The sequence below is a fragment of the Capricornis sumatraensis genome, chromosome 16 (genome assembly GCF_032405125.1).
Source record: "Capricornis sumatraensis isolate serow.1 chromosome 16, serow.2, whole genome shotgun sequence".
In the NCBI taxonomy this organism is placed as follows: Eukaryota; Metazoa; Chordata; class Mammalia; order Artiodactyla; family Bovidae; genus Capricornis; species Capricornis sumatraensis.
In genome coordinates this window covers 2423377-2711734 of record NC_091084.1, presented here as the reverse complement: position 1 = coordinate 2711734, position 288358 = coordinate 2423377, and the positions used below count along the sequence as shown (strand labels likewise).

Genomic DNA, 288358 nt, shown 5'->3' with positions numbered 1-288358 from the left:
TGAATTTGAAAATTAATTGGACATATAATGGATTGTTGCTGAAAAGCAGTAGAATCTGAAATAAGAGAGCAATTTTAAAAACATGGCACCTGAATTTTATATGTAAATACAATTTATATATTGATATAATTTTGATATGGTGATTGAACCACTTGCAGTTTACTTTTCTGAGATAGCTGTTAAATTGATACAGTCTATTTCATTAAATACCTCTTACCTCATCCTGCAAGGAGCAGAAATCAAGCAAGTGTAATATATAGCTAAATAAAATAAAACATGACTAGGATTTTCATAAGTTGAAAGCTTTTTATATCATATGCTGGCATAGTGTAGAAAAGTATGTCAATGACTAGATTTAGACCAAGGTTTAAGACAATCATCCTGTAAAATTGTGTAGATAAGAAGATATCTTCTGGACTTCCCTGGTGGCTCAGTGGATAAGAATATGCCTAACAATGTAGGGGACACAAGTTAGATCCCTAGTTAAAGGAAGATTCCATATGCCATGGAGCAACTAAGCCTGAGAGCCACAACCACTGAGCCTGCACTCTAGAACCTGTGAACCACAGCTATTTAAGCCTGCTCACCTAGAGTCAGTGCTCCACAACAAGAGAAGCCACTGCAGTGAGAAGCCCACACACCCCAACCAAGAGGAGCCCAAGCTCAGCCAAAAATAAATAAACAAATACATTTTTTAAAAAGGATATCTTCTAAGTCATAGGGAAATCAGTAAGTTAATATTACGTGTATTTTTATTAGTATTGACAATGAGAGGCAACCATTATACACAAAAGTAGTATTCAGTGGAATTTCAATGATTCCCTCATTACTTCCCTATTCAGCACAAAGTGATTGTCTGACATTGGTTGAATATTTATAAGTCTCAAGTCTTTTCCTATAAGACAATATGTTGAAATGGATTTGGTCATTCTCTGATGACTCTCAGTCTACCTTTACTTCTATTAGCACTCTATGATGTTAACATCATTGTAATAATTTAGCAAAACAAGTGTCTGATACTAGTAGTACATGAATGTAATCGTCTGTTTTAGAGTTAAGAAATTAATTAATATTGCAATAATTACCTATAAGGCCTATTAAAGAAAATAAATGTTATTATATAGTCTCATGTTAGACTGTGCAAAGTCTACATTGATTTTTATATTATTTGAACTAGAATACTGATAAACATGACTCAAAATTTTAAAGAATAAAATAAATCCATTCATTTATTTAATTTGTCCATAGGCAATGCAGACTGGGTCTAAGTGAAGACAATGCCAAATTTCACAGATGTGACAGAATTTATTCTTCTGGGATTGACCAGTCATCAGGAGCTTCAAGTTCTCTTTTTTGTGGTGTTTCTAGTAGTTTACATGATAACTTTGATAGGGAACATTGGTATGATTATTTTGATCAGCATCAGCCCCCAGCTTCAGAGCCCCATGTACTTTTTCTTGAGTCATTTGTCTTTTGTGGATGTCTGGTTCTCTTCCAATATCACTCCGAAGATGCTGGAAAACTTACTATCAGAGACCAAAACCATTTCCTATGTGGGGTGTTTGGTGCAGTGTTACTTCTTCATAGCCCTTGTCCATGTGGAAGTATATATCTTGGCTCTGATGGCCTTTGATCACTACATGGCCATCTGCAACCCTCTCCATTATGGCAGTAAAATGTCCAGGACTGTCTGTGTTCGTCTCATCTCTGTGCCATACATCTATGGATTCTCTGTTAGCCTTATCTGCACACTGTGGACATATGGCCTGTACTTCTGTGGAAACTTTAAAATCAACCACTTCTATTGTGCTGATCCTCCCCTTATCAAGATTGCCTGTGGAGGGGTCCACATTAAAGAATACACCATGATTGTTATTGCTGGGATTAATTTCACTTATTCCCTCTCTGTGGTTCTTATTTCCTATACTCTCATCGTAGCGGCCATGCTGTGCATGCACTCTGCTGATGGCAGGAGGAAGGCATTCTCCACGTGTGGGTCCCACCTGACAGCTGTTACCATGTTTTATGGGACTCTCATCTTCATGTATCTCAGGAGACCCACTGAAGAGTCTGTGGAGCAGGGGAAGATGGTGGCTGTGTTTTACACCACAGTGATTCCCATGCTGAATCCCATGATCTACAGTTTGAGGAACAAAGACGTGAAAGAGGCAGTCAACAAAGTAATTATCAAGGCAAACTTGAGGCAGTAAACCTGCAGTACATAATTCTGTGTATGCCGCTTCCTGTTATAAATGTCCAGGTATATAAATAATTCTGTTTAAAATAGACTGCATACAGGCAACACTTAAATGTACTCAGAGGTCCAGTCTAACACAGTGATGGTTTACCCCATGAATGGATTCTCAGGACTAAGCCTCCTTTATCTACATATGCAAACATATTAACCTTGACCTATTACTATTAGCCCCAGTGTATGTAAAATTGTGCTAAGTGTAGTCATCGGATAACTCATAAATACATTTGGATAAGCACATGTTAATTTGGAGTTATCTTTGTAAGAGTTGAATATGATTTCTTAAGATATTTTGTATATACAATTGCTCTTCACTTGTTTTATAAGTAACATATAATTTCACGAGAAAAAATTAAGACTTCATCACTTTGTCATGAATATAAAAGTTGGTGGATCCTCATTTACCAAAAAAGCTTTCAATAACATTCATATATGCATGGGCTTTTGAAAACAAAAATGTATTCAGAATCTTCAACTAGTGTCATGAATCAATCATATAGTTAATTCTCAGTATATATTGCTCTATAATTAACACTATTTGTGTTTCAAGCAATCTGTTGACTCACCTTAATTCTACTCTTTGATTTGGATTTGGCTAGTTGTTTTTCTCTTTATTAATTTTAATAGGTTAAAAATTTCAAATAAGCCTATCATATACTTCTCATAGTTTAAAAAGATTAAGCAATAAGGATTTTTGTCATTTAAAATCTAACTTTTGATCATAAGAACGTCCTGTAGCATTTGATTGCTGTGATGGAGCTATTGTTTGATTTCAAATTCTTGTCAGTAACATTACATTCTTAGGTATGTGTTTAGCTGCTTAAGTTAAGCTTTAATAACTAGAATGGATCAGCTAGATAAGAATCTGCAAAACCAAATGCCATTGCACTCGACATGTGTTAAAATGTGATCAGCACAGCTCAAACTGGTATCCATTGGGATCTGATTACAAGTTAACTATTCAACTTGTGTTGATTGGTGTCCACTTAATCTAACCTTCATTCTTAATATAAGTGGAATACATTTTTTGTCTTTGTTGACTCTTGCTAATAATATAAGCATAAAACAAGTCAGAAGCAGAAGTAATTTCTCATGAATGAGTTTATTCTTATTTAAGGGCTAATCCAATTAAAAGGGGTGCACAACTGAACATGTGTAGAAAGACTCTGAGAAGTAACATTTACTTGTGATAATATCACTGGAAAGATGGATTCATTTAAGCACAGAAAGTATTGTTATTCAGTCTAATTTACTAATTGCCCACAAGCCACATTCCCTCAGATTGGTTCTGAGGAAAGGCAGCTGGTGGGAGGAGAGTTCTTTTTCATAACTTGAGGTTCTGAGCAGGAAGAAAGAGTACCATTTGATTAGTATTGGAAACTACATTAACAAAGGGTTTTTTTTTTTTTCCAAATCACCCAAGTTTGCTTTTAACAAGCTGGTTTCAAGTATGAAACAATAGGCTGCTCAAGAAATAATCATATTGAGAGAGATCATTATAACTTGAACCTTTAAGATCAAATTTTCTGTGATCCTTATGGCAGACATATTCCTCAGTATCCACTATTTTATATTTTATTTTATAAGTAAAACATTTGCCATCCAGCTGTTAACCACCGTTCCCATTGCCCCTTGTCAGTGGGATATATAAAGTTGTCAAGTCTTGGCAATGAGCCATCAGTAGAAAGTGGTGCCTGAAACCTAAATATCACGTTCTCTATGTTAAAGCCATTAGATACGGACTTTTTCTTTTCCTTCCCACTTGAAAATGTTGCCACTGAAATGATCACTTTTTAGACAAAGATGGAAACCCCATATTGAAGGTCTAATTACCTTTCCTAAACCTCTTAACTTATACTGCTACCTGAGAAAGGAATAAATTACTTTATTAAGTCACTGCATCTTGGGAGTTCATTTAGCTATAATGCTATATTTGCTCTTATAATACTTTCAATAAACATATCTTTGGCACTTCACCTCTGCATCTTATCACTAACTAGGATGATTTTTACCTGAGAATGATTAAATCTCTTCAGAAACTATTGTATGACTTTCAAAAAATTGACCCTGATTCCCAGATCTGCATGGTGAAAAATGATATCAATTTGAACAACATGAGAACAATGGAATTACAGAGAGTAACAAACAGTGAATCTAGTGGGGGTCACAAGCAGAGAGGAATGATTTTTAGCAGACAGGGTACAGTTGAGGAATGGCTACTGCATGGAATGATGTGGGGATTGACAAGAAACTTAATCACTCCCCTTTTTCTGTCTCCACAATGTATAAAATAGAAACATTTTTGAAAGCAGTGGCTAAATCCTATTATCAGTTAAATAGAAACTATCCAGGTCAAAACCATCAAGTGTCACATATGCAAATAGTAGCAATTTTTTTAATATACATTATAATTTTTATTTAATTTTTTAGAAACTTTATGTTTTGTTTTATTATCCCCTTCTTGTGAAGCACAAACACTTTAAAATATATTTTCTTTCAAGTTGGACAAAAACAATTAACATAACCTCATCCACTTCTTATCGTGTGAACTTAATTACAATATCAATTTTAAGAAGATATTTTTCCTTCTTGCTTTTCACTCAATCTGAGGTGCCCCTGCTCAAATATGATGTATACTTTTACCATATTTAATACACCCTATTGTGACTGTTAAAAACCTTTTTTATCTTTCTTTTTTAAAACCTTTCACTTTATTTATAAATTTTATAAAAAATAGAACATATGTGCAAAGTCATTTTGCTCACATAAAAGTGATGAAAATAAAATTAATCTATCAAAGATAATAAAAACAGCATATCTGCATGAGGCACAGTTTCAAGACAGTCAGTGTTACAAGCTACATTTTAATGTTTAATAGAGACAGGAAATAACATTTTTCAAAGTCTTTCCTCAAGTCATTTTTTACCTCTTGGGTCCTCAGGGTGTAGATCATGGGATTCAACATAGGAATGACTATTGCATAGAAGACAGAGGCCATTTTCTTTGTGTCAAGGGAATGGATTGATTTGGGCTGCAAATACATGAAGATCAGAGTCCTGTAGAATATAGTGACAACATTCAGATGAGAACCACAGGATGAGAATGCTTTGTGCCTCCCTTCTGCAGATTGGATTCTCAGGATTGCAGCCACAATGTATAGGTAATAAATAAGGACCATGGTCAAAGAGCTGATCATGTTGAATCCAGCTAAGGTAAAAATCAAGATCTCTTTGAGGCTGGTGTCTGAGCAGGCAAGAGCCAGCAAAGGGACATCATCACAATAGAAGTGATTAATAACACTGGTGCCACAGTAGATCAATTGAAAAGTAGCAACTGTGTGGAGGAAAGCAACAGAAAAGCTGTATAAGGTAAGGGCCTGCTACCAGTTGCATGCACACCTTTTGGGACATGATCACCATGTAGAGAAGAGGACTGCAGATGGCCACATAGAGGTCATAAGTCATTACTGCAAGAAGGAACGTCTCCAAAATCAAGAAGTTCAAGGAAAAGCCCAGCTGTGCATGCATACATAGAGAGATATGGACCTTTTCTTGGTCAGGAGGATCTCCAGGAACTTTGGGGCTATTGATGAGCAGTAACAAAAGTCTCCAAAGCCAGCTCACTGAGAAAAAAATGTACATTGCTGTGTGAAGGTGAGGATCCAACCAGATTAAAGAAATCATGTCAATATTTCCCACCATACAGATTTCTCAGGACACAGTTCAGGTGGTCTGGTATTTCCATTTCTTTAATAAGAGTTTCCAGTTTGCATTGATCCACACAGTCATAGGCATTGGCATAGTCAGCGAAACAGAAGTACACGTATTTCTGTAACTCTCTTGCTTTTTCCATGATCCGATGGATGTTGGCAGTTTGATCTCTGGTTCCTCTGCTTTTCCTAAATCCAGTTTGAACATCTGGAAGTTCACAGTTCACAAACATTTGAAACCTTGCTAGGACAATTTTGATCATTACTTTACTAGCGTGTGAGATGAGTACAATTGTGCGGTAGTTTGAGCATTCTTTGACATTGCCTTTCTTTTTTAATCATTTATTTATTTATTTAACTTTATTTTACTTTACAATAGTTTATTGGTTTTGCCATACATCAACATGAATATGCCATGGTTGTGCACGTGTTCCTTGGGACTGGAATGAAAACTGGCCTTTTCCTGTCCTGTGGCCACTGCTGACTTTTCCAAATTTTCTGGCATACTGATTGCAGCACTCTAACAGCATCATCTTTTAGGATTTGAAATAGATCAACTGGGATTCCATCACCTTCATTATCTCTGTTCTTAGTGATACTTTCTAAGGACCACTTGACTTTGCTTTCCAGGATGTCTGGCTCTAGGTGAGTGATCATGCCATTGTGATTATGAAAAGCTTTTTTTTTTTTTTTTTTTTGTATAGTGCTTCAGTGTATTCTTGCCTCCTCTTCTTAGTATCTTCTGCTTCTGTCAGGTCCATACCACTTCTGTCCTTTATTGAGCCCATCTTTGCATGAAACATTCCCTTGGTATCTAATTTTTTGAAGAGAGCTCTAGTCTTTCCCATTCTAATCTTTTCCTCTATATCTTTGCACTTATCACTGAGGAAGTCTTTCTTATCTCTTCTTGCTATTCTTTGGGAACTCTGCATTCAAAGCCATGTATCTTTCATTTCTCCTTTGCCTTTAGCCTCTCTTCTTTTCTTTTCTCAGCTCTTTGTATGGCCTCCTCAGACAGCCATTTTGCTTTTTTGCATTGCGTTTTTCTGTGGATTGTCTTGTTCACTGCCTCCTGTAAAATGTTATGAACCTCTGCCCACAGTTCTTCAGGCACTCTGTCTATCAGATCTAATCCCTTGAATCTATTTGTCACTTCCACTGTATAATTGTAAGGGATTTCACTTAGGTCATACCTGAATGGTCTGGTGGTTCCCTACTTTCTTCTATTTAAGTTTGAATTCGCCAATAAGGAGTTCACGATCTGAGCCTCATTCAGCTCCCAGTCTTTTTTTTTTTTTTTTCTTTTGCTGACTGTATAGAGCTTCTCCATCTTCCACTACAAAAAAATATAATCAATCTGATTTTGGTATTGACCATCTGGTGATGTCCATGTGTAGAGTCTTCTCTTGTGTAGTTGGAAGAGGGTGTTTGCTTTGACCAGTGTGTTCTCTTGGCAAAACTCTATTAGCCTTTGCCCAGCTTCATTCTGTAGTCCGAGGCCAAATTCACCTGTTACTCCAGGTATCTCCTGACTTCCTACTTTTTTTTTTAATTTTTATTTTTACTTTATTTTACTTTACAATATTGTATTGATTTTGCCATATATTGACATGAATCCACCACGGGTGTACATGAGTTCCCAATCCGGAACCCCCCTCCCACCTCTCACCCCATATCATCTCTCTGGGTCATCCCCGTGCACCAGCCTCAAACATCCTATATCCTGCATCAAACCTAGATTGGCGATTCCTTTCTTACATGATAGTATACATGTTTCAGTGCCATTCTCCCAAATCATCCCACCCTCTCCCTCTCCCTCAGAGTCCAAAAGTCTGTTCTTTACATCTGTGTCTCTTTTGCTGTCTCACATACAGGGTTATCATTACCATCTTTCTAAATTCCATATATATGTGTTAGTATACTATATTGGTGTTTTTCTTTCTGGTTTACTTCATTCTGCATAATCGGCTCCAGTTTCATCCATCTCATTAGAACTGATTCAAATGTATTCTTTTTAATGGCTGAGTAATACTCCATTGTGTTGAGTTCCTAGTTTTGCATTCCAGTCTCCTATAATGAAAAGGACATCTTTTTTGGGTGCTAGTTCTAGAAGTTCTTGTAGGTCTTTATCAGTTCAGTTTAGTCACTCAGTGGTGTCCGACTCTTTGCGTCCCCATGAACTGCAGCATGCCAGGCCTCCCTGTCCATCAACAACTTTTGGGGTCCACCCAAAGCTATGTTCGTTGAGTTGGTGACACCATCCAACCATATCATCCTCTGTCATCGCATTCTACTCCTGCCCCCAATCTTTCTCAGCATCATGGTCTTTTCAAATGAGGCAGTTATTCACATCAGGTGGCCAAAGCATTTGGAGTTTCAGTTTCAGCATCAATCCTTCCAATGAACACCCAGGACTGATCTCCTTTAGGATGGATTGGTTTGATTACCTTGCAATCCAAGGGACTCAAGAGTCTTCTCCAACACCATAGTTCAAAAACATTGATTCTTCAGTGCTTAGCTTTTTCACAGTCCAACTCTCACATCCATACATGATCACTCGAAGAAACATAGCCTTGACTAGACTGACCTTTGTTGACAAAGGTCTCTGCTTTTAAAAATGCTGTCTAGGTTGGTCATAGCTTTCCTTCTAGGGAGTAAGCATCTTTTAATTTCATAGCTGCAGTCACCATCTTCAGTGATTTTTGAGCCCAGAAAAATAAAGTCATCCACTATTTTCCCATCTATTTCCATGAAGTAATGGGACCAGATGCCATGATCTCAGTTTTCTGAATGTTGAACTTTAAGCCTTCATAGAGCCATTCAACTTCAGCTTCTTCAGCATGACTGGTTGGGGCATAGACTTTTTTTTTTTTTTTTTTGGTGTGTGTGTATGTGTGTCTGTGTGATATTGAATTATTTGCCTTGGAAACAAACAGAGATCATTCTGTCATTTTTTGAGATTGCACCAAATACTGCATTTTGGACTCTTGTGGAGTATGATGCCTACTCCATTTCTTCTAGGGGATTTTTGCCCACAGTAGTAGATATAATGGTCATCTGAGTTAAATTTACTCATTCCAGTCCATTTTAGTTCACTGATTCCTAAAATGTTGATGTTCACTCTTGCTATCTCCTGTTTGACCACTTCCAATTTGCCTTAAATCATGGACCTAAAATTCCAGGTTCCTATGCAATATTGCTTTCTACAGAATTGGACTTTACTTCCATCACCAGTTATATCCACAATTGGGTGTTGTTTTGCTTTGGCTACATATTTTCATTCTTTCTGGAGTTATTTCCCCACCAATCTCCAGTAGCATATTGAGCACCTTCTAACCTGGGGAGTTAATCTTTCAGTGTCCTATCCGTTTGCCTTTCCATACTGTTTATGCAGTTCTAAAGGCAAGCATACTGAAATGATTATCCTTGATTTTTCATGTCCAATTCAGTTGCTTGAAACAAAACAAGCAAAAGCAAAAAAAAAAAAAATGTGGTAAACTATTTAAAAACCCCAACTGTTTCCAATGCATTGTCATCATTTGTTTACATCTGTCTCTTCCATTCCCTCTGACCTTCCTAGTTGAAAGGATTCTGATTCAAATTATTTGCTTTATATCTACTAACTGTGTTTTTCACCTAGATGTTGTAAATCATAAGTTATGTTCTTTATTCTTTGCTACATGTAGAGGTAAGAACAATAAATACCCAGTGTCTACATCATATATCATTAAAGTTCAAATTTTAAAATTACATAGCATTAATTTTTTGTGTGACCTGCAGCAATAATCTAAGCTATTGTTTTCCCTTAATATTATTAATTAAATAATCCATCCCTTTCATATTAATTTATAATTTTCTAAGTTGCTAAGTCACTTCAGTTGTGTCCGACTCTGTGTGACGCCCATAGATGGCAGCCCACCAGGTTCCCCTGTCCCTAGGATCCTCCAGGCAAGAATACTGGAATGGGTTGCCATTTCCTTCTCCAATGCATGAAAGTGAAAGGTGAAAGTGAAGTCGTTCAGTCATGTCCGACTTAGCGACCCCATGAACTGCAGCCTACCAGGCTCCTCCATCCATGGAATTTTCCAGGCAACAACACTGGAGTAGGGTGCCATTGCCTTCTCCAATTTATAATTAACAAGACTTTAATAAAATATCACCTCATTTACTAAAATAACTCAATGAAATCCATGAGTTTAGAGTTTTAGAAAACTTGATAGGCATAGGGCATTTTTATATATGCTTTACTTTACAAAAAGATAATTGTGTGGAACATAAATAAAGCATAGTTGACACCTGAATGCTAGCAAAGTAATGCTCAAAATTCTCCAAACCAGTCTTCAGCAATACATGAACCGTGAACTTCCAGATGTTCAGCTGGTTTTAGAAAATGCAGAGGAAGCAGATTCTAAATTGCCAACGTCTGCTGGACCATCGAAAAAGCGAGAGAGTTCCATAAAAAAACACATATATTTCTGCTTTATTGACTATGCCAAAGCCTTTGAATACGTGGATCACAATAAACTGTGGAAAATTCTGAAAGAGATGGGAATACCAGAGTACCTGACCTGCCTTTTGAGAAACCTATATGTAGGTGAGGAAGAAACAGTTAAAACTGAACATGGAACAACAGACTGGTTCCAAAGAGGAAAAGGAGTACGTCAAGGCTGTATATTGTCACCCTGCTTATTTAACTTATATGCAGAGTACATCATGAGAAACACTGGACTGGAAGAAACACAAGCTGGAATCAAGATTGCCAGGAGAAATATCAATAACCTCAGTTATGCAGATGACACCACCCTTATGGCAGAAAGTGAAGAGGAACTCAAAAGCCCCTTGATGAAAGTCAAAGAGGAGAGTGAAAAAGTTGGCTTAAAACTCAACATTCAGAAAACGAAGATCATGGCATCCAGTCCCATCACTTCATGGGAAATAGATGGGGGAACAGTGGAAACAGTGTCAGACTTTATTTTTGGGGTCTCAAAAATCACTGCAGATGGTGATTGCAGTCATGAAATTTAAAAAAAAAATAAAAATAAAAAGCTTACTCCTTGGAAGGAAAGTTATGACCAACCTAGATAGCATATTGAAAAGCAGAGACATTACTTTCCAACAAAGGTCCATCTCTTCAAGGCTATGGTTTTTCCAGTGGTCATATATGGATGTAAAAGCTGGCCTGTGAAGAAAGCTGAACGCTGAAGAATTGATGCTTTTGAACTGTGGTGTTGGAGAAGACTCTTGAGAGTCCCTTGGACTGCAAGGAGATCCAACCAGTCCATTCTAAAGAGATCAGTCATGGGTGTTCTTTGGAAGAACTGATGCTAAAGCTGAAGCTCCAATACTTTGGCCACCTCATGCAAAGAGTTGACTCAGTCTATGTTCCATGCAGGATATAGGATGCTTTGGGCTGGTGCACGGGGATGATCCAGAGAGATGATATGGGGTGGGAGGCAGAAGGGGGTTTCATGTTTGGGAACTCATGTAAATCCGTGGCAGATTCATGTCAATGTATGGCAAAACCAATCCAGTATTGTAAAGTAAAATAAAGTAAAATAAATAAATAAAGAAAGAAAGAAAGAAAGAAAGAAAGAAAGAAAGAAAGAAAGAAAAGAATTTGATGCTGAGAGGGATTGGGGGCAGGAGGAGAAAGAGACAACAGAAGATGATATGGCTGGATGCCATCACCAACTTGATGGACATGAGTTTGTATACTCTGGGAGTTGGTGATGGACAGGGAGGCCTGGTGTGCTGCGATTCATGGGATCACAAAGAGCCAGACACGACTGAGTGACTGAACTGAACTGAACTGACACTTGAACAACACGGGTTTGAACTGCATGGATCCACTCATATGCCATTTTCTTTTCAATAAATACTACTGCAGTCTTACTCGATCCAAAGTTGGTTGACTCTTCAGATGAAGAACTGCATATTTAATGCAAAGTTAAGGCAAATTCTACAACCAGTGGGGTTTGTGTCCCTAATCCTACATTGCTCAGATGTCAAATGTATATGTATGCATCATAATACAATTTGATATACAGGAAAATATGAAAAATATACAATATAAGTCATCTGCTACAGGTAACTAGTCTTTAAATTTGAAGACAATTCATTTTCCTTCATATTTTATGTACTTTATTAAAATATGCTATTAGAGTATATGATGATTTACTACTTATACTGCCCCCCACCCCCACCTTTTTCCCCAACAAGTCAGTAATTCATCAATATCTGGCGGGGGGAATGGTTCTAGGACACCTCTCCTCCCTGGCCACCAAATGCAGGGGTGATAAATTCCCTTACACAAAACTGCATAGCAAAACAGAGTTGTCCCTCCAATTCAGAGGTTGTGCATCAGTGGATTCACCAACCATGGCTCCTGGATGAATTGCCAAATTCAGGGTCCACAAATATAAAAGCCTGATGATATATAAGAATTCTGGGCTTCCCTGGTGGCTCAGATGGTAAAGAATCTGCCTGTAATGCAGAAGACTGGGTTCAATCCCTGAGTCAGAAAGATCCCATGGAGAAAGGAATAGCAACCCATTCTAGTATTCTTGCTTGGAGAATCCCATGGGCAGAGTAACCTGGCAGACTATAATTCACAGAGTTGCAAAGAGTTGGACACCAGTGACTAACACTACTGTTACTACAATATCAGGATTTAATATACTATGTAAAATTATTTCCAAAATATGTTTCTAATACTATGTAACATATTCAGTTTTAATATTTTGTCAATTTTTCTAATTAGTAAAATGCTTCTCTGGTGGCTTAGTAGTAAATATTCCACCCACTAATACAGGAGACACGAGTTCTATCCCTCGGATAGATCCCAAGGAGAAGGAAATGGCAGGAATATCCACTGGAGAAGGTAATGGCAACCCACTCCGGTATTCTTGCCTGGAAAATTCCATGGACAGAAGTTGCTAGCTGACTACAGTCCATGGACATGACTTGTGACAAAAAAGTCGGACATGACATAGTGACTAAACAGCAACAAATTAGAAAATACTAATCATATAATAAATTATGTTACTCGATTGGTCTAGAATGATCCAACATTTTTAAGATTAAATACTGAAAAATAGAAATTTTGAGTAAGATAATAAGTCTACTTTAACATTTTTTGCTGTCATAGTTCAGTCACTAAGTTGTGTCCGACTCTTTTCAACCCCATGGTTAGTAGCATGCCAGTCTTCTCTGTCCTTCACTATCTCCGAGATTTTGCTCAAGCTCATGAACATTCAGTCAGTGATGCCATCTAACCATCTCATCCTCTGTCACCTCCTTCTCCTCCTGCCCTCAAACTTTCTCAGCATCAAGGTCTTTTCCAATGAGTTGGCTCTTCACATCAGGTGGCCAAAGTATTGCAGCATCAGTTCTTCCAATGACTATTCAGGGTTAATTTCCTTTAGGATGAACTGGTTTGATCCCCTTGCAGTCCAAGGACTCTCAAGAATCTTCTCCAGCATTACAATTTGAAATAATAAATTGTTTGATGCTCAGTCTTCTTTATAGTCCTACCGTTTCATCTGTACATGACTACTAGAAAACAAACAAACAAACATAGCCTTGTACTTACTTTACTGAAAAATTATCTTTTTTGCAGCACTGTTTTTTCAAAATTGTTTGTGTTTGTATGAGGCCTCCCAAAGTATATCCTCCCACTCCTCATTAAATCATTCCAGTCATCCTTTTATTCCCACTATTCAATATAAAGTCCACTTAACAAGATCATGCTATTTAATCTACCACCATATTTGCTACAGTTTTTCCTTTCATGATGAATTTTCTCACATTTCAATTTTCATGCCCCCTTGAATTTCTTCCTGAATGTTAATCCTCAGTTTCGTTGCTGGTTTCTCTTCATTGACTTGACCTCTAAATGTTGGACAGACACAAGTTCAAGTCCTTGTCAATTTCATCTGATTATATCTACACATTTTCCTTTACTTGTTAATTTCATTCAGTCTTATTCCATTTAACAGAGTCCATATGCAAATTGTTCCCAATGTAACTCTTCACCTAAGTACATTCTGAATTTTAAACTCTCATATTCAATATCAGATTGATGTCTTTACTTGGTAGTGCACTAAGCATCTTAGATTTAGTGTCCAAAATTGAGTTTGTAATACCATCCCCTTTCTTTTCTCAAGTCTGTTCCTCTCAAACTCCTCTGAATCCTGTGGTTGCTCGAGGCAAATATCTTGAGTCACTCTTGACCTGAAGGAATTCAGATTGGCACTTTCTTCCAATTTATCTGGCATCAAACTTATTTTGCCAGCTAGAATGCTGTTCCATGTTTTTATTCATCATCCTTTCAGCTAGGTTCCCTGTTTCCATCCTTTCTGTCTTCAGTTGGTTGTAAAGCAGAGTAATTTGTTTAAAGAGTAAATTAGGTTAGCTCACTCCCTGGCACAGAATCCTCTGATAGTTGCCCATTTCACCTAGTATAGAAATCAGATCCTTTTTTATGTTTTTTTTTTTCAAATTTATTTTGAATTGGAATATAATTGCTTTGCAATGTTGTGTCGATTTCTGCTATACAAAATGTGAATGAGCTTCAGGTAGACATGTATCTCCTTCTCTTGAGTTTCCCTCCCAGTTTCCCTCTCCGTTCCATCCTTCTAAGTCATCACAGAACACCAAATGAGCTCCTTGTCCTCTACAGCAATTTCCCACTAGCTATCTGTTATACACATGGTGGTATATACATGTCAATGCTATACTCTCAATGTGCCCCAATCTCTCAGATATGCAGTTGACACTGTTCTAATGGCAGAACACAAAGAGAAACTAAAGAACATTCTGATGAAGGTGAAAGAGGAGAATGAAAAGGCTGGCTCAATACTCAACATTCAAAAAACTAAGGTCATGTCATCCAGTCCCATCACTTCATGGCAAACTGATGGGGAAAAAGTGGAAACAGTCCTAGATTTTATTTTCTTGGGCACGAAAATTTCTGCAGACTGTGACTGTAGCCACAAATTTAAACTATATTTGCTCCTTGGAAGACAAGAATAAATCTAGACAACTTCTTAAAATCAGAGATGTTACTCTGCTGACAAAGGTCCGTATAATCAAAGCTATAATTTTTTTTTTCACTAGTCATGTAAGGATGTGACAGTTGAACCATAAAGAAGGCTGAATGCTAAAGAATTGATTCCTTCAAATTTGGGGGCTGCAGAAGACTCTTGAGAGTCCCTTTGACTGCAAGAACATCAAACTGGCCAATCCTAAAGGAAATCAACACTGAGTATTCATTGGAAGGACTAATGAAGAAGCTCCAATGATTTGGCCCCCTGATATGAAGAACTGACTCATTGGAAAATACCCTGATGCTGGGAAAGATTGAGGGCAGGAAGAGGAAGGGGTGACAGAGGATGAGATGGCTGGCGGCATTACTGACTCAATGGACATGAGTTTGAGAAAAATCCAAGAGATGGTGAAAGACAGGGAAGCCTGACATGCTGCAGTCCATGGGTTTGAAAAGAGCCGGACATGCTTAGGGGCTGATCAGCAACTCCTTGTCCTCCTGTGTCCACAAATCCCTTCTCTATGTCTGTGTCTCTATTCCTGTCCTGAAGATAAGTTAATCAGCACCATTTTTCTAGAATATATATATATATATATATATGATATTTATTTTTCTTTTTCTACAAAAATTCTCCTCTTTCACTAGAGTTAGATTATCTAGGCCCAAATTCTGGCTTTGTTGGTATGAGCCATGACAATACTTATTCACATAACACCCTGTGTTTTGTTTTCAACATCTTTGAAACAAAAATGGATATAGTAACTGCTTCTGGTGTGACTCTGAGGATTAAATATGTGTGTAAACTATGCAAATATAAAGGATGTAAATTGTGTAAAAGGTATAGAATCATGTCTGTACTGTCATAAATGCCACATCAGCATTTATTACTAGTACACTGCTTCTCTTCCTTAACTTACTTTTTTTTCCCCAATATCATTCATCATTATACCAAACTTTTAGTTGGTTTGTTCCTTTGTCTTCTCTGTTATTTATCATATGGGAAGAAGTTTTCGTCCCTTATTAGCCTCTTTATATGTGTTTGTTGACACAAACAGGAGACTCAATAAAGATTCTCAACAGAGTTGTAAGTGTTTACATTTATCTGCATTAATATTAATAATTATATATATATATATAGTTTTCACTTGCCAAGCTCATTTTTAAAAAATGATATTTTCTCTTTTATGCCTATGAAATCATTGTTGTTGTTTAGTTGCTATGTCATTTCCAACTCTTTTGCAACCCCAAGGACTGTAACCCACTAGGCTCCTGTGTTCATGGGATTTTCCAGATAGGAATATGGAGTGGGTTGCTATTTCCTTCCACAGAAGGTCTTCCTGACCCAGGGGTTGAACTCGTGTCTCCTTCATTGGTAGGCAAATTCTTTATCGCTGAGCCACCAGGGAAGCATTAAATCTTTAGTGAATTGCATGTTAATCATTAGTAAAATTATGGATACGATAGATGGACTGTGAAAAAAGCTGAGCATCAAAAAATTGAGGCTTTTGAACTGTGGTGTTGGAGAAGACTCTTAAGAGTCCCATGGACTGCAAGGAGATCCAACTAGTCCATGCTAAAGAAAATCAGTCCTGGGTGTTCATTGGAAGGACTGATGCTGAGGCTGAAACTCCAATGATTTGGCCACCTCATGTGAAGAGTTGACTCACTGGAAAAGACCCTGATGCTGGGAGGATTGAGGGCAGGAGGAGAAGGGGACAACAGAGGATGAGACGGCTGGATGGCATCACCGACTCAATGGACACAAGTTTGGGTGTACTCCGGGAGTTGGTGATGGACAGGGAGGCCTGGCGTGCTGCGATTCATGGGGTCACAAAGAGTCAGACACGACTGAGTGACTGAACTGAACTGAACTGACTGAATAATTAACTAAATTAACATAAAAGAGGAAACACCCTCTGAAAATAATGAGATTGGTATTGTTGGGAGTCAAACTGCCAAAACTTTTTGAGAAATTCATTTATTGCTCAACAGTAATTTATTAAGTCCCCAGTTGTGTCAGGAACTACAGATAAAGTGCCTAAAAAAATGACTCCATTTAATTATGTTTTCTTTTTGGTTGTTTTTGTTTTTAATTCCTAAATCAAGTTACATAAGTCTTTTTAATTTTTTTTACACAGTTATCGGTGCTTAATTTCTAATATACCTAGTTTCAATCTTTCTTATTTAACTACGAAGGAGGATACAGCTATTCATGACTAATTCTCTACATATACCTTCATTTGTATTCTTTTAGCTTTTATTTGGGCTTCCCTGGTAGCTTAGATGGTAAAGCATCTGCCTGCAGTGTAGGAGACCCTGGTGTTAAACACACACACATACACAATTGTTTCTCTGATACTTTTCAGCTGAAAATTTGACTTATTCCTTGAAACAATTTTTTTATTTGTTTTCACAGAGTAAGTAGATTTGAGGGTTTCCCAGGTAATGATAAGGAATCTGTCTGCCTGTGCCGAAGAAGCAACCAACACAGGTTCAATCCTTGAGCTGGGAAGATTCTCTGGATTAGGAAATGGTAACCTACTCCAGTATTCTTGCTTGGAAAAGTCTGTGGACAAAGGAGCGTGGCAGGTTACAATTCATGCAGTAACAAAGAGTTGGACACAACTGGACACTGAACACTGGAGCTGACTGGACTTCATTTGATACCTTCATTATCTTGTTTACATCATGATGAGATTTTTGTTCCCTATCTAATTTCTAGAAAATGATCAAACCATAAATATGAGCATTTTAATTATATTTAGGTTCATAATCTATTCTAGAGTCATGAAAAAGCCAAAACTTTGTCTAATTATTGCAGCTCACAGACTATCACCTAATCCAAACTATGCACACATGGTATATGGCATCTCACATTGGTAGTACATATATTTTACATTAGCTATTTTAATCCTATCTTCATCTGAGTTAGTTTTTACCTAGCTGACTCTTTAGGATTTTTTTTTTTAATTCAGGTAAGTATTAAACCCATTGGTATTCTTTAATGCATTCTAGCAATACCTTCCTTCATATGTTAAAAATCTGAATTATGGAAAAAATAGTAGCAGCATTGAATCTGAAAAAAATAATCAGTGATTCTATTATTAAATTATTTTGTGTTAGTGAATATGAAGTATCTCTCCAGAAAATTTAAAAGTTCCCAAGTGCTTATTGCTTGCTCATAATATATAATATGAAATAAATTAGGTTAATATTTCCATTTCTAGTCAGGTTGCAAAAATTCAGAATATCTGGGAAAACTAAGAAAATATATATATTTTTTGTAGCTACCATTCTTTACTTGTCTATTATAATTGAATAATTGCTGATCATTAAGTAAAGAGAAACTGAAGTCAGAGTGTGCTTAAGTGTCAGTAATGAAACTGTCTCTCTGGGTTTTATTGCAAAACTCTTCCCTGTAAACAGAATTCCCTACTGTTATTGTGAAGGGTAGATTTACCTTTTAATCAGTTTCAAGGAGACTTATTAAAATAATGTTTCTCAGCATTTTCTTTGGGATGTATTGCTGCTGCTGCTGCTAAGTCATTTCAGTCGTGTCCGACTCTGTGCGACCCCATAGACGGCAGCCCTCCAGGCTCCCCTGTCCCTGGGATTCTTCAGGCAAGATAACTGGAGTGGGTTACCATTTCTTTCTCCAATGCATGAAAGTGAAAAGTGAAAGTGAAGTCGCTTAGTAGTGCCTGACTGTTAGCGACCCCATGGACTGCAGCCCACCAGGCTCCTCCATCCATGGGATTTTCCAGGCAAGAGTACTGGAGTGGGGTGCCATTGCCTTCTCCGTGGGGATGTATTACTAGAAACCAATTTCAACAAACAGCTTAAACTCAGGATTAATGAATGTGGGGTGCAGTTTGAGTGTGTTGAAGTAATCATCTGATTCCTCAGGATGACTCTGTCCTCAGCCCTGAAGCATCATCTTTTGGGAGATCAAACTGCAGACTGCAGTGGGAAGATTAGAGGTTTTGAAGCAGGATGTAGGTTTGACTCAAGCTCATCAATTACCTCCCCACACACAGTTGGGAAAGTCATAAACTCTGAGTCCCAGTCAAGAAAGAAAAATACTACTTATAACACCAGGGACTTTTGATGACTAAACCTTTAATGGACAGTAAGTGAATTTGCAAACTGCAAATTGATGCTGCTGTAATAATTCCAAGTAGAATGATAGTAATGGTGATTACCGAGACTAAGATTTATTAGGTCCTAAGAAAAGTAAGATCATGACATCTGATCCTATCACTTCATGGGAAATAGAGGGGGAAACAGTGGAAACAGTGGCAGACTTTATTTTTTTTTTGGGGGGGGCTCCAAAATCACTGCAGATGGTGATTGCAGCCATGAAATTGAAAGACTCTTACTCCTTGGAAGGAAAAGTTATGACCAACCTACATAACATATTCAAAAGCAGAGACATTACATTGCCAACAAAGGTCCATCTGGTCAAGGCTATGGTTTTTCCAGTGGTCATGTATATATGTGAGAGTTGGACTGTGAAGAAAGTTGAGCCCCAAAGAATTGATGCTTTTGAACTGTGGTGTTAGAGAAGACTCTTGAGAGTCCCTTGGACTGCAAGGAGATCCAACCAGTCCATTCTAAAGAGATCAATCCTGAGTGTTCTTTGGCAGGACTGATGCTAAAGCTGAAACTCCAATAATTTGGCCACCTCATGTGAAGAGTTAACTCATTGGAAAAGACTCTGATGCTGGGAGGGATTGAGGGCAGGAGGAGAAGGGGACGCCAGAGGATAAAATGCCTGGATGGCATCACCGACTCGATGCACAGGGATTTGGGTGAAATCCAGAAGTTGGTGATGGACAGGTTGGCCTGGCATGCTGCGATTCACAGGGTCACAAAGAGTCAGCCAAAACTGAACGACCTAACTAAACTGAACTGAATTACGTGCCAAGCAAGGTACTAAAACGATCTACATACTTTATATTGTTACTCCTTACAAAACACAATAGTCCAGGAAAATTACTCCCGTATTTAATATAAGAGAAATTCAAATAATTTAAATAGTGTGTCTCAAGTCACAGCTGATTAAATCATTAGCTGGTATCAAGAGTCAAGTTCTAACTGCAGAAGGGCTATATATTTCAAAATTAATGCGATCTAAAATTCTCAAGAAAGTACTATAATTGTGTCCTTTCAGAATGTCTAACACAATTCTTGGATACTTTTGTCATTTGTAGTAGTAGTATAATAGATGATAAATAGACAAATACTCACATACATACATATATACATATGTATCTCATTAAATTGTTTTAAATATCTCAACCAAATAAGTTATTTTTCTTTCCTCAAATAAGAATCCCACTATAGAACCCCTTATCATACCAACATAAACCAAAGAGCAATAAACTATGAAGGTGCATCTCTAAATTCTCCTGTTTTTGAAGTACACACACTTCATTTATAACATATATTTTTTTGACATTTTGAATTCCGTTTTTATATCACATTCAGAGGTAGCAACTATAAAGGACACTTTGAAGGTATATATGTATTTTTTTCCCTAGTGTAAAGATTTGCTGACATGTATGATAATAGTTTTAATAAAGACATATTAGTATTTCAAATGACAAGCTGAAACAACTACATACAGACTTTCAACTATTTTTATCTTTTTACTAAAACAATAATTATCATGTAATCAGGATTTTTACTTTGGACATTTTCAAACTTATGAAAAATTACAAGATTTGAAACAATAATTTCCTCCATAAAACCTGCCAGCTTTAACATGTCTGTTAATTGTCAGATATGTTCCATCCATACCTCTTGTTGTTCAGTGGCTCAGTTTACTTCTAGGTCCATTCATGTTGCTGCCAATGACATTATTTAGTTTTTTCTTTATGGATCAGTAGTAGTATTTTTTTTTCAGTAGTAGTATTTTATTGTATATATTTTAATTGTAAGGACATATAGAATGGATAAATAACAAGGTCCCACTGTAGAGCACAGGGAACTATATTCAATATTCTATGATAAACCATAATAGAAATGAGAATGAATAATATATATGTATATATGTAAAATTCATGGTCAGTCACTCAGTCACATCCAACTCATTGCACCCCATGGACTGAGCCTTAAAGGCACAGTGTGTATATATATATATATATATATATATATATACACACACACACACACACACACTCATACATACATATATTTATTATATATTTTATATTATTATATTTTACAATATAATAATATAAAATGTAATAGTATAAAATATAATATAACATATATAATAATTTTATATATTAATATAATATTATTAATTATAATATACTATATAATAGTATATTATAATATATTTGTATATATTATAGTACAATATATTTTGTATATTTTATATTATAATTATACATAATTAATCTATAATTATAATATATATTATATTATATATTATACATATATGTTATCTATATAATATACACATAATTATATATACATATATATATTAGGGATATATTATACATATATATTATATATTATGTATTATGTATTAAATTATAGATTAATATTACATATCATTATTTATTATAATATTAATTATCATATTAATAGTATTTTATATTTTGAAGTGAAGTGAACTTGCTCAGTCATGTCCGACTCTTTCTGACCCCATGGACTGCAGCCTACCAGGCTCCTCCCTCCAAGGGATTGTCCCTCCATGGGATTTTCCAGGCAAGAGTACTGGAGTGGGTTGCCATTTACTTCTCCAGGGGATCTTCCTGACCCAGGGTTTAAACACGGATCTCCCGCATTCTAGGCAAATGCTTAACCTCTGAGCCACCAGGGAAGCCCATTTAAAAAAAAAAATTATTATCATTATATTAAAATCATGATTATAATTATTAAATATTAGAATATTATATTAATTGATATATTATATTATAATGTAATATAATGCTGCTGCTACTGCTAAGTCGCTTCAATCATGTCTGACTCTGTGTGACCCCATAGATGGCAGTCTACCAGGCTTCCCTGTCCCTGGGATTCTCCAGGCAAGAATACTGAAGTGGGTTATATAATATAATATAATATATTATATTATATATAAATTAATATATAATATATATAAATTATATAAAATGTATAAGCATATTATAAAATAATATAATTATATATAATATATGGTCATAATTAATTTTGTATAATATATAATAATATATAATGATAAATAATATTATTAATAATAAATACAATACAACAATAAGATATATAATATATATGTATACACAGAGATATGAATCACTTTGTAGAAATGTCAACTATTCTTTAATAAAAAAAATTGAAAAGAAAATGTAGCATATATATACATAGGAATATCAGCCTTACAAAGAAAGAAATTCTGCCATATGTGACAACATAAATGAGCCTGGAGGACATTATAAGTAAAATAAGCCAGTTAGAGTTGGATAAAATGCTCATTATTCCACTTATATAATGTATCTAAAATAGTCTTTAAAACAATTAAATTTTCTTGAAACTACGACTTATTAATTTAACAAAATAAATTGTAGAAATACTAGATTTTCAAGAACATGTTTGGAATGTAAAAATTCTGCTGAGTTTAATTTTTTGTTGCTTACATATAAGTACTTCATATTCCCTCAATTATATTTCTTATTTACATATTAGTTCAGAGAAGTACATATTTTAATATAGTTTGACTGCTTCATAGTAACACTGCAGTGTTAAGAAAAACCATTAGTCGTTATATATTTATAGACAGATTTTTTTCCCCCTCAGACCTTCTTTTTGTTACCTAATTTAGTTTTTAGATAATTAATAAGCATAAATGTTGATATTTTATTATATAAGTAATAACCCAGGCTGAGGACCATTAGAGTTCATTTCTCCTGAATAGCTTTTCCCAAATAGCTTTTCCCCAAATGTGGTGACTTTTCCCTTCATTTTCTTTTCCAGAGTATGTGAACCCCAGGAAAGATTCATTCATTGTGCCAGAGTCAGGCTCATCTATATTTCAAAGTATTTTTTTTAATTAAACACATAATTTAAATTTAGTTTTTAAATGAATTTGTATCGATGTTAAAAACCAGTTCAGTCACTCAGTCGTGTCCAACACTTTATGACCCCATGGACTGCAGCATGCCAGGCTTCCCTGTCCATCACCAACTCCTGGAGCTTACTCAAACTCATGGCTATCAAGTCAGTGATGCCATCCAACCATCTCATCCTCTCTCATCCGCTTCTCCTCCTGCCCTCAAATTTCCTGGCATCAGGGTCTTTTCCAATGAGTCGTCTCTTTGCATTAGGTAGACAAAGTATTGGAACTTCATCTTCAGCACCAGTGATATGGAAGGACTGGTATGTCTTTTCAGATTGACTGGCTTGATTGCCCTGCAGTCCAAGGGACTCTTAAGAGTCTTCTCTGATGCCATAGTTAAAAATGTTTAAAATAGTCACTAAAAATCTGTTTTAACAAAATTAAACTCATTTTTTCTTTAGTTATTAGCTACATGCTTATTAAAGATCTACACAAATTGTTTTGGATTACTTTATTTTTAAAATACCCGTCTCAGTAGAGTATTATAAAAATTAGTGGATACCATCCATTTAAAGAGTTTTATCCAGCACCAGGCACACAGAATAAGATTCAACTGATTGTATCTCCAGTTTTACTTTGAAAAGTTTGGAACAAAATCATTAACATTTTATTAATGCAATTCTTACTAAATGAAACAAAAATAGCTTAAATTTTGTTTCAAGGAAATATATGCTTATTTTAATTGCAGGAATGGAAGAACCAAAAAACATCAGTTTCAAATATAATCACAAACACAGAAAAAAATAAATTTAAAATGGCCAATTAGGTTAAGTGGGTGGGTGAGTGACAGTCACTCAGTCATGTCCAACTCTTTGAGACCGCATGGACTGTAACCTACCAGACTCCTCTGTCCATGGAATTCTCCAGGCAAGCATACTTGAGTGGGTTGTCATTGCTACCCAACTGTAGTTTTGGTTTGCATTTCACTAAGAATTAGTGATATTGAACATATTTTCATTTTTTTTTTAACTATCTGTATGTCTTCTTCAGGGAAATGTCTATCCATCTTCAAAATATCTACAGACAATCCATGCTAGAGAGGGTATGGAGAAAAATGAGCCCTCCTATACTGTTGGTGATGGTGTAAATTGGTATTACCACTATGGAGAACATTATGGAAGTTCCTTAAAATAAATAAAACTACAGCTGCCGTGTGTGTGCTTAGTTGCTCATTCATGTCTTATTCTTTTCAATCCTATGGTGTGTCACCCACAGGCTCCTGTGTCCATGGGGATTCTCCAGGCAAGTATACTGGGGTGGGTTGTCATGCCCTCCTTCGAGGGATCTTCCCCACCTAGGGGTCGAAACCAGATCTGCTGGGCAACTTTTCCAGGAGAGTTACTGGGGAAGCCCACCTGGACTGAAGAAAACCATAATTTCTAAGAATACATGCACCCCAATGTGCATTGTGGCACAATTTGCAATATTCTGGACATGGAAGCAATTTAAATGTCCATCAAAAGAGGAAGGGATAAAGAAGATGTGGTACATATGTACAATGGAATATTACTAAGCCATAAAAAAAGAATGAAACAATGTTATTAACACCAACAGGGATGGACCTAGAAACTGTTAAAATGAGTGAAGTAAATCAGAAAGAGAAAGACAAATATATCATCTCCCTTATCTGGAATCTACAAAAATGGTACAGATGAACTTGTTTGCAAAACAGAAATAGAATTACAGATATAGAAAAGAAACTTAGGATTGCCAAGGGGGGAAAGACAGATGAGTGAATTGGGAGATTGGGATTAACATATATACACTGTTATGTATAAAATAGATAACTGATGAGAACCTGCTGTATAGCACAGGGATCTTTATTCAGTGCTCTGTAATGACCTAAATGGGAAGTGAATCTAAAAAAGAGTGGATATATGTATATGAATAACTAATTCACTTTGCACTCATCTCACATGCTAGTAAAGTAATGCTCAAAATTCTCCAAGTCAGGCTTCAGCGATACGTGAACTGTGAACTTCCAGATGTCCAAGCTGATTATAAAAAAAAGAGAGAGGAACCAGAGATCCAATTGCCAAAATCTGCTGGATCATCGAAAAAGCAAGAAAATTCCAGAAAAACATCTATTTCTGCTTTATTTACTATGCCAAAGCCTTTGACTGTGTGGATCACAATAAACTGTGGAAAATTCTGAAAGAGATGGGAATAACAGACCACCTGACCTGCTTCTTGAGAAATCTATATGCAGGTCAGGAAGCAACAGTTAGAACTGGACATGGAACAACAGACTGGTTCCAAATAGGAAAAGGAGTACAGCAAAGCTGTATATTGTCACCCTGCTTATTTAACTGATATGCAGAGTACACCATGAGAAACGCTAGGCTGGAAGAAGCACAAGCTGGAATCAAGATTGATTGGAGAAATATCAATAACCCCAGATATGCAGATGACACCACCCTTATTGCAGAAAGTGAAGAGGAACTAAAAAGCCTGTTGGTGGAAGTGAAAGAGGAGAGTGAAAAAGTTGGCTTAAAGCTCAACATTCAGAAAACGAAGATCATGGTGTCCGATCCTATCACTTCAAGGCAAATAGATGGGGAAACAGTGGAAACAGTGTCAGACTTTATTTTTGGGGTCTCAAAAATCACTGCAGATGGTGACTGCAGCCATGGTATTAAAAGATGCTTACTCCTTGGAAGGGAAGTTATGACCAACCTAGACAGCATATTAAAAAGCAGAGGCATTATTTTGCCAACAAAGGTCCACCTAGCCAAGGCTATGGTTTTTCCAGCGGTTATGTATGAATGTGAGAGTTGGACTGTGAAGAAAGCTGAACGCTGAAGAATTGATGCTTTTGAACTGTCGTGTTGGAGAAGACTCTTGAGAGTCCCTTGGACTGCAAGGAGATCCAACCAGTCCATTCTAAAGGTGATCAGTCCTGGGTGTTCTTTGGAAGGACTGATGCTAAAGCTGAAACTCCAAAACTTTTGCCACGTCATACGAAGAGTTCTTATTGGAAAAGATTCTGATACTCAGAGGAATTGGGAGCAGGAGGAGAAGGGGACGATAGAGTATGAGATGGCTGGATGGCATCATCAACTCAATGGACATGAGTTTGAATGAACTCCGGGAGTTGGTGATGGACACAGAGGCCTGGCGTGCTGTGATTCATGGGGTTGCAGAGTCGGACATGACTGAGGGACTGAACTGAACTGAACTGATGGCAGGAAACTAATGACATATTGTAAAGTAACTATACCCCAACAAAATTAATAAAAGCAATTGTGATGAAATTTAGGGCAGAGGGAGATAGGATGGGCTTCCCAGTTTGTGCTGGTTGTAAACAACCTGCCTACCAATGCAGGAGAAGCCAGGGTCACTTTTCCATCCCTGGATCAGGAAGATCTCCTGGAGGAGAGCAAGGCACCCCACTCCAGTATTGTTTCCTGGAGAATCCTATGGACAGAGGAGTTTGGTAGGCTACAGTCCATGGGGTCACAAAGACATGACTGAAGTGACAGCATGCACTCATGCATGGGAGGTAGAATGGACTTAGAATAACTCAGTGGTGTGGAAAATGCACTTTTAGATAATAATTATGCCAAATGTTGAACATGAAGCTGTTTGGAATTCTGAGATATACAATTTCTCTCTCTTAAAGAGTTCATATTGATAATTCCATTTATATAAAACTGTAGGAAATAAGCAATCAGACACGACTGAAGCAACTTAACACGCAGCATGCACGTAAGAATCACAAAGCAATCCATTGTGACAGGAACCAGATTGGTGTTTGCCCAGGGTCAGAGGAGGAGGAACCTTGGGGAAAGGGACAAACTCATTCAGCATTTACACTGTGGTGATGTTTCAAACCTTATCAAATTGAGTACTTTAAATATGTACACTTTTAAAAAGTCATTTGAAACAAAAAATGAAAAGGAATGAAATTGCTTTAATGATGACAATACAATAATTTGTTAGCTTTTATGTTTTCATTTTGTTGATTCTAAAATAAAGCATATCATGTTGCCATCTCTTTCTAAAAAGGCTATGCATGCTATAACAATGCTGAAAATAATTTTACTAATTAGGTGTAATAGTCAATGCTCATGAAGCACTTGGCATGTACTATGAACTATATAAGCCATTCATAGTCATCATCTTATTTAATCTTCACAATCAGTCCAAGACAAGGGGACTGTTACCATTGTAGATGAGGAAACCAAGGAAAAGAGATGTGGAATATAATAATTTACCCAAGATAACAACTATTACTTGGGAAGACTAAAATTGTTAGCCAAACTGTGTGAAGGAAGAGTCCATCTTTCTAATCACAACTGATATAGAAAAAGCAAGGAATTATAATGGCAGGAAAGAGCTCCAGGGAACAAAACTGATATAGTGTCAGTATCAGTTGTCATCAAGGGTTCAATGTCAAGGATGTTCTGCTGGTGCTACTCTTTGAGCTGAATGCAAGAGGAGTGTTAGGAAGATTATTCAGACTGTTAAAAAAATCTTGCTATTAAACTTTGCCTTATTTTCCAGATTATCTATGCCACAAACTTCAAATATAAGATACCAAACGCTGATCTATCTTAGTATGACCCATATGATACAGAATTTAGATAAAGTCATTATGCCTGATGTTCCATTTCTTTAATTTTAAAGATGTCTGTTCAAACAGGTTAAGGTATCTCTATTTCTCTCTCTGTCTTTCCTTGTTTGTCTGTCTGTTTCTTCTTTTAAAATTGAACACCTCCAAATTAAAAAAAAAATGCCTTTCACGTGTAAATCACCAAGAATGAAACAGTAGGTAAAACATATTGAATACATGTGAACACTGGAAGTGAGGAATTTGACACTACCATTTACCAGCATTTTGACTCTGTTGCTGCTGCTAAATCACTTCAGTCGTGTCCGACTCTGTGCGACCCCAAAGATGGCAGCCCATCAGGCTCCCCCATCCCTGAGATTCTCAAGGCAAGAACATTGGAGTAGGTTGCCATTTCCTTCTCCAGTGCATGAAAGTGAAAAGTGAAAGTGAAGTTGCTCAGTCGTGTCTGACTCTGAGAGACCCCATGGATTCTGCTGCTTCTGCTGCTGCTAAGTCTCTTCAATCATGTCCGACTCTGTGTGACCCCATAGAAGGCAGCCCATCAGGCTCCCCCATCCCTGGGATTCTCCAGGCAAAAACACTGGAGTGGGTTGGCATTTCCTTCTCCACCATGGACTCTCGATAAGCCATAATTCCAAGTCCTCTGATTCCTCCCTGCCCTTGATATTTTTTTCAGTTATTTGATAGCCAAATGGAACTTTTCTTTAATTCTCTTCAGGGCATTCTTTATATCCTGATTCCCCCTAGCTATAGATCAATGGGTTTAACATGGGGATAACTACCACATAGAATACTAAAGCAAATTTACATATGTTCAGAGAATGGCTTGAATTTGACAAGAGCTACATAAAAACAACTGTTGCATAAACTATGATGATGAAGGTGAGATGGGAAACACAGGTAGAAAAGACTTTTTGCCTTCCTTCAGCAGAGCAGAGCCTCAGAATGGCAAAGAGCATGAAGACATAAAAATGATCACGATCAGTAGAGAGCAAAGGGTGTTGAACCCAGCAATGATTAACAGCATCAGCTCTTTGATGTGTCAGAGCAAGCTAGTGTGACCAAGGGAACGTCATCACAGTAGAAGTGGTTGACCCTATTGGAGCCACAGAAAGACAAGAGGAATGTTGTGACTGTCTGTGCAAAACCCACAATGAATCCATAAATATATGTGCTAGCAATGATCTGATTGAAGAGTTTTTAGGCATGACGGTGGCATACAGTAAAGGGTTGCAAATGGCAACATACCTGTCATAGACCATGACTGAGAGTAAACACTGCTCACAAACTACAAATGTGATGAAGCAGCACAGCTGAATGGCACGTGCATAAAATGTTATACTTTTAACTTCACACAGAAAATTCACCAAGGTGTTTGGGGTGACGGACAAAGTAAAAGAAAAATCAAAAGGCAGATGGCTGAGAAAAAAAAAAAAAGGATATGTGAAGCTGCAGGTTGACATGCATTAGAGAATCAAACCAAGATTACCCAGGACACTTGCTAAATAGATTACCAGAACTACACCAAAGAGAGTGGATTGAAGTTCTGGATTATCTGTGAGTCACGAGAGGATAAACTCAGACACTGCAGAGTAATTGCCTTTTGCCATAGCAGATATTTAATTGTTTTTTTTAACAATAAAATCCAAAAGTCTGCTCTACACAACTGCATCTCTTTTGCTGTCTTGCATACAGGGTCATCATTACCATCTTTCTAAATTCCATATATATGTGTTAGTATACTGTATTGGTGTTTTTCTTTCTGGCTTACTTCACTCTGTATAATCGGCTCCAGTTTCATCCATCTCATTAGAACTGATTCAAATGTGTTCTTTTTCATGGCTGAGTAATACTCCATTGTGTATATGTACCACAGCTTTCTTATCCATTCATCTGCTGATGGACATCTAGGTTGTTTCCATGTCCTGGCTATTATAAACAGTGCTGCGATGAACAATGTGGTACATGTGTCTCTTTCAGTCTGGTTTCCTTGGTGTGTATGCCCAGCAGTGGGATTGCTAGGTCATAAGGCAGTTCTATTTGCAATTTTTAAAGGAATCTCCACACTGTTCTCCATAGTGGCTGTACTAGTTTGAATTCCCACCAACAGTGTAAGAGGGTTCCCTTTTCTCCACACCATATGGAATTTAGAAAGATGGTAATGATGATCCTGTATGCGAGACAGCAAAAGAGATGCAGATGTGTAGAGTGGACTTTTGGACTCTGAGGGAGAGGGAGAGTGTGGGATGATATGGGAGAATGGCATTGAAACATGTATACTATCATGTAAGAAATGAATCGCCAGTCTATGTTCGATGCAGGATACAGGATGCTTGGGGCTGGTGCACGGGGATGATCCAGATAGATGATATGAGGTGGGAGGTGGGAGGGGGGTTTCATGTTTGGGAACTCATGTACATTCGTGGTGGATTCATGTCAATATAGGGCAAAACCAATACAGTATTGTAAACTAAAATAAAGTAAAAATAAAAATTAAAAAAATCTTTTAGTCAAAACAAACAAACAAACAATAAAATCCTCTGGAACACAGTCTGAGTATTCTTGTCTCCCTTAGAGATTATCAAGCAGATGTTGAGAACTGATTCTGATCCACCCTGATCTTATGTTGGACACAGTCAGAGGAGACTCTCCATGGAAATTCTCTTTTCAGAATTAAGTGATTTGTTCTCAGCAAAATTTCCAAAGTATGAAATTCTGTGGGGTTTGGAGAGATAGAAAGATGCCATTTTATTTAAAATCTAACATAATTGAATAATTTCTTATTCTTACCTGCACCTGCTCTGCTTTCTTCTTGGCACCCACACCTCCCCTCCCACCCACTCCTGCTTTGACGTCCCACTAACACGTGAAGTCCATGGATCACAATCACCCTTCTGCCTGGAACACTGTCTGCATTGTTCTCAGCACCTCTAACAGTGCCTCAGACAACCCGCAGCAGAAAGCCCTTGGACCCAAAGCTCGGAGCTGAGCCGCATTGGTGTCACCCATTAAATGCAGAGACGAGTGTGTCTCCAGACTCTGGACTGAATTCTGGAACTCAGCACAGATGCTCAGGCCCTGAGTACTAAAGCCTGGGCCTGCTGGCTCCAGGAGCTCACTCAGGAGAGGCCTGCTAAGAGGCAGGGTGCCCCGCATTGACTGTGAGCCGCCTGCACTTCAGGAAGGCCCAGGCTCTGCTCAGTCTTGTCTCTGGGAAGAAGGTGGAACCTTCACGTACAGGAGTCCCTAAATCTAGGAGACAGAGCCCTCCTCCTAAGACAAGACAACCCATACGTCTGCAGAGCGGCCATTGCCAACCACCAGCTCAGCCTGCTTGGGTTCACATGCTGCTCTGCTCAACGGTTTTGCAAGGAAAACTGTGCTTCACAGGATATGGAAGTCTGGAATCACCCCGAGCCACACCTGTCTTCCCTCCCGTCTTCCCTCCCTCCAGACAGAACCACTCTTTTCTCTGCTACACTTCTACCCAAGGGCCTGGGGCCGGAGCACACGTGGGAATTGAGTGGGGGGTACGACACAGTCCTGCTGTGGTCTGCTGACCCTTGCGGGTCTTCTGAGGGCCACTGAGGCATCTGGGTTGGTTTTCCCACAGCTATCACCTTCCAGTCCCATAACCGAGTGCAGCCTCCATCTCTCTTCCCCTCCATCTCTCTCTCCTTCCTCACCCAAGGATATTTCCTCCGAAAGAAGTTTTCAGAGACAAGGTGACCAATTCCTCTGGGATGTCCTGCTAAATACACTGAGCCTGACCTGCCTGTGAGGCAGGTTTTCCGTCCCCACTCCCTCCCTCTTGAGCCAGCATAGTGCCCCCCACCCAACCCACACTGCCTGCAAGCCCTGCTCTGAGGCCCCACCTGTGCTGCTCTTGAGAGCTGCCTCCTGGAGAAACCCCTCCCTCACACCAGCCACTGTGAACCACTGTCTTCAGAGCACTGTGGCCCCTCCTGCCCTGTGGCTGCTTTCTCTTCTCATCTCTCACTCTCACTGAAACACAGGGGACTGGTGCCCAGGCCCCAGCTTTCTCCATCTGAACACCCCAACGGTGCCAGGCCTTTGGGTCCAGGCACCAGTGCTTCCCTCCTTACTCAAACCCCCCAGGAGCAGGAGCCCTTATCCACCTCCTCTTCCTCCACTGTCTACACTGTCTTCCTCACACTTAACTCATCATCCTGGCAGTAGGGTGTCTCCACCTCTGGCCACACCAGCCCCTCATCTGGAGGAGCTCTGCCAGCAAATCGGGCCATGCCCCCTATTCTTTCTGCAGGGCCTGTGCTCTTCTTGAACTCCACCCACCATGGTTTCAGACACAGGGCAAGTTTCTGGCTCTGCCTTTGTCTCAAATGATATTCCCTCATTCTAGAAGAAGGCTGGGCAGGGACCCTGAACCGTGAGGATCCCGTAAGCACACAAACACAGAAATATGCATATGGGCTCCAAACTGTCTCCTAAGTCAGGATTTAAGCAGCAGTCGATTTCCTATAGATGTATGAATGTCATCAGTTAAGCACTTTAAAAACTTTTGCTAAAGTTTATCAGTCATTTGTGACCATTTTCCATGAAGAAGCCAGAGAAACATTTAAATACTTAATAAGAATTGCTCTCACTACACCAACGAGTAAGAAAAGAATCAAGATGCCCAGTAACCAGCTAGCCTCATTCACAAGCCAAGTGATTCCTCCCTCCGAAGTCAATGGCAAGTCATGTCTCAGTCTCCATTCATGTAAAAAAGACTACAGATCATTAAACTTCTGCGACCCTTCAGAAACATCAGTGTCACAGTCTGTCAGGCCCCTCAAATGAATATACCCAAATATCAACTGGTCAGCCCCTCACTTTCAAACCTCTGCCTACGGTTTTGAGTTTTGTCAATACTGTGACCGCCACTCTCCCTGGTACCAAGTTCAACCCTAAGAAATGATGCTTGTCTCTTCCCTGTCACTGGTCACGAAGATACAGGCCCCTTGAGGTGTGACCATGAGTGACACCCAGTCATACTGTCCACACATCAGACTGGCTCTTGCCACGCTCGACAGCACTGAGGGGAGCTGCCTGGGGGAGTGGCCTAACCATGGTTGAGGACAGCGAGCCCCTTGCAGCCTCATGTGGTCCAGTTCTGATCTCAGGGCTTCCAGGTTTAGAATCAGCTGGTCCTACCAAACAGCAAATGACACAGCCTGCACTGCTTGCTTTCTGGATGTAAAATGACTTGCACCAAAATGTGCATAACAGGTTACGTTAATAGTTATCAACTCTGAACATTTTAATTCTGAGAAAATGTTCTCTAAGAGTCCCATAGCAAATATAAACACTCGGAGCAATATTAAACCGAATAAACCATAATGAATAAAAATTCCATATTAAGTGTAGAAAAGCTTCTGAAGGAAACATGGCAAGTCATTAACAATGATGAAGTCTGTAGAGAGAAGCTGGACTTGGGGTGGGGATTCGGGTGGGAGGAAGGCGGAGCAGAACTCATTCTATTGCCCTTGCTCCTCTCATTGCTTTAAATTGTCTCCATGAAGCTCACCTGCATTCCTGGACATTCCTCACATTCATTCCTCTACAGCCCACTTCACTTCCTCACGGGGTAAATCAAGTCAAACAGGCCAAGTTTCTGAGTCAGTCAACTCAACCTGTCAGCTCTGTGCTGTTGGCCATGGCAGTCACTTGCCTCATGCAGCCTCTGAGCATGTGATACAGGCCGGTGCAAAGCTCGATGTGGAAATCACACAGAAGATTTCAGGACTCATGGTGAAAAAAAGATGTCAAGTAGCCTGTTGGTTTTTATAAAAGTTTAGATTGTGTATGTGGCTCATATTATCTTTCTGATGGACAGCACTCTCCACATGAAAGGCTCATGCTTTGTCTCAGGTTTCAGGTGAACTCAGAAAGAACTACTCAGAATTCTGAACCACACATAACAGCTGCACTCTAATTCCACCTATAATGCAAACATATTCAATGTTCAAAACCAGAAATGCTATACGTTTTATAGTAGTGGATTAGCCATAAAGCAAATGTAACTCGACTTCAAATAAACATCTGTAGTGACTGTAACAATGAACACCACTCAATTCAACTCTTAACAAATTTCTAAACGATTTAGAGATTTAAGTATCTTGTTCTTTTGCATTTCTTCTAATTGCTTTTTCACACTTTCAACATCCCATAGGAGAGAATTCTGAAAAATATATAAACAGTGCTTTAGAGGCAATTCTTACAGCTTTTTCACCCTTTTCCCCCTTCATCAAGAGGCTCTTCATCAAGGTCCTCATCCCTTTCTGACATAAGGGTGGTGTCATCTGCATATCTGAGATTATTGATACTTTTCCTGATAATCTTGATTATAGCTTGTGCTTCATCCAGTCCGGCATTTCTCTTGATGTACTCTGGATATAAGTTAAATAAGGAGGATGATAATATATAGCCTTGACTTACTCATTTCCCGATTTTAAATCAGTCTGTTGTTCCATGTTCAGTTCTAACTGGACTATTGCTTCTTGACCTACATATAGATTTCTCAGGAGGTAGATCAGGTGGTCTGGTATTCCCATCTCTTGATGAATTTTCCAAGTTTGTGGTGATACACACAGACAAAGGCTCTGGTGTAGTCAGTTAAGAGGAAGTAGATGCTTTTCTGGAACTATCTTGCTTTTTCAATGATCCAAGGGATATTGGCAATTTGATCTCTGGTTGCTCTGCCTTTTCTAAATCCAGCTGGAATATCTGTAAGTTCACAATTCACATACTATTGAAACCTGCCTTGGAGAATTTTGAGCATTGCTTTACTAGCATGTGATAAGAGTGCAGTTGAGTGGTAGTTTGACCATTCTTTGCAATTGCCTTTCTTTGGGATTGGAATGAAAACTGACCTCTTCCAGTCGTCTGGCCACTGCTGAGTTTTCCAAATTTGCTAGCATAAGGAGTGAAGCACTTTCACAGCATCATCTTTTAGGATTTGAAATAGCTCAGCTGGAATTCCATTATATCCAATAGTTTTGTTCGTAGTGATGTTTTCTGAGGCCCTTCTGACTTCACATTCCAGGATGTCTCGCTCTGTGTGAGTAATCCCACCGTCATGATTATCTGGGTCATGAAGATCTTTTTTGCATAGTTCTTCTGTGTTTTCTTGTCACCTCTTCTTAATATCTTCTGCTTCTGTTAGGTCCCTACAATTTCTGTCCTTTATTGTGCCTATTTTTGCAGGAAAAATTCCTTTGGTATCTTCAATTTTCTTTATTGTTTTCCTCTAATTCTTTGCATTGATCGCTGAAGAAGGCTTTCCTATCTCTCCTTGCTATTTGGAACTCTGTATTTAAATGGATATATCTTTCCTTTTCTCTTTTGTCTTTCACTTGTCTCCTTTTCATAGCTATTTGTATAGCCTCCTCAGAAAACCATTTTAGATTTTTGAATTTCTTTCTTTCTTTTTTTTGGGGGGGGAGGGGGTGGTCTTGATTACTGCTTCTTGTATAATGTCACCAACTCCCGTCTATAGTTCTTCAGGTACTCTATCACATCTACTCCCTTGAATCTATTGATCACTTCCACTAAATAATCATAAGGGATTTGATTTAGGTCATACCTGAATGGTCTAGTGTTTTTCCATACTTTTTTCAATTTAACTCTGAATTTGACAATAAGGAGTCCATGATCTGAGCCATACTCAGCTCCTGGTCTTGTTTTTGTTGACTGTATAGAGCTTCTCCATCTTTGGCTGCAAAGAGTATAATCTATCTGACTATGGTATTGATCATCTGGTGATGTCCATGTGTAAAGTCTTCTCTTGTGTTGTTGGAAAAAGGTGTCTGTTATGATCAGTGCATTCTCCTGGCAAAACTTTATTAGTCTTTGCCCTGTTTCATTCTGTACTCCAAGGCCAAATCTGCCTGTTACTCCAGTTATTTCTTGGCAAATTAAGGTGCATGAGTGCAAAGTCACTTCATTTGTGTCCCACTCTGTGCGACCCTATGTGCTGTAGCCTGCCAGGCTCCTCTGTCCATGGTATTCTCCAGGCAAAAACCGTGGAGTGGATGTCCATGCCCTCCTCCAGGGGATCTTCCTGACCCACATAGTGGCACCTGTGAAGCTGCACAATTTAGGGGGGTCATATATATTTTCATTTTGTAATCTATGGCTCTGTACTATTCAAAGACTCTTAGTTCTTGGAGGATCTCTTCAGTATTGAAATGTTGCTGCGATGATCTGTGACAGATGCCAGGATTCTTGGTCTCTGGAGGAAAGTAATTTGATCTGGGGCCAGTGACGAGGCTTGATCACTAAGAGCTTTTTATGTAATAGTTTTATTAAAGTATAAAAGAGATAGAGAAAGAGTCTGATATAGATATCAGAAGGGGACAGAAAGACTGCCCCCTTGCTAGCTTCTAACAAGGAGTTATATACGTATTAGCAAGCTGCTAATTAGAGAAAAGAAACCCCTCAAAGCTGAGAGAGTTGCACCAGGCACTTCACCCACAACATGCATTTTGAGATAGCATGGAACAAGGTGAGTCATGCCTGGCCATAAAACAATTGACAAGAATCTTAAAGAAAGGCAGATTTCCAAGCAAATACATAGTCTTCTGACACATTAACATAGTTTAAGGAAGACATTTCCATGAGAAAAACGCCTTGGTAATCGCAAGATTTGAGATCAAGTTAAGTTCCGGCAGAACAAGGTATTGTCATGACAACACAAAATTATAAAAGAAAAAAGGAATAAAAAAAAGTCCACCAACTGCAGTTTTATTTTCTCCTGCCACTTGGGCACCTCTCACCTGCCTACAGAGGGTATTAACACTCTGAGTATGTATATGGCTTTTTGTGTTGCACAAGCGTGAATGGGGTAACACAACTTTCACTCTTAATAAATGATCTGAGTGAGAAACCAGAAATAAAATAAGAGTGGAGATCTCTGAATCGGGAGGCACCTAACAAGTCAAAAGGCTTCGAAATAGTGGTATCTGAGCTAATAATGAAACTTGTAACAGTAGTGTCCTGGATTCTTAAAAAAACAATGATAATATTATTGGTTATAAAATCAGTCTTATCTCCTGGTAGGCCTTATCACAATTCATCCCTGGACCTGGCTTTAATCCCTCAGGCATTCCTAGCTGCTCTTGCTTATTTTTCATGTGAAACTTAGAAGCAGTTTATCGTGAAAATCAGTCTGAGTTGCGACGGGGACCTGAGGAAGCCTCTCATCTTGTCTCTGGGAAATCAGGAATCCTTTCGAGTTGTGAGGAGAGTCTCGGGATTCCTCTCGAGTTGGTGCAGGGTTTTAGGGCCTCATCTCCAGTTGAGGCGAGAAACTTAGGGTTCCTCTACAGTTCGACACGGATCTTGGGGTTCCTAAGGAGATTGCCCTGGAGAGTCAGCCTTCGACTTGTGTTGAGGCATGGAACTCCGCTTCCCTCTCGAGGTGTAAAAGGGGTGTCAGGCCTCCTGTCTAGTTCATGCAGGGAATTGGGGCTTCTTCAAGAGGAACAGCAGGGGTGTCAGGCCTCCCATCATGTTGTGAAGGGATCCTTGGTGTTCCATTGCAGCCAGTGCAGGGGAATCAGGACTTACCTCGAGTTGAGGGGGAACACAGTGTCCTTTTTTCTTACACCAGAATCCGCTGGGTTCCACTCGAGATTCAATAGGTGAGATAGACCTCCCCTGGTGGTGCGAGGGGAAGTTGGGATTCCTCTTGAGTTGAAGCATGGAATGGGCCCTCATCTCGAGATGAGGTAGGAAACCCAGGGCTCTTCTCGAGTTGTGGCTGGAAACTTGGGTTTTCACTTGAGGAGTGATGGGAATCTATGGGCACACTTGAGCTGCATGAAGGGAGTCAAGCCTCCTCTCGAGTTTGGAGAGGGCACTTGGGATTGCTCTCTAGGCGCAGCAGGAACAAAAGGGCTCATGTCACGTGGATGGGGGGATCTCCTGGTTTTTCTCAAATTGCAGCTGGAGGCTTGGGATTCCTCTCCAGGTATGGCGGGGAACTCAGAGAGCCTCTCCTGTTGCCTCAGGGAAGTCAAGTCTCCATTTGAGTAGAGAGGGGGAGTGCAGGATAGCTCTAGAGCCATGGCAGGGGAATTAGGCCTTATTTCACATGGAAGGGGGAATCTCAAGGTATTTCCGAGTTGTGGTAGGAAGTTCACTGGAGCTGCCACGGAGAGTTGCGGGATCATCTCGCCTTGTCTTTGGGAAGTCAGGAATCCTTTTGAATTGTGAGGGAGCTCTTGGGATTCCTCTCGAGTGGGCGCATTGGACTAGGGCCTCATCTTGAGTTGAGGCGGGAAACTCAGGGTTCTTTTCAATTTCTGAGATGGATCTTGGGGTTCCTATGGAGATACCCCTGGGGAGTCAGCCATTGTCTCGTGTTGAGGCATGGAACTCCGCTGCCCTCTCGAGGTGTCCAAGGGGTGTCAGGCCTCCTGTCGAGTTGAGGTAGGGATCTGGGGCTATTTCTAAAGGTGCCACAGGGCTCTCAGTCCCCCCTTCGTGTTGTGAGTTGATATTCGGTGTTCCATTCAAGTCATGGCAGGGGAATAAGGCCTTATCTCGAGTGGATGTGGACACCGGGGTTGTTTCAAATTGTGCCACGACCCCTGGAGTTCCTCTTGAGTTTCAAGGTGAGACCGACCTCCTCTTGAGTTGTGAAGGGAACGTCGGGATTCCATTCCTGACGCAGCAAGGGAATGGATGGACCCTCATCTCGTGATGAGGTGGGGAAAATGGGACAATTTTTGAGTTGTGGCAGGACACTCAGTGTTCCTCTTGAGTGGAGATGGTCATGTCGGTGAATTTCTTGAGTGGCATGAAAGGTGTCAAGGACCCTTTTGAGGCTCAAGAGGGAAGGTATGATTTCTCTCGAGATGCTGCAGTGGAAAAAGGCTTCATTTTGCGTTGAGGGGAGAATCTCCTGGTTTTTCTCTAATTGCAGCAGGAAATTTGGGGTTCATCTCAAGTTGCGACAGAGATCTCAGGGAAACACTCATGTTGCCTCAGGAAAGTCAAGTCTCCATGTGAGTTGTGAGGGGCCTCTCGGGATTCCTCTTCAGTCGCTGCAGGGGCCTAGGGCCTCATCTCGAGTTGAGGCCAGAGCCTCAGGGTTTCTCTCCAGTGTGGACTTGGATCTCAGGGTTCCTATTGAGTTTCAACAGGGGAGTCAGGCCTCCTCTCGTGTGGAGACATGGAACTCTGCTTTCCTCTTGAGGTATAAAAGGGGTGTCTGGCTTCCTGATGAGTTGACATAGAGATCTGGGGCTTTCTCTCGAGGTGCCACAGGGCTGTCAAACCTCCCATTGTTTTTCGTCTATACTCGGGGTGAACAGTCGAGTCAGTGCAGGGGAATCAGGCTTGTCTGGAGTGGATAGAGTCAACGGGTTCTTTTTGAATTGAGGCACAGCTCCTGGGGATGTGCTTGAGTTCCAAGATGAGACCAGCCTCCTCTTGAGGTGCGACAGGAATGTTGGGATTCCTTTCCCTGATGAAGCAGGGGAATTGACCCTCATCTCAAGTTAAGGAGGGGATAACGTGGCTCTTCTTGAGTTGTGGCATGAAACTCGGGGTTCTTCCCGAGTGGGGACAGGTATTTCAGGGAGCTTGCTGAGTTGCATAAAGTGTGTCAAGCACCCTTTCGCGTTTCAACATGGAACATGGGATTCCTCTCGAGACACTGCTCTGGAAAAGGGCCTCATCTCGCATTGAGGGCAGAATCTCCTGGTTTTTCTTGAGTTGCATTGGGAAGCTTGGGGTTTCTCTTGAGTTGTGTCGAGGACCTCAGGATTCGCTCCTGTTATATCTGATAAGTCAGGTCTCTTTCAGAGTTGCGAGGGGCATGTCAGGATTCCTGTCTAGTTTTCCCCTGTGAAAAGGGCCATCCCTATAGTTCTGTTTGTCAACTCAGTGTTCCTTTCTGGCGTAAACAGGGAACTCGGGCTTCCTCTCAAGGTTCAATAAGGGAGTCAGGCCTCATCTGGTGTTGGGGCATGGAATTCTGCTTTCCTGTCAAGTTTCTAAAGAGGTGTCAGGCCTCAGTCAAGTTCAGGTTTGGAATTGGGGCTTTTTCAAGAGGATCAGCAGGAGAGTCAGGCCTCTCATCATGTTGTAAGGGGATCTTCAGTGTTCCATTGGAGTTGGTGCAGGGATATAAAAACTTATCTTGAGATGAGGGGGAACTCGGTGTCCTTTTTCCTTGCAGCAGAATCCACGGGGTTCCACTCAAGATTCAATAGGTGAGACAGGCCTCCTCTGGTGGTGCAAGGGGAAGCTGGGATTTCTCTTAAGTTGAAGCAGGGAATAGGAGTTCATCTCCAGGTGAGTTCGGAAACACAGGGCTCTTCTCTAGATGTGGCAGGAAACTCAGGTTTCCCCTCGAGGTGTGACGGGGATCTCTGGGCCCACTTGAGTTGCATGAAGGGAGTCAAGCCTCCTCTTGAGTTTGGAGAGGGCATTTGAGATTGCTGTCTAGGCGCTGCAGAAACAAAGGGCCTCATGTCACATGGATGGGGGAATCTCCTGGTTTTTCTCGAGTTGCAGCAGGAGGCTTGGGATTCCTCTCCAGGTACCATGGGGAACTCAGGGAGCCTCTCCTGTTGCCTCAGGAAAGTCAAGTCTCCATTCGAGTTGTGAGGGGGAGCATGGTTTGCTCTGGAGTCAGGGCAGGGAAATCAGGCCTCGAGTTACATGGAAGTTGAATCTCAAGGTCTTTCTAGAGTTGCGGCAAGAAGTTTGGGTTCACTCGAGTTGCATCCGGGACCTGAGGGAGCCCCTCATCATGTCTCTGGGAAGACAGGAATCCTTTCGATTTATGAGGGGCCGGTAGGGATTCCTTTCGAGTTGGTGCAGGTGATTAGGGCCTCATCTCGAGATGATGCAGCATAAAAGGTCCTCATCTCACGTTAGGGGAGAATCTCATGGTTTTTCTTGAGTTGTGGCAGGAAACTCGGGGTTCCTCTAGAGTTGCGAAGGGGACCTCAGGGACCAGCTCATGTTGCCTCAGGAAAGTCAAGTCTCCATGCAAGTTTCAAGGAGCCTCTGAGGATTCCTCTCCAGTCAATGCAGGGGCCTAGGGCTTCATCTTGAATTGAGGCCGGAACTTCAGGGTTCCACTCCAGTGCTGACTTGGATTTTGGAGTTCCTATGGAGAATCCATCGGGGAGTCAGGCCTCATCTCGTGTGGAGACATGGAACTCCGCTTTCCTCTTGAGGTGTAAAAGGGGTGTCAGGCTTCTTGTCGAGTTGACATAGTGATCTTGGGTTTTCTCTCTTTGTGCCACAGGGCTGTCAAACCTCCCATCAAGTTTTGAGTCAATAGTAAGTGTCAGAGTTGTGGCAGTGCATGTGAATCAGGCTTCTCTGGAGTGGATGGGGTCATTGGGGTCTTTTCGAATTTAAGCACAACTCCCAGTGATGCCCTCGAGTTTCAAGGTGAGAACGGCCTCCTCTTGAGGGGCAACGGAAACGTCGGATTCCTTTCCTGACAAAGAAGGGGAATTGACCCTCATCTCAAGTTGAGGAGGGGGAAAATGCAGCTCTTCTTGAGTTGTGGCGTCAAACTCAGTGTTCCTCCCAAGTGGGGTCGGTATCTCAGGGATCCTCCTGAATTGCATCAAGGGTGTCAAATACCCTTTCACGTTTCAAGATGGAACGTGAGATTCCTTTCGAGACACTGCTCTGGAAAAGACCCTCATGTCATATTGAGGGGAGAATCTCCTGTTTTTTCTCGAGTTGCAGCGGAAAGTTTGGGGTTCCTCTAGAGTGGCAACGGGGATCTCAGGGATCGCTCCTATTGCTTCCAAGAAGTCAAATCTCTTTCCGAGTTGTGAGGGGTACGTCGGGATTCCTCTCAAGGCACTGCCAGCCAATAGGGCCGTGTCTAGAGTTCTGTTGCTCAACTCGGTGTTCCTGTCCAGTGGGAACATGGTCCTCGGGCTTCCTCTCAAGGTTCAACAAGGGAGTCAGGCTTCGTTTCGTGTAGGGGCATGGAATTCTACTTTGCTCTCGAGTTTTCAAAGGGGTGTCAGTCCTTCTCTCTAGTTCATGCAGGGAATTGGGGCTTTTTCCAGAGGATCAGGAGTCAGGCCTCCCATCATGGTGTGAGGGGATCTTCAGTGTTCCATCAAAGTCGATGCAGTGGAATCAGGACTTATCTTGAGTTGAGGGAGAACTCGGTGTCCTTTTTCCTTGTAGCAGGATCCTCAGTGTTCCATTGGAGTCCGTGCAGGGGGACTAGGATTTATCTTGAGTTGAGGGGGAACTCGGTGTCCTTTTTCCTTGCAGGAGGATCTGCAGGGTTCCACTCGAGATTCAAGAGGTGAGACAGGTCTCCTCTGGTGGTGTGAGGAGAAGCTGGGATTTCTCTTGAGTTGAATCAGGGAATGGGAGCTCATCTCCACATGAGGTGGTAAACACGGGGCTCTTCTCGAGTTGTGGCAGGAAACTCGGGTTTCCTCTTGAGATGTGATGGGGATCTCTGGGTCCCCTGGAGTTGCATGAAGGGAGTCAAGCATCCTCTCGAGTTTGGAGAGGGCATTCGCAATTGCTTTCTAGGTGCTGCAGGAACAAAGGGCCTCATGTCATGTGGACGAGGGAATCTCCTGGTTTTTCTCGAGTTGCAGCAGGAGGCTTGGGACTCCTCTCCAGGTACCATGGGGAACTCAGGGAGCCTCTCCTGTTGCCTCAGGAAAGTCAAGTCCCCATTCGAGTTGTGAGGGGGAGCGTGGTTTGCTCTCGAATCAGGGCTGGGGTATCAGGCCTCAATTCGCATAGAAGAGGGAATCTCAAGTTGCCAGGAGCCAGCGTGAGGAATCTCGCCCATGGCAAAGGTCATGAGTAAGGAAGCCTGACAAAACGCAAAGGCGTGATCTGGCTTCGGGGGTTCCTCCTGAGTTTTCCTGAACATCTACCCCCAAAAACCAGAGTCAGCCTGATTTTATTGTACTGTGCTTTCCACTCTTCTGATACTCTCTGGAAAAAGTTAACTTAGGGCTTCTTCTGCATTTGAAATGAATGTTTCAGCTCAAACCCCCTTTGATGGCTCTCTAACTTGCCTAACAGGTTCCCTCAGATTTTTTACAACTTGTGAATTGTTTACAGCCCCCCAACCACGAGAGGCAGGAAGCTTAGAGCATCTTAGAGATACAGAGCCTTTTCTAAAAAGCTAAAAATTATATTCGTGACTGGTTTCCACAGTTGAGTCAATGACTGCTGCCAGGCCTCCATATTCTTTATCTTTTAGGCACCTGAAGGATATTCATCAATGTAATTGGGATATAGAAATAGGAATATAGTAGTTTTGACGTTAGCAACACTAAACTTTTGAGTTAATTACTTTTCTTTGTTATATATCACTGCACTCCTCTTGTGTCCTTGCTATGTGAGAATGTAACTTTATTTAGTGCTTTCTGAGAGTGGCACCAGACTTTGGGAAGAACAAAACAAATAAGTCTTCTGGTTGACAAACCCTTATCAGAAAAGGGCTGTAAAATGTTTATTGGCCCTCTGGCCAAAGGTTAATGTAAATCACCTAAGACTTGTGTATACAAGTAGGTATGCAGAGAGAAAGCCTGGTCTCGATAAGAATCAGGGCTGCTGACGCTGCATAATTTTATATATTATCCACGGATCTCTATTTTAAAAAAAAAAGAAGTTACAAAAGACCTTTCTGGACAATAGAGGATGAGCAAGTCACTGGACTGGTTTCTTCTGTGTCTCCTCTTTACTCCTTTTCTGGCTGAATTCCCATCTGGGGCATGGAGGCTCGCCATGTCTCCTTACTTGCCCTGGCTTCTAAGATCCAAAAGAGAGAGAGCCCAAGGTGGGGCACCCCCCCCCCCATTCAAGAGGATGCTGGCAGCCTAATATAGATGGTGCAAGTTCCTTGTCTGGAACTTTATTGGCTTTCTACGTAAACCAAGTTATTCAGCATCTTTTCTCCACTAAATTTTCCTACTATACTATTTCTTCTTAATTTCTTATATATTTCTAATTAAATAAATAAGCTTTCCTCACCTACACCATGCACCCTTCGAATTCCCTGGATCCACCGGGGCAGGACCCCAGCATCAAGTTGTTTCTCGAGTTGCAGCAAGAAGTTTGGGTTCACTCGAGTTGCACTGGGGACCTGAGGGAGCCCCTCATTATGTCTCTGGGAAGTCAGGAATTTTTTCGAGTTATGACGGTTCTCTTGGGATTCCTCTCTAGTTGGTGCAGGGGATTAGGGCCTCATCTTGAGTTGAGACAGGAAACTCTGAGTTCCTCTCCAGTTCTGACATGGATCTCAGCGTTCCTATGGAGATTACTCTGGGGCGTCAGCTGTCATCTCATGTTGAGGCACAGAACTCCGCTTCCCTCTCGAGTTGTCAAAGGGGTGTCAGGCCTCCTGTCGAGTTGAGGTAGGGATCTGGGGCTATATCTACAGGTGCCATGGGGCTCTCAGCCCTTCTTTCGTGTTGTGCATTGATACTCCGGGTTCCACTCGAGTCGTGGCAGGGGAATCAGTCCTTATCGCGAGTGGATGGAGACATCAGGGTCTTTTCGAATTGCGGCATGACCCCTGGAGTTCCTCTCGAGTTTCAAGGGGAGACCAGCCTGCTCTTGAGGGGGAACGGGCATGTCGGGATTCCTTCTCAATGAAGCAAGGAAATGGATCCTCATCTCGAGATGACGAGGGGAAAACGTGGCTCTTCTTGAGTTGTGGTGGGAAACTTGGGTTTCCTCTCAAGGTTTGACAGGGATCTCTGGGCCCCCTGGATTTGCATGAAGGGAGTCAAGCCTCCTCTAAAGTTTGGAGAGGGCACTCAGGATTGCTCTCTAGGTGCTGCAGGAACAAAGGGCCTCATGATGCATGGACAGGGGAATCTCCTCATTTTTCTCGAGTTGCAGCAGGAGGTTTGGGATCCCTCCCCAGGTACCGTGGGGAACTCAGGGAGCCTTTAGTGATTCCTCAGGGAAGTCAAGTCTCCATTCGAGTTGTGAGGGGGAGCACGGGTTTGCTCTGGAATCAGGACAGGAAAATCAGGCCTCAATTCACATGGAAGGGGGAATCTCGAGTTATTTATCGAGCTGCAGCAATAAGTTTGGGTTCACTAGAGTTGCATTGGGGACCTGAAGGAGCCACTCATCAAGTCTCTGGGAAGTCAGAAATCTTTTCGAGTTATGAGGGTCCACTTGGGATTCCTCTCGAGTTGGTGCAGGGGATTAGGGCCTCAACTCGAGTTGAGGCGAGAAACTCTGGGTTCCTCTCCAGTTCTGACATGGATCTCGGGGTTCCTATGGAGATGGCCCTGGGTCATCAGCTGTCGTCTCATGTGGAGATACAGAACTCCACTTCCCTCTTGAGGTGTAAAAGGGTTGTTAGGCCTCCTGTCGAACTGAGGTAGGGAACTGGGGCTATTTCTAGCAGTGCTGTGGGGCTCTCAGTCCTCCCTTTGTTTTGTGAGTTGATACTCGGGGTTCCATTCGAGTCGTGGCAGGGGGAGCAGGACATATCTCGAGTGAATGGAGACATTGGGGTCTTTTTGAATTGATGCATGACCCCTGGGTTCCTCTCGAATTTCAAGGTGAGACAGGCCTCCTCTTGAGATGGGCCAGGAACGTCAGGATTCCATTCCCATCAAAGTAGGGGAATGGACCCTCATCTTGAGATGAGGAGGGAAAAGCGGGGCTCTTCTTGAGTTGTGGCGGGACATTCAGTGTTCCTCTCAAGTGGAGACGAGTATGTCGGGGAACATCTTGAGTTGCATCAAGCGTGTCAAGGACCCTTTCGAGGCCCAGGAGGGAAGTTGGGATTTCTCTCGAGACGCTGCAGCGGAAAAGGGCCTCATCTTGCATTGAGGGGAGAATCTCCTGGCTTTTCTCGAGTTGCGGCAGGAAACTTGGATTCCTCCCGAGTTGCGACGGGGACCTCAGGGGCCCGCTTGTGTTGCCTCAGGAAAGTCAAGTCTCCATGAGACTTGCAAGTGGGCTCTCGAGATTCCTCTCTAGTCAGTGCAGGGGCATAGTGCCTCATCTCGAGTTGAAGCCAGAACCTCAGGGTTCCTCTCCAGTGCTGACATGGATCTTGGCATACCTATGGAGTTTCAACAGGGGAGTCAGGCCCCGCCTCATGTGAAGACATGGGACTCCGCTTTCCTCTTGAGGTGTAAAAGGGGTGTCAGTCTTCCTGTTGACTTGACGTAGGGATCTGTGGCTTTCTCTTGAGGTGCCACCAGGCTGTCACACCTCCCTTCATGTTATTAGTCAATAACTGTGTGACAGTCGAGCCCGTGCAGGGGAATCAGGAGTCTCTGGGGTGGATTGGGATATTGGGGTCTTTTTGAATGTAGACTTGACTCCCGGGGATGCACTCGAGTTTTCAAGTGAGACCAGCCTCCTCTTGAGGTGCGATGGAAACGTCAGGATTCCTTTCCCAATGCAGCATGGGAATCGACCCTCATCTTGAGTTGAGGAGGGGGAACACGCGGCTCTTCTGGAGTTGTGGCATGAACCTCGGTGATCCTCTCGAGTGGGGACCGGTATCTCAGAGAACTTGCTGAGTTGCAGAAAGGGTGTCAAGTACCCTTTTGCGGTTCAAGAGGGAACGTGGGGTTCCTCTCGAGACACTGCTCTGGAAAAGGTTTTCATCTTGCACAGAGGGCAGAATCTCATGTTTTTTCTGAAGTTGCAGCTGGAAGCTTGGGGTTCCTCTCAAGTTGTGACATGGACCTAAGGGACCCGCTCGTATTGCCTGAGAAGTCAGGTCTCTTTCCAAGTTGCAAGGGGCATGTCAGGATTCCTCTGGCTGGCAAATATGGCTGGATCTAGAGTTCAGTCCTTCAAGTCAATGTTCCTGTCCAGTGAGACAGGAATCTCGTGCTTCCTTTCAGGGTTCAACTAGGGAGTAAGGCCTCATCTGGAGTCGAGGCATGAAACTCGGCTTTCCTCGCGAGTTGTCAAATGGGTGTCAGACCTCCTATTGAGTTCAGCGGGGAATAGGTGTCCTTTTCAAGAGGTTCAGAAGGGGACTTGGACCTCCCATCATGTTGTGAGGGGATCTTCTGTGTTACATTGAAGTTAGTGCAGGGGAATCAGGACTCATCTAGAGTTGGGGGGGAACTCGACATCGTTTTCCTTGCAGTAGGATCCATGGGGTTCCACTTGAGATTCAATAGGTGAGACAAGCCACCCCTGGTGGTGCGAGGGGAAGTTGTGCTTCCTCTTGAGTTGAACCAGGGAATGGGCCCTAATCTCCAAATGAGGTGGGAAACACGGGGCTCTTCTCGAGTTGTGGCAGGAATCTCGGGTTGTCTCTCTAGGTGTGACAGTGTTCTCTGGGCTCCCTTAAGTTGCACAAAGGCAGTCAAGACTCCTCTCAAGGTTAGAGAGGGCACTAGGGATTGCTCTCGTGGTGCTGCAGGAAAAAAAAAAGGGCCTCATGTCGCAAGGACGGGGGATTCTCCTGGTTTTTCTCGAGTTGTGGGGGGAGGCTTGGGATTCCTCTGCAGGTACCCTGGGGGACTCAGGAAGCCTCTCGTGTTACCTCAGGGATGTCAAGTCTCCATTCGCATTGTGAGGGGAGACGCTGGATTGCTCTGGATTCACTACAGGGAAATCAGTCCTCAATTCACATGGAAGGGGCGATCTCAAGGTGTTTCTCGAGTTGTGGCAGAAAGTTTGGGTTCTGTAGAGTTGCAACCGTGTCCTGAGGGAGCCTACTTTTCTCTGGGAAGTCGCAAATGCTTTCGAGTTATGAGGGGCCTCTTGGGATTCCTCCCGAGTGGGTTCAGGGGACTAGGGCCTCATCTTGAGTTGAGGCGGGAAACTCAGGGTTCCTCTCCAGTTCTGACTTGGATCTCAGGGCTCTTATGGAGATTCCCCTGGGGAGTAAGCCATCGTCTTGTGTTGAGACACAGAACTCTGCTTCCCTCTCGAGGTGTACAAGGGGTGTTAGGCCTCCTGTCGAGTTGAGGTAGGGTTCTCTGGCTATGTCTAAAGCTGCTACGGGGTTCTCAGTCCTCCCTTCATGTTGTGAGTTGATAGTCCGGGCTCCATTCGAGTCGTGGCAGGGCGAGCAGGACTTATCTCTAGGGGATGGGGACATCAAGGTCTTTTTAAATTGTGGCACGACCCCTGGAGTTCCTCTCAAGTTTCAAGGTGAGACCAGCCTCCTCTTGAGGTGCAATAGGAACATCAGTATTTCTTTCCCAACGAAGCAGGGCAATGGACCCCCATCTCGAGATGAAGAGGGGAAAACGGGGCTCTTCTTGAGTTGTGGCTGGACCCTCGGTGTTCCTCTCGAGTGGAGACGGGTATGTCGGGGAACTTCTTGAGTTGCAGAAAGGGTGAAAATGACCCTTTCGAGGCTCAAAAGGGAAGGCACTCTTGAGACGCCACAGAGGAAAAGGGCCTGATCTCGCGCTGAGGAGAGAATCTCCTGGTATTTCTCGATTTGTGGCAGGAAACTTGGGGTTCCTCTTGAGTTGTGATGGGGACCACTGGGACCCACCCGTGTTGCCTCATGAAAGTCAATTCTCCATGCGAGTTGCAAAAGGTCTCTCAGTATAACTCTCCAGTTAGTGCAGGGGCATATGGCCTCATCTAGAGTTAAGGCTGGATCCTCAGGGTTTCTCTCCAGTGCTGACATGGATCTGGGGGTTCCTATGTAGTTTCAACAGGGGAGTCGGGCCTCGTCTTATGTGGAAACATGGAACTCCAGTTGCTGGGAGCCAGCACGGGAGATCCCACCCATGACAAAGGTCAGCATCTACCCCCAAACCAAAATCTGTCTGTTTACTGTCTGCTATACTACACTCTTCTGACATTAATAGGGGCTATCCTCAACCACTTTTCTCTGGAAAAAAATAACTTAGAGCTCCAGTTAATAGTCTCCTGCATATAAAAGGAGTGTCTCATTTCAAACCATTCTGATGGTTCTCTAACTTGCCTGACAGGTTTCCCCGGACTTTTACAACTATGCATGTGATTGTTTACAGCCTCCCAACTGTGAGAGGCACAGGAAGCTTAAAACATCTTAAAGATATAGAGTCTTTAAAGAGCTAAGAATTATATTGGTGAAGAGTTTCATTGCTGAGTTAATGATTTCCACCAGGCCTCCATATCCTTTATATTTTAGGCACCTGGGAGGATATTAATCAATGCAATTGGAATGCCAAAATAGGAATATAGTAGTTTTGATGTTAGCAATACAAGACTTTTGAGTTAATGAATTTTCTCTTTGTTATAAATCACTGTACTCCTCTTTCTTTGTTATAAATTGTTGTATCCTTGCTATGTAAGAGTGCAACTTTATTTAGTGCTTTCTGAGAGTGGCACCAGACTTTGGAAGGAACAACACTTTTAGGGCAAATAAGTTTTCTGGTTGACGGATCCTTGTCAGAAAAGGGCCATAAAATGTTAATAGGCCTCCTGGCCAGAAGATGATGTAAATCACCTAAGACCTGTTTATACAGATAGGCATGCAGAGAGAAAACCTGGTCACTATAAGAGTCAGGGCTGCTGACTCTGCATGACTTTGTATTTTCCATTATTCTCTATGTACAGCTTAATGTATATAAGTCCCATGAAAAAATAAAATTTTGGGTCTCACTCATCATTGCTTGCCCCCCCCCCATGTCAATTCTCTTTTTCTTTCTTTCTCGCTCTTACTATATCTTTCAGGCTGATCCCTCGGAGTCCAGGGGTTAGCTGCATTCACTTTTCTGCCCGGGCTTCTAAGACCCATGCAAGAGCGAGCCCAAGGCGGGGCACCCTCCGCTATTCAAGTGGGCTTTTGTGGCCTACGTGAACAGTGTAAGTCCCTTGTCTTTGGACTTTATTGACTTTCTGTGTAAACCAAGGAATATCGGCCTCTTTCTCTCCTCTATTTTCTTAACTGCAACATTCTTTATTTATCTCTCTATATATCTTTAAATAAATCCTTATCTCCTTCTATATCTCTAAATAAATAAATCTCTCATCGCCAATGCTGTCCATGCTTTGAATACCCTGGATGCAACCAGGGCAGGTCCCTGGTAAGTGGCTTCCAGAACAGGCTATTCAAAGCTAGGTTTCCCCCACTGCTCAGTTTTGGGGATGGCTAGGACCCCACTCAGGGTGTCACGGTCCCCCCTGCATAAGATAGGTAGGGAAAGAGGGGTGGGAAGTATTGCGTTGAAGAAACCCAGTTGAAGGGTTGAAAGAAAACAAGTTGAAGAGTTGTAACGAAACCTGCTTTCTAAGAGTTGAAAAGAAAGCCCCTCTACAAAGGTTGAAAAGATACCTTCTCTATCAGGTTTGAAAAGAAACCCCCCTTTACAAAGTTTGAAATGAAATCTTCTTTACAAGACTTAAATCTCTGACATGGGTAACAGTGAGTAAAAAGAAAGACAGCTTTTTATATGAGTAATCTTGCAATTGTTAATTAAAAGAGGAATCAAAGTTAACAAAGCCATTATTCAATATTTTTTTACATTCGTACAAAAGCTATGTCCTTGCTTTCCAGAAGAGGGCACTGATAACTTAGATACCTGGCAAAAAGTAGGAAAACAGCTGAAAGCTTATTACACTCAGCATGGTCCAGAAAAAGCACCTACTGATACTTTTTCCTTATGGAATATGATTAGAAATGCTTTAGATCCTGCTCCTGAATCTGAAAAGGTACATGTTAAAGAGGAAAGTGAAGAAAAAAAGATACATGTAAAATAAGAAGATGAGGAAAAAGAGGCTATACCTAGCTATTGGCAGCTAAATGAAATGCTAGCTGCAATGACTGCCCAGGAGCAGGTAGAAGATAGGGATGAGAAGAAAGATCAGCTTTCCCCTCAAGATGAGAAAGATTTAGAGGAAACAGCAGCTCAATACCATTTTGACGAGGACTGTTCCCTTTTAGATAAAGATGCTCTCAGGAGTTTAAGAGAAATGTCTCCAATCAGGCCATCTGCTCCCAGGAGCTTAAGGGAACCATCCCAAATTAGATCATTCATAAAACTTAAACATCAAACTGTTAAAAGATCTCCAGAGTATGAAAAGAAAGACATGGGACACTTCGGTTCCCCCTTGCTGCCGCCTCCCCCCTCTGCCATAGGGATGAGGGGCCTCCAATAGAAGTTCCCCAGAGAAGGGTTATCTCTAGCCCTGAGGATGAATTTGATCCTCACCTTAAGGCTTATTTTCCCATAATATTTGACAGAAGCGGGGCGGGGGGGGGGGGGGAAGAGCCCCCCCACTGGGAATCCATTCCAATGAAAATGGTTAAAGAACTCAAACAGGCTTGTGCTTCATATGGGCCTAAAGCCCCGTACACTGTATCATTGGTAGAGGCCTTATCGGCCAGAGGGATGGCACCCCATGACTGGAAGACAATTGCTAAAGCTTGTCTGTCAGGAGGGCAATATGTACTTTGGAGAGCTGAATTTGATGATATTGCCCCAAAACAGGCTGATGCCAACCAAAAATATGGCCCAAGATATATTGTAAAAAGTATGTTGACAGGGACTAATGAATTTGGAACACTTAGAGATCAGATGGGATTAGACAAAAAGACTTTGGACCAAGTAACCACCTGCACCCTCGGGGCTTGGCGATTGTTGCCTGAAGGGAAAAAAATCAACCTTTTCCTTTTCAAACATTAAACAAAAACCAGAAGAGCCATATGAGGACTTTATATCACGACTTGCAGAGGCAGTCTACAGAGTAATTTCCAATTCTGAGGCAGCTGGAATACTGATTAAAAACAATTGGCATTTTAAAATGCTAATTCTACCTGCCAGGCCATTCTACATCCTATAACAAAAATCTGGGCAAATAGGAGATTACATCAGGCAATGTGCAGATGTAGGGTCAGCAATGATGAAAGGTGTTGCCATAGCTGCAGCCATAAAGGGAAATTATCAACAGACAGTACAATCCTTTTTTACAAACAGGAATAACCCATCAAAGAGTCATTCCAGTAGTCCAGGAGAGAATATTGGTTTATCCAAGGCCTGCTTCTCTTGAGGATGGGAGGGGCACTTTATGCACACTTGTCCCCCCAAAAGCAGCTGGTTCTTCTCTGCCGAATTCTGACTCCCCAACTGTGTGTGCTAATCTCCCTAGGTCTCCTTGCCCTCGTTGTCAGAAGGGATATCACTAAGCTAAGGACTGTAGATCAAGACTCCATAAGAACAGAACCTTGCTAGTTCCTGACTAGAAGTTGGGAAACGGGTAGAGGGGCTAGCCCCAGGCCCCAACTACAATTGGGGCAACAACACTGAACCCATTCATACCCTTCGTCCCATCACAGAACTCATCAGAGCAACCCCAAGCAGCGCAGGACTGGACCTCAGTTCCACCACCTCAACAATATTGACACCAGATAGCCCCACTATAAAAATCCCTACAGGGGTTAAAGGCCCATTACCGACAGGCTTGGTGGGTATTATATTTGGCAGAAGTTCCTTAGCTATGCAAGGTCTCACAATTATCTCTGGAGTCATTGACTCAGATTATACAGGAGAAATTCAGATAATGATTTCACCCCCAACTAAAACTATACAAATTCATCAGAGACAAAGAATAGCATAACTTTTACTTTTGCCTTGCCACACTGCCATAGGGCACACAGCTACTCAAAGTGAAAGACAGGAGAAAGGATTTGGGTCTAGTGATATGGTTTTTTGGATAACAGAAATTACTCAGAAACGCCCTATGAAAACTATTCTGGTCAGTCTATTGTGGGGTTATTAGACACAGAAGCAGATGTCTTTTACATTTCTGGGAAAGACTGGCCCAGATCCTGGCCAACACATACCACTGAAAATGAGTTGGTGGGATTAGGGAGAGCCCCCACAGTAGTTAAAAGTGCGAAAATGTTAGATTGGCAATTTGAAGATACCTGTGGAACTTTCCAACCCTATGTAGTTCCTTCACTCCACTTTACCCTATGGGGAGGGACGTGCTGTCTCAAATGGGAGTGCTACTTTTCAGCCCTAATGAAAAAGTGACCTCCCAAATGCTCCAGATGGGCTATGATCCATCAAAAGGATTAGGTAAACAACAGACAGGAGTAATTGAGCCAATTTGCCCAACTCCTTGGTAGCTATGTACTGGATTGGGGTATCCAAATTTATAATGGGGGCCATTGTTTTTGCTGCCGACTCCATTACATGGAAATCTCAAGACCCAGTGTGGGTAGAACAATGGCTCTGCCTAAAGAAAAAAAATTACTGGCAGCTAAAACGTTAATCTTTGAACAACTACAATTGGGACATATTGAGCCCTCCAACAGCCTCTGGAACACTCCTATATTTGTCATTAAGAAAAAATCTGGCAAGTGGTTACTTTTACAAGATTTAAAGATGATTAGTGCCACTATGGAGGACATGGGGGCTTTACAGCCTGGGCTCCCCTCCACAGTAGCCGTTCTCAAATAATACAATATAATTTTAATTGATTTACAAAATTGTTTTTTCACCATTCCCTTAAGTGCTGAAGATAAAAAGTGATTTGCCTTTAGTCTGCCATCAGAGAAATTTAAACAGCCTTATTTAAGGTTTCAAAGGAAAGTGTTACCTCAGGGAATGAAAAATAGCCCTACCTTATATAATATGCCAACAAATTTGGAAAACTCAGCAGTGGCCACAGGAGTGGAAAAGGTCAGCTTTCATTCCAATCCCAAAGAAAGGCAATGCCAAAGAATGCTCAAACTACTACACAATTGCACTCATCTCACACTCTAGCAAAGTAATGCTCAAAATTCTCCAAGCCAGGCTTCAGCAATGCGTGAACCACAAACTTCCTGATGTTCACGCTGGTTTTAGAAAAGGCAGAGGAATCAGAGATCAAATTGCCAATATCCTCTGGATCATGGAAAAAGCAAGAGAGTTCCAGAAAAAACACATCTATTTCTGCTTTATTGACTATGCCAAAGTCTTTGAACACGTGGATCACAATAAACTGAAAATTCTGAAAGAGATGGGAATACCACACCAACTGACCTGCCTCTTGAGAAACCTATATGCAGGCCAGGAAGCAACAGTCAGAACTTGACATGGAACAACAGACTGGTTCCAAGTAGGAAAAGGAGTATGTCAAGGCTGTATATTGTCACCCTGTTTATTTAACTTATATGCAGAGTAAATCATGAGAAATGCTGGACTGGAAGAAACACAAGTGGGAATCAAGATTGCCGGGAGAAATATCAATAATCACAGCTATGCAGATGACACCACCCTTATGGCAGAGAGTGAAGAGGAGCTAAAAAGCCTCTTGATGAAAGTGAAAGAGGAGAGTGAAAAAGTTGGCTTAAAGCTCAACATTCAGAAAACGAAAATCATGGCATCTGGTCCCATCACTTCATGGGATATAGATGGGGAAACAGTGGAAACAGTGTCAGACTTTATTTTGGGGGGCTCCAAAATCACTGCAGATGGTGACTGCAGCCATGAAGTTAAAAGATGCTTACTTCTTGGAAGAAAAGTTATGGGCAACCTAGATAGTATATTCAAAAGCAGAGACATTAGTTTGCCAATTAAGTTCCATCTAGTCAAGGCTATGGTTTTCCCTGTGGTCATGTATGGATGTGAGAATTGGACTGTGAAGGAGGCTGAGTGTCGAAAAATTGATGCTTTTGAACTGTGGTGTTGGAGAAGACTCTTGAGAGTCCCTTGGACTGCAAGGAGATCCAACCAGTTCATTCTGAAGGAGATCAACCCTGGGATTTCTTTGGAAGGAATGATGCAAACGCTGAAACTCCAGTATTTTGGCCACCTCATGTGAAGAGTTGACTCACTGGAAAATACTTTGATACTGGGAGGGATTGGGGGCAGGAGAAGAAGGGGGCGACAGAGGATGAGATGACTGGATAGCATCACTGACTCGATGGACGTGAGCCTGTGTGAACTCCGGGAGTTGGTGATGGACAGGGAGGCCTGGCGTGCTGTGATTCATGGGGTCACAAAGAGTCGGACACAACTGAGCGACTGAACTGAACTGAACTGAACTATGTCAAAAATTTGTCAATATTGCTTTAGAAGATATTAGGGCCAAATATGAACAAGTATATATGATTCACTACATGGATGATATTTTAATAGCTCATCCAGACAGAGCTTATTTACAAACCATTCTCCAAAATTTAACTGAGGCATTGTCAGCTAGAGGCTTAAAAATTGCCCCAGAGAAAATCCAAATCAAATTGCCCATAACTTACTTAGGAAGGGCTATAAATTCAGAAACAGTGACTCCTGCCCCACGACAATTAAGAAAGGACCATCTTGTTACTTTGAATGATTATCAAAAACTTTTAGGTGATATTAATTGGATAAGGCCTTATCTTAAACTAACTACTGCTGAGCTAAAGCCTCTTTTTAACAACATTCTGCATGGGGATCCTGACCCAACTTCAAAACGGCAATTGACTGCTGAGGCTCCGGAGGCCCTATACAAAGTAGAAAAAGCTTTATCTGATAGTTACGTAAAAAGAAGTGAATTAGCAACTGGCTGGTAATTCCTTTGCCTGGCTACCCAAACTTCACCTACTGGAGTTTTATGGCAAAACGGCCCCCTAGAATGGGTCCATCTTCCCGCTCAAGATAAAAAAGTAGTGGCTTCTTATCCAGAGTTGTTAGCTACGTTGATATTAGAGAGAAGAAAGTGGCGCATTGAATTATGTAGTAAAGAGCCATCAGAAATTGCAATTCCATATAATAAGGAACACCTTGATGCTCTTCTAATGTTTGATGAAAATTGGCAGATTGCTCTAGGAAACTATTTTGATCAAATTCTGCATCATTTACCTTCGCATGTTTTGTTAAATTACATATCTAGAGACCCAGTTATTTTCCTTGTTAGGTGCAAACAATTCCCCATTCCAAATTATCAAATGCCCTTTACAGATGGGTCAGATAATGGCAGAGCTTCTATAGTCACAAGAAATCAGCATAAGAGTTTACAAAAACAAGAAACTTCAGCTCAAAGAGCTGAACTCACAGCTGTTATAGAGGATTTTGTTATGTTTACAGAGGAGGAGTTTAAACTTTACTCTGACTCTCAGTATGTGGTTAGGCTGTTTCTGCATATTGAGACTGCAGTTCTGCTCGAAAATAAAACTACTATCTTTCACTTGTTAACTAAATTGCAGCAGCAAATTTGGAAACGTAACTGAGCATTCTTTGTTGGCCACATTCGAGCCCATTCCAGACTGACTGGACCTTTAAATGCTTTAAATGATTCACTAACCAGGGTTACAGTGGGCTCTATTTTTGAAGAAGCCCAAGCCTCTCACTCACTTCATCATCAAAATGCTACTGCATTAAGATATCAGTTTCAGATTCCTCGAAAATCTGCTTGAGAGATTATTCTTTCTGGCTCATACTGTCCCACTACTATAAATAGTTTACCTATGGGAGTTAACCCCCGTGGTCTCAGACTTAACGCACTCTGGCAGATGGATGTAACTCATGTCTCCTCATTTGAAAAATTGTGTTTTGTTCATGTAACTATAGATACTTTTTTCATGTCATTATTGCAACTGCTCACACAAGAGAGGCATATAAGGGTGTAATACAACATCTCTTTACTTGTTTTTCATATTTGGGTCTGATAATGCCCCTGCTAACACTTCTAAGTCTTCCCAGGAATTTTGTACAAAGTTTCAAATAAAACATAACACAGGCATCCCTTATAATCCCCAGGGACAAGCTATAGTAGAAAAAGCACACCAAACATTAAAAATACAAATTCAAAAATTAAAGGAAGGGGAATTTAAGTATAGTTCCCCCCATCAGATCTTACAACATGCTCTCTTTGTAATAAATAACCTAAATGTTGATTCATCCGGAACCACTGCAATGCTTCATCATTGGTGTCCGGAGCAACAAAATGTAAAGCCGTTGGTAAAGTGGAAGGACCTCCTCTCCAGACAATGGAAAGGTCCCGATCCATTGTTAACTAGCAGCCAGGGACATGCTTGTATTTTTCCACCGGACACAGATTCTCCAATTTGGGTCCCAGACAGGCTGATTCGTCATGTCACAGCTCCCCAGACACCTGGTTCCTCCACCGGCACTACCCCAGAAAAGGAAGGGGCTTTCTCTACTTCCACTCCCTCCACTAGTAGGGGAAATGCTACTGACCTCGGGACGACTGACATCAGAGATCCTGGATAAACAGGGAATGGACCCAACCACCAGACAGATGTCACAACTCCATATACGAGATTTTGCTCCCTCTAACCCTTTACCCCGCAGGAAGGTTTCAGGACGTCCTACTCAGGCAATTCAGCAGGCCTCCGTACCCACATGGGGACAGATTAAAAGGCTCTATCACCAGGCACAGGGGATAGCCTCTTTACAGGGATCTTCAACCTCCCCGAGAGAGTTTATTGTCATGCTTGCCTTACTACCTGGCCAGGTAAGCGCTTCCTCTCCCACTCCAGAAAATAATTGGGCATATCTCCCTGATCCTCTGACCTTCCAAGTAGTTACTTGGAGCAGTGACCCTATACTTGTCCATACAAATCACCCTCGTCTTTTGAGAGGATCATATGCTTCTCATACAAAGGATGAACACCCCATTAATTTCAAATATACCTTTAGGGGATTGACAGACGAACTTTCTATTTGCTTTAATTTTCCCTCTGGTCAAACAGGAAACTTTATTTTTTTTTTTTTCTTTTTTTTTTTTTTTTATTAAATTTTAAAATCTTTAATTCTTACATGTGTTCCCAAACATGAAACCCCCTCCCACCTCCCTCCCCATAACATCTCTGTGGGTCATCCCCATGCACCAGCCCCAATCATGCTGTATCCTGTGTCAGACATAGACTGGCGATTCAATTCTTACATGATAGTATACATGATAGAATGCCATTCTCCCAAATCATCCCGCCCTCTCCCTCTCTCTCTGAGTCCAAAAGTCCGTTATACACAGCTGTGTCTTTTTTCCTGTCTTGCATACAGGGTCGTCATTGCCATCTTTCTAAATTCCATATATATGTGTTAGTATACTGTATTGGTGTTTTTCTTTCTGGCTTACTTCACTCTGTATAATCGGCTCCAGTTTCATCCATCTCATCAGAACTGATTCAAATGAATTCTTTTTAACGGCTGAGTAATACTCCATCGTGTATATGTACCAAAGCTTCCTTATCCATTCATCTGCTGATGGACATCTAGGTTGTTTCCATGTCCTGGCTATTATAAACAGTGCTGCGATGAACATTGGGGTACATGTGTCTCTTTCACTTCTGGTTTCCTCGGTGTGTATGCCCAGCAGTGGGATTGCTGGGTCATAAGGTAGTTCTATTTGCAATTTTTTAAGGAATCTCCACACTGTTCTCCATAGTGGCTGTACTAGTTTGCATTCCCACCAACAGTGTAGGAGGGTTCCCTTTTCTCCACACCCTCTCCAGCATTTGTTGCTTGCAGATTTTTGGATCACTGCCATTCTGACTGGTGTGAAGTGGTACCTCATTGTGGTTTTGATTTGCATTTCTCTGATAATGAGTGATGTTGAGCATCTTTTCATGTGTTTGTTAGCCATCCGTATGTCTTCTTTGGAGAAATGTCTATTTAGTTCTTTGGCCCATTTTTTGATTGGGTCGTTTATTTTTCTGGAATTGAGCTGCATAAGTTGCTTGTATATTTTTGAGATTAGGTTCTTTGAAAGGATAAATAAAATTGACAAACCACTAGCCAGACTCATCAAGAAGCAAAGAGAGAAAAATCAAATCAATAAAATTAGAAATGAAAATGGAGAGATCACAACAGACGACACAGAAATACAAAAGATCATAAGAGACTACTATCAGGAATTGTATGCCAATAAAATGGACAATGTGGAAGAAATGGACAAATTCTTAGAAAAGTACAATTTTCCAAAACTGAACCAGGAAGAAATAGAAAATCTTAACAGACCCATCACCAGCACGGAAATTGAAACTGTAATCAGAAATCTTCCAGCAAACAAAAGCCCAGGTCCAGACGGATTCACAGCTGAATTCTACCAAAAATTTCGAGAAGAGCTAACACCTATCCTACTCAAACTCTTCCAGAAAATTGCAGAGGAAGGTAAACTTCCAAACTCATTCTATGAGGCCACCATCACCCTAATACCAAAACCTGACAAAGATGTCACAAAAAAAGAAAACTACAGGCCAATATCACTGATGAACATAGATGCAAAAATCCTCAACAAAATTCTAGCAATCAGAATCCAACAACATATTAAAAAGATCATACACCATGACCAAGTGGGCTTTATCCCAGGGATGCAAGGATTCTTCAATATCCGCAAATCAATCAATGTAATTCACCACATTAACAAATTGAAAAATAAAAACCATATGATTATCTCAATAGATGCAGAGAAGGCCTTTGACAAAATTCAACATCCATTTATGATAAAAACTCTCCAGAAAGCAGGAATAGAAGGAACATACCTCAACATAATAAAAGCTATATATGACAAACCCACAGCAAACATTATCCTTAATGGTGAAAAATTGAAAGCATTTCCCCTAAAGTCAGGAACAAGACAAGGGTGTCCACTTTCACCGCTACTATTCAACATAGTTCTGGAAGTTTTGGCCACAGCAATCAGAGCAGAAAAAGAAATAAAAGGAATCCAAATTGGAAAAGAAGAAGTAAAACTCTCACTGTTTGCAGATGACATGATCCTCTACATGGAAAACCCTAAAGACTCCACCAGAAAATTACTAGAGCTCATCAATGAATATAGTAAAGTTGCAGGATATAAAATCAACACACAGAAATCCCTTGCATTCCTATACACTAATAATGAGAAAGTAGAAAAAGAAATTAAGGAAACAATTCCATTCACCATTGCAACAAAAAGAATAAAATACTTAGGAATATATCTACCCAAAGAAACTAAAGACCTATATATAGAAAACTATAAAACACTGATGAAAGAAATCAAAGAGGACACTAATAGATGGAGAAATATACCATGTTCATGGATTGGAAGAATCAATATAGTGAAAATGAGTATACTACCCAAAGCAATTTACAAATTCAACGCAATCCCTATCAAGCTACCAGCCATATTTTTCACAGAACTAGAACAAATAATTTCAAGATTTGTATGGAAATACAAAAAACCTCGAATAGCCAAAGCAATCTTGAGAAAGAAGAATGGAACTGGAGGAATCAACTTGCCTGACTTCAGGCTCTACTACAAAGCCACAGTCATCAAAACAGTATGGTACTGGCACAAAGACAGACATATAGATCAATGGAACAAAATAGAAAGCCCAGAGATAAATCCACACACATATGGACACCTTATCTTTGACAAAGGAGGCAAGAATATACAATGGAGTAAAGACAATCTCTTTAACAAGTGGTGCTGGGAAAACTGGTCAACCACTTGTAAAAGAATGAAACTAGATCACTTTCTAACACCGCACACAAAAATAAACTCAAAATGGATTAAAGATCTAAATGTAAGACCAGAAACTATAAAACTCCTAGAGGAGAATATAGGCAAAACACTCTCAGACATAAATCACAGCAGGATCCTCTATGATCCACCTCCCAGAATTCTGGAAATAAAAGCAAAAATAAACAAATGGGATCTAATTAAAATTAAAAGCTTCTGCACAACAAAGGAAACTATAAGCAAGGTGAAAAGACAGCCTTCTGAATGGGAGAAAATAATAGCAAATGAAGCAACTGACAAACAGGAAACTTTATTACTCCCACCAAAAAAGGATGTATTGGAGCTTCTAAAAAAGTAATTCTGACAGACTCTCCAACATTAAAACTTTCATTTAAATGGCAACGGGCATTTTTGATATTACAGGCTCATATGCCCAGGGTCCTTGACCCCTGCAAATCCCTGTTCCTCAGAGCTCCACTAGGATATCCAACTTGTAATCATGTTGCTCCCACAGACGTCATATAGAACACTATAGATGATCACTCAGGGTATCCAATTTGGAAATCTGGTACTTATACTTCAAGAATTGATTACAGAATACCAGGAGGAGGAAATTACACAATTCAGGACTTGAGTAACCCAAATCCAAGTCAGGACCCAAGGATCAATAATGAGTTTACCGGAAGATTTTATAATTGGGAAGAAAATTCAGTTCCTTGGCCATTATCTGCCGCTAGATTGCATCATAATCAATTTGTTCCTCCTATGTTGTCCTATACCACTAAAGACAAAATGTTTTGGCAGCCAGAAATTTGGAGAGCCCTCACTTCTACTGCCCCTATTACTTCAACCCGCCCATAAAATAATTCTACTTACTCTATTTTAGCTTGTTTACCTTCTCCCTATGTTTTTCTTTTTGCCAATGATTCCGGAAGACTTAATGTATGAATGAATTCTTCAGGTGGGCCCAATATAGTGTCTTGTGAACAATGTATGCTTTCATCTTGTTGAACTCCTCAGTTACAATGTTTGTTCTTTTGTGGTATTAAAGCGTCCGCCCTATAATATGGTGCCTGTAACTGGAACCACTTATTGGTATGAAAATTATGGTCTTGCTGTGTTAAAACAAATACAAAATGTAATGCAATCACGATGGTTTGTGGGCTTACTTTTCTTGGGAATATCTGCTTTAATAACTGCAATTACTGTGGCAGCAATATCATTGACTCAAAAAGTACATACTGCTCATTATGTTGATACTATATCCAAAAATGTTTTGTTAGTGCTGGCAACACAGGAAGCTATAGACAGAAAACTAGAAATGAGGGTAGATACCTTAGAAGAGGCTACAATGCGTATTGGGACTGAACTACAGGCTTTAAAAGTGAAGATGACATTCTCCTGTCATGTCAACTACCGGTGGATATGTGTAATGCCCCTAAAAGTGAACGAGACAGATTATGACTGGGAGAAAATTAAAAATCATATTTCAGCTGTTTGGAACAGTTCTGACATTGGTTTGGATTTAGGGAAATTTCATAATCATATAAAGACCATGGAAAACTCCCAATTAGATTTTACTGCCGCAGGAGTACCAAATGACTTTTTCTATACATTCTCTAACTTCATTTCTGGAAAGAACATGCTGTCTACTATTTTTAGCTATGCTGCTGTAGCTGCTGTAATTCTGCTTCTCATAATTGTTCTTCCTTGTATTGTCAGGATTCTTTGAGAGAGCATTCAGAAGGTCACAACTGAACTACATCTGGCTGTCTTAAGAAATAAAAAAGGAGGAGATGCTGGGAGCCAGCACGGGAGATCCCACCCATGACAAAGGTCATGAGGAAGAGGCCTGGCAGGCAAAGGCGAGTCAGGTCTCAAGGCGTCCTCTGCCCAAGCATTTACTCCGAAACCAAAATTTGTTTACTGTCTGCGATATTACACTCTTCTGACATTAACAGAGGCTATCCTGATCACCATTCTCTGGAAAAAGTTAACTTAGAGCTCCAGTTAATTGTCTCCTGCATATAAAAGGAGTGTCTCAGCTCAAACCCCTCTGATGGCTCTCTAACTTGCCTGACAGGTTTCCCTGGACTTTTACAACTACACATGTGTTTGTTTACAGCCTCCCAACTGTGAGACGCATGGGAAGCATAAAATATCTTAAAGATAGAGTCTTTTAAAGAGCTAATAATAATATTGGTGAAGGGTTTCATTGTTGAGTTAATGATTTCTGCCAGGCCTCCATATCCTTTATATTTTAGGTGCATGGGAGGATATTAATCAGTGCAATTGGAATGCCAAAATAGGAATATAGTGGTTTTGATGTTAGCAATACAAGACTTTTGAGTTAATGAATTTTCTCTTTGTTATAAATTACTGTACTCCTCTTTCTTTGTTATAAATCATTGTACTCTTGCTATGTAAGAATGTAACTTTATTTAGTGCTTTCTGAGAGTGGCACCAGACTTTTAAAAGAACACTTTTACAGCAAACAAGTTTTCTGATTGACGGATCCTTATCAGAAAAGGGCCATGAAATGTTAATAGGCCTCCTGGCCAGAAGATGATGTAAATCACCTAAGACCTGTTTATACAGATAGGCATGCAGAGAGAAAACCTGGTCACGATAAGAGTCAGGGCTGCTGACTCTGCATGACTTTGTATTTTCCATTATTCTCTATGTACAGCTTAAGGTATATAAGCCACATGGAAACATAAAGTTTTGGGTCTCAGCTCATCATTGCTTGGCTCCCCCATGTCAATTCTCTTTTTCTTTCTTTCTCACTCTTACTATATCTTTCAGGCTGATCCCTTGGAGCCCAGGGGTTCACTGGATTCACTTTTCTATCATAGCTTCTAAGACCCATGGGAGAGGGAACCCAAGGCGGGGCACCCTCATCTATTCAAGTGGACGTTTGTGGCCTACTTGAACAGTGTAAGTCTCTTGTCTTTGGACTTTATTGGCTTTCTGTGTAAACCAAGGAATACCAGCCTCTTTCTCTCCTCTATTTTCTTAACTGCAACATTCTTTCCTTATCAGTCTCTATATCTATAAATAAATAAATAAACTAAGTCACCAATGCCATCCACACTTTGAATACCCTGGATCTAATGGGGGCTGGTTGCCGGTATCCATTTTCCTCTTGAGTGGTAAAAGGGGTGTCAGGCTTCCTGTTGACTTGACATAGGGAACTGGAGCTTTCTCTCCAGATGCCACAATGGTGTCACACTTCCCTTCGTGTTGTGAGTCAATACTCGGGTGACAGTCAAGCCAGTGCAAGGGAATCAGGCTCATCTGGAGTGGATGGGGACCTCGGGGTTCTTTCGAATGGAGGATGGACTCCCGGGGATGCACTCGAGTTTTCAGGTGAGACTGGCCTGCTCTTTAGGAGCAACGGAAATGTTGGGATTCCTTTACCGATGAAGCAGGGGAATCGACCCTCATCTCGAGTTGAGGAGGGGGAACAGGCGGCTCTTCTGGAGTTGTGGTGTGAACCTCGGTGTTCATCTCAAATGGGGACGGGTATCTCGGGGAACGTGCTGAGTTGCAGAAAAGGTGTCAAGTACTCTTTTGTGTTTCAAGAGGGAACGTGGGATTCCTCCCGAAACACTGCTCTGGAACAGGGCCTCATCTCACGTTGAGCAGAGAAGCTCGCGGTTTTTCTCAAGTTGCTGAGGGAAGCTTGGGGTTCCCCTCGAGTTGCGACAGGGACCTCAGGAACCTGCTAGTGTTGCATTCGAGAAATCAGGTCTCTTTCTGAGTTGTGAGGGCCACGTCGGGATTCCACTCCAGTCAATGCTGGCAAATAGTGCCGTGTCTAAAGTTCAGTCCGTTAACTCAGCGTTCCCATCCAGCGGCGACAGGGATCTCGGGCTTAATCTCAAGGTTCAACTAGGCACTCAGGCCTCATCTGGTGTCGAGGCATGGAACTTGGCTTTCCTCTCAAGTTGTCAAAGGGGTGTAAGGACTCCTGTGGAGTTCAGGTGGGGAACCAGGGCTTTTTAAAAGGATGAGCAGGGGAGTCAGGCCTCCCATCATGTAGTGAGGGGATCTTAGGTGTCACATTGGAGCCGATGCAGGGGAATCAGGACTTATCTTGAGTTGAGTGGGAACTCGGTGTCCTTTCTCCTTGCAGCAGCATCCGCGGGGTTCCACTCGAAATTCAAAAGGTGAGACAGGCCTCCCCTGGTGGTGCGAGGGGAAGTGGGGATTCCTCTTAAGTTGAAGCAGGGAATGGGCCCTCATCTGCAGATAAGGTGGGGAACACATGGCTCCTCTTGAGTTGTGGCGGGAAACTCGGCTTTCCTCTCGAGGTGTGACAGGGATCTCTGGGCCCCCTTGAGTTGCATGAAGGGAGTCAAACTTCCTCTTGAGTTTAGAGAGGGCACTCAGGATTGCTCTCTAGGTGCTGCAGGAACAAAGCGCCTCAAGTCGCGTGGACAGGGGAACCTCCTGGTTTTTCTCGAGTTGCTGCAGGAGGCTTGGGATTCCTCTGCAGCTAGCCCAGGGAACTCAGGGAGCCTCTAGTGTTGCCTCAGGGAAGTAGTCTCCAATCGAGTTGCGAGGGGGAGCGCAGGATTGCTCTGACATCACGGCAGGAGAATCAGGACTCAATTCGCACGAAAGGGGTCATCTCAAGATGTTTCTCGAGTTGCTGCAGGAATTTTGTGTTCCCTCGAGTTGCCATGGGGACCTGAGGGAGCCTCTTATCTTGCCTCTGGCAAGTCAGGAATCCTTTCGAGGCTCAAGAGGGAAGGTGGCATTTCTCCTGAGACATTGCAGCAGAAAAGGGCCTCATCTTGCATTGAGGGGAAAATCTCATGGTTTTTCTCGAGTTGCAGCAGGAAATTTGGGGTTCATCTCCAGTTGCGATGGGGACCTCGGGGACCTGATGGGTTGCCTCGGGATAGTCAAGACTCCACGAGAGTTGCCAGGGGCCTCTCGGGATTCCTTTCCCGTCGGTGCAGGGGCATAGGGACTCATCACATGCTGAGGCTGGAACCTCAGATTTCCTCTCCAGTGCTGACATGGATCTCAGGGATCCTATGGAGTTTGCACAGGGGAGCAAGGCCTCGCCTCATGTGGTGACATGGAACTCCCCTTTCCTCTTGAGGTGTAAAAGGGGTGTCAGGCATCCTGTTGACTTGACATTGGGGTCTGCGGCTTTCTCTCGAGGCGCCAAAGGGCTGTTACACCTCCTTTCGTGTTGTGTGTCAATACACGGGTGACAATTGAGCCAGTGCAGGGGAATCAGGCTCATCTGGAGTGGATTAGAACATCGTGGTCTTTTCGAGTGGAGGCTCGACCCCTGGGGATGCACTCGAGTTTTCAGGTGAGAACAGCCTCCTCTTAAGGTGCTACAGAATCTTAGGGATTCCTTTCCTGACAAAGCAGGGGAATCAACCCTCATCTCGAGTTGAATAGGGGGAACACGCGGCTCTTCTGGAGTTGTGGTGTGAACCTCGGTGTTCCTTTTGAGTTCGGACGGGTATCACTGGGAACGTGCTGAGTTGCAGAAAGAGTGTCAAGTACCCTTTCAGGTTTCATGAGGGAAAGTGGGATTCCTCTTGAGACACTGCTCTGGAACAGGGCTTCATCTCGCATTGAGTGGAGAAGCTCATGGTTTTTCTCGAGTTGTGGCAGGAAGCTTGGGGTTCCTCACAAGTTGTGATGGGTACCTCAGGGAGCCCACTCGCATTGCCTACGAGAAGTCAGGTCTCCTTCTGAGTTGCGAGGGCCATGTCGGGATTCCTCTCGAGTCGCTGCTGGCAAATAGCGAAGTGTCTAGTGTTTAGTCTGTCAACTAAGCGTTCCCGTCTGGCAGCGACAGGGATCTCAGGCTTCCTCTCAAGGTTCAACTAGTGTGTCAGGCTTCATCTAGTGTCGAGACACGGAACTCGGCTTTCCTCTCAAGTTGTCAAAGGGGTGTCAGGCCTCCTGTGGAGTTCAGGTGGGGAATCGTGGCTTTTTCAAGATTATCAGCAGGGTAGTCAGGCCTCCCATCATGTTGTGAGGGGATCCTCGGTGTTGCATTGGAGCCGATGCAGGGGAATCAGGATTCATCTCGAGTTGAGGGGGAACTCAGTGTTCTTTCTCTTTGCAGGAGCATTGGTGGGGATTCTACTCAAGATTCAAGAGGTGAGACAAGTCTCCCCTGGTGGTGCGAAGGGAACTGGGGATGCCTCTTGAGTTGAAGCAGGAAACGGGCCCTCATCTGCAGATGAGGTGGGAAACATGTGGTTCTTCTCGAATTGTGGTAGGAAATTCCGTTTTCCTCTTGAGGTGTGACAGGGATCTCTGGGCCCCCTTGAGTTGCATGAAGGGAGTCAAGCCTCATCTCGAGTGTAGAGAGGGCACTCGGGATTGCTCTCTAGGTGCTGCAGGAACAAAGTGCCTCAAGTTGCATGGACGGGGGAACCTCCTGGTTTTTCTCGAGTTGTGGCAGGAGGCTTGGGATTTCTCTGCAGCTACCCTGGGGAACTCAGGGAGCCTCTTGTGTTGCCTCAGGGAAGTCAAGTCTCTATTCAAGTTGTGATGGTGAGCACAGGATTGCTCTGGCGTCACAGCAGGGGAATTAGTCCTCAATTCGTATGGAAGGGGCAATCTCAAAATTTTTCTCGATTTGCTGCAGAAAGTTTGGGTTCCCTTGAGTTGTGACGGGGACCTGCGGGAGCCTCTCATCTTGTCTCTGGCAAGTCAAGAATCCTTTCGAGTTGTAAGGGGCCTCTTGGGATTCCTCACGAGTGGTTGAAGGGGACTAGGGCCTCATCTCAAGTTGAGGTGGGAAACTCAGGGTTCCTCTCCAGTTCTGATTTGGATCTCTGGGTTCCTATGGAGATTCCAGTGGGGAGTCAGCCGGTGTCTCATGTTGAGGCCCGGTACTCTGCTTCCCTCTCTAGGTGTCAAAGGGATGTCAGGCCACCTGTTGACGTGAGGCAGAGATCTGGGGCTATGTCTAGAGGTGCCACGGGGCTCTCAGTCCTCCCTTCGTGTTGTGAAGTGATACTCAGGATCCCATTCGAGTCATGGCAAGGGAATCAGGCCTTCTCTCAAGTGGATGGGGTCTTCATGGTCTTTTCAAATTGTAACACGACCCCTGGAGTTCCTCTCGAGTTTCAAGGTGAAACCAGCCTCCTCTTGAGTTTCAAAGGGCACATAAGATTCATTTCCCGACAAAGCAGGGAAATGGACCCTCAACTGAAGATGAGGTAGGGAAATCGGGGTTCTTCTTGAGTTGTGGCGGGACACTTGGTGTTCCTCTCGAGTGGAGCCGGGTATGTCGTGGAACTTCTTGAGTTGCAGAAAGGGTGTCAAGGATGCTTTCGAGGCTCAAGAGGGAAGATGTGATTTCTCTCGAGACACTGCAGTGGAAAAGGGCCTCATTTCTTGTTGAGGGGAGAATCCCCTGGTTTTTCTCGAGATGCAGCTGGAAATGTGGGGTTCCTCTCGAGTTGGGACGGGGACTTCTGTGACCCGCCAGTGTTTCCTCAGGAAAGTCAAGTCTCCATGCGAGTTGCGAGGAGCCTCTTGGGATTCTTCTCCAGTCGGTTCAGGGGCATAGGGCCTCATTTCCAGTTGAGGCCAGAACCTCTGGTTTCCTCTCCAGGGCTGACGTGGATCTCCGGGTTCCTATGGAGTTTCAAAAGGGAGTCAGGCCTCACCTCATGTGGAGACATTGAAGTCCGCTTTCCCCTCGAGGTGTAAAAGGAGTGTCAGGATTTCTGTCGACTTGACATATGAAACTGGGGCTTTCTCTTCAGGTGCCAAAGGCCTGTCACACCTCCCTTCATGTTGTGAGTTGATACTTGGGTGACAGTCGAGCCACTTCAGGGCAATGAGGCTCATCTGGAGTAGATGGGGACATCGGGGTGTTTTTGAATGGAGGCTCGACTCCAGGGGATGAGCACGAGTTTTCAGGTGAGACCGGCTTCCTCTTGAGGTGCGACAGAAACATCGGGATTCCTTTCCTGACAAAGCAGGGGAATCGACCTTCATCTCGAGTTGAGGAGGGGGATCAAGTGGCTCTTCTGGAGTTGTGGTGTGAACCTCGGTGTTCCTCTCAAGTGGGGACGGGTATCTCAGGGATCTTGCTCAGTTGCAGAAAGGGTGTCAAGTACCCTTTCCCGTTTCAAGAGGGAATGTGGCATTCCTCTCAAGACGCTGCTCTGGAACAGGGCCTCATCTCACATTGAGTGGAGAAACTCATGTTTTTTTCCTGAATTATGACAAATAGCTTTGGGTTCCACTCGAGTTGTGACGGGGACCTCAGGGAACCGCTTGGGTTGCCTCCAAGAAGTCAGGTATTTTTCCGTGTTGCGAGAGTTACGTCGTGATTCTTCTCGAGTTGCTGCCTGCGAGTAGCGCCTTGTCTCGAGTTCAGTCTGTCAACTAAGCATTTCCGTCCGGCAGTGACAGGGATCTTGGGCTTCCTCTCAAGTTTCAGCTAGGGAGTCAGGCCTCATCTGGTGTCTCGGCATGAGACTTGGCTTTCCTCTCGTGTTATCATAGGGGTGTTAGGCCTCCTGTTGGGTTCAGGCGGGGATTTGGGGCTTTTTCAAGATTATCAGCAGGGGAGTCAGGCCTCCCATCATGTAGTGAGGGGATCCTAGGTGTCACATTGGAGCCGATGCAGGGGAATCAGGACTTATCTCAAGTTGAGGGGGAACTCGGTGTCGTTTTTCCTTGTAGCAGCATCCGTGGGGTTCCACTCGAGATTCAAGAGGTGAGACAGGCCTCCCTTGGTGGTGCGAGGGGAAGTGGGGATTCCTCTTGAGTTGAAGCAGAGAATGGGCACTCATCTCCAGGTGAAGTGGGAAACATGGGGCTCTTCTCAAATTGTGGCGGGAAACTCGGTTTTCCTCTCGAGGTGTGACGGGGATCTCTGGGCCCCCTTGCGTAGCATGAAGGTAGTCAAGCCTCCTCCAAAGTTTAGAGAGGGCACTCAGGATTGCTCTCTGTGCTGCAATAACAAATGACCTCAATTCGTGAGGATGGGAGAACCTCCTGGTTTTTCTCGAGTTGCAGTGGGAGGCTAGGGATTCCTCTGCTGCTACCCCGAGGAACTCAGGGAGCCTCTCGTGTTGCCTCAGGGAAGTCAAGTCTCCATTCAAGTTGTAAGGGGCAGCGCGGGATTGTTCTGACATCACGGCAGGGGAATCATGCCTCAATTCGCATGGAAGAGGTGATCTCAAGGTGTTTCTCCTGTTTCTGAAGGAAGTTTGGGTTCCCTCGAGTTGCGACAGGGACGTCAGAGAGCTTCTCATCATGTCTATGGCAAGTCAGTAATCCTTTTGAGTTGTGAGGGCCCTCTCGGGATTCCTCCCGAGTGGGCTCAGGGGACTAGGGCCTCATCTCTAGTTGAGGCGGGAAACTCAGGGTCGCTCTCCAGTTCTGACTTGGATCTTGGAGTTCCTATGGACATCCCCCTGGGAAGTCAGCCATCGTCTTGTGTTGAGGCATGGAACTCCGCTTCCCTCTCGAGGTGTACAAAGGGTGTCAGGCTTCCTGTCATGTTAAGGTAGTGATCTCGTGCTATTTATAGAGGTGCCACAGGACTCTCAGTCCTCCCTTCGTTTTTTGATGTGATACTCGGGGTTATATTTGAGTCGTGGCAGGGGAATGAGACCTTTTCTCGAGTGGATCAGGACATCGAGGTCTTTTCAAATTGTGGCACGGCCCTTGGAGCTCCTCTAGAGTTTCAAATTGAGACCAGCCTCCTCTTAATTTGCAACATCAAAGTCAGGATTCCTTTCCCGCGAAGCAGGGCAATGGAACTCCATCTCAGGATGAGGAGGGGAAATCGGGGCTCTTCTTGAGTTGTGGCTGGACACTCGGTGTTCCTCTCGAGTGGAGATGGGTATGTCATGGAATTTCTTGAGTTGCATCATGGTTGTCAAGTGCAGGGAGCCAGCACAGGAGATACCACACATGGCAAAGGTCATTAGGAAGAGGCCTGATGGGCAAACGTGGAGTCAGGACTCGAGGAACCCCAACCCCACCCATGACAAGGTCATGCAGAAGAGGCCTGTTGGGCAGGACAGATCAAGAACTCAAGGGGTCCCCTAGATCTGCCCGAGCACCTACCCCTGAAACCAAAATCTGTCTGTTATACTACACTCTTCTGACATTAACAGGGGCTATCCCAGACCACCTTTCTGGAAAATTTACTTAGAGCTCCAGTTAAAAGTCTCCTGCATTTAAAAGGAGTGTCTCAGCTCAAACCTCTCTGCTGGCAGTCTAGCTTGTGTGACAGGTTTATCCACACTTCTGCTACTATGCACATGATTGTTTTCAATCTTTCAATCAAAAACAGCACAGAGAGTTTGGAGCATTTTGAAAGTCTTAGTTAGCATAGTGTTTTTCTAAAGATACAAATCATGTTGGTGAAGGGTTTCATTGCTGAGTTAATGATTGCTGCTGGGTTCCATACCCTTAGGCACCTGGGAGTATGTTAATCAATGTAATTGGAATGTAGAAAAAGAAAGATAGTAATTTAGATGTTAGCAATATTAGACTTTTGAGTTAATAATTTTTCTCTTTCTTATAAATCACTATACTCCTCTTTCTTTGTTATAAATCATTGTATCCTTGCTATGTTAGAATGTAACTCTATCACTAACTTAAGACTAAGTAGATCTTAAGGGAAAACAAGTTTTCTAATTTACTAACCTTTATCAATAAAAGAAAGATGGGACCATACGATGTTAATCAGTCTCCACACCAGAAGAAATTGTAAACAAACATAAGACCCTTGTAAGAACAAAGGTATGCAAAGAACACTCTGTCTTTAGATAAGGGTCAGAGTAGCTGACCCTGCATGACTCTGTTTCTTACATTTATCTCTATGTACAACTTAAAGTATAAAAGTTTGCCTGAAAAATAAAGAGATGGACCAGGACCAGGACCAGTTCCAGGAAAGCCTGTTTTCCCCTTGTCATCTTTTCTTCCTTACTCTTCTTTTCAGCTAATTCCCATCTGGAGCACAGAGGTCCGTCGTGTTTACTTATTTGCCTGGACTTCTAAGAACTAAATGAGAAGGCACTCAGCATCTTTAATCCCTCGGGAGACCAGGAGGAGGCCTGCAGCCTACATAAGTGGTGCAAGTCTCTTGTCTTGAGACATTATTGACTTTCTGAGTAAACCAAGGAATGTGAGCCTCTTTCTCTCCTCTATCCTCTTAATGGCAACTGCTTTCCTTATTTCTCTCTAAATCTGCATATCTCTCTCGCCTCGCCATCCACATTTCCGATACCCTGGATCCAACTGAGGCTGAAACCCGGGAGTCAAGAACCCTTTAGAAGCTCAAGAGGGAAGGTGGGATTTCTCTCGAGACAATGCAGCAGAAAAGGGCCTCATCACAGGTTGAGGGGAGAATCTTCTGGTTTTTCTCGAGTTGTGGCATGAAACTTGGGGTTCCTCTCGAATTACGTCAGGGACTTCAGGGACCCACTCATGTTGCCTCAGGAAAGTCGAGTCTCCATGTTATTTGCAAGAGCCCTCTCAGGATTCCTCTCCAGTCGGTGCAGGGGCCTATGTCCTCACCTCGAGTTGAGGCCGGAACCTCAGGTTTCCTCTCCAGGGCTGACTTGGATCTCTGGATTCCTATAGAGTTTCAACAGGGGAGTCAGGCCTCATCTCGTATAGAGTCAAGGAAGTCTGCTTTCCTCTCGAGCAGTAAAAGTAGTTTCAGGCTTCTTGTCTAGTTGACATAAAGGGCTGTCACACCTCCCATCATGTTTTGAGTCGATATTCCAGGTGACAGGCAAGTCAGTGCAGGGGAGTCAGGTGTATCTGGAGTGGATTGGGACATCAGGGTCTTTTTTAATTGTGGTAAGACTGCTGGAGTTATTCTCGAGTTTCAAGTTGAGATTGTCTCCTCTTGAGGTGTGACAGGAATGTCGGGATTCCTTTCCCAATGAAGCAGGGAAATGGATCCTCACCTCGAGATGAGGAGGGAAAAAACAGGGCTCTTCTTGAGTTGTGGCAGGACACTTGGTGTTCCTCTTGACTGGAGACGGGTATGTTGGGGAACTTCTTGAGTTTCAGAAAGGGTGTCAAGGACCCTTTTGAGGATCAAGAGGGAAGGTGGGATTTCTCTAGAGATGCTGCAGTGGAAAAGGGCCTCATCTCGCGTTGAGGGGAGAATCTCCTGGTTTGTCTCGAATTGAGGCAGGAAACTTGGGATTCCTCTCAAGTTGAGATGGGGACCTCGGGGAATCGGCCATGGTGCCTAGGGAAAGTCAAGTCTCCATGCGAGTTGCAAGTGGCCTTTTGGGATACCTCTCCAGTCGGTGCAGGGGCATAGGGACTCATCTTGAGTTGAGGCTGGAACCTAAGGGTTCTTCTCCATTGCTGACATGGATCTCAGGTTTCTTATGGAGTTTCAACAGGGAGTGAGGCCTCGCCTGGTGTGGAGACATGGAACTCCTCTTTCCTCTTGAGGTGTAAAAGTGGTGTCAGGCTTCCTGTCGACTTGACATAGGGACTTGAGGTTTTCTCTCGAGGTGCCATAGGGGTGTCACACCTCCCTTCATGTAGTGTTGATTCTCGGGTGACAATCGAGCCAGTGCAAGGGAATCAGGCTCATCAGGTGTGGATGTGGACATTGGGGTCTTTTTGAATGGAGGCTCGACCCCCGGTATGCACTCGAGTTTTCAGGTGAGACCGGCCTCCTCTTGAGGTAAAATGGAATGTCGGGATTCCTTTCCCAATGAAGCAGGGGAATCGATCCTCATCTCGAGTTGAGGAGTGAGAACACGCGGCTATTCTGAAGCTGTGGCATGAACCTCGGTGTTCCTCTCCAGTGGGGACGGGTATCTCAGGAACTTGCTGAGTTGCAGAAATGGTGTCAAATACCCCCTCACGTTTCAAGAGGCCATGCGGGATTCCTCTTGAGACGATGACCTGGAACAGGGCCTAATCTCACGTTTAGGGGAGAAACTCATGGTTTTTCTCGAGTTGCCACAGGAAACATCAGGTTCCTCTCACGTTGCGATGGAGACGTCAGGGAACTGCTCTCACTGCCTCCAAGAAGTCACGTCTCTTTCCTCATTGCAAGGGCCACATCGGGATTCCTCTTGAGTTGCAGCCTGCAAATAGCACTGTGTCTTGACTTTAGTCCATCAACTCAGCGTTCCTGTCTGGTGGCGACAGGGATCTCGGGCTTCCTCTCAAGGTTAAACTAGGCTTTCAGGCCTCGTCTGGTATCGACGCATGGAACTTGGCTTAACTCTTGAAGTGTCAAAAGGGATTCAAGCCTTCTGTGGAGTTCAGGTGGGGAATCGGGACTTTTTCAAGAGGATCAGCAGGGGAGTCAGGACTCCCATCATGTTGTGAGGGGAACCTCAGTGTCACATTGGAGCCAGTGCAGGGGAATCTGGACTTATCTCAAGTAGAGGGGGAACTCGGTGTCCTTTCTGCTTGCAGCAGCATCCGCGAGGTTCCACTCGATATTCAAGAGGTGAGACAGGCTTCCCCTGGTGGTGCGAGGAGAACTGGGGATTCCTCTGGAGTTGAAGCAGGGAATAGACACTCATCTCCAGATGATGTGTGAAACACGGGGCTCTGTCAAGTTGTGGCGGGAAACTCGGTTTCCTCTCGAGGTGTGATGGGGATCTCTTGTCCCCCTTGAGTTGTATGAAGGGAGGCAAGCCTCCTATCGAGTTTGGAGAGGAACCGTGGATTGCTCTCTCGACGAAGCCAGAACAAAGGGACTCATGTTGCGAGGACGAGGGAATCTCCTGGTTTTCCTCAAGTTGCGGCGGGAGACTTGGGATTCCTCTGCATCTACCACGGGTAACTCAGGGAGCCTCTCAGTCGTTGCTCCAGAGAAGTAAAATCTCCATTCAAGTTGCCAGGGGGAGCGTGGGATTGCTCTGGCTTCACGGCAGGGGGATCAGGTGCTCATCTCCAGATGAGGTGTGAAACACGGGGCTCTGTTCGAGTTGTGGCAGGAAACTTGATTTTCCTCTCGAGATGTGATGGGGATCTCTGGGCCACCTAGAGTTGCATGAAGGGAGGCAAGCCTCCTTTCGAGTTTAGAGAGGGCACTCTGCATTGCTCTCTAGGCGCTGCAAGAACAAAGGGACTCATATCGCCAGGATCCGGGAATCTCCTGGTTTTTCTCGAGTTGCGGCGGGAGGCTTGGGTTCCTCTGCAGCTACCCCGGGGAACTCAGGGAACCTCTTGTGTTGCCTCAGGGAAGTTAAGTCTCCATTCGAGCTGCTGTGGAGAGCGCAGCATGGGAATCAGCCCTCAATTCTCATGGAAGGGGCTGTCTCAATGTGTTCCTCAAGTTGTGCCAGGAAATTTGGATTTCCTCCAGTTGTGATGGGGACCTGAGGGAACCTCTTATCTTGTCTCTGGAAGTCAGATATCCTTTCGAGTTGGGAGGTGCCTCTTGGGGTTCCACTCGAATCGTTGCCGGGGACTAGGGCCTCACCTCGAATTGAGGTCTAAAACCCAGGGTTCCTCTCCAGTTCTGACTTGGATTTTGGGGTTCCTATGGAGATTCCCCTGGAGAGTCAGCCATCGTCTTGTGTTGAGGCCCAGAGTTCCCATTCCCTTTGAAGGTGTCAAAGCGGTATCAGGCCTCCTGTCGACTTGAGGTAGGGATCTGGGTCTATGTCTAGAGGTGCCACAGGGCTCTCACCTCCCCTTCGTGTTTTGATGTGATACTCCGTGTTCCATTCCAGTCATGGCAGGGGAAGAAAGGCTTCTCTCGAGTCTTTTCCATATGGAGCAAGGCCACGGGAGTTCCTCTTGAGTTTCAAGGTGCGACCAGCCTCCTCTTGAGTTGTGACGCGAATGCCGGGATTCCTTTCCTGACAGAGCAGGGCAATGGACTCACATCTCGAGAGGAGGAGGGAAAACGGGGCTCTTCTTGAGTTTGTCGGGACATTTGGTGTTCCTCTGGAGTGGAGACGGGTATGTCGTGGGACTTCTTGAATTGCAGAAAGGGTGTCAAGGCATCTTTCGAGGCTCAAGAAGGAAGGTGGATTTCTCTAGGGACGCTGCAGCAGAAAAGGGCCCTATATCGCATTGAGGGAAGAATCTCGTGGTTTTTCTCGAGTTGCGACAGGAAACATGGGGTTCCTCTCAAGTTCTGACGGGGACTTCAAGGAACCGCTTGGGTTGCCTCCGAGAATTCATGTCTCTTTCCGCATTGCGAGGGCCATGTCGAGATTCCTCTGGAGTTGCTCCCTGCAAATAGCGCCATGTCTTGACTTTAGTCCATCAACTCAGCTTTCCCATCTGGCGGCAACAGGGATCTCAGGCTTCCCCTGGAGGTTCATTTAGGCAGTCAGGCCTCGTCTGGTGTGGATACATGGAACTTGGCTTAAATCTTGAGCTGTCAAAAGGGTTTCAAGCCTTCTGCGGAGTTCAGGCAGGGAATCGGGGCTTTTTCAAGACGATCAGCAGGGGAGTCAGGACTCCCATCATGTTGTGAGGTCAACCTCGGTGTCGCATTGGAGCTGGTGCAGGGGAATCAGGACTTATCTCGAGCTGAGTGGGAACTCGGTGACTTTCTGCTTGCAGCAGCATCCGCGGGGTTCCACACGAGATTCAAGAGGTGAGACAGGCCTCCCTTGGTGGTGCGAGGGGAAGTGAGGATTTCTCTTGAGATGAAGCAGGAAATAGGCTCTCATCTCCAGATGAGGTGTGAAACACCAGCTCAGTTTTGAGCTGTGACAGAAACTCGGTTTTCCTCTCGAGGTGTGATTGGGATCTCTGGGCCCCCTTGAGTTGCATGAAGGGAGGCAAGCCTCCTCTCAAGTTGGAGAGGGCACTCTGGATTGCTCTCTGGGTGCTGAAAGAACAAAGGAACTCATATCGCTAGGATGCAGGAATCTCCTGGTTTTTCTCGAGTTGTGGTGGAAGGCTTGGTATTCCTCTGCAGCTACCCTGGTTAACTCAGGGAACCTCTCGTGTTTCCTCAGGGAAGTCAAGTCTCCATTCGAGGTGCCAGGGGAAGGGCAGCAGTGGAATCAAGCCTCAATTTGCATGGAAGGGGCTGTCTCAAAGTGTTCCTAGAGTTGCGGCAGGAAATTTGGATTTTCTCCAGTTGTGATGGAGACCTGAGGGAGCCTCTCATCTTGTCTCTGGCAAGTCAGGAAAACTTTCGAGTTGGGAGGTGCTTCCAGGGTTCCTCTCGAGTGGTTGCAGGGGACTAGGGCTTCACCTCGAATTGAGGCAGGAAACTCAGGGTTCCTCTCCAGTTCTGACTTGGATTTCGGGGTTCCTATGGAGATTCCTCTGGAGAGTCAGTCGTCATCTTGTGTTGAAGCACAGAATTCCGGTTCCCTCTCGAGGTGTCAAAGGGATATCAGGTCTTCTGTTGACTTGAGGTAGGGATCTGGGGCTATGTCTAGAGGTGCCAGAGGGCTCTCAGCCTTCCCTTCGTGTTGTGAGGTGATACTCCAGGTTCCATTGGAGTCTTGGCAGGGGAAGAAAGCCTTTTCTCGAGGGGATGGGGACATCGGGGTCTTTTCCATTTACAGCACGATCACTGGAGTTCCTCTCTAGTTTCAAAGTGCGACTGGCCACCTCTTGAGGTGCGACGAGATCACTCGGATTCCTTTGCCGATGAAGCAGGGCAATGGACCCCCATCTCGAGATGAGGAGGAAAATAGGGCTCTTCTTGAGTTTGGTGGGACACTCGGTGTTCCTCTGCAGTTGAGACAGTATGTCGTTGAACTTCTTGAGTTGCCTCAAGGGTGTCAAGGCACATTTCCAGGCTCAGGAGGGAAGGTGGTATTTCTCTAGAGATGCTGCAGTGGAAAAGAGCCTCATCTCACGTTGAGGGGAGAATCTCCTTGCTTTTTCGAGTTGTGGCAGGAAACCTGGGGTTCCTCTCGATTTGCGACCGGGATCTCGGGGGAGCCAGCCTTGTTGTCTAAGGAAAGTCAAGTCTCCATGCGACTTGTGAGGGGCCTCTCTGGATTTCTCTCCAGTCAGTGCAGGGGCATAGGGACTTATCTTGATTTGAGGCTGGAACCTCAGGGTTCCTCTCCATTGCTGACATGGATCTCGGGTTTTCTGTGGAGTTTCAACTGGGAGTCAGGCCTCACCTCGTGTGGAGACATGGAACTCCGCTTTCCTCTCGAGATGTAAAAGGGGTGTCAGGCTTCCTGTCGACTTGATATAGGGACCTGAGGCTTTCTCTCAAGGTGCCACAGGGCTGTCACACCTCCCATCGTGTTGTGTATCGACACTCGCGTGACAGTCGAGCCAGTGCAGGGCAATCAGGCTCATCAGGTGTGGATGCGGACATGGGGGTCTTTTTAATGGAGGCTCGACCCCCGGTGATGCACTCGAGTTTTCAGGTGAGCCCGGCCTTCTCTTGAGGTGCGATGGAAACGTCAGGTTTCCTTTCCCAATGAAGCAGGGGAATCGACCCACATCTCGAGTTGTGGAGTGGGAACATGTGGCTATTCTGGAGCTGTGGAGTGATCCTCAGTGTTCCTGTCGAGTTGGGGTGGGTATCTCAGGAAGTTGCTGAGTTGCAGAAAGGCTGTCAAGTACCCCTTCGCGTTTCAAGAGGCAATGTGGGATTTCTCTTGAGATGATGACCTGAAACAGGGCCTCATCTCACGTTGAAGGAAGAATCTCGTGCTTTTTCTCGAGTTGCGACAGGAAACATGGGGTTTCTCTCAAGTTGTAACGGGGAATTCAGGGAACCGCTCACGTTGCCTCCGAGAATTCACGTCTTTTTCCTCATTGCGAGGTCCACATCGGGATTCCTCTCAAGTCACTGCCTGCAAATAGCGCCGTGTCCTGAATTCAGTCCGTCGACTCAGTATTCCCGTCTGGCGCCAACAGGGATCTCGGGTTTCCTCTCAAGGTTCAACTAGGCAGTCAGGCCTTGTCTGGTGTCCACGCATGGAACTCGGCTTAACTCTTGAGTTGTCAAAAGAGTTTCAAGCCTTCTGCGGAGTTCAGGTGGGGAATCAGGGGTTTGTCAAGAGGATCAGCAGGGGAGTCAGGACTCCCATCATGTTGTGAGGGGAACCTCGGTGTCTCATTGGATCCAGTGCAGGGGAATCAGGACTTACCTCGAGTTGAGGGAGAACTTGGTGACTTTCTCCTTGCAGCAGCGTCCGCGGATTTCCACTCGAGATTCAAAGGATGAGACAGGCCTCCCCTGGTGGTGCGAGGGGAAGTGGGGATTCCTCTTGAGTTGAGAAGGGAATAGGAGCTTATCTCCTGTTGAGGTGTGAAACAAGGGTCTCCATTTGAGTTATGGCGGGAAGCTTGGTTTCCCTCTTGAAATGTGATAGGGATCTCTGGGCCCCCTTGAGTGGCATGAAGAGGGGAGGCAAGCCTCCTCTCGAGTTTGGAGAGGACACTCGCGATTGCTCTCTAGGCGCTGCAAGAACAAAGGGACTCATATAGCCAGGATGCAGAAATCTCCTGGTTTTTCTCGAGTTGCCACGGGAGGCTTGAGATTCCACTGCAGCTACACCAGGGAACACATGGAACCTCTCATGTTGCCTCAGGGAAGTCAAGTCTCCATTCGAGTTGCCAGGGTGAGCGCGGGATTTCTCTGCCATCACAGCAGAGGAACCAGGCCTCTAATCGCATCAAAGGGGCTATCTCAAGGTGTTCCTAGAGTTGCAGCAGGAAAACTTGGTTTCCTCCAGTTACGACGGGGACTTCAGGACACCTCTCATCTTGATTCTGGCAAGTCAGGAATTCTTTCTAGTTGGGAGGGGCCTCTTGGGGTTCCTCTTGAGTGGTTGCAGAGGACTAGGGCCTTACTTCAAATTGAGGCGGGGAACTCAGGGTTCCTCTCTTGTTCTGACTTGGGTTTCGGGGTTCCTATGGAGATTCCACTGGAGAGTCAGCGGTTGTCTTGTGTTGAGGCCCAGAACTCCGCTTCCCTCTCGAGGAGACAAAGGGGTATCAGGGCGCCTGTCGACTTGAAGTAGGGGTCTTGGCCTATGTCTAAAGGTGCCACAGGACTCTCAGGCCTCCCTTCCTGTTGTGAGGTGATACTCGGGGTTCCATTCGAGTCGTGGCAAGGGAAGAAATCCTTCTCTAGAGGATGGGGTCATCGGGGTCTTTTCCAATTGGAGCACAACCACCGGAGTTCCTCTAGAGTTTCAAAGTGCGACCAGCCTCCTCTTGAAGTTCGACGGGAACACCGGTATTCCTTACCGATGAAGCAGGGCAATGGACCCCCATCTCGAGATGAGGAGGAAAATGGGGCTTTTCTTGAGTTTGGTGGGACACTCGGTGTTCCTCTGCAGTTGAGACGGTATGTCATGGAACTTCTTGAGTTGCCTCAAGGGTGTCAAGGCACATTTCCAGGCTCAGGAGGGAAGGTGGTATTTCTCTAGAGATGCTGCAGTGGAAAAGAGCCTCATCTCACGTTGAGGGGAGAATCTCCTTGCTTTTTCGAGTTGTGGCAGGAAACCTGGGGTTCCTCTCGATTTGCGACCGGGATCTCGGGGGAGCCGGCCTTGTTGTCCAAGGAAAGTCAAGTCTCCATGCGACTTGTGAGGGGCCTCTCTGGATTTCTCTCCAGTCAGCGGAGGGGCATAAGGACTCATCTCGAGTTGAGGCTGGAACCTCAGTGTTCCTCTGCAGTGCTGACATGGATCTCAGGGTTCCTATGGAGTTTCAACAGGGGAGTCAGGCCCCGCCTCATGTGGAGACATGGAACTCCGCTTTTCTCTCGAGATGTAAAAGGGGTGTCAGACTTCCTGTTGACTAGACATTGGGTCCTGGGTCTTTCTCTCAAGGTGCCAAAGGGCTGTCCACTTCCGTTCATGGTGTTAGTTGATACTCGAGTGACAGTCGAGCCAGTGCAGGGGAATCAGGATCATCTGGAGTGGATGCAGACATTGGGGTCTTTTCTAATGGAGGCTTGATCCCTGGCGATGTGCTCGAGTTTTCAAGTGAGACCGGCCTCCTCTTGAGGTGCGACAGAAACATCTGGATTCCTTTCCCAATGAAGCAGGGGAATCGACCCTTATCTCGAGCTGAGAAGGGGAATATGCGGTTCTTCTGGAGTTGTGGTGTGAACCTCGGTGTTCCTCTTGAGTGGGGACGGGTATCTCGGTGAACTTGCTGAGTTGCAGAAAGGGTGTCATGTACCCTTTTGCGTTTCAAGAGGCAACGCGGGATTCCTCTTGAGACAGTGCCCTGGAACATGGCCTCATCTCATGTTGAGGGGAGAATCTCGTGGTGTTTCTCGAGTTTCGGCAGGATACTTGGGTTTCATCTCAAGTTGCGATGGGACTTCAGGGAACCGCTCGCGTTGCCTCTGAGAAATCAAGTCTCTTTCCGTGTTGTGAGGGCCACATAGGGATTCCTCTCAAGTCGCTGCCTGCAAATAGCACCGTGTCTTGACTTTAGTCTGTCAACTCAACGTTCCCATCCCGTGGTGACGGGGATCGTGGGCTGCCTCTCAAGGTTCAGCTAGGGAGTCAGGCCTCGTCTTGTATTGAGGAACGGAACTCGGCTTTCCGCTGGAGTTTTCAAAGGGGTGTCAGGCTTCCGGTCGAATTCTGGTGGGGAATCGGGCTTTTTTAAGAGGGTCAGCAGGGGAGCAGGCCTCCCATTATGTTGTAAGGGGATCCTCAGTGTCGCATTGGAGCCGGTGCAGGGGAATCAGGACTTATCTCGAGTTGAGGGGGAACTCGGTTTCCTTTCTCTTTGAAGCAGCATCTGCGGCATTCCACTGGAGATTCAAGAGGTGAGACAGGCCTCCCCTGGTGGTGCGAGGGGAAGTGGGGATTCCTCTTGAGTTAAAGCAGGGAATGGGCTCTCATCTCCAGATGAGGAGGGAAACACGTGGCTCTTCTCGAGTTGTGGCAGGAATCTCGTGTTTCCTCTCGAGGTGTGAGGGGGACCTCTGGGCCCTCTTTTGTGGCATGAAGGGAGTTGAGGCTCCTCTTGAGTTTGGAGAGGGCCCTCTGGATTGCTCTCTAGGCACTGCATGTACAAAGGGCCTCATGTCGCAAGGACTGGTGAATCTCCTTGTTTTTCTCGAGTTGTGGCAGGAGGCTTTGGATTCCTCGGCAGCTACCCTGGGGAACTCAGGTAGCCTCTTGTGTTGCCTCAGGGAAGTCAAGTCTCCATTCGAGTTACCAGAGGGAGCATGGGATTGCTCTCGCGTCAGGGCAGGGGAATCAGGCCTCAATTCGCATGGAAGTGGTGGTCTCAAGGTGTTTCTTGAGTTGCGGTAGGAAATCTGGGTTTCCTCCAGTTGTGAAGGGGACCTGAGGGAGCCTCTCATTTTGTCTCCTGCAAGTCAGGAATCCTTTCGAGTTGGGAGGTGCCTCTTGGGGTTCCTCATGATTGGTTGCAGGGGACTAGGGCCTCAGCTCGAATTGAGGCAGGAAACTCAGGGTTTCTCTCCAGTTCTGACTTGGATCTCACATTCCTATGGAGATTCCCCTGGGGAGCCAGCCATCGTCTTTTGTTGAATCCCAGAAGTCCGCTTCCCTCTCAAGGCTTCAAAGGGGTGTCAGGCCTCCTGTTGAGTTAAAGTCGGGATCTGGTGCTATGTCTAGAGGTGCCACGGAGCTCTCAGTCCTCCCTTCATATTGTGAGGTGATATTTGGGGTTCCATTCGAGTCGTGGCAGGAGAAAAGGCCTTCTCAAAATTGGATGGGGCCATCAGCATCTTTTTGAATTGGAGCACGACCACTGGAGTTCTTCTCGAGTTTCAAGGTGAGACCGGCCTCTTCTTGAAATGTGATGGGAATGCCGGGATTCCTTTCCCGACGAAGCAGAGCAATAGACCCCAATCTCGAGATGAGGAGGGGAAAACCGGGCACTTCTTAAGTTGTGGCGAGACACTCATTTTTCCTCTCAAGTGGAGATGGATATGTCTAGGCAGTTCTTGAGTTGCCTCAAGGGTGTCAAGGAAACTTTCAAGGCTCAAGAGATAAGGTAGATTTGTCTCAAGACGCTACAGCAGAAAAAGGCCTCATCTCGCGTTGAGGAGACAATCTCATGGTTTGTCTCTAATTGCAGCAGGAAATTTGGGGTTCATCTGGAGTTGCAATGGGGACATCGGGGACCAGCTGTGTTGCCTCAGGAAAGTCAAATATCCATTTGAGTTACGTGGGGCCTCTTAGGATTCCTTTCCTGTCAGTACAGGGGCATAGGGACTCATCTTGAGTTGAGGCTGGAACCTCAGGGTCCCTCTACATTGCTGACATGGATCTCGGGTTTCCTATGGAGTTTCAACAGGGGAGTCAGGCCTTGCCTTGTGTGGAGACATGGAACTCCGCTCTTCTCTTGAGGTGTAAAATGGGTGTCAGGCTTCCTGTCAGCTTGACATAGGTATCTGGGGCTTTCTCTCAAGTTGCCACAGGGCTGTCACACCTCCCTTGGTATTGTGAGTCAGTGCTCAAGTGACAGTCTAGCAAGTGTAGGCGAATCACTGTCATCTGGTGTGGATGTGGACATCGGGGATGTTTCAAATGGAGGCTGGACCCCTGGTGATGTGCTCCTGTTTTCATGTGAGTCTGGCCTCCTCTTGAGGTTGGACAGAAACTTCGGGATTCCTTTCACAATGGAGCAGGGGAATTGCTCTCATCTCGAGTGGTAGAGGGGGAACACGCCTGAGTTGTGGCCTGAACCTCAGTGTTCCTCTCGAGTGGGGATGGTTATCTCAGGGAACTTGTTGAGTTGCAGAGTGGATGTCAAGTACCTTTTCTCGTTTCAAGAGGGAACATGGGATTCCTCTCGAGAAGATGCTCTGGAACAGGGCCTCATCTCGCGTTGAGTGGAGAAGCTCGTGGTTTTTCTTGATTTGCGGTGGGAAGCTTGGAGTTCCTCACAATTTGCAATGGGGAGCTCAGGGACCCGCTTGCGTTGCCTCCGAGAAGTCAGGTATCCTTCTGAGTTGCAACGGCCACGTAGGGATTCCTCTCGAGTTGCTGCCTGTGAATAGTGCCGTGTCTAGATTTCAGTCCATCAGCTCTTCATTCCCGTCTGGTGCCTTGGGGATCTCGGCCTCCCTCTCAAGTTTCAGCTAGGGAGTCAGGCCTTTTCTTGTGTCGAGGCATGGAACTCGGCATCCCTCTCGAGTTGTCAAAGGGGTGTCAGGCCTCAGGTTGAGTTCAGGCGGGGAATTGGGGCTTTTTCAGGAGGAACAGCAGGGGAGTCAGGCCCCCAATCATGTTGTTAGGGGATCCCTGGTGTCACATTGGAGCCGATGCAGGGGAATCAGGATCTATCTTGAGTTGAGGGGGAACTCGGTGTCCTTTCTCTTTGCAGCAGCATCCGTGGGGTTCCACTTGAGAGTCAAGAGGTGAGACAGTCCTCCCTTGGTGTTGTGAGGGGAAGTGGGGATTCCTTTTGTGTTGAAGCAGGGAATGGGCCCTCATCTCCAGATGAAGTATGAAACACGGGGCTCTTCTCGAGTTGTGGTGGGAATCTCGGTTTTCCTCTCGAGGTGTGACGGGGATCTCTGGGCCCCCTTGAGTTGCATGAAGGGAGGCAAGCCTCCTCTTGTGTTTGAAGAGTGCACTCGGAATTTCTCTCTAGGAGCTGCAGTAAAAGAGGGCCTCATGTCACCAGTATGGGGGAATCTCCTGGTTTTTCTCGAGTTGCTGTGGGTGGCTTGGGATTCCTCTAGCTAACCTGAGGAACTCAGGGAGCCTCTTGTGTTGCCTCAGGGAAGTCAAGTCTGCATTCGAGTTGCAATGGGGAGCGCGGAATTGCTCTGGCATCACGGCAGGGGAATCAGGCCTCAAATCGCATGTTAGGGGCTATCTCAAGGTGTTTCTCAAGTTTTTACAGGAAGTTTGTGTTCCCTCGAGTTGTGACGGGGACCTGAAGGAGCCTCTAACCTTGTCTCTGGAAAGTCAGGACTCCTTTCAAATTGTGAGGGCCCTCTTGGGATTCCTCCGGAGTGGGTTCAGGGGACTGGGGCATCATCTCAAGTTGAGGCGGGAAACTCAATGTTCTTCTCCATCTGACTTGGATCACATGGTTCCTATGGAGATTCCCCTGGGGAGTCAGCCATCGTCTCATGTTGAGACAAGGGAATCTGCTTCCCTCTCGAGGTGTACAAGGTTGTCAGGCCTCCTGTTGTGTTGAGTTGGGTGTCTGGGGCAATGTCTAGAGGTGCCATGGGGCTCTCATGCCTCCATTCCTGTTGTGAGGTGATACTAGGGGTCCCACTCGAGTCGTGGCAGGGGAATCAGTCCTTCTCTCAAGTGGATGGGAACATCGGGGTCTTTTGGAATAGGGGCATGATCCCTGGAGTTCCTCTCTAGTTTAAAAGTGAGACCGGCCTCCTCTTGAAGTGAGATGGGAAGGCCGGGATTCCTTTCCCAATGAAACATGGCAATGGATCCCCATCTCGAGATGAGGAGGGGAAAATATGTCTCTTCTTGAGTTGTGGCAGGGCACTCAGTGTTCCTCTCGAGTGGAGGCGGGTATGTCGGGGAACATCTTGAGCTGCATCAAGGGTGTCAAGGACCCTTTCAAGGCTCATGAGGGATGGTGGGATTTCTCTTGAGACGTTTCCACAGAAAAGGGCCTCATCTCACGTTGAGGAGATAATCTCCTGGTTTTTCTCGAGTTGCATCAGGAACCTTGGGGTTCATCTGGATTTATGATGGGAACCTCAGGAACCTGCTTATGTTGCCTCAGGAAAGTCAAGTCTCCATGCGCACTTCGAGGGGCCTCTCCAGATTGCTCTCCAGTCGGTGCAGGTGCCTAGCTCCTCATATCGACTTGAGGCCAGAACCTCAGTGTTTCTCTCCAGTGCTGACATGGATCTCGGTGTTTCTATGTGCCTGGGTCCAGCCCCTGCAGGATCCAGGGGTACCCTCAAGAGAGACAACTTCAGTGAAAATATTTAGAGAGAGATAAAGAAATAATGCTGCTGATAAGAAAATATAGGAGAGAAAGTCTGATATTATTTGGTTTACACAGAAAGCCAAAAAGCCCCAAGACAAGGGACATGCTCTCTTCACGTAGGCTGCAGGGCCCCTCCCAGTCTCCTGAGGAAGTGAAAAGGCAGAGCGACTTCCCGTTCAGGTCTTAGAAGCCCAGGCAGGAAAGGGAACACAGAGAGCCTCTGTGCTCCAAGTGATCAGCCTGAAAATGAGAGTAAGAGAGAGAAAGAAAGAAAGACAGACAGACAGACATGGGGTGACCAAGCTTTGGTGAGCGAGGCCCATAACTTTATTTTCAAAAGGAACTTTTATACCTTGACTTGTACATAGAGGGAAATGAAAGATGCGAAGTCATACAGAGTCAGCCCAAACATTACATCTGTTTTGTCTTTATCAAAACCAGGTTTTTTTTCTGCATACCTTTCCCATAAACAATGTTGTGTATGTTATCTTCTTGCCTTGGAGGCCTGTGAACATTTTATGAGTCTCTTTTGATAAAGGCTGCTCAACCCGAAAACTTATTTTCCCTTGAAATGTTTCTTCTTTATATTTTTAATCTATGTCAGCCTCACAAAGTATTAAACAGAGTTACATTTCTCATGGAGCATAGGTGCATTGAGTTACAACAAAGAAAGAACCAGTTAGCTCAAAGGTCTGATATGGTTAATTCCAAGGCTATAGCTTGTTTTTCTTAAATTCTAACTGCATTGACTATTGCACTCCCAGGTGCACAATGAATAAGAGATATGGGAACTTAACAGCAAGCATTGGCTCAACATTGAAATCCTACACCAGCACTACTCTAATAGCTTTTAACTCTTCGAAAGGCTCTATATTTTTAGAATATTTTAGGCTCCCCATGCCTCTCACAGTTGGGAGGCTGGGAATCATCACATTCATAGCTGTAAGAGTCTGGATAAACCTGTCAGGCTGGCTAGAATGCCAACCAAGGGGATTTGAATTGAAATATTCCTTTCATGTCCAGGAGACTTATTAGCTAGAGTCCTAAGTTGATTTTCTCCAGAGAAAGGTGTCAGGGATAGCCCCTTGTTAATGTCAGAAGAGTTGGTAAAAGGCACAAAATAGTAAGACAGACAGATTCTGGTTTTGGGGTAGATGCTCGAGCAGGTCCAGGGGGTCCCTCGAGCCCTGATCCACCTTGCTTGTCAGGTCTCTTCCACATGACTTTGTCATGGGTGGGACCTCCTGTGCTGGCTCCCGGCCTTCCCCCCACTTTTTTATTTTTTCAGACAGCCAGATGTAATTCAGCCGTGAGTTTCTGAGTGCTCTGTCGAAGAGATTTAACAATACAAGGAAGAATAATTATGAGAAGCAGAATTAAAGCGGCCACAGCAGCATAGCTAAAAATAGTAGACAGAATGTTTTTTCTTGAAATAAATTTAGAAAATGTATGGAAAAAGTCACTTGTTACTCCTGCAGCAGTAAAATCTAATTGGTAGTGTTCCATGATCTCTACATGACCATGAAGTTTTCCCAAATCCAAACCAATGCTGGAGCCTTTCCATATCCTCAAAACGTGATTCCCAGTTCCCTCCTAGCCACAATCCATCTTGTTTACCCTTGGGGTGCCACACAAATCCACCACAGTTGGCACAACAGGACAATACCAACTCCACTTTCAAAGCCTACAATTCAGTCCCAACATGCATGGCCGCCTCCTCCAGGGCATCCACCCTTGCCTCTCACTTCCTATCTATAACCTCCTGTTTTGCCAATGCCAAAGAAACATTCCCGGACATAGTATCAACATACTGGGCAGTATGTACGGGTTGAGCCAATGACCTTACTGCCACATCAACAGTAACAGTAACAATAACAGTAGTAATTGAAGTAAGAGAAGTAATTGCTCTTATTAAAGCTGATATTCTTAAGATAAGTAAGCAGACAAACCGTTGTGATCACATTAAATCTTGTAGTTGTTGTAGCACAGCAAGACCATAGTTATCATACCAATAAATGGTTACAGTTACAGGCACCATAAGATAGGGTGGACGTTGTAACACAACAAAGGAGCAACCATTATATTGAGGGGTCAAACAAGATGAGAGCATACACTGTTTAAAAGATATTACATTAGGTCCATTTGAACAATTTATTTGTACAGTAAGTTTTGTCCAAAATCTCTGCTATCGGTCGTCTTTGAGTCTGTTGGACTTTTCAGGTGGGCGGTGGAGGCAGGGGCAGAGGAGTGTCTTTCTTTTTTACTGGTCGAAGCAATGGGGGAACTGGATGTCTGGGGGATTGTGATATGGCGAATCAGTCAGTCTGGGAGCAAAATAGGACAAGTGGAATCCTTTTGGGTCTCTGTTCGGGCACCACTTGCTGGAGACCAGGGGTACCATCAAGAGAGATGGCATTGGTGAAGAGATTCACAGAGAGATAAAGAATGTTGCAATAAGACAATAGAGGACACAAAGAAGCTGATATACTTTGGTTTACACAGAAAGCCAATAAAGTCCCAAGACAAGTGATTTGCTCTGTTCACATAGGCTGCAGGCACCCTCCCGGCCTCAGGAGGGAGTGCAGACACAGAGAGCGTTCCCGTTCAGGTCTTAGAAGCCCAGGCAGTAAAGTGAATGCAGAGAGCCTCTGTGCTCCAAGGGATAACCCTGAAGAAGAGAGTAAGAGGGAGGAAAAAAAGAAAGAAAAACACGGGGTTACCAAGCATTAGTCTCCATACAAGTTGCAAGGGGGCTCTCGGGATTCCTCTCCAGTCTGTGCCGGGGCCTAGGTCCTCATCTGGAGTTTAGGCTGGAACCTCAGTGTTCCTCTCCAGTGCTGACATGGATCTTGGGGTTCCTATGGAATTTCAAGAGGGGAGTCAGTCCTGGTCTCGTGTGGAGACATGGAAGTCTGCTTGCCTCTCGAGCTGTAAAAGTAATGTCAAGCTTCCTGTAGAGCTGACATGGGTTCTGTGGCTTTCTCTTGAAGTGCCACAGGGCTTTCCCACCTGCCATCGTGTTTGGAGTCGATACTCGGGGTGACAATCTAGTCAGTGCAGGTGAATCAGGTTTATCTGGAGTGGATTGGACATCAAGGTCTTTTTGAATGGTGGCAAGACCCCTGGAGTTCCTCTAGAGTTTCAAGTTGAGATCACCCCTCTTGAGGTGTGACAGGAATGCTGGGATTCCTTTCCAGACGAAGCAGGGAAATGGAACTTCAACTTGAGATGTGGCGGGAAAAACGGAGCTCTTCTTGAGTTGTGGCGGGACACTCAATGTTCCTCTCACGTGGAGACAGGTATTTCTGGGAACTTCTTGAGTTGCATCAAGGGTGTCAAGGACCCTTTAGAGGCTCAATAGGGATGGTGAGATTTCTCTTGAGATGGTGCAACAGCAAAGGGCTTCATCTCGAGTTGAGTGGAGATCTTCTCATTTCTCTCGAGTTACGGCAAGAAATTTGGGGTTCCTCTTGTGTTACGACGGGGATCTCAGGGACCTGCTCATGTTGCCTCAGGAAAGTCAATTCTCCATGAAAGTTGTGAGGGGCCTCTCAGGATTCCTCGTCAGTCGGTGCAGGGGCTTAGGTCCTCATCACCAGTTGAGACCGGAATCTCAGGTTTCCTCTCCAGTGCTGACTTGGATCTTAGGATTCCTATGGAGTTTCAACAGGGGAGTCAGGCCTCGTCTCGTGTGGAGACATGGAAGTCCGCTTTCCTCTAGAGCTGGAAAAGTAGTTTCAGGCTTCCTGTAGAGTTGACATAGGGATCTGTGGCTTTCTTTCGAGGAGCCACAGGGCTATCACACCTCCCATCGTGTTTTACTTCAATACTCGGGGTGACACTCGAGTCAGTGCAGGGGAATCAGGTTCATCTGGAGTGGACTGGGTCAACTGGGTCTCTTTGAATTGTGGCACGACCCCTGGGGATCCTCTGAAGTTTCAAGTTGAGACCGCCTCCTCTTGAGGTGTGACAGTAACGCCGGGATTCCTTTCTCGACGTAGCTGGGAAATAGAACCTCATCTTGAGTTGAGGAGGGAAAAACGGAGCTCTTCTTGAGTTGTGGCGGGACACTCGGTGTTCCTCTCACGTGGAGACAGGTATGCCGGGGAACTTCTTGAGTTGCATCAAGGGTGTCAAGGACCCTTTCAAGGCTCAAGAGGGAAGGTGGGATTTCTCTCGAGATGCCGCAGTGGAAAAGGGCCTCATCTCGCGTTGAGGGGAGAATCTGCTGGTTTTTCTCAAGTTGCAGTAGGAACCAAGGGGTTTCTCTGTGTTTACGACGGGGAACTCATGGACCCTCTCATGTTGCCTCAGGAAAGTCATGTCTCCATATGAGTTGTGAGAGGCCTCTCGGGATTCCTCTCCAGTCGGTGCAGGGGCCTAATTCCTCATTTTCAGTTGAGGCCGGAATCTCAGTGTTCCTCTCCAGTGTTTACGTGGATCTCACAGTCCCTATGGAGCATCAACAAGGGAGTCGGGCCTCGTGTCGTGTGGAGCCACGCAAGTCCGCTTTCCTCTCAAGCTGTTAAAGTAGTGTCAACTTCTTGTCTGTCGGGGTCCAGCCCCAGTGGATTCAGAGTATTTCTTTGAAGTCGGCAAAGAGAGACTTATTTATTTAGAGATATAAAGAGAGATGAGGAAAGAATAATATAGTAGGAAAATAAGTGGAGAAAAGAGGCTGAATAACTTGGTTTACACAGGAGACCATTAAAGTTCTGAGACAAGGGGCTTGCACCATCTATGCAGGCCACCAGTGCCCAAGTGAATAGTGGAGGGTGCCCTGCCATGGGCTCCTTCTCATGTGGGTCTTAGAAGCCAGGATAAATAAGTAGACACAGAGAGACTCTGTGCTTCAGAAGGGAATTCAGCCTGAAAAGAGAGAAAGGAATGACTTGGGGAGCCAAGCATTGGTGCCAGACCTACAACTTTATTTTCAAAAGCAGCTTATACACCCAACATTTTACATAAAGAAATAATGAAATATGAAGAGTTATGCAGGAGCAGCAGACCTGAAGCTTATTGAGACCAGCCTTTCTTTTGCTTCAGTTCAGTTCAGTTCAGTCGCTCAGTCGTGTCCAACTCTGTGACCCCATGAATCGCAGCACGCCAGGCCTCCCTGTTCATCACCATCTCCCGGAGTTCACTCAGACTCACGTCCATTGAGTCCGTGATGCCATCCAGCCATCTCATCCTCTGTCGTCCCCTTCTCCTCATGCCCCCAATCCCTCCCAGCATCAGAGTCTTTTCCAATGAGTCAACACTTCTCATGAGGTGGCCAAAGTACTGGAGTTTCAGCTTTATCATCATTCCTTCCAAAGAAATCCCAGGGCTGATCTCCTTCAGAATGGACTGGTTGAATCTCCTTGCAGTCCAAGGGACTCTCAAGAGTCTTATCTAACACCACAGTTCAAAAGCATCAATTCTTCGGTGCTCAGCCTTCTTCACAGTCCAACTCTCATATCCATACATGACCACAGGAAAAACCATAACCTTGATTAGACGGACCTTAGTCGGCAAACTAATGTCTCTGCTTTTGATATACTATCTAGGTTGTCATAACTTTTCTTCCAAGGATTAAGAGTCTTTTAATTTAATGGCTGCAGTCATCATCTGCAACTATTCTGGAGCTCAGAAAAATAAAGTCTGACACTGTCTCCACTATTTCCCCATCTATTTCCCATGAAGTGATGGGACCGGATGCCATGATCTTAATTTTCTGAATGTTGAGCTTTAAGCCAACTTTTTCTCCCTCCTCTTTCACTTTCATTAAGAGGCTTTTAAGCTCTCTTCATTTTCTGCCATAAGGGTGGTGTCATCTGCATATCTGAGGTTATTGATATTTCTCCCGGCAATCTTGATTTCAGCTTATGTTTCTTTCAGTCCAGAGTTTCTCATGATTTACTCTGCATATAAGTTAAATGAGCAGGGTGACAATATACAGCCTTGACATACTCCTTTTCCTATTTGGAACCAGTCTGTTCTTCCATGTCCAGTTCTAACTGTTGCTTCCTGACCTGCATACAGATTTCTCAAGAGGCAGATCAGGTGGTCTGGTATTCCATCTCTTTCAGAATTTTCCACAGTTTATTGTGATCCACACAGTCAAAGGCTTTGGCATAGTCAATAAAGCAGAAATAGATGTTTTTCTGGAACTCTTTTGCTTTTTCGATGATCCAGCGGCAATTTGATCTCTGGTTCCTCTGCCTTTTCTAAAACCAGCTTGAACATCAGGGAGGAGTTCATGTTTCACATATTGCTGAAGCCTGACTTGGAGAATTTTGAGCATTACTTTACTAGCGTGTGAGATGAGTGCAATTGTGCAGTAGTTTGAACATTCTTTTGCATTGCCTTTCTTTGGAATTGGAATGAAAACTGAACTTTTCCAGTCCTGTGGCCACTGCTGAGTTTTCCAAATTTGCTGGCATATGGAGTGCAACACTTTCACAGCATCATCTTTCAGGATTTGAAACAGCTCAATTGGAATTCCATCACCTCCACTAGCTTTGTTCGTACTGATGATTTTTAAGGCCCACTTGGCTTCACATTCCAAGATGTCTGGCTCTAGATTAGTGATCACATCATCATGACTATTTGGGTCGTGAAGATCTTTTTTTTTTTTTTTTTTTTACAGTTCTTCCATGTATTCTTGCCATCTCTTCTTAATATCTTCTGCTTCTGCTAGGGCCGTACCATTTCTGTCCTTTATAGAGCCCATCTTTGCATGAAATGTTCCCTTGGTATCTCTAATTTTCTTGGAGAGATCTCTAGTCTTTCCAAATCTGTTGTTTTCCTCTATTTATTTGCACTGATCGCTGAAGAAGGCTTTCATATCTCTGCTGACTATTCTTTGGAACTCTGCATTTAGATGCCTATATCTTTCCTTTTCTCCTTTGTTTTTCGCCTCTCTTTCTTCACAGCTATTTGTAAGGCCTCTCCAGACAGCCATTTTGCTTTTGTGCATTTCTTTTCCATGGGGATGGTCTTGATCCCTGTCTCCTGCACAATGTCAGGAACTTCATTCCATAGTTCATCAGGCACTCTCTCTATCAGATCTAGGCCCTTAAATCTATTTCTCACGTCCACTGTATAATCATAAGGGATTTGATTTAGGTCATACCTGAATGGTCTAGCAGTTTTCCCTACTTTCTTCATTTTAAGTCTGACTGTGGTAATAAGGATTTCATGATCTGAGCCACAGTCAGCTCCTGGTCTTGTTTTTGTTGACTGCATACAGCTTCTCCATCTTTGGCTGCATAGAATATAATCAATCTGATTTTGGTGTTGACCATCTGGTGATGTCCATGTGTAGAGTCTTCTCTTGTGCTGTTGGAAAAGGGTGTTCACTATGACCAGTGCATTTTCTTGGCAAAACTCTATTAGTCTTTGCCCTGCTTCATTCCGCATTCCAAGGCCAAATTTGCCTGTTACTCCAGGTGTTTCTTGACTTCCTACTTTTGCATTCCAGTCCCCTATCCTTCCCATATACAAAAGGTCTCAGGTGGTTTTACATCACCTTTGGGCCAGGGGACCTGTTAACATTTCTATGGCTCTTATCCTAGATAAATGTCTATCAAACAGAAAACTAATTTTCCCTTGACGTGTTTTTACTTTAATCTGCATCACCCTCAAAGTACTAAATAAAGTTACATTCCTGTAGAACAAAAGTGCAGTGGGCTATAACAAAGAAAGTCCTTAACCCAAAGATCTAATGTTGCTAATGTCAGGGCTACTACCTGCTTTTTCTAAATACCAACTATAACAACAAATAAAAGATAGGGAAATTTGGCAGCAATATTGGTTCAACAACAAAAACCTTAATCAGTCCTATTCTAATGATTTTAACTTCTCGGAAGCCCCATACATTCCTACGATGTTTTAAGCTTCCTGTGACTCTCGTGGTTGGAAGGGCACAAAGAATCACATTCGCAGCTGTAAGAGTCCGGACAAACCTGTCAGGCAGGCTAGAAAGATGTCAGAGGGGTTTCTGGATTGAAATACTTTTATAATGCCCAGGAGATTTATTATCTAAAAGCTCTAAACTAACTTTACCAGAAAAAATGTGGTGGGGGATACCCCCTATTAATGACAGAGGAGTTGGTGAAAAATATAATATAGTAAAGCAGACATATTTTGGTTTTGGGGTAGATGCTCGAGAAAATCCAGGAGGACACTTGAGGCCTGATCCCGCCTTTGCATTTTTCAGGCTCCATTCCTCATGACTTTTTGCCACAGGTGGGATACCTCGTCCTGGCTCACAGCACATATCGAGTTGACATAGAAATCTGGGGCTTTCTCTCGAGGTGCACAGGGCTGTCATACCTCACATCGTGTTTTGAGTCAATACTCGGGGTGACAGTTGAGTCAGTGCAGGGAAATCAGGTTTATCTGGAGTGGATTGAGACAGCGGGGTCTTTTTGTACTGTGGCACAACCCCTGGAGTAACTCTCGAGTTTCAAGTTGAGACCGCCACTTATGGAGGTGCGATGGGAACGCTGAGATTCCTTTCTGAATGAAACAGGGAAATTGACCCTCACTTCAAGATGAGGAGGGAAAAATGGGGCTCTTCTTGAGTTTTGGCGGGACACTTGGTGTTCCTCTCGAGTGGAGACAGGTATGTCGTGGAACATCTTGTGTTGCATCAAGGGTGTCAAAGACCATTTCAAGTCTCAAGAGGGAAAGTGGGATTTCTCTCGAGTAGCTACAGTGGAAAAGAGCCTCATCTCTCGAGGGGAGAAACTCCTGTTTTATCTCGAGTAGCAGCAGGAAGCTTGCTGTTCCTCTCAAATTAAGACGGAGACCTCAAGGACCCACTCGTGGTGCCTCAGGAAAGTCAAGTCTTCATGCGAGTTGTGAGGGGACTCTTGGGCTTCCTCTCCAGTAGATGTCAGGGCCTAGGTCCTCATCTCGAATTGAGGCCAGAACCTCAGGGTTCCTCTCCAGTTGTTATATGGATCTCGGGGTTCCTATAGAGTTTTCACAGCAGAATCAGGCCTCATCTCATGTGGAGACATGCAAGTCCACTTTCTTCTCATGCTGGAAAAGTAGTGTCAGGCTTCCTGTCGAGTTGACATAGGGATCTGCGGCTTTCTCTCAAGGTGCCACAAGGCTCTAACTTGATCAAACAACCTCAGGATTCCTCTCCAGTGTGGACATGGATTCGTGATTCCTATGAAGTGTCTGCACTGAGTCTCCACTCAAGAGGATCACTGAGGGTCCCGCCACAACTCAAGAAGAGCCCCGTTTTTCCCTCATGTCGAGATGAGGATCCATTTCCCTGCTTCGTCGGGAAAGGAATCCCAGCATTCCCGTCGCACCTCAAGTGGAGGCTGTCTCAACTTGAAACTCGAGAGGAACTCCAGGGGTCGTGCCACAATTCCAAAAGACCCTGAGGTCCCAATCCACTCCAGATACACCTGATTACCCTGCACTTACTTGATTGTCACCCCAAGTATCTAGTTCAACCAAGATGGCAGGTATGACAGCTCTGTGGCACCTCGAGAGAAAGCCACCAATCCCTATGTCAATTCAACAGGAAGCCTGACACTACTTTGACAGCTTGAGAGGAAAGCGGCTTTCCATGTCTCCACACGAGACGAGGCCTGACTGTCCTGTGGAATCTCCATAGGAATGCCGAGATCCATGTCAGCACTGGAGAGGAAACCTGAGGTTCCAGCCTCAACTCCAGATGAGGACCTCGGACCTGGGACCTACTGGAGAGGAATCCCTAGAGGCCCCTAGCAACTGGCATGGAGACTTGACTTTCCTGAGGCAACACAAGCAGATTCCTGAGGTCCCAGTCGTAAGTCAAGAGGAACCCCAGGCTTCCTGCCCCAACTTGAAAAAAACAGAAGATTATCTCCTCAACACTAGATGGTGCCCTTTTCTGCTGCAGCATCTTGAGAGAAATCACAGGTTCCCTCTTGAGCATGAAAGGGTTCCTATACCCTTCAGGCAACTCAAAAAGTTCCCCGACATACCTGTCCCCACTCGAGTGGAACACCATGGGTCCCTCCACAACTCAAGAGGAAACCCGTATTTCACTCCTCATCTCGAGATGAGGTTACCTTTCCCTGCTTCATCGAGAAAGGAATCCCGGTGTTCATGTCGTGCCTCAAAAGGTGGCGGTCTCAACTTGAGACTCAACAGGAAGAACCAGGGGTCATGCCACAATTCCAAAAGACCCCGATGTCCCAAATCACTCCAGATAAACCTGATCCGCCTGCACTGACACGACTGTCACCCCGAGTATTGGAGCAAAACACGATGGCAGATGAGACAGCCCTGTGGCATCTTGAGAGAAAGACACTGATCCCTATGTCAACTCGACAGGAAGCCTGACACCACTTTTAGAGCTCAAGAGAAGAGCGGACTTCCATGTTTCCACACGAGAAGAACCCTGACTCCCCCGTTGAAACTCCATAGGAACCCAGAGATCCATATGAGCACTAGAGTGGACCCCTGAGGTTCCAGTCTCAACTTCAGTCTTTAGTCACAACTCTGTCTCTGCATGGAGACTTGACTTTCCTGAGGCAAAACGAGCGGGTCCCTGAGATCCCCGTCATAACTTGAGAGGAATCTCAAATTTCCTGCTGCAACTCAAGAAAAACCAGGAGATTCTCACCTCAAAGCGAGTTAAGTCCCTTATCCGGTGCAGCATCTCGAGAGAAATCCCACCTTCCCTCTTGAGCCTCAAAAGGTTCCTTGACACCCTTGATGCAACTCAAAACGTTCCCCGACATACCTGTCTCCACTCGAGAGGAAACCGGTTTATCCCACCACCACTCAAGAAGAGCCCCGTTTCTCCCTCTTCATCTCGAGATGAGGGTCCATTTCCCTGCGTCGTTGGGAAAGGAATCCTGGCATTCCCGTCGCACCTCAAGAGGAAGCAGTCTCAACTTGAAACTCAACAAGAACTCCAAGGGTCGTTCCACAATCAAAAGGACCCTAGTGTCCCAATCCACTCCAGATACACCTGATTCCCCTTCACTGACTCGACTGTCACCCGGAGTATCAATTCCAAACACAATGGCAGGTGGCACAGCCCTGTGGCACCTTGAGAGAAAGCCACCTATCCTTATGTCAACTCTACAGGAAACCTGACCGTACATTTACAGGTCTAGGGGTAAGCGGACTTGCAGGTCTCCACACGAGATGAGGCCTGACTCCCCTGTTGAAACTCCATAGGAACCCTGAGATCCATGTCAGCACCGGAGAGGAATCCTGAGGTTCTGTCCTCAACTCTAGATGAGGACCTAGGCCCCAGAACCGACTGGAGAGGAATCCTGAGAGGCCCCTCACAACTTGCATGGAGACTTGACTTTCCTTAGGCAACACGAGCGAGTCTTTGAGGTCCCCATCGTAACTCGAGAGGAACCCCAAGTTTCCTGCTGTAACTCGAGAAAAACCAGAAGATTCTCCCCTCAACGCGATTGAGGCCCTTTTTGGCTAAAACGTCTCGAGAGAAATCCCACCTTCCCTCTTTAGCCTCTTATGGGTCATGGATACCCTTACCACAACTGAAGAAGTTCCCAGACATACCCGTCTCCACTCAAGAGGATCACCGAGTGTCCCACAACAACACAAGAAAACCCCAAATTTCCTTATTATCTCTAAATGAGGGTCTTTTTCCCTCTTCATTAGGAAAGGAATTCCATCTTTCCCTTCGCAACACACGTGGAGTTGGTTTCAACTCCAAACTCGAGAGGAACTCCAAGGGTTGTGCCAAAATTCAAAAAGAGCCCGATGTCCCAATCCATTCCAGATACACCTGACTCCCCTGCACTGACTCGACTGTCACCCTGATGATCAACTCGAAACACGCTGGTAGGTGTGACAGCTGTGTGGCACCTCGAGAGAAAACCACTGATCCTTCTTTCAACTCAACAAGAAACCTGACACTACTTTTACAGCTTGAGAGGAAAGAGGACTTGCATGTCTCCACATGAGACGAGGCCTGACTCACCTGTTGAAACTCCATAGGAACCCCGATTTTCATGTCAGCACTTGCCGGCAGCCAGCATGGGAGATCCCACCCATGACAATGTCATGTGGGAGAGGCCTCATTGGCAAAGCAGAATCAGGACTCGAGGGACTCCCTGGATCTATCCCACCCATGGCAAGGTCATGTGGAGAGTCCTGATAGGCAAGGCAGATCAGGATTAAAGGGATCCATTGGACCTGCTGGAATATCTACCCCAAAACCAGAATTTGTCTATCTTACTATGTTACGCTTTTCACCAAACTCTTCTCATATTAATGGGGGTTTTCCGTGACCTTCTTTCTCTGAATGAAATCCACTTAGAGCTCTAGTTAATAAGTCTCCTGGGCATAATTGGAGTGTTTCAATTCAAACCCTTCTAATAACTTTCTAACTTGCCTGACGGGTTTCTCTGGACTTTTTCAACTACACATGTGATTGTTTACAGCCTCCCAACCGCGAGAGCCACAGGAAGCTTAAAACATTCTAGGAATGTATAGCTTTATGAGGATTTAAAAATCATTAGAATAGAATTGGTTAAAATTTTCATTCTTGAGCCAATGTTTGCTGCTAAGTTTCCATATCTTTCATTATGTACCTGGGAGTGTGTTAATTAATATAGTTGATATACAGAAATATAAGTAAGTAGCCTTGATATTTACAACATTAAACCTTGAGTTAATAAATTCCTTCCTTTTTATTGCCCATCACACCTTTGCCCTATAGGAATGCAACTTTATCTAGTGCTTTAAGGGAGTGGCATTCAACTTTAAAATAATCACCTTTAGAGAAAATGTTTTCTGGTTAACTAACCTTTATCAGAAAGAAGGGTCATAAAATGTTAGCAGGCCTCCTGGCCAGAAGATGATGTAAATCACGTAAAACTTTTGCATAAGGAAAGGTAGGCAGAAAGAAAGCCTAGTCTCAATAAGGGTCAGGACTGCTGACCCTGAATTACTCTGCATCTTCCATTATTCTCTATGTACAGCACAATGTATATAAGCTCCCCTGGAAAATAAAGTTTTGGGCCTCGCCTCATCATTGCTTAGCTCCCCTGTGTCTTTCTTTGTTTCTTTCTTTATTTTCTTTTCAGGCTGACTCCCGGGGGCGTAGGGATCCTCTGAGTTAACTTTCCTGACGGAGCTTCTAAGACCCACGTGAGAGGGAGCCCAAGGCGGGGCTCCTGCCGCTATTCAAGAGGGTGTCTGTGGCCTACCTGAACAGAGCAAGTTTCTTGTCTGGGGATTTATTGGCTTTCTGCATTAATCAGTGAATATCAGTTTCTTTTCTTTCCTCTATTCTCTTAACTGCAAATTCTTTCCTTTTCTTTCTGTATCTATATATCTCTTTTGCCTCACTGTCCACAATTCGGATATCCGGGATGCAACTTTGGCTGGACCCCAGTAAGCACTGGGAAACCTGAGGTTCCGGCCTCAAATCAAGATGAGGACCTAGTTCCCTTCATCAACCAGAGAGGAATCCCAAGAGGTCCCTTGCAACTCGCATGGAAACTTTACTGTCCTGAGACAACATGAGTGAGTCCCAGAGGTCCCCATCGTAACTTGAGAGGAACCACAAGGTTCCTGCCTCAACTCGAGAAAAACAGGAGATTCTCCCCTCAACGTGACATGAGGCCCTTTTCCACTGCAGCATCTCGAGAGATATCCCACCTTCCCTCTTGAGCCTTGAAAGGGTCCTTGACACCCTTGAGGCAACTCAAGAAGTTCCCTGACATACCCGTCTCCACTTGAGAGGAACACCGAGTGTCCCACCACAACTCAAGAAGAGCCCCATTTCTCCCACCTCCTATGTATATGACGGTTTATTTCTCTGCTTTGTCTAGGAAAGAATCCCGGCATTCCTGTTGCAACTCAAGTGGAGGTGGTCTCAACTTGCAACTCGAGAGGAACCCCAGGGGTCCTGCCACAATTCAAAAAGACCCCGATGACCCAATCCACTCCAGACAAACCTGATTCCTCTGCACTGACTCGACTGTCACTCCGTGTATTGACTCAAAACACGATGGCAGGTATGACAGTCCCCTGGATCCTCGAGAGAAAGCCACAGACCCCTATGTCAACTTGACAGAAAGCCTGACACTACCTTTACAGCTCGAAGGGAAAGCAGACTTCCATGTCTCCACACAGACGAGGCCTGACTCCACTGCTGAAACTCCATATGAACCCCAAGATACATGTCAGTACTTGCTGGGAGCCAGCAGGGGAGATCCCACCCATGACAAGGTCATGCGGAGAGACCTCACAGGCAAGGCAGATCAGGACTCAGGGGATCCACGTACCTGCTTGAGCATCTACCCCAAAACCAGAATTTGTCTATCTTACTATCTTATGCTTTTCACCAAACTCTTCTCATATTAATGGGGGCTTTCCCCGACTGGCTTTCTCTGAATTAAATCCACTTAGAGCTCTAGTTAATAAGTCTCCTGGGCATAATTGGAGTGTTTCAATTCAAACCCTTCTGATAACTTTCTAACTTGCCTGACGGGTTTCTCCAAACTTTTTCAACTACACATGTGATTGTTTACAGCCTCCCAACCACGAGAGGCACAGGAAGGTTAAAACACTCTAGGAATGTAGAGCCTTTCAAGGAGTTAAAAATCATTAGCATAGAACAGGTTAAGGGTTTCATTGTTGAGTCAATGCTTGCTGCCAAGTTTTCATATCTTTCATTGTGTACCTGGGAGTGCATTAATTAATATAGTTGATATATAGAAATATAAGTAAGTAGCCTTGATATTTACAACATTAAACCTTGAGTTAATAAATTCCTTCCTTGTTATAGCCCATTGCACCTTTGCCCTATAATAATGCAACTTTATCTAGTGCTTTCAGGGAGTGGCAGTAGACTTTAGAAGAATCACCTTTAGAGAAAATAAGTTTTCTGGTTAACTAACCTTTATCAGAAAGAAGGGTCATAAAATGTTAGCAGGCCTCCTGGCCAGAAGATGATATAAATCATGTAAAACTTTTGCATAAGGAAAGGTAGGCAGAAAGAAAGCCTAGTCTCGATAAGGGTCAGGACTGCTGACCCTGAATTATGCTGCATCTTCCATTGTTCTCTATGTACAGCTCAAGGTATATAAGCTCCCCTGGAAAATAAAGGTTTGGGCTTCGTCTCATCATCGCTTGGCTCCCCAGTGTCTTTCTTTGTTTCTTTCTTTATTTTCTTTTCAGGCTGACTCCTGGGGGCATAGGGACTCTCTGAGTTAACTTTCCTGCTGGAGCTTCTAAGACCCACGAGAGAGGGAGCCCAAGGTGGGGCATCTTCCGCTATTTAAATGGGTGCCTGTGGCCTATATGAACAGAGCAAGTTTCTTATCTGAGGACTTAATGGCTTTGTGTATAAATCAGTGCATATCAGCCTCTTTTTTTCCTCTATTCCTTTAACTGCAAATTATTTCCTAATCTCTTTCTATGTCTATATATCTCTCTCACCTCACCATCCATGCTTCAGATACCTTGGATCCAACAGGGGCTGGACTGTGGTAAGCACTCAAGATGAACCCTGAGGTTCCATTCTCAACTCGAAATGAGGACCTAGGCCCCTTCACCGACCAGAGAGGAATCTCAAGAGGTCCCTTGCAACTCGCATGGAGACTTGACTTTCCTGAGGCAAGATGACCGAGTTCCAGAGGTCCCCATCGTAACTCGAGGGGAACCACAAGTTTCCTGCTTCAACTCGAGAAAAACCAGGAGATTAATCCCTCAACACGACATGAGACCCTTTTCCACTGCAGTGTCATGAAAGAAATCCCACCTTCCCTCTTAAGTCTAGAAAGGGTCCTTGACACCCTTCATGCAACTCAACAAATTCTCCGACATACCTGTCTCCACTCGAGAGGAACACTGAGGGTCCCGCCACAACTCAGGAAGAGCCCTGTTTTTCCCTCCTCATCCTGAGATGAGGGTCCATTTCCCTGCTTCGTTGGGAAAGTAACCGAAGTATTTCCGTCACAACTCAAGAGGAGGCAGTCTCAACTTGAAACTCGAGAGGAACTCCAGAGGTCATGCCAGAGTTCAAAAAGACCCCGATGTCCCATTCCACTACAAATAAACCTGATTCCACTGCACTGTCTCAACTATCACCCTGAGTATCGACTCAAAACACGATGGGAGGTTTGACAGCCCTGTGGCTCTCGAGAGAAAGCCACAGATCCCTATGTGAACTCGACAGGAAGCCTGATACTACTCTGACAGCTCGAGAGGAAAGCGGACTTGCATGTCTCCACACGAGATGAGGCCTGACTCCCCTGTTGAAACTCCATAGGAACCCTGAGATCCATGTCAGCCGTGGAGAGAAGCCCTGAGGTTCCGGCCTCAATTCCAGATGAGGACCTAGGCCCCTGCCCCGACTGGAGAGGAATCCAAAGAGCCCCTTCGTAACTCACATGGATTACGGGAGCCAGCACAGGACATCCACCCCATGACAAGCTCATGCGGGAGATATCTGATGGGCAAGGCAGAATCAGGACTCGAGGGACTCCCTGGATTGATCCCATCAATGACAAGGTCATGCGGATAGACCTGACAGACAAGGCAAATCAGGACTCAAGGAATCACCTGGACCTGTTCGAGCATCTGCCCCCAAACCAAAAACTGTCTTTTTTTTTTTTTTTTCTTTACTGTTTTATGCCTCTCACCAACACCTCTAACATTAACGGGGTCTATCTCCGACCACTTTTCTCTGAGGAAAACGACTTAGAGCTTGAGTTAATAATTCACCTGTGCATAATAAGAGTGTTCCCATTCAAACACCTCTGATGATTTCCTAAGTAACCTGACAGGTTTGTTCAGGCCCCTGCAGTTACACATGTGGTTGTTGTTGGCCTCCCAACCATGAGAAGCATGGCAAGCCTATAATATTCTAAAAATATAGAGTCTTACGGAGAGTTAAGAAATTAGTAGACTAGAACTGGTGAAGGGTTTCATTGTTGAGCCAATATTTGCTGCTAAGTTTCCATATCCCTTACTCATTATGATATTGAGAACATACATGAATTAGTATAGTTGGTATGTGGAAAAATTAGTTGTATTTATAAGTTTGATTTAACCACATCAGAAATTCTTTCCATGTTATAGCCCACTTCATCCTTAACCTATGGGAATGTAACCTTTCCTAGTCCTTTCTGAGAGTGGCGCCTGACTTTAGAATAATCACCTTTGGAGAAAATACATTTTCTGGTTGACTAATCATTTTCAGAAAGAGCTATAAAAATGTTAACGGGCCTTCTGACCAGAAGATGACATAAATCACTGGAGACCTCTGTATTTCTATGTACAGCTCAAGATATATAAGCCCACTGGGAAAATAAAGTTTGGGCCTCGCTTGGTGATGCTTGGTCTCTCTGTGCCCATTCTCTTTCTCTCTCTGTTTTTCTCCCTCTCCTTTTCAGGCTGAACCCTTGGAGCACAGAGGCTCTTGGCGTTCACTTTTTTTGCCTGGGCTTCTAAGACCTGACCTGGAAGGTGCTCTCTGTCTTCACTCCTTAGGGAGAATTAGAGGGTGCCTGAGGCCTACGTGAACAGAGCAAGTTCCTTGTCTTGAGGTTTATTGGCTTTCAGTGTACACCAAGGAATATCAGCCTCTTTCTCTCCTCTATTTTCTTAACTGTAACATTCCTTCCTTATCTCCATCTAGATCTCTAATATCTTTCCAGACGTCAACGCTCTCCCCATGAGTATACCCTGGGTCCAACCGAGTAACGATCCCAACACATGGAGACTTGACTTTCCTGAGGCAACACAAGCGGGTCCCTGAGGTCCATGTCATACCTCGAGAGGAACCCCATGATTGCCCTGCACTGACTCGACAGTCACCCTGAGTATCAACTCCAAAAATGATGGCAGGTTGCACTTCAAGAGAAAGACACAGATCCCTATGTCAATCCGAAAGGAAGCCTGACATTACTTTTACAGCTCGAGAGGAAAGCTGACTTGCATGTCTCCACACAAGACGAGGCCTGACTCCCCTGTGGAAACTCCATAGGAACCCCGAGGTTCATGTCAGCCCTGGAGAGAAAGCCTGAGGTCCTGGCCTCAACTCCAGATGAGGACCTAGGCCCCGGTACTGACAGGAAAGGAATCCCGAGAGGACCCTCGCAACTCATAGGGAGACGAGTTTCCTTAGGCAACACGATTGGGTCCCTGACGTCCCCGTTGTTAATCGAGAGGAACCCCAAGTTTGCTGCCACAACTCGAGAAAAACCAGGAGATTCTCCACTCAATGCGAGATGAGGCCTTTTTCTGCTGTGGCATCTTGAGAAAAATCCCACCTTCCTTCTTGAGCCTTGCAAGGGTCCTTGACACCCTTGATGCTACTCAAGAAGTTCCCAGATATACCCATCTCCACTGGAGAAGAACACCGAGTGTCCCGCCACAACTCAAGAGGAGCCCCGTTTTTCCCTCCTCATCTTGAGATGAGGGTCCATTTCCCTGCTTCGTGTGGAAAGGAATTCCAACATTCCCATCACAAATTAAGTGGAAGCTGTTCTCACCTGGAAACTCGAAAGGAATTCCAGGGGTCGTGCCACAATTCCAAAAGACCCCAATGTACCCATCCACTAGAGATAAGACCTGATTCCACTGCTACGACTCCAGTGTAACCACAAGTATCGCCTCACGAAGGGAGGATTGACAGCCCGGTGGCACCTCTAGAAATAGCCCCAGATCCCTACCTCAAATCCACAGGAGGCCTAATATGCATTTTATACCTCAAGAGGGAAGCAGAGTTCTGTGCCTCAACAAGAGACGATGGCTGATTCCCCAGGGGAATCTCCATAGGAAGCCTGAGATCCATGTCAGAACTGGAGAGCAACACTGAGTTTTCTGCCTCAACTCGAGATGAGGCCTTAGTCCCTTGCACCAACTTGAGAGGAATCCCGAGAGGCCCTCAAAATTGAAAGGATTCCTGACTTGCCAAAGACAAGATGAGAGGCACCCTAAGGTTCCTGTTGCAACTCAAAGGAACCCAAACTTCCTGCCACAACTCGAGAAACACCTTGAGATCGCCCCTTTCGTGTGAATTGAGGCCTGATTCCCACGCCAAGACTCCAGAGCGATCCCACGCACCCCCTCGCAACTCGAATGGAGACTTGATATCCCTGAGGCAACAAAAGAAACTCCCTGAGTTCCCCGGGGTACCTGCAGAGGAATCCAAGCCTCCCGCCACAACTCATGAAAAACCAGGAGAATCCACCATCCTTGCTACATGAGGCATTTGTTCCTCTAGCGCCTAGAGAGCAATCCCAAGTGCCCTCTCCAAACTGGAGAGGAGGCTTGACTCACTTCATGCACTTCAAGTGGGTACAAGAACACCGTAAAACCTTGACAGGAAGCCTGAGCAAAATTCCCGCCAGAATTCGAGAAGAGTTCCATGTTTCCCACCTCATCAGGAGATGAGGGCTCATTTCCTGCTTCAATTCAAGAGGAATCCGAACTTCCACTCGCACCACCAGGGGAGGCCTGTCTCACCAACTGAATCTCCAGTGGAACCCCACGGCAACTACTGCAAGGAGAAAGGACACCGTTTTCCCCCTCAACTCGAGATAAGTCCTGATTCCCCTGAAACAGCTCAAAAGCGACACTGAGGATCCCCACACAACATGATGAGAGGCCTAACTCTCCTGGTGATCCTCTTGAAAAAGCACGGATTCCCCACCTGAACTCGACAGGAGGCCTTACGCCCCTGTGACAACTCGAGAGGAAAGTCAAGTTCTATGCCTCGACACCAGATGAGGTCTGCCTGCCTAGTTGAACCTTCAGAAGAAGCCCGAAATCCCTGTCACCAATGGACAGGAATGCTGAGTTGACCCAATGAACACTAGAAAAAGCCATATTCATGACGGCAGCGACTCCAGAGCAATCCCGATGTGCCAATCACAAGTCGAAAAGAGACCTGACTTGGAGGCAAAGCGAGCGGATCCCTGAGCTCCCCATCGCAACTCGAGAAAAACAACAAGATTCTGCCCTCAATGCGAGATGAGGCCCTTTTCTCAGGCAGCGTCTCGAGGGAAATCCCACCTTCCCTCTTGAGCCTCCAAAGAGTCCTTAACACCCTTGATGCCACTCAAGAAGTTCTTTGATATAACCATCTCCACTCGAGAGGAACACCATTTGTTCCGCCACAACTCAAGAAGGGCCCCGTTTCTCCCTCCTCATCTCTAGATGAGGGTCCACTTTCCTGCTTCGTCGGGAAAGTAATCCTGGCATTCCCCTCGCACCTCAAGAGGAGGCACTCTCAACTTGAAATTTGAGAGGAACTCCAGGGATTGTGCAACAATTCCAACAGACCCGGATGTCCAAATCCACTCCAGAAAAAACTGATTCCCCTGCACTGACTCAACTGTCAGCCAGAGTATCGACTTGAAACAAGATGGCAAGTGGGACAGCCCTGTGGCACCTTGAGAGAAAGCCACAGATCCCTATGTCAACACAACAGGAAGCCTAACACTACTTTGACAGCTTGAGAGGAAAGTGGACTTGCATGTCTCCACACGAGACGAGGCCTGACTCCCCTGTGGAAACTCCATAGAAACACCGAGATCCATGTCAGCCCTGGAGAGGACTCCTGTTGTTCTGGCCTCAACTCCAGATGAGAACCTAGGCCCCAGCACCAACTGGAGAGGAATCGCAAGAGGCCACTTGCAACTCGCCTGACGACTTGACTTTCCTGAGGAAACACGAGTGGGTCCCTGAGGTCCCCACCATAACTTGAGAGGAAACCCAATTTTTCTGCCGCAACTCAAGAAAAACCAGGAGATTCTCCACTCAACGTGAACTGAGGCCCTTTTCCACTGCAGCTTTTCGAGAGAAATCCCACCTTCCCTTGTGAGCCTCACAAGGATCATTGACACCCTTGATGCAACACAAGAAGATCCCCGACATAACTGTCTCCACTTGAGAGGAACATCGAATGTCCAGCCACAACTCAACAAGAGCCCTGTTTCTCCCTCCTCACCTCGAGATGAGGGTCTATTTCCCTGCTTTTTTGGGAAAGAAATCTCGGCGTTCCCTTCACACCTAAAGAGGAGGCACTCTCAACTTGATACTCGAGAGGTACTCCAGGGTCGTGTCACAATTCCAAAAGACCCTGATGTCCTAATCCACTCCAGGTACACCTGATTCCCCTGCACTGATTCGACTCTCACCCCGAGTATCGACTCCATACAGGATGACAGGTGGGACAGCCCTGTGGCACCTCGAGAGAAAGCAACAGATCCCTATGTTAACTTGACAGGAAGCCTGACACTACTTTGACCACTCAAGGAAAGTGGACTTGCATGTCTCCACATGAGACGAGGCCTTATTGCCCTGTGGAAACTCCATAGGAACCCTGAGATCCATGTCTGCTGGGGTCCAGCCCCAGTGGATGCAGGGCAATTTGAAAGGGAGCCCAAATCGGCATCCTAGGAAAAACTATTTAGTTAGAAATATAAAGAGATTAGAAAAGAATAGTGCAGTAGGAAAATTAGTGTAGAAAAAGAGGCTAAATAACTTGGTTTACGTGGACTACCACTAATACTCCAAAACAAGGAGTTTGAACCACCTACGTAGGCCACCGGCACCCACTTGAATAGCGGAGGGTGCCCTGCCTTGGGCTCCCTTTTGTGTGGGTTTTAGAAGCCAGGCAAAATTAGCAGGCTTGGCTAGCATCCACGCTTCAGATGGGAATTCAGCCAGAAGGGGAAAGAATGAACGACACGAGGGAATCAGTCTTTCCAGAAACTGATCCATTTTCTTTATTTTCAGGTTTGCTTATATACTATTTGTTATACATAGGGATGAATACAGAGTCACACGTGGTCAGCAGACCTGACCATTGTCAAAATCAGGTGCTTCATATAAAATTATACAAAGGTCTTAGGGATTTTACATCATCTTCTGGCCATGAGGCCTGATGACATTTTATGGCCCTTTCTGATAACGGTCAGTCAACCAGAAAACTTATGTTTTCCAGGGGTGATTTTTTTCTTAAACTAGGCACCACCCTCTGTAGGTACCAGATAAACTTGCATTCCTTTAGGCTGAGGGTGTAGTGGGTTATAGTTAAGAAGAGTTTACTTAGCCTAAGGTTTAACATGATTAATCTTAAAGGTTAATACTTATCTCTCCTATATGCTACTTATATTCATTAATGTGCATAAGGACAAGGGATATGGAGTCTTGGCAGCAAATACTGGCCCAACAAATGAGAAACCCTTCACCAATATAATTCCTAATCAACCCACTATACTATACTAATGTTTTTCTAACTTCTCAAAAGAATATGTTTTTAGAAATTTTAAAGCATGCCGTGCCTCTCACAGTTGGGAGGCTGTAAGCAATCACATGTGGCCAGACGAACCTGTTCAGGCAGGCTAGAGAACCTTCAGAGGGGGTTGTAAGTTGAAACACTCTTGTCACGCCCAGCAATTTTTATTGACTGGAGTTGCAAGTTAACTCCTTCTCTGAGAGAGGTGATAGGGGACAGCCCCCCAAAGAGTCAGAGGTGTAGGTGAGAGCATAAAACAGTAATGTAGGCAGACTGCGGTTTTGGGGGTAGATGCTCGGGAACAGGGTTTCTCCTGAGGCTCGATCCTCCCTTGCGTAATGTCGAGCCTCCTTCCTCATGATCTTTGCAGCGGGCGGAGTTCCTCACCCTGGCTCCCGGCATCTCCCCATTTTTTTATTTCTTAAAACAGCCAGATGATGCAGCTCAGTCGTGACCTTCTGAATGCTCTGCCAAAGAATCCTGACAATACAAGTAAGAATGATTATAAGAAGGTGAATTAGTCCACCAACAGCAGCATAACTAAAGACATTAGACATAACTTTTTTTTTTTTTTTTTAAGAAATGCAGTTAGAGAATGTGTGGAAAAAGTTATTAGCTGCTCCAGTGGCGGTAAAATCCAGTCGAGAGTGTTCCAAAATCTGTATCTGATTATGAAGTTTTCCTAATCCAGGCCAATATCAGAGCTGTTCCAAACACCTAAAATATGATTTTTAATTTTTTTCCCACTCATAATATGTCTTGTTTACTTTCAAAGATGTCACGCATATCCACCAGTAATCAGTGTGGCATGAGAGAGCCAGTTTTACTTTTAGAGCTTGTAGTTCAGTCCCAGTATGCATTATTGCTTCTTCCAAGGCATCCACCCTCATCGCTAACTTTTTATCTATAGCTTCCTGTGTTGCCAGTGTTAAAGAAACATTTTTAGACATAGTGTCAACATATTGGGCAGTATGCACTTGAGTCAATGATATTGCTGCCACAGTAACAGAAGTGATTGTGGCTATTAAAGCTGATATTCCTAGGATAAGTAAGCCGACAAATCATCATGCTTGCATCAAATCCTGTAGTTGTTGCAATACAGCAAGACCATAATTTTCATACCAATGAGTAGTTACAGTTACATGTATCATAAGATATGGTGGTGTTTTAACAGCACAAAAGAACAAACATTATATTGAGGAGTTAAACAAGATGAGAGCATGCATTGTTCACAAGTCACTACATTGGGTCCACCTGTGAAATTCATATGAACATTAAGTTTTCAGGAATCATTAACAAAAAGAAAGACATAAGGAGAAGGCAAGCAAGCTATGGCAGAATAAGTAGTGTCATTATATGGGCATGTCAAAGTAATAGGGGCAGTAGCAGCAAGAGCTCTCCATATTTCTGGCTGCCAAAAAGTTCTATTTTTAGTTGTATAGGACAACATAGGAGGAACAAATTGATTACCATGCTACCTAGTGGATCTTAATTGCCAAGAAATTATATTGGTATGCCAGTTCTCAATACCCAAAACATATGCTTTCTCTGCCTCAGAGCTTACAGATGGGCTTGGGTTGCTCCAATCTTGAATTGAGTAATTCCCTCCTCCTGGAATTTTATAGTCAATTCTTGAATCATAAGTACAATCTTTCCAAATCAGAAACCCAGAATGGTAATTTATATCATTCCAGACAGCAGTTAAAGGAGTAACTTCTCTACAATTTGGGTAATCTGGGGGCGCCCCAACAAACAGAGACTCATGAGGGTCAAGGATCCCTGGAAAGTGAGCTCGCAGTATCCAAACTGAATGAGGCTTTTAAAAATTAGGTTTTTGGGTTGGAGACTCAGTCAAAATTACATTTTCAGAGGCTCCAACACAGCCTTCCTTAGTGGGAGTAATAAAATGTCCTGTTTTGCTGGTAGGGAAACTAAAGCAAAAAGAGAGTTCATCAGTCAATCCTCTGAAGGAAAATTGAAATTAATGGGATATTCATCCTTAGTGCAAGAAGTATAAAATCCTCCCAAAAGTTAGGGTTGGTCTGTGTTAACTCGTATGGGGTCATTATTCCAAATAACAACTTGAAAAATTGGAGGATCTGGGAGATATGCACAATATTTTGTTGGAATGGGGGAGACGCTTACCTGGCAGGAAAGTAAAGCAAGCATGGCAATAAACATTTTCTTAGGAGAAACTGGAGATCCCTGTAAAGAAGCTATTCCTTGTGCCTGGTGGCAGAGTGTTTTCACTTGTCCCCAAGTGGGTAAGGGGGCATGCTGAGTGGCCTGGGTCAGGTGACCTGGCATCTTTCTGTGGGGCAGGGATCAGGGGGAGTAATGTCCTGTATGTGAAGTTGAGACATCTGCTTGGTGGGCGGATCCATTCCTTGCTCATCCGGGATCTCCAATGTCAGTCATCCTGATGTAGGTGGCGTTTCCTGTGCTGAGGGAGGGAGCGGAGGCAGAGGAGGTCTCTTCCTTTTTTAGGGTCGCTGCAGCCAGGGAATCCGGTATCCGAGTGGCTGAAACATGGCGAATCAATCAGTCTGGAACCCAAACTGGAGGACCTGCATCCTGTGGAAAAATACAAGCATATCCTCGACCGCTGGTTAACAATGGGTTGGGACCTTTCCATTGTCCAGAGAGGAGGGCCTTCCATTTTACTAATGGCTTTCCATTTAATTGCTCTGGGCACCAATGGCGAAACATTGCAGTAGTTCCAGCTGAATCAGCATTTAAAATATTTATTGGGAAAAGAGAATATTGCAAGATTTAATGGGGAGAACTATACTTAAACTCCCCTTCTTTTTGTTTTTGTATTTGGATTTTTAATGTTTGGTGTGCTTTTCCACAATGGTTTGTCCCTGAGGATTATAAGGGATGTCAGTATTATGTTTAATTTGAAACTTTGTACAAAATTACTGAAAAGACTTAGAAGTATAAGCAGGAGCATTGTCAGTTTTCAAAGCTTTTGGCAAGCTCAAATATGGAAAACAAGTAAAGAGGTGCTGTATTACATCTTTAACTGCTTCTCCTGTACGAGCAATTGCAATAATAACATGAGAAAAGGTATCTACAGTTACATGAACGAAAGACAATTTCTCAAATGAGGAGACATGAGTCACATCCATCTGCCAGAATGCATTAGGTTTGAGACCGCGAGGGTTAACTCCCATAGGCAGGCTATTAGGAGCAGTGGGGCAATGTGAGCAGGAATGAACAATCTCTCAAGCAGACTCTCTGAAAATTTCTAATTGATATCTTAAGGCTGTAGCATTTTGATGATGAAGTGAGTGAGAAGCTCGGGCTTCTTCAAAGACAGAGGCACTACAGTCTTTGTTAGTGAACCTGCTAGGTCATTGAAAAAATTGAAAGGACCAGGCTGACCAGAATGAGCCCGAATGTGGCCAATAAAAAATATTTTGTTTCTTTTCCAAATTTGTTACTGTAATTTAGTTAACAAGTGAAATATAGTAGTTTTATTTTCGGGCAGAACTGCAGGCTCAATGTGTGAAAATAGCCTGACCGCATACTGAGAGTCAGAGTAAAGGTTAAATTCTTCATCTGTAAACATAACGAAAGTCTCTGTGACTGCTGTTATTTCAGCCCTTTGGGCCAAAGTTTCCTGCGTTTTGAAAATTTTCTGATGATTTTTTGTAACTATGGAGGCTTTACCGTTTGCTGACCCGTCAGTAAAGGCTATCTGAGCATCAGGAATAAGAGACTGTTTGCATCTGACAGGAAAAATACTGGATGTTTGGACATAAAAGTCAGCAAAACATGTGAGGGTAAATGATGCAAAATTTGACCACTATAATTTCCTATAGCAATCTGCCAAACTTCATCAAACATTAGAAAAGCATCAAGTTGTTCCTTATTATATGGAATTACAATCTCTGCTGGCTCTTTACTGAAAAATTCATTGCTCCATTTCCTCCCGTTTAATATCATTGTTGCTATTAAGCATGGATAAGAAGCTACCACTTTTTTAGCTTGGGCAGGAAGGTGGATCCATTCTAAGGGACAATTCTGCCACAGAACTCTCATAGGTGCTGTCGAAGTAGTGAGACAAAGGAACTGCCAAATTATTGTTAAGTCGATCCTTTTTACACAGCTATCAGATAAAGCTGCTTCTACTTTGCCTAGGGCTTCCTGAGCCTCAGCAGTTAATTGTCTTTTAGAAGTGGGGTTAGCATCTCCTCGTAAGATGTTAAATAAAAGGCTTTAGTTCCACACTTCTTAATTTTACATAAGGTCTAATCCAGTTAATATCACCTAATAGTCTTTGATAATAATTTAAAGTAACAAGACGGTCTTTTCTCAATTGTAGCGGGGCATGAGTCACTGTTTCTGAATTAATTATTTCTTCCTAAGTAGGTTATGGGTGGGTTGATTTGAATTTTCTCTGGGGCAACTATTAAACCTCTAGCTGTCAACGCCTTGGTCAGATCCTGGAGGACAGTTTGCAAATGAGCTCTATCAGGATGAGGTATTAAAATATCATCCATATAGTGAGTCATATGTACTTGTTCATATTTAGCCCTAATATCCTCCAAAGTGGCATTGACAAATTTCTGGCATAAGGTAGGTCTATTTTTCATTCCCTGAGTTAATACTTTCCACTGAAACATTAAATAAGGCTGTTTAAGATTTTCTGATGGCAGACTAAAAGCAAGTCACTTTTTATCCACAGGATTTAAGGGAATGGTGAAAAAGCAGTCTTGTAAATCAATTACAATAATATTATATCCCTCTGGAATGGCTACTGGAGAAGGAAATCCAGATTGTGAAGCTCCCATGTCCTCCATGGTGGCATTGATTGCTCTTAAATCTTGTAAAAGTCTCCATTTACCAGACTTTTTCTTAATGACAAAAATGGGAGTGTTCCAGGGGCTATTGGAGGGCTCAATATGTCCCAGTTCTAGTTGTTCAGTAATTAACGTTTTACCTGCCAGTAATTTTTCCTTAGGCAGAGGCCATTGTTCCACCCACACTGGATCCTGAGATTTCCATGTAATGTGGTCAGCAGCAAAAACAGTGGCCTCCATTATAAATTTGAATACCCCAATCCAGTATGTATCTTTCAAGGAGTTGGGAAAATTGGCTCAATTATTCCTGTTTGCTGTTTACCCAATCCTTTTGATGGATCACAGCCCATTTGCAAGATTTGAGAGGTCACTTTCTCATCAGGGCTAAAAAGTAACACTCCCATTTGAGACAGCACATCCCTCCGCCACAGGGTAAAGGGGAATGAAGGAACTACATACCGTTGGAAAGTTCCACAACTATCCTCAAATTGTCAATCTAAAATTTTTGCACTCTAGCTACTGTGGGGCTTGAGGGTAAATGAAATAAAATTTGACCCCTGAAACCTATCAGGGCAACTTGCCAATCATCACTATTTTGTAAAAGACTTGCAGTTGATCTTTATTGAATGGAATTACTATATTTGCTACTTATTTTTCAAAAAGTTCCACACTTCTTTTTCTTCCTTTAAAATTAATTGTGCCACTAAGCTGGAATGAGATAAAACTATTGTTATTGGGGTCACTGGTAGATGGAACCAATGGGCCTTCCTGTCACAAGCATCCTGTAGGTGTATGCTTTATGGCAAGAATAATTTAATCTCATCTTTTGGTAATATTAATCTAAATTAATTGATCATTTAAAGCCTCATCCACTTGAACAAGAGCTGAATCTGTCTCAAGTCAACTTTCCTTTAGAACTGGGGTTAAGATCGCTTTTGTAAGCAATCAAATGACAGGCTTTAAATAGGCAGTAGTCAGTTTTAAATGTGGGTGTATCCAATCAATATCCCCTAACACTTTCTGGAAATCATTTAGTAAACAATATCTCCACAGCTTCAAAGGGGCATTACCAGTTTCCAAAACTTTTCAGTTCAGTTTAGTCGCTCAGTTGTGTCCGACTCTTTGTGACCCCTTGAATTGCAGCACGCCAGGCCTCCCTGTTCATCACCAACTCCCAGAATTCACTCAGACTCACGTCCATCGGGTCTGTGATGACATCCAGCCATCTCAGCCTCAGTCTTCCCTTCTCCTCCTGACCCCAATCCCTCCCAGCATCAGAGTCTTTTCCAATGAGTCAACACTTCTCATGAGGTGGCCAAAGAACTGGAGTTTCAGCTTTAGCATCATTCCTTCCAAAGAAATCTCAGGGTTGATCTCCTTCAGAATGGACTGGTTGGATCTCCTTGCAGTCCAAGGGACTCTCAAGAGTCTTCTCCAACACCACAGTTCAAAAGCATCAATTATTTTGCACTCAGCCTTCTTCACAGTCCAACTCTCACATCCATGCATGACTATTGGAAAAACCATAGCCTTGACTAGATGGACCTTAGTCGGCAAAGTAATGTCTCTGCTTTTGAATATACTATCTAGGTTTTTCACAACTTTTGTTCCAAGGAATAAGCGTCTTTTAATTCATAGCTGCAATCACCATCTGCAATGATTTTTGAGCCCCAAAAAATAAAGTCTGACACTGTTTCCACTGTATCCCCATCTATTTCCCATGAAGTGATGGGACCGGATGCCATGATTTTCATTTTCTGAATGTTGAGCTTTAAGCCAACTTTTTTGCTCTCCTCTTTCACTTTCATCAAGAGGTTTTTTAGCTCCTCTTCACTTTCTGCCATAAGGGTGGTGTCATCTACATATCTGAGGTGATTGATATTTCTCCCAGCAATCTTGATTCCAGCTTGTTTTTCTTCCAGACCAGTGTTTCTCATGATGTACTCTGCATATAAGTTAAATAAGCAAGGTGACAATATAGAGCTTTGACATACTCCTTTTCCTATTTGGAACCAGTCTGTTGTTCCATGTCCAGTTCTAACTGTTGCTTCCTGACCTGCATACAGATTTCTCAAGAGGCAGGTTAGGTGGTCTGGTATTCCCATCTCTTTCAGAATTTTCCTCAGTTTATTGTGATCCACACAGTCAAAGGTTTGGCATAGTCAATAAAGCAGCGATAGATGTTTTTCTGGAACTCTCTTGCTTTTTTGATAAGCCAGCGGATGTTGGCAATTTGATCTCTGGTTCCTCTGCTTTTCTAAAACCAGCTTGAAGATCAGGGAGTTCACGGTTCACATATCGCTGAAGCCTGTCTTGGAGAATTTTGAGCGTTACTTTACTAGCATGTGAGATGAGTGCAATTGTGCCGTAGTTTGAGCATTCTTTTGCATTGCCTTTCTTTGGGATTGGAATGAAAACTGACCTTTTCCAGTCCTGTGGCCACTGCTGAGTTTTCCAAATTTGTTGGCATATTGAGTGTAGCACTTTCACAGCATCATCTTTCAGGATTTGAAACAGCTCAACAGGAATTCCATCACCTCCACTAGCTTTGTTCGTAGTGATGCTTTCTAAGGCCCACTTGACTTCACTTTCCAAGATGTCTGGTTCTAGATTAGTGATTACATCATCTTGATTATCTCGGTCGTGAAGATATTTTTTGTACAGTTCTTCCGTGTGTTCTTGTCACCTCTTTTTAATATCGCCTTCTTCTGTTAGGTCCAGACCATTTCTGTCCTTTATCGAGCCCATCTTTGCATGAAATGTTCCCTTGGTGTCTCTAATTTTCTTGAAGAGATCTCTAGTCTTTCCCATTCTGTTCTTTTCCTTTATTTCTTTGCATTGATCACTGAAGAAGGCTTTCTTATCTCTTTTTGCTATTCTTTGGAACTCTGCATTCAGATGCTTATATCTTTCCTTTTCTCCTTTGCTTTTTGCATCTCTTCTTTTCACAGCTATTTGTAAGGCCTCCCCAGACAGCCATTTTGCTTTTTTGCATTTCTTTTCCATGGGGATGGTCTTGATCCGTGTTTCCTGTACAATGTCATGAACCTCATTCCATAGTTCATCAGGCACTCTATCAGATCTAGGCCCTTAAACCTATTCCTCACTTCCACTGTATAATCATAAGGGATCTGACTTAGGTCATACCTGAATGGTCTAGCAGTTTTCCCTACTTTCTTCATTTTAAGTCTGAATGTGGTAATAAGGATTTCATGATCTGAGCCAGAGTCAGCTCCTGGTCTTGTTTTTGTTGACTGCATACAGCTTCTCCATCTTTGGTTGCATAGAATATAATCAATCTGATTGTGGTGTTGACCATCTGGTGATGTCCATGTGTAGAGTCTTCTCTTGTGTTGTTGGAAGAGGGTGTTTGCTATGACCAGTGCATTTTCTTCGCAAAACTCTATTAGTCTTTGCCCTGCTTCATTCCACATTCCAAGGCCAAATTTGCCTGTTACTCCAGGTGTTTCTTGACTTCCTACTTTTGCATTCTAGTCCCCTATACTGAAAAGGTCATCTTTTTTGGGTGTTAGTTCTAAAAGTTCTTGTAGGTCTTCATAAAACCGTTCAACTTCAGATTCTTCAGCATTACTGGTTGGAGCATAGTCTTTGAATACTGTGATATTGAATGGTTTGCTTTGGAGATGAACATAGATCATTCTGTTGTTTTTGAGATTGCATCCAAGTACTGCATTTTGGACTCTTTTGTTGACCACGATGGCTACTCCATTTCTTCTGAGGGATTCCTGCCCAGAGTTGTAGATATAATGGTCATCTGCGTTAAATTCACCCATTCCAGTCCATTTTAGTTCGCTGATTCCTAGAATGTCGACGTTCACCCTTGCCATCTCTTGTTTGACCACTTCCAATTTGCCTTGATTAATGGACCTGACATTCCAGGTTCCTATGCAATATTGCTCTTTACAGCATTGGACCTTGCTCCTATCACCAGTCACATCCACAACTGGGTATTGTTTTTGCTTTGGCTCCATCCCTTCATTCTTTCTGGAGTTATTTCTCCACTGATCTCCAGTAGCATATTGGGCACCTAATGACCTGGGGACTTCCTCTTTTGGTATCCTATCATTTTTGCCTTTTCGTACTGTTTATGGGGTTCTCAAGGCAAGAATACTGAAGTCGCTTGCCATTCCCTTCTCCAGTGGACCAAATTCTGTCAGACCTTTCCACCATGACCCACCCATCTTGGGTTGCCCCACAGGCATGGCTTAGTTTCATTGAGTTAGACAAGGCTGTGGTCCTAGTGTATCCCACGTTGAAGGTCAGGAACAGCAACGGTAAGGAGATACCCCTTGTCCAAGGTAAGGAGCAGCGTCTGTGCTTTGCTGGAGCAGCCGTGAAGAGATATCCCACGCCCAAGGTAAGAGAAACCCAAGTAAGATGGTAGGTGTTGCAAGAGGGCATCAGAGGGCAGACACACTGAAACCATACTCACAGAAAACTAGTCAAAGCTTTTGGCAGACCTAAATATAAGAAGCAAGCAAAGAGGTGCTGCATAACATCTTTATAAGCTTTTCCAGTTATCCTTTTGTAACCTAAATGTGGTCTATAGCTTTTTAGGTGACAAGCAACAATCTAATCTTTGATTGAACACCTCCAGCAACGGGGAACTCACTACTCTCCAAGGTTCTAAACTCTCTCTCACCTTTTCCTCTACATCACCCCCATCCTGCATACCACTTTCTCTGATCCCACCAACTCATTTTCAGTAGTATGTGTGGGCCAGAAGCTGAGCCAGTAAAGATATTTTAAAGGCCTAGAAGCGGTAATTTATTGCAACCAAAAAGCTATATCACTAGATCTAAATCCTCTGAGGCTTCTAGCTTGAGTAGTCAAGGTTTTTTCTATCTGATAATAAGGTAAAAGCACAAGCTGCGTTATTCTTTGACCTTTATTAATTTGCACAGTTTTAGTAGGTGGTGAGATCAAAACTTTAATTTCCTCAGTATAAACAGAATCTACTACACCAGGCACCACCAAAATTCCTTAAAAAGAAAGCGAGTTACACCCTAGCACAAGTCCAGAATTTCCTCATGCAAGGGGCCAGCCACTCCCTTTGGAATTGGAATAACCAGCACGTCAGGGGTTAATATTGTTGCGGTGGTGGAAATGAAGTATAGGCCTGAGCTACCTGGGGTTGATTGGCACGGCTTGTTGTCTCTGTTTAGCAGGACATTGCCAGCAAAAATATTCCATTTAGCCATAAGATAAACACTTTTTTTAATTTTTTAAAATCCTTTTATTACATTTTTTCTTTTTCTTTTTTCGTTTTTTCGTTTTTTTCTCGTTCTCTCCCTCTCTCTCTCTCTCTCTCTCTCTCTCTCTCTCTCTCTCTCTCTCTCTCTCTCTCTTTTTTTGCTTGCATGAGGCCCCCCCTGAGGAGGTTTTTGCAAGGAGCAGATTCTGTTTTAGAAGCTCCTTTGTGTGTGTGTGTGTGTGTTTTTTTTTTTTTTTAATATCCTTATCTTTTTCAATCTTAGGCAATGTTCTGGTTGGCTTTTGAACTGAACTGAACTGAACTGGGAGATGCAAGCGGAGGTGGGGTGGTCGCCTTAAATCAGACAAATTTTTAAAGGTTTGCGTAGAGGGGGAGGGGGCTCACCAGGGCGCCCGGCCGCAGCTTCCTGTAAGCCCTCTACTTCCTCGGGAGGTAAAGCATAATCTCCCTCCTTTTGTTCACCAATGGCAGAAAATATGTTCTGTGCGAAAGGTGGAGCCCCACTATCATCCACCGCTATAGCCTCTCCCATAGGCTATCTGACAGCCTCATGATGGAGGTCCAGAACAGTTCTAATCATATTCCACAGAGCAAAAACTTTTACAGGCCCATGCAAAGTATAATAAGTTTTTAGCTGTTTTCCTAGGTTCACCCAATTATCTAAATTAACAGTGCCCTTTTCTGGAAACCAAGGGCATTGTTCTTGTACAAATGAAAAAAATGACTGAATATTGGATTTGTTAACTTTAATTGTTCTCTTACTTAATAACTGCAAAATTACTCGTATAAAGAGGTGTCTTCCCTTTGACTCACTGTTACTCATGTCAGAAAGTTTAAGTTTATAGAAAAGTCTGCCTTGTCAAGGTTTTTACCTTCGCCAAGTGGGGTTTTCTTTTCAACCCTAAGAAAGCAGATTTCTTTCTACCTTTAGAAACCGGGTTTCTCTTAAAACCTTTAACACTTCCCACTCCTACACACCCTGTCTATCCTACAGGGGGGTCTGCAGCACCTTAAGTGGGGTCCTATCCATCCCAAAAACTCAACACTGGGGGAAAAACAAGGCTGATGACCCTAGTAGTTCTGAGCAATAGGGCTGATGATCCTAGTTGCTCCGTACAAGGGGAACAACAGGGCTGATGACTCTAGTTGTTCTGAGAAATTGGGCTGATGACCCTAATTGCTCAGGGAACCAACCTTCAAATAGCCTTTCTGGCAGCCACTTGCTGGGGTCCAGCCCCGGTGGATCCAGGGTAATTCGAAGGGGAGACCGAATTGGCATCCTAGGAAAAAGCTCTTTAATTAGAAATATAAAAAGAGATTAGAAAAGAATAGTGTAGTAGGAAAATTAGTGGCGAAAAAGAGGCTGAATAACTTGGTATATGTGGAATACCAATAAAACTCCAAGACAAGGAGTTTGCACCACCTACGTAGGCCACTGGTGCCCACTTGAATAGCGGAGGGTGCCCTGGCTTGGGCTCCCTCTCGAGTGGGTCTTAGAAGCCAGGGCCAAATTAGCAGGCTTAGTGAGCATCCACGCTCCAGATGGGAATTCAGCCAGAAGGGGAAAGAAAGAACAACACGGGGGAATCAGTCTTTCCAGAAACTGATCCATTTTCTTTATTTTCAGGTTTGCTTATACACTATTTGTTATACATAGGGATGAATACAGACTCATGCGAGGTCAGCAGACCTGACCATTGTCAAAATCAGGTGCTTCATATAAAAGGGTACAAAGGTCTTAGGGGTTTTACATCATCTTCTGGCCATGAAGACTGCTGACATTTTATGGCCCTTTCTGATAACAGTCAGTCAACCAGAAAACTTATTTTTTCCAGCGATGATTTTTTTCTTAAACTAGGCACCAACCTCCGAAAGTACCAGATAAATTTGCATTCCTGTAGGGTGAGGGTGTTCAGTTCAGTTCAGTCACGCAGCCGTGTCCGACTTTTTGCGACCCCATGAATTGCAGCATGCCACAGCTCCCTGTTCATCACCAACTCCCAGAATACACTCAGACTCATGTCCATCGAGTCAGTGATGCCATCCAGCCATCTCATACTATGTTGACCCCTTCTCCTCCTGATCCCAATCCATCCAAGGATAAGAGTCTTTTCCAGTGAGTCAACTCTTTGCATGAGGTGGCCAAAATACTGGAGTTTCAGCTTTAGCATCATTCCTTCCAAAGAAACCCCAGGGCTGATCTCCTTCAGAATGGACTGGTTGGATCTCCTTGCAGTCCAAGGGACTCTCAAGAGTCTCTCCAACATCACAGTTCAAAAGCATCAATTATTCAGCGCTCAGCCTTCTTCACAGTCCTACTCTCACATCCATACATGACCACAGGAAAAACCATAGCCTTAACTAGACGGACCTTAGTCAGCAAAGTAATGTCTCTGCTTTTGAATATGCTGTCTAGGTTGGTCATAACTTTTCTTCCAAGGAGTAAGTGTCTTTTAATTTCATAGCTGCAGTCAGTATCTGCAGTGATTTTGGAACCCAAAAATATAAACCTGACACTGTTTCCACTGTTTCCCCATCTATTTCCTATTAAGTGATTGGTGTAGGGGGTTACAATTAAGAAGGGAATTTACTTAGCCTAGGGTTTAACACTATTCATCTTAAAGGTTAATACTTATCTCTCCCATATGCTAGTATATCCATTAATGTGTATAAAGGCAAGGAATATGGAGACTTGGCAGCAAATATTGGCCCAACAAATGAAAAACCCTTCACCAATATAATTCCTAATCAGCCCACTCTAGTATACTAACAAATTTCTAATTTCTCAAAAGAATCTGTTTTTAATATGTTTAAAGCATCTTGTACTTCTCATGGTTGGGAGGCTATAAACAATAACATGTGTCAGGACGAACCTGTTCAGGCAGGCTGCAAAACCTCAACAGGAGTTTAAGTTGAAACACTCTTGTCACATCCAGGAATTTTTATTGACAGGAGGTGAAATTTAACTCCTTCTCTGAGAGAGGTGGTGGGGGACAGCCCCCCGAAAAGTCAGAGGTGTAGATGAGAGCATAAAACAGTAAAGTAGGCAGACTCTGGTTTGGAGGTAGATGCTCGGGAACAGGGGGTCTCATGAGGCTCAATCCCACTCTGCATAATGCAGAGACTCCTTCTTCATGACCTTTGCCACTGGTGGAATTCCTCACACAGGCTCTGGCACATGACAGCCCTGGAGAGGAAGCTTGAGGTTCTGGCCTCAAATCCAGATGAGGACCTAGGTCATGGCAGTGACTGGAGAGGAATCCCGAGAGGCCCCTCACAACTCGCATGGAGACTTGGCTTTACTGAAGCAACATGAGTGGGTCCCTGAGGTGCCCCTCATAACTCAAGAGGAACCCCAATTTTCCTGCCGCACTCGAGGAAAAACAGGAGATTCTCCCCTCAGTGTGAGATGAGGCCCTTTTCCACAATGGCATCTCGAGAGAAACCCAATCTTCCCTCTTGAGCCACGCAAGGGTCTTTGACACCCTTGATGCAACTCAAGAAGTTCCCCAAAATATCCGTCTCCACTCGAGAGGAATACCGACTGTCCCACCAAAACTCAAGAAGAACCCCTTTTTTCCCTCCTCATCTCAAGATGAGGGTCCATTTCCCTTCTTTTTCAGGAAAGGAATCCCGGTTTTACCATTACACCTAAGAGGAGGTGCTCTCAAGTTGAAACTTGAGAGGAACTCCAGGGGCCGTGGCACAATTCCAATAGTCCCCGATGTCCCCATCCACTCCAGATATACCTGATTCCCCTGCACTGACTCTACTGTCACCCTGAGTATCGACTCTAAACACGATGGCAGTTGGGACAGCCAAGGGCACATCGAGTGAAAGCCACAGATGTCCATGTCATCTCGACAGGAAGCCTGACACTACTGTTATAGCTCGGGAGGAAAGTGGACCTGCATGTCTCCACATGAGATGAGGTCTGAGTCCCCTGTCGAAACTCCATAAGAACCCAGAGATCCATGTCAGCATAGGAGAGGAAACCTGAGATTTAGACCTCAGGTCCAGATGAGGACCTAGGACCTGGCACTGACTGGAGAAGAATCCCAAGAGGCCCCTCACAACTTGCTTGGAGATGTGAGCTTTCCTGAGGCAACACTAGTGGGCCCCTGAGGTCCCAGTCTTATCTCGAGGAGAACACCAAGTTTCATGAAGCAAATTGTGAAAAAGCAGGAGATTCTCCCCTCATCGCGAGATGAGGCCCTTTTCCACTGTGGTGTCTAGAGAGAAATCCCACTTGCCCTTTTGAGCCTCGAAAGGGTCCTTGACAACCTTGATGCAACTCACGAAGTTCACAGACATATGTGTCTCCACTTGAGAGGAACACCGAAGGTCCCACCACAACTCAAGAAGAGCCCCGGTTCTCCCTGCTCATCTTGAGAGGAGGGTCCATTTCCCTGCTTCATCAGGAAATGAATCCCGGCATTCCCGTCATACTCAAGAGGAGGTGGTCTCCACTTGAAAGTCGAGTGGAACTCCAGGGGTGTTACCACCATTCCAAAAGACCCTGATATCCCAATGCACTCCACATACACCTGATTGCCGTGCTCTGACTCGACTGTCATCCCGAGTTTTGACTCACAAAACGATGGTACGTGTGACAACCCAGTGGCATCTCAAGAAAAGACACAGGTCCCTGTCAACTCGACAGGTAGCTTGACACTACTGTTATGGCTCGAGAGGAAAGCAGACTTGCAAGTATGCACACAAGATGAGGCCTGACTCCCCTGTTGAAACGCCATAGGAACCCTGAGATCCATGTCAGCACTGGAGAGGAAGCCTGAGTTTCTGGCCTCAACTACAGATGAGGACCTAGGACCCGGCACCTACTGGAGAGGAATCCCGAGAGGCCCCTCGAAACTCGTATGGAGACTGGACTTTCCTGAGGCAAAACGAGCGGGTGCCTGAGGTCCCCATCGTAACTAGAGAGGAACCCCAAGTTTCCTTCCGTAACTCGAGAAAAACCAGGAGATTCTCCCCTCAATGACAGATGAAGCCCTTTTCTGCTGTGGCCTCTCGAGAGAAATCCCACCTTCCCTCTTGAGCCACAAAAGGGTCCTTGACATGCTTGAGGCAACTCAAAAAATTCCCCATCATACACGTCTCCACTCAAGAGGAACACCGAGGATCCTGCCACAACTCAAGAAGAGCCCCGATTTTCCCTCCTCATCTCGGAATGAGGGTCAATTTCCCTGCTTCATTTGGAAAGGAATCCCGGTGTTCCCGTCGCACCTCAAGAGTAGACGGTCTCCACTTGAAAGTTAAAAGGAACTCCCGGGGTCATGTCACCATTCTGAAGGACTCCAATGTCCCAATCCACTTCAGACACACCTGATTCCCCTGCAGTGACTCGACTATCACCCCAAGTATCAACTCAAAACACGATGCTACGTGTGACAGCCCTGCAGCACCTCATTTGAAAGCCACAGATCCCTAGTTCAACTCGACAGGAAGCCTGGCACTGCTTTTCCAGCTAGAGAGGAGAGTGGACTTGCGTGTCTCCACACAAGACCAGTACTGACTTCCGTGTGGAAACTTCAGAGGAACCCCGAGATCCATGTCAGCACTGGAAAGGAAACCTGAGGTTACGACCTCAACTCCAGAGGAGGACCTCGGCGTTGGCACCAACTGGAGAGGAATCCAGAGAGGCCCCTCACAACTCTCATGGAGACTTGACTTTCCTGAGGCAACACGTGCGGGTCCCTGAGGTCCCCATTGTAACTCGAGAGGAACCCTAAGTTTCCTGCCGCACTCGAGAAAAACCAGGAGATTCTCCCCTAAACCTGAGATGAGGCTCTTTTCCGCTGCGGCATCTCAAGAGAAATCCCACCTTCTCTCTTGAGCTTTAGAAGCTTCCTTGACACCCTGGATGAAACTCAAGAAATTCCCCAAATCCGGGGTTCAGCCCCCGTGGTGTCAGAGAATTTGAAGCGGGAATGGAGTCAGAGTCTGTGAAAGGACTATTTAATTAAAAATATAAGAAATATTAGCAAAAAAATAGTGTAGTAGGAAAATTTAGTGGGGAAAAGAGGCTAAATAACTTGGTTTACAGGGAAAACTAATAAAACCTCGAGACAAGAGGCTTGCACCACCTACCTTAGGCCACCGGCACCCGCTTGAATAGCGAAGGTGCTCCACCTTGAGCTCCCTCTCTTGTGGTCTCAGAAGCCAGGGCAAGTAAGTAGACATGGTGACCCTCCATGCTCCAGATGGGAATTCAGCCTGAAAAGGAGAGGGAGGGGGAGGGAGAAAAGATAGAGGAGTTCAACATGGGGGGAGCTAGATTTCCAAGAAACCAGTTTGAGAAGCTGGTCTCAGAAACTAGTCCATCCTTTATTGTCCAGAAAAGCTTTTTGTACTTTTGGTTGTACATAGAGATCAATGGATAATGCAAAATTATGCAGTATCAGTAGCCCTGACTCTTATTGAGACCAGGCTTTTACACTGCCTACCTAGCTGTATACACAAGTCTTAGGTGATTTACATAATCTTCTGGCCAGAAGGCCAATTAAAATTTTACAGCCCTTTTCTGATAAGGGTCTGTCAACCAGAAGACTTATTTGCCTTAATAGTGTTGTTCTTCCCAAAGTCTGGTGCCACTCTCAGAAAGCGCTAAATAGTTACATTCCTACATAGCAAGGACACAACAATTTATAAGAAAGAAAGAAGAGTACAGTGATTTATAACAGAGAAAATTCATTAACTCAAAAATTCTTGTGTTGCTAACATCAAAATTTACTATATTCCTTTTTATATATTCCAATTACATTGATTAATATCCTTCAGGTGCCTAAAAGATAAAGACTATGGAGGCCTGGAAGCAGTCATTGACTCAACAGTGAAAACCCTCTACCAATATAATTCTTAGCTTTTTAGAAAAGGCTCTGTATCTTTAAGATGCTTTAAGCTTCTTGCCTCTCGTGGTTGGGGGTCTCTAAACAATCACAAGTTGTAAATGTCTGGGGAACCTGTCAGGCAAATTAGAGAACCATCAGAGGGATTTGAGCTGAAACATTCCTTTCATATGCAGGAGACTAGTTGGAGCTCTAAGTTAACTTTTTCCAGAGAAAGGTGTTTGGGGATAGCCCCCTGTAATGTCAGAAAAGTATAGTATAGCAGACAGTAAACAGACAGATTTTGGTTTCGGAGTAGATGCTCAGGCAGAGGACCCCTTGAGACCTGACTCACCTTGCCCTTCAGGTCTCTCCGCATGACCTTGTCATGGGTGGGATCTCCCGTGCTGGCTCCCAGTATCTCCCCATCTTTTATTTCTTAAGACAGCCAGATGTAGTTTAGTTGCGAGCTTGTGAATGCTCTGTCGAAGAATCCTGACAATACAAGGAAGAATAATTATGAGAAGCATAATCACAGAAGCTATAGCAGCATAGCTAAAAATAGTAGACAGAATGTTCTTTCCAGAAATGAAGTTAGAGAAGGTGTGGAAAATGTCATTAGCTGCTCCTGCAGCAGTAAAATCTAACTGGGAGAGTTCCATGGTCTGAATCTGGTTATGAAGTTTCCCTCAATCTAAACTGATATCTGAGCTGTTCCAGACACCTGAAATATGATTTTTAATTTTTTCCCAGTCATAATCTGTCTCGTTTACTTTCAAGGGTGTAATGCATATCCACCAGTAGTCGGCATGACAAGACAATGCCAATTTCACTCTTAAAGCCCATAATTCAGTCCCAATATGCATTATAGCCTCTTCTAGGTCGTCTACCCTCATTTCTAGTTTCTTGTCTATAGCTTCCTGTGTTGCCAGCATTAAAGAGACATTTTTAGACATAGTATCAACATATTGGGCAGTATGTACTTGTTGGGTCAATGATATTACCGCCACAGTAACAGAAGCAATTGCAGCTATTAAAGCTGATATTTCTAAGGTAAGTAAGTCCACAAACCGTCATGTTCGCATTAAATCTTGTGGTTATTGTAGCACAGAAGACCATAATTATCATACCAATAAGTAGTTACAGTTACAGGCACCATAATATAGGGTGGACGTTTTAACACCACAAAAGAGCAAATATTATATTGAGGAGTTAAACAAGATGAAAGTATACATTGTTCACAAGTCACTGCATTAGGTCCACCTGAATGATTCATTCGTATAAGTCTTCCAGAGTCATTAGTGAGAAGAAAAACATAAGGAGAGGGTAGACAAGCTAAAATAGAGTAAGTAGTGTCATTATCTGGGCGAGTTAAAGTAACAGGGGCAGTAGCAGCAAGAGCTCTCCAAATTTCTGGCTGCCAAAAGGTTCTATTTTTAGTTGTATAGAACAACAGGGGGAACAAATTGATTATGATGCCATCTAGTGGCGGTTAGTGGCCAAGGAACTGAATATTCTTTCCAATTGTCCAATCTATTTATGAAGTCATTGTTGGACCTTACCTGGATTTGGGTTGCTCCAGTCCTGAATTGTATAATTTCCTCCTCCAGGTATTCTGTAATCAGTTCTTGAATTATAAGTATAAGATTTCCAAGTCAGATACCCTAAATGCTAATCTATAGTTTTCCACTGGCATCTGAGGGAGCAACATTGTCACAATCTGGATATTTTGGTGGAGCTTTGAGAAACAAGGATTCACAGGGGTCAAGGACCCCAGGCATACGAGCTTGTAATAGGCAAACTGATTGATCCCCTTTAAATGGAAATTTTGAGGTTGGGGAGTCTGTCAGAACACTTTTTTAGAGGCTCCAATACATACTTTCTTGGTAATAAAGTTTCCTGTATGACCAGAAGGAAAATTAAAGCAAACAGGAAAATCATCTGTTAGTTCCCTAAAGGTATAATTGAAATTAATAGGGTATTGGTCTTTGACATAGGAACTATAAGATCCTCCCAGAAGGTGAGGTTGGTCTGTCTTGACCCTTATAGAGTCACTACTCCATGTGACTACTTGAAAAGTTGGAGGACCAGGGAAATATGCTCAATAATCTTCTGGACTAGGAGAGGAGGTTGTTACCTGGCAAGATAGTAAAGCAAGCATGGCAATAAACACTTTCTCAGGGGAAGTTGATGATCCCTGCAAAGAAGCTATCCTCTGTGCCTGGTGACAGAGCGCCTTAATCTGTCCCCAGGTGGGTATGCAGGCTAGTTGGGTTGCCTGAGCTGGGCGTCCTGGTGGTCTCCTGAAAGGCAAAGGATTAGGGGGAACAATATATTTTATACAAAGTTGTAACATTTGTCTGATGAGTGGGTCCATTCACTGTTCATACAGGTTCTCCGATATCAGTTGTCCCGAGGTCAGTGGCACTTCCCATACTGGTGGAGGGAGTGGAGGTAGGGGAGGCTTCTTTCTTTTCAGGGGTCGTGGCAGCGGAGGAAACCAGTATCCAGGGAGCTGAGACATGGTGAATCAGTCTGTCTGGGATCCAAATTGGAGAGTCTGCGTCCTGTGGAAAAATACAAGCATATCCTCCACCGCTGGTTAACAATGGGTAGGGACCTTTCCATTGTCCGGAGAGGAGGTCCCTCCATTTTACTAATGGTTTTGCATTTGATTGCTCCGGGCACCAATGGCAAAGCATTGCAGTGTTTCCAGATGAATCACCATTTAAGTTATTTATTACGAAGAGAGCATGTTGCAAAATCTGATGGGAGGAACTACATTTTAATTCTCCTCTTTTTAGTTTTTGAATATGGATTTTTAGTGTTTGATGTGCTCTTTCCACAATGACTTGTCCCTGCAGATTATAAGGGATGCCGGTGTTATGTTTAATTTGAAACTTTGTACAAAATTGCTGAAAATATTTAGAAGTGTAAGCAGGGGCATTATCAGTTTGTAAAGCTTTTGGCAAGCCCAGATATAAAAAACAAGTAAAGAGATGTGTTACATCTTTAACTGCTTCCCCTGTACGAGCAGTTGCAATAATGAGAAAAGGTATTCACAGTTACATGAACAAAAGACAGTTTTCCAAATGAAGAGACATGAGTTACATCCATTTGCCAGAGTGCATTAGGTTTGAGACCGCGAGGGTTAACTCCCATAGGCAGGCTATTCACGGTAGCAGGGCAATGTAAACAAGAAGGAACAATCTCTCGGGCAGTTCTCTTGAGGAATTTGAAACTGGTATCTTAAGGCAGTGGCATTCTGATGATGAAGTGAGTGAGAAGCTCAGGCTTCTTCAAAAACAGAAGCCACTGTAGTCCTGGTTAGTGAATCTGCCAGGTCACTGAAAGAATTTAAAGGGCCAGGCAGAACAGAATGGGCCCAAATGTGGCCAATAAACAATGCTCGATATCTTTTCCAAATTTGCTGCTGTAATCTAGTTAACAAATGAAAGATAGGGGTTTTGTTTTCGGGAAGAACTGCAGTCTCAATGTGTGGAAACAGCCTGACCATATACTGAGAGTCAGAGTAAAGGTTAAATTCCTCCTCTGCAAACATAACAAAAAACTCTATAACAGCTGTGATTTCAGCTCTTTGAGCTGAATTTTCTTGTGTTTCCAAAACTTTCTGATGATTTCTTGTAACTATGAAGTCTTTACCGTTTGCTGACCCATCAGTAAAGGCTATCTAAGCATCTGAAATAGGAGACTGTTTGCATCTAACAGGAAAAATAACTGGATGCTTAGACATAAAATTTAACAAAATATGCGAAGGTAAATGATGCAAGATCTGACCACAATAATTTCCTATAGCAATCTGCCAATCATCATCAAACATTAGAAGAGCATCAAGCTGTTCCTTATTATATGGAATTACAATCTCTGATGGCTCTTTACCGAACAATTCAATGCTCCGTTTCCCTCCCTTTAGTATTAATGTGGCAATTAAACTGGGATAAGAAGCCATGACTTTCTTAGCTTGGGTGGGAAGATGGATCCACTCTAGAGTACCACTTTGCCACAGGACTCCTGTAGGTGCTGTTGGAGTAGCTAGATAAAGAAACTGCCAAGTTACCATCAAATCAATTCTTTTTACATAACTATTCGATAAGGCTGTTTCTACTTTGCCTAGGGCTTCCCGAGCCTCAGCAGTTAATTGTCTTTTAGAAGTTGGATTGGAATCCCCACACAAATGTTAAAAGAGGTTTCAATTCGGCAGTGGTTAATTTTAAATGGGGTCTAATCCAATTATTATCACGTAAGAGTTTTTGATTATCATTTAAAGAAATAAGATGGTATTTTCTCAATTGCATCGGGGCATGAGTCACTGTTTCTGAATTTATGACTCTTCCTAAGTAGGTTATGGGTGGATTGATTTGAATTTTTTCTGGGGCAATTTTTAGACCTCTATCTGTCAATGCCTGGGTCAAATCTTGGAAGATAGTTTGTAAATGAGCTCTATCAGGATGAGCTATTAAAATATCATCCATATAGTGAATCATATATACTTGTCATATTTAATCCTAGTATCTTCTAAAGTGGCATTAACAAATTTCTGGCATAGGATGGGGCTATTTTTCATTCCCTGAGGCAAAACCTTCAACTGAAACCGTAAGTAAGGCTGTTTAAGATTTTCTGATGGCAGGCTAAAAGCAAATCACTTTTTGTCCTCAGCATTTAAAGGAATGGTGAAAAAGCAGTCTTTTTTTTTTTTTTTTTAAATTTTTACTTTATTTTACTTTACAATACTGTATAGGTTTTGCCATACATTGACATGAATCCAGCACGGGTGTATATGTGTTCCCAAACATGAAACCCCCTCCCACTCCCTCCCCGTAACATCAATTGCAATTATATTATATCCTTCTGGAATGGCTACTGGAGAAAGGAGCTCAGGTTGTAAGGCCCCCATATCCTCCATCGTGGCATTACTTGCTTTTAAATCCTGTAAAAGCCGCCATTTGCCAGATTTTTTTCTTAATAACAAAAATAGGAGTGTTCCAGGGGCTATTGGAGGGCTCGATATGTCCCAATTGTAGTTGTTCAAAGATTAACGTTTTAGCTGCCAGTAATTTTTCTTTAGGCAGAGGCCATTGTTCCACCCACACCGGATCTTAAGATTTCCATGTAATGGGGTCGGCAGCAAAAACAATGGCTCCCATTATAAATTTGGATAGCTCAATCCAGTACTTAACTTTTGAGGAGTTGGGTAAATTAGCTCAATTATTCCTGTCTGTTGTTTACCCAATCCTTTTGATGGATCATCGCCCATCTGCAACATTTGAGAAGTCACTTTATCATCAGGGCTAAAAAGTAGTACTCCCATTTGAGATAGCACATCCCTCCCCCACAGGGTAAAGGGTATCAAAGGAACAACATAAGGCTGGAAAGTTCCACAACTATCCTCAAATTGCCAATCTAAAATTTTTGCACTTTTAGCTACTGCGGGAGCTCTTCCTAACCCTACCAACTCATTTTCAGTGGTATGTGTTGGCCAGGAGCTGGGCCAGTCTTTCCCAGAGATGCAAGAGACATCTGCTTCTGTGTCTAATAGCCCTACGATAGACTTGCCACTGACGAGAATAGTTTTCATAGGGCGTTTCTGAGTAATTTCTGTTATCCAAAAAACCATATCACTAGACCCGAATCCTTATCCTGCCTTTCATTTTGGGTAGCTGTATGCCCAATTGCAGTGTGGTAAGGCAAAAGTAAAAGTTGGGCTATTTTCTGTCCCTGATGCATTTGGAAAGTCTTAGTTGGGAGTGAAATCATTATCTGAATTTCTCCTGTATAATCTGAGTCAATTACTCTGGGGATAATGGTAAGACCTTGCATAACTAAGGAACTTCTGCCTAGTATAATTCCTACTAAACCTGTCGGCAATTGGCCTTTAACTCCTGTAGGGATTTTTATAGTGGGGCTATCTGGTGTTAATATTGTTGAGGTGGTGGAACTGAGGTTCAGTCCTCCGCTGCCTGGGGTTGCTCTGATGAGTTCTGTGACAGTACGAAGGGAATGAATGGGTTTAGTGAGGCTGCCCCAATTGCTGTCGGTGCCTGGGGCTGGCCCTTCAATCCGTTTCTCAACTGTTGGTCAGGGGCCAAAAAGTTTCTGATTCTGTGGAATCTCGACCTGCAGTCTTTTATCCAATGATATCCTTTTGGGCAGCGTGGACAAAGAGATTTTGGGACGAGAAAATTTTGCGGAGCGGACACAGCCAGTGGGGCAGAATTTGGCTAAGAGCAGGCTGTTTTTTGAGGACAGGTATGGAAGACATGTCCCTCTTGGTCACAGGAAAAACAGGTTTTAGGAAAGCTATTTCTACCTTGGTTACTGGGGTTGCTCTGCGCTGGGTTATTTTTATTTGTAAAGGATTGTACTGCCTGCTGATAAGAATTTCCTTTCATTGCAGCGGTTATGGCAACACTGTGCATCATTGAGGGTCCTATATCTGCACATTGCCTGATATAATCTTTTAAAGTTGCAGTTTTCTTTATGGGATGTAAAATAGCCTGGCAGGTAGAGTTAGCATTTTCAAATGCCAGTTGTTTTGTCACTATATTAGCTTCCTCAGAATTAGAAATTACTCTGTTTACCGCCTCTGTGAGCCATGAGAGAAAATCCTCACATGTCTCTTCAGGTTTTTGTTTGATATTAGAGAAGGAGGAGGTGGTTGAGTCATTTCCTCCAGGCAATGATCGCCAAGCCACAGTAGCGCAGGCGGCTACTTGTTGAAGGGTCATTTTATCTAGTTTCATTTGTTCTGAAAGTAAGGCATATTCATTATTCCCTATCAACATATTTTTTACAATATGTATTGGACCATATATTAGGTTGCTATCAGCCTGTTTTGGGGCTAGGTCCTCATTATCTGTTCTCTAAAGTGTGAATTGTCCTCCAGATAAACAAGCTTTAGCAACTGCCTTCCAATCAGAGTGTGTCATCCATCTGGCTGCTAAAATTTCTAATAATTGTAAAGTCTATGGGGTCATAGGCCCATACGAAGCACAAGCATGTTTTAATTATTTTATCATTTTCATTTGAATGGGTTCCCATTGGATGACTCCTGCCACTTCCCCTCATCTGCTATCTAGTATTACAGGAAAGCAAGCTTCCAGGTGGGGATGAAAGTCATCTTTGGGGATAGAAAGGGCCCTTCACCGGGGAACTCCTAATGGGGGCCCTTCACCCCTCTAGGGAGGGGGGCAGAGGAGGGCTGGAATATGCCATATATTTGTCTTCATATTCCGAAAAGCTTTTAACTGTTTGATGTTTAGATCTTACGGATGTTTTAACTGGAGAGGTCTCCCTTAAGATCCTAGGGGCATATGGCCTGATAGGAGACATTTCTCTTGAGCTCCTGAGAGCAGAAGGCCTAATTGGGGAATTTTCTCTTGAATTTCTAGGAGCAGTTGGTCTAACAGGGGATGTTTCCCTTCAACTCCTCGGAGCAGATGGTCTCATTGGGGAAGTTTCTTTTAAACTCCTTGGAGCATCTTTATTTAAGAAAGGCCAATCCTCATCAGAGTGATATTGAGTTATTTTTTCTTCCAATTTCTCCTCATCTGAGAGCTGGTTTCTAATCTCATCCCTATTATTTATCTTTTTCTGGGCAGTCATTGCAGCTATCATTTCATTTAACTGCCAATAGCTAGGTAAAGCCTCTTTTTCCTCCTTTTCCTCTTTTATAGCTACACTTTTTTCTTCACTTTCCCCTTTAAGATGTACCTTTTCAGATTCGGGAGCAAGATCTAAAGCATCTCTAATTATTTTCCATAAAGAAAAGACATCTGTAGGCCTTTTTTTCTGAGCCATGCTCGGCATGGTAAGATTTTAGTTGTTTTCCTACTCTCTCCCAGGTATCTAAGTTGACAGTGCCCTCCTCTGGAAACTAAGGACACTGTTCTTGTACAAATAAAAAAATGAATGAATGTTAGGGTTGTTTGTTTGTTTGTTTGTTTACATTAATTCCTGTTTTACTTAACCCAACTGCAAGATTACTCCTATAAAAAGCTGTCTTTCTTTTGACTCACTGTTACCCATGTCGGAAAATTAAGATTTAGTAAAGAAGGTTTAGTTTCTTCCTTGTCAAAGTTTTTACCTTTGTCAACGGGGTTTTCTTTCAGCCCATAGAAATTCTGCTTTGTCAAGGTTTCAACTCCTGCCAAGGGGGGTTTCTTTCAACCCGTCTACCCTTCACTAAGGGGGGGGGGATTTCTTTCAAACTGTCGGTTCCTTTCAACCCTTAAAATACTTCCCACTCCTTCAAACCCTACCTGTCTTATGCATGGGGCTCCTAGGAACCCGAGTGTCATCCTATCCATCCCGAATTACTGAGCACTTGCGAGACCTACCTTCAAATAGCCTGTTCCGGGCACCACTTGCCAAGGTCCAGCCCCAGTGATTCCAGGTAATTTGAAGCAGGGACAGAGTTGGAGTCTGGGAAAGGACTATTAAATTAGAAATATAAGAGAGATTAGGAATAAATAGTGTAGTAGGAAAACTTATGGAGAAAAGAGGCTGAATAACTTGGTTTATGCACAAAAGTAATAAAACCTCAGGACAAAAGGTTTGCATCCTCTATGTTAGGCCACTGGCACCCGCATGAATAGCGAGCGGAGGGTGCCCCACCTTGGGCACCCTCTCGCGTGGGTCTCAGAAGTCAGAGCAAGTAAGTAGACATAGTGACCCTCCGCACTCCAGATGGGAATTCAGCCTGAAAAGGAGAGGGAGGGAGACGGAGAAAGAGAGAGAGGACTTCGACATGGGGAGAGCCAGATTTCCAAGAAACCAGTTTGAGAAGCTGGTCTCAGAAACTGGTCCATCCTTTACTGTCTGGAAAATCTTTTTATGCTTTTGATTGTACATAGAGATCAATGGATAATGCAAAATTATGCAGCGTCAGTAGCCTTGACTCTTATCGAGACCAGGCTTTTACTCTGCATACCTAGCTGTATACACAAGTCTTAGGTGATTTACATCATCTTCTGGCCAGAAGGCCAATTGACATTTTACAGCCCTTTTCTGATAAGGGTCTGTCAACCAGAAGACTTATTTGCCTTAATAGCATTATTCTTCCCAAAGTCTGGTGCCACTCTCAGAAAGCACTAAATAAAGTTACTTTCTTCCATAGCAAGGACACAACAATTTATAACAAAGAAAGAGGAGTAAAGTAGTTTATAACAAAGAGAAAATTCATTAACTCAAAAACCTAGTATTGCTAATACAAAAACTACTATATTCCTTTTTCTAGATTGAAATTACATTGATTAATATCCTTCAGGTGCCTAAAATATAAAGAATATGAGGCCTGGCAGCAGTCATTGGCTCAACAGTGAAAACCCTCTACCAATATAATTCTTAGCTTTTTAGGAAAGGCTCTGTATCTTTAAGATGCTTTAAGCTTCGTGCCTCTCGCAGTTGGAGGGGCTGTAAACAATCACAAGTTGTAAAAGTCCGGGGGAACCTGTCAGGCAAGATAGAGAGCCATCAGAAGGATTTGAGCTGAAACATTCCTTTCATATGCAGGAGACCAGTTGGAGCTCTAAGTTAACTTTTTCCAGAGAAAGATGGTCGGGGATAGCCCCCTGTAATGTCAGAAGAGTATAGTATAGCAGACAGTAAAAAGACAGATTTTGGTTTTGGGGTAGATGCTCGGGCAGAGAATCCCTTGAGACCTGACTTGCTTTGCCTGTCAGATCTCACCGCATGAACTTGTCATGGGTGGGATTTCCCATGCTGGATCCTTGCACTGCAACATAACCATTTCCACTCAACAGGAACGGCGAGGGTCCCATCACAACTCAAGAAGAGCCCCGGTTTTCCCTCCTCATCTTAGGATGAGGGTCCATTTCCCTGCTTCGGCAGGAAAGGAATCCCGACGTTCTCGTCGCACCTCAAGAGGAGGCAGTCTCAACTTGAAACTCGAGAGGAACTCCAGGGGTCATGCCACCATTCCAAAAGGCCCTGATGTCCCAATCCACTCAAGAGAAACCTGATTTCCCTGCACTGACTCGACGATCACCCCGAGGATTGACTCCAAACATGATGGCAGGTGTGACAGCCCTGTGGCACATCGAGAGAAAGCCAGAGATCCCTATGTCACCTTGACAGGAATTCTGATATTGCTGTGACAGCTCGAGAGGAAAGCAGACTTGCATGTCTCCACCTGAGAGGAGGCCTGACTCCACAGTGGAAACTCCATAGGAATCCGAAGATCCGTGTCAGCACTGGAAAGGAACCCTGAGTTTCTGGCCTCAAATCCAGATGAGGACCAGGGTCCCGGCAATGACTGGAGAGGAATCCTGAGAGGCCCCTCGCAACTCACCTGGAGACTTGACTTTCCTGAGGCAACACGAGCAGTTCCCTGAGGTCCCCATTGTAACTCGAGAGGAACCCGATGTTTCCTGCCGCAACTCGAGAAAAACCAGGAGATTCTCCCCTCAACGCTAGATGGGGCCCTTTTATGTTACAACGTCTGGAGATAAACGGACCTTTGCTCTTGAGACTCAGAAAGGTCCTTGACACCCTGGATGCAACACAAGAAGTTCCTGGACATACCCATCTCCACTCAAGAGGAACACCGAGGGTCCTGCCACAACTCAAGAATAGACCCATTTTTCCCACCTCATCTCGAGATGAGGGTCAATTTCCTGCTTCTTCAGGAAAGGAATCCCAGTGTTCCTGTCGCACCTCAAGAGGAGGCGGTCTCAACTTGACACTCAAGAGCAACTCCAGGGGTCGTGCCACAATTCCAAAATACCCCGATGTCCCAATCCACTCCAGAGAAACCTGATTCCCTGCCATGACTTGACTGTCACCCCGAGTATCGACACCAAACACGGTGGTAGGTGTGAGATCCCTGTGGCACCTTGAGAGAAAGCCACCGATCCTTATACTAGCGTGACAGGAAGCCTGAGACTACTTTGACAGCTCAAGAGGAAAGCAGACTTGCATGTCTCCACACGAGACGAGGCCTGACTCCCCTGTTGAAACTTCAGAGGAACCACGAGATCCATGTCAGCACTGGAAAGGAAGCCTGAGTTTCCGGCCTCAACTCCAGGTGAGGAACTAGGACCTGGCACCAACTGCAGAGGAGTCCCGAGAGGCCTCTCACAACTCGCATGAAGACTGGACTTTCATGAGGCAACAGGAGCAGGTCCCGGATGTCTCTGTCGTAACTCGAGAGGAACCCGAGTTAACTGCCACAACTAGAGAAAAACCAGGATTCTCCCCTCAATGTGAGATGAGGCCCTATTCCACTGTGGCATCTCAAGAGAAATCCCACCTGACACCCTTAATGCATCTAAAGAAGTTCCCCGAAGTACCAGTCTCCACTTGAGAGGAACACTGAGGGTCCCACCACAACTCCAGAAGAGCCCCGTTTTTGCCTCCTCTTCTGGAGATGAGGGTCCATTTCCCTGCTTCGTTGGGAAAGGAATCCTGGTGTTCCCGTCGCACCTTAAGAGGAGGCAGTATTGACTTGCAAGTGGAGAGTAACTCCAGGGCTCGTGCCAACATTCCAAAAGACCCCGATGTCCCAAGCCACTCTAGATACACCAGATTCCCCTGCACTGACTAGACTGTCACCCGAGTATCAACTCACAACACGATGGCATGTTTGACAGCCCTGTGGAACCTCGAGAGAAAGCCACCGATCCCTATGTCAACTCAACAGGAAGCCTGACAATACTGTTACAGATCGAGAGGAAAGCTGACTTGCATGTCTCCATACGAGATGAGGCCTGACTCCCCTGGTGAAACTCCATAGGAACCCCGAGATCCATGTCAGCACTGGAGATTAAGGATGAGGTTCCGGCCTCAGCTCCAGATGAGGACCTAGGACCTGGCAGCGAATGCAGAGGAATTCCGAGAGTCCCCTCGTAACTTAAATGGAGACTGGACTTTCCTGAAGGAACACGAGCGGGTCTCTGAGGTCCCCGTCATGAATTGAGATGAACCCCGTTTCCTGCAACTTGAAAAAAACCAGCAGATTTTCTCTTCATCGTGAGACGAAGCCCTTTCCCGGGGCAGCATCTCGAGAGAAATCCCACCTTATCTCTTGAGCTTTGAAAGGGTCCTTGACACCCTTGATGCAATTCAATAATTTCCCCGACATACCCGTCTCCACTCGAGAGGAACACCGAGGGTCCCACCACAACTCAAGAAGGGCCTCGTTCTTCCCTCCTCATCTCGAGATGAGAGTCCCTTTCCCTGCTTCGTCGGGAAAGGAATCCCGGCTTTCCTGTAGCAACTGAAGGGGAGGAGGTCTCAAATTGAAAGTCCAGAGGAATGCCATGGGTCGTTCCACCATTCCAAAAGACCCCGATGTCCCAATCCACTCCAGATACACCTGATTTCCCTTCACTGACTCGACTGTCATTCAGAGTATTGACTCACAACACGATGGAACGCGTGACAGCCCTGTTGCACCTCGAGAGAAAACCACATATCCTTATGTCAACTCGGCATGAAGCCTGACACTACTGTGACAGCTCAAGAGGAAAGCAGACTTGCATGTCTCCACAAAAGACGAGGCCTGACTCCCCTGTGGAAACTCCATAGGAACCCCGAGGTCATGTCAACATTGGTGAGAAATCCTGAGTTCTCGGCCTCCGCTCCAGATTAGCACCCATGACACGGCAATGACTGCAGAGGAATCCAAGAGCCCCCTCGCAACTCGCATGGAGACTTGACCTTCCTGAGGTAACACGAGTGGGTCCCTGAGGTCCCTGTCAAAACTCGAGGTGAACCCCACATATCCTGCCACAAAGGGATAAAAACCAGGAAATTCTCCCCCAACATGAGACGAGGCACTTTTCAGCTGCAGCATCTCGAGATAAATTCCACCTTCCCTGTTGAGCCTCCAAAGGGTCCTTGACACCCTGGATGCAACTCAAGAAGTTTCCCGACATACTCGTCTCTGCTCAAGAGGAACTACAACAGTCCTGCCACAACTCAAGAGGAACCCCTTTTTTCCCTCCTCATCTCGAGATGAGGGTCCGTTTCCCTGCTTCATTGAGAATGGAATCTCGATGTTCCCGTCGCAACTGAAGAGGAGGGGATCTCAAATTGAAAGTCGAGAGGAGCACCAGGGGTCGTGCCGGCATTCCAAAATACCTCGATGTTCCAGTCCACTCCAGAGACACCTGATTCCCTTGAATTGACTCGACTGTCACCCCGAGTATTGACTCACAACACAATGGCACGTGTGATAGCCCTGTGACACCTCTAGAGAAAGCCACCAATCCCTATGTCAACTCGACAGGAAGCCTGACACTACTATTACAGCTAGGGAGGAAAGCGGACTTGCATGTCTCCACATGAGACGAGGCCTGACTCCCCTGTTGAAACTCCATAGGAACCACGAGATCCATGTCAGCACTGGAGAGGATCCCTGAGGTTCTTACCTCAGCTCCAGATGAGGACCTAGGACCCGGCACCGACTGGAGAGGAATCCCGAAAGGCCCCTCGCAACTGCCATGGAGACTGGACTTTCCTGAGGCAACATGAGCGGGTCCTTGAGGTCCCCGTCATAAGTCGAGAGGAACCCCAAGTTTCCTGCTGCAACTCGAAAAAAAAAACAGGAGATTCTCCGCTCAATGCGAGATAAGGCCCTTTTCCACTGCAGCGTCTCAAGAGAAATCCCATCTACCCTCTTGTGCGTCAAAAGGGTCCTTAACACCCTGGATGCAACTCAAGAAGTTCCCCGACATGCTGGGTTCCAGCCCCCGTGGATCCAGGGAATTCAAAGCGGGGTCAGAGTCGGAGTCGGGAAAGGGCTATTTAATTAGAAATATAAAGAGAGATTAGGCAAAAATCGTGTAGTTGGAAAATTATTGGAGAAAAGACGCTGAATAACTTGGTTTATGCAGAAAATAATAAAACCTCAGGACAAGAGGTTTGCACCATCTCCATTAGGCCACTGTCGTCCATTTGAATAGCGGAGGGTGCCCCACCTTGTGTTCCCTCTCTCATGGGTCTTAGAAGCCATGGCAATATGTAGACTGGCGAGCCTCCACGCTCCAGATGATAATTCATCCTGAAAAGGAGAAAGAGGGAGAAGGAGAAAGAGAGAGAGAGAGAGATTCTACACAGGTGGAGCCAGATTTCCAAGAAACCAGTTCGAGAAGCTGGTCTGAGAAACTGGTCCATCCTTTATTGTCCAGAAAAGCCTTTTATACTTTTGATTGTACATAGAAATCAATGGATAACACAAAATTATGCAGCATCAGCAGCCCTGACTCTTATCGAGACCAGGCTTTTTCTCTGCATTCCTGGCTGTATGCACACGTCTTAGGTGATTTACATCTTCTTCTGGCCAGAAGGCCAATTAACATTTTACAGCCCTTTTCTGATAAGGATAATATTGTTGTTCTTCCCAAAGTCTGGTGCCACTCTCAGAAAGCACTAAATAAAGTACATTCTTACATAGCAAGGACACAACAACTTATAACAATGAAAGAGGAGTACAGTGATTTATAACAAAGTGAAAATTCATTAACTCAAAAGTCTAGTGTCAAAACTACTATATTCCTATTTCTGCATCCCGATTACATTGATTAATATCCTCTCAGGTGCCTAAAAGATAAAGGATATGGAGGCCAGGCGGCCAACATTAATTCAACAAACTTGTCACCAAACTAATTCTTAACTCTAAAAGGCTCTATATCTTTAAGATGTTTTAAGCTTCATACCTCTTGTGGTTGGGGGGCTGTAAACAATCAAAAGTTGTAAAATCCGGGCAGACCGGTCAGGTAAGTTAGAAAGCCATCAAAAGGGTTTAAACCAAGACATTCTCTTTATATGCAGGGGACTGTTGGAGGTCTAAGTTAACTTTTACCAGAGAAAGGTGGTCGGGGATAGCCCTCTGTATGTCAGAAGAGTATAATATAGAAGACAGTAAACAGACAGATTTGGTTTCAGGGTAGATACTCAGGCAAAGGACCCCTTGAGACTTGACACGCCTGTCAGGTATTGCTGCATGACCTTGTCAAGGGTGGGACCTCCTGTGCTGGCTCCTGGCACCGACATACCTGTCTCCACTCGAGAGGAACACTGAGGGTCTCACCACACCTCAAGAAGAGCCTCATATTTCCCTCCTCAACTCGAGATGAGGGTCCATTTCCCTGCTGTGTCGGGAAAGGAATCCTGGCCTTCCCATTGCACCTCAAGAGGTAGCCGTCTCAACTTGAAAGTCGGGAGGAACGCCAGGGTTCGTGCCAGCATTCCAAAAACCCCGATGTCCCAATCCACCACAGATACACCTGATTCCCCTGCACTGAATCGACTGTCACCCTGAAGATCGACTCACAAAAGGATGGCACATGTGACAGCCCTGTGTCACCTCGAGTGAAAGCCACAGATCCCTATGTCAACTCGACAGGAAGCCTGATACTACTGTTACAGCTCAAGAGGAAGGCGGACTTGCATGTCTCCACATGAGATGAGGCCTGACTCCCCTGTGGAAACTACATGGGAACGCTGAGATTCATGTCAGCAAGGAGAGGAACACTGAGGCTGCGGCCTCAGCTCCAGATGAGGACCTACGACCCGGCAATGACTGGAGAGGAACCCAGAGTTGCCCCTCACAACTCACATGGAGACATGGACTTTCCAGAGGCCACACGAGTGGGTCCCTGAGATCCCAGTCATAACTCGAGAGGAAACCCAAAGTTCCTGCTGCAGCTAGAGAAAAACCAGGAAATTCTTGCCTCAATGCAAGATGAGGCCCTTTTCCACTGTAGTGTCTCGAGAGAAATCCCACCTTCCCTCTTGAGCCTCGAAAGGGTCCTTGACACCCTTGATACAATTCAAGTAGTTGCCCAATATACCCGTCTCCACTCAAGAGGAACACCGAGGGTCCCGCCACAACTCAAGAAGAGTCCCATTTTTCCCTCCTCATCCCGAGGTGAGGGTGCATTTTCCTGCTTCGTCGGGAAAGGAATCCCGGCGTTCCCGGGGCATCTCAAGAGGAGTAGGTCTCAACATGAAAGTCGAGCAGAAGGGCTTGTGTCAGCATTCCAAAATACCCCTATATCTGAATCTACTCCAGAAACACCTGATTCCCTTGCACTGACTCCACTGTCACCACTGACACCACTGTCACAACACAATGGACCGTGTGACAGCCCTGTGGCATCTTGAGAGAAAGCCACAGATCCCTATGTCAACCCGACAGGAAGCCTGAGACTACTGTTACAGCTCGAGAAGAAAGTGGACTTGCATGTCCCCACACGAGACTAGGCTTGACTCCCCTGTTGAAATTACATAGGAACTCCGAGATCCATGTCAGCACAGGATAGGAACGCTGAGGTTATTGCCTTAGCTCCAGATGAGCACCTAGGACTCAGCACCAACCGGAGAGGAACCCTGAGAGACCCCTCACAACTCGCAAGGAGACTGGACTTTCCTGAGGCAACACGATCAGATCTATTAGGTCCCCATCATAACTCGAGAGGAACCCCAAGTTTCCTGCAACAATTGGAAAAAAAAAAACAACCAGGAGATTCTCCCCTCAATGTGAGATGAGGCCCTTTTCCACCACGGCATCTCGAGGGAAATCCCAATTTCCCTCTTGAGCCTCGAAAGGGTCCTTGACACCCTGGATGCAACTCAAGAAGTTCAGCGACATACCCGTCTCCACTCAAAAGGAACACCGAGGGTCCCACCAGAACTCAAGAAGAGCCCCGTTTTTCCCTCCTCATCTCGAGGCAATTGTCCGTTTCCCTGCTTCGTCGGGAAAGGAATCCCAGCACTCCCGTCACACCTCAATAGGAGGCAGTCTAAACTTGAATGCTGAGAGGAACTCCAAGGGATGTGACACCATTCCAAAAGGCCCGCATGTCCCAAACCACCTCAAATACAACTGATTCCCCTACACTGACTCGACTGTCACCCCGAGTATCGACTCCAAACACGATGGCACGTGTGACAGCGATGTGTCCCCTCAAGAAAAAGCCACCAATCCCTATGTCATCTCGACAGGAACCCTGACACTACTGTTCCAGCTTGAGAGGAAAGTGGACTTGCATGTCTCCACACAAGATGAGGCCTGCCTCCCCTGTTGAAACTCCATAGAAACCCCGAGATCCATGTCAGCACTGGAGAGGAACTCTGAGGTGCCAGGGTCCAGCCCCGGTGGATCCAGGGTTCTTTGAATGGGAGATGGAGTCAGTATCCTAGGAAAAAAAAACTATTTAATTAGAAATATAAAGAGATATTAGAAAAGAATAGTGTAGTAGGAAAATTTGTGGAAAAAAGAGGCTGAAAAGCTTGGTTTACATGGAAAACCAATAAAATTCCAAGACAAGGAATTTGCACCATCTATGTAGGCCACTGGTGCCCACCTGAATAGCGGAGGGTGTCCCACCTGGGCTCCTTCTCACGTGGGTCTTAGAAGCCAGGGCAAGTTAGTAGACATGGTGAGCCTCCACATTCCAGATGGGAATTCAGCCAGAAAAGAAGAGAACGAGAAAAGACCACAGAGGGGAAACCAGTCTTTCCTGGAACTGGTCCGTTTTCTTTATTTTTCAGGTTTACTTATGTACTTTTTGTTATACATAGAAACAGAATACAAAGTCATGAGGTGTCAGAAGACCTGACCTTTATCAAAATCAGGTGCTTCATATAAATATATACAAAAGGTCTTCGGTGGCTTTACAGCATCTTCTGGACATGAGTCCTGCTGATATTTTATGACCCTTTCTTTCTGATAACAGTCAGTCAACCAGAAAACTTATTTCCCAGGGGTGAATTTTCTTAAATCAGGTGCCACCCTCCGAAGGTACCAGATAAAGTTGCATTCCTATAGGGTGAAGGTCCAGTGGGTTACAATCGAGAAAGGAATTTACTTAGCCTAAGGTTTAACATGAGTAATACCAAAGGTCAATACTTATTTCTCTTATATGCTAGTTATATTCATTAATGTGTATAAGGGCAAGGAATATGGAGACTTAGCAGCAAATCTTGGACCAACAAATGAAAACCCTTCACCAGTATAATTTCTAACCAACCCACCATACTCAAAATTTCTAACTTCTCAAAAGAATCTGTATTTAGAAAGTTTATAGCATCTAGTGCCTATTACAGTTGGGAGGCTGTAAACAATCACATATGGCCAGAAGGACCTGCTCAGGCAGGCTAGAGAACCTTCAGAAGAGATTGTAAGTAGAAACACTCTTGTCATGCCCAAGATGTTTTACTGACTGGAGCTGCAAGTCAACTCCTTCCACAAGAGAGGTGGTGGTGGGCAGTCCCCCTTAAAGTCAGAGGTGTAAGTCAGAGCATGAAGCAGTAAAGGAGGCAGACTCTGGTTTTGGAGGTAGATGCTTGGGGACAGGGTGTCTCCTGAGGCTCAATCCCACCTTTGCCTATGCCAAAGCCTACTTCCTCATGACCTTTGCAATGGGCGGAGTTCCTCACACTGGCTCTCATCACTGAGGTTCCGGCCTCAGTTCCAGATGAGGACGTAGGACATGGCACCGACTGGAGAGGAATCCTGAGAGGCCCCTCGCAACTCGCATGGAGACTGGACTTACCTGAGGCAACACGAGAGGGTCCCTGAGGTCCCCATCGTAACTCGAGAGGAAACCCAAGTTTCCTCCTGAAACTCGAGAAAAAACAGGAGATTCTCCCTTAAACGTGAGATGAGGCCCTTTTCCAAAGTGGCATCTCTAGAGAAATCCCACCTTCCCTCTTGAGCCTTGTAAGGGTCCTTGACACCCTGATACAACTCAAGAATTTCCCAAAATACCCGTCTCCACTCGAGAGGAACACCAAAGGTCCAGCCACAACTCAAGAGAGCCCCGTTTTTCCCTCCTCATCTCGAGATAAGGGTCCATTTCCCTGCTTCCTCGGAAAAGGAATCCCGGAGTTCCCTTCACACCTCAAGAGGAGGCGGTCTCAACTTGAACCTCGAGAGGAACTCCAGGCGTCATGGCACCATTCCAAAAGTCTCTGATGTCCCAATCCACTCCAGATACACCTGATTCCCCTGCACTGACTCGACTGTCACCTCAAGTATCCTCACAACACGATGTCACATGTGACAGCCCCTTGGCCCCTCGAGAGAGAGTCACAGATCCTTATATCAACTCAACAGGAAGCCTGACACTGCTTTTCCAGCTCGAAAGGAAAGTGGACTTGCATGTCTCTACGCAAGACAAGGCCTGACTCCCCTGTGGAAACTCCATAGGAACCCCGAGATCCATGTCAGCACTGGAGTGGAATCCTGAGGCTGTGGCCTCAGCTCCAGATGAGGTTCTATGACCTGGCACCGACTGCAGAGGAATCCCAAGAGGCCCCTCGCAACTCACATGGAAACTGGACTTTCCTGAGGTAACTCAAGCGAGTCCCTGAGGTCCCCGTCGTAACTCGAGAGGAACACCATGTTTCTTGGCACAACTCGAGAAAAATCAGGAGATTCTCCCCTCAACGTGAGTTGAGGCCCTTTTCTGTGGCGGCGTCTCGAGAGAAATCCCATTGCCGGGAGCTAGCACAGGAGATCCCACCCATGACAAGGTCATGCAGAGAGACCTGACTGGCAAGGCGAGTCAGTTCTCAAGGGGTCCTCTGCCTGAGCATCTACTTGTTTAAACCAAAATCTGTCTATTTACTGTCTGCTACACTCTATTCTGCTGACATTACAGGGGGCTATCCCCGACCACCTTTCTCTGGAAAAAGTAAACTTAGAGCTCCAGTTAACAGGCTCCTGCATATAAAAAGAATGTCTGGGCTTAAACCCCTCTGATAGCTTTCTAACTTACTTGACTGCTCTGTCCAGATTTTTACAAATACACATGTGAATTGTTTATGGCCAACAACCATGAGAAAAACGAAGCTTAAAACATCTTAAAGATATAGAGCCTTTTAGAGATAAGAATTAGTTTGATTGTTGAGTTAATGTTTACTGCCAGGCCTCCATATCCTTTATCTTTTATGCACCTTGGAGTATATTAATCAATGTAAATGGGATACAGAAATAGGAATATACTAGTTTTGATGTTAGCAACATTAGACTTCTGAGTTAGTCAATTTTCACTTTATTATAAATCACTGTACTCCTCTTTCCTTGTTATAAATTGTGGTGTCCTTGCTATGTAAGAATGTAGCTTTATTTATTGTTTTCTGAGTGTGGCACCAGACTTTGGGAAGTGCCGGGAACCAGCGTGAGGAATCCTGCCCATGGCAAAGGTCATGAGGAAGGAAGCCCGACAAAATGCAAAGGTGTGATCTGGCTTTAGGGGTTACCCCTGAGTTTTCCTGAACATCTACCCTCAAAAACCAGAGTCGGCCTGATTTTATTGTGTTGTGCTTTTCACTTTCTTTCCTCTTAAAGGAATTAATTTAGGGCTCCAGTTAAACTTTTCCTGCATATGAAAGGAATGTTTTAGCTCAAACCCTTTTGATGACTCTCTAACTTGCCTGACAGGTTCCCCTGAAAATTGTGCAGCTTGTGAAATGCTTACAGCCCCCCAACCGAGAGAGGCACAAAGCTTAAAGCATCTTAAAGATACAGAGCCATTTCTAAAGAGCTAAAAATTATACTGGTGATGGGTTTCATTGTTGAGTCAATGACTGCTGCCAGGCCTCCATATTCTTTATGTGTCAGGCACCTGGAGGATATTAATCAATGTAATTGGGATATAGAAGTAGGAATATAGTAGTTTTTATGTTAGCAACACTAGACATTTGAGTTAATTACTTTTCTCTTTGTTGTAAGTCACTGTACTCCTTTTACTTGTTATAAATTGTTGTATCCTTACTATGTAAGAATGCAACTTTATTTAGTGCTTTCTGAGAGTGGCACCAGACTTTGGGAAGAATAACATAAATAAGTCTTCTGGTTGACAAACCCTTATCAGAAAAGGGCCTTCTGGCCAGAAGATGATGTGAATCACCTAAGACTTTTGTATACAACTAGGTATGCAAAGAGAAAGCCTGGTCTCGATAAAAGTCAGGGCTGCTGATGCTGCATAGTTTTATATTATCCATTGATCTTTATGTACAAAAAAAGGAATAAAAGGCCTTTCTGGACAATAGAGGATTGGCCAGTCACTGGACTGCTTTCCCCCTGTCCTCTTTACTTTATTTTCTGGCTGAATTCTCATCTGGAGCGAGGAGGCTCACCACGTCTGCTTACTTACCCTGGCTTTTAAGATCCACGCAAAAGGGAGCCTAAGGCAGGGCACCCTTTGATATTCAAGTGGGTGCCAGTGGCCTAATGTAGATGGTGCGAACTTCTTGTCTTGAAGTTTTATTGGCTTTTCCCCTAAACCAAGTTACTCAGCATCTTTTCTCCACTAAATCTTCCTACTACACTATATCTTCTTAATCACTCTTTATATTTCTAATTAAATAAATAAGTTTTTCCTCTCCACCCCATGGATCCAATTACCCTGGATCCAATGGGGCTGGACCCTGGCAGGGAAGAACAACACTATTAAGGTAAATAAATTATCTGGTTGACAGACCCTTATCAGAAATGGGCCGTAAAATGTTAATTTGTCTTCTGGCCAGAAGATGATGTAAATCACCTTAGACTTGTGTATACAACTAGGTAAGCAGAGAGAAAGCCTGGTCTCCATAAGAGTCAGGGCTGCTGATGCTGCATAATTTTGTATTATCTGTTGATCTCTATGTACGACCTAATGTATAAAAATAATTTACGGACAATAGAGGGGGGGGCAGTCACTGGAAAGACTGGTTTCCCCCATGTCAAATCACTCTCTCTCTCCCTCCCTCCTTCTGCTTTTCAGGATGAATTCCATTCTGGGGCGTGGAGGCTCGCCATGTCTAGTTACTTGCCCTGGCTTCTAAGGCCCATGTGACAGGGAGACCAAGGCCGGTCATCATCCGCTATTCAAGGGGGCAATGGTGGCCTAATGTAGATGGTGCAAACCTCTTGTCTCAAAGTTTGATTAGTGCTTCACGTAAACCAAGTTATTCAGCCTCTTTTCTCAATAGATTTTCCTACTTCAATATACTTTCCTAATCTCTGTTTTTATTTCTAAATAAATAAGTTTTTCCTCACCTACTCCATCTCCCCTTCGAATTACCATGGAGGGCTGGACCCTAGTATCCAACCTTCCATTCTAAGGCTCGAAATGTCCTTGACACCCTGGATGCAACTCAAGAAGTTCCCCGACATACCCGTCTCCACTCGAGAGGAACACCGTGGGTCCGGCCACAATTCAAGAAGAGCCCCGTTTTTCCCTCCTTATCTCGAGATGAGGGTCCACTTCCCTGCTTGGTCCGGAAAGGAATTCCGGTGTTCCCTTCACAACTCAAGAGGAGGCATTCTCCAAATGAAAATTGAGAGGAATGCCAGAGGTCGTACCCATTCCCAAAGATGCTGAAATCCCAATCCACACCAGATACAACTAATTCCCCTGCAGGGACTCGACTATCACCCTGAGTATTGAAACAAAACACGATGGCAAGTGTGACGGCCGGGTGGCCCCTCAAGACAAAGCCACAGAACCCAATGTCAACTCGAGAGGAAGCCTGACACTACTGTTACAGCTTGAGAGGAAAGCAGACTTGCATGTCTCCATAGAAGATGAGGCCTGACTCCCTTGTTGAAACTCCAGAGGAACGCCGAGATCCATGTCAGCACTGGAGAGGAAACATGAGGTTCCAGCTTCCACTCCAGATGAGGACCTCAGCCCCAGAAGCAACTGCAGAGGAATCCCATAAGACCACTCACAATTCAAATGTAGACTGGTCTTACCTGAGGCCACACGAGCGTGTCACTGAGGTCCCCTTCATAACTCGAGAGGAACCCCAAGTTTCCTGCCACAGTTCGAGAAAAACCAAGAGATTCTCCCCTCAAGGCGAGATAGGACCTCTTCTGCTGCTGCATCTCGAGAGAAATCCCGCCTTCCCTCTTGAGCCCCGAATGGGGCCCTAACACCTTTGAAGCAACTCAAGAAGTTCCCCGACATATCCGTCTCCACCTGGAGGAACACGGAATGTCCCACCACAACTCAAGAAGAGCCCCGGTTATCCCTCCTAATCTCGAGATGAGGGTCCATTCCCTGTTTCATTGGGAAAAGAATCCTGGCGTTCCCGTCAAACCTCAGGAGGAGGCGGTCTCAAACTGACACTCCAGAGGACTCCAGGGTACATGTCACAATTCCAAAAGACCCCGATGTCCCAATCTACTCCAGATACATCTGACTCCCCTGCACTGACTCGACGGTCAGCCCGAGGATAGACTCTAAACATGATGGCAGATGTAACAGCCAGTGGCACCTCGAGAGAAAACACCGATGCCTATGTCAACTCGACAGGAAGCCTGACACTGCTTTTCCAGCTCGAGAGGAAAGTGGACTTGCATGTCTCCACATGAGAGGAGGCATGACGCCCTTGTGGAAACTCCAGAGGAACCCCGAGACCATGTCAGCACTGGAGAGGAAACCTGAGGCTCTGGCCTCCATTCCAGGTGAGGACCTCGGCCCTGGCAGCGACTGGAGAGGAATCGCAAGAGGCTCCTCACAAATCGCATGGAGATTGGCCTTTCCTGAGGCAAAACGAGAGGATCCCTGAGGTCCCCATTGTAACTCGAGAGGAACCTCAACTTTCCTGCCACAACTCAGTAAAACCCGGATATTCTCCCCTCCAGGCGAGATGAGGCCCTGTTCTGCTGTGGCGTCTCGAGGGAAATCCCACCTTTCCTCTTGAGCCTCGATAGGCTCCTTCACAAACTTGAGGCAACTCAAGAAGTTCCCCAACATACCAGTATCCACTAGAGAGGAACACCGAGGGTCCCGCCACGACTCAAGAAGAGCCCCGGTTTTCCCTCATCTCGAGATGAGGGTCCATTTCCCTGCTTCGTTGGGAAAGGAATCCCAGTATTCCCATCGTGCCTCAAGAGGAGGTGGTCTCAACTTGACACTCGAGAGGAACTCCAAGGGTCGTGCCTACATTCCGAAAGACCCAGATGTCCCAATCCACTGCAGATACTCCTGATTCCCCTGCACAGACTCGATGGTCACCGCGAGTATCGACTCGAAAGACGATGGCAGGTGTGACAGCCCTGTGGCACCTCGAGAGTAAGCCTCCGATCTGTATGTGAACTCGACAGGAAGCCTGACATTGCTTTACCAGCTCGAGAGGAAAGCGGACTTGAATGTCTCCACATGAGACGAGGCCTGACTCCCCTGTGGAAACTCCAGAGGAACCCCGTGATCCATGTCAGCACTGGAGAGGAACCGAGAGGTTCCAGTCTCCACTCCAGATGAGGACTTTGGTCCCAGAAGCAATGGGAGAGGAATACCTAGTGGTCCCTCGCAACTCGCATAGAGACCGGCCTTTCCTGAGGCCACACAAGTGGGACACTGAGGTCCCCGTCGAATTCGAGAGGAACCACAATTTTCCTGCGCAAATCGAGGAAAAATAGGAGATTCTCCCCTCAACACGAGATGAGGCCCTTTTCTGCTATGGCATCTCGAGAGAAATCCCACCTTCCCTCTTGCGCCTCGAAAGGGACCTTACACTCTTGATGCAACTCAAGAAGTTCCCTGACATAAACGTCTCCATTCAAGTGAAACACCGAGGGTGCCATCACGACTCCAGAAGAGCCCCGTTCTATCCTCCTCATCTCGAGATAAGGGTCCGTTTCCCTGCCTCGTAGGAAAAGGATTCCCTGTGTTCCCGTCGCTCCTCAAGAGGAGGTGGTCTCAAGTTGAAAGTCGAGAGGAACTCAAGGAGTCGTGGCATCATTCCAAAAGGCCCCGGTGTCTGAATCCACTCCAGATACACCTGATTCCCCTGCACTGACTCGACTGTCACCCTGAATATCAATTCACAACACGATGGCACGTGTGACATCCCTATGGCACCTAGAGAAAAAGCCACAATTCCTATGTCATCTCAACAGGATGCCTGACACTGCCTTTACATCTCGGGAGGAAAGCGGACTTGCATGTCTCCACAAGAGATGAGGCCTCACTGCCCTGTGGAAACTCCATAGAATCCCCAAGATCCTTGTCAGCACTGGAGAGGAAGCCTGAGGTTGCAGCCTCAGCTCCAGTTGAGGGCCTAGGACTCGGCAGCGACTGGAGAGTGATCTTGAGAGGCCCCTCGCAACTCACATGGAGACTGGACTTTCCTGAGGATACATGAGCGGGACCCTGAGGTACTCATCGAACTAGAGAGGAATCCCAAGTTTCCAGGCTCAACTCGAGAAAAACCAGGAGATTCTCCCCTCAACGCAAGATGAGGCCCTTTTCTTCTTGGCATCTTGAGATAAATCCCACCTTCCCTCTTGCGCCTCGAAAGGGACCTTACACTCTTGACTCAACTCAAGAAGTTCCCTGATGTAAACGTCTCCACTCAAGTGGAACACTGAGGGTGCCGTCATGACTCCAGAAGAGCCCCGTACTTTCCTCCACATCTCGAGATGAGCATCTGTTTCTCTGCTTCGTAGGGAAAGGAATCCCAGTGTTCCCATCGCTCAATACGAGATGGTCTCAAAGTTGAAAGTCGAGAGGAACTCAAGGGGTCGTGACAACATTCCAAAAGGCCCCAATGTCCGAGTCCACTGCAGATATGCCTGATTCCCCTGCGCTGATTCGACTGTCACCCTGAGTATTGAATCACGACACTATGGCCGTGTGACATCCCTGTGGCACTTTGAGAGAAAGCCAAAGATCCCCAAGTCAACCCGACACGAAACATGACACTACTGTTACAGCTGAAGAAGAATGCAGACTTGCATGTCTCCACAGGAAACAAGGACTGATCCCCCTTGTAAACTCCACAGGAACATCGAGATCCATGTCAGCACTGGAGAGGATACATGAAGTTCCAGCCTCAGCTCCAGATGAGGACCTAGGACCCAGAACCCTGTGGAGAGGAATCCCAAAAGGTCCCTTGCAATCAGCATGGAGACTGGACTTTCCTGATGCAACACGAGTGGGTCCCTAAAGTCCCAGAAATAACTCGAGAGGAACCGCAAAATTGCTGCCACAAGTCGAGAAAAACCAGGAGATTTTCCCCTCAACCCGAGATGAGGCCCTTTTCCACTGCGGAGTCTCGAGAGAAATCCCTACTTCCCACTTGAGCCTCGAAAGTGTCCTTGACACCCTTGATGCAACTCAAGAAGTTCCCCAACATAACGTCTCCACTTGAGAGGAACACCGAGCATCCCACCACGACTCAAGAAGAACCTCGGTTTTCCCTCCTCATCTCGAGATGAGGATCCTTTTCCCTGCTTCGTCAGGAAAGGAATCCCACCCTTCCCGTTGCACCTCAAGAGTGGGCGATCTCAATTTGAAAGTCGACAGGAACTCCAGGGGTTGTGCTACTATTTCAAAAGACCCCAATATCCCAGTCCACACCAGATACACCTGGTTCCCCTGCACTGACTTGATTGTCACCTCTACTATTGACTCAAAACACGATGGCACGTGTGACAGCCCTGTGGCACTATGAGAGAAAGCCACAGACCCCTATGTAAACTCGACAGGAAGCCTGACACTACTGTTACAACTCGGGAGGAAAGCAGACTTTCATGTGTCCACACGAGACGAGACCTAACTCCCCTGTGGAAACTCCAGAGAAACCCCAAGATCCATGTCAGCACCGTAGAGGAATCCTGAGCTTCCGGCCTCAGCTCCAGATGAGGGCCTAGGACCCGGCAGTGACTGAAGAGGAATCCTGAGAGGCCCCTCACAACTCGCATGGAGACTGGACTTTCCTGAGGCCACATGAGCGGGTCCCTGTGGTCCCCATCATAACTCGAGAGGAACCCCAAGTTTCCTGCCACAACTCGAGAAAAACCAGGAGATTCTCCCCTCAACGCGAGATGAAACCCTTTTCTGCTGTGGCATCTCGAGAGAAATCCCACCTTCCGTCTTCAGCCTTGAAAGGGTCCTTGACACCCTTGAGGCTACTCAAGAAGTTCCCCGACATCCCCATCTCCACTCGAGAGGAACACCGAAGGTCCCGCCATGACTCAAGAAGAGTCCCTTTTTTCCCTCCTCATCTTGAGATGAGGGTCCCTTTCCCTGTTTCTTCAGGAAAGTTATACCGGCATTCCCGTTACATGTCAGGAGGAGACAGTTTCAACTTGAAAGTCGAGAGGAACTCCAGGGTTCGTGCCACCATTACAAAATACCCCAATATCCCAGTCCACTCCAGATACACCTGATTCTCCTGCACTGACTCAACTGTCACCCAGAGTATCGATTCACAACACAATGACACGTGTGACAGCTCTGTGGCACCTCAAGAGAAAGCCACAGATCCCTATGTCAACTCGACAGGAAACCTGACACTACTGTTACAGCTCGAGAGGAATGTGGACTTGCATGTCTCCACACAAGACAAGGTTGACTCCCTGCCCGGGTACAGCCCCAGTGGATCCAGGTTAATTCGAAGGGGAGATGGAATCCGGGGTCCTAGAAAAAACTATTTAATTAGAAGTATAAACAGAGATTAGAAAATAATAGTGTAGTAGGAAAATTAGCAGAGAAAAAAGGCTGATAGCTTGATTTATGCAGAATACCAATAAAACTCCAAGACAAGGAGTTTGCACCACCTACGTAGGCCACTGGCTCCCACTTGAATAACGGAGGGTGCCCTGCCTTGGGCTCCCTCTCGCATGGGTCTTAGAAGCCAGGTCAAAATTAGCAGGCTTGAGGAGTACCCATACTCCAGATGGAATTCTGCCAGAAAAACGGAGAACAAGAAATACATGGTGGAATCAGTCTTTCCAGAAACTGATCCGTTTTCTTTATTTTCAGGTTTGCTTATATATCTTTTTTTACACATAGAGACAAGTGCAATTTTTAAAGTCACATGGGAGTCAGCATTCCTGACGTTTATGAAAATCAGGCGCTTCATATAAATGTATACAAAAAGGTCTTAGGGGTTTTACATCAACTTCTGGCCAGGGGGCCTGCTAACATTTTATGATCCTTTTTTTTCTGATAATGGTCAGTCAACCAGAAAACTTATTTTCCAGTGTTGATTTTTCTTAAACCAGGCACCACCCTCCAAAGGTACCATATAAAGTTGTGTTTCTATAAGGTGAGGGTGTAGTGGATTACAATTAAGAAAGGGATTTACTTAGCCTAAGTTTAACATGATTAATCTTAAAGGTTAATGCTTATTTCTCCTATATGCTAGTTATATTCCTTATAAGGGCAGGGGATATGGAGACTTAGCAGCAAATATTGGCCTAACAAATGAAAAACCCTTCAGCAATATGATTCCTATTCAACCCACTATACTAATAATTTCTAACTTCCTAAAAGAATCTGCCTTCAGTAAGTCTAAAAAATCTCGTTCTTCTTATGGTTGGGAGGCTGTAAACAATCACACGTGGCCGGATGAACCTGTTCAGGCAGGCTAGATAACCTTCAGAGGAGTTCAGAACTTGAAACACTCTTGCAACACCCAGGAATTTTTATTTTCTTGGAGCTGTAAGTTAACTCCTTCTCTGAGAGAGGTGGCAGGGGACAGACCCCTGTAAAATCAGAGCTGTCAGTGAGAGAATAAAACAGTCAAGTAGGTAGACTCTGGTTTTGGGGGTAGATGCTCAGGAACAGGGGGTCTCCTGAGGGTCAATCCAGCCTTCGAGTAATGCCGAGCTTCCTTCCTCATGACCTTTGCCATGGGCAGAACTCCTCTCGCTGGCTGCGAGCAACTCCTCTGTTGAAACTACATAAGAATCCCAAGATCCATGTGAGCACTGGAGAGGAACACTGAGGTTCAAGCTTCAGCTCCAGATGAGGACCTAAGACCCAGCACCGACTGGAGAGGAATCCCCATATGCCCTTCACAACTTGCATGGAGATTAGACTTCCTGGAGGCAACACGAGCGTGTCCCTGAGGTCCCCATTGTAACTTGAGAGGAATCCCAAGTTTCCTGCTGCAACTCGAGAAAAAACAGGAGATTCTCCCCTCAACACGACATGAGGCCCTTTTGCTTTGCGGCATCTCGAGAGAAATCCCACATTACATCTTGAGCCTCGGAAGGGTCTTTGACACACTTGAGGCAATCAAGAAGTTCCCCAAATACCAGTATCCACTCGAAAGGGACACCGAAAGTCCCTCCACAACTCAAGAAGAGCCTCGGTTTTCCCTCCTCATCTCGAGGTGATGGTCCATTTCCCTGCTTCATCGGGAAAGGAATCCCGGGGTTCCCGTCACACCTCAAGAGAAGGCGGTGTCAATGTGAATGTGGAGAGGAACTCCAGGATTCGTGCCACCATTCCAAAAGACCCCAATGTTCCAATCCACTCCAGATATAACTGACTCTCCCCTGCACTACTCTGACTGTCACCCCTAGGATCAACTCAAAACACGATGGCACGTGTTATAGCACTGTGGCACCATGAGAGAAAGCCACCAATCACTGTCAACACGACAGCAAGACTGACACTGCTTTTCCAGCTCAAGAGGAAAGTGGACTTGCATGTCTCCACTCCAGATGAGGCCTGACTCACCTGTGGAAACTCGAGAGGAAACCCAAGATCCATGTCAGCACTGGAGAGGAAACCAAAATTTCCAGCCTCAACACCAGATTAGGGCCTTAGACATGGCAGAAAATGGAGAGGAATTCTGAGAGGCCCCTCGCAACTCACATGGAGACTGGACTTTCCTGCGGCATCATGAGCGGGTCCCTGAGATCCCCCTCGTAACTCAAGAGGAATCCCAAATATCCTGCCGCAACTCGAGAAAAACCAGGAGATTCTCTCCTGAAGAAAAGATGAGGCCTTTTTTTGATGTGGCGTCTCAAGAGAAATCCCATCTTCCCTCTTGAGCCTCGAAAGGGTCCTTGACACCTTTGAGGCAACTCATGAAGTTCCCCAATATACCAGTCTCCACTCAAGAGGAACACTGAGAGTCCCACCACCACTCAAGTACAGCCCCAGTTTTCCGTCCTCATCTCGAGATAGGCTCCATTCCCCTGCTTCGTAAGGAAAGGAATCCCGGTGTTCCCATCACACCTCAGAGGAGGCAGTCTCAACTTGAAAGTCAAGAGAAACTCAAGGGTGGTGCCACAATTCAAAAAGACCCCGATGTCCCAATCCACTCCAGATACATCTGACTCCCCTGCACTGACACGACGGTCACCCCAAGGATCGACTCACAACACGATGGTAGGTGTGACAGCCATGTGGCACCTAGAGAGAAAGCTACCAATCCCTATGTCAACTCTACAGGAAGACTGACACTGCTTTGACAGCTCGAGGGGAAAGCGGACTTGCATGTTTCTACATGAAACGAGGCCTGACTCCCCAGTGGAATCTCCAGAGGAACCCTGAGATCAATGTCAGCACTGGAGAGGAACCCTGAGTTTCCGGATTCAACTCCAGATGAGGACATGGCCCCAGCAACAACTGGAGAGGAATCCCAAGAGGCCTCCCCCAACTCGCATGGAGGCTGCACTTTCCTGAGGCTCCACGAGCCGGTCCCTGAGGTCCCCATCGTAACTCCAGAGGAAACCCACGTTTCCTGCCGCAACTCGAGAAAAACCAGGAGATTCTCCCCTCAACATTTGATGAGGCCCTTTTCGTCTGCAGTGTCTTGAGAGAATTTCCACCTTCCCTCTTGAGCCTCAAAAGGGTCCTTGAAACCCGTGAGGCAACTCAAGATGTTGCCAGACATACCCGTCTCCACTTGAGAGGAACACTGAGGGTCCTGCCACAACTCAAGAAGAGCCCTGATTTTCCCTCCTCATCACGAGATGAGGTTCCATTTCCCTGCTTCGTTGGGAAAGTAATCGAGGCCTTTCCATTGCACCTCAAGGGGAGGTGCTCTCTACTTGTATGTCGAGAGGAACTCCAGGGGTCTTGCCACCATTCAGAGTGCCCCAATGTCCCAGTCCACACCAGATATACCTGATTCCCGTGTACTGACACGACTGTCACCCAGAGTATAGACTCACAACAGGATGACACGTGTGACAGCCCTGTGGCACCTCGAGAGAAAGCCACAGATCCCTATGTCAACTCGACATGAAACCTGACACTACTGTTACAGATTGAGAGGAAAGTGAACTGCATGTCTCCACATGAGATGAGGCCTAACTCCCCTGTGAAAACCTCACTGGAAACCCAAAGTCCATGTCAGCACTGGAGGGGAACACTGAGGTTGCGGAATCAGCTTCAGATGAAAACATAGGACCCAGTATGGACTGGAGAGTAATCCCAAGAGGCCCCTCGGAACTTACATGGATACTGGACTTTCCTGAGGCCACACGAGCGGGTCCCGGAGTTCCCCGTCGTAACTCAAGAGGAACCGCAAGTTTCCTGCCTCAGCTCGAGAAAAAACAGGAGATTCTCGCCTCAACGTGAGATAAGGCCCTATTCTGCTGCAGCGTCTCATGAGAAATCTCACCTTCCCTCTTGAGCCTCGAAAGGGTCCTTGACACCCTTGAGGCAACTCAAAAAGTTCCCCGACATCCCCGTATGCACTCGATAGGAACACTGAGGGTCCCGCCACAACTCAAGAAGAGCCCCGGGTTTCCCTCCTCATCTCGAGAGGAGGGTCCATGAATCCTGGCATTCCCGTCGCACCTCAGGAGGAGGCAGTCTCAACTGGAAAGTCGAGAGGAACACCAGGGGTCATACCACCATTCCAAAAGACCCCAATTGCCGGGAACTAGCACAGGAGATCTCACCCAACACAAGGTCATGCGGAGAGACCTGACAGGCAAGACAAGTCAGGTCTCAAGGGATCCTCTGCCTGTGTTTCTGCCCCGAAACCAAAATCTGTCTGTTTACTCTCTGCTATACTACACTGTTCTGACATTACAGGGGGCTATCCCCAACTACCTTCCTCTGGAAAAAAGTTAACTTAGAGCTCCAACTGGTCTCCTGCATATGAAAGGAGTGTCTCAGCTCAAATCCCTCTGATGGCATTCTAACTTCCCTGACAGATTCCCCCAGACTTTTACAACTTGTGATACAGCCCCCCAACCATGAGAGGCATGCAGCTTAAAGCTTCTTAAAGGTATAGAGCCTTCTCTGAAAAGCTAGAAATTATATTGGTGATGGGTTCCACTGTTGAGTCAATGCCTGCTGCTAGGCCTCTATATTCTTTATCTTTTAGGGATCTGAAGGATATTAATCAATGTAATTGGGATATAGAAAAAGGAATACAGTAGTTTTAATGTTAGCAACATTAGACTTTTGAGTTAATGAATTATATCTTGTTATAAATCACTGTACTCCTCTTTCCTTGTTATAAATTGTTGTTTCCTTGTTAGTAAGAATGTAACTACTTAGTGCTTTCTGAGAATGGCACCAGATTTTGGAAAGAACAACACTATTAAGGCAAATAAGTTTTCTGGTTGACAGATCCTTATCAGAAAAGGGCCGTAAAATGTTAATTGGCCTTCTGGCCAGAAGATGATGTAAATCACCTAAGACTTGTGTATACAGCTGTGTATGCAAAAAGAAAGCCTGGTCTCAATAAGAGTCAGCGCTGCTGACGCTGCATAATTTTGTATTATCCATTGATCTCTATGTACAACCAAAAGTATAAAGAGACTTTCTGGACAAAAAAAAAAAAAAAAAAAAAAAAAGATGGGCCAGTCACTGGAAAGACTGGTTTTTCCTATGTCGATTCTCTCTCTCTCTTTCTCCCTCTCCCTCCCTCTCCTTTTCAGGCTGAATTGCCATCTGGGGAGTGGAGGCTCACCGTGTCTACTTACTTGCCCTGGGTTCTAAGACCCACGCGAGAGAGAGCCCTTTGGGGGGGGCAGTCTTCGCAATTCAAGGGGGTGCCAGTGGCCTATGTAGATGGTGCAAACCTCTTGTCTTGGGGTTTTATTAGCTCTCTGCGTAACCCAAGTTATTCAGCATCTTTTCTCCACTAATTTTCCTACTATACTATTCTATCCTAACTTTATATTTCTAATTAAATTATTATTTTCTAAGAAGCCAACTCCATCTCCCCTTCAAATTCCCTAGATCCACCAGAGATGGACCCCGACAACTGATATCCCAATCCTCCACAGATACACCTGATTCCCGAGTACTGACTCGAATGCAACCCTTAGTATCGACTCCTAACATGATGGCACGTGTTACATTCCTGTGGCACATCAAGGAAAAGTCACCGATTCCTATGTCAACTCGACAGGAAGCCTGACACTGCTTTTCCAGCTCAAGAGGAGAGTGGACTTGCATGTCTCCACACAAGACGAGGCCTGACTCCGCTCTGGAAACTCCAGAGGAGTACTGAATTCCATGTCAGCACTGGAGAGAAAACCTAATATTCCTGCCTCAACACTAAATGAGGATTTCGGCCCAGGCAGTGACTGTAGAAGAATCCAGAGAGGACGCTCACAGCTCTCATGGAGACTGGCCTTTCCTGCAGCATCACAAGCAGATCCCTGAGGTCCCCATCATAACTCAAGAGGAATCACAAATTTCCAGCTGCAACATGAGAAAAAACAGGAGATTCTCTCTTGAACGTAAGATGAGGCCCTTTTCCACTGCAGTGTCTTGAGAAAAATCCCAACTTCCCTCTTGAGACTCGAAAGGGTCCTTGACACCCTTGAGCCAACTCAAGAATTTCCCCGACATAACTGTCTCCACTTGAGTGGAACACTGAGGGTCCTGCCACAACTCTAGTAGAGTCCCGGTTCTCGCTCCTCATCTCGAGATGAGGGTAAATTTCCCTTCTTCTTTGCGAAAGGAATCACGGCATTACTGTCGCACCTCAAGAGGAAGCCGACTCAACTTGACACTCGAGAGGAACTCCAGGGGTCGTGCCACCCTTCCAAAAGACTCTGATGTTCCAATCAACTCCAGATACAGCTGACTCCTCTGCACGTACTCGATGGTCACACCGAGGATCGACTCAAAACACGATGGCAGGTGTGACAGCCCTGTGGCACCTCAAGGGAAAGCCACAGGAATCATGACACTGCTTTGACAGCTCGAGAGGAAAGCGAACTTCCATGTCTTCACAAGAGACGAGGCCTGAAACCCCTGTGGTAACCCCAGAGGAACACTGAGATCCATGTCACCACTGGAGAGAAAACCTCAAGTTCCGGCCTCAACTCCAGATGAGGAACTCGGCACTGGCAGCGAATGCAGAGGAATCCCTAGAGGCTTTTTGCAACTCACATGGAGACTGGCCTTTCCTGAGGCAACACGAGCGGGTCCCTGAGGTCCCCATTGTAACTCAAAAGGAACCCCAAGTTACCTGCTGCAACTTGAGAAAAAATAGTAGATTCTCCCCTCAACGTGAAATGAGGCCATTTTCCACTGCAGCATCTCGAGAAAAATCCCACCTTCCCCCTTGAGCCTCGAAAGGGTCCTTGATACCCTTGAGGCAACTAAAGAAGTTCCCCAACATACCCGTCTTCATTCGAGAGGAACACTGAGGGTCCCACCATAACTCAAGAAGAGCCCCAGTTTTCCCTCATCATCTCGAAGTGAGGGTCCATTTTCCTGCTTTGTCAGAAAGGAATCCTGGCATTCCCGTCACACCTCAAGAGTAGGCGGTCTCAACTTGAAAGTCGAGAGGATCTCCAAGGGTCGTGCCACCATTCCAAAAGACCCCGATGTCCCAATCCATTCCAGATACACCTGACTCCCTGCACCAACTTGACGGTCACCCCAAGGATCGACTCAAAACACGGTGGCATGTGTGATAGCCCTGTGGCACCACGAGAAAACACAACCAATCCTTTTGTCAACTCGACAGCAAGCCTGACACTGCTTTGATAGCTTAAGAGAAAAGTGGACTTGAATGTCTCCACAGGAGACGAGGCCTTATTCCCCTTTGGAAACTCCAGAGGAACCCTGAGATTCCTGTCAGTGCTGGAGAAGAACCCTAAGTTCTGGCCACAAATCTAGAGGAGGACCTCTGCTCTGACAGAGACTGGATATGAATCCAGAGAGGCCTCTTGCAACTTGCATGGAGACTGGTCTTTCCTGAGGCCACACGAGGGGATCCCTGATGTCCCCATCATAACTCGAGAGGAACCCCATGTTTCCTGCTGCAACTTGAGAAAAATCAGGAGATTCTCCCCTCAACGCAAGATGAGACCCTTTTCTGCTGTGGCATCTCGAGAGAAATCCCACCTTCGCTCCTGAGCCTCAAAAGGGTCCTTGCCACCCTTGAGGCAACTCACGATGTTCCCTGAAATACCCGTCTCCACTCGAGAGAAACACCGAGGGTCCTGCCACAACTCAGGAAGAGCCCCAGTTTTCCCTCCTCATCACGAGATGAGGGTCCATTTCCCTGCTTCTTCCGGAAAGGAATCCAGGCATTTCCGTTGCAGCTCAAGAGGAGGCACTCTCTACTTGAATGTTGAGAGGAACTCCAGGAGTCGTGCCACCATTCCAAAGGACCCCGATATCACATTCCACACCAGGTACACCTGATTCCCATGCACTGACACGACTGTCTACCCGAGTATTGACTCACAGCACTATGACAGGTGTGACAGCACTGTCACACCTCGAGAGAAAGCCACAGATCCCTATGTCAACTCGACATGAAGCCTGACACTACTGCTACAGATTGAGAGGAAAGCGGTCTTGCATGTCTCCAAAGGAAATGAGGCCTAACTCCACTGTGGAAACCCCACTGAAACACCGAGGTCCATGTCAGCACTGGAGGGGAACCCTGAGGTTGCGGCATCAGCTCCAGATGAGAACCTAGGACCCAGTACGGACTGGAGAGTAATCCCAAGAGGCCCCGCGGAACTCACATGGACACTGGACTTTCCTGAGGCCACATGAGCGGGAACCGGAGTTCCCCGTTGTAACTCAAGAGGAACCACAAGTTTCCTGACACAGCTCGAGAAAAACCATGAGATTCTCTCCTCAGCACGAGATGAGGCCCTATTCCGCTGTGGCGTCTCTAGAGAAATCCCACCTTCTCTCTTGAGCCTCAAAAGGGTCCTTGACACCCTTGATGCAACTCAAGAAGTTCCCTGACATACCCGTCTCCACTTGAGAGGAACACTGAGGGTCCTGCCACAACTCAAGAAGAGTCCGGTGCTCCTTCCTCATCTCGAGATAAGGGTAAATTTCCCTACTTTTTGGTAAAGGAATCGTGGCGTTCCCGTCGCACCTCAAGAGGAGGTGGTCTCAAATTAAAACTCGAGGGGAACTTCAGGGGTCATGACACGCTTCCAAAAGACCTCAAAGTTCCAGTCAACTCCAGATACAGCTGATTCCCCTGCACAGACTCAATGGTCACACCGAGGATCGACTCAAAACGTGATGGCAGGTGTGACAGCGCTGTGGCACCTAGAGGGAAAGCCACCAATCCCTATGTCATACGACAAGAAGCATGACACTGCTTTGACAGCTCTAGAGGAAAGCAGACTTGCATGTCTCCACATGAGACGAGGACTGACACCCCTGTGGAAACTCCAGAGGAACGCTGAGATCCATTTCAAGACTGGAGAGAGAACCTGAGGTTCTGGCCTCAACTCCAGATGAGGGCCTTGGCCCCAGCAGCCACTGCAGAGGAATCCTGAGAGGCCCCTTGCAACTCGCATGGAGACTGGACTTTCCTGAGGCCACACGAGTGTGTCCCTGAGGTCCCCGTCGTAACTCGAGAGGAACCCCAAGTTTCCTGAGCAGACTAGAGAATAACCAGGAGATTCTCCCCTCAATGCAAGATGAGGCCCTTTTCCACTGTGGCATCTCGAGAGAAATCCCACTTTCCCTCTTGAGCCTCGAAAGGGTCCTTGACACCCTTGAGGCAACTCAAGAAGTTCCCCGACATACCCATCTCCACTCGAGAGGATCACTGAGGGTCCTGCCACAAGTCAAGAAGAGCCCCGTTTTTCCTTCCTCATCTCGAGATGAGGGTCACTTTCCCTGATATGTAGAGAAAGGAATCCTGGCGTTCCCATTTCACCTCCAGTGGAAGCAGTCTCATCTTGAAAGTCGAGAGGAACTGCAGGGATAGTGCCACCATTCCAAAAGACCCTGATGGCCCAGTTCACTCCCGATACCCCTGATTTCCCTGCACTGACTCGACTGTCACCCCAAGTATCGACTCACAACACTGTGGCACGTGTGACAGCCTACCTGGGTTCAGCATGAGGAATCCTGCCCATGGCAAAGTTCATGAAGAAGGAAGCCTTCCATATGCAAACGTGTGATCTGGCTTCAGGGGTTCCCCATGGATTTTCTTGAGTATCTACTCCCCAAAACCAGAGTCTGCCAGACTTATTGTACTGTGCTTTCTATTCTTCTTACATTAACAGGGGCCGTCCCCCACCAACTTTCTGTGGAAAAAGTCAACTTAGAGCTCCATCCGGTCTCCTGTAGATGAAAGGAATGTTTCAGCTCAAGTCCCTCTGATGGCTCTCTAACTTGCCTGACAGGTTCCCCCGGACTTTTACAATTTGTGATTTTTACAGCCCCCCAGTTGTGAATGGCACAAAGCTTAAAACATCTTAAAGACACAGAGCCTTTTCTAAAAAGCTAAAAATTATAGTGGTGATGGGTTTCACTGTTGAGTCAATGACTGCTGCCAGGCCTCCATATTCTTTATATTTTAGGCACCTGAAGGATATTAATCAATGTAATTGACATATAGAAATGGGAATATAGTAGTTTTGATGTTAACAACACTAGACTTTTCAGTTAATTAATTTTCTCTTTGTTATACATCACTGTACTCCTCTTTCTTTGTTATAAATTGTTGTGTCCTTGCTATGTAAGAATGTAACTTTATTTAGTGCTTTCTGAGAATGGCACCAGACTTTGGGAAGAACAACACTTTTAAGGTTTTCTGTTTGACAGAACCTTATCAGAAAAGGGCAGTAAAATGTTACTGTTCCCTCTGGCCAAAAAATGATCTAAATCATCTAAGACTTGTGTATACAGCTAGGTATGCAGAGAGAAAGCCTGGTCTCAATAACAGTCAGGGCTGCTGACGCTGCATAGTTTTGTATTATCCATTGATCTCTATGTATAACCAAAGGTATAAAAAGATTTTCTGAACAATAAAGGATGGACCAGTTTCTCAGACCAGCTTCTAGAAAACATTTCTTGGAAATCTGTTTCCCCCAGTGTCGACTTCCTCTCTCTCTCTCTCTCTCCCTCACCCTCCCTCTCCATTTCAGGCCCAATTCCCATGTGGAGCGTGGAGGCTCACCAGGTATACTTACTTGCCCTAGCTTCTAAGACCCATGCGAGAGGGAGCCCAAGGCGGGTCACCCTCCACTATTCAAGCGGGTGCTGATGGCCTAATGTAAATGGTTCAAATCTCTTGTATCGAGGTTTTATTTGTTTTCTGCCTAAACCAAGTTATTCAGCCTTTTTCTCCATTAAATTTTATTATTACACTATTTTTTCCTAATCTCTCTTATATTTCTATTTATATAGTCTTTTCCCAGACTCCATCACTGTATCATCTTCAAATTTCCTGGATCCACAGGAGCTGGACATCTAAAACAGCCCTGTGGGACCCAGAGAGAAAGCCACAGGTCCCTATGTCAACTCGACAGGAATCCTGACACTGCTTTTCGAGCTATAGAGGAGAGCAAACTTGCATGTCTCCACACGAGACGAGGCCTGACTCCCCTGTTAATACTCCATGGGAACTCCGAGATCCATGTCAGCACTAGAGAGGAACCCTGAGCTTCCAGCATTAGATCCAGATGAGGATGTAGGCCCCGGCACAAACTGGAGAGGAATCCTGAGAGGTCCCTCGCAAATCGCATGGAGACTGGACTTTCTGATGCCACACAAGTGGGTCCCTGTGGTCTCCATCGTAACTCGAGAGGAACCTCATATTTCCTGCTGCAACTCGAGAAAAACCAGGAGATTGTCCCCTCAAAATGAGATGAGGCCCTTTGCTGCTGCGGCGTCTCAAGAGTAATCCCACCTTCCCTCCTGAGACTCGAAAGGGTACTTGACACCCTGAATGCAAATTAAGAAGTACCCCGACATACTCATTTCCACTCAAGAGGAACATCAAGGGTTCCACCACAACTCAAGAAGAGCCCCGATTTTCCCTCCTCATCACGAGATGAGGGTCCATTTCCCTGCTTCGTCAAGAAAGGAATCCCAGCGTTCCCATCGCACCTCAAGAGGAGGTGGTCTCAACTTGACACTCGAGAGGAACTCCAAGGTCGTGACACCATTCCAAAAGACCCCAATGTCCCAATCCACTCCAGATAAACCTGACTCCCCTGCACTGCCTCGATGGTCACCCCGAGGAACCACTCAAAACATCATGGCAGGTGTGACAGCCGTTTGGCACCATGAAAGAAAGCTACCGATTGCTATGTCAACTTGACAGGAAGCTTGACACTGCTTTTCCAGCTTGAGAGGTGAGTGGACTTGCATGTCTCCAAGCGAGACAAGGCCTGACTCACCTGTGGAAACTCCAGAGGAACCCCGAGATCCATGTGAGCACTGGAGAGCAACCCTAAGGTTTTGGACTCAACTAAATATGAGGACCTCTGGCCTGGCAGTGACTGGAGAGGAATCCAGAGATGCCCTTCGCAACTATAATGGAGCCTGGACTTTCCTGACAGAACAAGAGCAGGTCCCTGAAGTCCCTGTATTACCTCAATAGGAACCCCAAGTTTTCTGCTGCAAATTGAGAAAAATCAGGAGATTCTCCCCTCAACCCGAGATGAGGTCCTTTTCCATTGTGAAGTCTCGAGAGAAATCCCACCTTCCCTCTTGAGCCTCGAATGGGTCCTTGAAAACCCTTGAGGCAACTCAAGAAGTTCCCCGACAAACCCGTCTCCAGTCGAGAGGAACACCGAGGGTTCCACCACAATGCAAGAAGAGCCCCGGTTTTTCCTCCTCTTCTCGAGCTGAGGGTTGGGAAAGGAATCCCGGCGTTCCCGTTGCCTCTCAAGAGGAGGTGGTCTCAACTTGACACTCGAGAGGAACTCCAAGGGTCATGCCACCATTCCAAAAGACCCCGATGTCCCAATCCACTCCAGATATGGCTGACTACCCTGCACTGACTCGACGGTCACCCTGATGAACCACTCAAAACACCATGGCAGGTGTGACAGCCCTTTGGCACCACAAGAGAAAGCCATGGATCCCTATGTTAACTCGAAAGGAAGCCTGACACTACTTTTGCAGCTCGAGAGGAGAGCACACTTGCAGGTCTCCACACGAGACGAGGCCTGACTCCCCTGTGGAAAGTCCAGGTGAACCCCGAGTTCCTAGTCAGCACTGGAGAGGAACCCTGAGGTTCCAGCCTCACTCCAGATGAGGACCTCGGCCCTGGCAGCGACTGCAGAGGAATCCTGAGAGGCCCCCCACAACTCACATGGAAACTGGACTTTCCTGAGGCCACACGAGTGTGTCCCTGAGGTCCCCTTCGTAACTCGAGAGGAACCCCAAGTTTCCTACCACAACTCGAGAAAAACCAGGAGATTCTCCCCTCAACGTGAGATGAGGTCATTTTCCACTGAGGGATTTGACAGAAATCCCACCTTAAATCTGGGGCCTTGACAAGGTCCTTGACACCGTGAGGCAACTCAACAAGTTCCCTGACTTACCCGTCTCCAGTCGAGGGGAACACCGAGGGTCCACCCACAACTCAAGAAGAGCCCCGGTTTTCCCTCCTCATCTCGAGATGAGGGTCCACTTCCCTGCTTCATAGGGAAAGGAAACCTGGCATTCCCGTCGCAACTCAAGAGGAGGTGGTATCAACTTGACACTCGAGAGGAACTCCAGGGGTTAGGAAAACATTCCAGAAGACCCTGATGTCCAAATCAACTCCAGATACACCGGACTCCCATTCACTGACACGACGATCAGCCCAAGGATCGACTCAAAACAACATGGCAGGTGTGACAGCCCTGTGGCAGCTCAAGAGAAAGCTACTGATCCCTATGTCAACTCGCCAGGAAGCCTGGCAATGCTTTTCCAGCTCGAGAGGAGAGCTGACTTGCATGTCTCCACAAGATACGAGGCCTGACTACTCTGTGGAAACTCCACAGGAACCCCGAGTTCCACCTCAGCTCTGGAGAGGAAACCTGAGGTTCCTCCCTCAACTCCAGATGAGGACCTTGGCACTGCCAGTGACTGGAGAGGAAATTGAGAGACCCCTCATAACTCGCATGGAGACTGGGCTTTCCTGAGGCCCCATGAGAGGGTCCCTGTGGTCCCCACTGTAACTCACTAGGTACCCCAGGTTTCCTGCCGCAACTCGAGAAATACCAGGAGATTCTCCCCTCAATGCGAGATGAGGCCCTTTTCTGCTGTGGCATCTCGAGAGAAATCCCACCTTCTTTCCTGAGCCTCGAAAGTGTCATTTACACTCTTGAGGCAACTCAAGAAGTTCCCCAACATACCCATCCTCACTCGAGAGGAACACTGAGGGTCCACCCACAACTCAGGAAGAGCCCCGGATTTCCCTCCTCATCTTGAGACAAGGGTCCATTTCCGTGCTTTGTTGGGAAGGAATCCTGGCGTTCCTGTTGCACCTGAAGAGGAGGCGGTCCCAGCTTGACACTCGAGAAGAACTCCTGCGGTCGTGCCACCATTCCAAAAGACCCTGATATCCCAATCCACGACAGATACAGCTGACTGCCCTGCACTGACTCGACGGTCACCCCAAGGATTGACATAAAAGAGTATCTCATGTGTGACAGCCCTGTGGCACCTCGAAAGAAAGCCATCGATCCCTATGTCAACTTGACAGAATGCCTGACACTGCTTTTCCAGCTCGAGAGGAAAGAGGACTTGCAAGTCTCCACATGAGATGAAGCCTGACTCCCCTGTGAAAAGTCCAGACGAACCCCGAATTCCAAGTCAGCACTGGAGAGGAAAACTGAGGTTCCAGCCTCACTCCAGATGAGTACCTCAGCCCTGGCAATGACTGCAGAGGAAATCAAAAGGCCCCTCGCATTTTGCATGAAGACTGGGCTTTCCTGAGGCCACAAGAGCAGGTCCCTGAGGTCCCCGTCTTAACCCGAGAGGAACTCCAAATTTCCTACCTCTGCTCGAGAAATACCTGGAGCTTCTGCAGTCAACGCGAGATGAGGCCCTTTTCCGCTGTGGCTTCCCAAGAGAAATCTCACCTTCCTTCTTGTGCCTGGAAAGGGTCCTTAACACCCTTGAGGCAACTCAACAAGTTCCCCAAAATACACGTCATCACTCGAGAGGAACACTGAGGGTGCCCCCACAACTCAAGAAGAGCACCAGTTTTCCCTCCTCATCTCGAGATGAGGGACCATTTTCCTGCTTTGTCGGGAAAGGTATCCTGGCATTCCCGTCGCACCTAAAGAGGAGGTGGTCTCCACTTCACACTCAAGAGGAACTCCAGGGGTCAGGAAACCATTCCAGAAGGCCCCGATGTCCAAATCCACTCCAGATACACCTGACTCCCATGCACTGACTTGACAATCAGCCCGAGGACCAATTCAAAACAATATGGCAGGTGTGACAGCCCTGTGGCACCACAAGAGAAAGCTACTGATCCCTATGTCAACTTGACAGGAAGCCTAACAATGCTTTTCCAGCTCTAGAGGAGAGCCGACTTGCATGTCTCCACAAGATATGAGGCTTGAATACCGTGTGGAAACTCCACAGGAACCCCGAGTTCCATGTCAGCACTGGAGAGGAAACCTGAGATTCCAGCCTCAATTCCAGATGAGGACCTCGGGCCCGACAGTGACTGGAGTGGAATCCCGAGAGGCCCCTTGCAACTCGAATGGAGACTGGACTTTTCTGAGGCCACAAGACCGGGTCCCTGAAGTCCCCATCTTACCTCAATAGGAACCCCAAGTTTGCCGCAACTTGAGAAAAATCAGGATATTCTTCCCTCAACGCGAGATGAGGCCCTTTTCCACTGCGGAGTCTCGAGAGAAATCCCACCTTCCCTCTTGAGCCTCGAATGGGCCCTTGAAAATCTTTGAGGAAACTCAAGAAGTTCCCCGACATACCCGTCTCCAGTCGAGAGGAATACCGAGGGTCCTGCCACAACTCAGGAAGAGCCCCAGTTTTTCTTCCTCTTCTTGAGCTGAGGGTTGGGAAAGGAATCCCGGCATTCCCATTGCACCTCAAGAGGAGGCGGTCTCAACTTGACACTCGAGAGGAACTCCAGGGGTTTTGCTGTTACACCCAAGTCAGGAAATCTCCCAATGACCACCTGGGAGCTGATATCCAATGCAAAAGCAAGAGAGTTTTTATTACCAATCTCGAGCTGGGGCTCCCACCGTTACAGACTCAACGGCTAAGGAGAGGAGCTCCGAACTCTGGGTTACATTGTTTATATAGGGTTTTCTCGTGTGAAAAAATTGAAAAATGTGAGTTTCCATGCAGGAAGACGTCTAATTGGTTACCTTCTGTGGAAGGGTTGGGTGTTGGGTTCTGATTGATTTTCACTTCCCAGGCTGGCCAGGGTTTCTGATTGGTTCCCACTTCCCGGGCTTAATTCAAATTTCCCAGGCAGGTCATACGTCCTGAACGTAAAGTCAGGAGATCCTGATCTGGGATCTAATTGGCTCGTAGGTGGTGGGGTGAGGTCAGGGGATTTCCAAAGACTCTTTCCTCAGAACTCTAAAATGGAGTCTTTTTTTTTTTTTTTGGCAAATTGGTGTGACTTAGGCTCTTCATTTCCCTTTTCTCAAGGACCTAGGACAGACCCAATCATGGGTCTGTAACCAGCTCTATATTTTCTTCTGCTAAGGGGGCCGCTGGCAGAGCTGTATATTGGGACCTGAGCACCATAATCTGCACCATGTTGATGTGGATCTTGATGAAGGTCATCAACTTGTTCAATAAACACGGCCCGAAGGTGAGTAGCAAAAGTAAGATAATCAGAGGCCCTGTATACCCCAGACGAGTCCTGATGTCCATCTTATGTCCCTCTGTCCTTCAGAAGTGAAGGAAACCTTGATGAGGTCGCTGTCAGGGCAATTACCAGTAAATCACTTGTTCCACATGTCTGAGGTGATAGGATTTACGAAAGTCATTGTGACCAGGTCTGACGACCTGGCCACACTCCATTTCCACCAGCCATCATTTGAAGTCACACATTTCCATGCCTTACAGTGACGACTCTGCATGCCACCATAAGTCTTAATTGGTTTCTTTTGTGCCCCGGACACACATCGAAACCCACTTTCCAAAAATAAGCTTGTGCCCAGGAAGTCTCCATCAATTCTTTTAGGTGGAAGTATAAGTCGGGCCACCATGTGTTTACAGGGTGTGTGGCAGTCGTCTGGTTCAGCACCTCATATGTCTCTCCATTTCGTAGTTTCCAGGTTACTTTAAAAGGTTGGTGTGGATTTTGGTCCTGGGCCCCACCTAAAACTTTCCAGCCCAGGAGGGAGAGCACCAGGAGTAGCCGTGTAGCCATTTTACCTACTTTTGTTATCTTCACAGTTTTAGCTTGAGCGGATTAGTTTTGTCCAATTCAGCCTCCCACTGGGGGAGGAACTCTTCTCGTAAGGCGAACAGGTCTGAAGGCTGTGTGTGGTTGTAGTGGACCCAAGCAGACATGCTGTCATCTTTGAGAGCAGTTGGTGTCATCAAGACCACAAGGAAGGGTCCCTTCCACCTAGGCTCTAGGGTTTCTTGGCAATGACGGCACATGTACGCCCAGTCTCCTGGCTGGTAGTGGTGAGGTACAGGTGGAGGGCCTGATTCATATAGCACTTTGAGCCTCTTCCATGTGTCCCTGTGGGAGTATTGTAAGGACCGGAGACAAAAAAGCAACTTCTGATCATCTATTTATTTTAACACTTCTGCCTTTAGGTTAGGGATTATTGGGGGAGGTATCCCACACATGATTTCAAAAGGGGTGAGTCCCAGTTGGTAGGGTGAGTTCTGCACCTGGTATAGGGCAAAGGGGAGGAGAGCCATCCAGTCCCCGCCAGTCTCAGCAACTCGTTTTGTTAATGTCTCTTTAAGCGTCCTATTCATCCTTTCTACTTGTCCTGAGCTCTGGAGCCTATAGGCACAGTGCAGCTTCCATCTAGCCCCCAAAGCCCGGGCTACCCCCTGGCTTACCTGAGACACGAAGGCTGGCCCATTATCTGACTCCACCTGTGCCGGAAACCCGAACCATGGCAAGATGTCTTCAATGAGCTTTTTGGCCGCCACCTGTGCCATTTCTCTCTTGGTGAGGAAAGCTTATACCCACCCTGAGAAGGTATCTATGAACATCAACAGGTATTTGTATCCATATTTACCCAGTTTTACCTCAGTGAAGTCCACCTCCCAGTAAGCTTCGTGTCTTGTTCCCCGTTCTCTAATTCCTTGGTTGGCCAGATGAGGGACAGCATTCTTGAGCTGGCATGCTTTGCAGTTTGATATGATGTCTTCTATTGTTGTCCTGACATCTTTCATGGTAATTTTGGCATGTCTAATCAGGTCTTGCATCTTGCGGGTTCCCAGGTGAGTGGTACGATGCATTTTTAGTAATACTTGTTTTCCTAGCTCTTCTGGGAGGATTAGAGAGCTGTCTGCTGCTCTCCACCACCTGGCCATCTGTTGGGCCATAGGCAGGCTTTTTATCCAGTCTAAGTCTCTTGTTGAGTAATTGGGGAAGTCTGGCAGAGCAGGTCTCCCAGGGTCAGGCACCTGAAGAGTGGCCTCTATCACGGTACTCTGGGCCGCATCTCTGGCTGCTCTGTCTGCTAAGTTGTTTCCCCTTGAGATCGGGGTGTCTGGCTTTTGGTGCCCCGGGCAGTGTATTATGGCTAGTTTCTTAGGTAGCCATAATGCCGAGAGGAGAGCTTTTATTTCTTCTTTGTTTTAAATCATCTTACCCTAGGCTGTGAGGAGTCCCATCTCTCTGTAGATGGCCCCGTGTATATGGGCAGTAGCAAAGGTGTATCGGCTATCAGTAACGATGTTAAGTTTTTTTTGTCTTTTCCCAACTGAAGGGCTTTTGTTACGGCGATTAGTTCAGCCCTTTGAGCCGAAGTGCCCGGAGTTAGTGCTTCCGCCCACACAAATTGGGTTTCCGTGGTTATGGCCGCCCCCGCATACCTGAGTCCATCTCGAATGAAACTGCTCCCGTCCGTATACCAGGTGACCTCAGCATCCGCCAGGGGGCGATCTTGCAAGTCCTCTTGCGTCCCATGCACATGGGCTAGTATGTCGCTGCAGTCATGGATTGGGTCTTCCAAGTCCGGGTTAGGAAGCAACGTAGCCGGATTGAGAGCGTTAGGCGGTAGAAAGATGATTCTGGAGGGGTTTAGCAGTAGTCTCTGGTAGTGGGTCAGCCGAGCGTTGCTGATCCATCTATCTGCGGGTTGTTTCAGTATGCCCTCAATGGCATGAGGGGCGGTAATATGTAACTCCTGCCCTAGTGTCAGTTTGTCTGCATCTTTGACCATTAGGGCCACTGCCGCAATCATGTGGAGGCATGGGGGACAGCCTGATGCTACGGGGTCTAGGCGTTTAGGCCACTGGCCGTTTCCAAGGTCCCAAATGTTGCATCAGCACCCCTTCTGCTACTCTTTGTTTTTCATCCACATACAGGAGAAAGGGTTTTGTGACGTCAGGCAACCATAGGGTGGGGGCTGACAGCAGAGCCAATTTAATAGTTTTGAAGGCGGCCTCCATCTGTTCTGTCCAGCTGAAAGGGGCGGTACTTTTGGTGGCTTCATATAAGGGTTTAGCCAGTTCTGCATAGTTTGGAATCCAAAGACTGCAGAAGCCAGCAGACCCCAAGAATTCTCTCACCCTTCGAGGTGAGTCTGGGGTCGGTATTTTGAGTACCATCTCCTTTAGTGCCTCTGACAGCCACCTCTGCCCTTCTTTTAACACATACCCTAAGTAGGTGACCTCTGGTTGGCATATCTGAGCCTTTTTGGCTGAGGCTTGGTACCCTAATTTTCCAAGGGTCCACAATAATACTTGGGTGCCCATGAGGCAAGTCTGTTGGTCTTTTGCTGCAATTAAGAGGTCATCTACGTATTGCAACAAGGTTAGTTGGTGGTGCTGTTGTCTAAACTCACCCAGGTCTTCATGGAGGGCCTCGTTGAAGATGGTGGGATAATTTTTAAATCCCTGTGGCTGTCATGTCCAGGTCAGCTGTCCGTTGATCTCTTCTTCCAGGTCGGACCACTCAAAGGCGAAAAGCTCCTGGCTCTTGGGCACCAGGGATAGACTAAAGAAAGCATATTTTAGACGTAGGACCATGTATCAGTAATGATCTGGTGTGAGCGACCTCAAGAGGTTGTATGGGTTTTGCACCGTAGGATGAATATCTAGAACTCGGCGGTTAACTTCCCACAGGTCCTGTACTGGCCGATAGTCATGAGAATTTGTTTTTTTAACAGGGAGCAGGGGAGTGTTCCACGTTGACTGACAGGGTCTCAAGATTTTCTGGGCTAGGAACCTGAGGATATAGGGGGTGATTCACTGTCAGGCCTCTAAGGTCGTAGGATATTGTCTGACTCAGACGAGATCAGGCCCTGGCTTGAGATCTATATATATAGGAGGGTGGTGCCTAGCCAAGCCGGTTTCCCCTGTCTCGGCCCACACTTCAGGGAATTCATCTATCCACTCCTGGATGTCCATTTGGGGAAGGGTCTGTTTTTGGTGCAGTTGATATTCATCCTCTAATTTAATTGTCAGTACTTGAATTGGCCTGCCCGCCTGATCAAGTATTTCAGTCTCTCCTGGGAGGAAGTGAATCTGAGCTCCCATCTTGGTTAACAAGTCTCTTCCCAACAATGGGAAGGGGCATTCTGGGATGACCATAAAGGAGTGGGATACCCCACCCATGCCCAAATCCACCGATCTTCGGGTAGTCCATTGATATTGTTTCATCCAAGTGGCCCCCTGCACCCATGAAGTCTTTCCGGCCAGTTTCCCTTGGGGCTCCAGCAAAACCAAATATTGAGCCCCTGTGTCGACAAGGAAGTCAATTGCCCCCCCCCCAACTCTTAGGGTTACCCTGGATTCAGGGAAGGGCGCCGAACCCTGTCTCCCCTAGTCGTTCAGTTCATCAATGGCCAGGATAGGGGTCTTTCGTGGTCCCTTCTTTTTCTTAGGGCATTCTTTGGCCCAGTGTCCTTCCTCCTTACAATAGGTGCATTGGTTCTTTCCTAACGCTGGTCGCATACGGGGGCGACTCTTACCTTCAGCCACTAGGTGGCACAGCTGGTGCTCCCTTTCTCCTGAATCAGGAACTGTTGCAGCAAGCAGGATTCACGCTATATTGCGGGTCTGGCGGTCTCCTGACTTAGCTTGTTTTTCCTCGGGGGTCTCTCGAGTATTGTAGACCCTTTCTGCCACTGCTATTAAATCCTGATACTCTTTTCACCAAGGCGTTCTAGTTTTTGTAGCTTTTTCCTGATGTCTGGAGTCACCTGGTTGACAAAATGCATTATCAAAGCAGCCTGAGTGCCTTCTTCTTCTGGGTCCATGGGGGTGTATTGTCTAAAGGCCTCCATCAGCCTTTCCGTGTAAGCGGCAGGACTCTCAGTGGGGCCTTGTTGAACATCTCCTACTCTAGCTAGGTTAGTGGGTTTCCATCCAGCTGCCTTGAGCCCCCCCAACAGAGTCTGGCGGTAGACCCGGAGCCTCTCCTTACCTTGTGCTATATTGTACTTCCAGTCAGGTCATGATAAAGGAAAATAGGTGTTAATTTCATCTGTATTAGTGGTGGGTTCTCCATTTGCCCCTGGGACCCTTTTATGGGCCTCATTCTGTATTCTCTCTCTCTCTTCCGTGGTGAAGAGAATCTGGAGCAGCTGTTGACAGTCATCCCAGGTGGGCTAATGAGTAAAAAGCACAGTTTCTAGAAGGTTAGTTAAATCTCTAGGGTTATCTGAAAACTTATCATTCTGTGACCTCCAGTTATATAGGTCACTAGTAGAGAAGGGCCAGTATTGATGAGGTTGGTTCCCTTCCTCATTGGGTGGACTGGCCACTCATAAAGGGAGGGCAACCGTTGAGTCTACCGGCCCCGCCAGAGACATGGCTCGCCTATGGCGAGTATTTTGTGTGGTTCCCCCCTTCTAATGTGTCGGCCCTAGGTGGAGGGATAGCAGGGGCCCACGGTGGCTTGACGGGTTTGTAAGGGAGTGGGAAGAGAAGTTCTTCCTCTGTTCCCCCTTGTAAAATTGGGTACAGCAGTGCCATTGGTTCAGGTTCCTTGGGATCTTTCAGGTTCTTTCCTACACGTGTCACCAGCACCTGCGTGGTGGAGAATACCTGTTGAGGCAAGAAAGGTTTTACCCATTGAGAGGGGCACAATATGAGATCTTCCCACACTATGACATAGGGAACTTGGTCATGGTGTCTGCTCCGTGGTTGAAAGATGATGTCTCAGACTCAGTGCACAGTTTCCAAGTCAAAGGTGCCCTCTGGGGGCCATCCCACGTGGAAGGTTGGCCATTCTGCGCTGCAAAAACTGATTAATTTGTCGTTCTTAATTTCCGCACTGAGGTCATGGGCATGCATCTTGACCTCCTTAAAATGGTCAGTGATCATAGATAGAGGAATAGGGCTAGATTGACTTTGCCCCATCATTCCTGGATCAGTCAGATGTTGGTAAATTAACACAGACAATACAGATAGCCACACAGACAGACAGAGAGACTGAAGAAACAGACATTTGGGAGTCCGGAGGCAAAACTGAAAGTAAGACGATGGCCTCTGGCCATCCAGCAGAAGCGACCCGCTATCGTCTACAGAGAACAGGGGCACTCCATCCCCTCCGAGGGGGTTGGGGACGTCTCCCAATGACCCGCACCAGTGACTCGCTGGCGCGTCCACCTGAGTCATATACCGGCTTCAGAAAATAGACCTTATCAGAAACAAAGAGACAGAGAAGAACTTACTGACTGCGGATAACTCTCCGGATTGGTTTCCCTGCGGGGCCGATGTGAGATCCTGGACGAGCCCCCAAATGTTATGCCCAAGTTGTGAAATCTTCCAATGATTACCAGGGAGCCGATATCTGATGCAAAAGCAAGAGAGTTTTTATTACCAAGCTCGAGCTGGGGCTCCCACTGTTACGGATGCAGCGGATCCCGGAACTTTGGGTTACATTGCTTATATAGGGTATTCTCACGCAAAAAATTCGAAAAACGGGAGTTTCCGGGTTGGGAGACGTCTAATTGGTTACCATCTGTGGAAGGGTTAGGTTTTGGGTTCTGATTGATTTTCATTTCCCGGGCTTGACACGGGTCCTGATTGGTTCCAATTTCCAGGGCCTAATTCGAATTTCCTGGGCAGATAATAAGTCCTGAACATAAAGTCAGGAGATCCTGAACTGGGATCTAATTGGCTCATAGGTGGTGGGGTGAGGTCAGGGGATTTCCAAAGACTCTTTCCTCAGAACTCTAAAATGGAGTTTTTTTTTTTTTTTTGCCAAAATGGAGAGGCTTAGGCTCTTCAGTGTCATCTTTTTAAAAAGAACCCAATGTTCCAATGCACTCCAGATGCACCTGAATCCCCTGAACTGAATCGATGATCACCTTGAGGTTCAAATCAAAACACGATGGCAGGTGTGACAGCCCTGTGGCACCTCGAGAGAAAGCCACCAATACCTATGTCAACCCGACAGGAAGCCTGACACTGCTTTTCCAGCTCGAGAGGAGAGTGGACTTGCATGTCTCCACACGAGAGAAGGCCTGACTTCCCTGTGAAAACCCCAGAGGAACCCCGGGATCCATGTCGGCCCTGGAGAGGAAAACTGAGTTTCAGGCCTCAACTCCAGATGAGGACCTCGGCCCCGGCAGCAACTGCAGAGCAATCCCGAGAGGCCCCTCGCAACTCACATGGAGACTGAACTTTCCTGAGGCCCCACAAGCGGGTCCCTGAGGTCCCTGCCATAAATCAACAGGAACACAAAGTTTGCTGCCGCAACTCGAGGAAAACCAGGAGATTATCCCCTCAACGCAAGATGAGACCCTTTTCCAACTGGCGTCTCCAGAGAAATCCCACCTTCCCTCTTGAGCCTAGATAGGGTCCTTGACACCCTTGAGCCAACTCAACAAGTTCCACGACATACCCATCTCCATTCAAGAGGAAAACCGAGGGTTCTGCCACAACTCAAGAAGAACTCTGGTTTCCCTCCTCATCCCGAGATAAGGGTCTGTTTCCCTGCTTTGTCTGAAAAGGAGTCCCAGAGTTCCCATCGCACCTCAAGAGGAGTCAATCTCAACTTGACACTCGTGAGGAACTCAAAGAATCGTGCCACCATTTAAAGAGACCCCCATGTCCCAATGAACTCCAGATATATCTGACTCCCCTGAACTGACTTGACAGTCACCCTGAGGATCGACTCAAAACATGATGGCAGGTGTGACAGCCCTATGGCACCTCGATTGAAAGCATCGATCCCTGTGTCAACACGACAGGAAGCCTAACACTGTTTTTCCAGCTCAACAGGAGAGCGGACTTGCATGTCTCCACACGAGACGAGGCCTGATTCTCCTGTGGAAACGCCAGAGGAACCCGAGATCCATGTCGGTACTGGAGAGGAACACTGAGGTTCTGGCCTCAGCTCCAGATGATGACCTAGGTCCTGTAAGCGACTGAAGAGGAATCCCGAGTGGCCCCTCACAACACGCATGGAAAGTGGACTTTCCTGAGGCCCCACAAGTGGGTCCCTGAGTTCCCTGTCATAACTCGAGAAGAATCCCACATTTGCTGCTGCAACTTGAGAGAAACCAGGAGATTCTCCCCTCAACGTGAGATGAGGACTTTTTTTACTGTGGCGTCCAGCAAAATCCCACCTTCCATCTTGAGCCTCGAAAGGGTCCTTGACACCCTTGAGGGAACTCAAGAAATTCCCCGACATACCCGTCTCCACTAGAGAACACCGAGGGTCCCGTCACAACTCAAGAAGAGCCCCGATTTCCTTCCTCATCCCGAGAGGAGGGTCCGTTTCCCTGCTTCGTTGGGAAAGGAATTCCAGCGTTCCCGTCGCACCTCAAGAGGAAGCGGTCTCAACATGACACTCGAGAGGAACTCCAGGGGTTGTGTGTCCATTTCAAAAGACCCCGAGGTCAAAATGCACTCCAGATACACCTGACTCTCCTGCAACTGACACGACGGCCTCCCCGAGGACCGACTCAAAACACCATGGCTCGTGTGACAGCCCTGTGCACCTGGAGAGAAGGCAACCTATCCCTATGTCAACCTGACAGGAAACCTGACACTACTTTTCCAGCTCGAGAGGAGAGCCGACTTGCATGGCTCCACATGAGAAAAGGCCTAACTCCCCTGTGGAAATGCCAGAGGAACACCGAGATCCATGTCGGAATGGGGAAGGAACCCTGAGGTTCCGGCCTCAACTCCAGATGAAGACCTCGGCCCGAGAGAGACTGCAGAGGACTCCCGAGAGGCTGCTCGCAACTTGCATGGAGACTGGACGTTTTTGAGGCCCCCTCGAGCGGGTTCCTGAGGTCCCCATCATAACTCGAGAGGGACCCCATGTTTGCTGCCGCAACTCGAGAAAAACCAGGAGATTCTCACCTCAACGTGAAATGAGGCCCTTTTCCTCTGCAGCATCTAGCGAGAAATCCCACCTTCCCTCTTGAGCCTCGAAAAGGGTCCTTGACACCCTTGAGCCAACTCAAGAAGTTCCCCGACATACCGGTCTCCACTCGATAGGAACACTGAGGATCTCACCGCAACACAAGGAGAGCCCCGGTGTTCCCTCCTCATCCCTAGAGGAGGGTCCGTTTCAGTGATACTCGGGAAAGGAATGTCAACGTTCCCGTCACACCTCAAGAGGAGGTGGTCTCAACGTGACACTCGAGAGGAACTCCAGGGGTCGTGCCACCATTTCAAAAGATCCTGATGTCCCAATGCACCCCAGATACACCGGACTCCCCTGCAAATGACTCGACGGTCACCCAGAAGACTGACTCAAAACATGATGGCGTATGTGACAGCCCTGTGGCACCTCAAGAGAAAGCTACTGATCCCTATGCCAACCCGACAGGAAGCCTGACACTGCTTTTCCAGCTCGAGAGGAGAGCGGACTTGCATGTCTCCACACGAGAAGGCGCCTGACTCCCCTGTGGAAACCCCAGAGGAACCCCGAGATCCATAACGGCCCTGGAGAGGAACCCTGAGGTTCCAGGAACAACTGCAGATGAGAACCTCGGCCCCGGCAATGACTGCAGAGGAATCCTGAAGGGCCCCTCGAGACTTCCGTGGAGACTGGACCTCCCTGAGGCCTCACGAGCGTGTCTCTGAAGTCCCCATCCTAACTCGAGAGGAACCCAGCCACAACTTGAGAAAAACCAGGAGATTCTCCCCTACATGCGAGCTGAGGCCCTTTTCCACTGAGGCACCTCGATAGAAATCCCAACTTCCCTCCTGAGTCCCGACAGGGTTCTTGACACCCTTGAGGCAACTCAAGATGTTTGCTGACATCCCCGTCTGCACTCGAGAGGAAAACTGAAGGTCCCACCACAACTCAAGAAGAGTCCCGGTTCTCCCTTCTCATCTCGAGTCTAGGGTCCGTTTCCCTAATTCGTCGGGGAGTAAATTCCGGCATTCTCATCACACCTCAAGAGGAGGTGGTCTCCCCTTGACGATACAGAGAAACTCCAGGGATCGTGCCACCATTTCAAAAGACGACCAACGTCCCAGTGCACTCCAGACACACCTGAATCCCCTCCATTGACTTGTCGGTCACACTGAGAACTGACTCAAACTATGATTGCAGGTGTGACAAGCCCTGTGGCACTTCGAGAGAAAGACAAGGTTCCTATGGTCAACACGACAGGAAGCCTGACACTGCTTTTCTGGCTCAAGAGGGAGTGAACTTGCATGTCTCCACATGAGACGACGCCTGACTTCCCTGTGGACGCCCTAGAGGAACCCAGAGATACATATTGGCCCTGGAGAAGAATCTGAGGTATCGGACTCCACTCCAGATGAGGACCTCGTCACCGGCAGCGACTTCAGAGGAATCCCGAGGGGCCCCTCGCGACTCTCGTGGAGTCTGGACCTCCCTGAGGCTGCGGGAGCGAGTCCCTGAGGTCCTCGTAATAAGTCGAGAGGAACCCCTCCCCAACTCGAGAAAAACCAGGAGATTCTCCCTTCAACGCGAAATGAGGCCCTTTTCCACTGCAGCTTTTCGAGAGAAATCCCACCTTCCCTCCTGAGCCTGGAAAGGGTCCTTGACACCCTGGAGGCAAATGAAGAAGTTCCCCAATACCCCCGTTTGCACTCGAGAGGAACACCGAGGTTCCCTAAACAACTCAAAAAGAGCCCCAGTTATCCCTCCTCATCCTGAGAGGAGGGTCCATTTCCCTGCTTCATTGGGGAGGGAATCCTGGTGTTCCCGTTGCACCTCAAGAGGTGGCGGTCTCCACTTGATACTCAAGAGGAACTCCAGGGGTCGTGCCACCATTTCAAAAGACCCCCTAGGTCCCAGTGCACTCCAGACACACCTGACTCCCCTGCACTGACTCGACGGTCACCCCAAGGACCGACTCAGGACACGATGGCAGGTATGACAGCCCTGTGGCACCTCGAGAGAAAGCCACCGATGCCTATGGTCAACACGACAGGAGCCTGACACTGCTTTTCCGGCTCAAGCGGGAGCGGACTTGCATGGATCCACACGAGGAGGCGCCTGACTCCCCTGTGGAAACCCCAGAGGAACCCCGAGATCCATAACGGCCCTGGAGAGGAACCCTGAGGTTCCGGGAACAACTGCAGATGAGAACCTCGGCCCCGGCAACGACTGCAGAGGAATCCCGAAGGGCCCCTCGAGACTTCTGTGGAGACTGGACCTCCCTGAGGCCTCACGAGCGTGTCTCTGAAGTCCCCGTCCTAACTCGAGAGGAACCCAGCCACAACTTGAGAAAAACCAGGAGATTCTCCCCTACATGCGAGCTGAGGCCCTTTTCCACTGAGGCACCTCGATAGAAATCCCAACTTCCCTCCTGAGCCCCGACAGGGTTCTTGACACCCTTGATGCAACTCAAGATGTTTGCTGACATCCCCGTCTGCACTCGAGAGGAAAACTGAAGGTCCCACCACAACTCAAGAAGAGTCCCGGTTCTCCCTTCTCATCTCGAGTCTAGGGTCTGTTTCCCTAATTCGTCGGGGAGTAAATTCCGGCATTCTCATCACACCTCAAGAGGAGGTGGTCTCCACTTGACCCTCGAGGTGAACTCCAGGGGTCGTGCCACCATTTCAGAAGACCACTGAAATCCCAGTGGACTCCAGACACACCTGACTCCCCTCCACTGACCCGATGTTCACCACCAGGAACGACTCAAAACACGATGGCAGTTGTGACAGCCCTCTGGCACCTTGAGAGAAAGCCACCAATTCCTATATCAACCCGACAGGAATCCTGATGCTGCTTTACCGGCTCGAGAGAAGAGTGGACTTGCATGGTGCCTCACGAGACAAGCACTGAGTCCCTTGTGGACGCCCCAGAGGAACCCCGAGATCCATGTCTGTAATGTAGAGGAAACCTGAGGTTCAGGCCTCAACTCCCGATGAGAACATGGGCCCTGGCAAGGACTGCAGAGAAATCCCATGGGGCCTCTCGCAACTCGCATAGATACAGGACCTACCTGATGCCTCAAGTGTGGGTTCCTGAGGTCCCCGTCATACCTCGAGAGGAACCCCGCCGCCACTCGAGAAAAAACCAGATTATCCCCTCAACGTGAGCTGAGCCCATTTTCCACAACGGCGCCTCAAGAGAAATCCCATCTTCTTCCCTGAGCCCCATAGAGTCCTTGACACCCTTGAGGCAACAAAATAAGTTTCACAAAATCCCCGTCTGCACTAGAGAGGAACACCGAGGTTGTCGCCACAACTCAAGAAGAGACCCGGTTTTCCATTCTCATCCTGAGTCGGGTGTCCATTTCCTTGCTTCGTCGTGAAGGGAATCCCGGCGTTCCCATCCCACCTCAAGGGGAGTTGGTCTCCAACTGCCGCTCGAGAGGAATTCCAGGGGTCGTGCCACCATTTCATAAGACCCCCGATGACCCACTGCACTCTGGACACACATGACTCATCTGCACTTACTTGATTGTCACTACAAGGACTGACTCAAAACACGATGGCAGGTGTGACAGCCCAGTGGCACCCCTAGAGAAAGACATCGATCTTTATGGTCAATCAGACCGGAAGATTAACACTGCTTTTTGGCTCGAGAGGGAGCAGAATTACATGGCTCCAAAAAGACGAGTCCTGACTCCCCTGTGGATGCCCCAGAGGAACCCCTAGATCCATGTCAGAATTGGAGAGGAAACCTGAGGTAACGGCCTCAACTCCATATGAGGACCTCGGCAGCGGCAGCGACTGCAGATGAATCCGGAGTGGCCCCTAGTGAATCACGTGGAAGGTGGACTTCCCAGAAGCCCCAAGATCGGATCCCTGAGGTCCCCGCCGTAACTCGAGAGGAACCCCGACGAAACTCGAGAAAAAGCAGGAGATTCTCCCCTCAACGTGACCTGAGACAATTTTCCAATGCAGAGTATCCAGAGAAATCACACCTTCCCTTCTGAGCCCCGAAAGTGTCCTGGAAACCCCTGAGGCAACACAAGAAGTTCCCCGACATTACATTATGCACTCGAGAGGAACACCCATGGTCCCGCCACAACTCAACAATAGCCAATTTTCTCCGTCCTCATCCCAAGAGGAGGGTCGGATTTCCTGCTTCGTGAGGGAGGGAATCCAGGCGTTCTCGTCACACATCAGGAGGAGGTGGTCTCCAATTGATGCTTGAGAGGAACTCCAGGGGCCGTGCCACCATTTCAATAGACCCCCGATGTCCCAGTGCACTCCCGACACACCTGACTCCCTTGGAATTCCTCGACGATCACTTCGAGGACCGACTCAAAACACGATGGAAGGTGTGACAGCCCTGTGACACCTCGAGAGATAGACCAATCCATAAGGTCAACCCGACATGAAGAATGAAACAGCTTTCTGGCTCGAGAGGGAGCGGACTTAATGACTCCACACAAGAGGAGTCCTGACTCTGCTGTGGATATTCCAGATTAACTTCGAGATCCATGTCAGCCTTAGGGAGGAAACCTGAGGTTACCGCCTCAACTCCATATGAGGAACTTGGCATCGACTGGAGAGGAATCCCGAGAGGCCCCCTAGCAACTCGCATGGAGACTGGCGTTTCCTGAGGCCACAAGAGAGGGTCCCTGAGGTCACCGTCGTAACTCGAGAGGCACCTGCTGCAACTCGAGAAAATCCAGGAGGTTCTCCCCTCCAGGCGTGATGAGGCCCATTTCCACTGAGGCGTCTCGAAGCTAATCAGACCTTCCCTCTTGAAATTCGAAAGTGTCCTTCTCACCCTTGCTGCAACTCAAGAAGTTTCCCAAAACACCTGTCTCAACTCGAGAGGAAGAACGTGGGTTCCGCCTACATCAAGAGGATCCCCGTTTCCGTCTCCTAGCTCGAGATGAGGTATCCTTTCCCTGCCTCATCGGAAAACAAACCCTGGCGTTCCCGTCCCATCCCAAGAGGAGGCTCTCTCAACAGGAAAGAGGAGAGGAACTCCAGGGTCGTGCCACCATTCCAATAGTCCCCGAAATGCCTCAATCCATTCCAAAGGAATCTATTACCCCTGCACTGCCTCGACATTCACGCCGAAGATCGACTAACACCATGGTGGCACGTGGGACATCCCTGTGGGATATCCTCGTGGGAAAGCCTAGAGGGAAAGACACAGATCCTTATATCAATGCGACGGGGAGTGAGAGAGTGCTGCTACAGCTCGGAAGGAAAGTGAACGTCCATGCCCCCACACGAGACAAGGACTGACTCCCCTGTGGAGACTCCAGAGGTTTCCCAAGATCCATGTCAGCACTGGAGAGGAAGCCTCAGGTTCTGGCCCAGACTCCACACAAGGTCTTAGTCCCCGGCATCGATGGGAGAGGAATCCCGAGATGCCCCCTAGCAACTCGCATGGAGACTGGCTTTTCCTGAGGCCACAAGAGCGGGTCCCTGAGGTCCCTGTCCTAACTCCAGAGGCACCTACCCCAAAACGAGAAAATTCAGGAGGTTCTCCCCTGCAGGCGAGATGAGGCCCATTTTGCTGAGGCGTCTGGAGGCTAATCACACCTTCCCTCTTGAACTTTGAAAGTGTCTTTCACACCCTCGCTGCAACTCAAGAAGTTCGCCGACATGCCCGTCTCCACCTGAGAGGAAGAATGAGGGTCCCGCTAACATCCAGAGGAGCACCGTTTCCGCCTCGTAGCTCGAGATGAGGGATCGTTTCCCTGCTCCTTCGGGAAAGATATCCCGGCGTTCCCATCACATCTCAAGAGGAGGCACTCTCAACAGGAAAGACGAGAGGAACTCCAGGGTCAAGCTACCATTCCAATATCCCCCACATGACTCAGTCCATTCCAGAGTAACCTGTTTCCCCTGCACTGACTCGACTTTCATGCCGACCATCGACTCACACCACGGTGACACCTGGGACAGCCTTTTGGGAAAGCCTCGTGGGCAAGCCTCGAGGGAAAGCCACAGATCCCTATATCAACGCGACACGAGGCTTTAAACTGCTGCTACAGCTCTGGAGCAAAGCGAACGTGCATGTCCCCACTCGAGACGAGGACTGACTTCCCTGTGGAGTCTCCAGAAGTACCCCAAGATCCATGTCAGCACTGGAGAAGAATCCTCAGATTCCGGCCCCGACTCCACACAAGCTCTTAGGCCCCGTCATCGACTGGAGAAGAAACTCCAGAGGCCCTCTAACATCGCGCATGGAGACTGGCATTTCCTGAGGCCGCAAGAGAGGGTTCCTGAGGTCCTGGTCGTAACTCGAGAGGCACCTGCCGCAACTCGAGAAAATTCAGGAGGTTTCCCTTCGAGACGAGATGAGGCCCATTTCCGCTGAGGCATCTCGAGGCTAATCACACCTTCCCTCTTGAACTTCGTAAGGGTCCTTCACACCCTTGCTGAAAATCAAGAAGTTGTCCGACATATCCCTATGCACTCGAGAGAAAGAACGAGGGTCCCGACAAAATCAAGAGGAGCCATTTTTGGACCTCGTAGCTCGAGATGAAGGATCCTTTCCCTGCTTCATTGGGAAAGAATTCCCGGCATTCCGGTTGCATCTAATAATGAAGCACTCTCGACAGGAAAGACGAGAGGAACTCTAGGGTCGTGTCACCATTACAATTAGCCCCAAATATTTCAGTCCATAGTAGAGGAACCTCTTCTCCCTGCACTGCCTCGACTTGCATGCTGAGGATGGACTCACAGCACTGTGGCACGTGGGACAGCCCTGTTGGAAAGCCTCGTGGGAAAGCCTCGATGGAAAGTCACAGATCCCTATATCAATGCAACGGGAAGCGTGACACTGCTGCTACAGCTCGGGAGGAAAGCGGTCGTGCATGTTCCCACTCCAAACGAGCACTGACTCCACTTTGGAGACTCCAGAAGTACTCCACGATCCATGTCAGCACTGGAGAGGAAACCTCAGGTTCCCGCCCTGACTCCACACAAGGTCTTAGGCTCCAGCATCGACTGGAGAGGAATCCCGAGAGGCCCCCTTGCAACTCGCATGGAGACTGGCCTTTCCTGAGGCCAAAAGCGCTGGTCCCTGAGGTCCCCGTCCTAACTCCAGAGGCACATAACACAACTCGAGAAAATTCAGGAGGTTCTCCCCTCAGGTTAGATGAGGACCATTTCCGCTGAGGCGTCTTGAGGCTAATCACATCTTCCCTCTTGAACTTCGAAAGGGTCCTTCACACACTCGGTGCAACTCAAGAAGTACCCCAACATGCCCGGCTCCACTCGAGAGGAAGAATGATGGTCCGGCCCACATCAAGAGGAGCCCCGTTTTTGCCTCGTAGCTCGAGATGAGGGATCCTTTCCCTGCTTCTTCAGGAAAGAGTTTCCGGCGTTCCCGTAGCATTTCACGAGGAGGCGCTCTCCACAGGAAAGAGGAGAGGAACTCCAGTGTCGTGCCAGCATTCCAATAGTCCCCCGCATGTCGCCGTCTATTTCAGAGGAACCTGTTTTCCCTGTACTGCCACGACGTTTACACCGAGCATCGAATCACACCACGGTGGCACATGTGACAGCCCTGTGGAAAAGCCTCGTGGGAAAGCCTCGAGGGAAAGCCACAGATCCCTATATCTACACGCCGGAAAGCATGACACTGCTGCTACAGCTCGGGAGCAAAACGGAAGTGCATGTCCCCACTCGAGAAGAAGACTGACTCCCCTGTGGAGACTCCAGAAGTACCTCAAGATCCGTGTCAGCACTGGAGAGGAAACCTTAGGTTCCAGCCCTGACTCCACACAAGGCCTTAGGCCCTGGCATCGAATGGAGAGGAACATTGTGAGCCCCCCTTGGAACTCGCATGAGGACTGGCCTTTCCTGATGCCAAAAGCGCGGGTCCCTGAGGTCCCTGTCCTAATTCCAGAGGCACCTACCCCAAACGAGAAAATTCAGGAGGTTCTCCCCTGCAGGCGAGATGAGGCCCATTTCGCTGAGGCGTCTGGAGGCTAATCACACCTTCCCTCTTGAACTTCGAAAGTGTCTTTCACACCCTTGCTGCAACTCAAGAAGTTCCCCGACATACCCGTCTCCACCCAAGAGGAAGAACGAGGGTCCCGCTAACATCCAGAGGAGCACCGTTACCGACTGGTAGCTCGAGATGAGGGATCGTTTCCCTGCTCCTTCGGGAAAGATTTCCCGGCGTTCCCATCACATCTCAAGAGGAGGCGCTCTCAACAGGAAAGACGAGAGGAACTTCAGGGTCATGCCACCCTTCCAATAGCCCCGACATGACTCAGTCCATTCTGGAGGAACCTGTTTTCGCTACACTGCCTCGATTTTCATGCCGACCATCGACTCACACCATGGTGGCACGTGGGACAGCCCTGTGGGAAAGCCTCGTGGGAAAGCCTCGAGGGAAAGCCACAGATCCCTATATCAACGTGACGCGAAGCTTGACACTGCTGCTACAGCTCTGGAGCAAAGCGAACGTGCATGTCCCCACTCGAGACGAGGACTGACTTCCCTGTGGAGTCTCCAGAAGTACCCCAAGATCCATGTCAGCACTGGAGAGGAATCCTCAGATTCCGGCCCCGACTCCACACAAGCTCTTAGGCCCCGTCATTGACTGGAGAAGAAACTCCAGAGGCCCCCTAACATCTCGCATAGAGACTGTCATTTCCTGAGGCCACAAGAGCGGGTTCCTGAGGTCCTGGTCGTAACTCGAGAGGCACCTGCCGCAACTCGAGAAAATTCAGGAGGTTTCCCTTCGAGGCGAGATGAGGCCCATTTCCGATGAGGTGTATCGAGGCTAAACACACCTTCTCTCTTGAACTTCGTCAGCGTCCTTCACACCCTTGCTGAAAATCAAGAAGTTGTCCGACATATCCCTATGCACTCGAGAGGAAGAACGAGGGTCCTGACAAAATCAAGAGGAGCCATTTTTGGACCTCGTAGCTCAAGATGAGGGATCCTTTCACTGCTTCGTAAGGAAAGAATTCCCGGCATTCCGGTTGCATCTAATAATGAAGCGCTCTTGAAAGGAAAGACGAGAGGAACTCCAGGGTCGTGTCACCATTACAATCAGCCCCCAAATATTTCACTCCATAGTAGAGGAACCTCTTCTCCCTGCACTGCCTCGACTTTCATGCCCAGGATAGACTCACAATAAGGTGTCTCGTGGGACAGCACTGTTGGAAAGCCTCGTGGGAAAGCCTCCAAGGAAAGCCACAGATCCCTAGATCCACGCGACAGGAAGAGTGACACTGCTGCTACAGCTCGGGAGGAAAGCGCACGTGCATGCCCCCACTCGAGACGAGGACTGACTCCCCTGTGGAGACTCCAGAAGCACCCCAGATCCATGTCAGCAATGCAGAGGAATCCTCAGGTTCCGGCCCGACACCACACAACGTCTTAGGTCCCGGCATCAACATAGAGGAATCCCGAGAGGCCCCCTAGCAACTAGCATGGGGACTGGCCTTTCCTGAGGCCACCAGAGCGGGTCGCTGAGGTCCCCGTCATAACTCGAGAGCACTTGCTGCAACTCGAGAAAATCCAGGAGGTACTCCCCTCCAGGCGAGATGAGGCTCATTTCCACAGAGACATCTCGAGGCTAATCACACCAGGCCTCTTGAACTTCAAAAGTGTCCTTCACACCTTTGAAAAACTCAAGAAGATCCCCGACATACCCGTCTCCATTCGAGAGGAAGCAAGAGGGTCCCGCCCATATCCAGAGGACCCTGTTTCCCCCTCGTAGCTCAAAATGAGTGATCCTGTCCCTGCTTCTTCGGGAAAGAATTCCCTGCGGTTCCGACGCAACTCAAGAGGAGGCGCTCTAAAAAGGAAAGACGAGATGAACTCCAGGGTCGTGCCACCATTCCAAGAGTGCCCCAAATATCTCAGTCCATTCCAGAGGAACCTGTATTCCCTGCTCTGCCACAGATTTCAAGCCGAGGATCAACCCACCCCATGGTGGCACGTGGGACAGCCCTGTGGTAAAGCCTCGTGGGAAAGTCTGGAGGGAAAGCCACGGATCACTAGATCCATGCGAATGGAAGCATGATACTGCTGCTGCAGCTGGGGAGGAAAACGGACGTGGTTGCCCACACTCGAGATGAGGACTGACTCCCATGTAGAGACTTCAGAAGCAGCGCCAGATCCATGTCAGCACTGAGAGGAATCCTCAGGTTCCCACCCCGACTAAACATAGTGTTGTAGGCCCCAACATCGAGTGGAGAGGAATCCCTAGAGGCCCCCTAGCAACTTGCAGGGAGACTGGCCTTTCCTGAGGCCATCACAGCGGGTTCCTGAAATCCCCGTCGTAACTAGAAAGGCACCTGCCTCAAATCGAGAAAATCCAGGAGGTCCTCCCCTCCAGGCGAGATGAGGCCCATTTCCGCTGAGGCATCTCGAGGCTAATCACACCTTCCCTATTGAACTTCAAAAGGGTTTTTCACACCCTTGCTGTAACTCAAAATGTTCCCCGACATACCCGTCTCCATTCGAGAGGAAACACGAGGGTCCCGCCACATCCAGAGGAGCCCCGTTTCCTCCTCGTAGCTCGAGATGAAGGATCCTGTCCCTGCTTCTTCGGGAAATAATTCCAGGCATTCCCGTCGCGTCTCAAGAGGCGGGGCTGTCAACAGAAAAGACGAGAGGAACTCCAAGGTCGTGCCACCATTCCCAGAGTCCCCCAGAAGTCTCAGTCCATTCCAGAAGAAACTGTTTTCCTTAAACTGCCTCGTCTTTCACGCACAGGATCGACTCACACCACGGAGGCACGTGGGACAGCCCTGTTGGAAAGCCTCGTGGGAAAGTCTGGAGGGAAAGCCACGGATTCCTAGATCCACGCATCGGGAAGTGTGACACTGCTGCTATAGCTAGGGAGGAAAGCGGACGTGCATGCCCCCACTCGAGAGGAGAACTGACTCCCCTGTGTAGATTTCAGAAGCACCCCCAGATGCATATCAGCACTGGAGAGGATTCCTCAGATTCCAGCTCCGATACACACAATTTCTGAGGCCGCGGCATCTACTGGAAAGCAATCCCGAAAGGCCACCTAGCAACTCGAATGGAAACTGGCCTTTCCTGAGGCCACAAGAGCGGATCCCTGAGGTCCCCGTCATAACTCGAGAGGCACCTGCCACAACTCGAGAAAATCCAGGAGATTCTCCCCTCCAGTCGAGTTGAGGCCCATTTCCGCTGAAGCATTTCAAGCCTAATCACACCTTCCCTCTTGAACTTCGAAAGGGTCCTTCACACCCTTACTGGAACTCAAGAAGTTCCTCGACATACTTGTCTCAACATGAGAGGTAGAACGTGGATCCAGCTTACATCCAGAGAAGCCCCATTTCCGCCTGGTAGTTCGAGTTGAGGGATCCTATTCCTGCTTCTTCGGGTAAGAATTCCCAGCTTTCCCGTAGCATCTCAAGAGGAGGAGCTCTCAACAAGAAAGATGAGAGGAACTCCAGCGTCATGCTACCATTCAAAGAGACGCCCTAATGTCTTAGTCCATTCCAGAGTAAACTCTTTTCCCTGCACTGCCTCGACTTTCACGCCAACAATCGACTCACACCACGGTGGCAAGTGGGACAGCGCTGTGGGAAAGCCTCGGGGCAAAGCCTGGAGGGAAAGCCACAGAGCCCTAGATCCACTCGATGGAAAGTGTGACATTGCTGCTACAGCTTGGGAGCAAAGCAGACGTTCATGCCCCCACTCGAAACGAGGACTGAATACCCGGTGGAGACTCCAGAAGTACACCAAAATTCATGTCAGCACTGGAGAGCAATCCTCAGGTTCCGGCTCCGACTCCAGATGAGGTCTTAGGCCCCGACAAGGACTCGAGAGCAATCCCAAGAGGCCCCCTAGCATTTTGCATGGATACTGGCCTTTCCTGAGGCCACCAGAGCGGTCCCTGAGGTCCCTTGATGCACCTCGAGACAATCCAGGAGGTTCTCCCCTCCAGGGGTGATGAGGCCCAATTCGGATGAGGCTTCTTGAAGCTAATCACACCTTCCCTCTCGAACTACGAAAGGGTCCTTCACACCCTTGCTGCAACACAAGAAGTACCCCGACATATCCATCTGCACTTGAGAGGAAGCACGAGAGTCCCACCCACCTCAGTAGGAGCCCCTTTTTTGCTCGGAGCTCGAGATGAGGGATCCTTTCCCTGGTTCTTCAGGAAAGAATTCCCGGTGTGCCTGTCGCATCTCAAGAGGAGGCGTTCTCAACAGGAAAGACGAGAGGAACTCCAGGGTCGTGCCACTATTCCAAGAGTCCCTCAAATGTGTCAGTCCATTCCAGAGAAACCTGTTTTCCCTGCACTGCCTTGACTTTCACGCCGAGGATCGACTCACACCAAGGTGGGACTTGGGACAGCCCTGTGGGAAAGCCTCTTGGGAAGCCGCGAGTGAAAGCCACAGATTCCTATATCAACGCGACGCGAAGTGTGACACTGCTGATACAGCTCGGTAGGAAAGCGGACGTGCATGCCCCCACTGGAGACGAGGCCTGAATCCCCTGTGGAGATTACAGATATACCCCAAGATCCATGTCAGCACTGGAGAGGAATCCTCAGGTTTCGTTGCGACTTCACACGGGACTTAGGCCCTGCCATCGACAGGAGAGCAATCCCGAAAGGCCCCATAGCAACTCGCCTGAAGACTGGCAATTCCTGAGGCCACAAGAGCGGGTCCCAGATATCCGCGGTGTAACTCGAGGGGCACTTGACCCAACTCGAGAAAATACAGGAGATTCTCCACTCCAGGCGAGATGAGGTCCATTTCGGATGAGGTGTCTTGAAGCTAATCAGACCTTCCCTCTGGAACTTCGAAAGGGCCCTTCACACCCTTGCTGCAACTCAAGATGTTCCCCGACATACCCGTGTGCACTCAAGAGGAAGAACGAGGGTTTCATCCACATCCAGAGGAGCCCTGTTTCTGCCTCATAGCTCGAGATGAGGGATCCTTTCCCTGCTTCGTCAGGAAATAATTCCCCGGCGTTCCCGAAGCATCTGAAGAGGAGACGCTCTCAACAGGAAAGGTGAGAGGAACTCCAGGGTCGTGCCACGATTCCAATTGACCCCAGATGTCTCAGTCCATTCCAGAGGAACCTGTTTTCCCTGCACTGGCTCGTCTTTCACGCCGAGGATCGACTCATACCACGGTGGCACGTGGGACAGCCCTGTGGGAAAGCCTCGTGGGAAGCCTCGAGTGAAAGCCACAGATTCCTGTATAAACACTACGCAAAGCGTCACACTGCTGCTACAGCTCGGGTGGAAAGCAGATGTGCATGCCCCGACTTTAGACAAGGACGGATTCCCCTGTGGAGACTCCAGAAGTCCCCCAGGATTCATGTCAGTACTGGAGAGGAATCCTCAGGTTCCGGCCCTAAATACACACAAGTCTTAGGCCCTGGCATCGACTGGAGAGCAATCCCGACAGGCCCCCTATTAACTCGCATGAAAACTGGCATTTCCTGAGGCCACAAGAGCAGGTCCCTGAGGCCCCGTCATAACTAGAGTGGCACCTGCCGCAACTCGAGAAAATTCAGGAGGTTCTCCACTCCAGCGAGATGAGGCCCATTTCCTCTGAGGGGTCACGATGCTAACCAAACCTAATCTCTGGAACTTCGAAAGGGTCCTTCACAGCCTTGCTGCAACTCGAGAAGTTCCCCGACATACCCGTCTCCACTTGAGAGGAAGCACGAGGGTCCCGCCCAAATCCAGAGGAGCCCAGTTTCCACCTCATAGCTCGAGATGAGGGATCCTTTCCCTGCTTCTTCGGGAAAGAATTCCCGGGGTTCCCATCGAATCTCAAGTGGAGGCGCTGTCAACAAGAAAGGCGAGAGGAACTCCAAGGTCGTGCCACCATTCCAAGAGTCCCCCAGAGGTCTCAGTCCTTTCCAGAGGAACCTGTTTTCCCTGCAGTCCCTCGACTTTCACGCCGAGGATCGACTCACACCACGGTGGCACGTGGGACAGCACTGTGGGAAAGCCTCGGGGGAAAGCCTCGAGGGAAAGCCACAGATCCCTTGATCCACGTGATGGGAAGCGTGACACTGATGCTACAGCTCGGGAGGAAAGCGCACGTGCATGCCCCCACTCGAAACGAGGACTGACTTCCCTGGGGAGACTCCAGAAGTACCCCCAAGATCCATGTCAGCACTGGAGAGGAATCCTCAGGTTCCGGCCCGAACTCCACACAAGATCTTAGGCCCCGGCATCGACGGGAGAGGAATCCCGAGATGCCCTCTAGCAATTCGCATGGGGACTGGCCTTTATTGAGGCCACCAGAGCGGGTCCCTGTGGTCCCCATCTTAACTCGAGAGCACGTGCCGCAACTCGAGAAATTCCAGGAGGTTCTCCCCTCCATGCGAGATGAGGCCCATTTCTGCGTAGTCGCCTCGAGGCTAATCACACCTAACCTCTGGAACTTCGAAAGGGTCCTTCACACCCTTGCTGCAACTCAAGAAGTTCCCCGACATACCCATCTCCACTCGAGAGGAAGCACGAGGGTCCCGCCCACATCCAGAGGAGCCCCGTTTCCGCCTCGTAGCTCGAGATGAGGGATCCTTTCCCTGCTTCATCCGGAAAGAATTCCCGGCGTTCCCCGAGCATCTGAAGAGGAGACGCTCTCAACAGGAAAGGCGAGAGGAACTCCAGGGTTGTCCCACGATTCCAATTGACCCCAGATGTCTCAGTCCATTCCTGAGGAACCTGTTTTCCCTGCACTGGCTCGTCTTTCACGCCGAGGATCAACTCACACCACGGTGGCACGTGGGACAGCTCTGTGGGAAAGCCTCGTGGGAAAGACTCGAGGGAAGTCCACATATCCCTCGATCCACGCGACGGGACGGGTGACACTGCTGCTACAGCTCGGGAGGAAAGCGCACATGCATGCCCCCACTCGAGACGAGGACTGACTCCTCTGGGGAGACTCCAGAAGTACCCCAAGATCCATGTCAGCACCGGAGAGGAATCCTCAGGTTCCAGGCCCGACTCCACACAAGGTCTTAGACCCCGGCATCGATGGGAGAGGAATGTCGAGATGCCCCCTAGCAACTCGCATTGGGACTGGCCTTTCCTGAGGCCACCAGAGCGGGTCCCTGAGGTCCCCGTTGTAACTCGATAACACCTGCCGCACCTCGAGGAAATCCAGGAGGTTCTCCCCTCCAGGCGAGATGAGGCCCATTTCCGCTGAGGCGTCTCGAGGCTAATCACACCGAACCACTGGAACTTCGGAAGGGTCCTTCACACCCTTGCTGCAACTCAAGAAGTTACCCCACATACCCGTCTCCACTCGAGAGGAAGCACGAGGGTCCCGCCCACATCCAGAGGAGCCCTGTTTCCGCCTAGTACCTCGAAATGTGGGATCCTTTCCCTGCTTCGTCGGGAAATAATTCCCGGCGTTCCCCTCGCATCTCAAGAGGAGGCACTCTCAATAGGAAAGGCGAGAGGCACTCTGCAGGAAGCCAGTGTGAGGAATCCCGCCCGTGACATGGTCATGAGGAAGGAAGCTGACAATACCCAAGGCGTTCTCAGTCTTCAGGGAACCCTCTGGAAATTCCTAAACATGTACCCCAACAAAAATCTGCTGGATTTTGTGCTCTGCTTTTCCACTCTTCTGACATTTTCTGGAAAAAGTCAATTCAGGGCTTTAGTCTTCCACATTTGAAAGAGTGTTTCAATCCAAAAAAACCCTCTGATGGCTTTCTAACCTGCCTGCAGGACTCGTACAGCTGTGCATGCGATTGTTCGAGGCCTCCTGACCGCAGGAGGCACAGGACGCTTAAAACATCCTAGGAATTAGGGGATTCCGAAGAGTCAAAATCTTTAGAATGGGACTGATTAAAAGTTTCATTTGTTGAGTCAATGCTTGCTGCCAAATTTTCATATCCTTTGTGTTTAGATATAGTTGGTATATATATATATATATATATATATATATATATATATATATATATATATAAAAACAAGTCGTAGACCTGGTATTAGCAACATTAGATCTTTGAGTTAAGTACCTTCTTTGTTATAACCCACTGTGCCTTTGTTCTATAGAGATGTAACTTTAGCGCTTTTAAGGAGATGCAGATTAAAGAAAAACACTTCAGGGGAAACAAAATTAACATTCATTAAGGAAGAGAGCCAAAAAAGTGTTAACAAGCCTCTTGGCCAGAAGATAATGTAAATCACCTGAGACCTTTTGTATACAAAATGATGTATAGAAAGAGTCTGGGCTGCGAACACTACATAATTTTGTGTTACCCATTGATCTCCATGTTTTATCAAAAGTATAAAAGGCCTTCTGGAAAATAAAGGACCGGACTAGCTTCTTGGACCAGTTTCTCGAACTAGTCTCTTGGCCTGGTTTCTGGGGAATCTGGCTCCCCCTGTGTCTCTCTCTCTCTCATTTTCTCTCCCTTTCCCTCTCTCTGCTCTTTACTTTAATTTCAGGCTGAATTTCCATCTGGGGCACAGAGGCTCACCAGGTCTACTTATTTGCCCTGGCTTTAAAGACCCGCGCGAAAGGGAGCTTAAGGCGAGGCACCCTTAGATATTCAAGCGGGCGCCGGTGGCCCAACGTAGATGGTGCAAATTCCTTGTCTGGAATTTTATTGGTCTTCCGCATAAACCAAGCTATTCAGCCCTCTTCCTCCACTTAATATTCCTACTACACTATATTTTCTTAATCTAATCTTATATTAATAAATAAACAAGTCTTTCCACGCCAATGCCGTCGACCCTTAGAATTCCCTGGATCCACCGGGGCTGGACCCCGGCAAGTGGCGCCCGAACAGGCTATTCGAAGGTAGGTTCCTTGGAGCAAAAGCTCCCCCCAGAGCATTCTCTGTTGCTCCCCCCGGAGCACTATCTGTTGCTCCCCCCAGAGCACTCTCTGTAGCTCCCCCCGGAGTGACTTAATCACTCCCCCTGGAGTACTTTCGGGTACTTCCCCAGTGTTGAGTGTTTGGGACGGCTAGGACCCCACTCAGGGTGCCGCAGACCCCCCTGTAGGATAGACAGGGTGAGGAGGAGTGGGAAGTGTTCAAGGGTTTTAGAGAAACCTGGTGCTCTAGAGGTTGAAAAGAAACCTGCTATCCTAGGGTTGAAAACAAAACCCCCCTCGCCAAAGGTAAAACCTTTTTGTTGAGGTAGACTTTTCTATAAGACTTAATTTTCTGACATGGGTAACAGTGAATCAAAAGAAAGACAACTTTTTATAGGAGTAATCTTGCAGTTACTAACTAAACGAGGAATTAAAGTTAAAAAATCCAATATTCATTCATTTTTTTTTTCCTTTGTACAAGGACAGTGTCCCTGGTTTCCAGAAGAAGGCACTGTTAACTTAGACACCTGGGAGAGAGTAGGAAAACAACTAAAAACTTACCATGCTGAACATGGCTTGGAAAAGGTGCCTACTGATGCCTTTTCCTTATAGAATATAATTAGGGACGCTGTAGACCCTGCCGCTGAATCTGAAAAGGTACATCTTAAAGAGGAAAGTGCAGACAAAAAGGTATCTATTGAAGAAGAGAGTGATGAAAAGGAGGCTGCACCCAGCTATCGGCAGTTGAATCAAATGATAGCTGCAATGACTGCCCAAGAAAAGGTAATAGATACAGATGACAAAAAAGAGCAGCTTTCAGATGAGGAAGATTTGCAAGAGGAAGTAAGTCAAGATCATTCTGATGAGGATCGGTCTTTATTAAATAAAGATGCTCCAAGGAGTTTAAGAGAAACTTCTCCAATTAGATTATCTGCTCCAAAGAGCTTAATAAAAACTTCCCCAACCAGACCACCTGCTTCCAGAAATTCAAGAGAAATTTCCTTAATTAAGCCTTCTGCTTCCAGAGGCTCAAGACAAATGTCCCCCATCAGGTTATATGCACCTGAAAGCTTAAGGCAGACATCCCCAGATAAAACATCCGTAAGACCTAAACACAAAACAGATAAAAATTTCCCGAAGTACGAAGAAAGTGACATAGGACACCCCTTGCCCCCCCGATAAGGGTGAGGGGCCTCCACTAGAAGCTCCCCGAAGAAGGGTTTTCTCTAGCCCAGATGATGAACTTGATCCCCACCTTGAGGCTTGTTTCCCCATAATATTTGGTGGAAGTGATGGGAGAACAGCCCCCCACTGGGAACCCATTCCAATGAAAATGATTAAAGAACTCAAACAGGCTTGTGCTTTATATGGGCCTAAAGCCCCATACACTGTATCATTGGTGGAGGCTTTAGCGGGCAGATGGATGACACCCCATGACTGGAAGACAGTCGCTAAAGCTTGTCTGTCTGGAGGTCAATATGTACTTTGGAGAACTGAATATGAAGATCTTGCCCAAAAACAGGCTGATGCTAACCAAAAATATGGCCCAAGATATATTATAAAAAGTATGTTGGCAGGGACTAATGATTTTGGAACACTTAGAGATCAAATGGGATTAGACAAAACCACTTTAGATCAAGTAACCGCCTACGCCCTTGGGGCTTGGCTTTTGTTGCCTGAAGGGAAATAATCTACCTCTTCCTTCTCAAATGTTAAACAACAACCAGAAGAGCCATATGAAGACTTTATATCAAGACTTGCAGAGGCAGTCAACAGAGTAATTTCCAACACTGAGGCAGCTAGTATATTGATAAAACAACTGGCATTTGAAAATGCTAATTCTACCTGCCAGGTCATTTTACGTCCTATTAAAAAAAACTGGGGAAATAATAGATTATATCAGGCAATGTGCAGATGTAGGACCAGCAATGATGCAGGGCGTTGCCATAGCTGCAGCCATAAAGGGAAATTCTTACCAGCAGGCAGTACAGTCCTTTTTTACAAATAGAAATAACCCGTCAAAGAGTCATTCCAGTAGTCCAGGCCAGAATATTGGTTTATCCAAGGCCTGCTTCTCTTGCGGACAGGAAGGGCACTTTATGCGAGCTTGTCCCCAAAAAGCAGCCGGTTCTTCTCTGCCGAATTCTCCCTCCCCGGCTGTGCCTACTAATCTCCCTACATCTCTCTGCCCTCGTTGTCAAAAAGGATATCATTGGGCAAAAGAATGTAGGTCACAATTCCATAGAAATGGAGCCTTTTTGGGCCCCGACCAGCAGTCGGGAAACGGATTGAGGGGCCAGCCTCAGGCCCTGACAACAATTGGGGCAGCCTCACTGAACCCATTCATTCCCTTCGTCCCATCGCAGAACTCATCAGAGCAACCCCAGGCAGCGCAGGACTGGACCTCAGTTCCACCACCTCAGCAATATTAACACCAGATAGTCCCACTGTAAAAATACCTACAGGAGTTAAAGGCCCATTACCAACAGGTTTAGTAGGAATTATAGTAGGCAGAAGTTCCTTAGCTATGCAAGGTCTCACAATCATCCCTGGAGTAATTGACTCAGATTATACCGGAGAAATCCAGATAATGATTTCACCCCCCAACTAAAACTTTCCAAATACATCAGGGACAAAGAATAGCCCAACTTTTACTTTTGCCTTACCACACTGCAATTGGGCGCACAGCTACTCAAAATGAAAGGCAGGATAAAGGATTTGGGTCTAGTGATATGGTTTTTTGGATAACAGAAATTACTCAGAAAAGTCCTATGAAGACTATCCTGATTAATGGCAAGTCTATTGTGGGGTTATTAGACACAGGAGCAGACGTTTCTTGCATTTCAGGAAAAGACTGGCCCAGCTCCTGGCCCACACATACTACTGAAAATAACTTGGTGGGGATAGGAAGAGCCCCCACAGTAGCCAAAAGTGCAAAAATTTTAGATTGACAATTTAAGGATACCTGTGGAACTTTCCAACCTTATGTCGTTCCTTCGCTCCCCCTTACCCTGTGGGGGAGGGACGTGCTATCTCAAATGGGAGGGTTACTTTTTAGCCCTGATGATAAAGTGACCTCTCAGATGTTGCAGATGGGCTATGATCCATCAAAAGGATTGGGTAAACAACAGACAGGAATAATGGAGCCAATTTGCCCAATTCCTCATAAGCTACGTGCTGGATTGGGATATCCAAATTTATAATTGAGGCCATTGTTTTTGCTGCCAACCCCATCACATGGAAATCTCAAGATCCGGTGTGGGTAGAACAATGGCCTCTGCATAAGGAAAAATTACTGGCAGCTAAAGCATTAATCTTTGAAAAATTAGAATTGGGACATATTGAGCCCTCCAATAGCCCTTGGAACACTCCTATTTTTGTCATTAAGAAAAAATCTGGTAAATGGCGACCTTTACAGGATTTGAGAGCTATTAATGCCACCATGGAGGACATGGGGACCTTACAGCCTGGGCTCCCTTCCCCAGTAGCCGTTCCAGAGGGATATAATATAATTGTTATTGATTTACAAGATTGTTTTTTCACTATTCCCTTAAATCCTGAGGATAAAAAGCGATTTGCCTTTAGTCTGCCATCAGAAAATCTTAAACAGCCTTACTTACGGTTTCAGTGGAAGGTTTTGCCTCAGGGAATGAAAAATAGCCCTACTTTATGCCAAAAATTTGTTAATGCTGCTCTAGAAGATACTAGGGCTAAATATGAACACGTATATATGATTCACTATATGGATGATATTTTAATAGCTCATCCTGATAGAGTTCACCTGCAGACTGTCCTCCAGGACCTGACCCAGGCATTGACAGACAGAGGCCTAAAAATTGCCCCAGAAAAAATTCAAATCAACCCACCCATAAGTTACTTAGGAAGAGTCATAAATTCGGAAATGGTGACTCATACCCTGCTGCAATTGAGAAAAGACCATCTTATTACTGTAAATGATTATCAAAAACTCTTAGGTGATATTAATTGGATTAGACCATATTTAAAATTAACCACTACCGAATTAAAACCTCTTTTTAACATTTTACGAGGGAATCCTGATCCAACCTCTAAAAGACAATTAACAGCTGAGGCTCAAGAAGCCCTAGGCAAAGTAGAAGCAGCCTTATCGAATAGCTATGTAAAAAGAATTGATTTGACGATGACTTGGCAGTTCCTTTGCCTAGCTACACCAACGGCTCCTACGGGAGTTCTGTGGCAAAGCGGCCCTTTAGAATGGATCCATCTTCCTACCCAAGCTAAAAAGTCGTGGCTTCTTATCCTGGTTTAATTGCCACATTAATGCTAAAAGGAAGGAAGCGGAGCATTGAATTGTTTGGTAAAGAGCCACCAGAGATTGTAATTCCATATAATAAGGAGCAGCTTGATGCTCTTCTAATGTTTGATGAAGACTGGCAGATTGCCATAGGGAATTACTGTGGTCAAATTTTGCATCATTTACCCTCGCGTGTTTTGCTAAATTTTATGTCTAACCATCCAGTTATTTTTCCTGTCCGGTGTAAACAGTTCCCTATATCAGATGCTCAGGTAGTCTTTACTGATGGATCGGCTAACGGTAGAGCCTCTATAGTCACAAGAGATCATCAGAAACTTTTGGAAACACAAGAAACTTCAGCTCAAAGAGCTGAAATCACAGCTGTTATTGAGGCCTTTGTTATGTTTGTAGAGAAAGAATTTAACCTTTATTCTGACTCTCAGTATGTGGTCAGGCTGTTTCCACACATTGAGACTGCAGTTTTGCCTGAAAACAAAACCGCTATCTTCCATTTGTTAACTAGACTGCAGCAGCAAATATGGAAAAGAAATCGGGCGTTCTTTATCGGCCACATTCGGGCTCATTCCGGCCTGCCTGGACCTTTAAATGCTCTCAATGAATTGGCAGATTCGTTAACCAGGATTTCAGTGGCTTCTGTTTTTGAAAAAGCTCGAGCTTCTCACTCACTTCATCATCAGAATGCCACTGCCTTGCGATACCAGTTCCAAATTCCTCGAGAATCTGCCCGAGAGATTGTTCGTTCTTGTTCACATTGTCCTACTACCGTGAATGCTTTGCCTCTGGGAGTTAACCCTCGCGGTCTCAAACCTAATGCACTCTGGCAAATGGATGTAACCCATGTCTCTTCATTTGGAAAACTGTCTTTTGTTCATGTAAATATAGATACCTTCTCTCATGTTATTATTGCCACTGTTCGTACAGGGGAAGCAGTTAAATATGTAATACAACATCTTTTTACATGCTTTTCCTATCTGGGCTTGCCAAGAGCTTTAAAAACGGATAATGCACCTGCTTACACTTCTAAATCTTTTCAGCAATTCTGTACAAGATTTCAAATTAGACATAACACTGGCATCCCTTATAACCCGCAAGGACAAGCCATTGTGGAAAGAGCACATCAAACACTGAAAATCCATATTCAAAAACTAAAAGAAGGGGAATTTAAATATAGTTCCCCCCATCAGATTTTGAAACATGCTCTTTTCGTAATAAATAACTTAAATGCTGATTCATCTGGAAACACTGCAATGCTTCGCCATTGGTGCCCAGAGCAATTGAATGCAAAACCATTAGTAAAATGGAGGGACCTTCTCTCCGGACAATGGAAAGGTCCTGACCCCTTATTAACCAGTGGGCGAGGGTATGCTTGTGTTTTTCCACAGGATGTGGACGCTCGGATTTGGGTTCCAGACAGACTAATTCGCTATGTCTCAGCTCCCCGGATACCAGAATCCCCCGCCACCGCGATCTCTAAAAAGGAAGAAACTCCCTCTTCCCCCCGCTCCCTCCGCCAGCACGGGAAACACCGCTGACCCCAGGACAGCTGACACTGGAGATCCCAGATAGGCGAGGATCGGAGCCACCCACTGGACAGATGTCACGACTTCAGATACAGGATATTGCGCCCCCTGATTTTTTGCCTCGCAGGAATCCATTAGGACGCCCAGCTCAGTCAACCCAACAAGCCTCCTTACCCACCAGGGGACAGATTAAAGCTCTCTGTCGCCAGGCACAGGGGATAGCTACCCTACAGGGATCGTCAGTCTCTCCTGAAAAGGTGGTTATTGCCATGCTTGCCTTGCTCTCTTGCCAGGTAAGCGCTGCTCCCATTCCAACCAAATATTGGGTGTTTCTCCCGGATCCTCCAACTTTCCAAGTTGTTACTTGAAACAGTGACCCCATACGAGTTAGTACAGACCAGCCTCGCCTTTTGGGAGGATCTTATACTTCCTATACAAAAGACCAATACCCTATTAATTTCAATTATACCTTTAAAGGACTAGCAGATGATTTTCCTGTTTGTTTTAATTTTCCTCCTGCCCTTACAGGAGACTTCTTTACCAAGACAGGATGTGTTGGAGCCTCCACAAAAGCAGTTATGACAGATTCCCCAACCTCTAAATTTGCATCTAAAGGGGATCGGTCTGCTTGGATATTACGAGCCCTTATGCCTGGGGTCCTTGGCCCCTATGAGTCCTTGTCTCTCAAAACTCCATCAGAATATCCAAATTGTGATGATGTTGCTCCCTCAGATGTTATTTGGAAAACTATAGATGATCATTCAGGATATCCGATTTGGAAATCTTGTATTTATAATTCGAGAATAGATTACAATATGCCGGGAGGAAGAAATTGTGCAATTCAGGACTGGAGCAACCCAAATCCAGGTCAAGACCTTGAGTCTGACGATGATTTTATCAATAGATTGGATAATTGGAAAAAATATTCAGTTTCTTGGCCGTTAGTTGCCACCAGATGGCATCATAACCAATTTGTTGCCCCTATGCTGTCTTATATGACTAGAGGTAAAACCTTTTGGCAGCCAGAAATTTGGAGAGCCCTTGCAGCTACCGCCCCTATTATTTTAATCCGACCAAAAAATACCTCTACTTACTCTATTTTAGCTTGTCTACCCTCTCCTTATGTTTTTCTTTTCACTAATGATTCTGAAAGACTTAACATACGATTGAATTATACAGGTGGACCCCATGTAGTGTCTTGTGAACAATGTATGCTTTCATCCTGTTTAACTCCTCAATATAAAGTTTGCTCTTTCATGGTTTTAAAACGTCCGCCCTATCTCATGGTACCTGTAACTGTAGCCACGTATTGGTATGATAACCATGGCCTAGCTGTACTGAAACAGCTACAAGATTTAATGCGGACACGATGGTTTGTGGGCTTCCTTGTTTTGGGAATATCAGCTTTGATAACCGCAATTACTTCTGTTACTGTGGCGGCATTAACATTGTCTCAACAAGTGTATACTGCCCAATATGTTGATACCGTATCCAAAAATGTTTCTTTAACGCTGGCAACCCAGGAAATTATAGATAGGAAGCTAGAAATAAGGGTTGATACCTTAGAAGAAGCAGTAATGCATATTGGGACTGAATTACAGAGTCTGAAAGTGAAAATGGCTCTTTCATGTCGTGCCGATTACCAGTGGATATGTGTTACATCCCTGAAAGTAAATGAGACAGATTTTGAATGGGAGAGAGTCAAAAATCATATTTTAGGTGTTTGGAACAGCTCAGATATTAGTTTAGACTTAGAGAAACTTCATAATCAGATTCAGACCTTGGAACACTCCCGATTAGATTTTACCGCCGCAGGAGAAGCCAATGACTTTTTCTACACCTTCTCTGACTTCATTTCTGGAAAAACTCTTCTGACTACTGTTTCTAGCTATACTGCTGTGGGTGCCATAATCCTGCTCCTTGTAATCGTGCTTCCTTGTGTTGTCAGGACTCTTCGGCAGAGCGTTCAGAATCTAGCGACTGAACTGCACCTAATTTTTTAAACAATAACAAAGAAGGGGGAGATGCCGGAAGCCAGTGTGAGGAATCCCGCCCGTGACAAGGTCATGAGGAAGGAAGCTGACATACGCAAGGCGTGCTCAGACTTCAGGGACCCCTCTGGAAATTCCTAAGCATGTACCCCAACAAAAATCTGCCGGATTTTGTGCTCTGCTTTTCCACTCTTCTGACATTTCCTGGAAAAAGTCAATTCAGGGCTTTAGTCTTCCACATTTGAAAGAGTGTTTCAATCCAAAAAACCCCTCTGATGGCTTTCTAACCTGCCTGCAGGACTCGTACAGCTGTGCATGCGATTGTTCGAGGCCTCCTGACCGCAGGAGGCACAGGACGCTTAAAACATCCTAGGAATTAGGGGCTTCCGAAGAGTCAAAATCTTTAGAATGGGACTGATTAAAAGTTTCATTTGTTGAGTCAATGCTTGCTGCCAAATTTTCATATCCTTTGTTTTTAGATATAATAGGTATATAAAAAAACAAGTCGTAGACCTGGTATTAGCAACATTAGATCTTTGAGTTAAGTACCTTCTTTGTTATAACCCACTGTGCCTTTGTTCTATAGAGATGTAACTTTAGCGCTTTTAAGGAGATGCAGATTAAAGAAAAACACTTCAGGGGAAACAAAATTAACATTCATTAAGGAAGAGAGCCAAAAAGTGTTAACAAGCCTCTTGGCCAGAAGATAATGTAAATCACCTGAGACCTTTTGTATACAAAATGATGTATAGAAAGAGTCTGGGCTGCGAACACTACATAATTTTGTGTTACCCATTGATCTCCATGTTTTATCAAAAGTATAAAAGGCCTTCTGAAAAATAAAGGACCGGACTAGCTTCTTGGACCAGTTTCTCGAACTAGTCTCTTGGCCTGGTTTCTGGGGAATCTGGCTCCCCCCATGTCTCTCTCTTTCTTTCATTTTCTCTCCCTTTCCCTCTCTCTGCTCTTTACTTTAATTTCAGGCTGAATTTCCATCTGGGGCGCGGAGGCTCGCCAGGTCTACTTAATTGCCCTGGCTGTAAAGACCCGGGCGAAAGGGAGCTTAAGGCGAGGCACCCTTAGATATTCAAGCGGGCGCCGGTGGCCAAACGTAGATGGTGCAAATTCCTTGTCTGGAATTTTATTGGTCTTCCGCATAAACCAAGCTATTCAGCCCTCTTCCTCCACTTAATCTTCTTACTACACTATAGTTTCTTAATCTAATCTTATATTAATAAATAAACAAGTCTTTCCACGCCAATGCCGTCGACCCTTAAAATTCCCTGGATCCAACGGGGGTGGAGCTCGGCAGCACTCCAGGGTCGTGCCACCATTTCAAGAGTCACCCAGATGTCTCAGTCCATTCCAGAGGAACCTGGTTTCCATGCACTGGCTCGTCCTTCACGCCGAGGATCGACTCACACCATGGTGGCACGTGGGACAGCCCTGTGGGAAAGCCTCGTGGGAAAGCATCTAGGGAAAGCCACAGATCCCTTGATCCACGTGATGGGAAGTGTGACACTGCTGCTACAGTTCGTGAGGAAAGCATACGTGCATGCCCCCTTCAAGACGAGGACTGAATACCATGGGGAGACCCCAGAAGTACCCCAAGATCCATGTCAGCACTGGAGAGGAATCCTCAGGTTGCGGCCCCGACTCCACACAAGGTCTTAGGCCCCAGCATCCACGGGAGAGGAATCCCGAGATGTCCCCTGGCAACTTGCATGGGGACTGGCCTTTCCTGAGGCCAACAGAGCGGGTTCCTGAGGACCCCGTCCTAACTCAGGAACACCTGCCATAACTCGAGAAAATCCAGGAGGTTCTCCCCTCCAGGCGAGATGAGGCCAATTTCCGCTGAGGCGTTTCGAGGCTAATCACACCTAACCTCTCAAACTTCGAAAGGGTCCTTCACACCCTTGCTGCAACTCGAGAAAATCAGGAGATTCTCCCCTCCATGTGAGACGAGGACCATTTCCGCTAAGAAGTCTCGAGGCTAATCACACCTAACCTCTGGAACTTCGAAAGGGTTCTACACACCCTTGCTGACACTCAAGAAGTTCCCCGACATACCCGGCTCCACTCGAGAGGAAGCACGAGGGTCCCGCCCACATCCAGAGGAGCCCTGTTTCTGCCTCGTACCTCGAGATGAGGAATCCTTTCCCTGCCTCGTCGGAAAAGAATTCCCAGCATTCCTGTTGCAACTTGGAAAGGTGAGAGGAACTCCAGGGTCGTGCCACCTTTCCAGTGACCAACAGAGTTCTCGATCCTTTAAAGAGGATCCTGTTTTCCCCGCACTGGTCGACTTTCACGCCGAGGATCGACTCACCACACGGTGGCACGTGGGACAGGCCCGTTGGAATGCCTCATGGGAAAGCTTGAGGGAAACCCACAGACCGCTTGATCCACGCGACGGGAAGCATGACACTGCTGCTACAGCTCGGGAGGAAAGCGCACGAGCATGCCCCCACTCGAGATGAGGACTGATTCCCCTGGGGAGACTCCAGAATTACCCCAAGATCCATGTCAGCACCGGAGCGGAAACCTCAGGTTTCGGCCCTGACTCCACACAAGGTCTTAGGCCCTGGCATCGACGGAAGAGGAATCCCGAGATCCCCATAGCAATTCGCATGGGAACTGGCCTTTCCTGAGGCCACCAGAGTGGGTTCCTGACGTCCCCGTCGTAACTCAAGAACACCTGCCGAAACTTGAGAAAATCCAGGATGTCATCCCCACCAGGCGAGATGAGGCCCATTTCCGATGAGGTGTCTCGAGGCAAATCACACCTATCCTCTGGAACTTCGAAAGGGTCCTTCACACCCTTGCTGCAACACTAGAAGTTCTCCGACATACCCGTCTCCACTAGAGGAAGCACGAGGGTCCCTCCCACATCCAGAGGAGCCCGGTTTCCGCCTCGTAGCTCGAGATGAGGGATCCTTTCCCTGCTTTCAACGGGAAAGAATTCCCGGCGTTCCCGTCGCATCTGAAGAGGAGGAGCAACTAACAGGAAAAGTGAGAGGAACTCCAGGGTCGTGCCATCATTCCAAGAGTCCCAGAGATGTCTCAGTCCATTCCAGAGGAACCTCTTTCCCGTCACTGGCACATCTTTCACGCCGAGGATCGGCTCACACCACGGTGGCACGTAGGACAGACCTGTAGGAAAGCCTCGTGGGAAAGCTTCGAGGGATAGCCACAGATCCCTTGATCCACGCGACGGGAAGCATGACACTGCTGCTACAGATGCGGAGAAAAGCGCACGTGCATGCCCCCAGTGGAGACGAGGCCTGACTCCCCTGGGGAAACTCCAGAAGGTCCCCAAGACCCATGTCAGCACTGGAGAGAAAGCATCAGGTACTGGCCCCGACTCCACACAAGGTCTTAGGCCCTGGCATCAACTGGAGAGGAATCGCGAGATGCCCCCTAGCAACTCGCATGGGGACTGGCCTATCCTGAGGCCACCAGAGCGGGTCCATGAGGTCCCCGATGTAACTCGAGAAAACCTGCTGCAACTAGAGAAAATCCAGGAGGTTCTCCCCTTCAGATGAAATGAGGCCCATTTCCGCTGAGGCGTCTCGAGGATAATCAAACTTAACCTCTGGAACTTCGAAAGGTCCTTCCCACCCTTGCTGCAACTCAAGAAGTTCCCCGACATACCTGTCTCCACTCGAGAGGAAGCATGAGGGTCCCGCCCACATCCAGAGGAGCCTCGTTTCCGGCTCGTAGCTCGAGATCAGGGATTGTTTTCCTGCTTCATCGGGAAAGAATTTCCGGCATTCCCGTCGCAACTAAAGAGGAGTTGCTCTCAACAGGAAAGACCAGAGGAACTCCAGGGCTGTGCCACCATTCCAAGAGACCGCCAGATTTCTCAGTCCATTCCAGATGAACCTGTTTTCCCTGCACTGCCTCGAATTTCACGCCGAGGATCGACTCACACCATGGTGGCACGTGGGACAGCCCTGTGGGAAAGCCTCGTGGGAAAGCCTCTTGGGAAAGCCACACATCCCTTGATCCATGCGACGGGAAGCATGACACTGCTGCTACAGCTCGGGATGAAGCGCACGTGAATGCCCCCACTCGAGACGAAGACTGACTCCCCTCGGGAGACTCCTAAGTACCCCAAGATCCATGTCAGCAACGGAGAGAAACCCTCAGATTCCGGCCCGACTCTACTCAAGGTCATAGGCCCCGGGATCGACGAGAGAGGATTCCCGGTAGGCCCCCTTGCAACTCTCATGGGGACTGGCCTTTCCTGAGGCCACCAGAGCGGGTCCCTGAGGTCCCCATCATAACTCGTGAACACCTGCCGCAACTCGAGAAAATCCAGGATGTTCTCCCCTCAAGGCGAGATGAGGCCTATTTCCACTGACTTGTCTCGAGGCTAATCACACCTAACCTCTGGAACTTCGAAAGAGTACTTCAAACCTTGCTCCAACTCAAGAAGTTCCCCGACATTCCCGTCTCCACTCGGGAGGAAGAACGAGGGTCCCGCCCACAACCAGAGGAGCCACGTTTTCGCCTCATAGCTCGAGATGAGGGATCCTTTCCCTGCTTCGTCGGGAAAGAATTCCCGGCATTCCCGTCACATTTGAAGTGGAGGCGTTCGCAACAGGAAAGGCGAGAGGAACTCCTGGGTCGTCCCACCATTCCAAGAGTCCCCCAGATGTCTCAATCCATTCCAGAGGAACGTCTTTTCCATGCACTGGCATGTCTTTCACGCCGAGGATCGACTCAAACCACGGTGGCACGTGGCACAGCCCTGTGGGAAAGCCTCGTGGGAAAGCCTTGAGGGAAAGCAACAGATCCCTTGATCCACGCGATGGGAAACGTGACAGTGCTGCTGCAGCTCGGGAGGAAATCGCACGTGCATACCCCCAAGCGAGACGAGGACTGACTCCCTTGGGGAGACTCAAGAAGTATCCCAAGATCCATGTCAGCACTGGAGAGGAATCCTCAAGTTCTGACCCCGACTCCACTCAAGGTCTTAGAACCCAGCACCAATGGGAGAGGAATACCAAGAGGCCCCCTAGCAACTCGTATGGGGACTGGCCTTTCCTGAGGCCACCAGAGCTGGTCCCTGAGGTCCAAGTCATAACTCGAGATTACCTGCCGCAACTCGAGAAAATCCAGGAAGTTATTCCTTCCTGGCGAGATGAGGCCCAATTCCTCTGAGGCGTATAGAGGCTAATCACACCTAACTTCTAGAACTTCGAAAGGTCTTTCACACCCTTACTGCAACTCAAGACGTTCCCCGACATAACCGTCTCCACTCGAGAGGAAGCATGAGGGTCCCGCCCACATCCAGAGGAGCCCCGTTTCCGCCTCATAGCTCGAGATGAGGGATCCATTCCCTCCTTGGTCGAGAAAGAATTCCCGACATTCCCATCACATGTCAAGAGGAGGCGCTCTCAACAGGAAAGGCGAGAGGAACTCTGGGTCGTGCCACCATTTCAAGAGTCCCCGAGATGTCTCAGTCCATTCCAGAGGAACCTGTTTTCCCTGCACTTCCTCGACTTTCACGCTGAGGATCTACTCACACCACGGTGGCAAGTGGGACAGATCTGTGGGGAAGCCTCATGGGAAATCCTCGAGGGAAAGCCACAGATCCCTTGATCCACGCGACAGGAAGCATGACACTGCTGCTACAGCTAGGGAGGAAAGCACACGTGCATGCCCTCAATAGAGACGAGGCCTGACTCCCATGGGGAGACTCCACAAGTAACCCAAGATCCATGTCAGCATCGGAGAGGAGTCCTCAATTTCTGGTCGCGACTCAACACATGGTTAGGCACCGGCATCGAAGGGAGAAGAATCTTGAGAGGCCCGCTTGTTTCCCCCTCGTAGTTCGGGATGAGAGATCCTTTCCCTGCTTCGTTGGGAAAGAATTCTCGGCGTCCCCGTCCCATCTCAACAGGAGGCAATCTCCACAGGAAAGGGGAGAGGCACTCCAGGATCGTGCCACCATTCCAAGAGTCCCCCATAAGTCTCAGTCCATTCCAGAGGAACCTGTTTTCCCTGCACTGGCTCGTCTTTCACGCCGAGGGTCAACTCACACCACCATGGCACGTGGGACAGCCCAGTGGGAAAGCCTCATGGGAAAGCCTCGATGGAAAGCCACAGATCCCTTGATAAACACAACGTGAAGCGTGACACTGCTGCTACAGCTAGGGAGGAAAGCGCACGTGCATGCCTCTATGAGAGACGAGGACTGACTCCCCTGGGGAGACTCCAGAAGTACCCCATGATCCATGTCAGCATTGGAGAGGAATCCTCAGGTTCCAACCCCGACCACACACAAGGTCTAAGGCTCCGGGATCGACGGGAGAGGAAACCCAAGAGGCCCCATAGCAACTCGCATGGGGACTGGCCTTTCCTGAGGCCACCAGGGCGGGTCCCTTAGGTCCCAGTGGTAACTCGAGAACACCTGCCGCAACTCGAGAAAATCCAGGAAATTGTCCCCTCCAGACGAGATGAGGCCGATTTCCACTCACGCGTCTCGAGGCTAATCACACCTAACCTCTGGAACTTCAAAAGGGTCCTTCACACCCTTGCTGCAACTCAATAAGTTCCCCGCCATACCCGTCTCCACTCGAGAGGAATCACGATGTTCCCGCCCACATCCAGAGGAGCCGCGTTTCTGCCTTGTAGCTCAAGATGAGGAAACCATTCCCTGCTTCGATGGGAAAGAATTCCCGGCGTTCCCCTCTCATCTCAAGAGGGAGCTCTCAATAGGAAAGGCGAGAGTCACTCAAGGGTCTTGCCACCATTCCAAGAGTCGCCCAGATGTCTCAGTCCATTCCAGAGAAAACTCTTTTCCCTTCACTGGCTCAACTTTCACGCCGAGGATCAAATAACACCACGGTGGCATGTGGGACAGCCCTGTGGGAAAGCCTCATGGGAAAGCCTCGAGGGAAACCACAGATCCCTTGATCCACATGACGGGAAGCGTGACACTGCTGCTATAGCTCGGGAGGAAAGCGCACGTGCATGCCCCCACTCGAGACGAGGCCTGATTCGCCAGGAGAGAATATAGAAGTACTGAAAGATCCATGTGAGCACTAGAGAGGAAACCTCAGGTTTCGGCCCTCATTCCACATAATGTTTAAGGAACTGGCATGGATGGGTGAGGAATCCCCAGAGGGCCTCTAGCAACTGGCATGGGGCTGGCTTTTCCTGAGGCCACCAGAGCAGGCTCCTGAGGTCCCCGTAGTAACTCGAGAACTCCTGCCGCATCTCCAGAAAATCCAGGAAGTTCTCCCTTCCAGGCGAGATGAGGCCCATTTCCGCTGAGGGGTCGGGAGGCTAATAACATCTAACCTCTGGATCTTCAAAAGGGTCCTTCACACCATTGCTGCAACTCAAGAAGTTCCCCGCCATACCCGTCTCCACTCGAGAGGAAGCATGATGGTCCCGTAATATCCAGAGGAGCCCCGTTTCCCCCTCGTAGCTTGAGATGAGGGATCCTATCCCTGCTTTCAACGGGAAAGAATTCCCGGCGTTCCCGTCGCATATCAAGAGGATTCGCTCTCAACAGGAAAGGCAAGAGGAACTCCAGCGTCGTGCCACCATTCCAGGAGTCCCCCAGATGTCTCAGTCCATTCCAGAGGAAACTGTTTTCTCTACACTGACTCTTCTTTCACGCCGCGGATCGACTCACACCACCGTGGCACGTGGGACAGCCCTTTGGGAAAGACTCGTGGGAAAGCCTGGAAGGAAAGACACAGATACCTTAATCCACTCGACAGGAAGCGTGACACTGCTGCTACAGCTCGGGAGTAAAGCGCACGTTCATGCCTCCACTGGAGACGAGGCCTGACTCCCCTGGGAAGACTCCAGAAGTACCCCAAGATAGATGTCAGCAATGGAGAGGATTCCTCAGTTCCGGCCCCGGCTCCACACAAGTTCTAAGGCCCTGGAATCAAAAGGAGAGGAATCCCGAGGGGCCCCCTAGAAATTCGCATCAGGACTGGCGTTTCCTGAGGCCACAAGAGCGGGTCCCTGAGGTCCCCGTCGTAACTCGAGAACACCTGCCGCAACTCGAGAAAATCCAGGCAGTTCTCCCCTCCAGGCGAGTTGAGGCGCATTTTCCCTGAGGCGTCTCGAGGCTAATCACATGTAACCTCTGGAACATCGAAAGGGTCCTTCACACCCTTGCTGCAACTCAAGAAGCTCCCCGCCATACCCGTCTCCACTCGAGAGGAATGACGATTGTCCCGCCCACATCCAAAGGAGCCCTGTTTCCGCCTCGTAGCTCGAGAAGAGGGATCCTTTCCCTACTTCGACAGGAAAGAATTCCCGGCGTTCCCATCACATCTGAAGAGGAGGCGCTCTCAAAAGGAAAGGCAAGAGGCACTCCAGGGTCGTGCCACCATTCCAAGAGTCCCCCAGATGTCTCAGTCCATTCCAGAGGAACCTTTTTCCTGGCACTGGCTCGTCTTTCTCGCCGAGGATCAACTCACACCACGGTGGCACGTGGGAGAGCCTTGTGGGAAAGCCTCATGGGATAACCTCGAGCGAAACCACAGATCCCTTGATCCACGTGACAGGAAGTGTGACACTGCTTCTACAGCTCGGGAGGAAAGCACACGTGCATGCCTCACTCGAGACGAGGCCTGACTCACCTGGGGAGACTCCAGAAGTACCGCAAGATCCATGTCAGCACCAGAGAAGAATCCTCAGGTTCCGGCCCTGATTCCACACAAGGTTTAAGGCCACGGCATCGACCGGAGAGGAACCCCGAGGGGACCACTAGCAACTTGCATGAGGACTGACCTTACCTGAGGCCACCAGAGCGGGTCCTTGAGGTCCCCGTCGTAACTCGAGAACACCTGCCGCAACTCAAGAAAATCCAGGAAGTTCTCCCCTTCAGACGAGATGAGGCCCATTTCCGCTGAGGCGTTTGCAGGCTAATCACATCAAACATCTGGAACTTCGAAAGGGTCTTTCACACCTTTGCTGCAACTCAAGAAGTTCACCGCCATACCCGTCTCCACTTGAGAGGAAGCACGATGGTCCCGCCAACATCCAGAGGATACCCGTTTCCCCCTCGTAGCTCGACATGAGGGATCCTTTCCCTGCTTTTAACGGGAAAGAACTCCCGGCATTCCCGTGGCCTCTCAAGAGGAGTCGCTCTCAACAGGAATGGCGAGAGGAAATCCATGTTCGTACCACCATTCCAAGAGTCCCCCAGATATCTCTGTCCTTTCCAGAGGAACCTCTTTTCCCTACACTGGCTCATCTTTCACGCCGAGGATCGACTCACAACACGGTGGCACGTGGGACAGCCCTGTGGGAAAGCCTCGAGGGAAAACCACAGATCCTTTGATCCACGCGACGGGAAGCGCGACATTGCTGCTACAGCCTGGAAGGAAAGCGCACGTGCATGCCCCCACTAGAGACGAGCCCTGACTCCCCTGGAGAGACTCCAGAAGTACCCAAAGATCCATGTCAGCCCCTGAGAGGAATCCTCGGTTCCGGCCCTGACTCCACACAAGGTTTTTGTCCCCGGTATGGAAGGGCGAGGAATCCCAAGAGGCCCCCTAGAAACTCCCATGGGGACTGGCCTTTCCTGAGGCCACCAGGGCGGGTCCCTGAGGTCCCCGTCGTAACTCGAGAACACCTGCTTAAATTTGAGAAAATCCATGAAGTTCTCCCCTCCAGGTGAGATGAGGCCTATTTTCGCTGAGGCGTCTCGAGGCTAATCACACCTAAACTCTGGAATTTGAAAAGGATCCTCCACACCCTTGCTGCAACTCAAAAAGTTCCCAGCCATACCCGCATTCACAAAAGAGGACGCACGAGGGTCCTGCCCACATCCAGAGGAGCCCCGTTTCCGGCTCGTTGCTCGAGATGAGGGACCCTTTCCCTGCTTCTTCGGGAAAGAATTCCTGGCTTTCGCCTCGCCTCTCAAGAGGAGGCGCTCTCAACAGGAAAGGCGAGAGGAACTCCAGGGTCGTGCCACCATTCCAAGAGTCCCCTAGATGTCTCAGTCCATTCTAGAGGAAACTGTTTTCCCTGTACTGGCTCGTTTTTCACGCCGATGATCGACTAACACCACGGGGGCAAGTGGGACAGGCCTGTGGGAAAGCCTCGAGGGAAAGCCACAGATCCTGTGACCCACGCGTCGGGAATCGTGACATTGCTGCTACAGCTCGGGAGGAAAGCGCACGTGCATGCCCCGACTCGAGACGAGGCCTGAATTCCCTGGGGAGATGGCAGAAGTACCCAAAGATAGATGTCAGCACCGAAGAGGCATACTCAGGTTCCGGCCCTGACACCTCACAAGGTTTCACGCCCCAGAAGATCACTTGATCCGAGAGACAGGAAGCGGGACACTGCTGCTACAGCTCTGGAGGAATGCGCACGTGACTGCCCCCACTTGAGAGAAGGCGTGACTCCCCTGGAGAGACTGCAGAACTAGCACAAGATCAATGTTAGCACCGGAGAGGAATCCTCAGGTTCCGGCCCTGACTCCACACAAGGTTTTTGGCCCCGGTATCGATGGGAGAGGAATCCCCGAGGCACCTAGCACCTCCCATGGAGACTGGCATTTCCTGAGGCCACCAGGGCGGGTCCCTGAGGTCCCCGTCGTAACTCGAGAACACCTGCCGCAACTCGAGAAAATTCAGGAAGTTCTCCCTTTAAGGAGAAATGAGGTCTACTTCCAATGAGGCGCCTGGAGACAAATGATACCTAACCTCTGGAACTTCGAAAGGGTCTTTCACACCCTTGCTGCAACTCAAGAAGTTCACCGCCATACGCGTCTCCATTCGAGAGGACACATGATGGTCCCGCCCACATTCAGAGGAGCCCCGTTTCCCCCTCGTAGCTGGAGATGAGGGATCCTTTCCCTGCTTTCAACGGGAAAGAATTCCCGGCGTCCCCGTCGCATCTAAAGAGGAGGCACTCTCAACTAGGATGGCGAGAGGAACTCCATGGTCGTACCTCCTTTCCAAGAGTCCCCCAGATGTCTCAGTCCATTCCAAAGGAAACTCTTTTCCCTGCAGTGGCTCATCTTTCACGCCAAGGATAGACTCACACCACGGTGGCACGTGGGACAGCCTTGTGGGAAAGCCTCCAGGGAAAGCCTTCAGGGAAAACCACAGATCCTTTGATCCACGCGACGGGAAGCGCAACATTGCTGCTACAGCTTGGAAGGAAAGCGCAGGAGCATGCCCCCACTAGAGACAACTCTGTAACTTTGAAAGGGTCTTTCACACCCTTGCTGCAAATCAAGAAGTTCACCGCCATACCCGTCTCCACTCGAGAGGAAGCACGATGGTCCCGCCCACATCCAGAGGAGCCCCGTTTCCTCCTTGGACCTCGAGATGAGGGATCTTTCCCTGCTTTCAATGGGAAAGAATTCCCGGCGTCCCCGTCGCATCTCAAGAGGAGGCACTCTCAACCGGAAAGGCGAGAGGAACTGCACGGTCGTACCACCATTCCGAGTCCCCCAGATGTCTCTGTCCATTCCAGAGGAACTTCTTTGCCCTGCACTGGCTCATCTTTCACGCCGAGGATCGACTCACACCATGGTGGAACGTGGGACACCCCTGTGGGAAATCCTCGAGGGAAAGCCTCGAGGGAAAACCACAGATCCTTTGTTCCTCGCGACGGGAAGTGTGACATTGCTGCTACAGCCTGGAAGGAAAGCGCACGTACATGGCCCCACTGGAGACGAGGCCTGACTCCCCTGGGGAGACTCCAGAAGTACCCCAAGATCTATGCCAACACCGGAGAGGAATCCTCAGTTTCCAGCCCTGACTTCACACAAGGTTTTTGGCCCAGGTATCGACGGGAGATCAATCCCGAGGCGTCCCCTAACAACTCGCATGGGGACTGGCCTTTCCTGAGGCCACCAGGGTGGGTCGCTGACGTCCCCGCCTCAACTCGAGAACACCTGCCGCAACTTGAGAAAATCCAGGAAGTTCTCCCTTCCAGGCTAGATGAGGCATATTAACGATGAGGCGCCTGGAGACTAATGACACCTAAACTCTGGAATATAGAAAGGGACTTTCAAAACCTTGCTGCAACTCAAGAAGTTCACCGCCATACCCGTCTCCCTCGAGAGGCAGCACGATGGTCCCGCCCACATACAGAGGAGCCCCGTTTCCCCCTCGTAGCTCGAGATGAGGGATCCTTTCCCTGCTTTCATCGGAAAAGAATTCCTGGTGTTCCCGTCGCATCTCAAGAGGAGGCACTCTCAACAGGAAAGGCGAGAGGAACTCCATGGTCGTACCACCATTCCAAGAGTCCCCCAGATGTCTCAGTCCATTCCAGAGGAACCTCTTTGCCCTGCACTGGCTCATCTTTCACGCCGAGGATCCACTCACACCACGGTGGCACGTGGGACAGCCCTGTGGGAAAGCCTCGAGGGAAAGCCTGGAGGGAAAACCACAGATCCTTTGATCCACGCGACGGGAAGCGTGACATTGCTGCTACAGCCTGGAAGGAAAGTGCACGTGCATGCCCCCACTCGAAACGAGGCCTGACTCCCCTGGGGAGACTCCAGAAGTACCCAAAGATCCATGTCAGCCCATGAGAGGAATCCTTGGTTCCGGCCCTGACTCCAAAAAATGTTTTCGACCCCGGTATCGACGGGAGAGGAATCCCGAGAGGCCCCCTAGCAACTCGCATGGGGACTGGCCTCTCCTGAGGCCAACAGGGCGGGTCCCTCAGGTCCCCGTCGTAACTCGAGAACACCTGCCGCAACTCGAGAAAATCCAGGAAGTTCTCCCTTCCAGGTGAGATGAGGCCTATTTCCGATGAGGCGTCTGGAGACTAATGACACGTAACCTCTGGAACTTCGAAAGGGTCTTTCACACCCTTGCTGCAACTCAAGAAGTTCACCGCCATACCCGTCTCCACTCGAGAGGAAGCACGATGGTCCCGCCCACATCCAGAGGAGCCCCGTTTCCCCCTCGTAGCTCGAGATGAGGGATCCTTTCCCTGCTTTCAACGGGAAAGAATTCCCGGCGTTCCCGTCGCATCTCAAGAGGAGGCACTCTCAACAGGAAAGGCGAGAGGAACTCCATGGTCGTACCACCATTCCAAGAGTCCCCCAGATGTCTCAGTCCATTCCAGAGGAAGTTCTTTGCCCTTCACTGGCTCATCTTTCACGCCGAGGATCGACTCACACCACGGTGGCCCGTGGGACAGCCCTGTGGGAAAGCCTCGAGGGAAAGCCTCGAGGGAAAACCACAGATCCTTTGATCCACGCGACGGGAAGCGTGACATTGCTGCTACAGCCTGGAAGGAAAGCGCACGTGCATGCCCCCACTCGAGACGAGGCCTGACTCCCCTGGGGAGACTCCAGACGTACCCAAAGATCCATGTCAGCCCCTGAGAGGAATCCTCGGTTCTGGCCCTGACTCCACACAAGGTTTTTGGCCCCGGTATCGACGGGAGAGGAATCCCGAGAGGCCCCCTAGCAACTCGCATGGGGATTGGCCTCTCTTGAGGCCACCAGGGCGGGTCACTGTGGTCCCCGTCGTAACTGGAGAACACCTGCCGCAACTCGAGAAAATCCAGGAAGTACCCCCTTCCAGGCGAGATGAGGCCTATTTCCGATGAGGCGACTGGAGACTAATGACACCTAACCTCTGGAACTTCGAAAGGGTCTTTCACACCCTTGCTGCAACTCAAGAAGTTCACCGCCATACTCGTCTCCACTCGAGAGGAAGCACGATGGTCCCGCCCACATCCAGAGGAGCCCCGTTTCCCCCTCTTAGCTCGAGATGAGGGATCCTTTCCCTGCTTTCAACGGGAAAGAATTCCGGCGTTCCCGTCGCATCTCAAGAGGAGGCACTCTCAACAGGAAAGGCGAGAGGAACTCCATGGTCGTACCACCATTCCAAGAGTCCCCCAGATGTCTCAGTCCATTCCAGAGGAACCTCTTTGCCCTGCACTGGCTCATCTTTCACGCCGAGGATCGACTCACACCACGGTGGCCCGTGGGACAGCCCTGAGGGAAAGCCTCGAGGGAAAGCCTCGAGGGAAAACCACAGATCCTTTGATCCACGCGACGGGAAGCGTGACATTGCTGCTACAGCCTGGAAGGAAAGCGCACGTGCATGCCCCCACTCGAGACGAGGCCTGACTCCCCTGGGGAGACTCCAGACGTACCCAAAGATCCATGTCAGCCCCTGAGAGGAATCCTCGGTTCTGGCCCTGACTCCACACAAGGTTTTTGGCCCCGGTATCGACGGGAGAGGAATCCCGAGAGGCCCCCTAGCAACTCGCATGGGGATTGGCCTCTCTTGAGGTCACCAGGGCGGGTCACTGTGGTCCCCGTCGTAACTGGAGAACACCTGCCGCAACTCGAGAAAATCCAGGAAGTACCCCCTTCCAGGCGAGATGAGGCCTATTTCCGATGAGGCGTCTGGAGACTAATGACACCTAACCTCTGGAACTTCGAAAGGGTCTTTCACACCCTTGCTGCAACTCAAGAAGTTCACCGCCATACCCGTCTCCACTCGAGAGGAAGCACGATGGTCCCGCCCACATCCAGAGGAGCCCCGTTTCCCCCTCTTAGCTCGAGATGAGGGATCCTTTCCCTGCTTTCAACGGGAAAGAATTCCGGCGTTCCCGTCGCATCTCAAGAGGAGGCACTCTCAACAGGAAAGGCGAGAGGAACTCCATGGTCGTACCACCATTCCAAGAGTCCCCCAGATGTCTCAGTCCATTCCAGAGGAACCTCTTTGCCCTGCACTGGCTCATCTTTCACACCGAGGATCCAATCACACCATGGTGGCACGTGGGACAGCCCTGTGGGAAAGCCTCAAGGGAAAGCCTCGAGGGAAAATCACAGATCCTTTGATCCACGCGACGGGAAGCGTGACATTGCTGCTACAGCCTGGAAGGAAAGCGCACGTGCATGCCCCCACTCGAGACGAGGCCTGACTCCCCTGGGGATACTCCAGAAGTACCCAAAGATCCATGTCAGCCACTGAGAGGAATCCTCGGTTCCGGCCCTGACTCCACACAAGGTTTTTGGCCCCCGTATCAACGGGAGAGGAATCCCGAGAGGCCCCCTAGCAACTCGCATGGGGACTGGCCTCTCCTGAGGCCACCAGGGCGGGTCCCTGAGGTCCCCGTCGTAACTCTAGAACACCTGCCGCAACTCGAGAAAATCCAGGGAGTTATCCCTTCCAGGCGAGATGAGGCCTATTTCCGATTAGGCGTCTGGAGACTAATGACACCTAACCTCTGCAACTTCGAATGGGTCTTTCACACCCTTGCTGCAACTCAAGAAGTTCACCGCCATACCCGTCTCCACTCGAGAGGAAGCACGATGGTCCCGCCCACATCCAGAGGAGCCCCGTTTCTCCCTCGGAGCTCGAGATGAGGGATCCTTTCCCTGCTTTCAACGGGAAAGAATTCCCGGCGTTCCCATCGCATCTCAAGAGGAGGCACTCTCAACAGGAAAGGCGAGAGGAACTCCATGGTCGTACCACCATTAAAGTGTCCCCCAGATGTCTCAGTCCATTCCAGAGGAACCTCTTTTCCCAGCACTGGCTCATCTTTCACGCCGAGGATCGACTCACACCACGGTGGCCCGTGGGACAGCCCTGTGGGAAAACCTCGAGGGAAAACCACAGATCCTTTGATCCACGCCACGGGAAGCGTGACATTGCTGCTACAGCCTGGAAGGAAAGTGCACGTGCATGCCCCCGCTCGAGACGAGGCCTGACTCCCCTGGGGAGACTCCAGAAGTACCCAGAAATCCATGTCACCCCTGAGAGGAATCCTCGGTTCCGGCCCTGACTCCACACAAGGTTTTTGGCCCCGGTATCGACGGGAGAGGAATCCCGAGAGGCCCCCTTGCAACTCGCATGGGGTCTGGCCTCTCCTGAGGCCACCAGGGCGGGTCCCTGAGGTCCCCGTCGTAACTCGAGAACACCTGCCGCAACTCGAGAAAATCCAGGAAGTTCTCCCTTCTAGGCGAGATGAGGCCTATTTCCGATGAGGCGTCTGGAGACTAATGACACCTAACATCTGGAACTTCGAAAGGGTCTTTCACACCCTTGCTGCAACTCAAGAAGTTCACCACCATACCCGTCTCCACTCGAGAGGAAGCACGATGGTCCCGCCCACATCCAGAGGAGCCCCGTTTCCCCCTCGTAGCTCGAGATGAGGGATCCTTTCCCTGCTTTCAACGGGAAAGAATTCCCGGCGTTCCCGTCGCATCTCAAGAGGAGGCACTCTCAACAGGAAAGGCGAGAGGAACTCCATGGTCGTACCACCATTCCAAGAGTCCCCCAGATGTCTCAGTCCACTCCAGAGGAACCTCTTTGCCCTGCACTGGCTCATCTTTCACGCCGAGGATCGACTCACACCACGGTGGCACGTGGGACAGCCCTGTGGGAAAGCCTCGAGGGAAAGCCTCGCGGGAAAACCACAGATCCTTTGATCCACCCCACGGGAAGCGTGACATTGCTGCTACAGCCTGGAAGGAAATCGCACGTGCATGCCCCCACTCGAGACGAGGCCTGACTCACCTGGGGAGACTCCAGAAGTACCCACAGATCCATGTCAGCAGCTGAGAGGAATCCTCGGTTCCGGCCCTGACTCCACACAAGGTTTTTGGCCCCGGTATCTACGGGAGAGGAATCCCGAGAGGCCCCCTTGCACCTCGCATGGGGTCTGGCCTCTCCTGAGGCCACCAGGGCGGGTCCCTGAGGTCCCCGTCGTAACTCGAGAACACCTGCCGCAACTCGAGAAAATCCAGGAAGTTCTCCCTTCTAGGCGAGATGAGGCCTATTTCCGATGAGGCGTCTGGAGACTAATGACACCTAACATCTGGAACTTCGAAAGGGTCTTTCACACCCTTGCTGCAACTCAAGAAGTTCACCCCCATACCCGTCTCCACTCGAGAGGAAGCACGATGGTCCCGCCCACATCCAGAGGAGCCCCGTTTCCCCCTCGGAGCTCGAGATGAGGGATCCTTTCCCTGCTTTCAACGGGAAAGAATTCCCGGCGTTCCCGTCGCATCTCAAGAGGAGGCACTCTCAACAGGAAAGGCGAGAGGAACTCCATGGTCGTACCACCATTCCAAGAGTCCCCCAGATGCCTCAGTCCATTCCAGAGGAAGCTCTTTGCCCTTCACTGGCTCATCTTTCACGCCGAGGATCGACTCACACCATGGTGGCACGTGGGACAACCCTGTTGGAAAGCCTCGAGGGAAAGCCTCGAGGGAAAACCACAGATCCTATGATCCAAGCCACGGGAAGCGTGACATTGCTGCTACAGCCTGGAAGGAAAGCGCACGTGCATGCCCCCACTCGAGACGAGGCTTGACTTCCCTGGGGAGACTCCAGAAGTACCCAAAGATCCATGTCAGCCCCTGTGAGGAATCCTCGGTTCCGGCCCTGACTCCACACGAGGTTTTTGGCCCCGGTATCGATGGGAGAGGAATCCCGAGAGGCCCCCTAGCAACTCGCATGGGGACTGGCCTCTCCTGATGCCACGAGGGCGGGTCCCTGAGGTCCCCATCGTAACTCGAGAACACCTGCCGCAACTCGAGAAAATCCAGGAAGTTCTCCCTTCCAGGCTAGATGAGGCCTATTTCCGATGAGGCGTCTGGAGACTAATGACACCTAACCTCTGGAACTTCGAAAGGGTCTTTCACACCCTTGCTGCAACTCAAGAAGTTCACCGCCATACCCGTCTCCACTCGAGAGGAAGCAGGATGGTCCCGCCCACATCCAGAGGAGACCCGTTTCCCCCTCGTAGCTCGAGATGAGGGATCCTTTCCCTGCTTTCAACGGGAAAGAATTCCCGGCGTTCCCGTCGCATCTCAAGAGGAGGCACTCTCAACAGGAAAGGCGAGAGGAACTCCATGGTCGTACCACCATTCCAAGAGTCCCCCAGATGTCTCAGTCCATTCCAGAGGAACCTCTTTGCGCTGCACTGGCTCATCTTTCACGTCGAGGATCGACTCACACCACGGTGGCACGTGGGACAGCCCTGTGGGAAAGCCTCGAGGGAAAGCCTCGAGGGAAAACCACAGATCCTTTGATCCACGCCACGGGAAGCGTGACATTGCTGCTACAGCCTGGAAGGAACGTGCACGTGCATGCCCCCACTCGAGACGAGGCCTGACTCCCCTGGGGAGACTCCAGAAGTACCCAAAGATCCATGTCAGCCCCTGAGAGGAATCCTCGGTTCCGGCCCTGACTCCACACAAGGTTTTTGGCCCCGGTATCGACGGGAGAGGAATCCCGAGAGGCCCCCTAGTAACTCGCATGGGGACTGGCCTCTCCTGAGGCCACCAGGGCGGGTCCCTGAGGTCACCGTCGTAACTCGAGAACACCTGCCGCAACTCGAGAAAATCCAGGAAGTTCTCCCTTCCAGGCGAGATGAGGCCTATTTCTGATGAGGCATCTGGAGACTAATGACACCTAACCTCTGGAACTTCGAAAGGGTCTTTCACACCCTTGCTGCAACTCAAGAAGTTCACCACCATACCCGTCTCCACCCGAGAGGAAGCACGATGGTCCCGCCCACATCCAGAGGAGCCCCGTTTCCCCCTCGTAGCTCGAGATGAGGGATCCTTTCCCTGCTTTCAACGGGAAAGAATTCCCGGCGTTCCCGTCGCATCTCAAGAGGAGGCTCTCTCAACAGGAAAGGCGAGAGGAACTCCATGGTCGTACCACCATTCCAAGAGTCCCCCAGATGTCTCAGTCCACTCCAGAGGAACCTCTTTGCCCTGCACTGGCTCATCTTTCACGCCGAGGATCGACTCACACCACGGTGGCACGTGGGACAGCCCTGTGGGAAAGCCTCGAGGGAAAGCCTCGCGGGAAAACCACAGATCCTTTGATCCACGCCACGGGAAGCGTGACATTGCTGCTACAGCCTGGAAGGAAATCGCACGTGCATGTCCCCACTCGAGACGAGGCCTGACTCCCCTGGGGAGACTCCAGAAGTACCCAAAGATCCATGTCAGCCCTGAGAGGAATCCTCGGTTCCGGCCCTGACTCCACACAAGGTTTTTGGCCCCGGTATCGACGGGAGAGGAATCCCGAGAGGCCCCCTTGCAACTCGCATGGCGTCTGGCCTCTCCTGAGGCCACCAGGGCGGGTCCCTTAGGTCCCCGTTGTAACTCGAGAACACCTGCCGCAACTCGAGAAAATCCAGGAAGTTCTCCCTTCCAGGCGAGATGAGGCCTATTTCCGATGAGGCGTCTGGAGACTAATGACACCTAACATCTGGAACTTCGAAAGGGTCTTTCACACCCTTGCTGCAACTCAAGAAGTTCACCCCCATACCCGTCTCCACTCGAGAGGAAGCACGATGGTCCCGCCCACATCCAGAGGAGCCCCGTTTCCCCCTCGGAGCTCGAGATGAGGGATCCTTTCCCTGCTTTCACCGGGAAAGAATTCCCGGCGTTCCCGTCGCATCTCAAGAGGAGGCACTCTCAACAGGAAAGGCGAGAGGAACTCCATGGTCGTACCACCATTCCAAGAGTCCCCCAGATGCCTCAGTCCATTCCAGAGGAAGCTCTTTGCCCTGCACTGGCTCATCTTTCACTCCGAGGATCGACTCACACCACGGTGGCACGTGGGACAACTCTGTGGGAAAGACTCGAGGGAAAGCCTCGAGGGAAAACCACAGATCCTTTGATCCAAGCCACGGGAAGCGTGACATTGCTGCTACAGCCTGGAAGGAAAGCGCACGTGCATGCCCCCACTCAAGACGAGGCCTGACTCCCCTGGGGAGACTCCAGAAGTACCCAAAGATCCATGTCAGCCCCTGAGAGGAATCCTCGGTTCCGGCCCTGACTGCACACAAGGTTTTTGGCCCCGGTATCGACGGGAGAGGAATCCCGAGAGGCCCCCTAGCACCTCGCATGGGGACTGGCCTCTCCTGAGGCCACCAGGGCGGGTCCCTGAGGTCCCCGTCGTAACTCGAGAACACCTGCCGCAACTCGAGAAAATCCAGGAAGTTCTCCCTTCCAGGCGAGATGAGGCCTATTTCCGATGAGGCGTCTGGAGACTAATGACACCTAACCTCTGGAACTTCGAAAGGGTCTTTCACACCCTTGCTGCAACTCAAGAAGTTCACCGCCATACCCGTCTCCACTCGAGAGGAAGCACGATGGTCCCGCCCACATCCAGAGGAGCCCCGTTTCCCCCTCGGAGCTCGAGATGAGGGATCCTTTCCCTGCTTTCAACGGGAAAGAATTCCCAGCGTTCCCGTTGCATCTCAAGAGGAGGCACTCTCAACAGGAAAGGCGAGAGGAACTCCATGGTCGTACCACCATTCCAAGAGTCCCCCAGATGTCTCAGTCCATTCCAGAGGAACCTCTTTGCCCTGCACTGGCTCATCTTTCACGCCGAGGATCGACTCCCACCACGGTGGCACGTGGGACAGCCCTGTTGGAAAGCCTCGAGGGAAAGCCTCGAGGGAAAACCACAGATCCTTTGATCCACGCGACGGGAAGCATTACATTGCTGCTACAGCCTGGAAGGAAAGCACACGTGCATGCCCCCACTCGAGACGAGGCCTGACTCCCCTGGGGAGACTCCAGAAGTACCCAAAGATCCATGTCAGCCCCTGAGAGGAATCCTCGTTTCCGGGCCTGACTCCACACAAGGTTTTTGGCCCCGGTATCGACGGGAGAGGAATCCCGAGAGGCCCCCTAGCAACTCGCATGGGGACTGGCCTCTCCTGAGGCCACGAGGGCGGGTCCCTGAGGTCCCCATCGTAACTCGAGAACACCTGCCGCAACTCGAGAAAATCCAGGAAGTTCTCAACTCCAGGCTAGATGAGGCCTATTTTCGATGAGGCGTCTGGAGACTAATGATACCTAAACTCTGGAACTTCGAAAGGGTCTTTCACACCCTTGATGCAATTCAAGAAGTTCACCACCATACCCGTCTCCACTCGAGAGGAAGCACGATGGTCCCGCCCACATCCAGAGGAGCCCCGTTTCCCCCTCGTAGCTCGAGATGAGGGATCCTTTCCCTGCTTTCAACGGGAAAGAATTCCCGGCGTTCCCGTCGCATCTCAAGAGGAGGCACTCTCAACAGGAAAGGCGAGAGGAACTCCATGGTCGTACCACCATTCCAAGAGTCCCCCAGATGTCTCAGTCCATTCCAGAGGAACCTCTTTGCCCTGCACTGGCTCATCTTTCACGCCGAGGATCGACTCCCACCACGGTGGCACGTGGGACAGCCCTGTGGGAAAGCCTCGAGGGAAAGCCTCGAGGGAAAACCACAGATCCTTTGATCCACGCGACGGGAAGCATGACATTGCTGCTACAGCCTGGAAGGAAAGCACACGTGCATGCCCCCACTCGAGACGAGGCCTGACTCCCCTGGGGAGACTCCAGAAGTACCCAAAGATCCATGTCAGCCCCTGAGAGGAATCCTCGTTTCCGGGCCTGACTCCACACAAGGTTTTTGGCCCCGGTATCGACGGGAGAGGAATCCCGAGAGGCCCCCTAGCAACTCGCATGGGGACTGGCCTCTCCTGAGGCCACGAAGGGGGGTCCCTGAGGTCCCCATCGTAACTCGAGAACACCTGCCGCAACTCGAGAAAATCCAGGAAGTTCTCCCTTCCAGGTGAGATGAGGCCTATTTCCGATGAGGCGTCTGGAGACTAATGACACGTAACCTCTGGAACTTCGAAAGGGTCTTTCACACCCTTGCTGCAACTCAAGAAGTTCACCGCCATACCCGTCTCCACTCGAGAGGAAGCACGATGGTCCCGCCCACATCCAGAGGAGCCCCGTTTCCCCCTCGTAGCTCGAGATGAGGGATCCTTTCCCTGCTTTCAACGGGAAAGAATTCCCGGCGTTCCCGTCGCATCTCAAGAGGAGGCACTCTCAACAGGAAAGGCGAGAGGAACTCCATGGTCGTACCACCATTCCAAGAGTCCCCCAGATGTCTCAGTCCATTCCAGAGGAAGTTCTTTGCCCTTCACTGGCTCATCTTTCACGCCGAGGATCGACTCACACCACGGTGGCCCGTGGGACAGCCCTGTGGGAAAGCCTCGAGGGAAAGCCTCGAGGGAAAACCACAGATCCTTTGATCCACGCGACGGGAAGCGTGACATTGCTGCTACAGCCTGGAAGGAAAGCGCACGTGCATGCCCCCACTCGAGACGAGGCCTGACTCCCCTGGGGAGACTCCAGACGTACCCAAAGATCCATGTCAGCCCCTGAGAGGAATCCTCGGTTCTGGCCCTGACTCCACACAAGGTTTTTGGCCCCGGTATCGACGGGAGAGGAATCCCGAGAGGCCCCCTAGCAACTCGCATGGGGATTGGCCTCTCTTGAGGCCACCAGGGCGGGTCACTGTGGTCCCCGTCGTAACTGGAGAACACCTGCCGCAACTCGAGAAAATCCAGGAAGTACCCCCTTCCAGGCGAGATGAGGCCTATTTCCGATGAGGCGACTGGAGACTAATGACACCTAACCTCTGGAACTTCGAAAGGGTCTTTCACACCCTTGCTGCAACTCAAGAAGTTCACCGCCATACCCGTCTCCACTCGAGAGGAAGCACGATGGTCCCGCCCACATCCAGAGGAGCCCCGTTTCCCCCTCTTAGCTCGAGATGAGGGAACCTTTCCCTGCTTTCAACGGGAAAGAATTCCGGCGTTCCCGTCGCATCTCAAGAGGAGGCACTCTCAACAGGAAAGGCGAGAGGAACTCCATGGTCGTACCACCATTCCAAGAGTCCCTCAGATGTCTCAGTCCATTCCAGAGGAACCTCTTTGCCTAGCACTGGCTCATCTTTCACGCCGAGGATCGACTCACACCACGGTGGCCCGTGGGACAGCCCTGAGGGAAAGCCTCGAGGGAAAGCCTCGAGGGAAAACCACAGATCCTTTGATCCACGCGACGGGAAGCGTGACATTGCTGCTACAGCCTGGAAGGAAAGCGCACGTGCATGCCCCCACTCGAGACGAGGCCTGACTCCCCTGGGGAGACTCCAGACGTACCCAAAGATCCATGTCAGCCCCTGAGAGGAATCCTCGGTTCTGGCCCTGACTCCACACAAGGTTTTTGGCCCCGGTATCGACGGGAGAGGAATCCCGAGAGGCCCCCTAGCAACTCGCATGGGGATTGGCCTCTCTTGAGGCCACCAGGGCGGGTCACTGTGGTCCCCGTCGTAACTGGAGAACACCTGCCGCAACTCGAGAAAATCCAGGAAGTACCCCCTTCCAGGCGAGATGAGGCCTATTTCCGATGAGGCGTCTGGAGACTAATGACACCTAACCTCTGGAACTTCGAAAGGGTCTTTCACACCCTTGCTGCAACTCAAGAAGTTCACCGCCATACCCGTCTCCACTCGAGAGGAAGCACGATGGTCCCGCCCACATCCAGAGGAGCCCCGTTTCCCCCTCTTAGCTCGAGATGAGGGATCCTTTCCCTGCTTTCAACGGGAAAGAATTCCGGCGTTCCCGTCGCATCTCAAGAGGAGGCACTCTCAACAGGAAAGGCGAGAGGAACTCCATGGTCGTACCACCATTCCAAGAGTCCCCCAGATGTCTCAGTCCATTCCAGAGGAACCTCTTTGCCCTGCACTGGCTCATCTTTCACACCGAGGATCCACTCACACCATGGTGGCACGTGGGACAGCCCTGTGGGAAAGCCTCAAGGGAAAGCCTCGAGGGAAAACCACAGATCCTTTGATCCACGCGACGGGAAGCGTGACATTGCTGCTACAGCCTGGAAGGAAAGCGCACGTGCATGCCCCCACTCGAGACGAGGCCTGACTCCCCTGGGGAGACTCCAGAAGTACCCAAAGATCCATGTCAGCCACTGAGAGGAATCCTCGGTTCCGGCCCTGACTCCACACAAGGTTTTTGGCCCCCGTATCAACGGGAGAGGAATCCCGAGAGGCCCCCTAGCAACTCGCATGGGGACTGGCCTCTCCTGAGGCCACCAGGGCGGGTCCCTGAGGTCCCCGTCGTAACTCTAGAACACCTGCCGCAACTCGAGAAAATCCAGGGAGTTCGCCCTTCCAGGCGAGATGAGGCCTATTTCCGATTAGGCGTCTGGAGACTAATGACACCTAACCTCTGCAACTTCGAATGGGTCTTTCACACCCTTGCTGCAACTCAAGAAGTTCACCGCCATACCCGTCTCCACTCGAGAGGAAGCACGATGGTCCCGCCCACATCCAGAGGAGCCCCGTTTCTCCCTCGTAGCTCGAGATGAGGGATCCTTTCCCTGCTTTCAACGGGAAAGAATTCCCGGCGTTCCCATCGCATCTCAAGAGGAGGCACTCTCAACAGGAAAGGCGAGAGGAACTCCATGGTCGTACCACCATTAAAGTGTCCCCCAGATGTCTCAGTCCATTCCAGAGGAACCTCTTTTCCCTGCACTGGCTCATCTTTCACGCCGAGGATCGACTCACACCACGGTGGCCCGTGGGACAGCCCTGTGGGAAAACCTCGAGGGAAAACCACAGATCCTTTGATCCACGCCACGGGAAGCGTGACATTGCTGCTACAGCCTGGAAGGAAAGTGCACGTGCATGCCCCCGCTCGAGACGAGGCCTGACTCCCCTGGGGAGACTCCAGAAGTACCCAGAAATCCATGTCACCCCTGAGAGGAATCCTCGGTTCCGGCCCTGACTCCACACAAGGTTTTTGGCCCCGGTATCGACGGGAGAGGAATCCCGAGAGGCCCCCTAGCAACTCGCATGGGGACTGGCCTCTCCTGAGGCCACCAGGGCGGGTCCCTGAGGTCACCATCGTAACTCGAGAACACCTGCCGCAACTCGAGAAAATCCAGGAAGTTCTCCCTTCCAGGCGAGATGAGGCCTATTTCTGATGAGGCATCTGGAGACTAATGACACCTAACCTCTGGAACTTCGAAAGGGTCTTTCACACCCTTGCTGCAACTCAAGAAGTTCACCACCATACCCGTCTCCACTCGAGAGGAAGCACGATGGTCCCGCCCACATCCAGAGGAGCCCCGTTTCCCCCTCGTAGCTCGAGATGAGGGATCCTTTCCCTGCTTTCAACGGGAAAGAATTCCCGGCGTTCCCGTCGCATCTCAAGAGGAGGCACTCTCAACAGGAAAGGCGAGAGGAACTCCATGGTCGTACCACCATTCCAAGAGTCCCCCAGATGTCTCAGTCCACTCCAGAGGAACCTCTTTGCCCTGCACTGGCTCATCTTTCACGCCGAGGATCGACTCACACCACGCTGGCACGTGGGACAGCCCTGTGGGAAAGCCTCGAGGGAAAGCCTCGCGGGAAAACCACAGATCCTTTGATCCACGCCACGGGAAGCGTGACATTGCTGCTACAGCCTGGAAGGAAATCGCACGTGCATGCCCCCACTCGAGACGAGGCCTGACTCACAAGGGGAGACTCCAGAAGTACCCAAAGATCCATGTCAGCCCCTGAGAGGAATCCTCGGTTCCGGCCCTGACTCCACACAAGGTTTTTGGCCCCGGTATCGACGGGAGAGGAATCCCGAGAGGCCCCCTTGCAACTCGCATGGGGTCTGGCCTCTCCTGAGGCCACCAGGGCGGGTCCCTGAGGTCCCCGTCGTAACTCGAGAACACCTGCCGCAACTCGAGAAAATCCAGGAAGTTCTCCCTTCCAGGCGAGATGAGGCCTATTTCCGATGAGGCGTCTGGAGACTAATGACACCTAACATCTGGAACTTCGAAAGGGTCTTTCACACCCTTGCTGCAACTCAAGAAGTTCACCCCCATACCCGTCTCCACTCGAGAGGAAGCACGATGGTCCCGCCCACATCCAGAGGAGCCCCGTTTCCCCCTCGGAGCTCGAGATGAGGGATCCTTTCCCTGCTTTCAACGGGAAAGAATTCCCGGCGTTCCCGTCGCATCTCAAGAGGAGGCACTCTCAACAGGAAAGGCGAGAGGAACTCCATGGTCGTACCACCATTCCAAGAGTCCCCCAGATGCCTCAGTCCATTCCAGAGGAAGCTCTTTGCCCTTCACTGGCTCATCTTTCACGCCGAGGATCGACTCACACCATAATGGCACGTGGGACAACCCTGTTGGAAAGCCTCGAGGGAAAGCCTCGAGGGAAAACCACAGATCCTATGATCCAAGCCACGGGAAGCGTGACATTGCTGCTACAGCCTGGAAGGAACGCGCACGTGCATGCCCCCACTCGAGACGAGGCTTTACTTCCCTGGGGAGACTCCAGAAGTACCCAAAGATCCATGTCAGCCCCTGTGAGGAATCCTCGGTTCCGGCCCTGACTCCACACAAGGTTTTTGGCCCCGGTATCGACGGGAGAGGAATCCCGAGAGGCCCCCTAGCAACTCGCATGGGGACTGGCCTCTCCTGAGGCCACCAGGGCGGGTCCCTGAGGTCACCGTCGTAACTCGAGAACACCTGCCGCAACTCGAGAAAATCCAGGAAGTTCTCCCTTCCAGGCGAGATGAGGCCTATTTCTGATGAGGCATCTGGAGACTAATGACACCTAACCTCTGGAACTTCGAAAGGGTCTTTCACACCCTTGCTGCAACTCAAGAAGTTCACCCCCATACCCGTCTCCACCCGAGAGGAAGCACGATGGTCCCGCCCACATCCAGAGGAGCCCCGTTTCCCCCTCGTAGCTCGAGATGAGGGATCCTTTCCCTGCTTTCAACGGGAAAGAATTCCCGGCGTTCCCGTCGCATCTCAAGAGGAGGCTCTCTCAACAGGAAAGGCGAGAGGAACTCCATGGTCGTACCACCATTCCAAGAGTCCCCCAGATGTCTCAGTCCACTCCAGAGGAAACTCTTTGCCCTGCACTGGCTCATCTTTCACGCCGAGGATCGACTCACACCACGGTGGCACGTGGGACAGCCCTGTGGGAAAGCCTCGAGGGAAAGCCTCGCGGGAAAACCACAGATCCTTTGATCCACGCCACGGGAAGCGTGACATTGCTGCTACAGCCTGGAAGGAAATCGCACGTGCATGTCCCCACTCGAGACGAGGCCTGACTCCCCTGGGGAGACTCCAGAAGTACCCAAAGATCCATGTCAGCCCTGAGAGGAATCCTCGGTTCCGGCCCTGACTCCACACAAGGTTTTTGGCCCCGGTATCGACGGGAGAGGAATCCCGAGAGGCCCCCTTGCAACTCGCATGGCGTCTGGCCTCTCCTGAGGCCACCAGGGCGGGTCCCTTAGGTCCCCGTTGTAACTCGAGAACACCTGCCGCAACTCGAGAAAATCCAGGAAGTTCTCCCTTCCAGGCGAGATGAGGCCTATTTCCGATGAGGCGTCTGTAGACTAATGACACCTAACATCTGGAACTTCGAAAGGGTCTTTCACACCCTTGCTGCAACTCAAGAAGTTCACCCCCATACCCGTCTCCACTCGAGAGGAAGCACGATGGTCCCGCCCACATCCAGAGGAGCCCCGTTTCCCCCTCGGAGCTCGAGATGAGGGATCCTTTCCCTGCTTTCACCGGGAAAGAATTCCCGGCGTTCCCGTCGCATCTCAAGAGGAGGCACTCTCAACAGGAAAGGCGAGAGGAACTCCATGGTCGTACCACCATTCCAAGAGTCCCCCAGATGCCTCAGTCCATTCCAGAGGAAGCTCTTTGCCCTGCACTGACTCATCTTTCACTCCGAGGATCGACTCACACCACGGTGGCACGTGGGACAACTCTGTGGGAAAGACTCGAGGGAAAGCCTCGAGGGAAAACCACAGATCCTTTGATCCAAGCCACGGGAAGCGTGACATTGCTGCTACAGCCTGGAAGGAAAGCGCACGTGCATGCCCCCACTCAAGACGAGGCCTGACTCCCCTGGGGAGACTCCAGAAGTACCCAAAGATCCATGTCAGCCCCTGAGAGGAATCCTCGGTTCCGGCCCTGACTGCACACAAGGTTTTTGGCCCCGGTATCGACGGGAGAGGAATCCCGAGAGGCCCCCTAGCACCTCGCATGGGGACTGGCCTCTCCTGAGGCCACCAGGGCGGGTCCCTGAGGTCCCCGTCGTAACTCGAGAACACCTGCCGCAACTCGAGAAAATCCAGGAAGTTCTCCCTTCCAGGCGAGATGAGGCCTATTTCCGATGAGGCGTCTGGAGACTAATGACACCTAACCTCTGGAACTTCGAAAGGGTCTTTCACACCCTTGCTGCAACTCAAGAAGTTCACCGCCATACCCGTCTCCACTCGAGAGGAAGCACGATGGTCCCGCCCACATCCAGAGGAGCCCCGTTTCCCCCTCGGAGCTCGAGATGAGGGATCCTTTCCCTGCTTTCAACGGGAAAGAATTCCCAGCGTTCCCGTTGCATCTCAAGAGGAGGCACTCTAAACAGGAAAGGCGAGAGGAACTCCATGGTCGTACCACCATTCCAAGAGTCCCCCAGATGTCTCAGTCCATTCCAGAGGAACCTCTTTGCCCTGCACTGGCTCATCTTTCACGCCGAGGATCGACTCCCACCACGGTGGCACGTGGGACAGCCCTGTGGGAAAGCCTCGAGGGAAAGCCTCGAGGGAAAACCACAGATCCTTTGATCCACGCGACGGGAAGCATGACATTGCTGCTACAGCCTGGAAGGAAAGCACACGTGCATGCCCCCACTCGAGACGAGGCCTGACTCCCCTGGGGAGACTCCAGAAGTACCCAAAGATCCATGTCAGCCCCTGAGAGGAATCCTCGTTTCCGGGCCTGACTCCACACAAGGTTTTTGGCCCCGGTATCGACGGGAGAGGAATCCCGAGAGGCCCCCTAGCAACTCGCATGGGGACTGGCCTCTCCTGAGGCCACGAGGGCGGGTCCCTGAGGTCCCCATCGTAACTCGAGAACACCTGCCGCAACTCGAGAAAATCCAGGAAGTTCTCAATTCCAGGCTAGATGAGGCCTATTTTCGATGAGGCGTCTGGAGACTAATGATACCTAAACTCTGGAACTTCGAAAGGGTCTTTCACACCCTTGATGCAACTCAAGAAGTTCACCACCATACCCGTCTCCACTCGAGAGGAAGCACGATGGTCCCGCCCACATCCAGAGGAGCCCCGTTTCCCCCTCGTAGCTCGAGATGAGGGATCCTTTCCCTGCTTTCAATGGGAAAGAATTCCCGGCGTTCCCGTCGCATCTCAAGAGGAGGCACTCTCAACAGGAAAGGCGAGAGGAACTCCATGGTCGTACCACCATTCCAAGAGTCCCCCAGATGTCTCAGTCCATTCCAGAGGAACCTCCTTGCCCTGCACTGGCTCATCTTTCACGCCGAGGATCGACTCACACCACGGTGGCACGTGGGACAGACCTGTGGGAAAGCCTCGAGGGAAAGCCTCGAGGGAAAACCACAGATCCATTGATCCACGCCACGGGAAGCGTGACATTGCTGATACAGCCAGGAAGGAAATCGCACGTGCATGCCCCCACTCGAGACGAGGCTTGACTCCCCTGGGGAGACTTCAGAAGTACCCAAAGATCCACGTCAACCCCTGAGAGGAATCCTCGGTTCCGGCCCTGACTCCACACAAGTTTTTTGGACCCGGTATCGACGGGAGAGTAATCCCGAGAGGCCCCCTAGCAACTCGCATGGGGACTGGCCTCTCCTGAGGCCACCAGGGCGGGTCCCTGAGGTCCCCGTCGTAACTCGAGAACACCTGCCGCAACTCGAGAAAATCCAGGAAGTTCTCCCTTCCAGGCGAGATGAGGCCTATTTCCGATGAGGCGTCTGGAGACTAATGACACCTAACCTCTGGAACTTCGAAAGGGTCTTTCACACCCTTGCTGCAACTCAAGAAGTTAACCGCCATACCCGTCTCCACTCGAGAGGTAGCACGATGGTCCCGCCCACATCCAGAGGAGCCCCGTTTCCCCCTCGGAGCACGAGATGAGGGATCCTTTATCTGCTTTCAACGAGAAAGAATTCCCGGCGTTCCCGTCGCGTCTCATGAGGAGGCAGTTTCAACAGGAAAGGCGAGAGGAACTCCATGGTCGTACCACCATGCCAAGAGTCCCCCAAATGTCTCAGTCCATTCCAGAGGAAATTTTTGCCCTGCACTGGCTCATCTTTCACGCCGAGGATCGAATCACACCACGGTGGCACGTGGGACAGCCCTGTGGGAAAGCCTCGAGGGAAAGCCTTGCGGGAAAACCACAGATCCTTTGATCCACGCCACGGGAAGCGTGACATTGCTGCTACAGCCTGGAAGGAAATCGCACGTGCATGCCCCCACTCGAGACGAGGCCTGACTCCCCTGGGGAGACTCCAGAAGTACCCAAAGATCCATGTCAGCCCCTGAGAGGAATCTTCGGTTCCGGCCCTGACTCCACACAAGGTTTTTGGCCCGGGTATCGATGGGAGAGGAATCCCGAGAGGCCCCCTTGCAACTCGCATGGGGTCTGGCCTCTCCTGAGGCCACCAGGGCGGGTCCCTGAGGTCCCCGTCGTAACTCGAGAACACCTGCCGCAACTCGAGAAAATCCAGGAAGTTCTCCCTTCCAGGCGAGATGAGGCCTATTTCCGATGAGGCGTCTGGAGACTAATGACACCTAACCTCTGGAACTTCGAAAGGGTCTTTCACACCCTTGCTGCAACTCAAGAAGTTCACCGCCATACCCGTCTCCACTCGAGAGGAAGCACGATGGTCCCGCCCACATCCAGAGGAGCCCCGTTTCCCCCTCGGAGCTCGAGATGAGGGATCCTTTCCCTGCTTTCACCGGGAAAGAATTCCCGGCGTTCCCGTCGCATCTCAAGAGGAGGCACTCTCAACAGGAAAGGCGAGAGGAACTCCATGGTCGTACCACCATTCCAAGAGTCCCCCAGATGCCTCAGTCCATTCCAGAGGAAGCTCTTTGCCCTGCACTGGCTCATCTTTCACGCCGAGGATCGACTCACACCACCGTGGCACGTGGGACAACCCTGTGGGAAAGCCTCGAGGGAAAGCCTCGAGGGAAAACCACAGATCCTTTGATCCAAGCCACGGGAAGCGTGACATTGCTGCTACAGCCTGGAAGGAAAGCGCACGTGCATGCCCCCACTCGAGACGAGGCCTGACTCCCCTGGGGAGACTCCAGAAGTACCCAAAGATCCATGTCAGCCCCTGAGAGGAATTCTCGGTTCCGGCCCTGACTCCACACAAGGTTTTTGGCCCCGGTATCGACGGGAGAGGAATCCCGAGAGGCCCCCTAGCAACTCGCATGGGGACTGGCCTCTCATGAGGCCACCAGGGCGGGTCCCTGATGTCACCGTCGTAACTCGAGAACACCTGCCGCAACTCGAGAAAATCCAGGAAGTTCTCCCTTCCAGGCGAGATGAGGCCTATTTCTGATGAGGCATCTGGAGACTAATGACACCTAAACTCTGGAACTTCGAAAGGGTCTTTCACACCCTTGCTGCAACTCAAGAAGTTCACCACCATACCCGTCTCCACTCGAGAGGAAGCACGATGGTCCCGCCCACATCCAGAGGAGCCCCGTTTCTCCCTCGTAGCTCGAGATGAGGGATCCTTTCCCTGCTTTCAACGGGAAAGAATTCCCGGCGTTCCCGTCGCACCTCAAGAGGAGGCACTCTCAACAGGAAAGGCGAGAGGAACTCCATGGTCGTACCACCATTCCAAGAGTCCCCCAGATGTCTCAGTCAATTCCAGAGGAACCTCCTTGCCCTGCACTGGCTCATCTTTCACGCCGAGGATCGACTCACACCACGGTGGCACGTGGGACAGCCCTGTGGGAAAGCCTCGAGGGAAAGCCTCGAGGGAAAACCACAGATCCATTGATCCACGCCACGGGAAGCGTGACATTGCTGCTACAGCCAGGAAGGAAATCGCACGTGCATGCCCCCACTCGAGACGAGGCTTGACTCCCCTGGGGAGACTCCAGAAGTACCCAAAGATCCACGTCAACCCCTGAGAGGAATCCTCGGTTCCGGCCCTGACTCCACACAAGTTTTTTGGACCCGGTATCGACGGGAGAGTAATCCCGAGAGGCCCCCTAGCAACTCGAATGGGGACTGGCCTCTCCTGAGGCCCCCAGGGCGGGTCCCTGAGGTCCCCGTCGTAACTCGAGAACACCTGCCGCAACTCGAGAAAATCCAGGAAGTTCTCCCTTCCAGGCGAGATGAGGCCTATTTCCGATGAGGCGTCTGGAGACTAATGACACCTAACCTCTGGAACTTCGAAAGGGTCTTTCACACCCTTGCTGCAACTCAAGAAGTTAACCGCCATACCCGTCTCCACTCGAGAGGTAGCACGATGGTCCCGCCCACATCCAGAGGAGCCCCGTTTCCCCCTCGGAGCTCGAGATGAGGGATCCTTTATCTGCTTTCAACGGGAAAGAATTCCCGGCGTTCCCGTCGCGTCTCATGAGGAGGCACTCTCAACAGGAAAGGCGAGAGGAACTCCATGGTCGTACCACCATGCCAAGAGTCCCCCAAATGTCTCAGTCCATTCCAGAGGAAATTTTTGACCTGCACTGGCTCATCTTTCACGTCGAGGATCGACTCACACCACGGTGGCACGTGGGACAGCCCTGTGGGAAAGCCTCGAGGGAAAGCCTCGCGGGAAAACCACAGATCCTTTGATCCACGCCACGGGAAGCGTGACATTGCTGCTACAGCCTGGAAGGAAATCGCACGTGCATGCCCCCACTCGAGACGAGGCCTGACTCCCCTGGGGAGACTCCAGAAGTACCCAAAGATCCATGTCAGCCCCTGAGAGGAATCTTCGGTTCCGGCCCTGACTCCACACAAGGTTTTTGGCCCGGGTATCGACGGGAGAGGAATCCCGAGAGGCCCCCTTGCAACTCGCATGGGGTCTGGCCTCTCCTGAGGCCACCAGGGCGGGTCCCTGAGGTCCCCGTCGTAACTCGAGAACACCTGCCGCAACTCGAGAAAATCCAGGAAGTTCTCCCTTCCAGGCGAGATGAGGCCTATTTCCGATGAGGCGTCTGGAGACTAATGACACCTAACCTCTGGAACTTCGAAAGGGTCTTTCACACCCTTGCTGCAACTCAAGAAGTTCACCGCCATACCCGTCTCCACTCGAGAGGAAGCACGATGGTCCCGCCCACATCCAGAGGAGCCCCGTTTCCCCCTCGGAGCTCGAGATGAGGGATCCTTTCCCTGCTTTCACCGGGAAAGAATTCCCGGCGTTCCCGTCGCACCTCAAGAGGAGGCACTCTCAACAGGAAAGGCGAGAGGAACTCCATGGTCGTACCACCATTCCAAGAGTCCCCCAGATGCCTCAGTCCATTCCAGAGGAAGCTCTTTGCCCTGCACTGGCTCCTCTTTCACGCCGAGGATCGACTCACACCACGGTGGCACGTGGGACAACCCTGTGGGAAAGCCTCGAGGGAAAGCCTCGAGGGAAAACCACAGATCCTTTGATCCAAGCCACGGGAAGCGTGACATTGCTGCTACAGCCTGGAAGGAAAGCGCACGTGCATGCCCCCACTCGAGACGAGGCCTGACTCCCCTGGGGAGACTCCAGAAGTACCCAAAGATCCATGTCAGCCCCTGAGAGGAATCCTCGGTTCCGGCCCTGACTCCACACGAGGTTTTTGGCCCCGGTATCGATGGGAGAGGAATCCCGAGAGGCCCCCTAGCAACTCGCATGGGGACTGGCCTCTCCTGATGCCACGAGGGCGGGTCCCTGAGGTCCCCATCGTAACTCGAGAACACCTGCCGCAACTCGAGAAAATCCAGGAAGTTCTCAATTCCAGGCTAGATGAGGCCTATTTTCGATGAGGCGTCTGGAGACTAATGATACCTAACCTCTGGATCTTCGAAAGGGTCTTTCACACCCTTGCTGCAACTCAAGAAGTTCACCGCCATACCCGTCTCCACTCGAGAGGAAGCAGGATGGTCCCGCCCACATCCAGAGGAGACCCGTTTCCCCCTCATAGCTCGAGATGAGGGATCCTTTCCCTGCTTTCAACGGGAAAGAATTCCCGGCGTTCCCATCGCGTCTCATGAGGAGGCACTCTCAACAGGAAAGGCGAGAGGAACTCCATGGTCGTACCACCATTTCAAGAGTCCCACAAATGTCTCAGTCCATTCCAGAGGAACCTTTTTGCCCTGCACTGGCTCATCTTTCACGCCGAGGATCGACTCACACCACGGTGGCACGTGGGACAGCCCTGTGGGAAAGCCTCGAGGGAAAGCCTCGAGGGAAAACCACAGATCCTTTGATCCATGCCACGGGAAGCGTGACATTGCTGCTACAGCCTGGAAGGAAAGCGCACGTGCATGCCCCCACTCGAGACGAGGCCTGACTCCCATGGGGAGACTCCAGAAGTACCCAAAGATCCATGTCAGCCCCTGAGAGGAATCCTCGGTTCCGGCCCTAACTCCACACAAGGTTTTTGGCCCCGGTATCGACGGGAGAGGAATCCCGAGAGGCCCCCTTGCAACTCGCATGGGGACTGGCCTCTCCTGAGGCCACCAGGGCGGGTCCCTGAGGTCCCTGTCGTAACTCGAGAACACAAGCCGCAACTCGAGAAAATCCAGGAAGTTCTCCCTTCCAGGCGAGATGAGGCCTATTTCCGATGAGGCGTCTGGAGACTAATGACACCTAACCTCTGGAACTTCGAAAGGGTCTTTCACACCCTTGCTGCAACTCAAGAAGTTCACCCCCATACCCGTCTCCACTCGAGAGGAAGCAGGATGGTCCCGCCCACATCCAGAGGAGCTCCGTTTCCACCTCGGAGCTCGAGATGAGGGATCCTTTCCCTGCTTTCAACGGGAAAGAATTCCCGGCGTTCCCGTCGCATCTCAAGAGGAGGCACTCTCAACAGGAAAGGCGAGAGGAACTCCATGGTCGTACCACCATTCCAAGAGTCCCCCAGATGTCTCAGTCCATTCCAGAGGAACCTCTTGGCCCTGCACTGGCTCATCATTCACACAGACGATCGACTCACACCACGGTGGCACGTGGGACAGCCCTGTGGGAAAGCCTCCAGGGAAAGCCTCGCGGGAAAACCACAGATCCTTTGATCCACGCCACGGGAAGCGTGACATTGCTGCTACAGCCTGGAAGGAAATCGCACGTGCATGCCCCCACTCGAGACGAGGCCTGACTCCCCTGGGGAGACTCCAGAAGTACCCAAAGATCCATGTCAGCCCCTGAGAGGAATCTTCGGTTCCGGCCCTGACTCCACACAAGGTTTTTGGCCCGGGTATCGACGGGAGAGGAATCCCGAGAGGCCCCCTTGCAACTCGCATGGGGTCTGGCCTCTCCTGAGACCACCAGGGCGGGTCCCTGAGGTCCCCGTCGTAACTCGAGAACACCTGCCGCAACTCGAGAAAATCCAGGAAGTTCTCCCTTCCAGGCGAGATGAGGCCTATTTCCGATGAGGCGTCTGGAGACTAATGACACCTAACCTCTGGAACTTCGAAAGGGTCTTTCACACCCTTGCTGCAACTCAAGAAGTTCACCGCCATACCCGTCTCCACTCGAGAGGAAGCACGATGGTCCCGCCCACATCCAGAGGAGCCCCGTTTCCCCCTCGGAGCTCGAGATGAGGGATCCTTTCCCTGCTTTCAACGGGAAAGAATTCCCGGCGTTCCCGTCGCATCTCAAGAGGAGGCACTCTCAACAGGAAAGGCGAGAGGAACTCCATGGTCGTACCACCATTCCAAGAGTCCCCCAGATGCCTCAGTCCATTCCAGAGGAAGCTCTTTGCCCTGCACTGGCTCATCTTTCACGCCGAGGATCGACTCACACCACGGTGGCACGTGGGACAGCCCTGTGGGAAAGCCTCGAGGGAAAGCCTCGAGGGAAAACCACAGATCCATTGATCCACGCCACGGGAAGCGTGACATTGCTGCTACAGCCAGGAAGGAAATCGCACGTGCATGCCCCCACTCGAGACGAGGCTTGACTCCCCTGGGGAGACTCCAGAAGTACCCAAAGATCCACGTCAACCCCTGAGAGGAATCCTCGGTTCCGGCCCTGACTCCACACAAGTTTTTTGGCCCCGGTATCGACGGGAGAGTAATCCCGAGAGGCCCCCTAGCAACTCGCATGGGGACTGGCCTCTCCTGAGGCCCCCAGGGCGGGTCCCTGAGGTCCCCGTCGTAACTCGAGAACACCTGCCGCAACTCGAGAAAATCCAGGAAGTTCTCCCTTCCAGGCGAGATGAGGCCTATTTCCGATGAGGCGTCTGGAGACTAATGACACCTAACCTCTGGAACTTCGAAAGGGTCTTTCACACCCTTGCTGCAACTCAAGAAGTTCACCCCCATACCCGTCTCCACTCGAGAGGAAGCACGATGGTCCCGCCCACATCCAGAGGAGCCCCATTTCCCCCTCGGAGCTCGAGATGAGGGATCCTTTCCCTGCTTTCAACGGGAAAGAATTCCCGGCGTTCTCGTCGCATCTCAAGAGGAGGCACTCTCAACAGGAAAGGCGAGAGGAACTCCATGGTCGTACCACCATTCAAAGAGTCCCCCAGATGCCTCAGTCCATTCCAGAGGAAGCTCTTTGCCCTGCACTGGCTCATCTTTCACGCCGAGGATCGACTCACACCACGGTGGCACGTGGGACAGCCCTGTGGGAAAGCCTCGAGGGAAAGCCTCGAGGGAAAACCACAGATCCTTTGATCCACGGCACGGGAAGCGTGACATTGCTGCTACAGCCTGGAAGGAAAGCGCACGTGCATGCCCCCACTCGAGACGAGGCCTGACTCCCCTGGGGAGACTCCAGAAGTACCCAAAGATCCATGTCAGCCCCTGAGAGGAATCCTCGGTTCCGGCCCTGACTCCACACGAGGTTTTTGGCCCCGGTATCGATGGGAGAGGAATCCCGAGAGGCCCCCTTGCAACTCGCATGGGGTCTGGCCTCTCCTGAGGCCACCAGGGCGGGTCCCTGAGGTCCCCGTCGTAACTCGAGAACACCTGCCGCAACTCGAGAAAATCCAGGAAGTTCTCCCTTCCAGGCGAGATGAGGCCTATTTCCGATGAGGCGTCTGGAGACTAATGACACCTAACCTCTGGAACTTCGAAAGGGTCTTTCACACCCTTGCTGCAACTCAAGAAGTTCACCGCCATACCCGTCTCCACTCGAGAGGAAGCACGATGGTCCCGCCCACATCCAGAGGAGCCCCGTTTCCCCCTCGGAGCTCGAGATGAGGGATCCTTTCCCTGCTTTCAACGGGAAAGAATTCCCGGCGTTCCCGTCGCATCTCAAGAGGAGGCACTCTCAACAGGAAAGGCGAGAGGAACTCCATGGTCGTACCACCATTCCAAGAGTCCCCCAGATGCCTCAGTCCATTCCAGAGGAAGCTCTTTGCCCTGCACTGGCTCATCTTTCACCCCGAGGATCGACTCACACCACGGTGGCACGTGGGACAACCCTGTGGGAAAGCCTCGAGGGAAAGCCTCGAGGGAAAACCACAGATCCTTTGATCCACGCCACGGGAAGCGTGACATTGCTGCTACAGCCTGGAAGGAAAGCGCACGTGCATGCCCCCACTCGAGACGAGGCCTGACTCCCCTGGGGAGACTCCAGAAGTACCCAAAGATCCATGTCAGCCCCTGAGAGGAATCCTCGGTTCCGGCCCTGACTCCACACAAGGTTTTTGGCCCCGGTATCGACGGGAGAGGAATCCCGAGAGGCCCCCTAGCAACTCGCATGGGGACTGGCCTCTCCTGAGGCCACCAGGGCGGGTCCCTGAGGTCACCGTCGTAACTCGAGAACACCTGCCGCAACTCGAGAAAATCCAGGAAGTTCTCCCTTCCAGGCGAGATGAGGCCTATTTCTGATGAGGCATCTGGAGACTAATGACACCTAAACTCTGGAACTTCGAAAGGGTCTTTCACACCCTTGCTGCAACTCAAGAAGTTCACCCCCATACCCGTCTCCACTCGAGAGGAAGCACGATGGTCCCGCCCACATCCAGAGGAGCCCCGTTTCCCCCTCGTAGCTCGAGATGAGGGATCCTTTCCCTGCTTTCAACGGGAAAGAATTCCCGGCGTTCCCGTCGCATCTCAAGAGGAGGCACTCTCAACAGGAAAGGCGAGAGGAACTCCATGGTCGTACCACCATTCCAAGAGTCCCCCAGATGTCTCAGTCCATTCCAGAGGAACCTCCTTGCCCTGCACTGGCTCATCCTTCACGCCGAGGATCGACTCACACCACGGTGGCACGTGGGACAGCCCTGTGGGAAAGCCTCGAGGGCAAGCCTCGCGGGAAAACCACAGATACTTTGATCCACGCCACGGGAAGCGTGACATTGCTGCTACAGCCTGGAAGGAAATCCCACGTGCATGCCCCCACTAGAGACGAGGCCTGACTCCCCTGGGGAGACTCCAGAAGTACCCAAAGATCAATGTCAGCCCCTGAGAGGAATCCTCGGTTCCGGCCCTGACTCCACACAAGGTTTTTGGCCCCGGCATCGACGGGAGAGGAATCCCGAGAGGCCCCCTAGCAACTCGCATTGGGACTGGCCTCTCCTGAGGCCACCAGGGCGGGTCCCTGAGGTCCCCGTCGAAACTCGAGAACACCTGCCGCAACTCGAGAAAATCCAGGAAGTTCTCCCTTCCAGGCGAGATGAGGCCTATTTCCGATGAGGCGTCTGGAGACTAATGACACCTAACCTCTGGAACTTCGAAAGGGTCTTTCACACCCTTGCTGCAACTCAAGAAGTTCACCGCCATACCCGTCTCCACTCGAGAGGAAGCACGATGGTCCCGCCCACATCCAGAGGAGCCCCATTTCCCCCTCGGAGCTCGAGATGTGGGATCCTTTCCCTGCTTTCAACGGGAAAGAATTCCCGGCTTTCCCGTCACATCTCAAGAGTAGGCACTCTCAACAGGAAAGGCGAGAGGAACTCCATGGTCGTACCACCATTCCAAGAGTCCCCCAGATGTCTCAGTCCATTCCAGAGGAACCTCTTGGCCCTGCACTGGCTCATCTTTCACACCGAGGATCGACTCACACCACGGTGGCACGTGGGACAGCCCTGTGGGAAAGCGTCGAGGGAAAGCCTCGCGGGAAAACCACAGATCCTTTGATCCACGCCACGGGAAGCGTGACATTGCTGCTACAGCCTGGAAGGAAATCGCACGTGCATGCCCCCACTCGAGACGAGGCCTGACTCCCCTGGGGAGACTCCAGAAGTACCCAAAGATCCATGTCAGCCCCTGAGAGGAATCTTCGGTTCCGGCCCTGACTCCACACAAGGTTTTTGGCCCGGGTATCGACGGGAGAGGAATCCCGAGAGGCCCCCTTGCAACTCGCATGGGGTCTGGCCTCTCCTGAGGCCACCAGGGCGGGTCCCTGAGGTCCCCGTCGTAACTCGAGAACACCTGCCGCAACTCGAGAAAATCCAGGAAGTTCTCCCTTCCAGGCGAGATGAGGCCTATTTCCGATGAGGCGTCTGGAGACTAATGACACCTAACCTCTGGAACTTCGAAAGGGTCTTTCACACCCTTGCTGCAACTCAAGAAGTTCACCGCCATACCCGTCTCCACTCGAGAGGAAGCACGATGGTCCCGCCCACATCCAGAGGAGCCCCGTTTCCCCCTCGGAGCTCGAGATGAGGGATCCTTTCCCTGCTTTCAACGGGAAAGAATTCCCGGCGTTCCCGTCGCATCTCAAGAGGAGGCACTCTCAACAGGAAAGGCGAGAGGAACTCCATGGTCGTACCACCATTCCAAGAGTCCCCCAGATGCCTCAGTCCATTCCAGAGGAAGCTCTTTGCCCTGCACTGGCTCATCTTTCACCCCGAGGATCGACTCACACCACGGTGGCACGTGGGACAACCCTGTGGGAAAGCCTCGAGGGAAAGCCTCGAGGGAAAACCACAGATCCTTTGATCCACGCCACGGGAAGCGTGACATTGCTGCTACAGCCTGGAAGGAAAGCGCACGTGCATGCCCCCACTCGAGACGAGGCCTGACTCCCCTGGGGAGACTCCAGAAGTACCCAAAGATCCATGTCAGCCCCTGAGAGGAATCCTCGGTTCCGGCCCTGACTCCACACAAGGTTTTTGGCCCCGGTATCGACGGGAGAGGAATCCCGAGAGGCCCCCTAGCAACTCGCCTGGGGACTGGCCTCTCCTGAGGCCACCAGGGCGGGTCCCTGAGGTCACCGTCGTAACTCGAGAACACCTGCCGCAACTCGAGAAAATCCAGGAAGTTCTCCCTTCCAGGCGAGATGAGGCCTATTTCTGATGAGGCATCTGGAGACTAATGACACCTAAACTCTGGAACTTCGAAAGGGTCTTTCACACCCTTGCTGCAACTCAAGAAGTTCACCCCCATACCCGTCTCCACTCGAGAGGAAGCACGATGGTCCCGCCCACATCCAGAGGAGCCCCGTTTCCCCCTCGTAGCTCGAGATGAGGGATCCTTTCCCTGCTTTCAACGGGAAAGAATTCCCGGCGTTCCCGTCGCATCTCAAGAGGAGGCACTCTCAACAGGAAAGGCGAGAGGAACTCCATGGTCGTACCACCATTCCAAGAGTCCCCCAGATGTCTCAGTCCATTCCAGAGGAACCTCCTTGCCCTGCACTGGCTCATCTTTCACGCCGAGGATCGACTCACACCACGGTGGCACGTGGGACAGCCCTGTGGGAAAGCCTCGAGGGAAAGCCTCGCGGGAAAACCACAGATACTTTGATCCACGCCACGGGAAGCGTGACATTGCTGCTACAGCCTGGAAGGAAATCCCACGTGCATGCCCCCACTAGAGACGAGGCCTGACTCCCCTGGGGAGACTCCAGAAGTACCCAAAGATCCATGTCAGCCCCTGAGAGGAATCCTCGGTTCCGGCCCTGACTCCACACAAGGTTTTTGGCCCCGGCATCGACGGGAGAGGAATCCCGAGAGGCCCCCTAGCAACTCGCATTGGGACTGGCCTCACCTGAGGCCACCAGGGCGGGTCCCTGAGGTCCCCGTCGAAACTCGAGAACACCTGCCGCAACTCGAGAAAATCCAGGAAGTTCTCCCTTCCAGGCGAGATGAGGCCTATTTCCGATGAGGCGTCTGGAGACTAATGACACCTAACCTCTGGAACTTCGAAAGGGTCTTTCACACCCTTGCTGCAACTCAAGAAGTTCACCGCCATACCCGTCTCCACTCGAGAGGAAGCAGGATGGTCCCGCCCACATCCAGAGGAGCCCCATTTCCCCCTCGGAGCTCGAGATGTGGGATCCTTTCCCTGCTTTCAACGGGAAAGAATTCCCGGCTTTCCCGTCACATCTCAAGAGGAGGCACTCTCAACAGGAAAGGCGAGAGGAACTCCATGGTCGTACCACCATTCCAAGAGTCCCCCAGATGTCTCAGTCAATTCCAGAGGAACCTCCTTGCCTTGCACTGGCTCATCTTTCACGCCGAGGATCGACTCACACCACGGTGGCACGTGGGACAGCCCTGTGGGAAAGCGTCGAGGGAAAGCCTCGCGGGAAAACCACAGATCCTTTGATCCACGCCACGGGAAGCGTGACATTGCTGCTACAGCCTGGAAGGAAATCGCACGTGCATGCCCCCACTCGAGACGAGGCCTGACTCCCCTGGGGAGACTCCAGAAGTACCCAAAGATCCATGTCAGCCCCTGAGAGGAATCTTCGGTTCCGGCCCTGACTCCACACAAGGTTTTGGCCCGGGTATCGACGGGAGAGGAATCCCGAGAGGCCCCCTTGCAACTCGCATGGGGTCTGGCCTCTCCTGAGGCCACCAGGGCGGGTCCCTGAGGTCCCCGTCGTAACTCGAGAACACCTGCCGCAACTCGAGAAAATCCAGGAAGTTCTCCCTTCCAGGCGAGATGAGGCCTATTTCCGATGAGGCGTCTGGAGACTAATGACACCTAACCTCTGGAACTTCGAAAGGGTCTTTCACACCCTTGCTGCAACTCAAGAAGTTCACCGCCATACCCGTCTCCACTCGAGAGGAAGCACGATGGTCCCGCCCACATCCAGAGGAGCCCCGTTTCCCCCTCGGAGCTCGAGATGAGGGATCCTTTCCCTGCTTTCAACGGGAAAGAATTCCCGGCGTTCCCGTCGCATCTCAAGAGGAGGCACTCTCAACAGGAAGGCGAGAGGAACTCCATGGTCGTACCACCATTCCAAGAGTCCCCCAGATGCCTCAGTCCATTCCAGAGGAAGCTCTTTGCCCTGCACTGGCTCATCTTTCACCCCGAGGATCGACTCACACCACGGTGGCACGTGGGACAACCCTGTGGGAAAGCCTCGAGGGAAAGCCTCGAGGGAAAACCACAGATCCTTTGATCCACGCCACGGGAAGCGTGACATTGCTGCTACAGCCTGGAAGGAAAGCGCACGTGCATGCCCCCACTCGAGACGAGGCCTGACTCCCCTGGGGAGACTCCAGAAGTACCCAAAGATCCATGTCAGCCCCTGAGAGGAATCCTCGGTTCCGGCCCTGACTCAACACAAGGTTTTTGGCCCCGGTATCGACGGGAGAGGAATCCCGAGAGGCCCCCTAGCAACTCGCATGGGGACTGGCCTCTCCTGAGGCCACCAGGGCGGGTCCCTGAGGTCACCGTCGTAACTCGAGAACACCTGCCGCAACTCGAGAAAATCCAGGAAGTTCTCCCTTCCAGGCGAGATGAGGCCTATTTCTGATGAGGCATCTGGAGACTAATGACACCTAAACTCTGGAACTTCGAAAGGGTCTTTCACACCCTTGCTGCAACTCAAGAAGTTCACCCCCATACCCGTCTCCACTCGAGAGGAAGCACGATGGTCCCGCCCACATCCAGAGGAGCCCCGTTTCCCCCTCGTAGCTCGAGATGAGGGATCCTTTCCCTGCTTTCAACGGGAAAGAATTCCCGGCGTTCCCGTCGCATCTCAAGAGGAGGCACTCTCAACAGGAAAGGCGAGAGGAACTCCATGGTCGTACCACCATTCCAAGAGTCCCCCAGATGTCTCAGTCCATTCCAGAGGAACCTCCTTGCCCTGCACTGGCTCATCTTTCACGCCGAGGATCGACTCACACCACGGTGGCACGTGGGACAGCCCTGTGGGAAAGCCTCGAGGGAAAGCCTCGCGGGAAAACCACAGATACTTTGATCCACGCCACGGGAAGCGTGACATTGCTGCTACAGCCTGGAAGGAAATCCCACGTGCATGCCCCCACTAGAGACGAGGCCTGACTCCCCTGGGGAGACTCCAGAAGTACCCAAAGATCCATGTCAGCCCCTGAGAGGAATCCTCGGTTCCGGCCCTGACTCCACACAAGGTTTTTGGCCCCGGCATCGACGGGAGAGGAATCCCGAGAGGCCCCCTAGCAACTCGCATTGGGACTGGCCTCTCCTGAGGCCACCAGGGCGGGTCCCTGAGGTCCCCGTCGAAACTCGAGAACACCTGCCGCAACTCGAGAAAATCCAGGAAGTTCTCCCTTCCAGGCGAGATGAGGCCTATTTCCGATGAGGCGTCTGGAGACTAATGACACCTAACCTCTGGAACTTCGAAAGGGTCTTTCACACCCTTGCTGCAACTCAAGAAGTTCACCGCCATACCCGTCTCCACTCGAGAGGAAGCAGGATGGTCCCGCCCACATCCAGAGGAGCCCCATTTCCCCCTCGGAGCTCGAGATGTGGGATCCTTTCCCTGCTTTCATCGGGAAAGAATTCCCGGCTTTCCCGTCACATCTCAAGAGGAGGCACTCTCAACAGGAAAGGCGAGAGGAACTCCATGGTCGTACCACCATTCCAAGAGTCCCCCAGATGTCTCAGTCCATTCCAGAGGAACCTCTTGGCCCTGCACTGGCTCATCTTTCACACCGAGGATCGACTCACACCACGGTGGCACGTGGGACAGCCCTGTGGGAAAGCGTCGAGGGAAAGCCTCGCGGGAAAACCACAGATCCTTTGATCCACGCGACGGGAAGCGTGACATTGCTGCTACAGCCTGGAAGGAAATCGCACGTGCATGCCCCCACTCGAGACGAGGCCTGACTCCCCTGGGGAGACTCCAGAAGTACCCAAAGATCCATGTCAGCCCCTGAGAGGAATCTTCGGTTCCGGCCCTGACTCCACACAAGGTTTTTGGCCCGGGTATCGACGGGAGAGGAATCCCGAGAGGCCCCCTTGCAACTCGCATGGGGTCTGGCCTCTCCTGAGGCCACCAGGGCGGGTCCCTGAGGTCCCCGTCGTAACTCGAGAACACCTGCCGCAACTCGAGAAAATCCAGGAAGTTCTCCCTTCCAGGCGAGATGAGGCCTATTTCCGATGAGGCGTCTGGAGACTAATGACACCTAACCTCTGGAACTTCGAAAGGGTCTTTCACACCCTTGCTGCAACTCAAGAAGTTCACCGCCATACCCGTCTCCACTCGAGAGGAAGCACGATGGTCCCGCCCACATCCAGAGGAGCCCCGTTTCCCCCTCGGAGCTCGAGATGAGGGATCCTTTCCCTGCTTTCAACGGGAAAGAATTCCCGGCGTTCCCGTCGCATCTCAAGAGGAGGCACTCTCAACAGGAAAGGCGAGAGGAACTCCATGGTCGTACCACCATTCCAAGAGTCCCCCAGATGCCTCAGTCCATTCCAGAGGAAGCTCTTTGCCCTGCACTGGCTCATCTTTCACCCCGAGGATCGACTCACACCACGGTGGCACGTGGGACAACCCTGTGGGAAAGCCTCGAGGGAAAGCCTCGAGGGAAAACCACAGATCCTTTGATCCACGCCACGGGAAGCGTGACATTGCTGCTACAGCCTGGAAGGAAAGCGCACGTGCATGCCCCCACTCGAGACGAGGCCTGACTCCCCTGGGGAGACTCCAGAAGTACCCAAAGATCCATGTCAGCCCCTGAGAGGAATCCTCGGTTCCGGCCCTGACTCCACACAAGGTTTTTGGCCCCGGTATCGACGGGAGAGGAATCCCGAGAGGCCCCCTAGCAACTCGCATGGGGACTGGCCTCTCCTGAGGCCACCAGGGCGGGTCCCTGAGGTCACCGTCGTAACTCGAGAACACCTGCCGCAACTCGAGAAAATCCAGGAAGTTCTCCCTTCCAGGCGAGATGAGGCCTATTTCTGATGAGGCATCTGGAGACTAATGACACCTAAACTCTGGAACTTCGAAAGGGTCTTTCACACCCTTGCTGCAACTCAAGAAGTTCACCCCCATACCCGTCTCCACTCGAGAGGAAGCACGATGGTCCCGCCCACATCCAGAGGAGCCCCGTTTCCCCCTCGTAGCTCGAGATGAGGGATCCTTTCCCTGCTTTCAACGGGAAAGAATTCCCGGCGTTCCCGTCGCATCTCAAGAGGAGGCACTCTCAACAGGAAAGGCGAGAGGAACTCCATGGTCGTACCACCATTCCAAGAGTCCCCCAGATGTCTCAGTCCATTCCAGAGGAACCTCCTTGCCCTGCACTGGCTCATCTTTCACGCCGAGGATCGACTCACACCACGGTGGCACGTGGGACAGCCCTGTGGGAAAGCCTCGAGGGAAAGCCTCGCGGGAAAACCACAGATACTTTGATCCACGCCACGGGAAGCGTGACATTGCTGCTACAGCCTGGAAGGAAATCCCACGTGCATGCCCCCACTAGAGACGAGGCCTGACTCCCCTGGGGAGACTCCAGAAGTACCCAAAGATCCATGTCAGCCCCTGAGAGGAATCCTCGGTTCCGGCCCTGACTCCACACAAGGTTTTTGGCCCCGGCATCGACGGGAGAGGAATACCGAGAGGCCCCCTAGCAACTCGCATTGGGACTGGCCTCTCCTGAGGCCACCAGGGCGGGTCCCTGAGGTCCCCGTCGAAACTCGAGAACACCTGCCGCAAATCGAGAAAATCCAGGAAGTTCTCCCTTCCAGGCGAGATGAGGCCTATTTCCGATGAGGCGTCTGGAGACTAATGACACCTAACCTCTGGAACTTCGAAAGGGTCTTTCACACCCTTGCTGCAACTCAAGAAGTTCACCGCCATACCCGTCTCCACTCGAGAGGAAGCAGGATGGTCCCGCCCACATCCAGAGGAGCCCCATTTCCCCCTCGGAGCTCGAGATGTGGGATCCTTTCCCTGCTTTCAACGGGAAAGAATTCCCGGCGTTCCCGTCGCATCTCAAGAGGAGGCACTCTCAACAGGAAAGGCGAGAGGAACTCCATGGTCGTACCACCATTCCAAGAGTCCCCCAGATGCCTCAGTCCATTCCAGAGGAAGCTCTTTGCCCTGCACTGGCTCATCTTTCACCCCGAGGATCGACTCACACCACGGTGGCACGTGGGACAACCCTGTGGGAAAGCCTCGAGGGAAAGCCTCGAGGGAAAACCACAGATCCTTTGATCCACGCCACGGGAAGCGTGACATTGCTGCTACAGCCTGGAAGGAAAGCGCACGTGCATGCCCCCACTCGAGACGAGGCCTGACTCCCCTGGGGAGACTCCAGAAGTACCCAAAGATCCATGTCAGCCCCTGAGAGGAATCCTCGGTTCCGGCCCTGACTCCACACAAGGTTTTTGGCCCCGGTATCGACGGGAGAGGAATCCCGAGAGGCCCCCTAGCAACTCGCATGGGGACTGGCCTCTCCTGAGGCCACCAGGGCGGGTCCCTGAGGTCACCGTCGTAACTCGAGAACACCTGCCGCAACTCGAGAAAATCCAGGAAGTTCTCCCTTCCAGGCGAGATGAGGCCTATTTCCGATGAGGCGTCTGGAGACTAATGACACCTAACCTCTGGAACTTCGAAAGGGTCTTTCACACCCTTGCTGCAACTCAAGAAGTTCACCCCCATACCCGTCTCCACTCGAGAGGAAGCAGGATGGTCCCGCCCACATCCAGAGGAGCCCCATTTCCCCCTCGGAGCTCGAGATGTGGGATCCTTTCCCTGCTTTCAACGGGAAAGAATTCCCGGCTTTCCCGTCACATCTCAAGAGGAGGCACTCTCAACAGGAAAGGCGAGAGGAACTCCATGGTCGTACCACCATTCCAAGAGTCCCCCAGATGTCTCAGTCCATTCCAGAGGAACCTCTTGGCCCTGCACTGGCTCATCTTTCACACCGAGGATCGACTCACACCACGGTGGCACGTGGGACAGCCCTGTGGGAAAGCGTCGAGGGAAAGCCTCGCGGGAAAACCACAGATCCTTTGATCCACGCCACGGGAAGCGTGACATTGCTGCTACAGCCTGGAAGGAAATCGCACGTGCATGCCCCCACTCGAGACGAGGCCTGACTCCCCTGGGGAGACTCCAGAAGTACCCAAAGATCCATGTCAGCCCCTGAGAGGAATCTTCGGTTCCGGCCCTGACTCCACACAAGGTTTTTGGCCCGGGTATCGACGGGAGAGGAATCCCGAGAGGCCCCCTTGCAACTCGCATGGGGTCTGGCCTCTCCTGAGGCCACCAGGGCGGGTCCCTGAGGTCCCCGTCGTAACTCGAGAACACCTGCCGCAACTCGAGAAAATCCAGGAAGTTCTCCCTTCCAGGCGAGATGAGGCCTATTTCCGATGAGGCGTCTGGAGACTAATGACACCTAACCTCTGGAACTTCGAAAGGATCTTTCACACCCTTGCTGCAACTCAAGAAGTTCACCGCCATACCCGTCTCCACTCGAGAGGAAGCACGATGGTCCCGCCCACATCCAGAGGAGCCCCGTTTCCCCCTCGGAGCTCGAGATGAGGGATCCTTTCCCTGCTTTCAACGGGAAAGAATTCCCGGCGTTCCCGTCGCATCTCAAGAGGAGGCACTCTCAACAGGAAAGGCGAGAGGAACTCCATGGTCGTACCACCATTCCAAGAGTCCCCCAGATGCCTCAGTCCATTCCAGAGGAAGCTCTTTGCCCTGCACTGGCTCATCTTTCACCCCGAGGATCGACTCACACCACGGTGGCACGTGGGACAACCCTGTGGGAAAGCCTCGAGGGAAAGCCTCGAGGGAAAACCACAGATCCTTTGATCCACGCCACGGGAAGCGTGACATTGCTGCTACAGCCTGGAAGGAAAGCGCACGTGCATGACCCCACTCGAGACGAGGCCTGACTCCCCTGGGGAGACTCCAGAAGTACCCAAAGATCCATGTCAGCCCCTGAGAGGAATCCTCGGTTCCGGCCCTGACTCCACACAAGGTTTTTGGCCCCGGTATCGACGGGAGAGGAATCCCGAGAGGCCCCCTAGCAACTCGCATGGGGACTGGCCTCTCCTGAGGCCACCAGGGCGGGTCCCTGAGGTCACCGTCGTAACTCGAGAACACCTGCCGCAACTCGAGAAAATCCAGGAAGTTCTCCCTTCCAGGCGAGATGAGGCCTATTTCTGATGAGGCATCTGGAGACTAATGACACCTAAACTCTGGAACTTCGAAAGGGTCTTTCACACCCTTGCTGCAACTCAAGAAGTTCACCCCCATACCCGTCTCCACTCGAGAGGAAGCACGATGGTCCCGCCCACATCCAGAGGAGCCCCGTTTCCCCCTCGTAGCTCGAGATGAGGGATCCTTTCCCTGCTTTCAACGGGAAAGTATTCCCGGCGTTCCCGTCGCATCTCAAGAGGAGGCACTCTCAACAGGAAAGGCGAGAGGAACTCCATGGTCGTACCACCATTCCAAGAGTCCCCCAGATGTCTCAGTCCATTCCAGAGGAACCTCCTTGCCCTGCACTGGCTCATCTTTCACGCCGAGGATCGACTCACACCACGGTGGCACGTGGGACAGCCCTGTGGGAAAGCCTCGAGGGAAAGCCTCGAGGGAAAACCACAGATCCATTGATCCACGCCACGGGAAGCGTGACATTGCTGCTACAGCCAGGAAGGAAATCGCACGTGCATGCCCCCACTCGAGACGAGGCTTGACTCCCCTGGGGAGACTCCAGAAGTACCCAAAGATCCACGTCAACCCCTGAGAGGAATCCTCGGTTCCGGCCCTGACTCCACACAAGTTTTTTGGACCCGGTATCGACGGGAGAGTAATCCCGAGAGGCCCCCTAGCAACTCGCATGGGGACTGGCCTCTCCTGAGGCCCCCAGGGCGGGTCCCTGAGGTCCCCATCGTAACTCGAGAACACCTGCCGCAACTCGAGAAAATCCAGGAAGTTCTCCCTTCCAGGTGAGATGAGGCCTATTTCCGATGAGGCGTCTGGAGACTAATGACACCTAACCTCTGGAACTTCGAAAGGGTCTTTCACACCCTTGCTGCAACTCAAGAAGTTCACCGCCATACCCGTCTCCACTCGAGAGGAAGCACGATGGTCCCGCCCACATCCAGAGGAGCCCCGTTTCCCCCTCGGAGCTCGAGATGAGGGATCCTTTCCCTGCTTTCAACGGGAAAGAATTCCCGGCGTTCCCGTCGCATCTCAAGAGGAGGCACTCTCAACAGGAAAGGCGAGAGGAACTCCATGGTCGTACCACCATTCCAAGAGTCCCCCAGATGTCTCAGTCCATTCCAGAGGAACCTCTTTGCGCTGCACTGGTTCATCTTTCACGTCGAGGATCGACTCACACCACGGTGGCACGTGGGACAGCCCTGTGGGAAAGCCTTGAGGGAAAGCCTGGAGGGAAAAACACAGATCCTTTGATCCACGCCACGGGAAGCGTGACATTGCTGCTACAGCCTGGAAGGAAAGCGCACGTTCATGCCCCCACTCGAGACGAGGCCTGACTCCCCTGGGGAGACTCCAGAAGTACCCAAAGATCCATGTCAGCCCCTGAGAGGAATCCTCGGTTTCGGCCCTGACTCCACACAAGGTTTTTGGCCCCGGTATCGGCGGGAGAGGAATCCCGAGAGGCCCCCTAGCAACTCGCATGGGGTCTGGCCTCTCCTGAGGCCACCAGGGCGGGTCCCTGAGGTCCCCGTCGTAACTCGAGAACACCTGCCGCAACTCGAGAAAATCCAGGAAGTTCTCCCTTCCAGGTGAGATGAGGCCTATTTCTGATGAGGCATCTGGAGACTAATGACACCTAACCTCTGGAACTTCGAAAGGGTCTTTCACACCCTTGCTGCAACTGAAGAAGTTCACCACCATACCCGTCTCCACTCGAGTGGAAGCACGATGGTCCCGCCCACATCCAGAGGAGCCCCGTTTCCCCCTCGGAGCTCGAGATGAGGGATCCTTTCCCTGCTTTCAACGGGAAAGAATTCCCGGCGTTCCCGTTGCATCTCAAGAGGAGGCACTCTCAACAGGAAAGGCGAGAGGAACTCCATGGTCGTACCACCATTCCAAGAGACCCCCAGATGTCTCAGTCCACTCCAGAGGAACCTCTTTGCCCTGCACTGGCTCATCTTTCACGCCGAGGATCGACTCACACCACGGTGGCACGTGGCACAGCCCTGTGGGAAAGCCTCGAGGGAAAGCCTCGAGGGAAAACCACAGATCCTTTGATCCTCTCGACGGGAAGCGTGACATTGCTGCTACAGCCTGGAAGGAAAGCGCACGTGCATGCCCCAACTCGAGACGAGGCCTGACTCCCCTGGGGAGACTCCAGAAGTACCCAAAGATCCATGTCAGCCCCTGAGAGGAATCCTCGGTTCCGGCCCTGACTCCACACGAGGTTTTTGGCCCCGGGATCGATGGGAGAGGAATCCCGAGAGGCCCCCTAGCAACTCGCATGGGGACTGGCCTCTCCTGATGCCACGAGGGCGGGTCCCTGAGGTCACCGTCGTAACTCGAGAACACCTGCCGCAACTCGAGAAAATCCAGGAAGTTCTCCCTTCCAGGCGAGATGAGGCCTATTTCTGATGAGGCATCTGGAGACTAATGACACCTAAACTCTGGAACTTCGAAAGGGTCTTTCACACCCTTGCTGCAACTCAAGAAGTTCACCCCCATACCCGTCTCCACTCGAGAGGAAGCACGATGGTCCCGCCCACATCCAGAGGAGCCCCGTTTCCCCCTCGTAGCTCGAGATGAGGGATCCTTTCCCTGCTTTCAACGGGAAAGAATTCCCGGCGTTCCCGTCGCATCTCAAGAGGAGGCACTCTCAACAGGAAAGGCGAGAGGAACTCCATGGTCGTACCACCATTCCAAGAGTCCCCCAGATGTCTCAGTCCATTCCAGAGGAACCTCCTTGCCCTGCACTGGCTCATCTTTCACGCCGAGGATCGACTCACACCACGGTGGCACGTGGGACAGCCCTGTGGGAAAGCCTCGAGGGAAAGCCTCGAGGGAAAACCACAGATCCATTGATCCACGCCACGGGAAGCGTGACATTGCTGCTACAGCCAGGAAGGAAATCGCACGTGCATGCCCCCACTCGAGACGAGGCTTGACTCCCCTGGGGAGTCTCCAGAAGTACCCAAAGATCCACGTCAACCCCTGAGAGGAATCCTCGGTTCCGGCCCTGACTCCACACAAGTTTTTTGGACCCGGTATCGACGGGAGAGTAATCCCGAGAGGCCCCCTAGCAACTCGCATGGGGACTGGCCTCTCCTGAGGCCCCCAGGGAGGGTCCCTGAGGTCCCCATCGTAACTCGAGAACACCTGCCGCAACTCGAGAAAATCCAGGAAGTTCTCCCTTCCAGGTGAGATGAGGCCTATTTCCGATGAGGAGTCTGGAGACTAATGACACCTAACCTCTGGAACTTCGAAAGGGTCTTTCACACCCTTGCTGCAACTCAAGAAGTTCACCGCCATACCCGTCTCCACTCGAGAGGAAGCACGATGGTCCCGCCCACATCCAGAGGAGCCCCGTTTCCCCCTCGGAGCTCGAGATGAGGGATCCTTTCCCTGCTTTCAACGGGAAAGAATTCCCGGCGTTCCCGTCGCATCTCAAGAGGAGGCACTCTCAACAGGAAAGGCGAGAGGAACTCCATGGTCGTACCACCATTCCAAGAGTCCCCCAGATGTCTCAGTCCATTCCAGAGGAACCTCTTTGCGCTGCACTGGTTCATCTTTCACGTCGAGGATCGACTCACACCACGGTGGCACGTGGGACAGCCCTGTGGGAAAGCCTTGAGGGAAAGCCTGGAGGGAAAAACACAGATCCTTTGATCCACGCCACGGGAAGCGTGACATTGCTGCTACAGCCTGGAAGGAAAGCGCACGTTCATGCCCCCACTCGAGACGAGGCCTGACTCCCCTGGGGAGACTCCAGAAGTACCCAAAGATCCATGTCAGCCCCTGAGAGGAATCCTCGGTTTCGGCCCTGACTCCACACAAGGTTTTTGGCCCCGGTATCGACGGGAGAGGAATCCCGAGAGGCCCCCTAGCAACTCGCATGGGGACTGGCCTCTCCTGAGGCCACCAGGGCGGGTCCCTGAGGTCCCCGTCGTAACTCGAGAACACCTGCCGCAACTCGAGAAAATCCAGGAAGTTCTCCCTTCCAGGCGAGATGAGGCCTATTTCTGATGAGGCATCTGGAGACTAATGACACCTAACCTCTGGAACTTCGAAAGGGTCTTTCACACCCTTGCTGCAACTGAAGAAGTTCACCACCATACCCGTCTCCACTCGAGTGGAAGCACGATGGTCCCGCCCACATCCAGAGGAGCCCCGTTTCCCCCTCGGAGCTCGAGATGAGGGATCCTTTCCCTGCTTTCAACGGGAAAGAATTCCCGGCGTTCCCGTCGCATCTCAAGAGGAGGCACTCTCAACAGGAAAGGCGAGAGGAACTCCATGGTCGTACCACCATTCCAAGAGACCCCCAGATGTCTCAGTCCACTCCAGAGGAACCTCTTTGCCCTGCACTGGCTCATCTTTCACGCCGAGGATCGACTCACACCACGGTGGCACGTGGCACAGCCCTGTGGGAAAGCCTCGAGGGAAAGCCTCGAGGGAAAACCACAGATCCTTTGATCCTCTCGACGGGAAGCGTGACATTGCTGCTACAGCCTGGAAGGAAAGCGCACGTGCATGCCCCCACTCGAGACGAGGCCTGACTCCCCTGGGGAGACTCCAGAACTACCCAAAGATCCATGTCAGCCCCTGAGAGGAATCCTCGGTTCCGGCCCTGACTCCACACGAGGTTTTTGGCCCCGGGATCGATGGGAGAGGAATCCCGAGAGGCCCCCTAGCAACTCGCATGGGGACTGGCCTCTCCTGATGCCACGAGGGCGGGTCCCTGAGGTCCCCATCGTAACTCGAGAACACCTGCCGCAACTCGAGAAAATACAGGAAGTTCTCACTTCCAGGCGAGATGAGGCCTATTTCCGATGAGGCGTCTGGAGACTAATGAAACCTAACCTCTGGAACTTCGAAAGGGTCTTTCACACCCTTGCTGCAACTCAAGAAGTTCACCGCCATACCCGTCTCCACTCGAGAGGAAGCAGGATGGTCCCGCCCACATCCAGAGGAGACCCGTTTCCCCCTCGTAGCTCGAGATGAGGGATCCTTTCCCTGCTTTCAACGGGAAGGAATTCCCGGGGTTCCCGTCGCATCTCAAGAGGAGGCACTCTCAACAGGAAAGGCGAGAGGAACTCCATGGTCGTACCACCATTCCAAGAGTCCCCCAGATGTCTCAGTCCATTCCAGAGGAACCTCTTTGCCCTGCACTGGCTCATCTTTCACGCCGAGGATCGACTCACACCACGGTGGCACGTGGGACAGCCCTGTGGGAAAGCCTCGAGGGAAAGCCTCGAGGGAAAAGCACAGATCCTGTGATCCACGCGACGGGAAGCGTGACATTGCTGCTACAGCCTGGAAGGAACGCGCTCGTGCATGCCCCCACTCGAGACGAGGCCTGACTCCCCTGGGGATACTCCAGAAGTACCCAAACGTCCATGTCACCCCTGAGAGGAATCCTCGGTTCCGGCCCTGACTCCACACAAGGTTTTTGGCCCCGGTATCGACGGGAGAGGAATCCCGAGAGGCCCCCTAGCAACTCGCATGGGGACTGGCCTCTCCTGAGGCCACCAGGGCGGGTCCCTGAGGTCCCCGTCGTAACTCGAGAACACCTGCCGCAACTCGAGAAAATCCAGGAAGTTCTCCCTTCCAGGCGAGATGAGGCCTATTTCCGATGAGACGTCTGGAGACTAATGACACCTAACCTCTGGAACTTCGAAAGGGTCTTTCACACCCTTGCTGCAACTCAAGAAGTTCACCGCCATACCCGTCTCCACTCGAGAGGAAGCACGATGGTCCCGCCCACATCCAGAGGAGCCCCGTTTCCCCCTCGGAGCTCGAGATGAGGGATCCTTTCCCTGCTTTCAACGGGAACGGATTCCCGGCGTTCCCGTCGCATCTCAAGAGGAGGCACTCTCAACAGAAAAGGCGAGAGGAACTCCATGGTCGTACCACCATTCCAAGAGTCCCCCAGATGTCTCAGTCCATTCCAGAGGAACCTCTTTGCCCTGCACTGGCTCATCTTTCACGCCGAGGATCGACTCACACCACGGTGGCACGTGGGACAGCCCTGTGGGAAAGCCTCGAGGGAAAGCCTCGAGGGAAAACCACAGATCCTTTGATCCACGTGACGGGACGCATGACATTGCTGCTACAGCCTGGAAGGAAAGCGCACGTTCATGCCCCCACTCGAGACGAGGCCTGACTCCCCTTGGGAGACTCCAGAAGTACCCAAAGATCCATGTCAGCGCCTGAGAGGAATCCTCGGTCCCGGCCCTGACTGCACACAAGGTTTTTGGCCCCGGTATCGATGGGAGAGGAATCCCGAGAGGCCCCCTAGCACCTCGTATGGGGACTGGCCCCTCCTGAGGCCACCAGGGCAGGTCCCTGAGGTCCCCGTCGTAACTCGAGAACACCTGCCGCAACTCGAGAAAATCCAGGAAGTTCTCCCTTACAGGCGAGATGAGGCCTATTTCCGATGAGGCGTCTGGAGACTAATGACACCTAACCTCTGGAACTTCGAAAGGGTCTTTCACACCCTTGCTGCAACTCAAGAAGTTCACCGCCATACCCGTCTCCACTCGAGAGGAAGCACGATGGTCCCTCCCACATCCAGAGGAGTCCCGTTTCCCCCTCGTAGCTCGAGATTAGGGATCCTTTCCCTGCTTTCAACGGGAAAGAATTCCCGGCGTTCCCGTTGCATCTCAAGAGGAGGCACTCTCAACAGGAAAGGCGAGAGGAACTCCATGGTCTTACCACCATTCCAAGAGTCCCCCAGATGTCTCAGTCCATTCCAGAGGAAGTTCTTTGCCCTGCACTGGCTCATCTTTCACGCCGAGGATCGACTCACACCACGGTGGCACGTGGCACAGCCCTGTGGGAAAGCCTCGAGGGAAAGCCTCGAGGGAAAACCACAGATCCTTTGATCCACGCCACGGGAAGCGTGACATTGCTGCTACAGCCTGGAAGGAAAGCGCACGTGCATGCCCCCACTCGAAACGAGGCCTGACTCCCCTGGGGAGACTCCAGAAGTACCCAAAATCCATGTCAACCCCTGAGAGGAATCCTCGGTTCCGGCCCTGACTCCACACAATGTTTTTGGCCCCGGTATCTACGGGAGAGGAATCCCGAGAGGCCCCCTAGCACCTCGCATGGGGACTGGCCTCTCCTGAGGCCACCAGGGCGGGTCCCTGAGGTCTCCGTCGTAACTCAAGAACACCTGCCGCAACTCGAGAAAATCCAGGAAGTTCTCCCTTCCAGGCGAGATGAGGCCTATTTCCGATGAGGCGTCTGGAGACTAATGACACCTAACCTCTGGAACTTCGAAAGGGTCTTTCACACCCTTGCTGCAACTCAAGAAGTTCACCGCCATACCGTCTCCACTCGAGAGGAAGCACGAAGGTCCCGCCCACATCCAGAGGAGCCCCGTTTCCCCCTCGTACCTCGAGATGAGGGATCCTTTCCCTGCTTTCAACGGGAAAGAATTCCCGGCGTTCCCGTCGCATCTCAAGAGGAGGCACTCTCAACAGGAAAGGCGAGAGGAACTCCATGGTCGTACCACCATTCCAAGAGTCCCCCAGATGTCTCAGTCCATTCCAGAGGAACCTCTTTGCGCTGCACTGGTTCATCTTTCACGTCGAGGATCGACTCACACCACGGTGGCACGTGGGACAGCCCTGTGGGAAAGCCTTGAGGGAAAGCCTGGAGGGAAAAACACAGATCCTTTGATCCACGCCACGGGAAGCGTGACATTGCTGCTACAGCCTGGAAGGAAAGCGCACGTTCATGCCCCCACTCGAGACGAGGCCTGACTCCCCTGGGGAGACTCCAGAAGTACCCAAAGATCCATGTCAGCCCCTGAGAGGAATCCTCGGTTTCGGCCCTGACTCCACACAAGGTTTTTGGCCCCGGTATCGACGGGAGAGGAATCCCGAGAGGCCCCCTAGCAACTCGCATGGGGACTGGCCTCTCCTGAGGCCACCAGGGCGGGTCCCTGAGGTCCCCGTCGTAACTCGAGAACACCTGCCGCAACTCGAGAAAATCCAGGAAGTTCTCCCTTCCAGGCGAGATGAGGCCTATTTCTGATGAGGCATCTGGAGACTAATGACACCTAACCTCTGGAACTTCGAAAGGGTCTTTCACACCCTTGCTGCAACTGAAGAAGTTCACCACCATACCCGTCTCCACTCGAGTGGAAGCACGATGGTCCCGCCCACATCCAGAGGAGCCCCGTTTCCCCCTCGGAGCTCGAGATGAGGGATCCTTTCCCTGCTTTCAACGGGAAAGAATTCCCGGCGTTCCCGTCGCATCTCAAGAGGAGGCACTCTCAACAGGAAAGGCGAGAGGAACTCCATGGTCGTACCACCATTCCAAGAGACCCCCAGATGTCTCAGTCCACTCCAGAGGAACCTCTTTGCCCTGCACTGGCTCATCTTTCACGCCGAGGATCGACTCACACCACGGTGGCACGTGGCACAGCCCTGTGGGAAAGCCTCGAGGGAAAGCCTCGAGGGAAAACCACAGATCCTTTGATCCTCTCGACGGGAAGCGTGACATTGCTGCTACAGCCTGGAAGGAAAGCGCACGTGCATGCCCCCACTCGAGACGAGGCCTGACTCCCCTGGGGAGACTCCAGAACTACCCAAAGATCCATGTCAGCCCCTGAGAGGAATCCTCGGTTCCGGCCCTGACTCCACACGAGGTTTTTGGCCCCGGGATCGATGGGAGAGGAATCCCGAGAGGCCCCCTAGCAACTCGCATGGGGACTGGCCTCTCCTGATGCCACGAGGGCGGGTCCCTGAGGTCCCCATCGTAACTCGAGAACACCTGCCGCAACTCGAGAAAATACAGGAAGTTCTCACTTCCAGGCGAGATGAGGCCTATTTCCGATGAGGCGTCTGGAGACTAATGAAACCTAACCTCTGGAACTTCGAAAGGGTCTTTCACACCCTTGCTGCAACTCAAGAAGTTCACCGCCATACCCGTCTCCACTCGAGAGGAAGCAGGATGGTCCCGCCCACATCCAGAGGAGACCCGTTTCCCCCTCGTAGCTCGAGATGAGGGATCCTTTCCCTGCTTTCAACGGGAAGGAATTCCCGGGGTTCCCGTCGCATCTCAAGAGGAGGCACTCTCAACAGGAAAGGCGAGAGGAACTCCATGGTCGTACCACCATTCCAAGAGTCCCCCAGATGTCTCAGTCCATTCCAGAGGAACCTCTTTGCCCTGCACTGGCTCATCTTTCACGCCGAGGATCGACTCACACCACGGTGGCACGTGGGTCAGCCCTGTGGGAAAGCCTCGAGGGAAAGCCTCGAGGGAAAAGCACAGATCCTGTGATCCACGCGACGGGAAGCGTGACATTGCTGCTACAGCCTGGAAGGAACGCGCTCGTGCATGCCCCCACTCGAGACGAGGCCTGACTCCCCTGGGGATACTCCAGAAGTACCCAAACGTCCATGTCACCCCTGAGAGGAATCCTCGGTTCCGGCCCTGACTCCACACAAGGTTTTTGGCCCCGGTATCGACGGGAGAGGAATCCCGAGAGGCCCCCTAGCAACTCGCATGGGGACTGGCCTCTCCTGAGGCCACCAGGGCGGGTCCCTGAGGTCCCCGTCGTAACTCGAGAACACCTGCCGCAACTCGAGAAAATCCAGGAAGTTCTCCCTTCCAGGCGAGATGAGGCCTATTTCCGATGAGACGTCTGGAGACTAATGACACCTAACCTCTGGAACTTCGAAAGGGTCTTTCACACCCTTGCTGCAACTCAAGAAGTTCACCGCCATACCCGTCTCCACTCGAGAGGAAGCACGATGGTCCCGCCCACATCCAGAGGAGCCCCGTTTCCCCCTCGGAGCTCGAGATGAGGGATCCTTTCCCTGCTTTCAACGGGAACGGATTCCCGGCGTTCCCGTCGCATCTCAAGAGGAGGCACTCTCAACAGAAAAGGCGAGAGGAACTCCATGGTCGTACCACCATTCCAAGAGTCCCCCAGATGTCTCAGTCCATTCCAGAGGAACCTCTTTGCCCTGCACTGGCTCATCTTTCACGCCGAGGATCGACTCACACCACGGTGGCACGTGGGACAGCCCTGTGGGAAAGCCTCGAGGGAAAGCCTCGAGGGAAAACCACAGATCCTTTGATCCACGTGACGGGACGCATGACATTGCTGCTACAGCCTGGAAGGAAAGCGCACGTTCATGCCCCCACTCGAGACGAGGCCTGACTCCCCTTGGGAGACTCCAGAAGTACCCAAAGATCCATGTCAGCGCCTGAGAGGAATCCTCGGTCCCGGCCCTGACTGCACACAAGGTTTTTGGCCCCGGTATCGATGGGAGAGGAATCCCGAGAGGCCCCCTAGCACCTCGTATGGGGACTGGCCCCTCCTGAGGCCACCAGGGCAGGTCCCTGAGGTCCCCGTCGTAACTCGAGAACACCTGCCGCAACTCGAGAAAATCCAGGAAGTTCTCCCTTACAGGCGAGATGAGGCCTATTTCCGATGAGGCGTCTGGAGACTAATGACACCTAACCTCTGGAACTTCGAAAGGGTCTTTCACACCCTTGCTGCAACTCAAGAAGTTCACCGCCATACCCGTCTCCACTCGAGAGGAAGCACGATGGTCCCTCCCACATCCAGAGGAGTCCCGTTTCCCCCTCGTAGCTCGAGATTAGGGATCCTTTCCCTGCTTTCAACGGGAAAGAATTCCCGGCGTTCCCGTTGCATCTCAAGAGGAGGCACTCTCAACAGGAAAGGCGAGAGGAACTCCATGGTCTTACCACCATTCCAAGAGTCCCCCAGATGTCTCAGTCCATTCCAGAGGAAGTTCTTTGCCCTGCACTGGCTCATCTTTCACGCCGAGGATCGACTCACACCACGGTGGCACGTGGCACAGCCCTGTGGGAAAGCCTCGAGGGAAAGCCTCGAGGGAAAACCACAGATCCTTTGATCCACGCCACGGGAAGCGTGACATTGCTGCTACAGCCTGGAAGGAAAGCGCACGTGCATGCCCCCACTCGAAACGAGGCCTGACTCCCCTGGGGAGACTCCAGAAGTACCCAAAATCCATGTCAACCCCTGAGAGGAATCCTCGGTTCCGGCCCTGACTCCACACAATGTTTTTGGCCCCGGTATCTACGGGAGAGGAATCCCGAGAGGCCCCCTAGCACCTCGCATGGGGACTGGCCTCTCCTGAGGCCACCAGGGCGGGTCCCTGAGGTCTCCGTCGTAACTCAAGAACACCTGCCGCAACTCGAGAAAATCCAGGAAGTTCTCCCTTCCAGGCGAGATGAGGCCTATTTCCGATGAGGCGTCTGGAGACTAATGACACCTAACCTCTGGAACTTCGAAAGGGTCTTTCACACCCTTGCTGCAACTCAAGAAGTTCACCGCCATACCGTCTCCACTCGAGAGGAAGCACGAAGGTCCCGCCCACATCCAGAGGAGCCCCGTTTCCCCCTCGTACCTCGAGATGAGGGATCCTTTCCCTGCTTTCAACGGGAAAGAATTCCCGGCGTTCCCGTCGCATCTCAAGAGGAGGCACTCTCAACAAGAAAGGCGAGAGGAACTCCATGGTCATACCACCATTCCAAGAGTCCCCCAGATGTCTCAGTCCATTCCAGAGGAACCTGTTTGCCCTGCACTGGCTCATCTTTCACGCCGAGGATCGACTCACACCACGGTGGCACGTGGCACAGCCCTGTGGGAAAGCCTCGAGGGAAAGCCTCGAGGGAAAACCACAGATCCTTTGATCCACGCGACGGGAAGCGTGACATTGCTGCTACAGCCTGGAAGGAAAGCGCACGTGCATGCCCCCACTCGAAACGAGGCCTGACTCCCCTGGGGAGACTCCAGAAGTACCCAAAGATCCATGTCACCCCTGAGAGGAATCCTCGGTTCCGGCCCTGAATGCACACAAGGTTTTTGGCCCCGGTATCGACCGGAGAGGAATCCCGAGAGGCCCCCTAGCACCTCCCATGGGGACTGGCCTCTCCTGAGGCCACCAGGGCGGGTCCCAGAGGTCCCCGTCGTAACTCAAGAACACCTGCCGCAACTCGAGAAAATCCAGGAAGTTCTCCCTTCCAGGCGAGATGAGGCCTATTTCCGATGAGGCGTCTGGAGACTAATGACACCTAACCTCTGGAACTTCGAAAGGGTCTTTCACACCCTTGCTGCAACTCAAGAAGTTCACCGCCATACCCGTCTCCACTCGAGAGGAAGCACGATGGTCCCGCCCACATCCAGAGGAGCCCCGTTTCCCCCTCGTAGCTCGAGATGAGGGATCCTTTCCCTGCTTTCAACGGGAAAGAATTCCCGGCGTTCCCGTCGCATCTCAAGAGGAGGCACTCTCAACAGGAAAGGCGAGAGGAACTCCATGGTCGTACCACCATTCCAAGAGTCCCCCAGATGTCTCAGTCCATTCCAGAGGAACCTCTTTGCGCTGCACTGGTTCATCTTTCACGTCGAGGATCGACTCACACCACGGTGGCACGTGGGACAGCCCTGTGGGAAAGCCTTGAGGGAAAGCCTGGAGGGAAAAACACAGATCCTTTGATCCACGCCACGGGAAGCGTGACATTGCTGCTACAGCCTGGAAGGAAAGCGCACGTTCATGCCCCCACTCGAGACGAGGCCTGACTCCCCTGGGGAGACTCCAGAAGTACCCAAAGATCCATGTCAGCCCCTGAGAGGAATCCTCGGTTTCGGCCCTGACTCCACACAAGGTTTTTGGCCCCGGTATCGACGGGAGAGGAATCCCGAGAGGCCCCCTAGCAACTCGCATGGGGACTGGCCTCTCCTGAGGCCACCAGGGCGGGTCCCTGAGGTCCCCGTCGTAACTCGAGAACACCTGCCGCAACTCGAGAAAATCCAGGAAGTTCTCCCTTCCAGGCGAGATGAGGCCTATTTCTGATGAGGCATCTGGAGACTAATGACACCTAACCTCTGGAACTTCGAAAGGGTCTTTCACACCCTTGCTGCAACTGAAGAAGTTCACCACCATACCCGTCTCCACTCGAGTGGAAGCACGATGGTCCCGCCCACATCCAGAGGAGCCCCGTTTCCCCCTCGGAGCTCGAGATGAGGGATCCTTTCCCTGCTTTCAACGGGAAAGAATTCCCGGCGTTCCCGTCGCATCTCAAGAGGAGGCACTCTCAACAGGAAAGGCGAGAGGAACTCCATGGTCGTACCACCATTCCAAGAGACCCCCAGATGTCTCAGTCCACTCCAGAGGAACCTCTTTGCCCTGCACTGGCTCATCTTTCACGCCGAGGATCGACTCACACCACGGTGGCACGTGGCACAGCCCTGTGGGAAAGCCTCGAGGGAAAGCCTCGAGGGAAAACCACAGATCCTTTGATCCTCTCGACGGGAAGCGTGACATTGCTGCTACAGCCTGGAAGGAAAGCGCACGTGCATGCCCCAACTCGAGACGAGGCCTGACTCCCCTGGGGAGACTCCAGAAGTACCCAAAGATCCATGTCAGCCCCTGAGAGGAATCCTCGGTTCCGGCCCTGACTCCACACGAGGTTTTTGGCCCCGGGATCGATGGGAGAGGAATCCCGAGAGGCCCCCTAGCAACTCGCATGGGGACTGGCCTCTCCTGATGCCACGAGGGCGGGTCCCTGAGGTCACCGTCGTAACTCGAGAACACCTGCCGCAACTCGAGAAAATCCAGGAAGTTCTCCCTTCCAGGCGAGATGAGGCCTATTTCTGATGAGGCATCTGGAGACTAATGACACCTAAACTCTGGAACTTCGAAAGGGTCTTTCACACCCTTGCTGCAACTCAAGAAGTTCACCCCCATACCCGTCTCCACTCGAGAGGAAGCACGATGGTCCCGCCCACATCCAGAGGAGCCCCGTTTCCCCCTCGTAGCTCGAGATGAGGGATCCTTTCCCTGCTTTCAACGGGAAAGAATTCCCGGCGTTCCCGTCGCATCTCAAGAGGAGGCACTCTCAACAGGAAAGGCGAGAGGAACTCCATGGTCGTACCACCATTCCAAGAGTCCCCCAGATGTCTCAGTCCATTCCAGAGGAACCTCCTTGCCCTGCACTGGCTCATCTTTCACGCCGAGGATCGACTCACACCACGGTGGCACGTGGGACAGCCCTGTGGGAAAGCCTCGAGGGAAAGCCTCGAGGGAAAACCACAGATCCATTGATCCACGCCACGGGAAGCGTGACATTGCTGCTACAGCCAGGTAGGAAATCGCACGTGCATGCCCCCACTCGAGACGAGGCTTGACTCCCCTGGGGAGACTCCAGAAGTACCCAAAGATCCACGTCAACCCCTGAGAGGAATCCTCGGTTCCGGCCCTGACTCCACACAAGTTTTTTGGACCCGGTATCGACGGGAGAGTAATCCCGAGAGGCCCCCTAGCAACTCGCATGGGGACTGGCCTCTCCTGAGGCCCCCAGGGCGGGTCCCTGAGGTCCCCATCGTAACTCGAGAACACCTGCCGCAACTCGAGAAAATCCAGGAAGTTCTCCCTTCCAGGTGAGATGAGGCCTATTTCCGATGAGGCGTCTGGAGACTAATGACACCTAACCTCTGGAACTTCGAAAGGGTCTTTCACACCCTTGCTGCAACTCAAGAAGTTCACCGCCATACCCGTCTCCACTCGAGAGGAAGCACGATGGTCCCGCCCACATCCAGAGGAGCCCCGTTTCCCCCTCGGAGCTCGAGATGAGGGATCCTTTCCCTGCTTTCAACGGGAAAGAATTCCCGGCGTTCCCGTCGCATCTCAAGAGGAGGCACTCTCAACAGGAAAGGCGAGAGGAACTCCATGGTCGTACCACCATTCCAAGAGACCCCCAGATGTCTCAGTCCACTCCAGAGGAACCTCTTTGCCCTGCACTGGCTCATCTTTCACGCCGAGGATCGACTCACACCACGGTGGCACGTGGCACAGCCCTGTGGGAAAGCCTCGAGGGAAAGCCTCGAGGGAAAACCACAGATCCTTTGATCCTCTCGACGGGAAGCGTGACATTGCTGCTACAGCCTGGAAGGAAAGCGCACGTGCATGCCCCCACTCGAGACGAGGCCTGACTCCCCTGGGGAGACTCCAGAAGTACCCAAAGATCCATGTCAGCCCCTGAGAGGAATCCTCGGTTCCGGCCCTGACTCCACACGAGGTTTTTGGCCCCGGGATCGATGGGAGAGGAATCCCGAGAGGCCCCCTAGCAACTCGCATGGGGACTGGCCTCTCCTGATGCCACGAGGGCGGGTCCCTGAGGTCCCCATCGTAACTCGAGAACACCTGCCGCAACTCGAGAAAATACAGGAAGTTCTCACTTCCAGGCGAGATGAGGCCTATTTCCGATGAGGCGTCTGGAGACTAATGACACCTAACCTCTGGAACTTCGAAAGGGTCTTTCACACCCTTGCTGCAACTCAAGAAGTTCACCGCCATACCCGTCTCCACTCGAGAGGAAGCAGGATGGTCCCGCCCACATCCAGAGGAGACCCGTTTCCCCCTCGTAGCTCGAGATGAGGGATCCTTTCCCTGCTTTCAACGGGAAGGAATTCCCGGCGTTCCCGGCGCATCTCAAGAGGAGGCACTCTCAACAGGAAAGGCGAGAGGAACTCCATGGTCGTACCACCATTCCAAGAGTCCCCCAGATGTCTCAGTCCATTCCAGAGGAACCTCTTTGCCCTGCACTGGCTCATCTTTCACGCCGAGGATCGACTCACACCACGGTGGCACGTGGGACAGCCCTGTGGGAAAGCCTCGAGGGAAAGCCTCGAGGGAAAAGCACAGATCCTGTGATCCACGCGACGGGAAGCGTGACATTGCTGCTACAGCCTGGAAGGAACGCGCTCGTGCATGCCCCCACTCGAGACGAGGCCTGACTCCCCTGGGGAGAATCCAGAAGTACCCAAAGATCCATGTCAGCCCGTGAGAGGAATCTTCGGTTCCGGCCCTGACTCCACACAAGGTTTTTGGCCCCGGTATCGACGGGAGAGGAATCCCGAGAGGCCCCCAAGCAACTCGCATGGGGACTGGCCTCTCCTGAGGCCACCAGGGCGGGTCCCTGAGGTCACCGTCGTAACTCGAGAACACCTGCCGCAACTCGAGAAAATCCAGGAAGTTCTCCCTTCCAGGCGAGATGAGGCCTATTTCTGATGAGGCATCTGGAGACTAATGACACCTAACCTCTGGAACTTCGAAAGGGTCTTTCACACCCTTGCTGCAACTCAAGAAGTTCACCAACATACCCGTCTCCACTCGAGTGGAAGCACGATGGTCCCGCCCACATCCAGAGGAGCCCCGTTTCCCCCTCGTCGCTCGAGATGAGGGATCCTTTCCCTGCTTTCAACGGGAAAGAATTCCCGGCGTTCCCGTCGCATCTCAAGAGGAGGCACTCTCAACAGGAAAGGTGAGAGGAACTCCATGGTCGTACCACCATTCCAAGAGACCCCCAGATGTCTCAGTCCACACCAGAGGAACCTCTTTGCCCTGCACTGGCTCATCTTTCACGCCGAGGATCGACTCACACCACGGTGGCACGTGGCACAGCCCGGTGGGAAAGCCTCGAGGGAAAGCCTCGAGGGAAAACCACAGATCCTTTGATCCACGCGACGGGAAGCGTGACATTGCTGCTACAGCCTGGAAGGAACGCGCACGTGCATGCCCCCACTCGAGACGAGGCCTGACTCCCCTCGGGAGACTCCAGAAGTACCCAAAGATCCATGTCAGCCCCTGAGAGGAATCCTCGGTTCCGGCCCTGACTCCACACCAGCTTTTTGGCCCCGGTATCGACGGGAGAGGAATCACGAGAGGCCCCCTAGCAACTCGCATGGAGTCTGGCCTCTCCTGAGGCCACCAGGGCGGGTCCCTGAGGTCCCCGTCGTAACTCGAGAACACCTGCCGCAACTCGAGAAAATCCAGGAAGTTCTCCCTTCCAGGCGAGATGAGGCCTATATCCGATGAAGCGTCTGGAGACTAATGACACCTAACCTCTGGAACTTCGAAAGGGTCTTTCACACCCTTGCTGCAACTCAAGAAGTTCACCGCCATACCCGTCTCCACTCGAGAGGAAGCACGATGGTCCCGCCCACATCCAGAGGAGCCCCGATTCCCCCTCGGAGCTCGAGATGAGGGATCCTTTCCCTGCTTTCAACGGGAAAGAATTCCCGGCATTCCCGTCGCATCTCAAGAGGAGGCACTCTCAACAGGAAAGGCGAGAGGAACTCCATGGTCGTACCACCATTCCAAGAGTCCCCCAGATGTCTCAGTCCATTCCAGAGGAACCGCTTTGCCCTGCACTGGCTCATCTTTCACGCCAAGGATCGACTCACACCACGGTGGCACGTGGGACAGCCCTGTGGGAAAGCCTCGAGGGAAAGCCTCGAGGGAAAACCACAGATCCTGTGATCCACGCGACGGGAAGCGTGACATTGCTGCTACAGCCTGGAAGGTAAGCGCACGTGCATGACCCCACTCGAGACGAGGCCTGACTCCCCTGGGGAGACTCCAGAAATACCCAAAGATCCATGTCAGCCCCTGAGAGGAATCCTCGGTTCCGGCCCTGACTCCACACGAGGTTTTTGGCCCCGGTATCGATGGGAGAGGAATCCCGAGAGGCCCCCTAGCAACTCGCATGGGGACTGGCCTGTCCTGATGCCACGAGGGCGGGTCCCTGAGGTCCCCATCGTAACTCGAGAACACCTGCCGCAACTCGAGAAAATCCAGGAAGTTCTCCCTACCAGGCGAGATGAGGCCTATTTCCGATGAGGCGTCTGGAGACTAATGACACCTAACCTCTGGAACTTCGAAAGGGTCTTTCACACCCTTGCTGCAACTCAAGAAGTTCACCCCCATACCCGTCTCCACTCGAGAGGAAGCAGGATGGTCCTGCCCACATCCAGAGGAGACCCGTTTCCCCCTCGTAGCTCGAGATGAGGGATCCTTTCCCTGCTTTCAACGGGAAAGAATTCCCGGCGTTCCCGTCGCGTCTCATGAGGAGGCACTCTCAACAGGAAAGGCGAGAGGAACTCCATGGTCGTATCACCATTCCAAGAGTCCCCCAGATGTCTCAGTCCATTCCAGAGGAACCTCTTTGCCCTGCACTGGCTCATCTTTCACACCGAGGATCGACTCAAACCACGGTGGCACCTGGGACAGCCCTGTGGGAAAGCCTCGAGGGAAAGCCTCGAGGGAAAACCACAGATCCTTTGATCCACGTGACGGGACGCGTGACATTGCTGCTACAGCCTGGAAGGAAAGCGCACGTGCATGCCCCCACTCGAGACGAGGCCTGACTCCCCTGGGGATACTCCAGAAGTACCCAAACGTCCATGTCACCCCTGAGAGGAATCCTCGGTTCCGGCCCTGACTCCACACAAGGTTTTTGGCCCCGGTATCGACGGGAGAGGAATCCCGAGAGGCCCCCTAGCAACTCGCATGGGGACTGGCCTCTCCTGAGGCCACCAGGGCGGGTCCCTGAGGTCCCCGTCGTAACTCGAGAACACCTGCCGCAACTCGAGAAAATCCAGGAAGTTCTCCCTTCCAGGCGAGATGAGGCCTATTTCCGATGAGACGTCTGGAGACTAATGACACCTAACCTCTGGAACTTCGAAAGGGTCTTTCACACCCTTGCTGCAACTCAAGAAGTTCACCGCCATACCCGTCTCCACTCGAGAGGAAGCACGATGGTCCCGCCCACATCCAGAGGAGCCCCGATTCCCCCTCGGAGCTCGAGATGAGGGATCCTTTCCCTGCTTTCAACGGGAACGGATTCCCGGCGTTCCCGTCGCATCTCAAGAGGAGGCACTCTCAACAGAAAAGGCGAGAGGAACTCCATGGTCGTACCACCATTCCAAGAGTCCCCCAGATGTCTCAGTCCATTCCAGAGGAACCTCTTTGCCCTGCACTGGCTCATCTTTCACGCCGAGGATCGACTCACACCACGGTGGCACGTGGGACAGCCCTGTGGGAAAGCCTCGAGGGAAAGCCTCGAGGGAAAACCACAGATCCTTTGATCCACGTGACGGGACGCATGACATTGCTGCTACAGCCTGGAAGGAAAGCGCACGTTCATGCCCCCACTCGAGACGAGGCCTGACTCCCCTTGGGAGACTCCAGAAGTACCCAAAGATCCATGTCAGCGCCTGAGAGGAATCCTCGGTCCCGGCCCTGACTGCACACAAGGTTTTTGGCCCCGGTATCGACGGGAGAGGAATCCCGAGAGGCCCCCTAGCACCTCGTATGGGGACTGGCCCCTCCTGAGGCCACCAGGGCAGGTCCCTGAGGTCCCCGTCGTAACTCGAGAACACCTGCCGCAACTCGAGAAAATCCAGGAAGTTCTCCCTTCCAGGCGAGATGAGGCCTATTTCCGATGAGGCGTCTGGAGACTAATGACACCTAACCTCTGGAACTTCGAAAGGGTCTTTCACACCCTTGCTGCAACTCAAGAAGTTCACCGCCATACCCGTCTCCACTCGAGAGGAAGCACGATGGTCCCTCCCACATCCAGAGGAGTCCCGTTTCCCCCTCGTAGCTCGAGATTAGGGATCCTTTCCATGCTTTCAACGGGAAAGAATTCCCGGCGTTCCCGTTGCATCTCAAGAGGAGGCACTCTCAACAGGAAAGGCGAGAGGAACTCCATGGTCTTACCACCATTCCAAGAGTCCCCCAGATGTCTCAGTCCATTCCAGAGGAAGTTCTTTGCCCTGCACTGGCTCATCTTTCACGCCGAGGATCGACTCACACCACGGTGGCACGTGGCACAGCCCTGTGGGAAAGCCTCGAGGGAAAGCCTCGAGGGAAAACCACAGATCCTTTGATCCACGCCACGGGAAGCGTGACATTGCTGCTACAGCCTGGAAGGAAAGCGCACGTGCATGCCCCCACTCGAAACGAGGCCTGACTCCCCTGGGGAGACTCCAGAAGTACCCAAAATCCATGTCAACCCCTGAGAGGAATCCTCGGTTCCGGCCCTGACTCCACACAATGTTTTTGGCCCCGGTATCTACGGGAGAGGAATCCCGAGAGGCCCCCTAGCACCTCGCATGGGGACTGGCCTCTCCTGAGGCCACCAGGGCGGGTCCCTGAGGTCCCCGTCGTAACTCAAGAACACCTGCCGCAACTCGAGAAAATCCAGGAAGTTCTCCCTTCCAGGCGAGATGAGGCCTATTTCCGATGAGGCGTCTGGAGACTAATGACACCTAACCTCTGGAACTTCGAAAGGGTCTTTCACACCCTTGCTGCAACTCAAGAAGTTCACCGCCATACCCGTCTCCACTCGAGAGGAAGCACGATGGTCCCGCCCACATCCAGAGGAGCCCCGTTTCCCCCTCGTACCTCGAGATGAGGGATCCTTTCCCTGCTTTCAACGGGAAAGAATTCCCGGCGTTCCCGTCGCATCTCAAGAGGAGGCACTCTCAACAAGAAAGGCGAGAGGAACTCCATGGTCATACCACCATTCCAAGAGTCCCCCAGATGTCTCAGTCCATTCCAGAGGAACCTGTTTGCCCTGCACTGGCTCATCTTTCACGCCGAGGATCGACTCACACCACGGTGGCACGTGGCACAGCCCTGTGGGAAAGCCTCGAGGGAAAGCCTCGAGGGAAAACCACAGATCCTTTGATCCACGCGACGGGAAGCGTGACATTGCTGCTACAGCCTGGAAGGAAAGCGCACGTGCATGCCCCCACTCGAAACGAGGCCTGACTCCCCTGGGGAGACTCCAGAAGTACCCAAAGATCCATGTCACCCCTGAGAGGAATCCTCGGTTCCGGCCCTGAATGCACACAAGGTTTTTGGCCCCGGTATCGACCGGAGAGGAATCCCGAGAGGCCCCCTAGCACCTCCCATGGGGACTGGCCTCTCCTGAGGCCACCAGGGCGGGTCCCAGAGGTCCCCGTCGTAACTCAAGAACACCTGCCGCAACTCGAGAAAATCCAGGAAGTTCTCCCTTCCAGGCGAGATGAGGCCTATTTCCGATGAGGCGTCTGGAGACTAATGACACCTAACCTCTGGAACTTCGAAAGGGTCTTTCACACCCTTGCTGCAACTCAAGAAGTTCACCGCCATACCCGTCTCCACTCGAGAGGAAGCACGATGGTCCCGCCCACATCCAGAGGAGCCCCGTTTCCCCCTCGTAGCTCGAGATGAGGGATCCTTTCCCTGCTTTCAACGGGAAAGAATTCCCGGCGTTCCCGTCGCATCTCAAGAGGAGGCACTCTCAACAGGAAAGGCGAGAGGAAATTCATGGTCGTACCACCATTCCAAGAGTCCCCCAGATGTCTCAGTCCATTCCAGAGGAACCTTTTGCCCTGCACTGGCTCATCTTTCACGCCGAGGATCGACTCACACCACGCTGGCACGTGGCACAGCCCTGTGGGAAAGCCTCGAGGGAAAGCCTCGAGGGAAAACCACAGATCCTTTGATCCACGCCACGGGAAGCGTGACATTGCTGCTACAGCCTGGAAGGAAAGCGCACGTGCATGCCCCCACTCGAGACGAGGCCTGACTCCCCTGGGGAGACTCCAGAAGTACCCAAAGATCCATGTCAGCCCCTGAGAGGAATCCTCGGTTCCGGCCCTGACTGCACACAAGTTTTTTGGCCCCGGTATCGACGGGAGAGGAATCCCGAGAGGCCCCTAGCACCTCGCATGGGGACTGGCCTCTCCTGAGGCCACCAGGGCGGGTCCCTGAGGTCCCCGTCGAAACTCGAGAACACCTGCCGCAACTCGAGAAAATCCAGGAAGTTCTCCCTTCCAGGCGAGATGAGGCCTATTTCTGATGAGGCATCTGGAGACTAATGACACCTAACCTCTGGAACTTCGAAAGGGTTATTCACACCCTTGCTGCAACTCAAGAAGTTCACCACCATACCCGTCTCCACTCGAGTGGAAGCACGATGGTCCCGCCCACATCCAGAGGAGCCCCGTTTCCCCCTCGTCGCTCGAGATGAGGGATCCTTTCCCTGCTTTCAACGGGAAAGAATTCCCGGCGTTCCCGTCGCATCTCAAGAGGAGGCACTCTCAACAGGAAAGGTGAGAGGAACTCCATGGTCGTACCACCATTCCAAGAGACCCCCAGATGTCTCAGTCCACTCCAGAGGAACCTCTTTGCCCTGCACTGGCTCATCTTTCACGCCGAGGATCGACTCACACCACGGTGGCACGTGGCACAGTCCTGTGGGAAAGCCTCGAGGGAAAGCCTCGAGGGAAAACCACAGATCCTTTGATCCACGCGACGGGAAGCGTGACATTGCTGCTACAGCCTGGAAGGTAAGCGCACGTGCATGACCCCACTCGAGACGAGGCCTGACTCCCCTGGGGAGACTCCAGAAGTACCCAAAGATCCATGTCAGCCCCTGAGAGGAATCCTCGGTTCTGGCCCTGACTCCACACAAGGTTTTTGGCCCCGGTATCGACGGGAGAGGAATCCCGAGAGGCCCCCTAGCACCTCGCCTGGGGGCTGGCCTCTCCTGAGGCCACCAGGGCGGGTCCCTGAGGTCCCCGTCGTAACTCGAGAACACCTACCGCAACTCGAGAAAATCCAGGAAGTTCTCCCTTCCAGGCCAGATGAGGCCTATTTCCGATGAGGCGTCTGGAGACTAATGACACCTAACCTCTGGAACTTCGAAAGGGTCTTTCACACCCTTGCTGCAACTCAAGAAGTTCACCGCCATACCCGTCTCCACTCGAGAGGAAGCACGAAGGTCCCGCCCACATCCAGAGGAGCCCCGTTTCCCCCTCGGAGCTCGAGATGAGGGATCCTTTCCCTGCTTTCAACGGGAAAGAATTCCCGGCGTTCCCGTCGCGTCTCATGAGGAGGCACTCTCAACAGGAAAGGCGAGAGGAACTCCATGGTCGTATCACCATTCCAAGAGTCCCCCAGATGTCTCAGTCCATTCCAGAGGAACCTCTTTGCCCTGCACTGGCTCATCTTTCACACCGAGGATCGACTCACACCACGGTGGCACGTGGGACAGCCCTGTGGGAAAGCCTCGAGGGAAAGCCTCGAGGGAAAACCACAGATCCTTTGATCCACGCCACGGGAAGCGTGACATTGCTGCTACAGCCTGGAAGGAAAGCTCACGTGCATGCCCCCACTCGAGACGAGGCCTGACTCCCCTGGGGAGACTCCAGAAGTACCCAAACGTCCATGTCACCCCTGAGAGGAATCCTCGGTTCCGGCCCTGACTCCACACAAGGTTTTTGGCCCCGGTATCGACGGGAGAGGAATCCCGAGAGGCCCCCTAGCAACTCGCATGGGGACTGGCCTCTCCTGAGGCCACCAGGGCGGGTCCCTGAAGTCCCCGTCGTAACTCGAGAACACCTGCCGCAACTCGAGAAAATCCAGGAAGTTCTCCCTTCCAGGCGAGATGAGGCCTATTTCCGATGAGGCGTCTGGAGACTAATGACACCTAACCTCTGGAACTTCGAAAGGGTCTTTCACACCCTTGCTGCAACTCAAGAAGTTCACCGCCATACCCGTCTCCACTCGAGAGGAAGCACGATGGTCCCGCCCACATCCAGAGGAGCCCCGTTTCCCCCTCGTAGCTCGAGATGAGGGATCCTTTCCCTGCTTTCAACGGGAACGGATTCCCGGCGTTCCCGTCGCATCTCAAGAGGAGGCACTCTCAACAGAAAAGGCGAGAGGAACTCCATGGTCGTACCACCATTCCAAGAGTCCCCCAGATGTCTCAGTCCATTCCAGAGGAACCTCTTTGCCCTGCACTGGCTCATCTTTCACGCCGAGGATCGACTCACACCACGGTGGCACGTGGGACAGCCCTGTGGGAAAGCCTCGAGGGAAAGCCTCGAGGGAAAACCACAGATCCTTTGATCCACGTGACGGGACGCGTGACATTGCTGCTACAGCCTGGAAGGAAAGCGCACGTGCATGCCCCCACTCGAGACGAGGCCTGACTCCCCTTGGGAGACTCCAGAAGTACCCAAAGATCCATGTCAGCGCCTGAGAGGAATCCTCGGTCCCGGCCCTGACTGCACACAAGGTTTTTGGCCCCGGTATCGACGGAAGAGGAATCCCGAGAGGCCCCCTAGCACCTCGTATGGGGACTGGCCTCTCCTGAGGCCACCAGGGCAGGTCCCTGAGGTCCCCGTCGTAACTCGAGAACACCTGCCGCAACTCGAGAAAATCCAGGAAGTTCTCCCTTCCAGGCGAGATGAGGCCTATTTCCGATGAGGCGTCTGGAGACTAATGACACCTAACCTCTGGAACTTCGAAAGGGTCTTTCACACCCTTGCTGCAACTCAAGAAGTTCACCGCCATACCCGTCTCCACTCGAGAGGAAGCACGATGGTCCCTCCCACATCCAGAGGAGTCCCGTTTCCCCCTCGTAGCTCGAGATTAGGGATCCTTTCCATGCTTTCAACGGGAAAGAATTCCCGGCGTTCCCGTTGCATCTCAAGAGGAGGCACTCTCAACAGGAAAGGCGAGAGGAACTCCATGGTCTTACCACCATTCCAAGAGTCCCCCAGATGTCTCAGTCCATTCCAGAGGAAGTTCTTTGCCCTGCACTGGCTCATCTTTCACGCCGAGGATCGACTCACACCACGGTGGCACGTGGCACAGCCCTGTGGGAAAGCCTCGAGGGAAAGCCTCGAGGGAAAACCACAGATCCTTTGATCCACGCCACGGGAAGCGTGACATTGCTGCTACAGCCTGGAAGGAAAGCGCACGTGCATGCCCCCACTCGAAACGAGGCCTGACTCCCCTGGGGAGACTCCAGAAGTACCCAAAATCCATGTCAACCCCTGAGAGGAATCCTCGGTTCCGGCCCTGACTCCACACAATGTTTTTGGCCCCGGTATCTACGGGAGAGGAATCCCGAGAGGCCCCCTAGCACCTCGCATGGGGACTGGCCTCTCCTGAGGCCACCAGGGCGGGTCCCTGAGGTCCCCGTCGTAACTCAAGAACACCTGCCGCAACTCGAGAAAATCCAGGAAGTTCTCCCTTCCAGGCGAGATGAGGCCTATTTCCGATGAGGCGTCTGGAGACTAATGACACCTAACCTCTGGAACTTCGAAAGGGTCTTTCACACCCTTGCTGCAACTCAAGAAGTTCACCGCCATACCCGTCTCCACTCGAGAGGAAGCACGATGGTCCCGCCCACATCCAGAGGAGCCCCGTTTCCCCCTCGTACCTCGAGATGAGGGATCCTTTCCCTGCTTTCAACGGGAAAGAATTCCCGGCGTTCCCGTCGCATCTCAAGAGGAGGCACTCTCAACAAGAAAGGCGAGAGGAACTCCATGGTCATACCACCATTCCAAGAGTCCCCCAGATGTCTCAGTCCATTCCAGAGGAACCTGTTTGCCCTGCACTGGCTCATCTTTCACGCCGAGGATCGACTCACACCACGGTGGCACGTGGCACAGCCCTGTGGGAAAGCCTCGAGGGAAAGCCTCGAGGGAAAACCACAGATCCTTTGATCCACGCGACGGGAAGCGTGACATTGCTGCTACAGCCTGGAAGGAAAGCGCACGTGCATGCCCCCACTCGAAACGAGGCCTGACTCCCCTGGGGAGACTCCAGAAGTACCCAAAGATCCATGTCACCCCTGAGAGGAATCCTCGGTTCCGGCCCTGAATGCACACAAGGTTTTTGGCCCCGGTATCGACCGGAGAGGAATCCCGAGAGGCCCCCTAGCACCTCCCATGGGGACTGGCCTCTCCTGAGGCCACCAGGGCGGGTCCCAGAGGTCCCCGTCGTAACTCAAGAACACCTGCCGCAACTCGAGAAAATCCAGGAAGTTCTCCCTTCCAGGCGAGATGAGGCCTATTTCCGATGAGGCGTCTGGAGACTAATGACACCTAACCTCTGGAACTTCGAAAGGGTCTTTCACACCCTTGCTGCAACTCAAGAAGTTCACCGCCATACCCGTCTCCACTCGAGAGGAAGCACGATGGTCCCGCCCACATCCAGAGGAGCCCCGTTTCCCCCTCGTAGCTCGAGATGAGGGATCCTTTCCCTGCTTTCAACGGGAAAGAATTCCCGGCGTTCCCGTCGCATCTCAAGAGGAGGCACTCTCAACAGGAAAGGCGAGAGGAAATTCATGGTCGTACCACCATTCCAAGAGTCCCCCAGATGTCTCAGTCCATTCCAGAGGAACCTTTTGCCCTGCACTGGCTCATCTTTCACGCCGAGGATCGACTCACACCACGCTGGCACGTGGCACAGCCCTGTGGGAAAGCCTCGAGGGAAAGCCTCGAGGGAAAACCACAGATCCTTTGATCCACGCCACGGGAAGCGTGACATTGCTGCTACAGCCTGGAAGGAAAGCGCACGTGCATGCCCCCACTCGAGACGAGGCCTGACTCCCCTGGGGAGACTCCAGAAGTACCCAAAGATCCATGTCAGCCCCTGAGAGGAATCCTCGGTTCCGGCCCTGACTGCACACAAGTTTTTTGGCCCCGGTATCGACGGGAGAGGAATCCCGAGAGGCCCCTAGCACCTCGCATGGGGACTGGCCTCTCCTGAGGCCACCAGGGCGGGTCCCTGAGGTCCCCGTCGAAACTCGAGAACACCTGCCGCAACTCGAGAAAATCCAGGAAGTTCTCCCTTCCAGGCGAGATGAGGCCTATTTCTGATGAGGCATCTGGAGACTAATGACACCTAACCTCTGGAACTTCGAAAGGGTTATTCACACCCTTGCTGCAACTCAAGAAGTTCACCACCATACCCGTCTCCACTCGAGTGGAAGCACGATGGTCCCGCCCACATCCAGAGGAGCCCCGTTTCCCCCTCGTCGCTCGAGATGAGGGATCCTTTCCCTGCTTTCAACGGGAAAGAATTCCCGGCGTTCCCGTCGCATCTCAAGAGGAGGCACTCTCAACAGGAAAGGTGAGAGGAACTCCATGGTCGTACCACCATTCCAAGAGACCCCCAGATGTCTCAGTCCACTCCAGAGGAACCTCTTTGCCCTGCACTGGCTCATCTTTCACGCCGAGGATCGACTCACACCACGGTGGCACGTGGCACAGTCCTGTGGGAAAGCCTCGAGGGAAAGCCTCGAGGGAAAACCACAGATCCTTTGATCCACGCGACGGGAAGCGTGACATTGCTGCTACAGCCTGGAAGGTAAGCGCACGTGCATGACCCCACTCGAGACGAGGCCTGACTCCCCTGGGGAGACTCCAGAAGTACCCAAAGATCCATGTCAGCCCCTGAGAGGAATCCTCGGTTCTGGCCCTGACTCCACACAAGGTTTTTGGCCCCGGTATCGACGGGAGAGGAATCCCGAGAGGCCCCCTAGCACCTCGCCTGGGGGCTGGCCTCTCCTGAGGCCACCAGGGCGGGTCCCTGAGGTCCCCGTCGTAACTCGAGAACACCTACCGCAACTCGAGAAAATCCAGGAAGTTCTCCCTTCCAGGCCAGATGAGGCCTATTTCCGATGAGGCGTCTGGAGACTAATGACACCTAACCTCTGGAACTTCGAAAGGGTCTTTCACACCCTTGCTGCAACTCAAGAAGTTCACCGCCATACCCGTCTCCACTCGAGAGGAAGCACGAAGGTCCCGCCCACATCCAGAGGAGCCCCGTTTCCCCCTCGGAGCTCGAGATGAGGGATCCTTTCCCTGCTTTCAACGGGAAAGAATTCCCGGCGTTCCCGTCGCGTCTCATGAGGAGGCACTCTCAACAGGAAAGGCGAGAGGAACTCCATGGTCGTATCACCATTCCAAGAGTCCCCCAGATGTCTCAGTCCATTCCAGAGGAACCTCTTTGCCCTGCACTGGCTCATCTTTCACACCGAGGATCGACTCACACCACGGTGGCACGTGGGACAGCCCTGTGGGAAAGCCTCGAGGGAAAGCCTCGAGGGAAAACCACAGATCCTTTGATCCACGCCACGGGAAGCGTGACATTGCTGCTACAGCCTGGAAGGAAAGCTCACGTGCATGCCCCCACTCGAGACGAGGCCTGACTCCCCTGGGGAGACTCCAGAAGTACCCAAACGTCCATGTCACCCCTGAGAGGAATCCTCGGTTCCGGCCCTGACTCCACACAAGGTTTTTGGCCCCGGTATCGACGGGAGAGGAATCCCGAGAGGCCCCCTAGCAACTCGCATGGGGACTGGCCTCTCCTGAGGCCACCAGGGCGGGTCCCTGAAGTCCCCGTCGTAACTCGAGAACACCTGCCGCAACTCGAGAAAATCCAGGAAGTTCTCCCTTCCAGGCGAGATGAGGCCTATTTCCGATGAGGCGTCTGGAGACTAATGACACCTAACCTCTGGAACTTCGAAAGGGTCTTTCACACCCTTGCTGCAACTCAAGAAGTTCACCGCCATACCCGTCTCCACTCGAGAGGAAGCACGATGGTCCCGCCCACATCCAGAGGAGCCCCGTTTCCCCCTCGTAGCTCGAGATGAGGGATCCTTTCCCTGCTTTCAACGGGAACGGATTCCCGGCGTTCCCGTCGCATCTCAAGAGGAGGCACTCTCAACAGAAAAGGCGAGAGGAACTCCATGGTCGTACCACCATTCCAAGAGTCCCCCAGATGTCTCAGTCCATTCCAGAGGAACCTCTTTGCCCTGCACTGGCTCATCTTTCACGCCGAGGATCGACTCACACCACGGTGGCACGTGGGACAGCCCTGTGGGAAAGCCTCGAGGGAAAGCCTCGAGGGAAAACCACAGATCCTTTGATCCACGTGACGGGACGCGTGACATTGCTGCTACAGCCTGGAAGGAAAGCGCACGTGCATGCCCCCACTCGAGACGAGGCCTGACTCCCCTTGGGAGACTCCAGAAGTACCCAAAGATCCATGTCAGCGCCTGAGAGGAATCCTCGGTCCCGGCCCTGACTGCACACAAGGTTTTTGGCCCCGGTATCGACGGAAGAGGAATCCCGAGAGGCCCCCTAGCACCTCGTATGGGGACTGGCCTCTCCTGAGGCCACCAGGGCAGGTCCCTGAGGTCCCCGTCGTAACTCGAGAACACCTGCCGCAACTCGAGAAAATCCAGGAAGTTCTCCCTTCCAGGCGAGATGAGGCCTATTTCCGATGAGGCGTCTGGAGACTAATGACACCTAACCTCTGGAACTTCGAAAGGGTCTTTCACACCCTTGCTGCAACTCAAGAAGTTCACCGCCATACGCGTCTCTACTCGAGAGGAAGCACGATGGTCCCTCCCACATCCAGAGGAGTCCCGTTTCCCCCTCGTAGCTCGAGATGAGGGATCCTTTCCCTGCTTTCAACGGGAAAGTATTCCCGGCGTTCCCGTTGCATCTCAAGAGGAGGCACTCTCAACAGGAAAGGCGAGAGGAACTCCATGGTCTTACCACCATTCCAAGAGTCCCCCAGATGTCTCAGTCCATTCCAGAGGAAGCTCTTTGCCCTGCACTGGCTCATCTTTCACGCCGAGGATCGACTCACACCACGGTGGCACGTGGCACAGCCCTGTGGGAAAGCCTCGAGGGAAAGCCTCGAGGGAAAACCACAGATCCTTTGATCCACGCGACGGGAAGCGTGACATTGCTGCTACAGCCTGGAAGGAAAGCGCACGTGCATGCCCCCACTCGAAACGAGGCCTGACTCCCCTGGGGAGACTCCAGAAGTACCCAAAGATCCATGTCAGCCCCTGAGAGGAATCCTCGGTTCCGGCCCTGACTGCACACAATGTTTTTGGCCCCGGTATCGACGGGAGAGGAATCCCGAGAGGCCCCCTAGCACCTCCCATGGGGACTGGCCTCTCCTGAGGCCACCAGGGCGGGTCCCAGAGGTCCCCGTCGTAACTCAAGAACACCTGCCGCAACTCGAGAAAATCCAGGAAGTTCTCCCTTCCAGGCGAGATGAGGCCTATTTCCGATGAGGCGTCTGGAGACTAATGACACCTAACCTCTGGAATTTCGAAAGTGTCTTTCACACCCTTGCTGCAACTCAAGAAGTTCACCGCCATACCCGTCTCCACTCGAGAGGAAGCACGATGGTCCCGCCCACATCCAGAGGAGCCCCGTTTCCCCCTCGTAGCTCGAGATGAGGGATCCTTTCCCTGCTTTCAACGGGAAAGAATTCCCGGCGTTCCCGTCGCATCTCAAGAGGAGGCACTCTCAACAGGAAAGGCGAGAGGAAATTCATGGTCGTACCACCATTCCAAGAGTCCCCCAGATGTCTCAGTCCATTCCAGAGGAACCTTTTGCCCTGCACTGGCTCATCTTTCACGCCGAGGATCGACTCACACCACGCTGGCACGTGGCACAGCCCTGTGGGAAAGCCTCGAGGGAAAGCCTCGAGGGAAAACCACAGATCCTTTGATCCACGCGACGGGAAGCGTGACATTGCTGCTACAGCCTGGAAGGAAAGCGAACGTGCATGCCCCCACTCGAGACGATGCCTGACTCCCCTGGGGAGACTCCAGAAGTACCCAAAGATCCATGTCAGCCCCTGAGAGGAATCCTCGGTTCCGGCCCTGACTGCACACAAGGTTTTTGGCCCCGGTATCGACAGGAGAGGAATCCCGAGAGGCCCCTAGCACCTCGCATGGGGACTGGCCTCTCCTGAGGCCACCAGGGCGGGTCCCTGAGGTCCCCGTCGAAACTCGAGAACACCTGCCGCAACTCGAGAAAATCCAGGAAGTTCTCCCTTCCAGGCGAGATGAGGCCTATTTCCGATGAGGCGTCTGGAGACTAATGACACCTAACCTCTGGAACTTCGAAAGGGTCTTTCACACCCTTGCTGCAACTCAAGAAGTTCACCGCCATACCCGTCTCCACTCGAGAGGAAGCACGATGGTCCCGCCCACATCCAGAGGAGCCCCGTTTCCCCCTCGTAGCTCGAGATGAGGGATCCTTTCCCTGCTTTCAACGGGAAAGAATTCCCGGCGTTCCCGTCGCATCTCAAGAGGAGGCACTCTCAACAGGAAAGGCGAGAGGAACTCCATGGTCATACCACCATTCCAAGAGTTCCCCAGATGTCTCAGTCCATTCCAGAGGAACCTCTTTGCCCTGCACTGGCTCATCTTTCACGCCGAGGATCGACTCACACCACGGTGGCACGTGGGACAGCCCTGTGGGAAAGCCTCCAGGGAAAGCCTCGAGGGAAAACCACAAATCCTTTGATCCACGCGACGGGAAGCGTGACATTGCTGCTACAGCCTGGAAGGAAAGCGCACGTGCATGCCCCCACTCGAGACGAGGCCTGACTCCCCTGGGGAGACTCCAGAAGTACCCAAAGATCCATGTCACCCCTGAGAGGAATCCTCGGTTCCGGCCCTGACTCCACACAAGGATTTTGGCCCCAGTATCGACGGGAGAGGAATCCCGAGAGGCCCCCTAGCAACTCGCATGGGGACTGGCCTCTCCTGAGGCCACCAGGGCGGGTCCCTGAGGTCCCCGTCGTAACTCGAGAACACCTGCTGCAACTCGAGAAAATCCAGGAAGTTCTCCCTTCCAGGCGAGATGAGGCCTATTTCCGATGAGGCGTCTGGAGACTAATGACACCTAACCTCTGGAACTTCGAAAGGGTCTTTCACACCCTTGCTGCAACTCAAGAATTTCACCGCCATACCCGTCTCCACTCGAGAGGAAGCACGATGGTCCCGCCCACATCCAGAGGAGCCCCGTTTCCCCCTCGTAGCACGAGATGAGGGATCCTTTCCCTGCTTTCAATGGGAAAGAATTCCCGGCGTTCCCGTCGCATCTCAAGAGGAGGCACTCTCAACAGGAAAGGCGAGAGGAACTCCATGGTCGTACCACCATTCCAAGAGTCCCCCAGATGTCTCAGTCCATTCCAGAGGAACCTCTTTGCCCTGCACTGGCTCATCTTTCACGCCGAGGATCGACTCACACCACGGTGGCACGTGGGACAGCCCTGTGGGAAAGCCTCGAGGGAAAGCCTCGAGGGAAAACCACAAATCCTTTGATCCACGCGACGGGAAGCATGACATTGCTGCTACAGCCTGGAAGGAAAGCGCACGTGCATGCCCCCACTCGAGACGAGGCCTGACTCCCCTGGAGAGACTCCAGAAGTACCCAAAGATCCATGTCAGCCCTGAGAGGAATCCTCGGTTCCGGCCCTGAGTCCACACAAGGTTTTGGCACCGGTATCGACGGGAGAGAAATCCCGAGAGGCCCCCTAGCAACTCGCATGGGGACTGGCCTCTTCTGAGGCCACCAGGGCGGGTCCCTGAGGTCCCCGTCGTAACTCGAGAACACCTGCCGCAACTCGAGAAAATCCAGGAAGTTCTCCCTTCCAGGCGAGATAAGGCCTATTTCCGATGAGGCATCTGGAGACTAATGACACCTAACCTCTGGAACTTCGAAAGGGTCTTTCACACCCTTGCTGCAACTCAAGAAGTTCACCGCCATACCCGTCTCCACTCGAGAGGAAGCACCATCGTCCCGCCCACATCCAGAGGAGCCCCGTTTCCCCCTCGGAGCTCGAGATGAGGGATCCTTTCCCTGCTTTCAACGGGAAAGAATTCCCGGCGTTCCCGTCGCATCTCAAGAGGAGGCACTCTCAACAGGAAAGGCGAGAGGAACTTCATGGTCGTACCACCATTCCAAGAGTCCCCCAGAGGTCTCAGTCCATTCCAGAGGAACCTCTTTGCCCTGCACTGGCTCATCTTTCACGCCGAGGATCGACTCACACCACGGTGGCACGTGGGACAGCCCTGTGGGAAAGCCTCGAGGGAAAGCCTCCAGGGAAAACCACAGATCCTTTGATCCACGCCACGGGAAGCGTGACATTGATGCTACAGCCTGGAAGGAAAGCGCACGTGCATGCCCCCACTCGAGACGAGGCCTGACTCCCCTGGGGAGACTCCAGAAGTACCCAAAGATGCATGTCAGCCCCTGAGAGGAATCCTGGGTTCCGGCCCTGACTGCACACAAGGTTTTTGGCCCCAGTATCGACCGGAGAGGAATCCCGAGAGGCCCCCTAGCACCTCGTATGGGGACTGGCCTCTCCTGAGGCCACCAGGGCGGGTCCCTGAGGTCCCCGTCGTAACTCGAGAACACCTGCCGCAACTCGAGAAAATCCAGGAAGTTCTCCCTTCCAGGCTAGATGAGGCCTATTTCCGATGAGGCGTCTGGAGACTAATGACACCTAACCTCTGGAACTTCGAAAGGGTCTTTCACACCCTTGCTGCAACTCAAGAAGTTCACCGCCATACCCGTCTCCACTCGAGAGGAAGCACGATGGTCCCGCCCACATCCAGAGGAGCCCCGTTTCCCCCTCGGAGCTCGAGATGAGGGATCCTTTCCCTGCTTTCAACGGGAAAGAATTCCCGGCGTTCCCGTCGCATCTCAAGAGGAGGCACTCTCAACAGGAAAGGCGAGAGGAACTCCATGGTCGTACCACCATTCCAAGAGTCCGCCAGATGTCTCAGTCCATTCCAGAGGAACCTCTTTGCCCTGCACTGGCTCATCTTTCACGCCGAGGATCGACTCACACCACGGTGGCACTTGGGACAGCCCTGTGGGAAAGCCTCGAGGGAAAGCCTCGAGGGAAAACCACAGATCCTTTGATCCACGCCACGGGAAGCGTGACATTGCTGCTACAGCCTGGAAGGAAAGCGCACGTGCATGCCCCCACTCGAGACGAGGCCTGACTCCCCTGGGGAGACTCCAGAAGTACCCAAAGATCCATGTCAGCCCCTGAGAGGAATCCTTGGTTCCGGCCCTGACTCCACACAAGGTTTTTGGCCCCGGTATCGACGGGAGAGGTATTCCGAGAGGCCCCATAGCAACTCGCATGGGGACTGGCCTCTCCTGAGGCCACCAGGGCGGGTCCCTGAGGTCCCCGTCGTAACTCGAGAACATCTGCCGCAACTCGAGAAAATCCAGGAAGTTCTCCCTTCCAGGCGAGATGAGGCCTATTTCCGATGAGGCGTCTGGAGACTAATGACACCTAACCTCTGGAACTTCGAAAGGGTCTTTCACACCCTTGCTGCAACTCAAGAAGTTCACCGCCATACCCGTCTCCACTCGAGAGGAAGCACGATGGTCCCGCCCACATCCAGAGGAGCCCCGTTTCCCCCTCGGAGCTCGAGATGAGGGATCCTTTCCCTGCTTTCAACGGGAAAGAATTCCCGGCGTTCCCGTCGCATCTCAAGAGGAGGCACTCTCAACAGGAAAGGCGAGAGGAACTCCATGGTCGTACCACCATTAAAGAGTCCCCCAGATGTCTCAGTCCATTCCAGAGGAACCTCTGTGCCCTGCACTGGCTCATCTTTCACACCGAGGATCGACTCACACCACGGTGGCACGTGGGACAGCCCTGTGGGAAAGCCTCCAGGGAAAGCCTCGAGGGAAAACCACAAATCCTTTGATCCACGCGACGGGAAGCGTGACATTGCTGCTACAGCCTGGTAGGAAAGCGCACGTGCATGGCCCACTCGAGACGAGGCCTGACTCCCCTGGGGAGACTCCAGAAGTACCCAAAGATCCATGTCACCCCTGAGAGGAATCCTCGGTTCCGGCCCTGACTCCACACAAGGATTTTGGCCCCAGTATCAACGGGAGAGGAATCCCGAGAGGCCCCCTAGCAACTCGCATGGGGACTGGCCTCTTCTGAGGCCACCAGGGCGGGTCCCTGAGGTCCCCGTCGTAACTCGAGAACACCTGCCGCAACTCGAGAAAATCCAGGAAGTTCTCCCTTCCAGGCGAGATGAGGCCTATTTCCGATGAGGCGTCTGGAGACTAATGACACCTAACCTCTGGAACTTCGAAAGGGTCTTTCACACCCTTGCTGCAACTCAAGAAGTTCACCGCCATACCCGTCTCCACTCGAGAGGAATCACGATGGTCCTGTCCACAACCAGAGGAGCCCCGTTTCCCACTCGGAGCTCGAGATGAGGGATCCTTTCCCTGCTTTCAACGGGAAAGAATTCCCGGCGTTCCCGTCACATCTCAAGAGGAGGCACTCTCAACAGGAAAGGCGAGAGGAACTCCATGGTCGTACCACCGTTCCAAGAGTCCCCCAGATGTTTCAGTCCATTCCAGAGGAACCTCTTTGCCTTGCACTGGCTCATCTTTCACGCCGAGGATCGACTCACACCACGGTGGCACGTGGGACAGCCCTGTGGGAAAGCCTCCAGGGAAAGCCTCGAGGGAAAACCACAGATCCTTTGATCCACCGGACGGGAAGCGTGACATTGCTGCTACAGCCTGGAAGGAAAGCACACCTGCATGCCCTCACTCGTGACGAGGCCTGACTCCCCTGGAGAGACTCCAGAAGTACCCAAAGATCCATGTCAGCCTCTGAGAGCAATCTTCGGTTCCGGCCCTGACTCCACACAAGGTTTTTGGCCCCGGTATCGATGGGAGAGGAATCCCGAGAGGCCCCCTAGGAAGTCGCATGGGGACTGGCCGTTCCAGAGGCCACCAGGGCGGGTCCCTGAGGTCCCCGTCGTAACTCAAGAACACCTGCCGCAACTCGAGAAAATCCAGGAAGTTCTCCCTTCCAGGCGAGATGAGGCCTATTTCCGATGAGGCGTCTGGAGACTAATGCCACGTAAACTCTGGAACGTTGAAAGGGTCTTTCAAACCCTTGCTGCAACTCAAGAAGTTCTCCGCCATACCCGTCTCCACTCGAGAGGAAGCACGATGGTCCCGCCCACATCCAGAGGAGCCCCGTTTCCCCCTCGTAGCTCGAGATGAGGGATCCTTTCCCTGCTTTCAACGGGAAAGAATTCCCGGCGTTCCCGTCGCATCTCAAGAGGAGGCACTCTCAACAGGAAAGGCGAGAGGAACTCCATGGTCGTACCACCATTCCAAGAGTCCCCCAGATGTCTCAGTCCATTCCAGAGGAACCTCTTTGCCCTGCACTGGCTCATCATTCACGCCGAGGATCGACTCACACCACGGTGGCACGTGGGATAGCCCTGTGGGAAAGCCTCGAGGGAAAACCACAGATCCTTTGATCCACGCCACGGGAAGCGTGACATTGCTGCTACAGCCTGGAAGGAAAGCGCACGTGCATGCCCCCACTCGAGACGAGGCCTGACTCCCCTGGGTAGACTCCAGAAGTACCCAAAGATCCATGTCACCCCTGAGAGGAATCCTCGGTTCCGGCCCTGACTCCACACAAGGTTTTTGGCCCCGGTATCGACGGGAGAGGAATCCCGAGAGGCCCCCTAGCAACTCGCATGGGGACTGGCCTCTCCTGTGGCCACCAGGGCGGGTCCCTGAAGTCCCCGTCATAACTCGAGAACACCTGCCGCAACTCGAGAAATTCCAGGAAGTTCTCCCTTCCAGGCCAGATGAGGCCTATTTCCGATGAGGCGTCTGGAGACTAATGACACCTAACCTCTGGAACTTCGAAAGGGTCTTTCACACCCTTGCTGCAACTCAAGAAGTTCACCGCCATTCCCGTCTCCACTCGAGAGGAAGCACGATGGTCCCGCCCACATCCAGAGGAGCCCCGTTTCCCCCTCGTAGCTCGAGATGAGGGATCCTTTCCCTGCTTTCAACGGGAAAGAATTCCCGGTGTTCCCGTCGCATCTCAAGAGGAGGCACTCTCAACAGGAAAGGCGAGAGGAACTCCATGGTCGTACCACCATTCCAAGAGTCCCCCAGATGTCTCAGTCCATTCCAGAGGAACCTCTTTGCCCTGCACTGGCTTATCTTTCACGCCGAGGATCGACTCACACCACGATGGCACGTGGGACAGCCCTGTGGGAAAGCCTCGAGGGAAAGCCTCGATAGAAAACCACAGACCCTTTGATCCACGCGACGGGAAGCGTGACATTGCTGCTACAGGCTGGAAGGAAAGCGCACGTGCATGCCCCCATTCGAGACGAGGCCTGACTCCCCTGGGGAGACTCCAGAAGTACCCAAAGATCCATGTCAGCCCCTGAGAGGAATCCTCGGTTCCGGCCCTGACTCCACACAATGTTTTTGGCCCCGGTATCGACGGGAGAGGAATCCCGAGAGGCCCCCTAGCAACTCGCATGGGGACTGGCTTCTCCAGAGGCCACCAGTGTGGGTCCCTCAGGTCCCCGTCGTAACTCGAGAACACCTGCCGCAACTCGAGAAAATCCAGGAAGTTCTCCCTTCCAGGCGAGATGAGGCCTATTTCCGATGAGGCGTCTGGAGACTAATGAAACCTAACCTCTGGAACTTCGAAAGGGTTTTTCTCACCCTTGCTGCAACTCAAGAAGTTCACCACCATACCCGTCTCCACTCGAGAGGAAGCACGATGGTCCCGCCCACATCCAGAGGAGCTCCGTTTCCCCCTCGTAGCTCGAGATGAGGGATCCTTTCCCTGCTTTCAACGGGAAAGAATTCCCGGCGTTCCCGTCGCATCTCAAGAGGAGGCACTCTCAACAGGAAAGGCGAGAGGAACTCCATGGTCGTACCACCATTCCAAGAGTCCCCCAGATGTCTCAGTCCATTCCAGAGGAACCTCTTTGCCCTGCACTGGCTCATCTTTCACGCCGAGGATCGACTCACACCACGGTGGCACGTGGGACAGCCCTGTGGGAAAGCCTCGAGGGAAAGCCTCGAGGGAAAACCACAGATCCTTTGATCCACGCCACGGGAAGCGTGACATTGCTGCTACAGCCTGGAAGGAAAGCGCACGTGCATGCCCCCACTCGAGACGAGGCCTGACTCCCCTGGGGAGACTCCAGAAGTACCCAAAGATCCATGTCAGCCCCTGAGAGCAATCCTCGGTTCCGGCCCTGACTCCTCACAAGGTTTTTGGCCCCGGTATCGACGGGAGAGGAATCCCGAGAGGCCCCCTAGCAACTCGCATGGGGACTGGCCTCTCCTGAGGCCACCAGGGCGGGTCCCTGAGGTCCGCGTCGTAACTCTAGAACACCTGACGCAACTCGAGAAAATCCAGGAAGTTCTCCCTTCCAGACGAGATGAGGCCTATTTCCGATGAGGCGTCTGGAGACTAATGACACCTAACGTCTGGAACTTCGAAAGGGTCTTTCACACCCTTGTTGCAACTCAAGAAGTTCACCGCCATACCCGTCTCCACTCGAGAGGAAGCACGATGGTCCCGCCCACATCCAGAGGAGCCCCGTTTCCCCCTCAAAGCTCGAGATGAGGGATCCTTTCACTGCTTTCAACGGGAAAGAATTCCCGGCGTTCCCGTCTCATCTCAAGAGGAGGCACTCTCAACAGGAAAGGCGAGAGGAACTCCATGGTCGTACCACCATTCCAAGAGTCCCCCAGATGTCTCAGTCCATTCCAGAGGAAGCTCTTTGCCCTGCACTGGCTCATCTTTCACGCCGAGGATCGACTCACACAACGGTGGCACGTGGGACAGCCCTGTGGGAAAGCCTCGAGGGAAAACCACAGATCCTTTGATCCAGGCCACGGGAAGCGTGACATTGCTGCTACAGCCTGGAAGGAAAGCGCACGTGCATGCCCCCACTCGAGACGAGGCCTGACTCCCCTGGGTAGACTCCAGAAGTACCCAGAGATCCATGTCACCCCTGAGAGGAATCCTCGGTTCCGGCCCTGACTCCACACGAGGTTTTTGGCCCCGGTATCGACGGGAGAGGAATCCCGAGAGGCGCCCTAGCAACTCGCATGGGGACTGGCCTCTCCTGTGGCCACCAGGGCGGGTCCCTGAGGTCCCCGTCATAACTCGAGAACACCTGCCGCAACTCGAGAAATTCCAGGAAGTTCTCCCTTCCAGGCGAGATGAGGCCTATTTCCGATGAGGCGTCTGGAGACTAATGACACCTAAACTCTGGAACTTCGAAAGGGTCTTTCACACCCTTGCTGCAACTCAAGAAGTTCACCGCCATACCCGTCTCCACTCGAGAGGAAGCACGATGGTCCCGCCCACATCCAGAGGAGCCCCGTTTCCCCCTCGTAGCTCGAGATGAGGGATCCTTTCCCTGCTTTCAACGGGAAAGAATTCCCGGTGTTCCCGTCGCATCTCAAGAGGAGACACTCTCAACAGGAAAGGCGAGAGGAACTCCATGTTCGTACCACCATTCCAAGAGTCCCCCAGATGTCTCAGTCCATTCCAGAGGAACCTCTTTGCCCTGCACTGGCTTATCTTTCACGCCGAGGATCGACTCACACCACGGTGGCACGTGGGACAGCCCTGTGGGAAAGCCTCGAGGGAAAGCCTCGAGGGAAAACCACAGATCCTTTGATCCACGCGACAGGAAGCGTGACATTGCTGCTACAGCCTGGAAGGAAAGCGCACGTGCATGCCCCCACTCGAGACGAGGCCTGAATCCCCTGGGGAGACTCCAGAAGTACCCAAAGATCCATGTCAGCCCCTGAGAGGAATCCTCGTTTCCGACCCTAACTCCACACAAGGTTTTTGGCCCCAGTATCGTCGGGAGAGGAATCCCGAGAGGCCCCCTAGCAACTCGCATGGGGACTGGCCTCTCCTGAGGCCACCAGGG

At 49.3% G+C, this 288358-nt stretch overlaps 1 protein-coding gene and 1 pseudogene across 1 annotated transcript; one reads left to right on the top strand and one right to left on the bottom strand.

The window, feature by feature from the left end:
• Window positions 1-1277: 1277 nt before the first annotated feature.
• On the top strand, window positions 1278-2210 carry OR5M9 (olfactory receptor family 5 subfamily M member 9). The gene has a single exon (XM_068989209.1). It carries the CDS (start codon window positions 1278-1280, stop codon window positions 2208-2210), a length of 933 nt encoding a protein of 310 aa, XP_068845310.1.
• A 26158-nt stretch (window positions 2211-28368) lies between these two features.
• On the bottom strand, window positions 28369-29302 carry LOC138092403 (olfactory receptor 5AL1-like; annotated as a pseudogene).
• Window positions 29303-288358: the final 259056 nt, after the last annotated feature.

What these genes read in the sequence shown, in the direction of transcription:
- OR5M9 (XM_068989209.1), top strand. Translation starts at nt 1,278, where the DNA reads ATGCCAAATTTCACAGATGTGACAGAATTTATTCTTCTGGGATTGACC.